Source organism: Anastrepha obliqua, chromosome 4 (assembly GCF_027943255.1).
Source record: "Anastrepha obliqua isolate idAnaObli1 chromosome 4, idAnaObli1_1.0, whole genome shotgun sequence".
NCBI lineage: Eukaryota > Metazoa > Arthropoda > Insecta > Diptera > Tephritidae > Anastrepha > Anastrepha obliqua.
In genome coordinates this window covers 73,080,928-73,369,285 of record NC_072895.1, presented here as the reverse complement: position 1 = coordinate 73,369,285, position 288,358 = coordinate 73,080,928, and the positions used below count along the sequence as shown (strand labels likewise).

General features: G+C 35.9%; 1 protein-coding gene across 1 annotated transcript; it reads left to right on the top strand.

Moving 5' to 3' along the window:
- Positions 1–96,039: 96,039 nt before the first annotated feature.
- LOC129244222 (protein scabrous) lies at positions 96,040–228,337 on the top strand. The gene is made up of 4 exons (XM_054881836.1): positions 96,040–96,722; positions 138,651–139,074; positions 217,677–218,243; positions 226,512–228,337. Exons 1-4 carry the CDS (start codon positions 96,040–96,042, stop codon positions 227,514–227,516), a joined length of 2,679 nt encoding a protein of 892 aa, XP_054737811.1. The 3' UTR covers positions 227,517–228,337.
- The last annotated feature ends 60,021 nt before the right edge of the window (positions 228,338–288,358 follow it).

Here is a 288,358-nt window from a genome sequence, read left to right as displayed (position 1 = left end):
AACTTTTACGCTCGCTTAAACGCCTCAATGTATGCACCATTAATAAAATGGCAATTCAATGATTTATTTATGTGTGCTTTTGTATGAACAGATAGGAGAAGCAAGAGAAAAAATGGAAAAATAAAACAATTTTCTTAGCCGCATTCGAGTTTGTCGACGTGTTTGCACTTTGTTTCATGCTCTGTTTCATTAAACAGATATTTTCATTCATTTTACGTGCATAGCTATTGAAATCCGCCGTGATTAATGACGGACACATTTATAAAGCACAAATGCCAAAAGATATGATCATAGATAAATATAGAGCAGCCAATAGAAAAAAGACATAAATCGCTTTACTTCATGTGTCACATTTCCGCAAAGCAGTTATTATTTTCGTGTCATGCATATAACGGCAATAAAGCAAAAGGCAACAGAAAAAACACCAGAAAAAGCAATAATAATAACGACATAAATAAAATGTTGAAAAAACAACAGAGTCCATATATTATTGTGGACCATTGACGTTGAAGTCACCGCCATGATCGTCATCGCGACTCACCTGTTGCAAGCATGCAAACAAATATGTACGAGCATTCCTATAGCCGACATAAGAAGTGTCCAAGTTTTGCATATATAACCCTGTTGCAACAATACAATTTTTTTTTGTATTATTACTGCGCATTTTTAAAGGCACTGTCGACTATTTGCGGCTGCGGTGTGAGCAGTGGATCCGGTTTTTGGATACTTGGCGATGCATGAACTCTCATGGGGGAAAGTAAAAACACATAACTAATAAAGCAAACTTAAAATGGTTGGGTAAGTCGTTTATAAAAATAATGAACAATAATGATCCCACTGTGAGTTCCTTGCGAAATACTCGAATAAGTTTCAACTAAAGTTTTAAAGACAATAGAACCGATTTCCCAAATAGTTTCCTGTCATTTAAAAAGCTGGCGAAAAACTCAAAGAGTTTCCTCTAATGCAACTTTCAGTTATAAAGTCATCAATGAATTATTGTTATTATGATATTGTCCGCTAAACAACAGAAGATCTCATCAAATTTTCTTTCCAAACGGCTTCTGTTGTACATAGAGGGTGACCGATGGGAGTCTGACGTTTTTGAAATGAACAGTACACAGTTATTTTAAATGAAATATTTTATTTTAATACACAAAATTCTTTGTCATGACATGCTATTTGAAGATGAATATTATTTGTGAAAAATTACGTCGGGTAAGTGGTGCCCATCCTCCTGAATGCAGTTTTCCAGCCTTCTCCAAAAATTGGCCATCACACGAGTCATCAGTTCAACATCAATTGTAGCCACTTCTTTCCTGATTGCCTCTTTCAGTTCTGCCAATGTGCGGGGTCTGTGAGAGTATACACGTGATTTGAGATACCCCCACGGAAAAAAGTCACAAGTGCTCAAGTCAGGTGATCTCTGGGGCCACGGGATGTTGCCAAAACGTGAAATTAAGCTTTCAGGGAACATGCCTCGAATCACTTGCATGGACACACGAGCAGTGTGTGCGGTGGCACCATCCTGTTGGAAAAAAATATTTTCCAAATCCAGTTGCAGTCTGCGCAGTTCAGGACGCAAGAAAGTGTTCAGCATCTGGCAGTAACGTTCGGCATTCACAAATGCGTCATACGCAAACATGCGATGTTCAACCGTCCACCGCTCCATAGCTACTGAAACGGCATCGAATGGCAAGATTACTGGCTTGTAATTCGCCTCCCTATTCCTCTCACCGGCAGAGTACTAGCCATCCCAAAAACGTCAGATTCCCGTCGGTCACCCTGTACCTGTAATAAGTACTTTGCTTTCAGTCTGACTTCTGAAAGAGAAATAGGACAATTCCTAGTGAAATATGTCTACTTCGATATGTGTATTCAAGTATAATTCCGGGATTCTTCTTAATTGGCGCGATAACCGCTTTCGCGATTTTGGCCGAGTTTAACAAAGCGCGCCAGTCGTTTCTTTCTCGTCCTAACCGGCGCCAATTGGACACACCAAGTGAAGCCAAGTCCTTCTCCACTTGATCTTTCCAACGCAGAGGAGGCCGTCCTCTTCCTCTGCTACCACCAGCTGGTACCGCATCGAATACTTTCAAAGCCGGAGCGTTTGTATCCATTCGGACGACATGACCCAGCCAACGTAGCCGCTGGATCTTTATTCGCTGTGCTATGTCTATGTCGTCGTAAAGCTCATACAGCACATCGTTCCATCGCCTGCGATATTCACCGTTGCCAACGTGCAAAGGTCCAAAAATCTTGCGCAGAATCTTTCTCTCAAACACTCCAAGTGTCGCTTCATCGGATATTGTCATCGTCCACACTTCTGCGCCACACGTTAGGACGGACATGTTGAGAGTCTTGTAGAGTGTTAGTTTTGTTCGTCGAGAGATTACTTTACTACTCAATTGCCTACTTAGTCCAAAGTAGCACTTGTTGGCAAGAGAGATTCTACGATCGATTTCAAGGCTGACATTGTTATCAGTGTTAATGCTGGTTCCTAAGTATGCGAAGTCCTTTACAACCTCGAAATCATAACTGTCAATAGTGACGTGGGTGCCGATACGCGAGTGCGCCGACTATTTGTTTGATGACAGGAGATACTTCGTTTTGCCCTCGCTCACCACCAGACCCATTCGCTTTGCCTCTTTATCCAGTTTGAAGAAGGCAGAACTAACAGCGCGGTTTTTAAGGCCAATGATGTCGATATCATCGGCATACGCCAACAATTGTACGCTCTTATAAACAAATGGGCCTGAGTTAATAAGTTCTGCGGCTAGTACGATCCTCTCGAACATCAGGTTAAAGAAGTCACACAACAGCGAGTCACCCTGTCTGAAACCTCGTTTGGTATCAAACGGCTCGGAGAGGTCCTTTCCAATTCTGACGGCGCTGCTGGTGTTGAGCAACGTCATCTTGCATAGCCGTATTAGTTTTGTGGGGATACTAAATTCAGACATCGCGGGTTACAAGTAACTCCTTTCCGTACTGTCGAATGAAGCTTTGAAATCGACGAAAAGATGGTTTGTGTCGATTCTTCTTTCATGGGTCTTTTCCAAGATTTGGCGTATTGTGAATATCTGGTCGATGGTAGACTTTCCAGGTCTGAAGCCACACTGATAAGGTCCAATCAGTTGGTTGATGGTCGGCTTCAACCTTTCACACAATACGCTCGCTAGAACCTTATAGGCGATATTTGGAAGAATAATCCCGCGGTAATTGGCACAGATTGCAGGATCGCCCTTCTTTTGGATTGGGCAGAGCACACTTAAATTCCAATCGGCAGGCATGCTTTCATCCGACCATATTTTGTATAGAAGCTGATGCATTCACCTTACCAGCTCCTCGCCGCCATGTTTGAATAGCTCAGTCGGCTGTCCGTCGGCGCCCGCGGCTTTGTTGTTCTTTAGCCGCGTTATCGCTATTCTCACCTCGTCATGGTCGGGTAGTGGAACGCCAATTCCGTCGTCAACTATTGAGGTGTGGGGATCTTCACATTCTCTCTGACATGCGCAACTATCACTATTCAACAGGTTCGAGAAGTGTTCCCTCCATAATTTAAGGGTACTCTAGATGTCAGTCGCCAGATCGCCGTCTTTGTTCATACAGGAAAACGCCACGGTCTTAAAACCTTCTGTAAGCCGCCGAACTTTCTGGTAGAATTTTCGGGCGTTATTCCTATTGGCCAGCACCTCAAGCTCCTCCCACTCGTTTTTGCAAATATATAATGCAACGTTGGCCTTCTTTACTATTTCCTCAATATTAGGTTTCCACGTGAGTTTCCTATCTAATATGTGTTCTAGGTACTTGACATTCTCTCTCCAAGGAATCTCCACACCCTTACTAATACGGGAGATTATAGGAACCTTATGAGCCTATGTTTATTTGTGAGGAGCATTATCTCACAGTTTATAAACAGTTACACCAGATACTTAGCACGTAACATATAACATTTTTATTCAATATCTAATATCTAATAATGTAAAAATATTATTCGTACATAGCCATATAGAGAATATTTTATTAAAAAAATAATAGAAAAAAACGAGTATTCAGTACTTTTATGGGCCGCCTTAAGCTTTAGTAACTGCTTCCAAACGTCGGTGCATACTTTTTACCAATACCTTGATTTCAATAGCTGCAATTTTCTCCCACTCACCACTTAAAGCTGCCTTCAATGACGCCTTTGATGTTATTTTGTGCTTCCAGATTCTCGTTTCTAAGAGCTCCCAGACATGTTCAATTGGGCTTAGATCCGGTGATTGAGGTGGAGTTCTAAATAAGCCATTCTTGCACGAGATAAGATGAGTGTTTTGGGTAATTGTCTTGTTGAAACAAGAATCCTTTAGCATCCAAACCAAGTTTATTGGCACTATCATGCAAATTATTCTTCAAAATGTTTAAATACAGATTTTTGTCCATTTTGTTATTGATGACATTTTTCCTACTCCAGATGCAACTATGCACCACCAAACTACGGCATTTCCTCCTCCATGCTTAACAGTAGGAATACGATTTTTTCCACTCTGTTCTGTATTTGCTTTTCGCCAAACTTTTGGAGGGGCACCTGATCCGAAAACATTAAATTCCGGCTCAACACTGAAACGTTTTCAAAAAAAGAATCTGACTCATTTACATATATAGCATTTGACGAACTCCAATCTCTTCTTTCTGTTAATATCTGAAATGTAGGGCTTGCGGCGTGCCACTCTGCTATGATAACCAGCGTTTTGCAAACAATTAAGGACTGTTCATGGGCTTACTTTTTTATGCAAAGACTCTAGAATATTTCGGCATAGTATCGTGGAGGTTACGAGTATTTTGGGATTTTGCGCGACTGATGCTACTAGGTATGTTGCGTTCCGCACGTGAAGTCAATATTTTTCGCCTTCCGGTTTGGTGGTGATTAGTTTCCAACTTACCAGTATTAACGTAATTACCAATAACACTTTGCATCGTTTAATGCGATTTGCCAATTTTTTGTCGATTTCGCGTAGAGACTTGTTTTCCAAGTACAATTTAATAACTATTTTACGCATTTCTAATGGTAATCTTATTTCGGTTTCAGCAATATTAGTAATACATAAACGATTGTTACTGTTACTTTTGCAGCAACAATATCATGAGCTAAAACCATACGAACAAATGTTTTGCAGCATTTTGCTACGTCTGCCTGCTTTCTTTGGAACCCCTCACTGTGAGTTGAAATAACGGGAGTTTTGTTTGCGGCAATTCATCAGGAATGTAACATTCTTACAGTGACCCGAAAGAAATATATTGTCACAGCAAATATTTTGCGCAAAGCTGAAGTTTTTACGTGCCACGCAGGGTGTACGAATAAATTGTGTGACCACTGTATATATATAATATATATTTTTTTTTATAGCGCTTACATCCTTTATAGATGTTTGGCCGAGCTTCTCCTTGTCTTGTTGTTGTTCCATAAATGGAAAGGCAGATATAATATTTTTTATGAGGAGTTTTTTCATGGCAGAAATATACTCGGAGGTTTGCCATTGCCTGCCGCGGGGCGACCGCTGTTAGAAAAAAACTTTTTCTTCATTTTGTTGTTTTACGCAGATTCGATACTACGTACTCCGAATTCGGCTACGTCGAAAACAATATTTTCATGAATATTATGAGTGATAAGACACTAGTTGACAGTTGGTTGGGTTAACAATTGCGTAAAAAAATTCTCTTCAACGATAAGCAACAATAAGCAAATACGGTAAAATACTTTGCAATCATCACATGATTTGATGTATCGACATTCGAAAAAGAGGCTTATTAAAAAGACTCTGCCAAGTTGATCTGTAAGTAATCCAAGCATATCTCAATGTACAGCACATCATACAACTAAATTTAATTAAGAAGAGACAGGTATGGCCATTTTCAGAAACAGTAATGGCATTTCGAAAGGCTTGCTGATAATACACTCAATATTAAAGTGTATTTTGTTCTCCAAGAGTTTAAAATAAATTCTAAAAAAAGTAAACATACAATAGAGCGCATTTTGTTTTTGAGAGGAAACTCAAGCTTTTAATAGTTTTCAATATATTTTTGAGGAATTCATAAAAAATGTATTTCAAAGTAAACTTTACACTATGCACGAATATGATATGCCTCAAATACAGCGCGCCTGAAGCGTTTTGCAATGCATGTGTGCATTTTTGTTATATACTGTTATGCGGGAGTCAGCATGTTCGACTGAGTGCATTTTATCACTGCAGTAATGTCAACACAACCAACAAATTTATCACCAGCTTTACCACTATCACGCAAGTACGGAAGCTAGGTCATCTAATACCGGGATGCAGCATTTCGAATCGCGGGACTCACTTTCATTTAAAGCTATGATCCCGGGTAGTTATTCATTCTAAAGGGTTTTCCAATAACAGGTGTTATTTTGAATAGCCCGCTATTTTGGTAGATGTCGCTTTGAAGCTGTCCCTTTTTGATATTTGAAAAATAGAAACTACGCCATTATTAAAAATGGAACAACGCATTGAAATTATTAAAATTCACTATAAAAATGGTGAAAATTTGGCAGAGGCCAAATGTGGCGCCTTGTCGGACTGTAATACAGAAATTGGGGAAAAAATTCGAGCTGTTGGGACAAGTTAGTGATGTGAAGAACAAAACCCGTGCACGTCGCTCAAGAATAGCCGAAAGTATTGCTGTTGTAGCCGAAAGTGTTGGAGAAAACCCAGGTTTGTCCATTATGCATTCCACATGACGTCATTACGCCGTATTATGCATAAAGATTTGGGTCTTAAGGCTTATAAAGTCAAGTTAACACAGGATCTTAAGCCGGCCGATCATCAACAACTTCGTGTCTTTGCTGATTGGGTTGTTGAAATGCATGAAAAAGATCCGGAATTCCATCGACAAATCATCTTGAGTGATGAGGCCTATTTCCATCTCGGTAGCTTCGTCAAAAAGGAAAATTCTCGATCTGGGGGATTACGTGCCACACAAGCAACAAAACCATTGATCTTTTGCGGGATAACACCTGTTATTGGAAAACCCTTTAAAACGACAATAAATTTTGAGGGGCGAAGTTTTATTTGTTACGACTTAGAGTGAATAAATCGCACTGGTTTATACTCTTTACTGGTATATTCAAGATATATAAAAAGTGGATCAACTATGATCATTCAGAACAATTTTTTACAATTTCCATCTTCTTGAGATATCTAAGGCCGTTACTAGATAGATGAGTGACCACAATACTTGGATGCATCAATGTGTCGAGAGTTTGCACAAGTTTATAAATCTATGCAGAAATCTAGGGAGTGGTGCAAAAGGTTGTTGCATCGTCGAAGAACTTTAAAGGCCAGTTAACTATGCTAAGCCAAATTTTCCATGGTTAAACTCGGTTTAAAAAATTCACCACACTTTAACAAGCAGTGAAAAACCGGTTCTAAGTATCAATTAACTGGAATGTTGGTGGCTGCAGTTTTTTGGGATTTATAATGTGTTTTAGCGGTCGATTGGAAAAATGTATCAGCATTATGGGCAACGACGGTTTTTACAGCGAATTTTGGTACAAGATTTGAAGATGTTTCCGTACAAAGTCCAGACGGTGCATCAGCTGTTAGCTGCTGACCGCCAATCGCGTCTAACATACGCTCACGCCATCCTTAATCACCACCAAGAGGAAGTTGATTTTTCATCAAAAATAATCATGAGTGATGAGGCCCATTTCCATCTTAGCGGGTACGTAAATAAGAAAAATTTACGCTTCTGGGGCACTGAAAATCCGCGTGTAACCACAAAGTCACTGTATGGTGTGCTGTTTTCGCTAGAGGAGTCATCGGACCTTTTTTCTTCGAAGACGTCGCGGGCCAAACGGTTACTGTGAATGGTGAGCGCTACAGAGCAATGATCAACGAGTTCTTTTTGCCGCAACTTGATGAATTGGGATTGGAAAACATGTGGTTCCAACAGGACCGTGCAACGGCACACACTGCACGTGCCACAACCGATATGCTGAATGATGCATTTCCCGAGCGCCTTATCTCCCGTTTTGGCGATTTGCACTGGCCAGCAAGATCGCCTGATTTGACCGCTCCAGACTTCTTTTTGTGAGGCTTTTTGAAGTCGCGGGTTTATGTCAACAAGCCTCAGACTCTTGCAGCTCTTAAAGACAATATCCGTCAAGAATGTGAGGACCTATCGCCGGAAGTTTTGGCCAAAGTGATGGAAAATGCCATAAAAAGGGCTCAAATAGCAATCAACTGTGGCGGCGGCCATTTACATGACATCATATTCTCGACTTGATGTAAAAAAAATTAAAAGACCAAATAAAAATAATTCACAAGAAGAATCAAAGTTCACCTTTTTTTTTTAAATTACCGCCAAGAAACCTCGCAAGGTTACTTTTGTGCCACCTCAATTTCTTGTTTGAGAAAAAAGAGATAAATTTTGTAAACATCTAAACATAAACTAAATGCCTATGCCCAATGAATGCTTCAGTGTCCGCCAAGATTCAAATGAAATGTTCAGCTAGGATAATGCGTATATCAAATCCCGAAGAATCGCGGTATTCCGGAACTACTATTCGGGCTTTACTAAGTGGCCGGAGGTTGAATACCTTAATACAAACTCAGTGCATTAACTGATCAACAAGGATGAATGAAAGGCATGCAATTATTACCCTTACGGCTGGATATCTGTAGATGATGATATGATTTACCGGCATATCCTCTCACATGCTAAATCTGAAATATTAGACTTTTTTTGCTGTTGGTTACAGGAAAATTTGCACATATCCAGGCTGATAGTTTTTAGGCTAATGACGCGTTGCTGACAACTTCCACATTTATTTACAAAATTATGCTAAAACGTTGCGTAACATTGCACATACATACGTGCCAGGCATGTGGAAAAATTCTACGGTCGCCTACTTTCACCCATAACCCACATACTCGTATTTGCATCGTTGAACTCGAGCGTGTATTTTTGCCATCAACCACTTGATTTATGGCAGTTGAAGTGCTGTAATATCACATATGTGCTACTTATTTATGTAGTTATGAGTACGTATGTGGAACACGCAAATGCAGTGGTTATGCTTGGGTGCTTATGCTCAGTGCAACTACGCTGTGGTCATATTCGCATGAGTAGTACGAATCGAGTGAATTTAGCTAATTGTATACGTCTGCATTAAAATTAGGCGCTATTAACTTTTCAACATTTTTATTTGAACGCAAACACTTTTCTGCTATAAATATATTTTTTAAATTATAATTTATGGTTTACTGAAGCTAAATGCAACTACATATGCAAATGCTCAGAAAATATGCACCCTCTGCAATTTAAACGAGGAAGATCTGCAGCACTACTTAGAAAAATGTCCGGTACTGAAGGAGATCAGAACAAGATACCTAAACGCATCCCTTCGTCGGCCTACCAGGGGTGCATGGAGGACTGGGTTGAACGTTGGCACATGTGTGTTGCTTCAGACGGGTCATATTTTGAAGGAGACAAAATAAATTTGCCTGAAATATAACTCTGTTTTGTTTTATTTAAACACTCCTTGTACTTTCTGATCATACGATATATTATAAATATTATATTACAAAAATTGACGCTCTGTGAGAAGTGTTCATCGCGCGCTCAGGCCAACAATTTTGTTCGGCGATGAGGTCCATTTCTGGCTTAATGGTTACGTGAATAAGCAAAGCCCACAGCCAACAGCCATTATATACATACATTGAAAACAACTGTTTGATGCGACCAATGGACTGGAGGAATCATCGGCAACTATTTTTGCAAAGACGAGGCTGACGCCAATGTAACAGTGGATGGCGACGCTACCGCGCCTTGATAAATGACTTTTTGATGCCGAAAATTGAAGCCCATGATCTCCACAACATTTCATTCCAACAAGACAGAGCTACTTGCCAAACAGCTCTTGAAACAATGGGTTCACAGAGTCATCGGTTTGGTGATCAATTTATCTCTCATCTCGGACCAATGGATTGGTCACCAAGATCGTGTGATATCACATCTTTGGACTTTAATTTGTATGTAAAGACAAAATGCTTCGTGTATAAACCAGCTTCGATTGAGGCATTGGAAGTAAACTTTACTTAAGTTATTCACGAGATACCAACCGAACTCCTCTAACGAGTCATTCAAAATTGGTGTTTACGGATGGCTGAATTAGGGCGCAGTTGCGGCCAACATTTGAAGGGATCATCTTTAAAAAATAAATGTCATGAATGGTTCTACACAAAATCAATAAATATTGCTCAATCAATTTGAATTTTCATATCAATTTAAAATCCGATACTTCTAAATTAATCACCCTTTATATCTGCACAATTTATCGCCTTTAATATTTTAGTTCTGGATTCATTCCCCTGTGATATAAGTACGCATATTAAGTAAAACTTATTTGTTTTCTAATAGTGGTCACCTCTTAGCAGAAAATGGAAAAGAGCCAAGCGTATTTATGCTATGAGAAATTTTCTTGTAAAGTAGAGTCCATAAATTTTGGCCGAAAACACATTCGAGTATGTATATATGTATCAATCTATACTTTTACTTTCACTCTTTTGCTTTTTTACTTTTTGTTTTATTCTTTTGGTGACCGATGAAGATCCATTTATCCTCCGATCCCTTCGAACTTTCGCACACCAATATCAATGTCCTGGCATTTACTGAGTCGCTCTGTAAGTTGCAATTAGAAGCATGAGAAGAATTAAAGTAAACAAATAACAAAACTGAGGAAATCGTAAACCTAATTAGAGCAAACTGAGGAATGGAATTAAATGCTACAAGCGAGCAATGCCAAATCAAGCAATTCCTTTATTTAGCTAGAAATATTAAAGCATAAAACTAAAAATGCCCAATGGCGCTTTACAACTAATCCAAAGAGCAAATTAAAGTTGCGTAATTATTAAAAATTCAACAGAGCACTGTCGTCGCTCTCAACTGTGAGTCGTTTTAGGTGAAGCGACTATCACTGACAGTGAGGGAGGGGGAATTTGACAAAACAAAAAACCGAAGTTACAACGACTTGTGTGGGCTATCTTAATTTTTATTTGCCGCTTTCCACGCCACATGCTGCTTTCCACTGTATATGTATGTCCTAGTCACACACATACATTTTTTATTTGTGTGCGTTTCAATGGCCCTAAAAAGTAGATACCTATAGTTTTATTTTTATTTCGGCCATTATGGTCAACACGCAAAGCACACTTCGTTAAACATGCCCCAGAGAAGCAACAAATTGTGGCACAGACACTGGTGGTAGCTATTGTGGTCGTGGCGTGCTATCCCGCAAATGTTCCTCTAACAAAATAAGTGGCAGCCAGCGTTGCTAGCGACCACTGCAGACAGTCAAGCGGAAGGCAAAAGAAGTCAGAGGGAGGACGACATAAAGACAGGAAGCATAGGAAAATCGAAACGAAGGAGCGCAAAATGAAGAGAAAATAATTGCAAAGGAAAATGCTGAGCAGTCAACAATTTATTGTAGCAAGGGCAAAAGCGTTCAAAATGCTAGAACTAAATTTATTTATTTTTTCCCCTCTAATAGTGTTATTGTTATTAGCCAAAAGTTCTAACAAATGTGAAATCTTGCTAGTCAACAGACGACACGTTCCACACTTGGCTGCGCACATCCACAGGAAAGGTTATTAATTCTATTTGCTGAAGCATGTTGTCGCTCTGATGGCAGTGATGGCGGCACCGACAAAGTTGCTGTCCTGTTGCTGTTCACTAAAAGCCAATGAATAGCTTGATTGTGGTGGGCAAGCATACAAGTTCACAAGCACACCATGTCGCCAGCACACCTCACATTCAGCATTGCCAATTTTATGCCAATTCACATATGGCTTAAGGGTATTGAAGTTTTAATGGAAATCGAATCAATCTATTTCAACGTTCACTGAGTTATGTCCAGTCAGATATAAAAGTGTTTGTATGAATTGTAGATGTAAAAGATTTAAATAAATGCTATGCAAAAATGAAACTTATGCGTATAAAACACATGGGCTGAAAAGTTCCGGGCCTAACACATACATGACATTTGCCTCTTTTTTAGTTAAAGTAGTAGTTAGTTAGTACTATCCTTAAAAAGACAGCTGGTAAAATTGATGATATTCTATTAATTGGCTCATAAGTTATGGTGCTAAGAGTGACGCTACTTTTGTTATTTTCAAAACAATGGATAAAAAAGAATTTCGTGTTTTAATTTTACAATGCTTTTTGATGGGGGAAATACCATTCAAGCAAATCAAGGCTTGAAGGTATTATGGGGACCCCTTTCCATCAGAAGCAACAATAAAGCGATGGTTTGCTGACTTCAAACTTGGTCGTAGAGACACCGATGATACACAACGCAGTGCACGTTCAAATGAGGCGGTAGCACCTGAAAGCATCAAAAAAATCCATAAAATCATTTTGAATGATCGAAAAGTGGAGTTGCGTTGAGTTAGCTGACATCGTAAAGACATCAAAAGAACGTTTGGCTTTATATTGCGTGTGCATTTGACTATGAAATAGCTGTGTTCAAAGTGTGTGCTATATTTGCTCATCATTATGTTCCATCAAGACAAGGCACCGTGTAACAAGTCAATCAAACCAATGACAAAACTACATGAATTCGCCAGATTTGGCGCCCAGCGAATACTGGCTGTTCGCAAATATAAAAAATATGCTCGCCAGTAAGAAATTTCGCTTAAATGAACAGGTTATCGCTGAAACTGAGGCCTATTTTCAGGCAAAAGATAAATCGTTCTACAAAAGTGGTATTGAAATGTTAGAGCAGCGTTGGATTGATTGCGTTGTTCTTCATGAAAATTACGTTGATTAATAAAACTAATTTAAATTTTTTTGTTTGGCCCGGGACTTTTCAGTCCATGTGTTATATATAGTATACCGATGCTCATAGTTTTTTGTAAAAAAAAATCCTATCAATGAATAAAAACTGCACAGCCCAGTTTAAAATAAATAATAAAAGCATCCTCCTAAAATTGGGTAGACAAAATGTTCGGCAACAATGCACAAATATGTATATATTATATATGTATATGTCTGTTGTAACTTTCTTCCCTCTGGTAATACTATAACGCTTTTAAGATATTATATTTAATAGAAATGAATAGAAATGAGGAAGGAGCTCCTTTATAGTGAATTACGAGCGCTATCGAGCCATGCTGACCGTCATAGACGCCATACGGTCATATTTGTTGGAAAAAACAGTCAAAAATTGTACTAATCGAATGATTGTGCAATGAAAGAAACAGGTTTTAACTAACACTAAACAGCTGTGTTCTTCTTTTTTTTCAAACTGATAGAGAGTGGAATTTCTGTCAAAATAAGCCAACAACGCAAAGACGAATAGCAAAAACAACTAAGTTATACTAGCCAAGCAGTTAAAAATACCTTTGAGTGTTTTTTTTTTTTAATTTTATTTAATCAAAGTAAGTAAAATAATGATGACGGGCCACTTTCTGTGGACAAAGCACATGGAAAGGTTGAGCATCTCAGTGTACTCTGCCCAGCTTGTGAAGAGGAGGATGAGACGGCGGACCACTTCCTGTGTGTCTGCCCCGCCTTCGCCCGAATCAGGCTTGAGGTCTTTGATACAAGATCTACTCAGATTTCTTCGAAGATCGGGTAGATTTAAAGAAAATTAAAAGGGAATCCAAGTATAGTACAATGGACTTAATTAATGTCTGAGTGCTGCACTTGCTAGTTGTCCCGACAAAAAAAAAAAAGTAAAATAACGGCGGTTGCCATAGCCGAAGGGACTAGTGTGTGATTAACATTCGGAAGTGCACGGGTTCGAAAGCCCGTGATTGAAAAAGTGTTTCTAATAGCGATCGCTCCTCGGCTGGCAATGGCAAACCTCCGAGTATATTTCTGGCATGAAAAAGCCCCTCATAAAAACCCCCCATTTGTGGAACAACATCCAGACGCACACTACAAATGGAAGGAAGAGCTCGACCAAATACCCAATAAAAGGTCTAAGCGCCAATTATGTATAGATAAATAAATATAGGGACAACACGACTAGATTAATATATTTAAAATTATATTCTATAATATTAAGAATGAAAATGCAACTGTGTGTGACAGGAGTTCTGATGGCTTGTGCTGGTATTACACAAAGTTCGGTCAAGAAGCTAAAACTGGGGCAACTATGCAAGCTCACTCACTCACTATCTACCACCAAACGTTTCATAATAGGGTTGTTCTACCATTCGCTTTTCAGAGATTGACAGACCGTCTGAAATGTCCTCGAACTTTCGTCTACGAACATATATTAAAAAAAATATATATAAATACATATTTAAATCGACTCAGCCGCTGACGTGTATATTACACCAAAATGTTCAAATTGGCTAGAATACCAATCAATTTAAGTTTTTGGTGAAATAATTCAAAACGTTAACCTAAACTTGCGAAGAGACTTTGAGTGCTTATAAAACCTTATGTTCAGTTGCGTAACTCAACTGAAAGCATGTAAGGAAAGCCTTGCGAAGCGCAACTTACTTTCTCAACCTGTGCCTAACGCGACATTCTCCTTTTAAGATGACTTTTCGGACAGTTGACTTTGCCAACAACACGCTTCTGCTTTAGATTTCTACGAATTATCATTTTGAAAAGCTGGACAACGAAGCAACGCTTACAACAGAGAACTTGCTGCGATGTTCCGTGCAATGCGCCATTTGCATTTTATGCTAGAAGTAAAAGATCGTGACATATAAACCGACCATAATTCATTAATTTATGCTTTTCAGCAGACGTGGACAGAAGATTACAAGATTTATCTGTTTTTCAGTCTATATCGGTGTTATTCTATATCGCCATTCCTCCAAGTTGATTGCTAAGCGGAGAAATTATATCTTCATCCAATTCCGGAGTTAACCGGAATAGTTTTTGGAACTCCTCTGAAACCAAGTAGAAAGAATTGGCCACATCCCGGAGCAAACCTCGATTTACAGTGTAAAGCCTACGACCTTTGCACGCGGTAAATTATAACCTAAATTCTTAATACTTTTTGATAATATAATTTCATCGTTTTAACTAATTCTTATTTTCTTATTATTACTTGAGTTAACCGCACCAAATTTGTTGTCATCTATGGAGTTTGCGATAATATATTTGTTAACTAGAATAGCTAATTTTGTCTAATTAAGTTTTGTTATGAAACGGGTTACGGAATAGCAAAATCGTTAAAATTGTAGAAGGAAAGATAAAAAGGCGAATATCGTTAAAATATGTTAGTGACTTCTACTACTGGGTACAGTATTTTACCCTTAACTAGGCACGTGTTGTATCGTGGTACATATATTTTCAAGCTTTTTAGATTCAGTTTGAACTACCCACTTTTTTTAGTAGCTGTTGATAATTAATCACTTTATCTAATCCATCCGATCAGTTGTAAATTTTCTCAAGACTCAAATGTCTAACAGAGCAACATATTCTTACTGCAAATGTGCTAATAAAATTTATTTCCGATAATACTATGTACGGTTCCAAGAAAAGTCTAGTAGAAATGAGCAGAAATCTTTAATTATGGCAGAGATTGTTCGTCGATCTATCGAGCGAGGAGGGCAGTGCGTTTGTTGATAAAGGTAAGGTTGATGTAAATATGACTATAAACGTGAATGCTGCAGAAAAGTGACCACGAGACAAAATCTTAAATAGGAGGATCCGAATTTGATTAAATATATTTAGACAATTCCGGTGAAGTTCGATCTAAAAATGTTTGTCTTGGAAAAGACAATTTGAAACCCAGGCCCAATTCGTAAGCTGGAGTACGCTCTCTCAATATCATCAAACTTTCGCCTAGTACAAAAGATAATGCGCGCCGTGTTGAAACAGAAATTGAATGGCTTAAGTTATTTGTGGATGATTATATTAGAAGGATACTAGCTGATCTTAAAAGTTCGAAGTAACTTTCAACAAAATACAAAAAATCAAGAGGCAAGAGAAACTGATGGCACTCGAATTTTGGATAATACCTGAGGAAACGGAGATGAGTCGTGTCACCCAGCGATGAGCGTTAAGCGGTTTGAATTTCTGATAAGATGCCTGTGATTCGAGAACTCAGGAGCAAGAAATCAAAGAATGAAATTGATAAATTGGCAGTTAAAGAACGTTCCGCGTTTAAACAATACATCCAAGTAAGCCGGTCAAGCATGGCATTGCGACATTCGCGTTGGTGGATGTAATATCATATCATATCATCACTTTTTATTGGTAGAACCCTGGGCAGTGCAGGAAGATTCGTGAAATAAAGTCAAGTATTTTTGGTTTCCATGAAAATTGCAGGCTAATGTTCTGCTGCCCAAAAAAAAAACGGTCAGTGAAGTTCATTCATAGATTATGCACCATGGTGATGCGGACCAATTATGCCAGAAATAATGCTTAAAAAATACGAGTCGTTGGCCAATGCTGATATTTTATAATTTATTAGATATCTCATAAACATAGATTAGATATCTCATATATATAAACATGGCTTGTGAATATAGATGAAACTATACCCACAAGAATTTGAGACGCTGCGATTGTTTTGGAAAAGCTTAAGTGTTAAAAAATACATGCATTTTTTTTTTTTGTTTTTTGTCGGGACAACTAGCAAGTGCAGCACTCAGACATTAATTCAGTCCATTGTACTACACTTGGATTCCCTTTTAATTTTCTTTAAATCTTCCCGATCTCCGAAGAAATCTGAGTAGATCTTGTGGTGCCAAGGAGCCAAGATGGTCGTTTCTTAACACATCAGTGCCAAAGACCTCAAACCTGATTCGAGCGAAGGCGGGGCAGACACACAGGAAGTGGTCCGCCGTCTCATCCTCCTCTTCACAAGCTAGGCAGAGTACACTGTCTGAGATGCCCAACCTTTCCATGTGCTTTGCCCACAGAAAGTAGCCCGTAATCAGTCCAACCAGCCGTCTGCACTCCCCTCTGCTTAATGACAGAAGGGTTTGCGACAGTCGATCGGACATGACAGGTAACATTAGTTTTGTCCATCTGCAGCCTCTCTCAGCCTGCCAAGCTCGCTTGTGGGTGATACCCATTTGCTAACATGCATTAATATTTTCATTGAGTCTACAGAACATCCATAAATATTTTTATTCAAACATTAGTTTGTGTCATTAATAAAAGTTCACATAATTCAACGGATAAAAAAAATCAAAATAGCACGTCTGGTAATAAGATTATAGACCTGACCACAGCATAAATGAAGGGTCAAACGTACCCAACTGGATATGGACCTATGGTAGAAATTTCGTTTTGGATGCAACTGGTAAGATAGGAAAAATTTTGCTCTCAAAAATCGATGTAGCATATCGCTGATTTGCTGCAAGAGTGACATAGTCTAAAACATAAAGAATTAGTATCAAAGTATAGTTAGTTAAAAAGTAATGAAAACCAAATATGATTGCCTGGATTCAGTAATAACTAAAATATAAAAGAATCAAGAAAATTTTTGTGTGGTTATATGCGCCGGCAGTTGCCAACAAACTGACCGAAAAATGACATTTCAACAAGCACGAACTTGTAAAATAGACACAACTTTGCGGTAAAATTTAATGGGGCTCGCAAAAGAACGTACTAGGATGTGATAAAAAGAAACATATGTGTAAGGTAAATATATGACAACATAATAAATATATGACAGGTAAATATATGACAACATAATACATTCTGACCAGACCACATGCGGTATGAATTACGCCCACATTGGCCAATGGGCGATATGGTACACATCAGTTAGAGCGGTTAACTAGTTTTTATTAAAACAAGGAAATTTATTTTCAATAGTTCTACACAAAACTGGGTATCCATATTAGAAGTCTTAAAAATTACAAAATTATTCATAACGATTTTTTTCGATTCGACCGCATTTAAAGGATTTGACTGTGGCTTAAAGCTGCGAAGTAATTTTCATAATAAATGCCACTTTAATTAATTGTAATTTCTTTCATGACACATATTTTTAATGTATTTTAATTAAAATAAAATGAAGTAGTCTTAGTTCTCTAGCATACCATTTTTATACATTAAAATGTTTGCTTTAATTTTATACGAGTACTTTTCGACTAGTGTGTAAACTCTACAAAAAAGCAAACTCTACCACACAAAGCACATTTCCGGTGTTATAGCGAATGTGTATTAGCAACGGACCGGAACTCCCTTTCATCAGTGACGCATATGCATTTATGAATGTATGTGTATTTATATTTGATAGAGCTATGTGTGGAAATAGCCCCTCACTCGTAACAGTCAACAACTCTTTTGGGCGGAATATTGTACTGAATTTTTCTCGAACTTATGATAACACTGGTTAAATTATTATAGTATGTAGGTGCATATGTATTTATGTTTGTATAAGCCCTGAAAAGAAAAATACTATCAGTTCACTTTTCACTTCAACCAGTTTGTGTGCCATATATTTTCCATGCTAGCAAGTGGTATTTTCAACATGATGCCCTACAAAAGGCCAATTGTGCGGTTGGATTTTAAAATATTCTATTTCATTTTTCATCTACACTGCTGGTCTTAGGTTAGACGCACGTTTAGTTGCATACAACTTTGCTTCATATTTATTTATTAAAGGACGATAGAAAAGAAGTTGATATGCAAAAACATTTCTTATTTAATGATACTTTAAATATAATATTCAAATGATTATACATATACATTGTGTTTTTCAAACATTTTCTTAAAGCTACTCAAAATAAGGCGAATTTTTCTTGGACATTAGAATAGACACACTTTGGCTTTTTAATTTTTATAAGAAAAGTATTTGGATTTTAACTTAAATTACTGTTTGATTTATTTGAAATAAAAAAAAAATAATTTCATTAATGAGTACTGCCTCCTTTGTTAGTAATAACTTCATAAATCCGGTTCTTCATAGAATGATACAAGGAATCTATGTAGTTCAAGGAAATCTCGCTCCAATCACGTTTAATATCTGCAGTTAATGTTTCGTTATCTTCGTATTGCTTCCCTCCTTCGTATACTTTCCGTGTTAGCCAGCCCCAAATATTTTCAATTACGTTAAGATCTGGAGAATATGGTGGCCAGTTCATGATATTAACGTTTTGACTCGAAATAAAAGATTTTACTACTCGAGAGTTATGAATAGTAGCATTGTCTTGTTGAAAAATCCAAGGAATTGGTCCAAAGAGATCTTTTAATTTTAGAAATACGAACTCCAACAATGTTTTGAAGCGATCGCCGTTCATCTTTTGATCGATAAAAATCAAGTCAATTGACCCATAAAACGTGATAGCACCCCACACCATTATTCCCCCTTCTCGGCTATGGTGGCGACTTAAATATAGCTCATCTTTCCGCACATCGTGATAATAATATTGAAATCCATCAGGGCCATCTAAATTAAAACTTTTTCATCAGTAAATACAACTGAATGCCAATCATTTAGTCGAGTGTCAGATTGGACAGTCCACGTCATGTATTCTTTCGCGACTTGAAGCCGGTTTTCTTTGCGTATTGCATTCAAAGAGGGTTTTTTCTTGACTTTTAAACGCTTCAGGTGTTCTGGATTTCTGATCGTACGCTGAACAGTTGATAGGCTTGCTTTTACTCCGGCCAATTCCTTGATCTTAGCAGCAGATTTAGTCGAATTCGAAGCAATTCTAACAATTTGGCGTACTGCTTGTTTTGATAGTGCCTTTTCCCTTTGAAGTTATTTCCATATGCCTCTGGATCCTTCAAATATCTGTCAACAGTTCTGGAGCTGCGATTTATTTGTTTGGCAGTGTTTCGATTGGACAGTCCTTGGGAGTGAATAAAGTCTACTTTTTCACGTTCCAATAAGCTCATAACAGCAGCTTTTCCCATTTTTTTCTTCAAATGTAGCTCGAAAACACTTTATTTCTTTATTTTTGATATTTTTTCAATACGAAAGTTTACACTTGTCCACGCAATACGAAGAAATTTAAGCTGCGTCTAATTCAATGACCAACCGAAAACACGTGTGATTGCCATAGAAATTTCTATAATCTCCGAATGTACAGTTATTTTTTCGCAAATCAACCAGCTGTCAACATTTTTTTTTCGAACAAGATTCGCACTTTGATAAGAAAAGCATTTTAGACAATTAGTCTAACCTAATACCAGAAGTGTATACAGAATTTAATTTCTCTTAATATTAAATGAAACATCTCATGATGGGAAACAGGATTGGTTAAGCTGTTAGAATATACCTTCCTTTGCTTTTTAAGAATCTTCTCATATTCCTCTAGTCACCAATTTTTGCTGACACTTTTAACTAAAAATTTTTTAAAACTTTGGAGCAAACTTGACTAAACTTTGTAAGAGATATAGTTTGGATATGTGATTATGTATGTACGTACAAACGTTTTTCAAATAAATATATTCATCATCAGCATTGCATTGGTGCCTCTATAAACTTGTCTACAACTTTGTTGTCTAAACAAATCAACTGAATCGCAATCAAAATGTCTTAACTGGTCTTATCTGAATTATAATTTTTTCATACTAGTTTGACTTTTTCCTGCTGGGAAGTAGCTGGTGTTTTCAAGAACAACAACTGCTATAATGCAAAAAATGCTGAAAATGTTGCGATGACCGTGCATTGCAGTCAGACAGAGGCCAAAAGGCGTGCAGACGACCAGACGCGGGCAAGTGAACGCACAAACAACAATACAAGCCAGCCGATAGTAGAGTGCAGAGTGTGGCTATAAACACATGCACACATTGGGATGTATGCACTTGGCACATATTTATAAACGGAATTGACGAAACTCTGGCGTCCAAAAATGGGGATGATGAGCGATTGCTGACCAGAGAGTGGCAATTAAATGAATTTGAAAAGTGCAAGGGTATATTTGCTCAGACGCATAAGTGAGTATGTTTGCGCTGACATTTGCGTGTAGCTGTGTACATGTGTGTGTGTGTTTGGAGAGTATGCCTATGCATTTTCCCATTCATACGATACTGGCATGCGATGCCTACACTTAAATATGTTTGTGTATCACTTTTGTATCGCTTTCAATGGATGGGTTGTGCTAACAGTCGTCCAAAAACAAAAACCCGAAAGAAAGACAAAACGAAAACAGAATTTAATTTTGAAATGAAAATGTGAGACTGCATTGCCACACATGCACACATGCACATACATATATATGCATATACATACATACATCAACATCGATGCATATATGTATAGATAGATTTGTGCATTCGCCGGCTTCAAGTGCAGACTTAAAACAACTCCCCTCCCCTCTCTCTCATTTCCGTAATGAGTGCGATATTTTTACTCCCTTTTTATGTTGCTTGTGCATGCAGGCGACGTGTGTTCCACTCCTGCACTTTTGTTGCATACTGTTTGTCGTTTGTCGGAAAATTCATTAGAGTTAAACAAAAGTTATGCCATGGCGGAGTTTTAATTTAGCCAAAAGTTCAACCAACTGCATCAAATGTGGCTTTCGCACAAAATATGAGAGCAACAATTTTATTCGCATTGGCAATTCGGAAACAGTTTTTAGAGAGGAAACAATGCATTTTTGCGTTCGTATTTTGTATTACAATTGGTTAACATTGTGAGCGAGTTGAAATATTATAGTTTGCACTGACCCATTAGTTTTGTTTGTGACCCAGCAATTAGTGAAGAGTGTACTTTAGTGCTTTATGTGAAAATTTTCGAATTTTTTATATTAACTTTGTTTGGTAACTCAATTTTTAATTTTTTTAGCTCTGGTCTGCCACGTTGTGTGTTTCAATCGTCTTCGAGAAGGATTCAGCCGAAGTAAGCTGGATGTTGTATCATTAATATTATTTCTTAGTCGCAGTTTGGGGGATATGGCAAATTGTCTCGTTACTTCAGTAACAGTTGGATGGCAATATGACCTATAATATGGCGCGTTTACTATTCTACGCAAGATTTTGTTTTTCACTCTTAGTCCAAACTGGTAAATTCCTTTATAAATAAGTAATTTGTTGCTGATTGATAAGCTGGTGTGCTTACTTTTGAGGTAATATAGCTTATTTAGTTTTAAATCAAGCTATTCTCGTTTTTTCTCGACATGAGCTTTCCAGCGCAGTCTGGCATCAAGTGTCATGCCCAGATATTTGCCCCGTGGACGTATGGGATTATCGACGCATCAATGATGATTGACATATAAGTAGCATGCTTTAGGGAAAACACTTTATGTGCTGACTTGCTTTTTAAGCTTTATTCTCCATTTATTAGCCAATGTATTGTAGTAATAATATCGTTGCGTTTTCGATAGTCTTGTCGACTGCATGAATGGCAGCGTCACCCGCAGATTTTGGAGTTACTTGCTGATTTGCTGATATAGAAGAGGACCCAAAAACCTTCCCCTGCATTTATATTTTTTAAAGACGAGTATGCATGCATTTTCGTGTTTTACGCAAAAGTACCAATAATTAAGATATGAAGAGAGCACCTCGCAGTATGGACTTTATTTTTGGAGAAGCCCTTCACAGCCCCTGTCACACTTTGTCGAATGCTTGCGATGCATCAAGGAAAATGGCTGGCTAAAAGCATTTTTTCAAAAAGCTTCGACATTGGCTGGCGTCTCTCAAACAATGATTTGCCAGGGTCGAAATTCTCTCCTTCCATAAGGCAGGGCATTCACAGAGCAAATAGAAGCTCGTTTTCTTTTTCTCTGGTTGTTTACAACTGTGACAGTTTGGGTTGTAAGGCATGCTCATCAAGCTTGCTAGCTCATCTGCTTTTTCATTACCTTCAATTCTCCAATGTCCTGGGAGCCAGTTTAAGGTATCATTATGGTTTTCACTCAAGGTGGTAAGGCTATTCCTAATTTGCTCCACCAGTTTAGAGGTTAGTGTAGCCGAATGCAGTGCCTGAATTGCTGCTTGGCTATGCACAATAATATCAAAATTGCCCTTAGAAGAGAAATCTGCGGTTAGTAATCTACAAGTTTCCAAAATTGCCACAACTTCCGCCTGGAAGAAACTGTAGGCATTAGAAACACGTACAAATTTATCTAAGTCTAAGTCAAGTCAATCCTAAGTCCATGGAATATATGTATACCTGCTCCACCACAGCTCATATTAGAGCCATCTATATAGACTGTAGTGTTGAAGTTGTTGGGTGAGAATAGCTTAATCCATTCCTCCTGAGATGAAAAGAGAGTGAAAAAATTCGAATTGAATGTTACCATCGGGACAATGTACTACACTCTCTCCAAAATGTACTGAGCATGTCGCAATACTAGACTGGCATGACCATACGTTTTTTCTTTCCAGCAACCCGCTTCATTTAATTTAAGGACCTTCCTAGGACATAACCTGATTGCACAAACCGTTATTGCACTGGCCGCTCTTTGTATTCTACCAAGTAATTTGATATTTGAATCTCTCTCTCGAGCTTTCCACCAAACTACCGATCCATACAATGGAACTGGTCGTATAACCGCCTTATACAACCATAACTTGGGTTGAAGATCTCCTCTTATTCCAAGCATGCGTTTACATGCAATTTCTGCTTTCCTTACCCTCGATTATTTGTAAGTACTTTGCACTGGGTGAAAGTGTGAGAGTTTGTCCATTAATATTTGGTAGGGTAAAATTTGGCACTTCGTATTTGGTGGTAAAAATCATAAGTTCTGTTTTACGCGAGTTTAAACTTAGAGTTAAGGTCGGCTTTGAATGATCACACTGATCGTATTAGGGCACAGTCCTGATACCATTATCAACACACCATCAGCGTACGCCACCACTTTTACTCCACCTCTATTAACCTTTATTAAGATTTTACTAATCACACATAACCAAAAAAGTGGAGATAACACTCCTCCCTGTTATTTTGATGTTACCCATATTAGCTCTAATGTTCCTGGTTTCTAGGTATATTAACGCTCTTTAGATTGCATCAGTGTATACGTTATTGGTCTGGAGATTTAAAAGGTGAACAAGATTTGATTGCCGAGCCACTTTCTCCTTCGTAACTATTGCAAGATGCTGTGGATAATATTGACTCTGTCTAAATGACACCACTTATATGCCCACCGAGATCACGTCTACAGGTAAAATGGGCGAAACAGTGTTGAAGCTTGTTCAACAACACTTTGCGCTACAGCAGCAAAATTTACACAGAACTGTCAGTCTTTGGTCAGAACCACTTTTTTTAAAAGGTTTCACCTACCTTTCAGCTATCGACTCATTCGGACGATTATTTCCACCAAAACATTACGAATTTCGTAAAAAGTTTTAATAATTTTAACTCGTTGTTCTATTCTCTAAGCATCCATGGTTAATATTGTTTGTCTGTCTACTTGACATATGTCAAAGATGACACAGAAAGATAACGCCTAGGAATTATTCACTACTGACAACCAGGCATAGCTTTCGAAATTTTATAAATGGAAATGAGCTGCAGTATGATTTTTTTGCAATTCCAGAAAGGGAGAATAAAAAGTTTTGGTGGAGTTTTTGATAAAACAAATTTTAAGGTATTGTTTTTTGCTTTCTTTTTTTTTTTGTAGAAAATTTTTCAAACCCTTCTCGTTTGTTTCTTTATAATTTTTTGGGTGTCGGTAAAGAGTTTAGTACTCTTTCTCCAGAATATCTCTTTATACATTCTGCCAAAGTACCGGGAATTGTTCAATAAAACCCAAAATAATTCTTTAATCATCAAAATTTATTTGGTCGTCTTCGAAATAGGCTCCATTCGAAGCAATACACATATGCCAACGTTTGTCCAGTCAACTAAGCACCTCATAAACGCGTTTGAGGTGCGTCCGGGAAGTTTTGCGGAAAGGAAACAGTCACAGGTGCCTAACCCCGGTGAATACGGTGGTTGTTCTGTTCGATGATATTTGTCGAGTCTGTGGTCAAAAGAGTGTTCACAATATGAGCCTTGTGAGACGGCTCACGAATTGGGCCGCTACACACATTCTCTCTCAAACGTCGCATAACTTCCAACTAATATTCTTTATTTACCGTAGAACAATGTGGAAGGATTTTCGAATGCACAACACCATGATAATCAAAGCTAATCGTTTTCTTTGGCTTGACTTCACTTTTGACGAACTTTGACGTGATTTTTTAGGTTTCGGCTCAGGTGGATAGCGCCATTCAACCGCCTGTTAACTGGTTTGTATGTCAAACTCATATACCCACGTCTCATCACCTGTTATGATGCGTTGGATAAACGATGGGTTCGAATTCACTTGCTCAAGCATGTCTTCAGCCACCTTCTTTCGATGAATTTTTTGAAAGAAATTCAACTTTCTTGGAACCAGTCGATGTTGTAAAATGTTGCAAATTGATTCGTGGGACACAGTAAGGTCACTAGCTACCTCCTTCAACTTAAATGATAGTGTTCCAGCATAATTTCCTTGTCTTTGACGAGATTTTCATCTGTTGAAGACGTTGATGGGCGACCAGATCGGAGCAAATCTTCCACGACTTCTCGGCCCTCTGCAAAAGCCTTATACCACTCGTAGATCCGTGTTTTTGATAAGCACACTCGCCATAGGCTTTCTGCAAGATTTTAACGATTCGTTACACGAAATCCCGTTCAGAACAAAAAATTAAAGATTTATTTATTTGTTCGCAGAGCAGCCTGCGGTTGGCTGATATAATTAAATGCCAAAAACAAGCTAATTGGCAAATCACACTGAAACTCTGCGAAACTATAGGGGACAGTTGTACCAACATTCCAGCAAAAAAAAATTTCGACATATATGTAACGCGCGCTTTTTAAATGAACAATTTCCGATATTTTTTTTTTACATAATGTATAAATAGTTTGTATTACCTAATTTTTCGTTGCACTGGCATTTATTCCGCAAATTTAGTCCCTGTGCACAAAAGCGTTACCAGCCATATGGACAACTAGTGCGTCAAAACAAAGGGCATAATAGTTTTTTTGAAAATGTATACACAGAATTTGGATTAAAACTGCGTTACTTGTATATAATTTGTTTCACATTTAGCGCAGCATGCTGAAAGTTTACTAAATTTTTTTGTATGCGGCAAAAAAAATCGTTGTTTCTTTCCTGAACGCGATGTAGAATCTTTGGTTGTCATGGGTTTTGGTGGTGCTGAATAGTCTGCTGCATGTTTTTCTGCGTTTTTTGCGCAACTCGTCTTACATGGGGTTCATAGTGCAATTGTTTTCTTCAAGAAATATGAGAACTTACTAATGTTAATTGTTCTTGCTTCATTCAGGATTGGACTCTGTTCATATAGCCAAATCGTTTAAGCTTAAATATTAATCAGAAAGTTAATTTAGAAAATAAGGCAATCGGCCAGAGTCTTGTTTTAGTGTTTAAATGCTTACGTTGCTACTAATTGGTCCACTACATCATCTGCTTTAGTAGTATTATAAGGATGTATTATTTGATGTTTACTTTGTTTCAAATGGAATAGGATATATTCTGCTGTTAAAAAATATATATGTTTGCTTTTCATCCGAACAAATACATATATTTTATAATCCTCCATGGGAAGAGAAGGGTGATTCAAGTAAAATATCTTTCAAAATTTTAGGGAACCACCACACTTCGGTTTTAACCTCTGTTTTGGTCATATTCAGAAATTGGACTAAGTTCGGTTCGGCTTTAAAAATCTCACCACTGTTGTGGAATTTGACAATCAACCAAAAAGATATTAGATAAAGGGAAGCACCTTCCTACATTGTGGAATTCTACAAAAAAGATGTACATTAGATGTAAGAGACCGGGGCTAGGAGTGAATCCACAAAAAACGTGTTCTTTCGTATGTGATACTCTTCAAGAGGAAAGGTAAAATAATAATGGAATGCAGAGCAATACTCGTATACTGGCTCTCCTGCCTTTAGATACCATCACAGCGCTCACGATACTCCTATCCTCAAGAGAAGAAACATAAAATTATGGAATAAGTTGTTCCTAATAGCGACAGCTACTCTACAGGCGCCATTACATAATCTCTGAATATATTGCTGACAGAAAAACTTCTATTAGGAGTGGGCTTTAAAGCGCAGGTTACTTTGTAGAACAACATCAAATAAAGGCACATTCAGAAATTGCAGGAGAAGCTCGGCCAACCACCTAGCGAAGGATATACGCGTCGGTTGTATGTATATATGTACGTATTTAAGAATATAAAAACGATATAAATATTGGCATACAAAGTAAGTGTACGCTAAGAAAGCAACCCAAATAGGAGACTTACATTGATCCGTTTTACATAAAAATAAGGCAGTTATGGAAGCCAACTGTTGTCCGCAAATTTCAACTATGAACAAAATTCACTTTGCCCGAATTGACATTTATATACCTAACACAGCTTTCTACTGCATTTAGTTCTTAGTTTGAAATTATAAAGCTTTTGTCCTTTCGAGAAGTAACACAATGTTATTATAATTTAAAAGTAAGTATACTTACGTCTGATGTGTGGTTTTGAAACAAACTCAAAGGTTTCAAATTCATCCTTAATATATTCAGAAACAATAACGGAATAAAAAAATCATTTTCCTTCTCTCTAAAGTCTCATGCAAATTTTAAATTGTACCAAAAACTCATTAATTACGTCAAAATGTCAGAATTATATTCAATGCATTGTGAACTATAGTCACGCAATTTTAGAAGCCAACATTCTAAGCTGCTAAAATGGCTATTTAACAAGTAGAATAATAAAAATCGTTTATTTATTATTGCGTTAAATTTGCTGACAGTAAACCACGGCACATAAATCGCTCATAAAAGCACAAAGAAACAAAGAAGCAAAACAGTATGTAGTCGAGCAGTCAAGAAGAAAAAAAGGAACAAAGGAACAAAAGGAGTTTCTATTACCATAAGAAGGCAGCAGTTCAACAATTGACTTTTTAACAGACCGTTAACAAGAGGCAAAGTAAGAGATTAAGCATTATTTACGACCATTTCTATGAGTATAAGCCATACGATTAACCGTTACTTTGTGTGAAAGTGTGTATGTGTATGTTCAATAATGATTTAGAAGAGCCATTTATATACTTAGTATATAGTACTTATACTTAAACTAGGTTATACTTAGACCAACAAAGACCAAAACAATATATTTATATGAACTATTTTGTGCGGACCACTGAACATACGAAACTGTAAGGATATAATAAATTTAAAATAGAAGTAATAGAACTTTGAATCGTATATTCTGTGCACAGTTAAAAAGAAAATTCCAGCAACATCTTGATGATGGCGGTCGGAGCTTGGGTTGACTGACTGCGGCTGAGCACAAGGTTCGCTTTTAACATTCCACAAAATATGAAAACAACGCGTGGTATTTTTTGTTTGTTGGTTATATTCACCTCATTGTTCAAACTTACGTGGCTTTTAAGTGCCCGCTACTTGAAATCTCACTCAATTCGAGGCTGTCTTAACTGTTGAAAAGAAAAAAATCTGAAGTTTCACGCACCACTAACTATTCGATTTTCGACACTCTTCTGCCAACAAAAAGGCAACGCCAACACCAGCTCCAGCGTCAGCATCAGCTTCAGTTAGAGCGTATAAATACTAACGTCAAAAACAGCAGCACCAACGTGACACGTGAGTTACGTTATATTCGCCTAGAGCACATGCAGCTGAAGTACCACAGCCAGCGGTGTACCCTACAGCGCGTACTGCCGCAACCGTAGCGGCAGTCCATATCCCCCAGCACGCAAGTGCATGAAATATGAATCTAGGTTGCCACCACCAGTCGCCAGCGGCTAACAGCAACAGCACACGCCACCAAAGCCACCTAAGCCGCCTAATCTACCAAGATTGCTGACAAAAAAATGTTCAACTTAGTGCAGCTTTCAATGGTATGTTGCTTATTTTAATAATATTTTGCTTATCCTTTTCAGTGTCGTGGCACTGATTTATTTGTTCTGATTTTATTGTTGCCACTTTCCAAACTTGCAAACTTTTTCTTTTCAAACTTTTCCGATGCCTGCCTATTTCTGGTGGAGCTGTTTAAAATTTTCGTTTTTTTTCTTTTTAAAATTCACACTTTTTCACATTGTAGCAACACTTGAGGGCTTAGCACTTGACTCTTGCCACTCAACCATTCAATACAGCGCAAAACGCTTAGCTCAGCTAAATTTCTGAACTACTACCCACCCCCTATTCTAGATTTTGTTGCTCAATCGTTCGCCTTTCCTGTTCCTGACAATTGGTATTTTGCATGGACTAAAAAGTTGTTCTAACTTCATTTGTATTAGTTTATTTCTAGTGTTCGCGCCTTCGTTGCAGATTTCCCCCTTTTTCATATTTCATTCGAACTTACTCACTTTGTTTTTCATATGCCGCCAATTTAGATTTTCCTGGTGATTCCAACGCCTTTCGAGAGAAAAAACTTTGCCTGAGGCAAAATATGCTGAGTATACATAAAGTTTCCTGTAGTGAAATGTTCAGAGCTTCCGATACAGAAAGTGGTTTAAATTGAAGCCGAAATTATAACTCTCTTTTTTGAACCAAAATATTATATAGTATATATTTTTTATAGTCCGTAAGTTAGTGGATATCCGTCTTCTGGATCATTGTTTTTGCAGTTTCTTACATTCCACCAAATAACAGTGATGAATTGTTCTTCTCGCATGGTGGTGATGTCATTTCTCTAGCTCATAAGATAGTAGATAATCATTTATGTATTCTAGGCGACTTTAATTTATCTAATGTACGTTGGTCTGAATCATTCTGAACTTTTGGCTTTAGCTTCTTAAGAGGTCCCGGTGCTCTAGAGCTAAATGTTCGAGCTTACTGTTCGAGGGTACTTTCAAGAATCTTCTTTTACAATAAAAAAATTAAAAAGGATATTTACATTTTTATGCTTTTTTTTAACTTCTTTTACATACAAAATACATTTTTTTTTTATTTTAATAATTTAAAAAATGGCGCTGAAGTTGACTCTCCCGAAAAATTTGACCTGGACAGTGTTGTCCATTTTGGCTCTCGTATTTATGAGTCAAACCACGTCAAGTGGGCCCCGAATTTTCCATCAAATTCCCGATTTTAAAATCAAATGCATTTTTGGATAGAGAATTTGTCACATAATAATTGCTGTGAATAGTTTTTTTTTATTTCGCTTTTTGTTTATGTTATTAACAATTGAATTTTTTTGCATGATATTCTTGTAAAACCAATATCTCAGAAACTACAATTGATAATTTGATGAAATTTATTTCGGTTACCGAAAAATGTTTACTCTATCGGTTTAACGTTCATAGACTAATTTTTAACAATAATTTTTTATAAACAATCGCAATTATTTTTGCGTTCTTCACGTTCTAAATGGACAATATTACAGTCAGATTAAGCGCACAATGCTCACCTTTAATAATCGGTAAAAAAACTTTGTTCATCCAATCCGTTCTGAAGATATCGAATTTTTCGTCAATCTTCTTCATAATTGCATTGGATGAGATTACCAACATCTTCGTTAAGTATAATGTCGAATTTTCCATTTATGCAGACGATGTGTTCATTTATTCAAAAAATAATAGCATCGAGACTGTTAAAGAGATATTTTCGAATATTCTTAACGAAATTTCAAACTGGGCGCTTAGCTCAGGCGCGAATATTGCATACAATAAGTGTAATATACTTCATAAGAAAAGTTGTAATAATGTTAGATTCAGGTACAATAACTATTGACTGTGTGCCATGCCCTAAAATACTAGGTATTATCTTCGATAAATCGCTCAGTTATTAGGCTCACTGTACATATCTTAAGCATAAGTTAACTAAGAGATTAAATATTGTAAAGTATTTAGCGTCCAAGCACAGTAATGTTCATCCAACCTCCCTCATTAATGTAACAAAATCTTTAATTTTATCGGTGATTAATTATGGCTTATCCACTTATGGACAGTGTGCTAAAAAGACATTCCCTGGCATACTACAACTTTACCACTCAGCAGCAAGGAAAAGTCTACGAGCGTTTCCCACCACCCCTGTTAAAAACCTGCTAGCCGAAGCGGGGCTTCCGAAATTGAAAGACCGTATACATCAAAACACTCTGTGTTTAATCCAAAAACTTTATGTATCCAACAATATTATACTGAACAGTGACATAAAAAAGGCGATCAAAAGAAACGCAGAACTAAGGCGACCTTCCACTATATGCAAAGTCATAAAATACGCTGGAAAAATAGATCCTTATCTTAAGCCAACGTTATGTGTTGCTTCACAATTTCCTCCCTGGAAGCTTCCAGAAAGCACCTTTATCGCAAATCTTCTTGATCATGCCAAATGCAATACCTCTTCCCTGATATATAGAAAGCTTTTTTACGAAATATATAGTGAGTGGAGCACTAATGGCTGGAGCTTTGTATACACAGACGGATCCAAAGACAACCTGAACACCTCATTTGCGGTGGTGAATGAACAAGGAGTACTCATTAAAAAAGGTCTACTTTTCCCGCATTGCTCCATCTTTACCGCAGAAGCTCTGGCGATTACCTTTGCAGTCGACTACGTTTCCAAAGCTAAAGGCAAATACATAATCTGCTCGGACAGTAAGTCTTCCTTTCTTGCTCTTAACAACGCGGCATACAATGAACCCTGGGCCATAAAAATTCGATCCGCCCGTGGCAGATGCAGCTCCAAAATTAAAATTATGTGGGTCCCGGGGCATTGCGGAATTGGTGGTAACACCTTCGCTGACAAAGCAGCCAAGGAAGCTAGCACCTCACCAAGTATTTTTTACAACACTTACTTTAAGGCGGATATTAAACACAGAATTAATGCCTTTGTTAAAGAATTCACACACAGCGATTGGTGCAAATATCAGCATGCCTACAAGCGCATAAATCCGGAACGAAATAGGCAAGATATCCCATCGAAATGCTCCTCTCAGCAGCTAAAAATTTTCACAAGATGCCGTCTAAGTCATACTAAAGTTATGTCATTTTCCTCCCTCTTGAGAATGCGTCTTCGAACTTTATAAAAAACGGAAGTGATTCTGTGGTAATATTTTACTGAGCTTATGCAGTAGTCCTTTATGTCACACTCTGTCGAAAGCTTTTGCAATATCTAGTTGACAGAAACGCAGTATCTTTTATTATCTATTTCAACTAATATTTTGTTTATAACTCTATAGGCTTGCTGCACAGTTAAATCCTGCTTGGTATTATATATTTCTGTCAATATTTTGTCTAATCTGGCAAAGAATATTTTCCAAAAAACTTTTGAAATGCTGTTAAATATTTGTCGAGTGCTTTTTTACTGTTCAGATTTTTCAAATTATATCTGATTTCTACTGACGTTGTCATTTTCATTTTCTTTTTGGGTTACTTGTGTTTTTCGTTAAGAATATTGTTTTAAAGTGTTCAGCTAGTGTGCTTGCCTTCTCTTTATTAGTTTTTACCCAAGTTCGTTGTTGTGTGTTGATGGGAGGTTTATGTGGAACTGCTTTGACTAAGTTTTTAGTTTGCCGTGGCTCGCAAGTTATGCATGTATTTCTTAAGCTTTTTATCTCGGCATAACAAAGAAATTTTAAGCATGAAAATTTTCCCAATATATTGAGGGTTAAAGTCCCGTTACCAAAAGCCCCTATAAAACAAACGAGTTCCGAATCAAAGGCCTCTTCATAACGAAGTAAAGGGCGTTGAGTGCAAATGGTCAGTCTCAAATCAAAAATGTATTATCCAGTAAAGTGCAAGTCGATTTGTCTTAAGTGATTAAGTGAAACTTTATTAAAGCCGCAGTTAAAAATATAATATGGTATTAAGTCAAAATAACGTTTTGGTTGAAAACAGTATTTGTTTTATTTAATAATCTGTATGATCATCTTTCTTTACAGTTATTTTAAAGACTCGATTTTGAACAGTCATATAAATATTTAAGATATCGTAGTTTAAAGAAATTGTAGACCAAGCTACTTTCATCGCGGTCCAAGCTAATAGGCTAACATTTCTTACGTTGTGGTAGGATTTTACGGCATATTATATGTCTTAACCTTTAATTTTCTCAGTTTATTCAGGGCAAACAATTTCAGCTAAAAACCTGGAAATCATCATTTAGGGCTGCAGCTATTTATATATCTTGGCATACTTGCTAAAGAAAATTTCGCCATTCCTTATTGTTTCGCTCCGGTTTTCTTATTTCTGTCGTTTTTCTCTCGAATTTCCAAGCAGAAATTATTTTTTGCGCTCGAAAGCGTTCATGATGTAAATCCATTTTTTGACAAAGGCGAGTATTTCAAGTACCTGTAAATAACTCATATGAAAAAACGTTTTGAGTACCATTACCATTAAAAATGTCAAAATTTGCGATTGACTTAACCGCACTGGTTTTACTATATCTTACAACTTAAGCAGCATCTAATGCACAAAAAGAACTTTATTTTAATATTTCTGGAAGTTGGGAACTTTTTTGGCAGATGTTGCATAATTTGCCCTAAGCAAGAGAAGGGTATCAAATATTTACGATTCCATTGGCTGGTGATAGTTATTGCTAAATTTACTTTAGCTTTACTACTACTCTAAACAAAACAAGGGCATTTTCCACTGAAAGTTAACTAAATTTGTGTGTACAACTTAATTCTTTTAAAAATTGTGCGTGAAGTAATAATCGAGCAACTTACAACAATCTAAACCTCCGTAGGAGTGCGCATATACTTGTACGTAAATTTATAACAACAAATTAAACCGAAATATTTAGCGATTATCACTTGATTTATTTTCCGTTTACTTTGTCACAGTCAAAGTGTTTGCATAAATTCGCAAATGGAGTAGATGATTGAGAGATTGCAAACAGTGGAGCAGCACTCAAACGACAGCCCCTAAGTAGATTAGTGCTAATGATGTCATAAAGAGGAAAAGTAGCAAAGAATCAGTGGTAGGATGGTCCACCGAAATACTTAAAAAGTTCGGAAATATTACGGTTTACGAGTAATGAATGTAAGAAGAGAATTAGCCTTATAGTGTGTACGTACATAAGTATAAACCCTCTATTCTGAATAAAACCGAACTTTGTAGAAGTAGTCTGTGACCATTTTATTACCATTTTTGCTTCGATACACAATTTTGCATGCTGTTCCAAGTAAGTTATATATAATATATCCTTTTTAAGAATACACATTTACCTTTTATCGTCAAATTCAATTTCAGGAATAGATAATAGTCGCAAGGTGCCAAATCAGATGAATGTTGTAAATGGTACAGGAGCATTCCATGGTTCGTACGGGACAGATCGTACGAATTTTTACAGTTTACAACTTTAATTATAGACAAACCATAACTTTTTAAAACGAGTTATTTAGTGCACTAATACTGTGTGGTAGTTTTCTAAACGAAACCTATAAGCGTGCTTTAAAATATTCGCATATCTTTGCAAAATCAAAAAAAAATTATGTGTTCGTACGGGACAGCTCCAGTCTACCACTACTCTGAGTTATAGTGAATTAAGTGAAATTTCAGTGAATAATATTAGCAAGAAAACGAAAATGACATTTGATTGTGATTGTATTAGAGTTTATTAACACAACAAAAACATTTAAAACATATTTAGTTTAAATGACTTATAGTGTAAAAATGAAAATGTTCGTACGGGACAAATTGTATTCATACGGGACGCGTACGAAATTCAGCTCTTAAATTTTGATTTTAACGTCCTCTAAAGGGAAAATTTGATGCTGTTTTTTATCTTGAGCATGGCTTTTACATGTAACTTCGCGCCCATTTGCTAATATTTCGTGAAATCTGGATATTCCGGGTATAGACTTGGACGATTCCCAGGGACGAACATCCCGAATTTTGTCAGCTATTTCGGATGCAGAAATATAAAAAATGGATGTTGAAGGAACTAATGTGGCAGCAAATTTTTCGAAATCATTCGCGTTTTGGATTACAGTATTGCTTCCTTGGCTACGGGCTTTTTGATTAACAAGTCTTTTTATATTGTCATCGACTCCGTCCACAACTCCTTTACCATGGGAAGTGGCAAAATACTTCCATTCAAATTGTTTGCTATATCTTTCAGAGAGATATACCAATAACGAGACCATATAACGATTTTTGAATTCAGAAGAAGAACCATCACTCCATATAACTTCTTTAATTCTTTCGCCATGATCTGCTGCAAAAATTTTATCATACAAATATGTCACGAAGGCGAATATACTGTCTTTATCTTTTTGCACTGTATCAGAGCATATCACAAAAGTTTTACATTGTGCCATGAAAAATGAAGCAGCGATAAAAAGGGTAACACTTTCCCTGCTCCATAAAGCTGACTGCACCTCGTTTTGATATGCGCAAGAATAAGACATAGCAAAATCAATTTGAAGTATTCTTGCAGGTTCATTATTTTTATCGCTTTGGAATGCTTGTGCTTGTACTCTTGTTATATTTATGTGATACATGACATATGGTAAGTCAGATATAAGGTTTTCGTGCAACTCTCCACAACTGATTTCTTCTGTATTCAGTTTTACTCGTTGATCGTCTCCTTTTTTCCATTGCTTATAAATTATATTTTTTCCTGGGTGATAAGGTATTACTATTTTACTTCCATTTTTACATGTATCGCACACATTTCTCCAACAGCTTGAATCAAGGGCCGTATCACAGAGAATGTTGCTCCAGTAGGAGCTATTGTAGCTTATTTTCAAACACTTCAAAATTCTCGTGAACCATACATTTGCACTGTTCTGATGGCGTGTCTTTTAATAACAAAACATTTTTCGGTCGTAGTGCACAAAATCTATAAAACTCTATTTTTATGTTCGGAAACTCTTCCTTAAATATATAAAAAGCTTCTTTTAAAAATAAGATGAGGTAGTGCTTTTATAATGTAAGTTTTTTACCGTTAGTCCAACAGACCATTGTGTCGTTCATGCCCGGGCATGTATAAACAATGTCTGAACGAAAGTAAAAATCTTTCACCAATTTGGTGGTTTCGTCATCGTTAATTGGTTCATTTATAGATTTATTCCTAACGTTATCAATACTAAGTCGAAGTTTTTTTGCCACACCCGCTACAACAGCCTTTTTTTAGTGGGTGAACTGGGTAGACTTCGCATACATTTCTGTACAGCCTTAGCATACGTTTGCTTACATTTGTATGGAAAACATTCAGATTCGCAATCACCAACAATATTTGAACGCCTCCCTGTCTTGGGTTTGGATCAACTTTTTTGCTCTTTGGACTCTCTTTTTTTCTTTTTCGTACTTTTTCCTCTTCTGTATTTCTTCCTGGGTCATGACTTCAGTTTTTCTTTTCCTCCACTGTTTCACTCTTCCTTTTTCGTTGTTTTTGAAATCTGGACCTTTTTTCGTTTCTCGTCTCTCCATTTTTTATAACGTGACACGCTATGGTTGTTATTATTTTCACTAATTTTCTCCATTCTTTAGTTAAAAGAAAAACTTATGTGCCGTGTTCGTACGGAACAAAATTTAATGACTGAATATTGAACTTATTTGTGATGCAAACTGAAATCAATGCTTTACAAGTAAAAAGAGCACGAGTAGTTTGCTTTAAATGTAAAGTAATCGAAACAAATAAGTTACTCGGATGAGCACAAAAATAACTGTACAGTGTTAAGTGCGTTCGTACGGGACATCATCGAACCATTTTTTTAAAGGAGCATATCTGCGTTGTTCATAAATAAACTTTTTTTTTAATAGTATGTTCTTTTAACACCAATTATCAGTTTCACGCTATATGTCACACATAATGAGAACTAAGCGCTGAAACTTGACCAAATTTCGATAGAAGAAAATAAAATTTTGATGAGTTGTTTTTGTTGTAAAAAAAGATACTTCAAACTGAGGTCAAATGAAAACATAAATATTGTTGCAATAAATTTTTTTAAATTATAATCTGGTAGAAAATTTCATGACATTTGTTTCTTGAATATGACATCCGCCGCGACTACGAGTTACGTGGCCCATTCGATCAGTCCAATTTATAACTAATTTTTCCAATAAATCTAACCAATAAATCTAAATCAGCTCAATCAGCAGAAATGCGATGCAAACAATGATCCTTACGTAAACTTTTCCACGTCGTCGAAGGGCAAAGGCCAGCAATTTGAAAACGACGACGAATTTACATCCGATGTATTGAATTCAAAAATGTGCCAAAAGATGGCGTTGTAAGTTTTCTTATTATTAAAAAGTTCGGTCTTTTGGAATAGTGGGTATAAGACTATACATATGCATGGATATATATGTATGATTTTTATAGCGGCAGCTGTTCGTTTTATGATAATCAAATATACTCTTCCTCCAACGCCACGCAGTTTGACAAACATCAAAGGGGTAAACGAATAAAATTGGAAGTAGCAAATAAAGCAAAAATAAATCAACATCAAATCCCTTTTAACGACGCAAATCCGTAGAATTCAATTCAAACCGACAACAAAAAAGTGAAACATACAAACATACATCTGTCAAGGACTTAAAGGAACTGAATCAAAACGAGAAGAGGAAGGGCTAACAGCAGGTCACGAATGGGTGCGAAAAGGTTGGATTGAATGCATGACTATTAGCAATTCGACAGCTGCATCCGTAAGCAGCTCCGGATCCTCTGCAAGGATAATGCAATGCAGAAATTGAATGCGGAAAATAAACAGACAGAGAGACAGGCAAACATAAATGTTCAGCAAATGCACACACTTACATACCTATGTACGTATAAAAACAACGAAATGTGCACAAAGTTGCTTCGAATGAACAGATGCATTGAATACCCTCAGAATGGTGAAATACATTAGCGAAATCAAAGAATCGAAGAGGATGAGATAACGGAATGCAATGCCAACCAAGCGAATGTCAGCTGCACAAGCTGGCGTGGGTGATTGTCGCAAAAGATAGAAAACAAGGAAAGAGTGTAAAAAAAGCAGTGTAAAGTTATTCATTGATTTCCGGTAACAGGACAACGACAATAATAATGATGATGATGAACTTGTCTTTGGATGAGGGAAGCGATATGAAAATCTGCAGGTTCAATCTATACATTGCATCGAATATATTGTAGCAGCATGTTCTCGTATATGCAAAAGAAAAATTCGTATTTGCGAGCATAATGTTCATGACGCACAAATATGGATGTATGTATGCGTGTGTGTATGAGATCACTGCAGTTAATTGGACTACTACATGAGAAGGACAGGACTAATTCATTTTAAGGGGTATCGACCCGCATTTGGCTTTTCCAAACTCGATAAAAAAGCAAAGCGAGTGGGTCTGTAAAAAAACTTCGTTTTTTTAGGAACCAGCATTAACACTTATAACAATGCCAGCCTTGAAATCTAATGGAAAATCTCTCTTGCCAACAAGTGCTACTCTGGACTGAGTAGGCAATTGAGTAGTAAAGTCCTCATTCCCGAAGAACAAAACCAACACTCTCTAAAGGATCTCACCATGCCCGTCCTAACGTATGGCGCAGAAGCTTGGACGATGACAACATCCGATAAAGCGACGCTTGGAGTGTTCGAGAGAAAGATTCTGCGTAAGATTTTTGGACCTTTGCACGTTGGCAACGGCGAATATCGCAGGCGAGGGCACGATGAGCTGTATGAGCTTTACGACGACATAGACATAGCCCAGCGAATAAGATCTAGCGGCTACTTTGTCATGTCGTCCGAATGGATACAAAAGCTCCGGCTGGGTACCAACAGAAGACGAGGAAGGTCTCATCTGCGTTGGAAAGATCAGGTGGTGAGAGTCTTGAATTCACTTGGGGCATCCAACTAGCGCCGGATAGCACGAGAAAGAAACGACTGGAGCGCGTAAGCGATTATCACGTCAATCAAGAGAAGAAGAAGAAGATCGACCCGCCCTGTTTTTCTATGCAAATGGTTAGATTCACCTTAGATTCAATCAAATCAAACTGACGCGAACTAGTAACTTTAGAAAAAACTAAATCGAATTTATTTACAGAAAGTTCTTTTAACTCAATGATAGTCGATAATTTCGATAATTTCATTTGCTTTCAAAAGCGGATGCAGGTGGCTTAAAATAATGGTCAGCGGCAACAAGTTACTCACTGTATTGTGCATTTTTTTCTTACACAAAAGAAAGTGTGGTCCTTTATACATTATCCAACAAAGAGTATAGTAAAAAACAGCAGTTTAGGTTATTAGGGCCTTAATACCAAAATACCAAACCTCGTTTATAAAGGAAGAGCCCGCCAAACACGTAACGCAGCACATACGAGGTTTGTTAAAAAAATAAGGCGAATTTTCAAATTTCGCGGGATATGTACATTCGACTTTCGATTATTATTTTTTTTTCTATGTTGGTACTCTCGTCTCGAAGATATGTTCACGGTTTTAGCAACATAGCATGTTTAGTTTTTTTGTGAGAGGAACAAATAAGACAAGTGTTTTACGTGTTCGGCGATTTTCTGCTATCGATTCTTAGCTCTCCTAGACTATTCCATTGGAAAAATTTGGGCTTTGGTTTCGATGTCATAACCATATCCCAGCATTCCTCACCAGTTATGACTCTTTTAAGCAAATCTGCCAACCGACATCCTCAGCAACTTCTCTAGTTGTGATTCGACGATTCTCCATAACAATTTTCTTCACTTTCCCAACATTTCATCACAAATTTAGATACAATAAACGCACTATATTTTGAGCAGTCTTGACTAACTTGTTCTTTTTTTTGTTTTTCGATTTTCAATAAATTATTATGAACAAACAATGTCACATAAAGTACACTGACATATTGCTACACTGATTAAACTTTGAACTAAAAAAAAACAAATTTCCCCGCAAATTCAAGAAAAGTAAAAATTCAGCTTTCTTCGGCAACAAAAAATCTTTTAGTCGATTCTTTAAGTCCAATTTTCAACTGTCTTCTATGGGGGTACGCTCTATCTTATACTATACGAGGTGTGTTTAAAAAGTATCGCGAGTTTTGTGTTTTTTCAAAAATTATTTATTTATTCATTAATATCTATTTTGCCCCCTTCAAAGTAATCCCCATGAGATATTATGCACTTGTGCCAACGTTTTTTCCAATCTTCGAAGCACTTGAAAAAATCATTTTTTTTTATTTTGTTTAGCTCCTCCTAAGATGCCGTCGTTATCTCGTCAATCGTAGCGTAGCGTCGTCCTTTCATGGGCCTCTTTAGTTTCGGGAACAAGAAAAGGTCACAGGAGCCAGATCTGGGGAATACGGTGGCTGTGGCATCATTCATGTGTTGTTTTTGGCCAAAAAGTCGCGTACAAGCAACGATGTGTGAGCAGGGGCGTTATCGTGATGCAAGATCCAATTTTTGTTCTTTCACAAATCCAGGCGTTTCTGGTGGATTGCTTCGCACAAATTGCGCAGGTAATATTCCTTATTGGCCGTTTTATCCTGTGGCAAGTACTCATAATGCACAACCCCCCTACAATCGAAGAAAACGGTAAGCAAAGTGCTCGAAGTGCTCGGGCGTCCGGCACGCTTACCGTCGTTCACATCTTCTCGACCTTCTGAGAACATTTTGAACCATCGATAAACGTTGCTTTGATCCAAAGTAGCTTCTCCGTATGACATAGCCAACAATAGGAATGTACCCGCACACTTAGTTTCGTTTTTCACACAAAATTTGTTACATACACAACACGTGCAAGCAAAGCAGCTGACATGAGTACCAACATATCGCCACAAAAAAATCGAAATTCGAATATACGTAGCCTGCGACAATTCAAAATTGACGATACTTTTTGAACACATCTTGTGCAATCCTCCCATCTTGGCTAAATTCTACCCTGGGATCACAAAAGTAGAACATCTGGTTAAAGCCGCGTTTATGGTACCTGCATCCAGATTCCGCTCCTGCCAGCATATGAAGGCAATACGCCGTCGATAGTCCCAATTACGCCCACTGTGTTCATAGGTGGTTCTAAAGCAAAGAAAACATCGGAAAAGTTGCAGTAGTGTTACATTAACCCACTACCGTCTTGTCTTCTGTTCGATAGTGCAGTGAGTTTTTCACTCAAAAGTGTGTGCTTTTCATTACAGATGCTGCTGTAATTGTTGCTGCATCGACTTGCCTTCCCAATCAATAAAACTCATTGATTGTAGATGCGAACGTTTGGACTGCATTTCACTATGATGATGATTGATGACCCAGGGCTTGTTCGAGAATAGCTCGTTCCTCTCTGCAGCGGTCGCAACAAAAAATTACGTGTTCTGCGTTTTCGTCAGTATTCGCGCAGTTTAGATAGAAAAGGCTATCTGCCAGCTGAAAACGGTGCAGGTATTCCCGAAAACAGCCATGTCCGCTGAGCAACTGCGAAATGTGATAGTTGGTGTCTGTAGGAGTGTTGGAGTGTGTAGGTCGAATGCCCGCTTTTCCACTGATCCTACCGCTGCTGTCACCGGAATTGTGGGGACGGCAACCACAATCATCTGCGATTTCCCTGGGGCCTTCTTTTATTAGAGATTAGTCGCGTCAGGGCACCGGAGCCGCCTTGAAACTTGTATTTCTGAAATGCAACAAAGGAAACAAAGTTTCAGACTATTTTCATTTCAAAGCACTTTCGCCCTCCAGCACTTATTAGACCTGCTTCGGTTTTATGACCTGATAATTTTAACTTAGCCTCGTTTAGCCATTTTTACACTGTCGCTGCATCATCGTTGCACTTTTTCATTTAAGAGGTCAAGTTTTCTATCAACTACAACCAGGGCAATATCAGGAGTGTATCCCACAAATTCGGCGATTTCCTTCAAAACTATATCGTACATGACGTTCCCAGCACTAGTCCTTGTGGTACACCGCCGGAGACCTTCCCATTTTCTGTGATTCTAAGATGACCCTAGCGCAAAACTTTCTTGCAGACTTTCACGTGCTTATAGCCTTTTGCACAATTTCTACAACCGTTCCTATTGCATGATATTGATGGTTCGTCTGCTGTTTTGTTCAAATAGTGTGATTCTTTCCACTACGAGTACATTTATTGCTGCCTGAAAATTGGCTTTCCTTCACCTCTTTTCAGGAGTAGTAATACAAATTATATTAGCAACTATAGACATATTTCAAAGCTTTCCGCCACGGAAAGCTTTTTGAACGGATCATCCAGGAAAGGTTTTTTTGCTGCCAAGAAAATGGTGTGTCTGAAGCAGCATGTCTTCTTTTCAGCACGCTCTAGAATGTCTAATTTAGCTGCTTTCCAATCAGGGTAGCCGGTTGACATCTTTAATACCGACTTTTCTAAGGCTTTTAATCGGATTTCCCATGCAATATTAATGAATAAATTTGCCTAAAATAAAAGTCTTGGGTGTAATATTCGATTCGAACCTTAGCCTTGCTAGTCATATAAATTGTATTATTACCAAATCTTACGCCATGTTCGCTTCTGTTAGGCGTCGTAGCTCCAATTTCTCCGACCCTATACGCTGAAGCATTCGTATACATACGTGCATTCCAAATTCAATTTGGTCTTCGTATTATGCGTGTCATTCTACTAGAATTGAACAAATCCAGAAATTGTTATTTCATTTTGTGTTGCGTAATTTACACTTCTCGGATGTTGCTCTCTTGCTCAATGTTTATTGATTAGCTTAAAGTCATTGCAGAACAAGAGAATAATCTTACCTCTGTCTTTCATTTTCGATTTGATGCTGTTGATTATCCCGTGCTTCCTGAGAGGCTTTTCTTTAATATTCCGGACAGAGCTCTTCATAGTTCGGAGCTCTTCTTTATTGGTCTCTCAAAATCTCATTATGCTCGAAATGCTCCTATTACTAGAACTCTTATTGAGTATAATAAAATCTCTAAATTTATTGAGATAGATTTTGCATGTTCAAAAGTTCGCTTATTGAATTCTTTGAATATGTATTTTAAATAAAATAAATAGTTTACTTGTACTCTATTTTTATTTATGCCTGATCGCATGAGTCTATTTTATAAGGGCTATTTTAAGTTTTTTTAACGTGGCACAGTCGCACTGTGTTTTTTTCACGGCAAAAGGAGAACATACAAGGTGGCGCAAAAGTAACCTTGCGATGTTTTTTGGCTGTAATTTAAAAAAAAAATGAAAAACTTTGATTCTTCTTGTGGATCTAGATAAGTTCCGATGTTCATTTTTTTCCCTACCCCCGTATACATAAGTACACCCCCTACTCTAAGGGTGCATGCGAACAATTTTTGTTTGGGCTTATTTCAAAGAGCAAAGTTCAACCTTCAATTACTGACAATAACAAAGATCGTAGCACGTCAGGGTTCTGCTCCACAATTTTTGAAAAATGGCCAAATACGCTATTTTTAGGGGTTTCAACCCCCTTTTTCTCGAAAACCTGACGTGATGGAAAATTTTTGAACTCGGATTCGTGCTTAGCGCGAAAATTCCCTTCGAGATCACTAGGTCCCATCTTATTCGCAAAACCGATGCAGGGCAGTGTTATTGGTCAAATAAATAGTCAGCAATATTCCGCGTTCTGGAGCAGTGTAGCGTAACATTGTTAATAACGTGTATTTCGCATGTGTTTACTACACAAATGTCAAAACAGAACTGACATTAGGGGCCAATCGCAAAATTTATAGCATTTTCTGATAGGAGGATTACTTTAGCGCCACCTGTTATTATAATTCAGCTAAAATCGACATTTTTGGTACTTGAAAAAACATCGTGATCCCGGATTTGGAGCCTAGGTTCTTGAACTTCAATGCATTTTCTAAGGTTCTAAATTAGTTTAGTGATAATCACTTTGGCATACATTCCCCACTAGCTTTGAGCTGATTGTAACGAAGCACATGTGTTATTTCTGTACTATTTAATAATTTATGAAACAGAAAAAGACAAAAGCCGCAACTCCACTTAAACATTCAGCATTCCTTTTAGACCAGCTTGAGGATGACCATTCAAGTCAGTATTGTATTACATTTCTGGTTTTTGCGATTTTTACTTAAGCGCACGTAGTAACAGCGTAAGAAAAGAGTGAAGAAAACTGCATATTCTGAAAACAGTGTAGAAAATAGAGAAGTCAAGTGTCAGCGTAAGTACATACCTATGCATCTACAGTTTGCTTGAAATTAATACGGATTTCACGTACCTACTGTACGTACTAAATGCATAATGTATGCACATCATGTCATACTCGTAGGCAGCCGACAATACCATAGGATTTGCAAAAGCCGAACACATAGTATATCTAGCCTCACATTACTAACATAAGTACTTTTATACATATAAAAGGATTTAAGGATGATTGAGCGTTGTCTCACACGTAGGAATTCAGATGAGTGATCATGAATTAAGTATACGGTACACCACGCTCAAACAAACTCGCTTACTATTAATTGAATTATAAAACAATTCCAAAAAAACTATTTGAAAATTGAAATTCACAATTAATCACCGGCTAATTTTCAATCAAAATATTCCGTAGTAAAATTTTATAGATATTCTTCTTGCCCAATCTGAGAGTGAAGTTACCAAACACTATTTTCGATTCTGTCATGACTAGGGCAGTTCACATAAGGCGGCTCATAGTAGAGAACTTTGGTCACATTGTACTTCTTCTCTGTCGTGGAGGCATATGTGAAATCCCGGCCCAAAGCAGCTGTAGAGCCATCGCAAGAATCGCAGATCATTTTACCTTACCCTGACGTTTGTCTCTGCTTGTACGAGAGCCCTGCCTTATCAGTGGGCAGATGCCGCAGCCTCTGGTGAACAATATGGCCAGCTAAATATGCGAGTTTATTCCACCAGTGGTAACCACGTATGGCTACAAACCAAGTAACTCTACTTGTAGAACATATGGTTTTTCGGAGAAATAAGCAACCAATCTCAGCTTTAATATATTGTATTATAGTTTCAGAAGTTTCAGTTCGGTTTGTTTTAAAAATGGTGTCACACATTAGTCCAATACATGTAGGGTAGAGCTGGTCTTGAAAAGAGAAGACACACTAAATACATACATCTAACGTAAAACGGTCAGAACCTCTGACTTCACATAAGAAAATTAGTTTTTTTTTAATCTTTCTTAATTATTTTAATCTTATTTCAGGAAATGTTAAAGGTTTTTTCATAAAAAAAATCCGATATACACAGTAGGTTTTCTACGTTTCCCAATTTTTTAGATAAATTAATTCAATTTTTCTTTATTTAAGAACCTTAATTTAACCATTTAGTTTCTCAAAATTTTCATACTAATTTTTAAGTAATTTTGCTACAAAAACCAATTTAGCTTTGAAAACTCTCAGCAATATTAAATTATCTCTTAAGCTAAGAAAAAAATTGAACCAACTGTCATATCAACTAATTTTATAGACAAGTAGTTCGGTATTCATGCATTCATAACGACTTGTCTTGTCATGCCAGTTGACATTTCCCTTCATCTTTCAATGTTTTGTCTCTTGCCACATGTTTAATATGTGAATGTGTTCGTACAGAGGTGTTATTGTAAAAGAATACAAAAGCCTACTCATTTCTCATTTTAACATTTGAGTAGAAAATGTATGCATCACAGGGTAGGACGAAAGAAAAGTGTTGGAATCGAGGTTGAATTTGAAATACGACTACGAATATGAGTATGTACGTATGTACATACACTTTGCTACAAAATATTCCGGAATTCTACGTCCTTCAAATTAGGCCTCTTTCGAAATAATCTTCGCCCGACGCGACTTTTTAGAAGTTTTTTTGGGAAAGTCAGTCTAAAGCATATCAGGTGAATATGGCAATTTTGAAACTTTATGAATCGAATTTTTGCATAAATGTTGATGAAAAATGTAAACAATTTCAAGACGGCGCCTGATCGCGCTGCAGGAGCCATAAGCTTTTTCTACAAATTTGACTTTTCTTGACGAATTCGCACCATGAAGAATTTAAAAGAGATCACGACACTTATCTCTTTAAACCATGAACTCAAACAGCTACTAACGTGAAGAAGCGCTTAATTGTACCCACTCATAATACGAAATTGTAAGCTTTCGTGCAAGTTTCCTACGACGACTTTATGCTGACGAAGAAAATTTGCAAAATTAGAATTTGCTCCTTAAATCGCAAAAGTCACATATAAAAACTACTAAAACAAAAGTAATAATTCTTTGAGTACGACTACGAATACAATTTTTAGTATTGTGTTAATTGATCCTATTTTGTCATTATATGCGAGACTACCGCAATTTCTTACGATGGGCTTAAAAGAATGCGGAATCATTGCATATTTATCTCAACATGCGTGAATTGAATAATAGAGTTATCAAAATCTAAAATTCAATATTATAGAACAAGCAGGTTAACAATATTGCCAAAAATATGTACAATATCAAACGAATGGCCGACATGTCTCAGCAGTAGCTGACTCAACCTAATGGACCACTTTTGGATGACGTATTTGATAAATGTAATATAGTAGACATCAGTTTTACGAAGAAGGTGCGTTACGCTAGTCTTTAGAGCGGCAATCGTCTATGATTTATGTGCATAGGTCAGACGTTTCACGTAGCAGCGAAGCAAATCAAATAGTTGAATGGCAACGTTTCATCGGTACCGGATTCAGTTATCTCATGTTTATGGATTAAACGACGAATTGTGGACTCCGCAGGATGACTATGAAGATCATAAATTAAACACAGTGTACGGAGCTTTGAGGGAATAGAGTACTGATTTTAACACATTCGGCATCAATTAAATTTAGCGTAGAATCAACTAATTTTTCATATAAAGATTAAGAGCGAACAATCCCGCTTTTTTTACAAGACCATTTTTTAAGCTGTGTCGAAAAAATTACGGAAATTCCCGCATTTCGGTTTTTAAAAGCCCATTTCAGTTTTAGGATAATAAATGTGGGACATCGCGATATTGATATTTCGATTTGAAAATAATTTAAGGACGAGTGAATGATGAGAATTCCCGAAATTCATAGGAATGTGGTAGTCAGAAACTTCAAGAACTTCAACGCATTTTGTTTCATTTAAAATTCCATGATTTAATAAATATATATTCGTATATGATTTGATATATGCACACTCGTTAATAAAAGGTAAGACCGCCGTAGCCGAATGGGTTGGTGCGTGATTACCATTCGAAATTCAGAGAGAACGTAGGTTCGAATCTCGGTGAAACGCCAAAATGAAGAAAAATAATTTTCTAATAGCGTTTGCGCCTCGGCAGGCAATGACAAACCTCCGAGTGTATTTCTGTCATGAAAAAGCTCCATATAGGTCCCTCCATTTGTGAAACAACATCAGACGCCACAAATAGGAGGAGGTGCTCAGTCAAACACACAAAAATAGTGTACGCGCCAATTATATATATATATATATATGTATATAAAAAGTATTGTAAAAGACGCACCTAGATGTTTTAAAATAAGACACGTAAAAATTTAGATTCTTTCAGATATCACTACTTTTATTCAAACAATGAATTCATGAATGCCTTATTGTTGAAAACGTCGAGATACCGATGTTGAAGGTTGCTCGTTAGTGTTCCAGCAATATTTTCAACCGAACGTTCAGTTCTCTTTCTATCCAAGAAACTGGTTCTTTCTTGAAATTTTTCACCAACCTTGAATTGGTGACTCATTCGCAAATCACGAAAAAATTACGAATTTCACTTATATGTTGTTCTTAAAGGTCTACGATTTTCATAATAAGTTTCAGTAATTCTAACGCGTTGTTCTATCGTATAAAATCGTACAGCTTCTACAGTCTACTTGACAAATGATGATTTATAGAATAAAGAGAGGGGTTACAAAAATGGTGTTTAAAATAACAGTTTTGTTAATCTTAACGCTAAGTTCGTAGGACTGGAAATGTTCGCTAAAATGATTTATACATATCGGATAACACAAAACAAAGATTTTATTATTCTGAAGCAAATAAAATGTTGTTTTGTACAACTCAACGTTTTTTTTTAATAGTATAAATATTGCTCTTGTAATGTGCGCCCTAATAATTCAACTCATTAATGATTTTGGCTTTTTTTTAATCAATGTCAGGCTTAGTAAAATAGTTGTATTCTAATTCTAATATTTGTGATTTCTGAAATCTAAAGTAGAACCATAAACTTTCATTGTCGAGCAAAAAATTACAATATTTTACTTCCGGTTTTATAGCTAGCGGATATGGTGGATTTTCCCTTGACATAATATTAGATAGATACATTTTTGCAGACGTTTAAAAACTCAGCGTTGTTCAATGCCGCTAAATCAGTTTGACGCAACGGATAAGTTTTTCTTCAATGGTCCCGGACTTCATTTCAATTCGAACTACTTCTGGAAAGCGACATTTTAGCCTTTATTTTGACTTCTTGTTGTGATGGATTTATTTTACAGTTTACATACTTTTCATAAATCATACCGCTGGGATTTTTTTGCCATTTTAGGGAATAAAATATTATTCTTTCGGAAGAAATAAAAAGTATAATAGTTCGTTAGAAGTAAATATATAAATTATAAGTTTAATTCAACACAATTATTTTATGAAATATAAACTTTATTAAATGAAAGCGTTTTTACAAAGATCTCTTAAAATATTGTTTTCCTTTTTACAACCCGAGTAATCTGCCAAGTGGTCTAGTTGCAAGCTGAACCTCGCTCTCTGCCCCATCTCGCTGTTAGCTGCTCTGTTTGCTCTCACAATTATTCAATCAAACTTGTATTGGAGTCGTTTGCTGCTAAATGCACTGATCGCTTTCGCATTAGTTCACCCATGCTTGTTTTCGAACAATTAGGTTTATGCGAATGATGTCTTTGCTGTTGTTATCCGCTGATCGCTGTCACGGCAATTGGTTCGCACTTGCCAAGGTGGATTTATCAAGGTGACAGCATTCACCCAGCTGAATTTTTCGCTGTAGGTATGGCTTACGTCAAAATGATATGCTTTGTTTGTATGTATTGGTATGTTTACATTCGTATGTTTACATTAGCTTGCTGATTTTGACGTGATGCTTGCACCAAACGCAACAACAAATACATGTAGGGTTTTACTTATATGTGTTTGCTGTCACCTGTAATAAATTCGCCTTGGCACTTGCTTTACAACTACTGGGATATAAAGTAGTATGAGTTTGATGTCATTATCGCTGTTAACTACAGTGATCGCTCTCACAGCGTTCGGTGATCACTTGCCTAACAGCTTTTGGAAATGCTGTAAGGTTGTATGCTCATCATATTCACTAGATGGAGGGCATCAGAAAGCAGAACTTTTTACGTGGGTGACCAGCAGGTATTACTGCTTAACTTATACTCTAAAATCAGTTTCTTTTGGAAATATAGATATAACTTCTTGAACGAAATTTTTAAAGTCGGACGAGCTTAGCATTACATTATTAAAAACGACTTCTTCGGCAATTATGTGAAGTCAAAAAATTGACTTTTTGTTTTTTCGATATTTCGAAGGTATAGTATATACTGTGACATTGACTAGGTAGAGAGCGGTCCGCGCGCTCCTGTAGCTGAAACTTTAAACTCATTTACCTGGAAGCGATTTTTTTCGGCCTGGTTCTGTCAAAAAAAAACAAAACTATTCAACCAAATCGTCTGAAATTTTAATATGTTGTTCACAACGTCAATGGCTACCGCTCGTACTAGAATCATGCTATTATTTCGATTATTTCGTATTTTTTTTTATGAAAAAACGGCGCCATTTTGTCAGTTTCAACTTCAACGCCATTTTTAAAATTATTAATATTAAAAAACATTTTTTTTTTTTTTTCATTTTTGTATGTAAAAGTAGTTACATAAAGAGTCTAAGAAATTTAAATATCGATTTTCATTTTTTTATTAACAAAAAAATGAAAATACCCTAAATTTTCGAGCTCTAGATCACCGGGACCCCTTAACGAATTCTGTCCGCATTACTTAGTTTTGTAGAACTCTAAAAGAGGATTGCCTTCTGGTGTTTGCGGGATATTTTATTGGAATATATAATTAGTTGTTTATATGCATACATATGTATTAGGGCGGGTCGATTTAAAAATCGCTCATTGCTCTGTGAAAATCGTATTTTAGGGATCAAAATAAGAAACTTTGCCGAAGGAACCATACCTCTAAAACGAATTCTGATGTCCCCCAATTTGGGTCGAACGAAAAATCCCACTTTGACCCATTTAGAGTGCTCCAATCGAGTGGAACTCCCCTGGGGGGTTCCCCATACAATCATTTCAAAATATCACCACTTTGGCCTTTACATGAGAAAAGAAACTAAAAAGTTCGACCCAAATTGGGGGACATCAGAATTCGTTTTAGAGGTATGGTTCCTTCGGCAAAGTTTCTTATTTTGATCCCTAGAATATGATTTTCACAGAGCAATGGACAATTTTTTTGCCTCCCCACAAATCGACCCGGCCTAATATGTATGTATATGTAACTAAGGGTAAATAAGTAACTAACCTGTAAATTAGTAATTTATGGAAATAACTGATGTTATGCAGCCTCAAATTCTCATCAATTCATTTACTTTAAGGGGTTTTTGCACATTCGGTGATGATTGATAAGTCATATGTTATAAATAGGAATAATTGTTTGGCCACTCGCTCACCGCGGCGTCAGCGCGGGTGTATATTCGAAAGACATCAAAACTTCCATGTCCTTTCGCCTGGCGAATTAGAATAGCATCTTTCAAGCAGAGGTCTTCAGGATAAGGGAAGCTTGCGGGATAATCAGAAATCATCCACAACAACTATCAGAAGCATGTATTTTTACAGGTAGTCAAGCAGCTATCTTAGCTATAAAGTCATCAACAACCATTTCAAAAATTGTCAGGCAATGCAAAGCTGATAAGCTGCCAAGACAGGGGCTTCCTCTAGAGTATCCGAAGCGGTAGCAGTGGGCTGCTCCGAAGCGTCTATAAAAGGAAAATCTTTTTGCAATGCAAGAAGCAGGCTGTTGACAGATAGACCAATATGATACCAGCAAAATAGCGAAGGAAACCTGACCAGAGTACAACAAGTTGAGAACTGACGAGCTGTTACAAAAGCCAAGAGCAGACATCTTCAGAATTACGTGAACAATAACCGATCATTAGCATATCGGAGATCACACTAGGAAGATGGGGTGGCCATATAACGATAGATGTAGAAACTGCAATCAAGAGAATTCTAGGGAGACAGTCTTCCACTATTTGTGTGAATGCCCAAGTCTGGGTGTTGAATGAATAACTTGGTAGAAATCGCAAGAAAGATAATAGATGACATAGGCAGATTTATAGTCAAATCAAGATGGTTTGACTAAATAATGGCAGGGGTTCTACTAGTGGTGTAACAAAATGGAACCTTTTGTGCTAATTGAGTATGCGCGCTACCCAGACAGCATCTCAACAAACCAATGAACCATCATTTCAAATTCTCAAGCTCTTAAAAAACACGTGATATATATTAAGTAAAGTGGGAATTTCCTGTGAACCTGAAAGAAGAAATGACATAAGTTATTTTCAAAAGCCAATTTTTTTCCTAAAACGTCACATTCGAGGTAATACAAAATTTAACTGCAGAATTCCAATTGTACAAACCTTTCACGAATCTAACTCCAAACAATAACAACCATAAATCCAAAATAATTCACGTTTTCCATTATCATTACGAACCGCATTTATGTATATGCTCCTCAACAATAAAAACTCCATTTTTTATTTCAAGTAATTAAAAATATAAAATTGCAACACAAGATTACTAAAATATTGCATGTTTACTCTGTGCCCACTGGAATCATCTCGAATCATCTGAATTTGGTGTTGGACCGGTAACGGTATTTTTGATTTCTTCGATAGAGTTTCGAAAAACCTTTTTAAATCATCAATGCTTGGTACTTTTTTAACACACCGTAAAATGAGTTGTGTTGACTTTGCTCCAAATACACTATTCTATCTTCCAGTAGGAGGATGGTTCCATGTGTAGAAGTCCACGCAAGTGGGGAAAGTTACTGATCGCCATTCACTTGGGAATGGCCAGGACGATTCTTCTGCATATGGTTCAAGCAGCTCACAACGGCCGGGATTAGCCCACGTATCCTCTGGGTAGCTTCCGAACATCCGTTCGGGAGTGAGCTAACGTGAGAAGGCGAAACATTCCAGGATAGCTGGTTGTGCGTTGGGTTTGGGACCCGCCACTTAAAAATCGCCCCCAATGAAAAGTTTTAAAAAGCCTCGGATGAGACCTCCCTATACTGATGACGACCCCTGCAAACGAACTAAGGATTATGATTTGAGGGCATGCACCTGGAATGTCCGGTCCCTTAATGGGGAAGGTGCCTCTGCCCGGCTGGTTGATGTCCTCGTGAGAGTAAAGGCTGACATCACTGCCATCCAAGAGATGCGATGGACGGGGCAAGGAAAGAAAACCATGGGACCTTGCGACGTCTACTACAGCTGCCATGTAAAGGAGCGCAAATTCGGTGTCGGATTTGTTGTGGGAGAGAGACTTCGTCGCCAAGTACTGTCGTTCACTCCGGTGGACGAGCGTCTCGCAACAATCCGCATCAAAGCCCGTTTCTTCAACATATCGCTAATTTGCGCCCACGCCCCGACGGAAGAGAAGGACGATGCGACCAAAGATTCCTTCTATGAGCGCCTGGAACGTTCCTATGAGCGCTGCCCCCGCCACGACATAAAAATCGTGCTTGGCGACTTCAACGCCAGGGTGGGCAAGGAGGGAATTTTTGGTCCCACAGTCGGAAAATTCAGCCTGCACAACGAAACATCCGGTAACGGACAGAGGCTGATCGACTTCGCCGGGGCCCGAAACATGGTAGTCTGCAGCACCAGATTCCAGCATAAGAAGATTCACCAAGCCACCTGGCTGTCTCCTGATCGAAAAACGCGAAACCAGATCGATCATGTTGTGATAGATGGAAGACACGCTTCTGGTGTATTAGATGTACGTACGATCCGAGGACCCAACATCGACTCGGATCATTACCTTGTTGCAGCCAAACTGCGCACCCGCCTCTGTGCAGCAAAAAACGTACATCTACCTACGCAAAGAATGTTCGACATCGAAAAGCTGCAATCACAACAGACAGCCAGAAGATTCGCCACTCGACTCTCACTCCTGCTCTCGGAGAGCACTGCCCAACAACCCGGCATGCGCGAGCAATGGAGCAACATTTCTCGTTCCCTACGTACCGCCGCCGAAGAAGAAATCGGATTCCGGCGAGCCCGAAAAAACAATTGGTACGACGAGGAATGTCATGCTGCCGCAGAAAGAAAGGATGCCGCCTATAGAGCCACGCTGCGATCGGGCGCAACGCGAGCCATGTGGGATCGCTACAGAGAGCTGAAAAAGGAAGAGAGACGTATTATCCGAAAGAAGAAACGAGAGGCCGAAATACGTGAGTGCGAAGAGCTTGAGATGCTGGCCAACAGGAACAACGCCCGAAAATTCTACCAGAAAGTTCGGCGGCTTACAGAAGGTTTCAAGACCGGGGCGTTTTCCTGTAAGAACAAAGACGGCGAACTGGTGACTGACGTACAGAGCAATCTTAGATTATGGAGGGAACACTTCTCGAACCTATTAAACAGTGACAGCTGCGCATGTCACCGAGAAAGTGAAGATCCCGATACCCCAATCGTTGACGACGGAATTGTCGTTCCGCTACCCGATCATGACGAGGTGAGAATAGCGATAACGCGGCTAAAGAACAACAAAGCCGCGGGCGCCGACGGACTGCCGGCTGAGCTATTCAAACATGGCGGCGAGGAGCTGGTAAGGTGCATGCATCAGCTCCTATGCAAAATATGGTCGGATGAAAGCATGCCTGCCGATTGGAATTTAAGTGTGCTCTGCCCAATCCATAAGAAGGGCGATCCTGCAATTTGTGCCAATTACCGCGGGATTAGTCTTCTAAATATCGCCTATAAGGTTCTAGCGAGCGTATTGTGTGAAAGGCTGAAGCCCACCGTCAACCAACTGATTGGACCTTATCAGTGTGGCTTCAGACCTGGAAAGTCTACCATCGACCAAATATTCACAATACGCCAAATCTTGGAAAAGACCCATGAAAGAAGAATCGACACGCACCATCTTTTCGTCGACTTCAAAGCTGCATTCGACAGTACGGAAAGGAGTTACCTGTATGCCGCGATGTCTGAATTTGGTATCCCCGCAAAACTAATACGGCTATGTAGGATGACGTTGCTCAACACCAGCAGCGCCGTCAGAATTGGGAAGGACCTCTCCGAGCCGTTTGATACCAAACGAGGTTTCAGACAGGGTGACTCGCTGTCGTGTGACTTCTTTAACTTGATGTTGGAGAGCATCGTACGAGCCGCAGAACTTAATCGCTCAGGCACAATTTTCTATAAGAGCGTACAATTGTTGGCGTATGCCGATGATATTGACATCATCGGCCTTAACAACCGCGCTGTTAGTTCTGCCTTCTCCAAACTGGATAAAGAGGCAAAGCGAATGGGTTTGGTGGTGAACGAGGACAAAACGAAGTACCTCCTGTCTTCAAACAAACAGTCGGCGCACTCGCGTATCGGCACCCACGTCACTGTAGACAGTTATAATTTCGAGGTTGTAAAAGACTTCGTCTATTTAGGAACCAGCATTAACACCGATAACAATGTCAGCCTTGAAATCCAACGTAGAATCTCTCTTGCCAACAAGTGCTACTTTGGACTAAGTAGGCAACTGAGCAGTAAAGTCCTCTCTCGTCGAACAAAACTAACACTCTACAAGACTCTCATCATGCCCGTCCTTACGTATGGCGCAGAAGCTTGGACGATGACAACATCCGATGAAGCGACGCTTGGAGTGTTTGAGAGAAAGATTCTGCGCAAGATTTTTGGACCTTTGCACGTTGGCAACGGCGAATATCGCAGACGATGGAACGATGAGCTGTATGAGCTTTACGACGACATAGACATAGCACAGCGAATAAAGATCCAGCGGCTACGTTGGCTGGGTCATGTCGTCCGAATGGATACAAACGCTCCGGCACTGAAAGTATTCGATGCGGTACCAGCTGGTGGTAGTAGAGGAAGAGGAAGGCCTCCTCTGCGTTGGAAAGATCAGGTGGAGAAGGACTTGGCTTCACTTGGTGTGTCCAATTGGCGCCGGTTAGCACGAGAAAGAAACGACTGGCGCGCTTTGTTAAACTCGGCCAAAATCGCGTAAGCGGTTATCGCGCCAATTAAGAAGAAGATCTTCCAGTAGCAATTGTCATTGTCCATAGAAATTTGCCGCAAGTGATTGCTAAGGATTCGGACACTGGCATGCATGCATACTAATGTATATCCGGATTGTATGACTGGTGCAACATTCGTATTCATAATTCGCTTTTGACCTCAATAACACACCCACCTACAAACACACCTATGCACACATATTTTTGCACACTGAATTTGCAGGTTCAACACGTTTTGAATTGTTGGTAGGCAATTTTTTTTCCTTAAACAGAAAAGTTTTTTTGTTTTGTCGGAGATACATAACTTTCTTGTCTTTCCTGGTTGCTTCTGTGAATTCAATCACTGAAATAAATTCCATTAAATATTTATTCAAAGGTGGTACGGTGAATTTAAGAATTATTTTCGGTATAAAAATGTTGCATGTAAATTTTATTTCCAACTTTAAATTGCATTTATAATGAAAATTTTGTGGCTGTTTTAACAAAAAATTCTTGTCTTTGTATTAAATTATTAATTTTATTAATTTTTTGTCTAACCTGTAGAGTAAAAATTAAATTTTTCGTGAATACAGCAGTAAGGCATATGTCTTATATATAAGCATGTGTATTGCATATACGTACATATGTATGTATGTCGATATGTCAAATCCACAATATATATATATATATATATATATATATACAGGATGGCCGATGGGAATCTGACGTTTTTGAAATGAACAGTACACAGTTATTTTAAATGAAATATTTTATTTTAATACACAAAATTCTTTGTCATGACATGCCATTTGAAGATGAATATTATTTGTGAAAAATTACGTCGGGTAAGCGGTGCCCATCCTACTGAATGCAGTTTTCCAGCCTTCTCGAAAAATTGGCCATCACACGAGTCATCAGTTCAACATCAATTGTAGCCACTTCTTTCCTGATTGCCTCTTTCAGTTCTGCCAATGTGCGGGGTCTGTGAGAGTATACACGTGATTTGAGATACCCCACGCGCGTGTTTACGTGCAGAGCGCCCAGGGCTACGAGTCAGCGCGGCTCTCACACGCTCGATGTTGTCTGGTGTTCTTGCTGTCTTAGTCGGACCTGGTGGCTTCTTTTTCACAATAGATCCTGTTGTTCGTAGATTATGAACCCAACTGAGAATCGTGTTGCGGCTTGGAACGGTTCCACGACGCCCACGATTGAAACGCACACGAAAAAGTCGCTGCACGGTAATAACAGACCCGCCATTCTGCACAAATGCGTCATACGCAAACATGCGAATGCGTCCACCGCTCCATAGGTACTGAAACGGCATCGAATGGCGAGATTACCGGCTTGTAATTCGCCTCCCTACTCCTCTCACCGGCAGAGTACTAGCCATCCCAAAAACGTCAGATTCCCGTCGGTCACTCTGTATATATGATTTTCAAAAATGTTTAAAAAAAAGAATAAAATTTATTTTAAAATGTCTTACTGCAGCTGTGCAATATAATCCTCAATAAAATTGTTCTGTGCAAAATATGCTATGCTGATTTGTTAAAATAACCACTTATGCTATTGATTACCCCAGCTTGACGATATATTGGCCTTGACATTGACAATATAAGTTATCGTTTTACTTGGTTTATAATATATTCTGCATTGCCATTAGAGGCACTTCATTGGTGTTTACTTTCTCCACAAGCGCACTCATACACACACACACACCTGAGCACACCACATTTGAGTTCACAGCTCGTACTGAGTACTCGTATTACAAGCCACCCATGTGGCCTGTTGGTTTAGTCACTTAAAAAAGTCAGATTGAAATTGAACCATAGTCGATTGAAAAAACCCAACAAAAATGTGAAGAAAAAAAGTTGCGAGCACCGAAAATAAAAAACGAGCATGAGAATACTCATACAAAGGGGATTATAACGGCATTGAAATCATGCAGCGTGACAAAACCTGGTTAATGCCCAAGAGGAAACTTTTTGATTAAACTGAAAATCTGTAACAGTGATTAGAATTTACATTCACGCAAGTCACTATATTCCTAAAAAAACGTTAATGAAAGCATATGGAGTTATAACATTGGGTTTTGATTAATACACAGGTCAACACAAATTAATATATAACTACATATAATATTTTACACGTTGTGGTCCATCTATTGTTTGCCATTTAATTTGAGTTTACTAGCAGCACAAGGCACCTGCATATTTTGCAATGATTACAAAAATTAAAGCTTACCATTAAACATGGAATATAGTTTCATTTAAATAATAAACCTGGCTGGCTTTAGAGCAGCCCATTCTGACAACCAAATTCAGTATATTTTCGCAAGTTACAACACCTATGTCCCCAATAGTGAATTCGATTTCATTTTACATCATTTTTTCAGTATCTTATCTGGATGGTTGACGGAGCAATAACCCTTAAAATATTTAAATAGAGTAAAATCGTAGCGTAGGAATAAAATCTAGGAGGCCAATTAAAATCACCGTTTCAGCTGATTTTTTAATTATTTCGGGAAAGCGCTGTGTGATACTAAGGGCCGTCTATGTGTCGTCTATATCACCCTCCTCAATTTTGGGAAGCAGAAGATTTAATATCGTAGGCGCTGTAACGCTCGGCCCCACCACCCTGTAATGACGGTTCTTTTTAGAAAAACAAGTTGCTCCAATGGCGCTAACCGACAAAAATTCACACCAACCTGTCATCTTTTACGGATTCATCCATTTTTTCATAACGATATTTTAATACTCCGACTCTCAAATGACATAATTCTGCTAACATAGCCTCCAAGGTAAAAATAGCGTCATCTGGAAATAAGATTTTCCAGTGTAAATGCTCATTTTCTACAAAAAAAACTTTTTTTTTTGTAATTATAAACTAAATTTTCAAAGTAAAAAATAATCTCCAGTTCAAATTCCAAACATTATTTGAGCCACCCTGTAGTACGTACACTAATCAATTTAAGCTAGCCACACAGATGTGGTTTTTGATAGTGATCTTGAGGTAAACAAGAGTCATTTAAAGTGGTCACGTGTTTCCGTGTCGACAATTCGCCTTGCTGGAGGACCTTAACTCGCAGACTAAGCACTCAGGGGCAGACAGTTGTGTTCTTGCCCTGGCTACTGTAGACTTCTTCTGGTGAACGAAACCACTATTTATGTAAGAACTAATTAAATAGCTTATTAAAGATTCGGTTCTTTCAGAAGAGAACTTAATAGCTGTAGTATCAAAAATAGGACCAAACACCGACAGGTAATTAAACTTATCCTTAAAAAAATTGGTTAAACAGAGTTTCTCGCAGGTCCTACATTTAATCAAATTAACTTCAGTGAGCTATGCTCTTCGTAATTCCAAAAAATCACTGTATTCGTGAAAAAGAATTTTCGTATCACGTTGCACATAAGTATGTATGTATATATGTATTGCATGTTGGTAAACAGAAAAAGAAGAAGCAGTGCACATATCCATAAATCTGTAGTAAAAATACGAGATCAAAATCAAAAAAGCAACAACCAAATGCGAGAACTGTTGTTGCATACTACCAGCCTAACCGAAAGAACAACAGAAAGTGGTCGAAAAAATGCGAAAAAGCACAAAAAGTGCAAGCAAAAAAATCTTCAGAAATTTTTGCTGACAGATTGAACTGTGCACGCAACGAGCGTGATTTTTTTTTTTTTTTTGATGCGAAATCAAAACAAAGATGCAAAAAGTTCCCACACCCGAAATTGGGAGAACTGGTATTTGGTAGGCGGTGCAGCAATATACAATACGATACAGATGTACATATAAACTGCGTCAGCAGTAAACCAATGGTGGGAAAATTACAAAAAAAAATTGCTATGCGAAAAAAGTGTTACTCTGCAGACTTACACAATTAATGTTGTCGAGTTGTAGTATTCATTTTTGTATTGCAGTTTTGTGAAGTTTTCTCGCTAGCAAAAAAGCACATTTTCAATTAGCATCATAACGACAATGAAACCACATACGAGTACAGGTACCTTCACAAATACATATTCGTACATATATTAAATTTTTGAGCAAAGCCACATACAAGTAAGTTTTCATCTGCAATGTAAGTTTGAATAGCCTTACTGGTGAGCATTTGCTTTTACTGTGATTTTAGAAAGTCCTGAATTTCGGATAGAAAACACAATTGTTAATACATACATTCACACATCATAGTAATGGACTCCGTATTCTTCCTTTTGATTTGCTACAACCTTATTGTTGTGGCCTGTATGTGCCAAGGTGGTTGGCGTCGCGCATCGAAAGTTCCAATTATCGCTTTCAGTAATATGTGGTGAAAACATTAAAGAGCTCCAGCATTCAACTATTTTAAAAATATTTCTTGTGGAAATAATGCATCAACAACGAATTTTAATATCTACATATGTATATTCTTATTTCACAAGAAAGCTTGTTATTGTTGTGGGAGCATTAGACATCTCCTCATATATAACTTTATATAGAGGAAACTTGTCCTAGATACTGAATGACTATATTATGCGTATCATTCCTGATTAATTTGGTTACATGACATGATTATCGAAACTTAACTGTGTTCGAGATATTCGATTTAAAAGACGATTCAAAAAATAAAAGTGTCCGATTTCCTCCTCCTTTTGGTTAAAGAGATCTCAATAATACTAAAAAAAATCAATAAAATTTTAACCAAGCCCCGCCAGCTTAAAATGGCTGCATGATAAAGCTTTGAATTAACGATTTTTACTAAATGCTTTCAAATTTCCATCGTGAAAAACAAAGAAAAATTGCATGTAAACTGCTCTCTAAGCTATTTTAATAACTACAAGCTGAACGATATGAAGTGTTACCTATTCAAAACACCTTAACTTTTTTGTGTGAAATTAGTGTTTATTGATTAGCTCGATATGATCACCTTTTGCCTTGACTATAGCCTTCAAACGATCAAAAAATTAGTTGCATGCTGCACGAATGTGATCTTGAGGTATTTTGGCCCATTCTCGTATAATCACTTTTTTCAGCGCATCCATACTGGCATATTTTTTAGTTCTCACCTTGCTCTCCAAAATGGACCAGATGGAATAGTCCATCGCATTTGTGTCTGGCGAATTCGAAAGCCATTGTGTGGACGAAATGAAGTGTGGAACATGATTTTTTAACCATTCTTGGTTCACACGAGCTTTATGAGACGGTGCCGAGTGGCCACGGCTCTAAAGCAACTTCTAAAACATTGGAGAGCGTCCATCAGCGGTCACTGCGGCCCGAACCATTACTTGCGATGGAAAATTGCTTCGAGTGGCCATACGTAGGCTCAAGTTCTCGTATGAGCGTTCGGTCAAGTAAACACGATCGTTTTGACTGTTTATGAACTGCTCAATTGGGAAATTTTTTCATCAGAAAACACAATGTTAGGAAATTCGCCACGTTCGTGCAAGCGCAACAGCTGCTTTGCTCTTTCGCACCGAACTTTTTTTTTGCTGGGGTAAAAGATCGTGTGCTTTTTGGAACTTGTAAGCCTTGACCTTGACCTCATTTTTCAATATGCGTCGAATGCTGTCTTGCGATATTTTCAGCGGTCGCCCATGAAAAAGCTCCTCAAAAAAATATCTGCCGTTCGGAGTCGGCTTGAAACTGTAGGTCCCTCCATTTGTGAAACAACATCAAGGCGCACACCACAAATAGGAGGAGGAGCTCTGCCAAACACCCAAAAAGGGTGTACGCGCCAATTATATATATTCCGGCAAGATGCGTTTTCATAGTTCCCCACACATTTTCAATGGAGTTGGCGGCTGCGGACTGGGAAGGTCAGGCCAATACTGTGACGCCATTTTCTTTTTTTTTGTTGTTCCTCAATGTGTTTTTCTGATAGCAGTGGTTTAGATGATGTGGGAGGGTAGGAAATGCTCGCGAAAAATTCGCCAGCGTTTACGAAAGGGCAACCCGTGTCTTACCGACCGATATGCTTACTAGACACCATGGGAGAAATTCTTGAGAGAATTATTTAGGACAGGTTATCATCTTTTTCAGAGGACAAAGGTATTTTATCCATCGTGCTATGGTAGATCAGGGCGTTAAAAAAATTGTTTAACACAGCTAGCTGGCAGCGTATACTAAAAAACCTTGTAAATGTAGGGGTGCCAAGTTATATCACCAGAAAAACAGGAAGCTATTTTTCGGACCGTAAACAGAGGCTTAGAAGTGGCAAAAGCATTGAGGAGTACAACGTCTGACAAGTGGTCGGCACAACAAAGTAAACACATCGAAGAAATTGAAATGATTACCAGGAACAATAAGTAGGATCAATGCTTGGTTGGTGTCCATGAACCTGGAATTAGCTGAGCACAGAACTGAGGTAGTCATAATAAGCAGCAGGAAAGCAATATAATTAATGCAGGTAAATATTGAGATTATAACGATCAATTCAAAATCCGCTATCAAATACCTTGGAGTGATGATTGATACTCGCTTAAACTATAAAAACACCAAGCCATCGAGTGTGCAGTTCTGATCTCAGTTCGAAGCTCGTCCCTTTTGTACACCTCATCGATCTGATGCAATCTAATAGCCATCTATCGGCTTAGCGGTCTGCGTCTACCATACAATTTCCGATGACGCTTCCTTCGCCATTGCAGAACTAATCTCGGTAGACATTTTTGTAAAAGAAATGCAGAGGTTTATATAAGACTATACGAACTGGAAGGGAGTGGAAGGCGTAAAGATATTGCAGCAGAAGAAAGGCGTCGCTCTATCGCCCACAGATCAACTAAGGGTACCTAACAAACTACTATCTAAGGCACTTCCTTTCAGGGCACAGAGTATTTCAAACGTGCTTCCATAGATTTGACCATGACAATTTCCCAATTGCCCAATCTGCACGGAGGGAAAAGTAGATTTTGATCATGTCTTGTTCCAATGCCCTCGCTTTTCTTCCGAAGCCTTTAAAACCTTGAACGCAGAAAATATTATAGATTTCATGCTCGAAATTTCGTAGATATCAACATTATTTGGCAGCCTATGACCTAACCAGTCGAGTGTGTTCCGCGGGGAAAGTGGTAGATAGTAGAGAAGTGTTTACTACGTAAGTGTATGGTAGCTATGAGGCGAAAAGTCGAGCATACTGCTCTGCCGATACAGCAGTACTTATGAGAGTTGCTGGTAATACCAGACCAGAAATCACTGAATTGATCAAGTTTGTACGAGTGCGACAGAAAGAATAAAAATACTAAAGCAAACAATTTTTTTCGCAATGTGCAAGATGTTTGTTGGAGATACAATAATTTGAAGTAAAGTGAGTGAAAAAGTGATATCTAATAAAATAACTAATCAAAGACTCAATAAAAAACTATTTAATCTGTTTTTGGTTCTTTGTTTCATTACAGCATTTAAGCGCAAGGAAAGGTTCTTTCTCACCCTTTTCGGAATGAAAAGAGCTCGTAGGTATCCCGCTTGTTGCAGGTTTATTGTGCGAAGGACATGACAGCAAGCATGTGTAACGTCGACAACAGTTATAACAGCAAAAACTGCCACAAATTTAATAAGGATGGCAAAAAACATGCGAGTATGAACGAAAGCTGTGGTTGGTCACCACAACAGCAGCATAAACTGCCAACTACATTAACGTGTCAGATGGCGGCAGCAATGCCTCAACCTGTGCCCCAACCACTTCCATTATACGCCAACGACTTAATGCTGGCCAGTCGGCGCTTTTGATTGTTATGCGTACAATTCCACTTACATTTACAGATGCACGGGCTTGTACAGGATCCGGCACTCGAAGTGTAACCGATTAAAAAGGCCATAAATTTTGTTTGGAAAATTACTTTTATTCAATTCAAAGTTAAAAATGTGTGGAAATAATACAAAATTAAGAATCAATTTACCTTTTCTCGATGTAACTACTTTTTGCCCTGACTATGGCCTTGAAACGTTCAAACACGAATGTGAGTTGCAGGTATTTTGGCCCACTTGCAGACAATGCCTTTTTTCAGCACCTCGAGGCTGATAAACGTTTTAGTTCGGAACTTGCTCCCCAACATACCCCAAAGAGAATAATCCAACGGATTCGCGTCTGGTGGATTTCAAACCCATTGTGTGGACGTTAAGAAGTTCGAAACCTTTTTTTTAGTCATTCTTGGTTCGCTGGAGCTTTGTAAGTCTTGTTAAAGCGTCTATGGTCTGCCACCGAAATATTTGTCTGCCCAAGGCTTCAACGCAACCTCCAGAATACTTTCACGATAATATTTCGCGCAAACCATTACCTGGGGCGGGTGCTGCCTCGATGACTCAAATTATCGTACGAACGGTCGGTCAAATAAACCCTATCGTTTTGAGAGTTTACGAATTGGTTAATTTCAAAAATTTTCTCGTCAGAAATCTCAAGTCTGACATGTTGCTTCTTTGGTGTGAGATTATGCGCCTTTTGGATATTGTAAGGCTGTAAGGCTGACTTTGAGATCATTTTTAAGCATGCGGTGTATGCTACGGTCAGATCTTTCTTTTATTTCGCCATTTGATTGGCACTTCGTCGTTGATTTCGCTCAAGCCGCTTCTTCACTTTGTGAACCATTTCACGAGACGTTGCAGTCTTTTGATACCACCGTTTCGTCATGCTACCAGTATCATTGTAGCGAGTGAAGGTGCTTAATGTGCTCGAGTTCACGAACAATTGCTGGGTGTGAGCCAAATATAGTACAATCACACTATTACATTTGAAATCCATTACTGATTTTCTTTTTTCGCGTTTACTCTCGGCAAAATGCTTCCACGCGCTTGTAAACAATACTCTGAACTTTCATTTAGCCAACTAACAGACAGCTGATGCCCGTGCCTCAGCTGCGCGAGCGGTCTGAAGTCGGTTACACTTCGTGTGCCGGACCCTGTATTAACCGTAACACATTTATGAATGCGTGCAACTTTTGCTCGTACTCTGTATTAAGATGCACTTACAACCAGATTGTGGAGTAACCACATTGGCAGCAACACAAAGAAGCAAATAAAATTCTGCCCGCTCACCAATTGCCATGATGGTATTTTATTTATGTACCCTTTATTTTTCATGTTTTTATTACTTTCCGGTTTTTGAAGACACACAACACATCTCACAAAAGCAAATCAGCAGCTTTTACTGCGAAATAATACAAATTCGGTGGTCAGCAAACTGCTAGGGATCACCAAAAGCACTGCCGCCAAGTTGATTACAGTTGCAACATGTGTTTTAATGCCGCTAAAAGACTTCCTGCTTTTCAGTTAAGTATGTGTACATAACGCAGGTGGTGATTTCTAGGCAATTCTGGACCTCTACTGCTGCAATTATAGGTACCGTAGCTATAACTGTAACTTGCGGAAGAGAAGATTTCTTTTCTTGCTTTCGTTTTAATATGGCACGTAGGTCTGCACGAATGCCAACCCCTAACTGCTCTATTTCTAATGATATAGAAATACTCGTATTCTTACTTCTCTCTTTATATCCCTACAAAATCCCTGGTTTTTAGTTATTGCCGCCAGTATATAAAATAAAAGCGTCGCTGGTATGGAAGAAAAATCAAGAGCAACTATAGTTGTTGAACATATGTTTGTATTTCAAAGTTTCTGCACACAATTGCAGAAGTCAAGTGTGTTCTCATGGTGATGTTTTGGTGCATCACAACAACACTTTACATCGCACACACATTGCATACTTAATGCTTTGGAAAATTTACTTTTACCGGAAATAATTCCCAAAAGTCTGTGCTTAAAGCTGATTGCAACTGTTATATTGTTGTTTCTCTTGTGGTTGCGTCGGTGCAAAGCAGACTTGCTCCGCACTGGCAGGGTGCATTCATAGTGATGTACATGTGATACCCTGGAGAAAGGGCTCTTCGAATGCAAGATAAAAAGGTGGCCGGAATGAGGAACAAAAAATAAAAGTTTCAGTGCAGATATTTAAAATTTCATACGTGAATTTTCCTTTTCTATATTTTATGTTCTATATTTACATATAAAATTTTAAAATATTTACATAAGAAGAAATATGCATTAGAAAACATTCTTGAAAGGGTGGTACAGGGTGGGCCATATAGCGTTTGCTTTTTGAACCCCCTATTGTTTTGAGAACGGTAACACAAATGACATGTCAAATGTGTTCATAATTTACTTAAAGGTTTGACATTTACGAAATGGGACGCTATACGCTAGAACAAAATTGGGAAATATTGAAAACCTACTTCCAAAGTTGTGAGTCTTCTTCTTCTTTTCTGATTTTCACATCGGTAGCTACGTCAATAAGCAAAATTGTCGGATTTGGGGCTTAGAAAATCCACACGTTACTGTAGAGAAGCAAATGCATCTACTACGAGTCACTGTTTGGTGCGGTTTTCGGTCTGGGAGCATCATAGGGCCATTTTTTTCGAAAATGAGCGAGGAGCCGCGGTTACAGAAAATGAAGAGGATGACATGGACGACATTTGGCAACTTGTCACACTGCCAATGTTACACTCGAACTTTTGGCTACTGTTTTTGAAAACCGAATAATCAGCCGAAATTCCGATATCAATTGGCCGCTTCGGAGCTGTGATTTAAGCCCGTTGGACTATTTTTTGTGGGGAGCCGTTAAGGACAAATGCTATGCGAACCATCCAGAGACGATTGATGCTTTAAAACACGAAATCGAAGTTGCCATTCATGAAATTGGAGCCCAATCAATCGAAAATGTGCTTAAAAATTGGGTTGATCGAATGGCCTACTGTAAAGCCAGTCGTGGCAGTCATTTGAACGATATTATTTTTCATTCATAAATGACAATGTTCAATCTTCAAAATATTATAAAAAAAAAGTTTGAAAAAATATTGGTTTTTTTATAGCCGATTCAAAAAGCAAATTTTGCATGGCCCACCCTATATTAGGCGAAGTTTATCTCTCAATTTGTGGTGTATGTTTTATGGTGGTCCACAAAAGAAGCAACGCCCACTGTTTTATACACTGCCTCCGAACAGTAGACATTTGTGATAGAATTTTCCATAGCAAAAACACACTTGAATGTTTTTCATCGCCTGCTGAGGAGTGTGACCGCTGCTAGAAAAAAACACGCTCTCGGTGCACATCAAAATCAAGCATAAACATACTCGGCGCACTCGGTAGTAATAGTTACTACTTTAGGATAACATTCTTAAGTTCCAAGAAGGTTGCGTTTTTAACTGTGCCTAGTAGTTCATAATTCAGAGAACTAAGTTGGAAGAAAGCTCACAAATAGTAATGAATAAATCTACTCAGGAAACACATTATAAAAGAACTTGGTTATTTATTGTAAATTTAAATTGTATTCATATATAACACTATACAATACCAAAAATAAAATAAAATAAAATAACAATCGTCTAGCAACGGCTTTTGGCGAAGTCGACCAAAGAATTATATCCGCCAAGATATACCTTACGAAATGTAAAGATCATATAAATATTATTTAATTTCATGTGGAGTGCTTTTAACAAAGATAAGTTTATTGGAACTTATTAACCCTCTACCAGCTTCACACACGTTTTTTTCTTTTTGAAGGGACACTGAAAAAAAAACAGAGAAAAAAAAATGTATAAGGACTTAAGTGGTCTCAAATGTGACCAATTATAGAATATGTAAAAAGTCAATTTTCATTTGCTTTAGTTAGCCTCGTCCTTCATCCGAGTATATATCTATGTACAGATATAAATACACATACAGGGTGCGTACGGTATTTGAAGACAACTTGAGAGTAAAAAAAAAAGAGGTAATCACAGTTGGCCCCCGAGATCTTGTGATTTAACACTTTGTGACTTTTTTCTTTGGGACCACATGAAAGAGAAAGTTTACGCCAACAGCCCATGGTCGATTCAAGACCTCAAAGATAGAATTCGTGAGGCTATCGAGGATATAGGGCAGGCACTTTGCAATTCGGTTATGGAAAATTTCATGAAAAGGATATTGTCCTGTAAGCGTGATCGTGGTGGCCATTTAACATTAACAGCATACCTTCCTTTTTATAATGAAACTAAACTTCCGATCATTTATATTAAAAAATAGCATTTTTCTCTGAATATTAAAATAACATTTCTTAATAAAAAACCCTTTATTAATTCCAGCCCTGAGAAAAGAAATAGTTTTATGAGGATGCTTATTGATTTCACGCTCAAATACGTCTCAAACGTAGTAATCCAGAAGATTAATGTCTGGAGAGTTGGGCGGCCAAAAGTTTGCGGTTGTGTGGTCGTGGAATTTTCAGCTTCCGATCTTGTGTCGCCACCGCTTTGTGTGAAGGAGCAGAGTTTTGCAGCAAACTTCACTCGACTTCCTTGAGTAAAGAAGTATGGTAGCATGACATGCCTTTTGTTGCTCACAACATGTAAAACCATAACAGTGGCTGGAAGCTACGTGTGCATGACAACATGAAACTGTGTAGGATTGGAACATAGGCATATGTTATTCTGGTAATTTCTGCGATTGGTCTTTTGGTTTTGATCACATTTTTTTTCGTCAGCAAAAAACCATAACATTTCAGGCGCTTCAGGGTGTTTAATTTTATTTAGAAGGCGTTTTGATAGAATAACTCGCTGGTCTCATGTTTGCTCCGACATAAGCTATCTTCTGCGCATAACCGGAGGTCTTAATGGACAACTCGGCGGATAAAACTCTCAGAAACATTAAACTCTCTCGCATGTGCCCTCATTGATTTTGAAGAGTATTCATCAATAATCACTTACACTTGTTGAATAAATTTTGCAGATCCGTATCAGAATGTTCCTCGTGTTTTATGTGCTTTGCAACAGATTCTGCAACGTCAAAGGATGCTTCCAATTTACGGCGAACTTATAAACGAATGAACGAACTTATAAACGGGCGAACTTAAGAAAATTAGAGATTTCTAAATCGGGGTAATTTGCACATCTGGCAGCGACAACTGCATGTCTCTTCATATCTTGAGTTATCTGAATATAAGCAGAAAGAAAAATAAGGGTTTCGGGAAGCTATAGCCACATGCATAGCAGTGTAATTATACAAAATGATTAAAATTCTTTATTTATTATAATTTTAAACTTTAATTTAAGGTCCATTAGCAATATGTGCAAAGTATGTAAGTATGTAAGTTCGATTATTTTTCCTTGCCGAATATTAGAGTAATCTGTCAGACAAGCAGATAGATAAAGTTTTTAGAAATTATATGATAATACTCGGAGGGCAACAGGAATGAAAGTTAACACGAACCCCTCAAATTATACAAAACTTGTCTATTATGTTTACATCAAAGGCAACTGAGCTTGAAAATAGAAGAATCAGAGACAGGACATGCTTTAGAACTCTTATGTATTATTTCGAAGAAAATGAGGTTGCAAAGTTCAGAAGCGATTAATAATGTATATTTTTTACTTACATGACAAAGAGAGATGTTAAAAAACATTCTCCAACAACGAACTTCTACTGACCTCTTTGAGTTCAAAAAGTTATTTCGAATGTGCTACAGCTTTTGACCCACATGCATCGGAAATTTCTTAGCATACAAAATCGCCACAATATCTCAACATCTCGATCCCTCCAATATTTAGAATATGTGCATCACGAAGCAACAACAACAAAACCGACGAGTGATTGTCCCCAGCACGTCCGCAAATAATTTATTGATGACGAGTGTAAATCTCAGACAGACAACAGCAGCGTTACCCATGGAAGTGATACCCGAAAACAAAGCAATATTGACTTTGCCAGCACCAATGCCGCAAACAAGCACCAAGATACGAAGAAAAATTAGGTTGTAGTAGTGTATCTTCTGCCACAAATATTGCATACGTGTGAATGTGAGCAAGCGACGGGCAGGCATGCCGTCGGTGTTTGCATATGTATATGGAGCTATGTTAGTTTATTACTTGCGTTTCCTTCACCTGAATGCAATGCATGCATTCCTTTTCTGTGATGCCACATTTGTTTTCACCATATCAGAGGTACTCGTACACTAAGGTGTCACATAAAAAATGTGTTTGAAGTAAAACCGAGTTTATTTGCGATTGATCTAAAAAGTTATTTCAATTCCATCCTCAAAATTTTATAAGCTGGATAAATAAGGACTTCATAATGCTTGAATGACCGTGAACCGAAGAACCATTTCTTCAGAAAATTCAGACAATGATAATTACTCACAGTTCAGCAACTAAGGTATTTAGTGATGATACATCATCTCGTTCCTGATACGATGGTATATAACACCACTTTTTTTAGTTGATTCATTAACAGTTATCCCTGGAACAATTATCCCCATTCCTTGTTAAAGAAGAAAATTATGCCGAAATAAATTTTCAATAAATGACATTAGTTAAAAGACTGATTTTAATACAAAATTTAAAAGAAATTGTGTGGGTTGGGTACCACAAGTGCTCAGACCCCTCAACGAACAGCGACGGGCAAAATTTGCAACCTGGGGTAAATTCGAAAGACGAATGGGACTGGAAAGTAAATAAGATATCTGCAACGCATCCGCATTAGCTTTCAAAATATTTGCTAAAAAGAAGAAACACTATTTTAAGCATGGAGCAAATTCAATGAATTCAAACAATTATTTATTAGCGATCCAGTAATTGTCGTAGTATTTTATAATTAGACGTAGAAGAATTGAATCTGTTGTATTGGGGTTCGATGACGAAGACACTAACGAAAGAGTCAAACGTTGAATATTAAGCGAGAACAGCGGCGCCGTGTATTTGTAACAGAATTTGAGAAAATAGTCGGTGACGTAGTGCTTTTGATATTTTTTTATTTCATTTTCTTTACACTGAATTATTCTTTTAAGTTTTCCGCATAGAATAGTCGAGACGTTTGGTTACTTCGCGTTTATAAGCCACTTTTTATCATAAAAATCATATTTTATAAACATATTTTTATCAGTTTCAACCAAATTTACGAAAAGGTTACCAGCACAAGATTTGTCAGTGGTTTTTATTAACCTATTAATTTTTCATTTTCATTTCTTTTATTTTAAGTCCAAAATCTAAAAACCTAATAACAGTTTTTACATACCTCTTTAAGATAATATGAGTTGAAATTACTAAAGATAGTTAAATAAATTAAAAAAAAAAGTCTAAGAATTCATAAAATTTCTTCATTAGCACCGAAAAGTCAAGCGAATAGAACGATGAATTTTCTTAGTGCGCAGGAAATAGGAGCATAACGCACATATTCATGTTAAACAGTCCACGATGAAAAGGGTAAATGTTGCGTAGAGTTCTAACAGGGATATGAAAGTGATGAACTATCAATTTGCCCTTTAATTACACTAAAAGTAAAAGACAGTGAAAGTCTATAAATTAATTAAAATCAAGCGGAAATTATAGGAAGGGTTAGGGTTTGAGAGTTTTAGCGACCTAAAATTAGGCCCTATGCTCTACGCGGCGATCAGAACAACAGTACGTATGTAAGTAAGAGCACATTTAAGAAGCATCTTCTGTACACGTTCAATTCTCTCAATTGCTAATTGGTGGCAAGGAATACAGATAAATGTTGCATTTTCTAGAGCGAGTAAAAAGAAAGAACAAAATTGGCAAACGAAAAAAAAGGTACTAATATGACTAACAAATAATGTGAAGAGTAGAGGCCCTAAAATACTGCCCAAAGAGAAGTCCAGAGCGTTCACTCTCAATCATTGTCATACATTGTCTATGTACATAATAATATTGTGAGAGAAACTCTATCAAATGCTTTAGAAAAGCTGACTCGGAATTCTTTAGGTTGGTAACTGATTCAATGAAATTAAAGTACATTTTTTCCTTTACAATTCCTTCGAAACGTTGGGATATAGTAGAAAGCTTTGAGATCGGGCTATAATTGCACACATCCTTCTTTTAGCCGCTTTTGAAAATTGGAGTAAAGCTGTGTAGATTTTCCAATCTACGATAAATACTCCGTAAGTTATTTGAAGCATCTTTAGTCTTCAGCGTCTTCATTTGGGTGATGCTTCATGAATTGCATCAGTATATCGAATTCTACCAATTACATGTGCATAGTTGTATTTTATGCATCCCTGTGTTAAATATTTTCTTTAAAGTTACTTCCCACTTGAATTCGTTAGCACGATCTAGAGTCTTAACAAGAGTCGGTGCAGTAAATAATAGTGGAGGAGGCTCGCGAAGGAACTAAAATTCAAAGTTGCTACCATTGGCTTGTTAAGTGTTTTTTTTTCAATAGAAATGTGCCAGATCACACAACTCGGATTGAGATGAATACCTTAAAAGCTGGAGAAGTCAGAGATATTCACCACTTATACTGCAGTTTGGATCTTGCCCCCAGTGACGCTTTCCTTTTAGATGATATAAAAGTTTTTGGATGACAACCAGCGGAAGGCGAGCGTAGAAAGCCATTTTGATAGGAAATTTATAAAATAATTTTTCATTTCCGTAAAGCCATTATGCCGAAGTGAGAAATAAATTTCACTTCCGAGTGATTACACTGAAAATTAAAAAAAAACCTTACTTCCAATTCATTAGCTAACTCATCTGCGCTCTTCAAAGCAGAGTTTGAAAAGGTTTTTGATATTTATTTCATTAAAACTTCATAACTACTAAAATAAAGCGAAATAGTAGGAAATGTTTTACAGTCTAACTATCTTTTATAACAACTGCACCAAACTTTCTTTTTGAGTCGCCCTACTTTACATATATACCTACATACTTGTCAGCTGCGTACTAAACATATGCCTGTGCTCCCCATTTTTTGTGTTTGTCAGTCAACCTTACCTTAGTCAATACTAATAGGACCACGTTCAGTCTCTCCTTTGTCATAGCAGTCCGAAAATTAACAAATGCAACAACAATCAGTAGGTCGTTATGCAAGATAAAAAACTAAAAAAAACACATGCTTCAGTTGTTGAAGCCTTTCAAGCCACTAACCAAATTTGTTTATCCATTTTGCACTATGGAACGTATTTTTCAAGCATCGATGAATAACCAACCGTTAAGTGTGGTTTTTCCTCTAATAAATCAGACTGCTCTCAACATATTCTAAAGAATGACTAGTACAGGGTGGCCCAAATAAGACCTACTAATGTGAAGCACAAATAACTTTTTTTTATTTTTTGACATGTTTATTTTTCTCTTTTTGTAGGTTATATTTGAATTGTTGGAAATTTAATATTGAACCCTACCGCAAGACCACCTACAACGACTACAATACGCTATTCGTTTTACATAATAAGCCACACAAATAGATTTTTTAAATGTTTTGATGTCGGATGAAGCGCATTTCTATTTAAATGGTTATGTCAACAAACAAAACTATAGATTGTGGGGCTCTGAAAATCCAAGGGCAACACACCCAACATCAGTTGCACCCATCTAAATGTACGGTTTGGTGCGGTGTTATGGCCACTAGAGTTATCGGTCCATATTTCTTCGAAAATGAGGATGAAACGCCGGAATTGATTTCAGGAGCTTCTTACAGAACATTGATTCAAAATTTTTTGCGGACAATGGCGGAGCAGCATCCTAATTTGTGGTTTCAACTGCGCATACTGCTAGTAGTAGTAGTAGCATTAGTAGGTCTTATTTGGCCCACCCTGTACTAACTCAAACGCGATTGGTTGGTTTTCATTGCCATGGAAATTCGAACAAAGCACCTGAACTGAGTGTGAAATGAGAAACAATTTTCGGTGCGTTGCCGTTGCCTCAGCTTCACGCTGTGGTTCCCAGTTTTCAGTCAGTGAGTACAGATGCATACATACGAGTATATTCATACACATATGAATATATCGAATGGTGCTATCCCTCAAATAACTGTCTAAGGCAGGAAAAAATGCAAGCTTCGAAGAAACCATAGAAAGAGTAACGTATCCGTATGTCTGTCGAAAGATAGCAGAATTCTTTATTATAATTACTTACATTCAGACTTCTTGGAGACAGAGGAGGTTGTTATCTGTTTGTTGATTGGGAATTTGAGTCTTATTTTCGCAAGCTGAGAAAAAAGCTTGGACGATTATAAAATGCATTTGAAATAATCTGGATACCCGCATATTATACCGCTCATTTTTGTAAACTCTCATTCAGAACATACTTGAGGCACTCAAGAAAGAACGCAGGACTTCTGATATACATAATAATAGATTACTGAATTGCAGTCTCTATAGTCGTTAGATTTGAGCCTCGCATAACAGTTTATGCAGTTGTTACCTATGTAAGAAAGATATGGAGTCCATGCAGCACTTGCTGAGAGAATGTCTCGCCCTTCGAAAAATATATTTTAGATTTCTGTGTTTTAGATTATCTTCATCCAAGGCGTTAATGCAATAATTGCATTTCACTCATTCCCAGTGAATGTCACTTGCATAATATTTTTTAGCCATTTAATTTTTTTTCTCCATCGAACACCGACAGCTATGCAATTTCAACACGTACTTTGGCAGCCAAAATTGATTTCGTTCAAAACGTAGCCATTAAATGTATGCTTCTTCAATATTGGCGAAAAAAAAATTAATGGCATGTTAATGACATGAAAAACGATCACATAAATAGCCAGAGGACGGGCACCAAAGATAAAACGTGCCATATAGAAAAACTGCCAGACACAGCAGACAAATAAATAGTGAAAAAAAATGTGCAAATTGAAAGTAATATATACATATACATACATAGGTGACATAAAATTATTAAGTAGCTATGAAAAATGTTCAGAGCTCCACTAGGTACGTGTACAACAATACCTATATACAAATTATGCTATATAAAAAAAATATACAAAAAGCACCAAAGACACATGTCGGGCCGTTGACAGACTGACGCATGGCATTTTGGTCAGTGGTCATGAATTCAAGCAAATATGAGGACAGAGTACGAAGAAAAAATTAGCCAATGCAACTGAGTAATGAAAGCAAAGTCAAATAGTCAAAGCAGAGCGAAAATCGAATGCAGAAAATTTTGTAAAAATAATGATTTCTTTTGGCATTTCTCTTTTTAACTTCTTCCAATTTTATTCACCGCCTCGTTCAATTACGTTTACATTTTGGCAAATAAAATGAGAACGGTCGCTTTCATACTGCACTAATCACAACTGACCGATGGCAGCAGACAAAAACAAAAACAAGAACTCATTAAATGTACAGCTGCCACATGCTTACATACATACATTAGCAATGCTGTCAGCAACATTAAGCAGCTGCTATTGCAAGCAGTGGTGACCACGCCGTTGGCGGCAGGTGCAAATGTTCAATTCACCACTACCGCGCAACATTTATACCTGATTTAATCTTTTTCTGCTAGCCGCTGCATTCGCTCACTCACTCTGTCCTCCTTCACCTTCACTTATGCTGCTCGTTCATGCGCGCATTTGCTGTCCACAGGCTCTCTAACTTACACACATACACATGCAAATCACGAACTCACGCGATTCCATTGCCATGTTTTGGTACTGATGTTATCATTCAAGGCTGTTGCTGGCGCTCCTTTGAGCAACATGCTGGCACATATGTACAAACACATCCTTCTACATTTACACATTCATATGTGCGTACATATAAACTTACTCACTTATTTTGTTTATCCACTTCACCGCTTTTACGATGTCTTTCTATTTTCTTCCTCCTTGTCTTGGCTTCTTTTCTGCTTATTTTGTGTTCGACGAAAATTGTTTAAAATGGATTTAAGTGGTCGCGTGTATGAGCTCGCGGCATGTGGCATATGTTCTTTTTTGTTGCTGTTTTTATATGTTTTTGCTTACTGTTGCTTCAAGTAAGGTTTTTTGCTGTCTGATTTTATAGCCCATCTTAATCTGCATTTCTACTGCTTTGAAAATAAGGCATCCAACAAAGGAAACACCTGAACTTAGATTTCGGCTGACCAATAAGCAGCTGTTTGACAAGTCATGCACAGAGGGGCTCATATAAATGTATCTACATATTTACATATAAACGGGTTTCCAATAAGACGTGTTATTCCCGTAAAAGATCAATTGTTTCGTTGTTTGTGTGGCACGTAGCGCCGCTTTGTTGAAAATAAATGTTGTCCAGATCAATAACATCCAATTCCGGCCATAAAAAATCGTTATTCATCTCTCGATAGCGCAATCTATTCACCGTAACTGTTGCTCCAGCTACATTTTCGAAAAAGTAAGGTCCAATGACTCCGCCTTTTCCAATGACTCCGGCTTTTCAATAATAACTCTTGGATTTTCTGAGCCCCAGATCCGATAATTTTGCTTGTTGACGAAGCCACCAAAATGGAGTTGGGCCTCATCACTCAAGATGATTTTTCGATGGTATTCCGGATCATTTTCATGCATTTCAATGACCCAATCAGCAAAGACACAACGTTGTTGATGACCGGCCGGCTTAAGTTCTTGTGTTAACTGGACTTTATAAGCCATAAGACCCAAATCTTTATGCATAATACGGTGTAATGACGTTTGTGGAATGCATAATTCCAAAAAACAACGAGGAATGGACAAACCTAGGTTTTCTTCAACACTATCGGCTACAACAGCAATATTTTCGGCTGTTCTTGTGCGACGTGTACGAGTTTTATTCTTCACATCACTAACTTGTCCCAACAGCTCGAATTTTTTCACCAATTTCTGTATTACGGTCCGACAAGGCGCCACACGATGACCCAAAAATGTTCGAGTTTTACGCACCGTCTCTGCCAAAGTTTCACCATTTTCATAGTGAATTTTAATAATTTCAATGCATTGCTTAAGCGTGTATCGTTCAATTTTTATTAATGGCGTAGTTTCTACTTTTCAAATATCAAAAAATGACAGCTTCAAAGGTGAAATCTACCGAAATAGCGGGCTATTCAAAATAACACCTATTATTGGAAAACCCTTTATATACATATGTATGTAGTGTGTGTATGTATTTTTGTATGCGCAGTTTGAGCGAAATTGCAAAGTTTGGAATATTTTAAAAATTTGTTTTTAACAATCTTTTACAATAAAAGTCATGTAACTTCAAGTTTTAAACTCTGTCCAAATATTAAAAGAATTTAACAAAATTCCATAAAAATTTAAAACTTCTTCGCCAGAATTTTTATAAAAATTCTTGCCAGTTGAAATTTGTTTTATATGAAGGAAATGCACAAAGTTTGAAACTGTAAGTTATATGGTTTTTTGTAGAGGAAACTTTTTATAAAAATAATATACAATGAACTAGAAACCTAAAAAAATGTATTTACTCTTCAAATCAATGAGATATTCCATTTTTATCAGCGTTTTGTTTTGACAGTTGTCACAGTTCGATGCTGTCTTTATTGGCAAGAATTGTACAAAATTTTTTCAGCGGCCGCCGTAGCCGAATGGGTTGGTGCGTGATTACCATTCGGAATTCACAGAGAGGTCGTTGGTTCGAATCTCGGTGAAAGCAAAATTAATAAAACATTTTTCTAATAGCGGTCGCCCCTCGGCAGGCAATGGCAAACCTCCGAGTGTATTTCTGCCTTGAAAAAGCTCCTCATAAAAATATCTGCCGTTCGGAGTCGGCTTGAAACTGTAGGTCCCTCCATTTGTGAAACAACATCAAGACGCACACCACAAATACAAGGAGGAACTCGACAAAACACCTAACAGAGGTGTACGCACCAATTATTTATTTATTTATTTATTTTACAAAAATCGTTAAATTTCTCACGAAAATGATGAATCTACTCTTCACAATATTTCCGTAGTGTTTCTTCACATCCTCTCTTTTCCACTTTTTTGTTATTGATAAAGGGCCAAATGCAGGATATTTCTTAACAACATTGTAATAGGGCGTTTGAAAGAATTTACACAATGAAAACGTTGGGAAATGTACCATCAACAAAGCCTGAGTTGTGCAAAAGTGGTATAGCGAACTTTTCCAAATTTCGTATCAGCGGACGAATAGCCTAGAAGTCGTCCGTGCCACCTACGGAAATTTAGCAAAAAAAAAAATCATAGGAAAAACATTGCCTCCCAGTATTCATCGGAGAGGACTGACTACATCGTCTCGTCGGTAACATTCAATAGGAGTTTTGCCACTCTGTTTACATCTAACGAGGAATGGAATAAAGGATTCCCACTAAACAACTTCGACACTACAGTCTATACAAATGGCAGTAAAATGGATTGTGGTGTTGGAGCTGGTATATATTCTCATGGACTTAAATTTAAAAATCTGTGCCTCTTTCAGGCGGAAGTTCTTTCCGTTGGGAACAATTGTAAAAAACTCACTGGAAATAACCTTTTTGACTCAATGTATGTATTTGTGGAACAACATTAAGGCGCACACCACAAAGGAGCTCGACCAAACGCCCAATTGTATAAAGGTTCACTTAAATAGAAGCACTAACCAAATAAGAAAACATAATAACACCAATTATTTAAAGTTTAATAGCTGTGCTGCCACCTTGTTTATAAATTGCTTCGCAAATACGTTTCTTCTTCTTAATTGGCCCGGTAACCGCTTATGCGGTTTTGGCCGAGTTTAACAAAGCACACCAGTCGTTTCTTTCTCGTGCTAACCGGCGTCAGTTGGACACACCAAGTGAAGCGAAGTCCTTCTCTACCTGATATTTTCAACGCAGAGGACGCCTTCCCCTGCCTCTGCTACCACCAGCAGGTCCGCATCGAAAACTTTCAAAGCTGGAGCGTTTGTATCCATTCGGACGACATGACCCATTCAGGTCAACGTTTACGAATGGATTTTTACAAATTTTCCATATAGTAAAATGAGAATTTGAATGATATGAAATTTCAGACCAGGCCATTTTAATGATTCAAATTAAAGCAGTTTTGCTTCAAATTGTTGCTCATTCTCGTAAACCTTACGATCAAACCACCGTCATAGATTTACAATAATGTTCAGATTTGGAGAATACGGTGGCCATGCTAACGTGTGAACGTTTTGGGACGCAATCCAAGTTTTGACCACATTTGGAGCATATACAGGTGCATTTTCCTGTTGAAAGATCCAATAAATAGGTCGAAATGTTTAACGAATCTTGGGAAAAGAAACCTGATTCCAACTGAGCTTTATAGCTGTTCCCGTCATTTTTTCTATTGGAACGTGCCGTAATACGATCCATACTATGACACCACCGTCACGGATGTGATGTCGACTAAAGAACCTTTTCTCCTTTCTTAAGTCATGGAAATAGTAATTATCCATCCGCCCCATCCAGATTGAACTTTTTTTCGTCACTAAATACTACTTTTTTCATTCACCGGGATCATTATTTGTAACAGAACTCCACGCCACGTCCCTTACAAAACTTATTCAACCGTGGTTTTTTGTATGGATTTGCTGCCTGCAACATTTACGATTTCTTTATGTTTTGACTTTGAATACTTCAGAATTTGATGCAATCCTAACGATTTTGCGGATTTCCTGCGGTGTTGAAGCCATCGCAGTACTGTCTTTGAAGTTCTTGTTTGGCATAAAGATCCACAATGCTTGGACTTCGACCAATTTTTTATAATTTGGCGATCTGAGGTCAAAATATCGATTTGTCCGTATTCGTGATCTGCTAAACCTTTCTGCTTTCTCACTTTATTAGAATTAGGAAGTTTTCAACCAAGCTCAATGAGTGCTTAGTAAACGATTCCCTTTCACAGCTTGAATGCGCAAATAATGTAAGTTAACAGAGTGAACCAATAAAATAAGCACGTCATTACAACTACTGAAGTTTTAGTGCTAATAAATACCGTTAGATGGAATAATAGATATTTTGGTGGATGTTTATTTTCGAGCAAAGTACAGCATTCACTCGAATTATCAGAAACCCTAGTGTTACTAGATCAAATACGATTTCTTTAATAACCCTTTTCCTCCATACAAATTATTACCTCTAATCAAGTGAACCGGACTGCATATAGGTATATGTACATATGTATACTTTTAATGGAAACAAGATTAGATCATAAGTATAATTTTCTAAATTCTAAACTTATCGTCTACGTATATCCAACTGAAATAAATAATAAGTAATAAATTGAAAACTATTTGGATTGATAGTTTTGAGCCGTTCATTAACACCGTTTTAAAATTTATATGTACGCATGTTTATCATATAACTCGTATGCATATCATGAATAAAAGCGGTTCAGTTTCCATCCAGTAGATGAGTATGTAGCTCTGCACTTGCAAGCGTCATGTGTTGGCATTAAAACGGAAATAAAATTCAAAGCCATAGCCAACATTGTAAATACACTACATACACATATGCACCACTACAAGCACGAGTGTATACATTTATATGTATATACACTGCGACAAACATTGCCCACCTCGTACCAGGCATCCTTATATGCATATGTATATCTGTGTGTGTTGCACCGTCAACAGCTGCTACTATTTGCATAGAAAATACGAGTAATTTCGTTGCGGATCGCTGGACAGCTTTTGTAGTGTCATTCTAGTCTACTACATTTTTTATACGTTGAATACACAGAGCAGATATGGATATTTATTTTTAGAACAGCAGCTGAATCGGCAGCTGCAAATGGACTGAATGAGATTGAAAGTAACGAAACGTGTAATCAAAGCGATTCATAGTGGCAGGTGTCATTTTAAAAATATCTTGCCAATATTCGAAAACAATATTGATTGCATTTCTGTCGTCACTCAACAAAAAAATGTTATTTTCAAATTAAAACAAGGATGATTAACATTTTTATTAAATCATCAACATATTTAAATTAACAATGCAATCATAAAAAAGTAGCCGTTAAATTCTTGTGCAATATATGTATTTGTGTGGACATGTGTACTGTTCTTCTACAACAAAATGTACAAAAAAGCAAAACTCCGTTAAAAATGTGTAGCGAAAAAAGCTACGTACCGTATGCCGTCACTGTTGTTAACTTTCCACGCCATTAACCCTAAAGTATCAACTGACCATAATTTGACCGCCATACAAAAACCAACAGTCAACGCCACCAACTCAACGAGTCAAAAGCTGAAAAACAAAAACGCAAAATCAACTGAATTTTAATGAAAAGCAAATGAAAAATAAAAAATGAGCCAAAATATATTGAGGCTAAAAAAACCTACCCAGCATATAAAAACACGAATATGCAAAAACTTCAAACACCAAACAGAACTACCCAAAATCATTGCCAACTCACTCGTTTCAACAACAGCAGCAATAACAATAACTGATAACTAAAAATCAACAACACTCAATTGGCTATAAAATTTAAATATGCAAATATCATAAAGTGAAACCGGCCAGCACTAATAAAATGCAATTGTTAAATGAAATTTACGCCATGTCATAGTAGTGAATAAAGCAGCGAAGGATTGCTAAGTCTATTGTTTTACTGTATGCATTCATACATACACATTTACAATTAGCGTTGTGTACAAGTGTCACTGTTGCAAGTCCACATTTCACTTTTGGCAAAAAGTGGGGAAAAACAACAAAATGCACAATGGTTTTGTATATGCAACCATGTAATGGGTGTTTTTTTTTTTTTCAATTATACTTTGTGTTATATAGATATTCAGCCGCCGTAGCTGACTGGTTAGGTGCGTGACTGCCATTCGGAAGTGCGTCGGTTCGAATCTCCGTGCGACTCGGCAGGAAATGGCAAACTTCCGAGTGTATTTATGCCATGAAAAAGCTGCTGATAAAAACATTTGCTCTTCGGAGGCGGCTTAATTCTGTAAATCCCTCACATCATCAAGACGCACACGACAAATAGGAGGAGGAGCTCGCCCAAATACCCAAAAAGGGTTTAAACGCCAAATATTTCTTCATTTTATTTTATATGTAATATATTTGGCTAATCACTGCTTGCTATGCCAATATCATTGAATATTGGCAAGCCGATTAAGAAGTCTTGATGGCTTAAAAATCATATTTTCTCTCACTTTTTTTATAATACTTGTAAAGGGTGTTCCAATAAGACGTGTTATTCCCGTAAAAGGTCAATTGTTTCGTTGCTTGTGTGGCACGCAGCGCCGTCTTGTTGAAAATAAATGTTGTTCAGATCAATACCATCCAATTCCGGCCATAAAAAATCGTTAATCATCTCTCGATAGCGCAATCCATTCACCGCAACTGTTGCTCCAGCTACATTTTCGAAAACGTAAGGTCCAATGACTCCGCCGGACCATAAACCGCACCAAACAGTCACACGTTAAGGATAGAGAGGCTTTTCAATAATAACTCTTGGATTTTCTGAGCCCCAGATCCGATAATTTTGCTTGTTGACGAAGCCACCAAGATGGAATTGGGCCTCATCACTCCAGATGATTTTCCGATGGAATTCCGGATCATTTTTATGCATTTCAACGACCCAATCAGCAAAGACACGACGTTGTTGATGATCGGCCGGCTTAAGTTCTTGTATTAACTTGACTTTATAAGACTTAAGACCCAAATCTTTATGCATAATACGGTGTAATGACGTTTGTGGAATGCATAGTTCCGAAGAACGACGAGGATTGGGCAAACCTGGGTTTTCTTCAACACTTTCGGCTACAACAGCAATATTTTCGGCTTTTTTTGTGCGACGTGCACGGGTTTTATTCTTCACATCACTAACATCACTAATTTTTTCACCAATTTCTGTATTACGGTCCGACAAGGCGTCACACGATGACCCAAAAATTTTCGAGTTTTACGTACCATCTCTGCCAAATTTTCACCATTTGTATAGTGAATTTTAATAATTTCAATGCGTTGTTTAAGCGTGTATCGTTCCATTTTTATTAATGGCGTAGTTTCTTCTTGTCAAATATCAAAAAATTACAGCTTCAAAAGTGAAATCTGCCGAAATAGCGGGCTATTCAAAATAACACCTGTTATTGGAAAACCCTTTGGAATTAGCAAGGTGCCAAAAATGTGTTTTCGAAAAAATGTAGATGCTTATGCAGACTATGGTTAATACCCATCTAGTAAAAATGTGTATCTAGGAAAGTTTGCGCTTAAGGTGATGAACTCATAAAAGCGGGCATGACAGCTTTGGTACTAAAGTTAAAAAAGTCATGAGAATATTGTATATGTGCATATCTATTCACAAATGACGTTTGTACCATTTTATTGCTTAATGGTGCAAATTTTGAAAATTTGAGCTACTCTGGCACTTTGAAATTCGGCAAAGGTTTTGCCACTTGTGTCGATAGTGGGAGCTTAGGTTCAAGTTCTCTAAGTCTCACTAGAGATCGAAAAAACTCTTTTTTTCATTATAGTTTCAGGAAAAATATAAAGAAAGACTTAAAAAATAGTATTTATCCTATATAATTGCCTATTTGTAGTTATTTTTTTTAACGCGAATTTTTTTCATTATACCTAACTATAGAGGAAAATGTAGAATAGCAAATTATAGAGTTTAAGAAAAAATAGAAAATGCAGAATTTTTTAGACACCACCCTCGAAAAAACTATACCATCTCAACATTTCTACCAGTTTTGACTATATTTCTTTTTTTCTTTAATTATAATAAATTTTTTTTTATTAAGACATAGTTTATTCTACAACAAAAATCATATAAATCAAAGTCGAATTTTCAGCAAGATTTATATACATTTCAAAATGATTCCTTACAATTTCACACTTGCTAAGAAGAGTTTAAAAAAAAAATGAATGCGCAACTTTATTGCTTACTAAATTTTAATATAATGCACTCAAACTTTGAAGTAGCTCAAAACTCTCGTTGCCTTTTGATAACTTTTTCCCTAGCTGTGTTGCCCATTTTTGCCATATTGCAAAGGCACGATATATTTTCAAATGTGTTTTGTTATATGTATATTATTAAGGGCATTTTGTTGCATGTGTATAAGAAAAATATATCGTACCCTCATTGCATTTGTCTTTGACTATAAAGGCCTTAAGGGGTCATTCTGGAATAGTAAAAACATTTATTTACGACCTCTATATAAACTTTTTTTTTTTTTTGTATGTATACTTTTATTTGCAATCTATCTTGACGACAATAAGCAAATGTTATAATTTTTGTAATCTTAACCTAGATACTTAACAGAAATGGTTTAGTCTCCACTGAGACTAACCATTATATGCCATTTTATGTTAGGATATTTTATATTATTTATTTGATAAATCTAGTATATGGAATCGTTTTAGTCGTCGTATACTTTGACTATTATCTAACAGATTTATAGCTAGGGTATTACAATGATTGTCGAGTCGATTAATATACTTTTGCTATATAAAAAAAATTCACTCTCGAAGAAGTTTTTAGCAGCTCGACAAAATCTATGCTAAAACTTATAAAGGCGCGAAAAATGTTGTTCAAAGGGTTCAGAGTGGACACCATCCATCTTCCATAATGGCTTGGTGGGGTTTGTCTTGTAAAGGCGTTACATCTGTTCATTTCTGCAAAAAAGAGGTTAAGACCGGGGCAGGATTGTACCAGGAGCACATTTAAGATGGCGTGATGAAGCAGTTGAATAGTACACTCTTTAATGGAGAGCGTTGGATCTTCCAACAAGATTCCGCTCTAGCCCATAGCGCAAAAATCAACCAGTAGTGGCTAAAAAACAATATTTCTGAGTTCATAGACGCGGCATATTGGCGGCTTAGAAGTCCAGATCTGAGTCCATTGGACTACAGTTTGTAGTCAGAATTGAAGAACATGGTCTGTCGAAGAGAGTATCAAACAATATTTGATTCGAGCAGCGACGTCAATATTCATGGGAACCGTGGGTGCTGCAATAGCTGAATGGCCTAATCATTTGAAGTCTTGTGTAAACACAAATGGTGACCATTTCGAATGAAAAATAATCGTTTTGTATTAATATTTGCATGATTAGATAAAAGTAACTTCATTAAAAGACTTTACTTGTATCAGAACTTATGGCAAGACTAAGTATATAATTATCCCTTACACCTTTAATTATCCCTGCAGCCTTAAGCCCACTGCGAATGGCAATGCATTTTTTATGAGGAGCTTTTTCATTGCAGAAATACTCTAGGAGGTTTGCCATTGCCTGACGAGGGGCGACCGCTATTAGAAACAACTTCTTATACCATTTTGTTGCTTCACGATTCGAACCTGCGCACTTCCGAATAGAAGTCACACACCAACCCATTCGGCTACGGCGACCGACACAAAACACCCTACATAAAAAAAAATAAGCTTGTACACTTTGTAAGACATGCACTCGAGTTTTTGCACAGCGGAGTTAACTGCAGTTAAGGCACTGAGGTAAATAATTAAAAACAAAATTGTACTAAAGTGCAAAATTACTGGAGCAGGAAAGAGAAGGTCAGCTGCTACTTTCGTATACATGTATGTACACACATACACTGGTGTGTTTAGTTTATGTCCATGTTAAGTTGCTTTAGATGAGGTCGTATCTAATGTTACACACTTAGGTTGTAGGCCCTTTTGTCCCCTATATTCGGCCAAACACCCAAAAAGGCTGTACGCGCGAATTATGTATGTATACATATATATATATATATATTTAGTTATAGTTATAGTATATATAGTTTTTAAGTTCCTTAATGAAATATCGCTTAAGCGTATGTTGCATTTTCCTAAATAGTACTGCATAATGACAGAAAAGATTTTCTATAATCTTCCTACTGAAGTCGATCAAAAAAACGACCAATCGGACAGTGTACAAGCTGACAAGGTTAATAGTATATGGAGACTTCTTGCTTTGAGCACTTACGTACACTTGATGGTCACAGTAGCCGAGCGACTTGGCAGGTGGGCTTAAAATATAATATTTAATCTGCCTTGATTAGGTCTACAATGGAATATTTCGTGTCTTCCTGATGCCATCATTGGATAAGGTGGTACTACGAAGCTCACCAGCTTCGCAGTTAGTCTTTATATCGGAATGGTCTGGAACCGATGCAATATGCATGAGAAGTATCGAACTTTGACCTAAAATATGTGCATCTGTGTAAACATATATATCTCCCCCTAAATTTGGTATTCGTAATAAAGATTGATGAGTGTGGCAATTCAACATGCAGAATTTTTGGCAGATCCGTCAGCAGTCAAAGGTAATTATTTTAGATGTGCTAATTTTTTTATGTAGCCTCCTATTGGAAGCTCTCAACTACATTTGTACATACAACGCGAGACCAATTTTTAGTAGTGCGTCATTAGAAGTTAATATTTCTAAATAATGCCATTCCTCAGAAACCACTTCTTTGATTTTCAAAAGAATTTAATGCAAATTTTCATAGTTTTACTTTGATTACAAAAACTACTTTTGAAGTAGCATGCCACTAACGTTGAAAATCTTTCACATGTTTAGATAACTGTTTTTTCTTCATTAATTCTCTTTTAACTAAAGCCCAATATCTCTTGATTGCCCGAAGTTCTGAGGAATTGGGAAGGTTCGCTTCTCTATGCACAAAAATAAACCATTTAAAAGCTGCTTTAATTTAGTGGCATGAGACGAGATTAAGCCAAAACTACTCAACCATAAATACCATAAATATGTGCGAAATTATTGTCGGTAGAGTGTCTGAGCAGCAATAAAAAGCAGTATTTCTTGTAGTCCGATACTTACTTTAGTGCTAGTAGTGCTAGATATTTCAGGAAACCAGGACAAAAATTGAATAAATACTTAAATAAATAATACTTTTCCTTGGAAACGCACAGTGGTAAGTTTAGAGTGACCACCAGTGTAAATAATTGAGTACTAACTTTTCATGTAAGAACTATGCATATATGTACATATATACTATAAGTAACACAGTAGGAACAGTTAATTATAAGCGAACTTAAGACTTAATTACTTTAATGTATGCTCACAAATTGCACTTGGAACGTGCACACTTGTATTTACATATTTATAAGTATGGACATATGGAAATTTTCACGCAAGAGGCAAAATTAATTGCTTTAATTCACCAACCGACCTAGAAATATTTATTACTGGCTGTATAAGTAAGTTAGAAATGTGTATTTGGTTATGAAATATAAACTCTATTTAAAACACAAAGTGGTCAAATAAAGTGTACCTACTTCTAATTCACTTAGATGGCACTGCAACCATATGTCTAAAACATTGCGCCATCTATTTCGGTTCGCTGCTTGCTGGCGACAGTTGGTAGCACCGAGTGCTGCCAAATTATGCCTCACTTGATCTCCCCAACTTAGATTAAGTCTTCCTCTCCCTCTTCGTCCACCAGAGGGTTCCGCCTCGAAGGGACGTACCGGAGTTCTTTCGTTCATCCTCAAGACATGGCGAAACCAGCGCTGCCCTGTATTTTAAAGCACTTCACTATGTCCACATCTCGGTATAACTCACTGTTCTATCGGATACGGAACACATTTCGGCCTACATGAAGAGGCGAGATTTTTCGGACGCTCCAAGTCCTCTCTCATCAGTTATCGTCATCGTGAAAAACTCTACGCCATATACAAGGACCGGGATGATTAGGCTTTTGTGCCACGTTGCTTTCGTTTTTTGAGAGAGAGAGAGCTCTACTTCCCAATTGCCTACAGAGCCCAAAGTAACACCTGTTGGCAAGAGTTGTCTTTCGTTTAATCTCTAGGCTGACGTCGCGGGTACCAACAGTGACGTATAGTTCAAGACGCGACGACTCTTTGTATGTTCAGAGCAGGTTCTCTGATTTACTGTCATTCACCGCAAGACCCACTTTTTCTACTTTCTCCTCCAGACTGGAGTAAGCAATACCAATATCTTCAGCATACGTCACTAGCATGACACTTTTGTAGTAGATATTGCCAGAGCGGTTCAACTCAGCAGCTCGAATATTTTTTTCCAGTAGAAGGTTAAAGAAATCACACAAAAGGGAATCGCCTTGTCTGAAACTTCTTCGTTAAATAACCATGGCAAAGCGATTTACTGACAAGTCTGGAAACAAATAATTCGTTTCTTTTATACAGTCATTCTCCCACTTGTCGCAAATCCCCGCTTCCCGAAAATGCTCGCGCTGTGGAACTAAATTGCTCAGCCACATTTTCTATAAGGTCTTATACTTGGCAATTTCAACGTCGCGGCTGTTGTTAGCTTTGCTTTTTCTAAACTAGTTAGAGAAGCGGAGCAAATGGTTTTAGTGACAAACGACGGAATGAGCTTTGTTCATTTGAGAATCAAAACTAACATTTATAACAATATCTTGAACTGAATAGTCAGTTGAGGAGTAAAATCCTCACTCGAAGGACGAAAGCTGCACTATATAAGTTTATGAATATAAGTATCCCATTTATGAAAGATCATTTTAAAGTTTGAGATCCTTAACTACTGTCAAAATCAACGAATATCTCCTCGTCGATAAAGATATGCCGATTGCTCTAATTTTCTGCAAAGCTTATACGATGTGTTCGAGATGTTCAGATATTTAGTTTATTGGTAGATATTAGAAAGGGTTACTTTTCATTTGAAAAAAATTAGGAAATATTAAAAACTATCGAACATCGACTAATCAGCCAAAGCAGTGATGTCGATTAGCCGCCTAGAACCCGCGAACTATGACTTCTTTAGAATAGTTTATTTTATGTCAACCATCCAAAGGCTATTCAAGAGTTGAACATAATGAGTCAGTCGAAGAAATTATTTCGTTTCATCATTCCAATCAAAAAATACGTAGAAAAATGTTCATGCGTCTCTTCCTTATCGCCGACTTAAAGTAAATTCTAAACGCTTGATTACCCCCTGTTTTTAATAAAGGGTGGTTAAGTTTTAAGGTCCGGTGTTGATTTTGAATAAAATACAATTTGTGGGGCCAAAATATGGGCCAATTGCCCGCTGTGGCCTCGGTGGCACACCTCCATCCGATGGTCCAAATTTTCGATGACGCTGCGGCATAATTGAGGTTCTATGCCGTTAATGTGCCTTTGCGAATTATCTCATCCTTTAGCTCTTGAATTGTTGATGGCTTATCGACGTACACCTTTTCTTTCAAATGACCCCAAGGAAAGAAGTCCAACGGTGTCAAATCACATGATCTTGGCGGCCAATTGACATCACTGCGACGTGAGATTATTCGGTCATCAAATTTTTCGCGCAAAAGAGCCATTGTTTCGTTAGCTGTGTGACAAGTGGCACCGTCTTGTTAAAACCACATATCGTCCACATCCATATCTTCCAATTCGGGCCATAAAAAGTTCGTTATCATCTCACGATAGCGAACACTATTCACAGTAACTGCCTGACCGGCCCCCTCATAAACCGCACCAAACAGTCACTCTTTGTAAGTGCATTGATTTTTCGGCAATCACTCGTGGATTATCATTCGCCCAAATGCGGCAATTGTGCTTATTGACGAATCCACTGAGGTGAAAATGTGCCTCATCACTGAAGATGATTTTCTTCACGAAGTGCGCGATATGCATTTTGATTTGAATGCCCGTTTTCATAATAAGCCTGAATAACTTTATCGCGTTGCTCGATTGTGCATCTTTCCATGGTTCAAATTGAATTAGTCTGAAATTGAAAAATGTCAAATGAAATGTAGAAAAAAACTTGACGTTTAGGTGTGGTTTACATTCAACATCGGCCTTTAAAGTTTAACCACCCTTTGTATATGTAAGTATAAAAATACACTAATTTATGAAGACTATCTACTGAGAAAGCTTCTGCAACACTGAAACAAAAAATATGTTACGGCTCCTAACTTTCATAGTTGAACAAAAACAGCAAACTTTGTCTAGTCAGGCAAATTTGACGCAATAAAACTATCAAAGCTAACCACAGGCGACTGATGTACTCTACAAGCAATATGCATTCTGTCAAAAAAGCACCAGGAACTAGTCGATAAAAACATGAAATATTTATGAGACGTTCAAACGGGTTATTTTGCCTTCAAGGTAGGTCAATCCGAAATAGTATATTTCCTCTACTCACCATTTTAAACGATTCGGGAGTCTACGCACAAGCATATGCGGACGATGTTGCTTGTTTGGTAACAGGCCCTTCGCTTATGAACATCTGCAGGAAAATGCAGAAAACTCTGGATCGGATTGACACTTGGTGCTGTGCGAATGGGCTATCGGCAAATCCCGCCAAGACTGGTATTGTCCTCTTTACCAGAAGGAGGAAGCTTGATGGGCTCGTTCTGCAAAAACTAAAAGGGGTCACAATCCAGCTATCCAAGGAAATTAAATATCTTGGAGTAATCCTCGATAGTAAGCTCCTATGGAAATCACACGTTGAAACAAAGGCATCCAAAGCACTGACAGCTTTCTGGCAGTGCAATGGTGTCTTTAGGAAAACGTGGGGTCTCTCTCCTAGCAAGGTCCTATGGATCTACATGCTATGATTAGACCCATTATCAGCTATGCATCAGTGGTCTGCATGAGCAGACTCTCTCTAGTGGGAGTCAGGAGGACCTTATCGAGACTACAACGCACTGTGGCCATCTGTTACACCGGAGCTTTTCCGACTACTTCAGGCCCGGCACTAGATGCTCTGATTGGTTTACCACCACTTGATGCTTTCATCCAAGGAGAGGCCTTGAAGGCCATCTGCAGACTGAAACACAATGGGAACTGGTACGGGCCCTGTCCGGCAATGGAACACAGAGAAGGCATGGGCGTCGATCTAACGATTCTCTCCATGCCCCTTGCCTCCATGCCATCAAGAGTCGTACTTGAAAAGAGATACAGTGTAGGGCTACCAGAGGCTCAGCTGTGGGAAGACTCAGAAAATGAATCAGGCAAACACTGTTTTCGCACTTTTACGGATGGCTCCAGGACCGAGCATGGTTCCGGCTCTGGGGTCTACGTGGAATCCAGCGGGACAAAACTGCACTTTGCTCTTGGAATGCATGCATCTGTGTTTCAAGCGGAGGTGTATGTGGTTGAAGAAGCGATGAAGTTTGTTGTGGAAAAACGATGGGGAGGCAGATCTATTTGTGTCTGCAGTGACAGCCAATCTGCGCTTATGGCCTTAGACAGCCCTCCAACCACATCAGGGGTAGTCAAGTCCTGTAAATCCAGGCTGAACTATGTCGGTAGACATAATAGCCTGATGCTAACATGGGTACCGGGACACATGGGTATCGCGGGTAACGAGACCTCTGACTCCTTAGCTAAGATGGGCTCTGAGGCCAACTTCTTTAGCCCAGAGCCCGTTTTGCCACTCCCTTCTGCGGCCATCACAGCCACGGTTAGCAAATGGGTAACTACCACCCACAAGCGAGCTTGGCAGGCTGAGAGAGACTGCAGATGGACTAAACTGATGTTACCTGTCATGTCCGATCGACTGTCGCAAACCCTTCTGAGCAGAGGGGAGTGCAGACGACTGGTTGGACTGATGACGGGCCACTTTCTGTGGGCAAAGCACATGGAAAGGCATCTGAGACAGTGCATTCTGCCCAGCTTGTGAAGAGGAGGATGAGACGGCGGACCACTTTCTGTGTGTCTGCCCCGCCTTCGCTCGAATCAGATTTGAGGTCTTTGGCACTGATGTGTTAAGAAACGACCATCTTGGCTGCTTGGCACCACAAGATCTACTCAGATTTCTTCGGACGTCGGGTAGATTTAAAGAAAATTAAAGGGAATCCAAGTGTAGTACAATGGACTTAATTAATGTCTGAGTGCTGCACTTGCTAGTTGTCCCGACAAAAAACAAAAAAAAAGAATATATATATTTCCGATGAATAATCCAATCACCAAAACATATATAAAAACGTACATTTCAAACGCATTTTCCGGGATCAAGCATTTCCAGTTCTCAACGTGAATTCAGTCTTATGTATTCTATTAACAGCAAATGGGTGCTTGAAAGGGTTAGCTTGAGTTTTGGGACGAGAGAAAAGTCAGTCGGAGGGATATCAGGTGAATAAGGTACGCAGGTATTTAAAGACTTTAAGGGATGACACAAAATCCTACAGTTTTCTTTCACAAATCTGACCTTTGTCTTCGAAATTGCTCTCAAAAACGTGGCATTACGCTCAAATAATATTTTTTTTACCAACCGACCTTTTGTTTTGAATTTTGACTATTCTTTTAAACGGCCCTTTTAAGTAATCAATTTCTGGTACTTTTTGACAGAAGGTTAGAAAGATATTGACCGTAATAAAATGCGCAAAGGTAGAATAAGTACTCGTACTTCTGTAAGCAACTAGGGAGGAAGCAGGAAATGGAGAAAATACATCAATTCTGCAAGCAACAGCACAACACCGGCAACAGTACGACCAGAACTCTTATGACACTGCCAATACGGCTGGTGAATTAGCAGCAAACAAACAAAAGCGAGGGTGCACGCAAAATGCGTCGTTAGTAGAATCAACAACCAGCAATATAATAATAAAAGCAATAGCAATGCAGCAAAAGCAACGGAAGTAAAAAAAGAATTAAATGAGCAGACAACAAGCTTTCCGTTTCCACCAGCACTCATACACTAAAAGGCGTGCAACAAAAAATGTAACAGTCAAAGGGAGGGTCCATAAAATATAGAACAATAAAAGACTGGCAGGCAGCAAGCAGAGAGTCACACACAACTGGCAAAATTTGCAAATAAATTAAAAACGAAAATAACAGCACCGCTCGAATATAAACCTTCAAATATAAGAAAAAATGCAACAACACTATAGTTTATAAAATTATTGGTAAAGGCTGCAAATTATCAAACGAACATTTATGTATTTAACTAGGCTGCACTTGCTGCTACCAACTGCCGTTGTGGCTGCAGCAGTTTTTGTTATTGCTGGTGTTGAGCATTGTTTTTCTTAGGACTTGCCTTTGTTGCCGCTCCTTGAAAATTTGCAAACCTTTAGAATTTCGAACATCTGTCGTTTATTTGCCAAATACTTCAGCTCTCTTTCTTTCTCTTTCGTTAGCTTGCGTGCTCGCAAGTGAACGCTCTGACTTATGGTTAGTAAGTGAGCATAAGTAGACACTCTTTGCACAGTGTGGTAAAATCAAGAAAATTATGGGAAGAAACTGTTTACAATTATGATTTTGAGTGTTATGAAAAAAAGTTTGCTGAAAATTAATAGAAATAGAAATTTAGAAATATGTGCTGCGTATGAGGCATCAAATATAGTATTGAATACCGCGAGAGCATCCCGTGATTAATTTAAATTCAGTAAATTTTTACAGAATCTACTAGAGATATTAAGACAAATTATTAAAAATGAGTTTGCTTCAAGGAAACGCCCAGAGGTATTAAGTATGAAAGTTGTTTTGTTTTGAATATTTTTGATTGTTATAATCTGCCAATAGTAGCCATAAAAGCAGTTAAAAGCTTTATCTGATCACGGTAAAATTTCGATTAATTATTTTGAAAATGGGTTTAGATGGCACTGGGGTCGAGATATATATAAAAATCGTATCTGCGCTCCGATTCGATTCACTCGTAGATATATATCTGGCGCTTACACTTTTTTCGGGGGTTTGGCAGAGCTTCTCCTCCTTGATGTGTTTCCTCCTCCCAATTTAAATACCTACAGTTTTACGCCGCCTCCGAACGGTAGATGGTTTTTTATGAGGAGCTTGAATTTCGAACCTGTGCACTTTCGCTTCTTAGTGACGCACCTAGCCATTTGACTATGGGGGTCACCAGATATACAGGTATGTACATATTTATTAAATATCCAAAAGAACATGTATGTGCATTTAATATACCCGAGAAAGATCGCTATGGTCGAAATGATCTGAGAAATCGTAAGGGGTCCGGTTCATTTCGGACATTTGCATCAACTTCCAAACAGAAAAGCTATTGAAAGAAATAGACCGGTTAGATAGTCCTGGGGTGAAGTTTTATTTATTGTCCGATTGAGTTTATTATATTACAGAATATATCCTAGAAGAAATACTTTTGGAAAAACGTATCGCATTTTTGGTATACAGATATTTATTACAAAATATTAATTTATCGTGGAAAGTTATATTTATCTTATTTACCATATATACTCATTATGGTTGATTTTGTTTCTACTCAGAACATATGTATATTACCCCTCTAAAAAATGCTTTGAAGAAATGGTCGTTGGCTTGTATATTACCTATGGAATTCGAAGAAATTATAATATAATATTTTGCAGATTTTGTCTTTGATTGGAACCGTTATGGTATTTGAGAAAGGCAAGCTTAAGAATGTCTTGTGATATCTCCTATAGTAGTACGGCCTAACGTATGTACCAAAGAAGTTTAAATTGCGTACACCTTTTCGGTCACTCCAGTCACTCGAGTCCAAAAGAAAGTGTATTTAAAACAAAAGCCAACAACTTTTTAGCTTCGGTTGTGGTCATCTAAATGAATATCGGGTACGATATAGTAAATAAGGATCGATAAATTAGTATGCTACAAAATACCAGAGTCATCAATATTTATGAACAAAAAATTTAAGGTTGGGTGTGTACTTTAAAATTGTAGTTATATGAAGTGCAGCGGATTGATTTTATAAAAGATGTAAATGAAGCAATGTTGGCAAAAAAGGTTAAAGGATCTTGACATAGTTTCGAATGTAGTTTTTGATGTAGAAAAATGGAAAAATTTTAGAGTTAGGTATAATTAAGCGACTCAATTGGTAAATCTCATATTTACCTTTCGAAATTATCTCCATCGTTTGTCACTGCTATTTCCGAACTACGAAAGAACATCTTGTCTTTTGAGGCGATCCATGAATCGAACAATTTTCGGCTCCTTTATTTATAGTACAAATTCTGATCAGCGAAAGAGCTTGCCATCGATCCGAAACAACGTAAGGAGTGTACCAGTGGGCCAGTTAAGTCATCACTTTGGAGGGGCTGTAGTTATGTTCACAGATGTCCAGGCTGACTACGCAGTATTTTAGATCAGCATATGGCAACTAGCGCTAACCTTGTAGCTTTATATCGAAAAACGGCGGAATTGTTTGTCATAATAGTTGTGTTCGATAACAAGATTAGTCACCATCACAAGCCATAAACCCAAATCTAGAGAGTAAGCTCAACTTCTCTCTCAAAGAGAAGAAAAATATAAAAAGTTTTCGAACGAAAAAATCTCCATCACTGGCAAAAACTGATGGAAGAAAGCATACATATCAATTGAATTTGTTGACAAACTGTTGTTTTGTCCAAAAAAATGACCATAAATATTTTTTTTTTTTATAAATTTTCGTTTTTATCGTTTTTCACTATTAACCGCAAATTTCAAACCGGCGCATGGGCAAAAGTGCACAGAATATCAGATTCCGTAAAACATAAATTTTTTTGTGCACAAAAAATTCAGTCATATGGTATGTTTTTAGATTACATGTTTTCGTGATGGATAACTTTTTCTTGCTAAAATTTCTTCTGCAAAAAATAAGCGCCTCTGTTGCATCGAACTGTCACTTTGCTCTATCAATTTTTTTCTGATGGATAATCTTATGGCGTTAACGAACGCCTATTTGCAAAATGAATATTAATAAGTTTTGTAGAACAAATACCTATAACCCAAGTTTCAAACTTTATGCAAATTTTAAGACATTCATCCAACTTCTATTAAAATTTCACACTTTTTATTCAGAGTTTTAATAAAATTTTTTGGTATACAATTTGATAGCCGAAAAAAATTGTCGTGTATTCGTTACAAGAAGAAAATGCGCAAAATCACCAAGGAAAAAATAATCAAACAACCACGACAATTTGGGCCCCTTGAAACTTGCACTTTACTATAATAAAATTTTATGTGCGGTAATGTGCTACGTACTTAAAACGTATTGTTTTTTATTTATTTATTTAAAAGAAAAACAATTATAAATAATTGTTCCACTTAAATACTAAAGCACTGGCTGCCAGGACCTTCGGCTCAAGTAAAAATTAATTTATATTTAGTATAACTATATAGAAATCGTTTGATATGAGTTAAGAGAATTTTTAACTAAAGAAGAAAATGTTAACATTTCTGGCAAATAAAAATATTTAGAAACGGACATTATAACTGCTGGGCATATTAAGTCCAGTCTCTTAAATCTAATTAAGTTTTGTTAAGTATACATTTGTTTTTTATTGTTAGAAAAAATTTCGAAGTTATACTATATTAAGTTTACAAAGTGTGACAAATTTTTGCAATCAGCTCTATATGACAGTATACTGTTTGTGCAAGATAATCCGATGGTTAAATTAATAGTAAATTAATTTTAATATATTAATTAATATTAAATAAATTAATAGTAAACACGTTTTCTTTTACAACTTTTCAACGGAGTATATGACAGTTTTCCACACCTGATAAGCTCTCATAATTGATTTGAATTGAACTCCAAGGAAATTCTTTTATTTTTTTACGATTATATTTTTTAAACACACATCTCAGTGCAGCACATTAATCTGCATCAACATTTTAGTACTAAGAGCGCAATATTTGCTTCGAGAGAGACAAATCAAAATAGTTGAGAGTGAGCAAACAACCTGTTTGCAAATATGCAAACTCTCTTTGACGGCAATCCAACTGAAACCTAACACACAACAGCAACAACAGGCAAATGCCGACAATTGGACACCAGTATTACAATCAGCTTGCGGCGATGCGAAGGTATAAAAGGACGAATTGATACGCGCGTTATTCAGTTTTAGTCCTGACAGCCTTTGCGGTGGAACATGTTAAACATTAACACGGAGCACCATTGAACGCGTAGAAAAGTTTTTAATATATATCGAATAGATTGGCGGTGAAGCGACGACAGTGTGTCGAAAAGTGTTCTTGTAACGAGGAAGGTGCGAATAGACGAAACTAAAAGAGCAATAACAATATACGTGTATGTCGAACGAGTATTGAAGTACAATAAATAATTCAGACCTAAAGTGGATACGCTAAGTGTGGGGCTAATAGTTTGTGTCACTTAGAGGTGGCAAAAGAAATTTTTAAAGTTATTGAGTAAGTGCCGCAAAAGAGAATTATAGTTAATTACCAAGGATATATTAGAAAGTTGTAACGTGAAGCATACTTTTGTGCGTATATATTATTATAAGTATATGGATGTGCTCCACACGTACAGGAGAAGTGCAGGCAGTGAGCGACAAGCGTGCGTTGTCGATAATTAACGCCAAACATTAAGTTGGCTCTTTATATAATATTGCATTATATTACACGCAGTTTCCCTTTTATTGTGCTAAAGGCTATAACGTGCATTGCGTGCAAGACAACGAAAAATAAGAAGCACAACGCAAAAAAGAAAATAGCAAATAAAAAATAAAAAGAAACACAGAATTACATATTTTATGTACAACGACGCCACAAACTAACTTACAAAGACAAAAAAGAGCGTTACTACAATAAACTCAACAATAAAAATGTTTTCGTTTTCGTGCCCGTTGATTTTCTGGCGCTCAGGCGCTTTCGTGTCATTAATTGGTATAATCCTTGTTGCATGCGTCATGCAAGTGTCCGTAACCGCGGCGAGTGTAGGACAATCATCATCACCACCGCAGCTGCAACAACAACGACAACAGCAACACTTAGACAACATGTTGCGTGATGCCGCCTACAATAAAAACATTGCCAACATTCAATTGCTAAGTGATAATGATGTTGCTGCTGTCGATGAACTAGTAGATGGCGAAGATGATGCTAATTATATCGGTGATAATTTTGGCAACGAATTTACCGCTGCTTCACAACGCTCCGCTAGCGATGAGTCATCCAGTGTTGAGCTGTTACGCTTTGTAGACGAACGCGATGATGCAATGCTGCTACATGCAACAACCACAGAGCGTGCAATAGTGGGAAGCAGCAGCACCACCACCACTTCCACTACCACCCCGGCCGCACCACAGCAAGAGACAAATGATAATGCGCTTCCACTAGCAGAGCAGGTGCAATTACTTTCCAAACAGTTAAACGCGCTGATGATGCGTCGCCGTGAGGATTACGAGCTGCTCGAGCATAGTTTACGCAAATCATTGCGCATGGGCGGAACTGCAAGTGATGCAGCTGCTAGTGATGCAGATGTACGCTCCGAATTGCAGGATTTGCGGTAAGTAACGAAAATGAGTATGTCCATTGTCAGGAAACTAACAAATAGACCTCGAAGTCAAAAATTGGCTTTGGAAAACGCTTTGAATGAATGAACGGTTGTATGTTTCTGTGTTTGTATGTGCGTCAGTTAAGTAGGTCAGTTGGCTAATTGTCGGTCCCTCATAAAGATAATTTTCACCAAAACAATGAACTATGCTACAGCTTTTGCTCCCAGGCGTATCCATTGTAGATGCCCTGACTTCACTTCCATTGCATTTTATTGGCATAATGGTTGCTGTAAAATTATTTTACCATCGTACGTATACTTATTCTTGCGGCATTACCTCGCTTCAGGTAATTTTTACTCCTTCTTTTGCTCCGCATCTCTGATTACTATGCGGCTACATCTAATTAGTTATTGAAATGTTAATTAGTCAGTTAGTGGGTCATCGTCTCTTTCACCTTTCGTTCGGTGTTTTCGTGTATATGAGAGTGTATAAATGTATGTGTATTTGCGGACTTGCGAGCGAATTAATATGCAACACTGTAAGTTGAGAATTAATTATTAAATTAGAGCGCTTTGTAATTTTTTGTGCAGAAATGTTGTTTTTGTTGCGTTTCGATGTATTCAAATATTTATGAATACGAAATGTTCGCTTGACATTTGTCATGGCTTCGAAATATTGATTCATATCAAACTTTTTAAAGCAGTGAAATTTGTGGCAAAAAACGCATAATTACTAAAAATGCAGAAAAGGAGAGTAAAGGAAGCAAAGGAAAGTAAAGTTCAAATGATTTTTTTAGTAGAATTTTTCTAAATTTTTTCTATGCACTGGTTAACAAAATTAGGTTTTCTTGCCATTCCTGTAAGGGATGGTGATTTTATAGTTCAAAAGAAAAAAGTGAGTCTATGCAGGCGTCCCAATTAACCAACTGGAAGTGAGGCATTGTTAAATTAGATATTATTTGGAATAAAATAAATATTTTTTTATTGTTCAATTATGGATTCAGTTCTTTAAAGTAACAATGAAATTTTGATTGTGAGTCTCATTGTGATGTCTTGCAATTTTCGCAGACCAGATTGATCGTATACCGAAAATATTCAAATGATTATATTTTGCTATAGTACGAGGGGTGCCTTTTATATTATGTGTCGGGATTAGAGAACAAAAACAGATTTTAATCATCGAAAATCACTTTATTGTTTTTCAAAATATTCTCCATGAAGATCTATACACTTTTGCATGCGTTTGAACCAATTGTCGAAGCACTTTTGCCACTCTGAATGAGGTACCTCCAAAACATGCATTCTGAATGCCGCAACCGCTTCTTCAGGTGTCGAAAAACGTTGACCTCTCAATTTGTTTTTTACGTGCGGGAATAAAAAGAAGTCATTCGGTGCCAAGTCAGGACTATACGGTGGATGACCCATTAATTCGATGTTTTGGGTGCTCAAAAATGCAGTTCTTTGAGCCGATGTGTGAGAGCTCGCATTGTCCTGGTGAAGAGTGATCCGTCTTTGGCGATTGGTTTTCCTAATTTCTTGGAAGACAACTGGCAAACAAATGGTTGTGTGCGAGTACCACTCAGAATTTACTGTTCTGCGTTGTTCTAGTGGTACGGTTGCGATATGCCCAGTTTTTCGGAAAAAACAGGCGACCATTTGCTTGGAAGTGCTTCGTGCGCGAACAACTTTTGTTGGATTTGGCTCATCTTGAAACACCCGTACAGTCGACTGCTCTTTACTTTCGGGCTCATACGCGTAAATCCATGATTCATCACCTGTCACGATGTCATAGACGTGTTTCGAAGCCCCGCGAATAGAATCTTTCGAAGAGATTAAAAATCCGTAAGCAAAGCTTCTTCATTACCTCTATATTTTGAAAGAGAAAATCGGATTTAAGGTACTTTTCGTATCGCTATAAAAGTATCATTGTGATAGAAACTCAAATGTGGCTTAAATGAAGTCGCCAACTTTAAACTTCAAGTTTCAAAAGATGATGTGGGAAATATGTCCATCCATTGTGGTAACAGAGAATTTGTTTGCTATTCCTCGCGAAACAATTTTGTTTTACATCCCTAAGGTCATCAGTAACATTCAAGAAAGATGAGCCAAAGTATTTAAACCTAGTGGCACGCCAAGCAGGACAGTGGCAGAGAAGAAGTCTGACAGTCTTTTCCAACTCGCCATTCTTGCAGCTTCTGCAATTGCCGAAATGATGTCACATTTTAACCAAATTATTCTTGTAGCATTAAAAGTACAAAAAGTACTTGAATGTTTATGTTAAGGATATGTTTACAAAAAAAAACATAATAATAATAATTGACGCGTACACTTCAATTAAGTATGTATTTGGCCGAGCTCCTCTTCTTATTATATTTGTGGTGTGCGTCTAGATGTTGTTCCACCAATGGAGGGGCCTGCAGTTTTAAGACGACTCTGAACGACAGATATTTTTTATAGGAGCTTTTCCATGGCAAAACTACAGAGGCTTGCGATTGTGTGTCGAGGGGCGACCACTATTAGAAAACAAGTTTTTTTATTTTGGAGTTTCATGTACAAAGATTGGAATCTACGTACTCCGAATGGTAGTCTAGCACCAACCCATTCGGCTACGGTGGCCACCAAAAAGTCTAGCTCATGTTTAACTTCTAAACTGCTGTTGTCCCTTCAAAGAGTAGCCATAATAAAAAAATACAAGCAACAAAACTGCGTACCACAAAAAATCTAAAAATTTTATTTTAGAAATTTAGATGAAATTTTGTCGTTTTTGAATGTTTTTACAAAGCTCGGGACTTAGGTTTCCGTTGTTATTCTGTTAGAGGCAGAAGGAAGCGAATTTCACTACAAAAAACATTATTCTGCTCACTTGTATAGGCTACTTCAAGCATCTTCTGGAACTTATTTCACTAATAAAGTCCAGGAATGTACTATAAATTAAGTATAGGAATTTCTGCAGTCTTACATATTTTTTTCGGTCTTATAACTTCGTTGCATTTTACGAGTCTTTTAACTGAACAGCTGTTTTTCGTTTGAAAAGCTAGGAAATAGATAAATCCTCGCTTTTAAAATAGGTTTGAGCTCCTATTAAGGATAAATATAAGCCATCTGCGAACTTCATCGCCCGCACGCAGTCATTTATTGTTCATATAAAAGTTTGTGCTGCCCAAACTTTAGCGATACGAGTATATATCAAGAAAAAATAAGTGGCATAGAACTAATTTAGATGATAGTATCAGGAAAAATCGTTTGGCTATCCTGATATATGTACATACGTACGCATATATCTAATAAAATTCTAAAGCGGTTGCAATTTAATTTGAAGAATGTACAATAAATATATTTATACAGTTGCATACAAAGCTTGGTACTAACCTTAGCAACCATCGAAACACTCATCTCTTTTTATACGATTCTCCTTTTTATTAAACCATACACCACACAAATCAATCAGAGAACGAAAACAAGAGAATGAATTTCTCAATGCTGTTTATGTCTACATACGAGTATATGTATGTGTATGTATGTATGTTATGACAGAAAAGAAACAGATACAAAGCAAACGAAGGTACAAGTAAAAACTATGTATGTATGTATCCCGAAAATACGCAGCAGGCAATCAAAATCACATATGGAGCAACACAATAAAAAATAAGACACAAAAACAAAACACAATTGCTGCAATTGCCCAAACTCCCAATAACCAAAACAGCAATACATCAAACAGGATACACAATACAATACAATAGAATGGTGATACGGTGTGGGTATGTATATCAATGTATATGTACATATGCACTATACTGCTTTACATATGTATGAGGTTGCAGATGTTTTGGTAATACCATGTGGCAAAACATTATTCCAGAAAATATTTGTTACACAACTCGAAAATGTGTAAGTTAACGCTGCATACGCTGCAAGCGACCCGTTGCACGCGCATCCGCTTTTATTGCAATTATGCTGACGCTATGTCTGCTTATTTACCGTGCGAACTATTTCACAACGAAATTCCTGGAACAATGTCACGCGGCAAAGCAGGTGACATCGTCAATTTGGCTATGCTTTTGGGTTATGCTTAGAATTAAGAAAGTATTGTAAGTTTAGTTTTAGTAAAAGGCTCAAATAAAGAAGTCGGAGTTCGCTCCGCAAATATTTTTAAAAACGCAACCCAACGGGTAAAGTTTTAATTGGCGCCCGAGCAGGGACCCAACGGGATAACAACATACGCGAGTCGTTGATAGTTTAGTGCTACTTCGTGCGATTAAAAGAAAATTTATCAAAATAATAGTAAAATATAATATTAAATTAAAAAGAATCCGTTGATCCCATTTCGTGACGAGTCTACGCGAGTGCAAAAGTAAACACGCCGTAAGAGTAGAGAAGGAGGCCCCCAAGTAGCTGCCTACGCAGAGGAAAAGGACGGCATTAATTGCCAGCCGCTCTACCGGACCGTCTATCAGGACCTGCCGAAAAAGGAAGGACATCATGAAATGTTCCAGTTTCCTGTCGTTAATGTAAGAATAGCATAAGAGCATAAGAAAGTGAAAAAATTAAGAAAATTAAGAAAAGAAAGTGACTTCTAAAATAATAAAAAAAAAACATATTACGATATTAAAATTTAAAAGAAAATTAAGAAAGAAATTTTAAAGAGAATCAAATAAAAAAAAAAAAAAAAAAATATATATTCAAGGAAACTAAAAGACCGAAATTTAAATAAAATATTAAATCTATCCAAAAGGGAATCGTGTAGTAAAGGAAGTCAAATATATTAAAATCCATTAAAGATTTGAATATAATATTAAGAAAGTTAAATAAATATATACAAAAGAAAATTTAAGAAAGGAAATCGAATACTAAAGAATATTACAGATTTTCAAAAGAAATTTAGTGAAAGTGAAAAATGTCTAACCCTAACAATTTAATCAGGCCCCCAGTTTTAAACACAAATACAACACCACCTCCTGTCCCTAACATCCCTAACACCCCAGACATAAATATGACACAGTTGACGGATGTAGTGACCAGAGTGGTTAGTAATATCTTTCAACGAGAAGGAAGAAACATCGTACAGGCCGCGCTGAATCCAAATTCCAACTTTTCCGATATCTCTGACGTTACCATAGATCCAAGACATTCGAATAATGTCTCGGATCTAGACAAAATCCCGGACGTTGTCCGATGCATTAGAGAATTCTCAGGGCAACCAGGAGAGTTTAACTCCTGGAAGAAAAGCGTAGATCGCGTTCTTCAAATCTACGAGCCCCAAAGAGGAAGCCCCAAATATTATGGCATACTTAATGTCGTACGAAACAAGATCGTGGGTAATGCAGACATTGCCCTCGAGTCGTACAATACCCCTTTGGAGTGGAAGGCCATTTCAAAATGCCTCACCCTTCACTACGCGGACAAACGCGATTTAGGTACCCTTGAGTACCAGATGACCTCTTTGGTGCAGGGTAATCTCACCATCCAAGAGTTCTACCAACAGGTATATTCTCACCTGTCGCTTATATTAAATAAAATTGGATGCATCGACGCCGGTCCAGAATCAATGCATCTCTTAACTCGAACGTACCGAGACAAAGCTCTCGATACTTTCATTCGAGGCTTAAAAGGCGATTTGCCGAGACTGCTCGGTATAAGAGAACCGGCAGACCTTCCTCAGGCACTCCATCTCTGCCTGAAATTGGAAAACCAGAACTATCGGTCTCATTACGCTATGAACGGCCAAAGTAGAAGGATGCATGATCCTCGCCCTCCACTTCCACCAAGGAAGTTTAATATGCCGCCGCCGCGACAAAATAGAGAATTCTACCCCGAATTGGCATATTTACCACAGCCTCGCGCAAACCTTTCCGGTCCATACAGACCCAACATATTTTATAATCCGCCGCAATTCAGGCCAATGAACAATCCGCCGCAGTTCAGGCAAATGAACAATCTGCCGCAGTTCAGACAAATTAACAATCCGCCGCCGCGACCATTCCTCAAGCCACAGCCAAGGCCAGAGCCTATGGATGTTGATACATCCATGCGTACGCATAACATAAACTATATGAACAAACCAAAACCAAATGAATTTGTGGGAAAAAGACCCACAAATGGCAATCCACTACCGCCACAAAAAATGCAAAGAAACTTTCACATAGATTCAGAAACCTATAACGAAGAACAGGTAACTCCACCTGAGCAATACTACATTGACCAAAACGATCCCGAAGATTTCCAAAACAATTCCGACGATTTCCAATATAACACCGACAATGACGACAAAGACTATTTGGACACTAGTGACATACATTTTTTAGGCTGACGCACTCTTCGCTACCGTACATTCAGTGCAAGACGGAGAGTGGAGACATTCTCAAACTATTAATAGACACCGGATCTACAAAAAATTACATTCAACCGAACTTTGTAAAAAAGGCAATACCTAACGAACAAGTTTTCTACGCAAAGTCAATAGCAGGAGACGTAAAGGTCACCCAACATACATACGTTAATCTTTTTAATCTCAGGGACATTAACCTTAAATTTTTTATACTCCCAACTTTGAAATCGTTCCATGGTATACTTGGCAACGATAGCCTTAGAGCACTAAATGCAGTTATTCATACAAGAAACAGCCTCGTAACTATAGGAAATACCATTAAAATTAAAATGAAGCAATTAATTTCAAAAACCGTCAACACAATCAGCATTAAAGATGACCATATGACACAAGAACAGAAATACTCGCTAAGAAATTTAGCAAATAAATTCCCAAATCTTTTCGCAGAACCAGATACAAAACTCACTTATACGACCAAAGTAATAGGCGAAATTCGAACTAAGACCGATACACCAGTATATACCCGCTATTATTCTTACCCAACTTCCCTAAAATCGGAAGTAGAAACTCAAATTCAAGAAATGTTAAAAGATGGCATAATAAGACCATCTAGATCTCCGTACAATTCCCCCGTATGGATTGTGCCAAAAAAACCCGATTCCGCAGGAAATAAGCAATACAGAGTTGTTGTTGACTACCGAAAGCTGAATGAGCAAACTATCGCAGATAGATACCCGATCCCAGAGATCAACGATGTCCTTACGCAACTAGGGGAAAACCAGTTCTTTTCCGTGCTGGACTTAAAGAGTGGGTTTCATCAGATCCCTCTCAAAGCATCAGACATTGAAAAAACAGCTTTTTCAATAAGTAATGGTAAATACGAGTTCACTCGGTTACCTTTTGGCTTAAAAAATGCCCCTTCAATTTTTCAGAGGGCACTTGATGATATACTACGTGATCATATAGCCAAAATATGTTTTGTTTATATCGACGATATAATCATTTTCAGCAAGACTGAAAGCGACCATATCCGTCATCTAGAATCAATTTTCAAGACGCTTCAAGAAGCGAACATGAAAGTGCAACTTGATAAGTGTAATTTTTTCAAAAAATCCGTCGAATTCTTAGGATTCATAATCTCTTCAGAAGGAGTTAAAACAAATCCGGCAAAGGTTGATGCAATTAAAAGGATACCGTATCCTAAAACTTTAAAAGAATTGCGCTCATTCTTAGGTCTATCAGGGTATTACCGTCGCTTTGTACGTGATTATGCAAGGCTCGCTAAACCCCTGACATCCCTTTTAAGAGGGGAGGAAGGACGAATGTCCAAAAATCAATCCTCAAAAGTTAAAATTAACTTAAACGCCGATGCAATCGAAGCATTTCATAAGTTGAAAACAGCCCTCACCTCCGAGGACTTGATATTAGCCTATCCGAATTTCGAAAAGGAATTCACGCTAACAACTGATGCGTCAAATTTCGCAATAGGTGCGGTACTGTCACAAGATGACAAACCGATTACGTTTATATCCAGAACGTTAAGCAAAACTGAGGAAAACTACGCCGCAAACGAAAAGGAAATGCTGGCAATTATTTGGTCTCTGAATACGTTAAGAAATTTCTTATACGGTAGATCAAAGGTAAAAATTTACACCGATCATCAACCGCTCACCTATGCTCTGAGCAACAAAAATAATAATAGTAAGATGAAACGGTGGAAGGCGATTCTCGAAGAGTATAATTTCGAACTGCATTATAAGCCAGGAAAAGCTAACGTCGTCGCAGATGCTCTATCGAGAATTCCGCAAACGGAACAATTAAATTCCTTAACGGTAACGCAACACAGTGATGAGAGCTCTTCCCACAACTTAATCCACAGCGTTTATGCACCAATCAACGTATTTAAAAATCAAATCTTTCTTACAACAAACAATATTTCGACGTACCAATTTAAAATTGTTTTTCCCACTTTCCACAGGCACATAATCACCGAACCATATTACGATTCAAACAAAATAATACAACTTCTCAAACGCTATCTGAACCCATCAGTAATTAACGGTATAAAGACAGACGAACGAACAATGGGACTAATACAAGACATTTACCCACAATATTTCAGCAATTGCAAAGTCAGATTTACACAAAAACAAGTAGAAGATATTACAGATGAACAATTGCAAGAAGATATTATAATCCGAACACACAGACGAGCACATAGAAACTGTAGAGAAAACAAAATCCAAGTAATAGAAAAATACTATTTCCCTTCCATGACTCAAAAAATAAATAACATTATAAAAAAGTGCACAGTATGCATAGAAAACAAATATGACCGCCACCCTAGGAAACAGGAAATTCAGGCCACTCCTATTCCACAATATCCAGGTCAATTAGTCCACATAGACATTTTTCTAACTGACAAAAAAATAATTTTAACTGCCATAGACAAGTTTTCTAAGTATGCAATTGCGAAAATAGTTAAATCTAGAGCAACTGAGGACATTAGACAACCCTTGAGGGATATTCTTTTCTCCCTAGTACCCGAGAAACTGATAATAGACAATGAAAAATCATTCAATTCATCCTCCATAAATTTCATGATCGAAAATGAATTCGGCATTGAAATCTTCCGGACACCACCGTACACAAGCTGTGTAAATGGCCAAATTGAACGCTTCCATTCTACCCTCCAAGAAATTATACGATGCCTCAAAACAGAGAAGACACACCGAACATTTAATGAACTCCTGGAAAAATCAGTTAAAGAATACAATTTTTCAGTACACTCAACAACAGGAAAGAAACCGGTAGAAATATTCTTTGGCAGAAGGGTTAGTAGTGACCCAAATTTACTTGAAAAAGACCGGCAAGAAACGATAAAAAAATTACAGGACAAACAAGAGGCAGACCTGAACTACCACAATAAAAATAAAGAACCACCCAAAGTATATGCTGTAGGAGAAACCATATATGTCAGGATAAACAAGAGACTTGGCAATAAATTAACCCCAAGATATAGAAAAGAAATAGTTGCCCAAGACAAAAACACCACAGTTTTAACACAATCTGGAAAAACCATTCATAAAAGCCATATCAAAACATGAAGGACATAAATTAAAAAAAAAGAAATTAAGAAACCCATTGCTTCGAATTTTTCAGAATTCTATTCCTTTGCGAAGTCGCAGCAGACTTACAAATACTGGACTACACGTCGTCACATTTGGTAACCATAAACAGTGGACAGACAAAAATAGCGGACGGAACCTTTAAAATAGTACATATTATTGACTTGACCATCTACGAAAAATTTCTACAACAAGTGCAGACGTACGTTGACAAAAATATCCCAATTACGAATCTATTCTATCGCATCCTATCACAAGAATTAAACCAAACAAACGAAATCCTACAAAGTCTAAAGCCTCTAAATACCAATAAATCTAAAAGATCAATTAATATAATTGGAACAGCATGGAAGTACATCGCTGGTACCCCAGATCACGATGACTTCGAAATATTAGGTAAAAATATGAATGAATTAAATATTAATAACAATAAGCAAATTTTAATAAATCAGGAACTAAATGAACGAATGAATGAATTAACTAAAAGATTTAATGATATAAATAATGTAATTAAAAAAGAAGGTTATCTAAGTAGTGAAATCGCTATACATTTTCAAAATAAGATACGACTAATCAAAGAAGAAGTTATAAATATTAAATACGCCATGCAATGGGCGAAAAATGGAATAATTAATTCTATTTTATTAAACAAACTAGAAATTAAATTAGCTATCGAGAAGTTAGAACAAGAAAAGATGCCATTTGCATCAGCAGAAGAAGCGGTGGAATACGCTAAAGTTAATGTTATCTATAAGAATTCAATAATTCTCTATATGGTGAAAATACCATTAACAACAAATGTTACTTTTGACAATTATATATTGAAACCTGTAAAGAAAGCAGGAAAAATTATGAAATTACCTTTTTATGAAATTATAAGACAAGAAAATAAAATATACGGTTTAAGAACCCAATGTATCAAGCATTATAAAATTAATATTTGTAATAAAGAACAAGTAGTAGACTTAAGTAATAATACATGCATACCAAACATAATCAAAAGCTTAGCATCAACATGTACCTACAGTAACAGCCAACACATACAAGAAATCGAGGAAATCCACCCCGGACTAATTTTCCTACAAGATTTTAATGGAACCATCCGCCAGGAAAATAAAGAAAGACAACTTACCGGAACATATTTGATAAAGTTCAGCAATACCACAATAATTATTAAGGACAAAGTATTTCGGAACATTGAAGCTCCCCCACTAAAGGTAATTCCAGCGACATTACAAATAACACCAATAGAGGAAAAATGGGAAAATATTTTGACTCTTGAAAGCCTAAAGGAATTACATATGAATAATACGAATGAAATCAAAACGCTACGATTTGGAACCATAGTAGGTGAAGTCTCGATGACAGCATTTATTGTCATAATAGCCTTCACAGCCCTCCTGATACGTCTATGCAAATTTTCATCAAATTTAACAAATAAAGCAACTAAAATCACCGGATCAAACAACCTCCCGGTAACACCGATAATTCTAACCAACATTCAACCCCCGACCTCGATTCGCGCATCCACGATAAGTGTAAATGACCTGCCATATTTTTAAAGGCGATTGAGGACAATCGAATTTGAGTGGGGAGGAGTTAACGCTGCATACGCTGCAAGCGACCCGTTGCACGCGCATCCGCTTTTATTGCAATTATGCTGACGCTATGTCTGCTTATTTACCGTGCGAACTATTTCACAACGAAATTCCTGGAACAATGTCACGCGGCAAAGCAGGTGACATCGTCAATTTGGCTATGCTTTTGGGTTATGCTTAGAATTAAGAAAGTATTGTAAGTTTAGTTTTAGTAAAAGGCTCAAATAAAGAAGTCGGAGTTCGCTCCGCAAATATTTTTAAAAACGCAACCCAACGGGTAAAGTTTTAATTTGTATAAAATCACACGAAAAGTTGTCCCAAATAAAACATTGCCAAACACTCCCATATAAACGTGCGTACATCCATACTTATGTGTGAGCACGTGCGACAAGGCTGATCGCAGGACGCACGTGCATACAAGTAATATAAAATAAGTATTCTAGAAAGTAAAATATTCCTCACATGCATAAGACTGTGTAAGACACAGTATGTTTGTAACTATTGTGTAAAAACATTTCGAAACTCGATTGCCAGTAGGCAGCAAGATAAGCAGCAGCAAAGCAGCAGGAATAGGAAAAACAGTGTTGTGCAATAACAATGGCAGTAACACGAAATCGAAGTTATGGAATACGGCAAGTACACACACACACACACTCAGTTAAGTAGCTATAGAAGAAACGCTTTTACAGCTTAGTTCTTCGAACTATCAGAGAAGTAAGCACTTTTACACAGGCAGTTGTTGCGTTTTAATGTAGGTTTTCATATTCGTTTCGTCCTTGTTCTTATCCATACATACACCTTTCTTTACGGATACTTCTATGGATTTATGTATGTTCCGCCATTTGTTAATGCCATCGGTTAAACGCCGTAATGCAGATGGATGATTAGCCAATCTCCATACGGAGCTTCCCTCTCAGTTCGTGCTGGGTTGGTCCACATGATATGGGGGTCAGACCACCACTTAAGCCTCATCCCCGCGGCAAGCAGACCAACATGATGAGGTTACGATCGGTAAACACAATTCACAATTTTCGCGGCCTGGCTTGCACTTCCTCCTTTATCAAAGAAAAACTGTAAAGCGGACCGAATTTTCTCTGTGTTCACTTCCCTGTTCACCCCGTAACAACTGAATGGATTAAACAAAAAACAGGACAATATTTTTTTTAGTGTAAAATTCCATCTTAATAACAATCATAGACATTAAATTGTTTGATCAATACTTCATGAGATATTGATCACTAGATCCAGCTACTGACAACATAATAGATTTATATTTCCCCAAATTTTAATGTTTTCTCTAAAAGTGGTCGCCCCTCGGCAAGTAATGGCAAACCTCCTAGTTTATTACTGCCACGGAAAAGCTTCTCATAAAAAACCATCTACCGCTCGAAGTATGCGTAAAACTGTAGGTACCTCCAATTGTGGGAAAGTACCAAGACGCAAGTGACCAAAGAACCAGCAAGGGCTCTAGCGTCAATTATATAATATATTGTTTTTATTTTTCCTTGTTCCCTCCTCTCGGGAGCATAGGGCTCCGACAAGACTCAGTCTTGCATTGGTTTCGTTAATCAGTTTTTTTTATTTCTGACGGGGTAGGTGATTAGCCTGCCGCTACCAGTCCTAAGTAGTGGGAATACCCACCTGTCGTTGCTTAGAAGCACAACGCTTTCTTGCTACTTGGAGCGCCAGCTGTGTTTCACATTTTTCTGGTAGAAAAATCGCACAGATTATTGAGGACTTCGCTAAATTTCGTGTGTCCTCTTGCGCCACGATACAATGTGTAATTTTATGTTTTTCTTTGCTTTTTGCTTGTTTCAGCAGCCACAATGCCAAATAATGAGCAGACTTATTGTGCGGGAGTAAGGATGAAAGGGATAAGTTTTTGGGGTTGAAGAAGCGATTTGGAGAAAATTGTTGTTTTTTTATTTTAGAAACAGGGAAAGTAGGTCATTTTGGACAAATGCGAGGCCGTGCTTTACGTGGGATTCGAACTTCCAACCTCTGGGATGGTATGCTAGTGCACTTACGCTAGACTACCGAGCCGCTTCTAATATATATACAATATATATATATATGTTTTTAATGCTTTCAACGTATGCTCATTTTATTTGATTGATTAAATTAGCATAATTCTAATTATTCCAATGCAAATGATTTTAAGCGGACTTATGACTAATCTTCAGAAAGAAAATATTAGGCTTCATTAACAGCCCGAAGAGAGGTCTCCTGCTTTGACTTTCCTCATTGGTTGCAGTCGATTAAGTAATAGAAAATCCCCCTATAAATGTTTAGTTGCTGTTCCAGCTCATAGTCCTTATGGGAAATGTGACCGCGTGTGAAAGAGTTTTAAAAAAGCAAATAATAGCCTAGACAGACAGGGGATTAAAGATTTAATTTGAAATTACCTCTGCAATTAAGTGCAACTTATGTAGATTTACAAGTGTACTTAATTCTCAAAATTTAACGGGATTAGGGGAACTTTCAATGCCTACATTGCCGGAGAATGACAGTCAGTATATATTGTGAATGAAAAATAATGAAACTGTTTAAGAGAAAAACCAGAATTCAATCCTAGTTTGCATTAACACGTTCGAAGTTACATTAACTGTTTTGATATTCCGGAGCATTATGAGAAATTGCAATTTACGATTTTTTAAATAAATAATTATTTCTTAGTATCCGAGCAGCTAATACCCGTATTTGTTGCTTGCGGTCCATTTTTTACTTACAAAACCATCCAGTAAGCAAATCAGCTGATCACTAATCCACATAACAACTGTCGGTCACACTACAATTTTAATCAGAATTAACTGCGCCTGGTAATTAATTAATACGCCAGTATTAACTGGTACTCGTAATTCCGATTACGCCAGTTGGATACACCAAGTGAAGCCAAGCCCTTCTCTACCTGATATTTCTAACGAAGGGGAGGTTCTGCTTTTCCTCTGCTACCTTTTAAACTTGATTATATATTAAATAAACCGTTTGAATAGAACTTCTGAAAATAAATTTTGCTAAATTTCATTGGTCATTGTCAGCCATTGCTTCTACATATATTTCAATGGCTTTTCGGGTATGAGTTCAATAAATCGACGATGTAATGAATTTTTCAAAGGTCCAACGATAGCATTCATTGTTACAGTTCAAGTATTAGAAATTTTTTATATTATATATATTTGCATATACACGTATACATAAGTAATAATATTCAAAAGCGTTTAAGCCCCTCATCGCAGTTCTACTCCGCAGAGAAATATTTTTTATACCCCAATTACCACTCACATTATAACCTGATGATTTTTTCGTTAAAAAGGCGAAAAGTTGATAAATATGTTTGTGTGGAATTTAAGCAGCTCAAAGCATATTTTTTATCCTGCGGTAAATACTCAGGGGAATGATTCTCATGATGATACTCACACATATGTACGAGGTGTGTTCAAAAAGTATCGCGAATTTTGAATTTTCGCAGGTTACGTATATTCGAATCTCGATTTTTTTGTGGCGATATGTTGGTACTCATGTCTCTCGCTCATGCCGACAAGTTCGGCCATTTTGAATGTGCAGTTAATTGTTGACAACTGCTTTGCTTGCACGTGTTTCGGGTCACCTTCGATTTTTACCTATTCAAAAAGATGGATCAAAGAATCTGTATCAAATTTTGTGTGAAAAGCGAAATAAAGTGTGCGGATGTATTTCGAATGTTGACTGTGTCATACGGAGAAGCCACTTTAGACCAAAGCAACGTTTATCGGTGGTACAAAATGTTCTCAGAAGAACGAGAAGATGTGAGCGACAAAAAGCGTGCCCGACGCTCGAGCACTACAACAACAGACGAAAAAATTGATGAAGTGAAGAAAATGGTACTGGCAAATCGTCGAATCACCATTAGAGAAGTTGCTGAGGACCTAAATTTGCTCCAGAGGGTTATAATTGGTGACGAGTCGTTGGTTTATGGTTATGACGTGGAAACCAAAGCTCAATCATCTCAATGGAAGCTGCCGCACGAACCAAGACCGAAAAAAGCGACCCAAGTTCGGTCGTATGTAAGAGTTTTGCTTACCGTTTTCTTCGATTGCAGGGGCGTTGTGCATAATGAGTTCTTGCCACAGGGGAAAACGGTCAATAAGGAATATTAGCTGCAAGTTATGCGCAAATTGCGCCAAGCAATGCACCAGAAACACCCGGATTCGTGGAAGAACAAAAACTGGCTCTTGCATCACGATAACGCCCCTGCTCACACACCGTTGCTTGTGCGCGACTTTTTGGCCAAAAACAACACACTAATGATGCCACAGTCACCATATTCCCCAGATCTGGCCTCCTGTGACTTTTTCTTGTTCCCGAAACTGCAGAGGCCCATGAAAGGACGACGCTACGATACGATTGGCGAGATAAAGACGTTCGATGCCGTCTGAAGCTGGAGGAGCTGAACAAGATAAAAAGAAATGATTTTTCGAAGTTCTTCGAAGATTGAAAAAACGTTGGCCCAAGTGCATAATATCTCATGGGGATTATTTTGAAGGGGGCAAAATAGATATCAATGAATAAATAAAAAAATTTTGAAAAAACACAAAATTCGCGATACTTTTTGAACACACCTCGTATATAAATATTCAGCATTTTTTTATATAACAAAATAAGCACGCATAAGACCTGCCACTCTGCCTGCGAGCACTAACTCAGTCATTCGAGATTTTTGTGGTAAAAAATATTATATTTACAATGAAAACGTTTTGGAACCATGCGAGCATACTAGCATGCGCGTTTACGTATATTACTAATATACATATGTGAACAATACACACACACATGCGCATTTATATTAGAACCCAGCAGTAAAAATATCTGAATACTCTGCTAAAGAGGGAGTTCCGTACTAGATATTTCATGATTGTTGCGGAACTTAGTTGCAAATCGGATGTGAGCTGAGTTAGTTGCTCGATTTTACACTAAGACAGCTGGCACGGAATTTAAAATATGGGTATCTCCCTATCCTAAAGCAAGCACTGCACAAGGTTGATAGATGTATCATGTAAATATCTGTAATACATAGATGTACCATGTAAATGCAGTATTGGCAGCGTTGGTATCACCGGGCACCTCCTAAGGGAAACACTTGGAAAGCGCATGAAATTTTCCTGGAATTTTCCGTTTCAGCCGCAAGAATGAGCAGCGGGTGGAAAGTGTTGAACATCTTTATATATTCCGTAGTGATTTACAATATTTCATGCAAGACAAGGTAGATGCACCACATTGAGAATTAGGAAGGGAAGCTTGCACCCAAACAAATGGTATCACAATGTATGACCCTCTACACCCCCATGGAGAGTGGGAACCACTGTAAGCTAACCTAACGAAGAATATTACTGTGAAAATGTATTCATTAAAAATAATCCGTACCGTCGTACCCGCCGTGCCGGTCTGGTACTAGTGATTAACTATTCCGATTAACTGCTGGACACGGTTGCATAGCAATTCTGAGTTCACAAATACTCAAACAAAATCGTATTTATTTAAATATTGATCTGAAATATGCACTCGGGAGGGATTTTGGATTAAAGACAAGTCAAATTACTGAAGTCGAAATACCAAAGTAATGTCGGGTATTATGGTATAGGCGGCTAATATGGTACACCTGCTTTTCTCATAAACTATTTGCACTGTGGCAACGCCGCCTACCGAATCAGCTGTTAAATTAAGAAAGAGAGAATGAAAAAAAATTACAGCTTTAGCAGCTGTGTAGTTATCTTTCAATTGTTCAAAACACGTAGTTGCGTATGGTCGACTTATAAAGACGGAAAAGGTTTTATACGCTAAAACCAGAGTTATGAACTTTACAAGGCTTTTATTAAAAAAAAAATAAAAAAAATCAGAAATGGAAAAAGAGTATAATATGGTATACTTGCGACCGGTTAGTATGGTATAGTGTACCATATTATCCTCCCATATGCTCCAAAGTTAAGTATTTTTATTTTGTGGTGGAATTTCATAGGAATAATGAATAAAAAAGGAGTACGAAGGCAATGGGATGTGGAAACCATGCGCAGGGCCATTAGAGCTGTGAAAAACGAAGAAATTGGTATTTTGCTGGCCTCAAAAACATTTGAAGTCCCGCACACCACACTGCAGCGCATGGCTAGAAGCGAAACACTGGCTGAGGAGTAACTTTCAACAAAGGAGATGGAGTCTCGATTTTGGGGGCTCACGAGATTGGATTTGCGTTCCCTGGCCTTCCAAATGGCTATAAAAAATGGCATACCAAATAAATTTAATGCTTTGGCAAAATGTGCAGGAAAAGACTGGATCAATGGGTTTTGTAAGCGCCATAGCGAAACACTAAGCTTGAGGACACCAACTGGCACTTCTTTTGATAGGGCAAAAGGATTCTCAAGAGAAAACGTGCAATTCTTTTTTGATTTTTTGGAAAATGAATATGTGAAAAACAATTTTTCAGCCACGCGTATTTGGAGCGTCGACGAAACGGGCTTGTCTTCAGTGCAGTCTCGGCAATCAAAAGTTATTGCGCAGAAAGGAAAAAGTCAGATACGGGCCATGACTTCCGCAGAACGCGAATCACTCATTACTGTTATAACATACATGAGTGCTGGTGGATCTTTTGTTCCGCCATATCTTATTTTCCCAAGAAAAAAAAAATCATCCCCTCCTTATGAAGGCTGCACCACCTGAAGCAAAATCGTCGTGCCATCTCTCTGGGTGGGTGCAAAAACCGATTTTCACTGCTTGGATCAAGCTCTTCTTGGAGTTTACAAAACCGCGTAAATAAGAACCCATTTTACTCATTTTAGATGGGCATTTTTGCCATACTCGAAAAATTGACTTAATTGATTTAGCCCGAGATAATGGGGTAATTATATTATCCTTGCCGCCACACTCTACTCACAATTACAACCGCTGCACAAAACTTTCATGGCACCCCTAAAAGTCTATTATAGTGATGAAGTAAGACTCAGAGTTTGCTGTCAGTAGTGAATGCCTCCGTGGCGACTACAAGCACTGGGTTATTATCGTGTTTATTTTCTTCAACTGATATGTATTTCATTCATGTTATTTAGAAAAACTTAACTTAACATCAACATCAAAAACGGATCAGACTACACAGTCCCCGACCGCAACTTCAAGAAAGGCTTTACGGTACGCTTTCCACCGAGAGCCGAGTGGAGCAAAGGAGAGGTGATTGGAAGACACGATATCGAAATTTATACCGATGGTTCGAAGATGAACTGTGGTGTGGGAGCTGGCTTCCATTTGGAGCCACTCAACCTATCTCAATCAATTTGTCTTCCTGATTATGCTACCGTGTTCCAGGCAGAACTTTTAGCGATCAGAGAAGCATGCAAATCCCTAGAACTCTACAAGGAAGTTGGTGCAAGAGTAGCTATCTTCTCAGACAGTCAAGCACCTATTAAGGCCTTAGACTCCAACTACATTTCATCCAAACTGGTCCTACAGTGTAGGGAGGAGCTGAAACTGCTCAGCCATTGGCTTGAAATTTCTCGGATATGGGTTCCCGGTCATAGGAACATACGGGGCAATGAGATAGCGGATGAGCTAGCAAGAAAGGGCTCGACACTAGACATAGCAGAGGCGGTGGCAGTCTCCACCCCACTGAACACACTAAAAGCATCCATTGCTTCACACTATCATGCTTTAGCCGAAAGAAGATGGAAGCAAATACCTACATGTATTACAACAAAAAAACACATGGCCGTCATACAAAATCCAAAGGACGAATGACCTGCTAGGATGTTCTCGGCTAAACATTTCACGCATCACTGCAACCCTTACAGGACATTGGAAAGTAGGGGATCATGCAGCTAGACTCAATCTACCCTTCAATCCTATCTGTAGAAGCTGTCAAGCGGAAGGGGCGAAGGAAAGTCTTTTCCACTATTTATGTGAATGTCCGGGACTAGCCAGGGCACGACTGCGATCCTTCGGTAAGCCTTTCCTACAGAAAATTAAGGAGATCTCAGACATCGAGATAAAGAATTTGCTGCTATACTTGGACCTCAACAACAACAACAACTTAACATTAACATAAGGTGATATTTCTTTGAAAACAGCTGAAAAACATATTGTACCATGGGAGATATCTTCCATGAGGAAAGAAGGCTAAACCAACAGTTTTGAGCACATCTCCGTGTAAAGCAGAACTACAATGTAGCATAGGAAAAGTAACTAATTTTTCAAACCACCACTTATTGTCTTTTTTCAAAATTTGTATCCCAAATTTTTTGTTATAAATTCTAGTGAATTTTTTGTCAAACGATTTTATAGCTAATACTTCAATGATAATATATACCAAAGCTTGACAGATTTGGGGGTGCATTTTCTGAGTTACAAGGTAAAACGGAATAGGTATTCCTAAACGCTCCATTACACTTGTGTGTTCTTATACACACTTCCACACACCAATTCGCTGGAATAAGCCTACTTTAAAATGCATCGTGCATAAGCGTACATGTATATATGTGGGTTTATAAACATAATAATGTGGGTGCATCATCTTCCATATAAGAAAATATCCCATAAAAATTGTCAAATTTATTTTATTTTTTATTACTCTGTTGGATGATAGTTTCAAAGAAAACTTGAAGAACTCAGCCATATCTTGACCGATTTAGACTTTCAGGATATTATTTGAAAGGCTATTTCTCACCATTTTTATCTCGATTTTTGTTTTCGTTAGAAATGTAACCCCTTAACGTACGAATTTTTTTCGCGTACATAAATAGTCCTCCGTTTTGTTGAATCGTTAATACAATTTTTCAGAATTCAACATTTTTCAAAAAGCTCCAACTTTTCAATCGGAAATTTTTTTGAAGGAGTTTCAGGAAGCTAATTTTGCTTTGGAGATATTTTCAAATAAGTACTGCTTACGTAAGCCTTAATATTTTTCTGAAATATTTTGGAAATCTTAAAACATAATTTTTCGGTGTGGCAAATTATCATTTTTATCATTTGATATACAAAATTCGGACCTGCGCGCTTTCGAATGGTAGTCACGCACCAACCCATTTGGCTAGTGCAGCCCCCGGTAACACACCTTAATATGCATAAATACATATTTTCAAAAAGAAAAATAAAAATGCGTGGCCCCCACTTCCTTAACAAATTAGTCATTCGTGCTATTTAATGCCCGACATGTCTTGAAACGCCACTCAAAGAAAACAATTCAAGTTTATTATTGAAGCTCATTGAAGCGCTTTTGAACACATTTTTTCATATATTTCTTTTTTTGTTTTTCAATACACGAACGAATCCATTCTATTATTTCTCAAGCTGCTTACTTTCCGGGCAAAAAATATGCCTAAAATTTACGTGCCAGCACACCAAAACAAAATCACTAGACATTTGTGCTGCCACGTTCTCCGATTATTGTGTTTGTGCGCATATGTGGGTATGAATGCTTTTGTCCTTTTTGAATTACCCTTGTATTTTAATTCACCAAAGAACACCACAAACGCCAAAATTATTCGATAGCATTTCTATTGAGAATGTGCAGTTATCAATGCCATTGTAATGGCGTTTACCGATTTTAATTTATGACATACCTATTATCGACCTAAAGCATAAATGAAATAAGATTTGATGATATAGTGGTTGCGTTGGCAAATTTTTATAAGCTTGTGTGGGTAAGTTATTTTGTGTTTTATACAAAGAAAGCCTACAGTCGAAAGGGAATTAAATTAGCAATTATGGAAATTTACAACTTAAGCTCATCAAAGACTTTTATCTAAAAAAAGTTACTTGTGGCATTATTTCTTATGTACACATTTTATCTCTTGAGTTTTTATTACTTCCGTAGCTGAGTAGAGGTATTATGCAACAACAAAATATACAAATATTTCTACCACAGAAAAAGTAGGTGATTGCTATGAAGTCTTTACGTCAAAGAAGCAAAAAGACTGAGTTCATATGGCCTTACAACAAAAACAATGATGGACTGAATTACTCGTGAGTGCTTCTTATTTCCTTCGTTTAGTACACATTTCTACAATACAATTTTCAGCGAGCTTACAAAATAATCAATAGAAAGCGCACACTGCTTGCTTATTTTAGTAAGACTCTGATGTCATAACAACAGCACAAAAGCGGCAACTAGAGGATTAAGGAGCTTGGTATTTGTAGTGGAAAAAAACATATTTTAAGAATGTGTCTCAGCAGGTCTATTATTGTACAAAATATTATAAATATTCTTAATAGCATGGCAGTTGCATAGTTTTTCTTCGACGAAGCTCTTTGTTTATGAGGAGAGCGCAGTCGGACCTATTGATCGTGCAAGTTTTAATTTAGGGTAAAATATTTTTCTTTCGATCGATATCGATTTTTGCAAAACGGTACATTTCAACATATTGAATTCCATGACACATGTTTAGTCTAATTTTCCGAGGATATGATGATTTTTACAATCCCAGTTCTGCCATGTAAGACCCAGCGCCATGGCGTCCAGAGATATGCGACAACGGAGTTGGTCGAAGATCACTCAGGAATCAGTAAATACTACTTTCACATAGTTTTCTAACAACAAACCCTATTGGCCTCCAGTGAAGATTTTCGACAAATCTGAATTATAAAATTGATCGTTTGGTGTCAAAACTCAAAACAAAAGCATTAAAAATTTTTGCCCAACGGAATTCTTTGAATATGGAAATTTTTAATAATTTTCAAAACTATTATCGTCCGCGGTGGAAAATTCAAGTAAGCATAAAACCTACTTATGCAACTCTAATTGAGCTATACAATGCAACTAACGGATCAACAAAAATTTTTTCAAGGCTTTGAAATGTCGGTTGATGCATTTATTGGGTGCACACGTTAATAGATTTCAGTTTGTATGGGAGGAAACACGCCCCCTTTTCCAATAAATACTACTTTTCACAATGCATTCGTGACGGATACAAAAAACCTTTTAGGTCGAAGTTTCGGCCATTGGGCACACTACAAAAACAAAATTTATGCATTCGTGCCAAAATCCAGTTCTAATTCAATTTGTATCCCTAGGACCAACTGAATATTGGTTTTCACATTTCGATAAATATATCAGAGGCTATGCCACAATATATCTGCGTTATCATATTTCATTGAAACCTGCGAACGGTGCACTCAAACAATTGTTTTAAATATTTTGTTGTGGAGTATTTATATAAAGATTTCTGCAATGACCTAACCAATTGTTTCCTATAATTTGTTTCTCAGTTCCTAAATTAAATAGTACCAAAACTATTTTTGAAACATTTGTAAAGAGTCTTTTTTAAATTTAAAATTAAAAACAAAAAAACTCGGCTCATATCTGAGGCCGTACAAGAATACCAGATTTTTGATTCTAAAGTGTAATACCACATAAAGAACTAATAACACGGTGTGACAGAAAATAATTTTTTCCAAGTTTCTTGTTATGGATTTGGGCCAAAACGCCAATTTTTCCTAAGTGGGAGCATATCTGCACGTACTTATCCGTAATTTTACTCTGCTTTATAAACCAGTTAGCAGATAATGAATAAAAGTAAGATTTAAAAAAAAATTTCATTAAACATAGACTCGTACTTGAAATACTGCAAATGTTAGATGTGGAAATATTAACTACACAATTAAATTCCAAAATAAAACTAGCAAAATGAAATAATCAAAATTATCGAATAAAAAAATTACAATGACTTAAATTTTTTACATTTAAACATTGAAATACCTACTGCAAAATCAAGTTATTCTCAGAAAATTAAAGTTCCATACATTACCGGCAGTAAAGCATGAACTATACACAAATACAGGAACTCGTTTGCTTTTGTGGCTTATAACGTAAATTCTTCAGCCGAAATTCATGTCATTGATAGTTTTTTAAGCCTTAATAGAATTCTAGATTTAGTGTTTATTTCCAGTAATATTAACTGCACTTTGTCGGAAGGTATTGCCCCATCTCTTTGACTGATAAACATCGTGTTCCTCTTTCTCTTCAATTGGAGTTTTATGAATTTTCTGAGGCATCGGCTGAGCCTAAGATCGAATTCAACTACAACTCAAGCAAGTTTTCAATTTTTAACAAAACTCTATTAAATGAAGTATTGACAGGGATAATGTCTTCTCTTGTTTTCATTTCTTTAAAACTGAGGTTTTTTAGTTGTGCACATTCCGATTTATTATAAGAAAGTATATAAGACACCTTGACACGCTAAACAGCTAAGGCATCTAAAGAATCTGAAAAACAAATTTTGCAAACAGTATAAAAGAACTGCTGACCCAGTGCATTGTTCTAAATTTGAGTACCATTCAAAGGAATTTAACTGTTTGAACAAGTTCTTATACAGAAATTACATCTTGAATTTTGAAAACAATATTACTTCTAACTCGAAGGGCTTTTGGCAATTCATCAAATCTAAGAAGTCTTAATTGTCGGTGCCAATTTTGCCATAGATCCTGTCAATTTATTTGCCGACTTTTTTTCTTCTAATTTTGAACCCGACTTGGAATTCGATTCTAATGTGCCCTCTAATAGTTTTTCATTTCTTAATTTTGGTCATTGTGCCTATCTGTTACTAATGTCGTCAATGGTATCATGAAACTCAAGCCCACATCGAAAACGGACTCGAATGTCCAGTGGGCTATCTTGCTTCAGTCTTCATGAGCCTTTTATATTTATTTAGTCGTTGGCCTCTCGTATTATTGTTGATTACTGGAAATTAGCATCCGTATCCCTATATTTAATGGTGGAAATAAAATCGAGATTAGCAATTACTGGCCGATTTCGAAGCTATCGTCTATCTCACAACTTTTTGAGATAACTGTGAATTATAAGTTATATCTTGCTGTCAAAGGCTTAATAACGGGTGGCGCAAAATTAGTCGTCCTTTTCAATATTTTAAATTTTATCAAATGGCGTCCTACTTCAATCAGCAGCAAACTTGTGAATAAGTCAGTTGCAATATTCAAACAGGCAGGCAATTGAGCGCATAAAGGTCAAAATAAAAAAAATTCCTCATCACTAGAAATACTTTTTTTTTATTTAGTAAAAAAGGTATTCAAAAACAAAATTGGACGATTAATTTTGCGCCACCTGTTATATAATATACCAACCAGCATCGTTTCGTTGCAATCCGCCCTGCTGTCACTAATTTGTCTATTTTCAAAGATTACTGCATTTCTGCCATCCAGAACAGATCTCAAGTTGATACAATTTATACGGACTTCCCTAAAACGTTTGAAAGAGTATCACACCGAATACTCTTGTCAAGGTTTGGGTCATTAGTCCACGTTTTTGTCGTGGATCAAATCATATTTGTCCAATAGGCACTGCATTGTAGCCGCTGATAATGTGACATCACTCATATTTATTGCGTCCTCTGGTGTCCCGCAGGGAAGTATTTTAGGACGCCTCCTTTTTATTCTCTATATTAACGATATTGGTTCATGCTTTTCATTTACTGTACACTTCTGGTATCCTGATAATCTTAGAATATTCGCGGTCATTAATAGTGCTCGTGACTCTGAAAAGTTGCAATCCAAATTACACAATGTCCAGAACTGGTGCTATTAAAAACGTTTGGCACTAAATATAAGAAAATGCTTTAACGTAAAATTTGCTAAATCAACCAACAATTTGCATACTTCGTATAGTATTGCTGGTTCACCTCTGCAATTCGCTGAATAAATTAAAAACTTAGGCTTAATTTTTCACATTTAACTGTACTAGCATTCGTACGCCGAAACTGTTCTGCATTTACCAACCCACACACTTTCAATGCATTGTATTTTCAAAACATTGTACTTTCAAAACATATTTTTGTATGTTAGATCGAGATTAGAGTATGCCGCTGTCATTTGGAGACCGTACCAAATAGGTCTCTCTAACCCGGTTGAGTGAGTTCAGAAAGTTTTTCTTCGTTTAGCGCTCTGATGTTTAAACTTTTCTGAACCTTTACCATCGCACCGCTCTCGATGTTTATTAATTGACTTAAAAATACTTGACGGCAGACGATATATTCTATCGTGCACATTTATTATTCGTATTATTACTGGAACTATTGATTGTCCTTGCCCATTAAATAAAATTAAATTTAATATTCCTAATAAGAAACTTCGACAGTACGAAACCTTCAAAATTGGCTTCACGAGAACGAATTACAGGGCAAATGCTTCGGTTTCTAAGGCATGTGCAGAATTATTTTTGGTTTTTAATTCTTCTGGTAATGATTTTACACGGCCTAGGGCATCTAGTTAACCATCTTGAATCGTGTTTTCTTACCAATTACTAAACTATTGTGCATGGGCTCAACATAGTTCGTAATAATATATCCACTTAAAAACAAATAAATAAAATAAATATTTGCACTTATTATGTATGTGTATATGTGTTTATATTATATAAGCATTTCTTGAAAGTAAATAAATGCATTTAAAATAAATTGTGTATATTCCCAAAATATTTTTATTAAATAAGAAGGTATTTACTTCAAACAATATTGCAATTTCAGAACGTTTTTTGGATATACTTTTATTTTTTATGAAAACTCAATTGATTTCTACAGACATCGATTTTACAAAATTAATTTTATATACCATCTGTAATAGTAATATATTCGTAATTGTACATACAGACTTGTATACATATTGGTTGAAAATTAGTAAAATATCTACTTCGATCAGCTCGAACTCGCTCATTCTTAGCAATTTTTATTTCACACTCAGTCACAAACCGCAGACACGTACGTACATATGTATACACGTACACTAATACCAAAATGAAATCGTGTTAGTGATTGCAAAAATTATTTATAGAGCAATTAAATAACTGTTTACAAAGGAAACAACAACAAATCAAAAGTAAGTACGTTTGCGGAAAATGTTAAGTAAATAAACACAAGAAGACATATTTGGTAATCTGGTTTGTAATAAATGGTATTCAAAATACAAAATGCAGAAAAGCTGGATTTGGAAAAACATTTATACTTCCAAATATACTTACATATTTATGTGAAACGCGCGCATTCAATGGCAAATCCAACCTTAAAAAACAAGCAGTACGAACATATGTACACCCGTACACATACATATGTGCATATGCATCTAAGCAGCCAACAACAATAAATGAATGGTGTATGAAAATTCATAAAATTCCGCAGTATGTATTGCCTAAACGGTAAAAGCATGAGAGCAATAATAATCCATATAACTGGGCGTCCATCCATTAATTCAATCATTCACTCATTCATGCACTTTGACAGAGGTGAATTCAACCATTCATTCAAATAATATACCCGTACACATACAGGTATTTATGAAGAATACACGTACACTCATAACGAACCCAATATGCCTGCAGTCAAATCTGTTAGTTCTGAACTGTCTTTCTAGTGTAGTGAACTGTGGACTTTTAGTGCCTCTCGAACTAGTGTGGCTTCTTCCATCAAAAATCAGCACATTCGCTATGTTTTTTCCACTCACACCGCTATTTGGTCGCAATTTTTCACACTTGAAATTGGCAGACAAGTATCATAAATTGGGTAGCGTTCGAAAAAATATGCAGATTTTATTAGTGTTATTTTTGTTGGTGTGGGTGCTTAGTTCTCAGGATACCCGCCCCTAGCTGCAATATTCTTTTTTTTCTATCATTTTTATTTAACATTTTTTTTTTCAAAGTTTAGCCTTTTTTTATTAATTTTTTATTCATAACGCATAGACTGTCCCATTTTTGTTTCCTTTTCACTTCCGCTACACTTGCAAACAACATTCATTTAAATATCCGTTATATAGTCTAACGGATGAAAGTGATATCCTATACGTATTTGTGAAGTGCGTATAAGTGGGTGTGCACATATGAATAAATTTATTTTTATCAACCTACATACTCATTCATACAAATAATGGAGTATTTTCGCTCCAATAGTGCCATTAGTAATACATATATTTGTGAAAAGGGTTGAAAAGCTGTATGGAAAACAGTAAAGCCCCACCTGCATACATATGTCCATTTATAAAAAAATATAGTAATAAAATAAAAAAATTTATATTCATAAATAAAACTAGTTAAGGATTCCTTCAGACTAATGGAATTTTTAAAGTCTCTTGAAAAAATAAGGCATCTAAAACTAGTGGAATGAGTTTTTATTTCACAAAATAAAAATTGTTATAAGGTCAAAGGCTTAGAAGTTGGAAATTATGTAAAAATGAATGTTGGTTACATATGTAGTAAATTGGAATGGCGCTTTAGGTTAGGCTGAAATGTTGTTCTGTGGGACACGCTCAGGTTCAGAGCCCATTGTGATGCCGCGTGGGGAGCTTTCCATATTTCTCCTAAAACCAGTGTGTGCTTTTCAAAAATTTTAGAATACCTCTTACTTCTGCAGATCTGAGGAGTGGCGCTTTACTTTACGCTAATTATCACAACGCACGCCAACTAAATAAGATTATACCATATTATTTATGAGAAATTGAAAGGCTTTTAGAGACTCACCATTCTCACTGCAACATACCCTATATTTATAACATTCTCTAGCATTGAGAAAGCCTGTATTTTACCTCTTTTCGCAAATTTGCAAGTATGTCTTCATCTTTGAAGGTAAGAATCCATAAACAGTGGTGGCATAAAATATATATGGCTGGGTCTTCTTCCTCTTCGCTTTTTATTTTATGCGCTAATGATTGAAAATCTACTTATGTAATATATGTACAATAGTTAGAGGTCACTCAGGCTCATACAATCTGCAATCAAATATTGATAACGAGTTTGCTTGGTGTCACAAAAATAAAATTTAATATACTAAGAAGTATTTTCAACTCTCATTCCTCAAATCTCGTTCCCTTATCCGTACTCCGTATCATATAGGTGATTCAAGGTTAACCAGTATTAATGAAATTTCTGGTCTAGTGGTGGTGCTTGACTCGAAGGTTTTATTTCAAATCCAATTATTTTGTGCAAAAACTTACTCAATGCTCGATCTCAGTCGCTGATTCAACTCAGATTTCACTGATTTATATATTATAAAATTACCCTTTACCATATTTGTGCTAAATAGAAATACGCAGTCTTATTGTATATGTAGCATCAATAGAATTACAAAAATCCAAAAAGAGCTTTTGAGGAATGTTCTGCGTTCATTGTATTTGAATGACTCTATTCCCTTTTACAGTGCCAGATGCGTGTTCAAATCGTTCAAAAAGGCTTTAATTTCAAAATCCTGCAAAGGGGGCTAAAAATTATAACATGTTTTCACTGGAAGTAGTCTGAACTAATTATGCTGCTAATGCTCTTATCTATGGAGCCCTAAAAGAGTTTAATCTGCTCTCAAGCTCTTCTACTATTGATTTAAATATTTTCTAAAATGTTTTTTAGTCTGTAAGAAATGCAATACTTTCTAGATTACTAAGGGGGAAGCCTGCTTTAGAGGCTTCAAAAAATTTATTTTTGTTTTTCTTCCATAAATCTCTTCCCAAACTATCCAAAAATGTGTCCTCAAAATTTCAGAAGCAAATTCGAAATATTTTCGGAGTTACAGAAGAAATTGTGAGCAAGCATCGAGCAGATATACAAGCGGCCGGTACATATACAAAAATATTGACGCGCGATTACTCGGTTTTTTTATTTTTATGATTTTTCCTAACAGGCGGGAAAGATAGGGAAAAAGTTAAACGTCCTATTGAAACGAGATACCATTGATTGTATATGAAATTAAATTCTCTTCTAGTTGAACCTAAAAAACCTTAAGAAAGTTATGATTAACCCACTTTTTAAACAATCTAAAGTGAATTTGTTTTTTCCAAAAAAAGGAATTTTTTCTTTTATTAGCGAAAAATTGTTGAATTTCTTACTTTTTGTTTAATTTTCTTGGTTCTACTAGAAGCTATATTACAATATACTAAAATAAAAAATTTTTTGGGTTTTTGGTTTGAAATGAAAATTGCGACCTGCATCTTTCCCGCCGCACGACACATGCACACTCGAGGCGCCTCGGCAATGTGCTTGTACCAGGCATAATATGACATATATTTTGATGAAAAATTTTAGAAGACTGTTGAAATATATAACAATAAAACCTGAAAGTTTCGATTCAATCGAATATTTCTTTCCTTCCCAAAAAAATCCACCAAAAAATCGATTTTGTGAACCCCCTAAAGCAGGCTCCCCACTTAATACATAAATAAAGAAAAAAATAAATATACACTTATACTCTCACACAACCTCTACTATGTATCTTGAGCAGTTGCTTGTTAATCCTTCGCAGTTCAATAACACTGGCTAACAAAATTTAAACTTTTTTTGTCACACAAAAACTCATATAAAATTTTGAATATATTGGGGTCACTAAGCAATAATATGTCCAAGAAAAAAATTGGCACATAAGGTATCCTTGTGATATCGAAACATATATTTTTGTAAAAAGTAGGAAAATTAATTACACTTAACGAAATTTTTTTTAAAAATGATCAATTTTGTGAATATTTAGCTTCTAGTAGGTCTCTTTTAAGTTTCCAACAATAATCTGCTAACATTCCTGGACTCCATTTCCCTTGGTAGCGCTTTTCCATTAAGGAAATGTCCTGATGAAATCTCTCGCCTTGTTCATCACTCACAGCATCTATATTTGCTGGAAAGAAATCCAAATGAGAGTCCAGCATATATATTTTTACACCCTAAGGCTTTATATGACATTAAATTTGTAATTCTCCGCTTTATAGTTGCCTAGAAAATTTTGAACAACGTTCACAAAACTTTTCCAGGCAAGTTTTTCTTGATCATTCAAGGTTTCTTCAAAATCCTTATCTTTTAACAGTTCCTGTATTTGCGGGCCTATGAATACTCCCTCTTTAATTTTTGCTTCGCTGAGTTTGGGGAATTTTTCTTTTAGGTATAAAAATCCAGTGCCATCTTTGGGCATAGCCTTTACAAATTTTTTTATCAAGCCGAGTTTTATATACAACGCTGGTAAAAATATGTCATTAGGATTCATCGTCTCGATGTCGACAACAATCGTTCTTTACATATTTATGGCATTCTTAATAATTATTAATCATTTATGTATAATATCAGCCTTTTAATTAAAATCACAACTTAAATGCTCCGAACATATACAGGAATTGAAATTTCGATTAATTTGCCAAGTTTAGTGACAGCCTTTCGTGACTCTAAATTTAGAGGTGGTTCTTAGCTAAAAAGCCGTATTTAACTCAGCTATGAGTAATTAAAAAAGATTCTTACTTACTTATAACTGGATACCTGACTATGATTATAACCACAAACAAAGCACTAACTATTTTGATTAGAAAGGGCAATTGAATTGATCTGTCCCAGAGAAAAATATATCAACAATTCAAATACGATAAAAAACAAAATACTTGTATACTATATTTGCATATACATATAAATCAGTAATAAAGCATATTCAAGTAAAGTTTAATCAGCTTTGCCCATCAATTTCCATTAGTAATGTTGAGCTATTTAAAATTATTTTTTTTTTGCTTTTTATTCTTACTTCTTCGTTAAGCGCATTTTTCTCAAATTTCTTAAAAAAAATTGTGTATACCTTATCAGTGAACTGAAAATATGCGTAACCAAGCAAAATTTTGCTTTGAGATTTCATTACATAACCGCAATGGAAAATATTCATTATACAGCAACAGAGGCAACCGCAATACCAGTGCCGCCACAAACACAGCCACCACCACCATTCTCAGCATTATCGTCATCATCAGCAGCAACAGCTTGGAAGGGCAACAACAACGAACACAATTCACATGACAGGTTTTTGAAGTCGACGCTTTTGATATTGAAACCGCTGTGTCATGAATTTGTGGGAAAAATTTTAAGACTACATGCAACCATACTTAAATACATATGAATATATGTATGTACATAAAAATCACAATGTGTACAAATGGTGAAAGTTAAGTGCGAGAAGAGAAAATTATTAGGATAGATATAAAATGCTTGGAATGAAAGGTGGGAAATAAAAGAGCAAATATTATTGTAGAATTTATAGAAAATTGAAGACATATGAAGAAGTGGGCCAAAGCTTCCAAATTTTAGTCAAAGAAATTTCTGTGTTACGTGCGAAAAGTATTATAAGCCGATTTCCATCTTAAATATTTATTATCACCAAGGTTCTTTGGTGGAATTTTAAAAAGATAATTTTTGAATACCATCAACATCCTAGCTTTCTTTTTACGGTTAAATTTGACACATTTTCAGAAAAAAAACAGAAATTCCTTTAAATCCACCTAAAGACAAATTTGTTATATGAAAATATTTCTCAGAAAATTTTAGTGAAGATTACTGTCGACAGTCAATGTAACCATTTAATCATCTTTGAAGCCAATTGGTCAAATACTCTAAAAAATGTTCATCGCAAATTTCCCCTAAGAATATTGACAACATTTCTATATAAAATCTACTTGTAACACGTTTAGAAAAATTCGTTCACTGTGCCTAAGACGTGCTGGACTGCATCTCTGCTCTTCAAAAAGGCCTTCTAATAATAAACTTTCAGGTTGATATGGTAATTTTCTGTGCTAATAATATTGTGCGATAGTTTTATTACTAAAGAGTGCAAAAAATATTTTTAAGAGCAAAAATCCTTAAATAATTTATTTGTGGTGATGGTGAAATGCTGATGACTTTCTAAATAGCCACTATTAGTACAAGAAAGTTCATTTAAACTAATCATGATAGGCAAAAATAATATGTATATCCTATATTACTTAGGCAAAAGTTCGAAAAAAGAACATCATACAGCAAATGTCATTTTCTCATTTCATTTCATAATTTGTTGATTAATAGCGGTGAAATGTATTCCACTTAATCATTAAAATGGAATTCAAATAGACAGTAGGAATTTTCGTCATTAACTATTTTGAGAATTAGTGAGTTGTATGTATAACCTTTAAGCAACAAGCCAGTTTGAATTGTCCGGTGAGTTTGAACGGCTTTTATGTACAGACTAACACCCGGAAAGGCATATTTTTATTCAACCACTCAAGCATGAACAACAATTAAATGGCAAATTAGCTAAAAACACCAAACAGGCATACACGCTCTCCCTCTTTTTAAAAACTGGTATGCAGCTGCCGGCGAAAAGACTAACGTAGAACCGCATACAGGTAGCAACAGTTATAGAATTAACTTTCAACAACTACGCGGTAAAGAAATAACAACGAAAGGTACATATATATATATGTACGTACACATATACAGATGAAACAATAACTTGAGTAATACAATGCTCCAGGAGTAGTAATGGTGGTAGAGTTTCAGGTTGGAATGCCATTAAAAAGTTACTCATACGCAACGTAGTACGTACAGTTCGTGGCTGTTAAATGCACGTGTAGGTGCAGAATTGCTGAAAGTATGATCGTTACAAGTAGTAGCTGGCAATAATGACTACAATAAACTCACGTTAAAATAGTGAAAGTAATAAAAATGTATTTAGCCATGGTTGTATGTACCTGTATATAAAGTGGAGGTGGTAGTAAAAGCAACAGCTCTGCTATATTTCCGCTAATGACTCTAAAACAAGTGTATGGTGCTTGGAAGATAATTTTTTAGCATAAAATTAACTAACTAAGTTTCGAAATTGCTAAGGCAATTATAAATAACAAGCAAGCACATATAAAGTTCACAATGTTTAAAACTTATTGAATATTTTGAAATGAGATAAAAATACTTACAAATGAAGTTAAGTAAAATTGGAAAAGCTTGTAAGTTCTGCGAAATAAGTTATATAAACAATAAAAAAACTCTTAGCCCAAAAACCGAGGAATATCAATAAAATAATAAAAAAATTATCATAATTCTGCGGGGCGAAATAAATCTTTATATTAAAATATGAATGATACACATATGCTTGCTCAATGTATAGCAAATTTATATCCAAAGTGAGTGTTGTTTGGGTAAACAATTCATTTGTGACAAAAAGTTTGTCATATAATTACAGAAACTTCAAGAGACTAGTTTACTAGTGGGGAATACTCACAGCTCGTTTGTATTGTCAGATAAGATAGCAGGCTCTTGTGGGCAATTCTGCACATGTATCTCAAATTATGCTTATAACACTGTGTGGCAAAAAAAAATTAAATATACTTTTATGGAGACCTAGCACAACTTGTGGGTATAGAAAAATGGTATAGGAGAAATTTCCAATGCACCCCCAAAATCTCTTTTTATGGCCATAAAACCGTTTTTCAGTAGGTTGATGTGAAGAATCACTCCTAACTTCGCCAATTTCCATCCAATTTCGAATTTGTTTCTTTAGTTCGAATGGACAAAGACAAGCCTTTTTGACAGTGTGTTGACAATTTTTCTGAAATGATAAGTGACGAGGCTGTAGACGGAATTATTTGGAACTTTTTTTTCTATATTTTTTCAACTTTGACATCATTTTTTCAATATTATCCGATATTGAGGATTTTTTTAGTACACTACTGTTATAGTAAATTTAATTTTGCCTCGAATGAGCTGTATTTGACAGTAATTGGATGAAAATTCATAGAGTTGTGTGAGTTTTAAGACTTTATTTATTTTTTTTTACTAACTTTGTATGTACGTATAGCTGACACTAAATCGGAATAACGGTGTGTTTTGATGCGTTATTATATGAAAAATACATAATATTTATTGGAACATATATGTATACATAAGAGTACACTGTACTGCATACAACAGAACAGCATAGAACAGCTCCCAAGTGTACCAAAGTTCACACTGTACATTGATTAACAAAAGAAGTTTGTTATTATAATTTAACCTTATTAAAACGTCAAAGTTTTATTGTTTTGCTTCAATTTGTGAGAAAGAAATGTGCGATAATCGCAATAAGTCTTGTTTCATATGTGGTTTGTGGATCAAAAATTATGCTTATAATCCATTGAGTTAGGAATATAGTAAAGCCACTCTCCGTTTTGCTTACCTTTCACAGCTTCGACCTAAGATTAGTGCGAATATGATATCGCATTTTGTCCGTTAAAATTAAATTTTCTGAAGAGGCATATTCTCAACTCACGCGAATGCCATATGATATATACTCGTATCAAAAACCAAAATAGGTAAACAGTCTGTTAATTGGCCAACTTAAACATCTAATTTGACTCATTTCAACTTGTTGGAGTACGTCAATTCCTTATCCAATGAGGACAAACTAAATTTAAAGGCTTTTAAGTCTAAACTGAGATGATTTTAGCTATTAAGGTAAAAGCGGGGCGAAATTGAATACACAAATAGTCATATGCCCGAATTATCAAAAAAAAAAAAAACGCGCACCAAATACCATCAATTTCGAGGCTACTAAAATCAAATTGTTGGCCGTAGTATTAATTTTTTATATTTGAACTAAAGTTCTGTGCTGCTAAATAATATTTAAAAATTAGTGGTAGAAGCAATAATTACGAATTGCAATAAAGCGATAAAGGTGCAAATATTTTCCAAAAATTAACCTACAAATTGCCGTGTTGGGTTGCAATTCGAGTTTTAAGGAATAAATGAATGTCTGAAAATAACCAAAAAGATCATATTTACCAGAGTTCTGATCAAACATTTTTGCACAGATAAATACAGTATAAAAAATAATTATTTATACTTAGATGCTTCCAGGTAATAAATGTTGACCTTTATCCAAGCTACTTAGAGCGCACAATATTACCTTTTTAGCCTCCAATTTATTTCGCACTATCTCTTACTCAATGCTCAACTTATGTGCGCACATAACAAATATACACACAAACAAGCAAGCCCACAATTTATCTGTACGAAATGTGACTTAACCTCAATCTTCAAACCATTACTGCTATATATGGAACTAAACAACCGCCTTAGGTCATCTCTACATACGCTTAGGCATTTTATGCCTGTGAACATTTATTTGTGTCGGATACTCACAATGCCAAAACGCCAATCAAAAGTCAACTGCCAACCATTTCATGTTCATTGGCTTTCCACATACACTCGCACAAATTTGGCATATCAGGTAGGCTTGAATATCGGTTACGTGAGCATATAAGGGCTTCCAAAGGTTAGTTACTTGTATGTAGATTCGTGAATGCAGCTTTTAGTATTGTTTGTTTATACGCGTATGCAAGGGTGTTTCAAAAGGGATAGATGTCAATAATGAACAATTCCTAGACAGTACCTTTTACATGTACTCTTTGACATTTTTCAAGTAGACAGATATACAATTTTACACTATATATAGCATTTTGAATAAAAATAGAGAAACCTGAGAGAATCTAAATTTTTAAATCCAGGCGCGTCTTTTGAAAAACCCTTTACATGTCTACGAGAACATATCATGTGCGTGTGTATTTGCTTACAAATACTATTGGCCTTTTGTATTGTCAAAGGAAGCTCTGCAGGGAAATCTTAACAAGCCGCACAAATTTATAGTTCACAAAGAGTATGATTACGTAGGATAAGGCTGATAACAAATCATCTGCTGATTGTGTGGAAAGTAGTAAGAGAATAGAGAATAACTGCTCTCCCTGAATTCACTAGAAAGTTATAGGCTCAGAAGTGGCGGATTTTCCTGCAGGGGAATCATTGCAAGCAATCATTGCCTATGAAAAGTGCCAACCAAAGCTGTGTAAAATGTCAACGCAATTTAAAATGTAAATGAAATTTTCATTAGATTCGAGAGGATGCACAAATAAGTGATGGTAGTGGAGCAAACGGGGGTAATGACACTATTTTTGCACAGTGTACCAAATGAGTATTTTCTTCAATAGAAGTTAATGCCTAAACAGTGTTAGCGGCTTCCATCTATTATAATATGGACGTTCGAGATCAACCGCAATTTTGAGAAGACATACAAAACTACTTACGCATTTTATAATATGGACACGGAATTAGAAGAATAAAAATAAAATCGACAAGCGCAAAAAAATTAGATCCTTGAGGCTTTTACGGCTCTAAATAAAAATATGCATGCAATATCTTTGTAAATACAAATGATAAGAATCCAAAAAATCAAAACTTCTATTTCATGAAAAGTTTATTTGTCAATTTATATACATAAGTATAAAACTTCAGACACATGCATATAGAAAGGTATTGTGATCTCTATAATAATAGGCACGCATTTATAATACACATACATATAATATATGCATATACCTATGTATATGTACATGATTATGCTGTCAAATATATACTTTTGCAAGCGGCTTTGTGGCCACATGTAATTGGTTTTCACACATAACCAAAAACCACTTACGGCAATCTCATTCACACATGCTTATAAAATTTTGGTTGACTTAACTGACACACTTTAATGTGATTGAGTGCCCTTTGAAAATGGATAGGTGTGTGGGAATATGGAATATGTATGAGGTGTAATGAGCCGTCAAATGGTGTCATTTAAGTGGTTCAACAGGAACAGGGAGGTATAAAACTAGAACGTATAAGTTGTATAGTGTTTATTAGAAACTGTTAAGTGACTCAAAAATAATTCCTTCTATGGTACGTACATCTATATGCGTACCTACATATTGGATGTTAATAAGCGAAGGTCGTGAGTTCATTTCCAACTTCTATGATTTGAAGAATAAACAAGATAAAAAAAGTATTTTTCAAGTAATTATCACTATCCGGGTTTATTTTTTCTTTAATATTTTTCTTTTAACATTTATATTAGGTAGGTAGGTAGGTTTGGCAGCCGCATCGCACATAGAGACAACGATGTCACTTAGACCACGAAATGGGTCCGTTGTGAGCCGCGGGGGCTGGGCTACATTTCCCTCTCCATATTGAACCATCCTGAGCTTTTGACAAAGCGTAAAAGGTTGTTGATATCTAAAGTGTATAGATTATCTATATTCGTTAAGAAGTAGGATTTTAAAAATCGGTTCCTGCTTCTGGCTAGAGCTGGGCATGTGCAAAAAAGGTGTTGAATTGTTTCCGATTCCTCCTCATTTCCGCAGCTACGACAGAAATCATGCGTGTAAACGCCTAATCTCCTTGCATGATTTCCTATGAGACAATGTCCTGTGAGGACCCCTACTAAGGTCCTGATTTGAAGTCTACTCAGTTTTATAATACTCTTAGACAGACGTAAATTTAGCCTTGGCTATGTTTGCCTAGCAATTTCGCAGGTGTTAGCGCTAATCTATCTCTGATTTCCAGAAGAAGCTTACAAGTTGCGAGAGGTATCTCCATAAAATTACTTATGTCTGGCATACAGGTACCTTCTCTTGTAAGTTGGTCTGCCCTACAGTTCCCTAGTATATCTCTGTGGCCTGGGACCCAGCATAAGATTATACGATATTGCTTGGCCATCTCATTTAGAGATTGGCGACAACGTAAGACACTCCTTGATGTTGTTTGGAATGCATCCAGGGCTCGTAGGGCAGCTTGACTGTCTGATAGAATGCAGATATCCATTGATGATATTCTGTTTATCTTTCACCATTTTAAGGTTTCATGAATAGCGTTTATTTCCGCTTGAAAAACGCTACAGTGATCCGGTTATTTAAAGGATTCACTAATAGAAAGCTCTTCGCAAAAGAGGTGGTGTTCTCTGATACCCTCACAGCTGCTGAAATCTGCTTCCTTTCCAAGTCTAGAAAGGATTGGTTAGTTTGATGTTGTTTTATTGCGTTTTCTCAATAGCTCATAACTTGGCCCAGGTCTCGGTAGCTTGCCGAATTGTTTTTTTTTATAGTCACTTTGGTATAGATTATTTGAGGTGAAAAATCAAGGGTTCTTTTCAATACTTTGAAAAAAATTTTTTTTTGATTTTTTAGGATCAAATATTAGTTGAAGAATTTTTTTGGGAACTATTACATATTTATATCCAAAATATATATTTTTTTCAATTTATAAAAAAACTTGGTCAACATTATGCTGCCGCAAAAAAATTTTTTTGTTCATCTATACAGACAAAAATTTACTTGCTTCCAAACAAACTTCCGCTTCATTTTTGCTTACATCAAAAAGTGTATTTCCACAAATACACCATCTGTATATATCAAATTTTGGTTTTATATAGGCATGTATGTGTACATAACTTTCCTTTCTTCCTAGCCGCAAAATGGCAGTACCGCTCCTCGTTGTTACTATGTAAAAATTGTCATATTGTTTTACAAATTACTTATCTTAATCGAATTTTAATTGCTCTGCGGCCAGCAAAGCACAATGACACTGCTCTAATAATACTATAACTACAAAAACACTGGAAGCAAAGACAATATAATCCACCAACCAACCAACCCCTACCGCCACAAATTATCTTCTCAAAACATTTGAGTACTTTTTCGAGTATGCAAAAATTTAATTCTTCTTCTTCTAGCTCTCTAAACGCAATGTGATTATAAAGATATTACGCACCTCAAAAAGTTTAATAAGCAGATTTGTGCCAACAAGAGCACATAAATAACCAACAAAAGTCCAAGCTTAATATACCAACAACAACAAAGCTTACTAAACTCAACAAATGAATACTCGGTTTGAACAAAAAAAGAAAATGCAGCGAAGTAGAAAGTCTACGGCGACAGCTGAGTAGCCTGAAAAGCAATTATGAGTAGCCAAAGTCAAAGTAAACAAATCACGTTTATATATACACTCAAATACATTTACATGCGTGTGTATGTTCAGAGTGCAAGGGAACTTTGCAGAGGAGTAAAATGTTCATTGCGTTTCAAAAAACACAAGCGATAGTATAAAAATGGTCAGAGGCTGGCTCCGGGTATTAGTATAGGTATTTGCGTGGGCCTGTGTGTGAATACACAAAAAAGGAAATACAAAGTTTACCTCAAGTAAACAGAATAAAAATGACAGATTGAATTCTGCTCTAGTGGGAGCATACTTTGGGCCAGTTGGCATCGCTCTGTTACAAATAGTTGCACAGTGGAGCAATTGGTAATATCAAAGTTATTGTAAAGTGAAGAAAGTTTAAGGATATTAGATTCTTCTTTAAAATATTCTTTAGATCCGCTATAAAATTCTCTCGCTCTCTTTTATTATTACCAAAAATTAACGATTGCCTGGAAAAATAATTTTTTCCCTCCAAATGTTGTAAAGACGTCCCAAGAATAATAGCCAAATGGAATTATTGATAAGAAGTATGCGAACTGCTGTTCAGAGTGCCTTTGCATAGTCAAGCGCCATCACCTGCTAAACTTTTCAGCAGGTGCACACCGCAATCCTACGTTAAATTTGACCCTATTTCATAACAAAACTGTAAAATAAAAACCATTAGTTTTGGCTTTCAAGACGTGAATAACTGCACATAACAAAAACAAAATTACCAAAAATGGCTTAATGTTTCGCCCTCTAAAAGGGAATCTATTTGATGCTTTGAAAAATGTTAACAATTTAAAATCCCAGTCTCTTATAATGGGATTGATCTTACTTTAGTGTTTTCTACAGCAATCACCTCCTGCATTGCAGGTGAAGGTGGCACTGAAAATGCGCATTCCTGACAAAGACTTGTGCATTGGTAAAATCTTGTTTTTCAGAGGTTAACCTTCATTGTTGTCATAACACCACAACTGCGCACCATAAGGCAATACCGGTCCATTGTATGTTTCTTCATATAAAATTAATTTATTACATTTGTTTAGGTTGAATTTCTATTCGATCAACCAGGTCAATTTTGCTACTTCTAAGTAGAGCTCGTTTCTTTTTATCTTTATCTGCTCTTTTCACTGTAGTTTTTCTTTTTTGGCTGTGAAATTCACTTGAATCGACTATGGAATTGATTGAAATTGTAAATAAATTATTTTCGCATATGCTCGTACACTGTATTACGTTTTATCAGAAACTATAGCCTACAGACTGCGTGGTACCAAAGTAAGTCTCATCCTAAAACTCCTTATCAGTACGACAAACTATTATCAACATCTACCATAGAACCAAAAAAAAATCATAATATTAGAAATATCCTATCACCCAGCTACAGTATATGAGGCAATGAACGACCAAGTTTGCTTGCACTGATCCTATCATTTCTCATAAAAAATTTAATAAATAGTGCTTTGAAAATAATAAATAATTATTATATTCAACAAATCCGAGCATTAATAGGAGCAGCCGGTGTGGCCGAATAGGTGCACAGGCTTGACGCCTCGGGTAGGAAATGTCAAAAAAAGTTATTTCTAATGGCGATCGCTCCTCGACAAGGAACGGCAAATCGCCAAGTATATTTCTGTCATGAAAAAGCTTCTCATTCGCCGTTCGGAGTTGGCTTAAAACTGTAGGTCCCTTTATTTGTGGGAAACATCAAGATGCACACCACAAATAGGAGGAGCAGCTCGGCCAAACACCTTCTTCTTCTTTTGTTTTACAGATTTAAAGGATCTTATTTCCAATACACTTAGCATATACAGTGCAACTTTGTACATTTTTACCTGCACCTTTTGAAAGGGACCATCCGAATTTCCACAGAAAGATGTAGCAGATTTCTGCGTCATTTGCCAATTCGGAGTAATCTCTTTGAAAATAATAAACACAAACTAATTAAGCCCAACGCGTAGTCTGAGTGATGTACAGATAATTTTTGCTTTGCCGCTAGGCCAAGAAAGACAGGAGTTTGTATCGTAGGAGTAGTAGTCTTGTTGATGGAAAATCGGGCCCACCAATGTGTCAAAAGTGCTGGTATGAGACTTAAAACATTAGCATAAGGTTCAGATTTGTTCATTATGGCCGCAATTTGTTTTACAAGAGGCATATAGTAAAGTGGTTTGATACGTTTGTCCCTTATTAAGGTTACCAGCGTTTTGGTAAGATTGATATGCACTAGACGACTATTGGATCGGGAATGATCATAAAGCGAGTTCCATCGAAAATCTCTTATATCCGTTACTCTAGTTAGCTTGTGTGAGCTTGATGACATATTTAATTAAATAGAGAAATGTAACTCAAGTTTGCGACAGTAAAGATATTGGCTAATATATTGATCTAATGGGGGCATCTTTTCCTGGCGTACGTATCAATATCAGTTCAGGAAATTGAGGCGAATCGATTAATCAAAGATACAGATTAGCAAGAAGATGATTTTTCTTGTCAAATGGTTTCAGGGCAGCGTGAAAAGAAAAAATCTATAACTACAGGCATGTTCACATTTACATTGTGCTCCCATATTTTTGTACCAGAAATTTTTATCTGTACCACTATGCGGAAAATTTATTTGCACTGTGTGCCCAGCTGACGGCCACACCCATACACCTGCCTGCCAACGCGTTAGCCACTTAGCTGGGTTTTTTTGTCCGCATTTTTTTCTCCCTCCCCTACTCTTTTTCTTTCTTATACACTCTGTTTGCTGTTGGACGCTACCAATTTGGTTGGGTGCAAATTCAAAGTAAACACTCAAATATGTAAACAACGTCGCCCTTCATTGAATAGCAGATAAGTGTGCGGTCATTGTGCAAATGCTGTGTAGCCTTTGTCCTAGTTATTGTTATTGCTGCTGTTGTTATTGTTGGTTAGATGTAGCATTGGATTCAGCTGCTGAAGAGAAGTCCTCTTTCAGACTCTTTCAGAGTTGTGGGCTTTACACTCAATTTGCTGATGGCCTGCTGAAGGCGATTTTTTTTGTTGGGCATAACATTTTCTCTATACACATACACATGCACACATGCTTGCAGAATAGCTGACTGAATGAAGCAAAAAGATGCCGCGCCAGCGCTTTTACAACTGTTGTTGTAGTTGTGCTAGTTTGATTTGCATTGTAAACCTTGAGCTATGGAAAATATCAAAATAATATATTATAAAAAAGGATTATGTTTAACAAAGTACATAAAAGGGAAATCAAACAAGGTGGTAGTGGAAAATGGAAAAATGTAATTTTTAAATGTAAATATAAATTTCTCAATTTCGCAATTTCTTTGTTTGAGTACTCAAGCTATTTCTGATATTTTATCACTTTATCAATTTTTGTTTTTTAATTTCTTTCAGTCGCGAAGTCGCCGCATTGCGTGAGGGTCACCTAAGTGGCAACAAGGAGCGTCTCACTGTTGAGTGGTTGCAACAATCTATCGCCGAGATACGAAAACAACTCGTGGAGTTGCAAGAACTTGGCAGCGATACCAGCAAGAGTATTAGTCATCGCACACAAGGCTACGAGGACTTAGCTACGATACGGAATGATTTTGCACAACTTAAATTGGAGGTGGCCGCCCTTAGGGAGCGTCAGCAGCAAAATGAAGTATTTATAGGGGAGTTACGTGAGGAATCACTACAGCAGGAGGAAGACTACAAGCGTTTGCTATTGCGTGCTGCAGAGTCACCAGCCAATGTCAAGGGAATGCAACCGAAGTCAGAATTGGTGTCAGGGAAGCAGCAGCAGCAGTCGAGTGAAATCGATGCGGAAAATAATGAGGTGAGTGAAATGCGAACGCTCGCGTTGCATGCAAATGAGCTTGATTATGTGAAAAATACTTAAAGATATTTTTTTAAATATATATTTGCTGTTAAATTGTCAATGAGAGAGTAGTTAAGCTAGCTATAAATAAACTCTCAAGCACTATTCATCTAGAATAATCAAAAAGGCGGCCGCCGTAGCCGAATGGGTTGGTGCGTGACTACCATTCGGAATTTACAGAGAGAACGTTGGTTCGTTGGTGAAACACCAAAATTAAGAAAAAGTTTTTCCAATGGCGGTCGCCCCTCGGCAGGCAATGGCAAACCTCCGAGTGTATTTCTGCCATGAAAAAAGATCTTCATAAAAATATCTGCCGTTCGGAGTCGGCTTGAAACTGTAGGTCCCTCCATTTGCGGAACAACATCAAGACACACACCACAAATAGGAGTAGGAGCTCGGCCAAAGACCCAAAAATGGTGTACGCGCCAATTATATACATGTATATATGTTCTCAATATCAGCTATGTAGTTAACGGTGTAGTATTTTTTATTCATTTCAACTTTAAATGTTTAAAGTTTATAGAAATATATGTATGAAAAAGCACGCTGAACTCGGCAACTTGAGAATATGCAAATGTCAACAAATTCATTAAGGCTAAAAATTCATTTCACTGTCTCTTTGGAATGCAAATTCAAATGGCTTTTGAAACAAATTATTTGAATGACAGTAGAGTCGCTTCAAAATTGAATAGTAATGCTTGAAATTAGTGCTTTAATAAAGTTTATTTATTGCTTTGCTGGAGCAGTCAGATGGGACAATGGGAAGCACAGGAATTTAAAATATTTCAAAATTTAACATTCAGAATTTTTTTTTTGCATTTCTGACTGTAAAAGTTCTAAAAATGAACAGGGAAAAGAGTCTAGATTACTTCAAACACAAATGACTATAAAAAAAGTTATAATAACGGCTTCTTCTGATTTATTGATAAGTAGAAGTCCATAGTGAAAAGTATAAGTTCCACCCTAATCTTTTTCTATTTCGATCGGCATTCTATTTATTTATCCCCAGTGTTATTGTTACCTATATTAGAACGAACTTCATATGCAAGTGAAATTATGGATTTTATATGTTAACGCTGCCTACTCTGTTTTTCATTTTTCACGATAACTTTTATTGTCGCAATAATATAGTATGTAATTTTCATAAAATAAGCAAAGCGCAGTGCGTGATTACCTTTCAGAATTCGGAGAACGTTGGTTCGAATCTCCGTGAAACACCAAAATGAATAAAAAGCTTTTTCTAATAGCCCCTTTCCATGCAATGGCAAACTTCCGAGTGTATTTCTGCCATGAAAAAGCTCCTCATCTTGTAGGTTCCTCCATTTGTGAAACAACTTCAATACGTATACCACAAATAGGAAGAGGAGCTCGGCCAAATACCCAAAAAGGCTGTAATAAGCTTTTATATCTAAGACTTTCTTGCCAACTCATATAAAATATTGAAAAGGGAGGAAAAGCACAAGAGAGAAACCGACAGCAACTTTTGGGAAAAGCTTACAATAGAGTCGATTAAAATGGTGCACGTGCACCTCGGCTATGCTTAATAACTATCGTAATATCTGGATTTGGGAACTCGTATCTTCTGGCGCTTCTTTCTCGCCTTGTTCTGCCTGGTCATCTGATGTCAAGGCGTATTCATGTTCTGGTTTTAGTGGCTCAATCACTCGATATTACCGCAGTTGCTAATCGGTTTGCGTTTTGCTACAATATCAAACAACTCTTTACTCTCTTCGCCAGCATACTCTTTTTAGCCTATATTGGGTCCCGGGATACCGTGAAAGAAATGAGAGAGCATACGAATATGCGGGGAAGGGGTATAAGATGGAATTCGTGGAATCAAATCGAAACAGAAACTCCTCTGAAATTCCTGGTCTCTAAAAGAGAAGATAACTAAAGCACTATCTAAAAACAAGTGGTCTGATCGCACATTAGCCCAATGAACGAGAATTATTGAGACTCTCTTCTCACGGGAATGTGGATCGGTCACTGGACTATTAGTTATATAACTGCTAGATTCGCAGAACTTCCTGAACTATGAACTTGGAAAAGTGCGTTTCACATTTCAGAATGATAAGGTGGTTTCATTGGAAAGGTGATTGAATACGACAATTGATTAGAATGGTTTAGGGGGTATATTGGCAGATTTTCTTCTTAATTTTAGAATGCACATTTTTACTAAATATTTTCTTTTTACATTGCGTACTTATCAATAATTAGCCGGAGCCCGCGGTTTTGCTTGCGTATCAGATAAAATACTTACTATATTTCACACTTACAAACAAATTTCTAAAATCGATAGCACTTTTCGTTGAATGCAGCATCGAAAAGGTTATATACATATTATATATTATAAGGCAATTCTAATATTTCTAAATTAAACAATAAATGGCAGCGCTACTCAAAAACATGTTTTTTAATTAAAACATTCTTAATTATAATTCGCGTGGTACCCGCAATTCTTTCAAATTAGAAAGCGCCGCAATTTAAAAATATTATGAAGGTACCTTTATCCTTACCAATTTCTCAACTTAACAACAACCCAACTAAAAATATGTTGCAACAGCCAAAAATATTGTATTTTATTCAGCTAGTTTAACACTTTCATTTGATACCTACACTTTTACCTTAATATTGAACTGACATTTGTAATAAGTGGTTCCTTTTACAATAAAACCAGGTAGCAATGCTTTCGAAAAAATTGTTTTTGAATAAATCTTCTTTAAAAGTATTTGCAGCATGTGTCCATTTTTTTAAGAAATTACTTTTATTCAATACGAACACCTTCTAAAATGTGTTAAAAAAATAAAACCAGCTAAACCCCACGGGTCTTCCAACGATTTAAAATATGCTAAAATCGAATCAGCGAGTGATGCTCCTTCGTTCTTATGGTGTATCGGAAACATAACGAGCATTTTTACAGAAAACATAATTTTCATGGTTACATACATATATGGCAAATCAAGAAGTCTGCTGAGACTCACTTCATAAGACTTCTGCCCAAGATAAATAGTACCTTTCTTTGAACTTCCGTTAGATGATTAAGATAAACATACTTTACGTCATTGCTCACTAATATGAGAACTAACTGTTTACTGTTGTTGTAGTTTTAAAACTGTAATATCAGGTTAAAATGTCTCTTGAGCGTTTTTAAGCAAATGAGGAGCGTCATTACGTACACATTCTCATATGCTTCAGTTACTATGTATCATACATATGTATGTCCTTGGGCATGTATAATAACCCAACTTTCATTAAGGGGTTATACACAGTTGGAATTTTCAAGAAATCGATTTTTGTCTTTTTTTCTTAATGTACATATATTTAAGAATGCACACAGAAAATTTAATATCGTTCCGGTGAATATTTTCGAAGTTACACGTAAATTTTAAAAGGCCTTTCAGAATGCTTGAAAGTACAAGACCGGAGTGGCAGCGCTTACTTGGAACTGTAAACGCGTTTTTCTCAAAATGGTGTTTTCAAAGCCGGTGATCAACATTACGCGAAAACAGCTAAACCGATTAGTCTCAAATTTTAACACGAGCTTCTTAAATATACTTTTTATTAATTAATCGAAATTTTTGTCTCACCGATAAATATTTTTTTATAAACAATTTAAGGTCGAAATTTTGCTCAAAAATCTATTTTTTTAAGAAACCGCCATTTTGTCAAAAAAATATATTATTATTGATTATTCCTTCGATTAATTACTACATTTAACATTTCTTTGACGAAATCTGTTTGGTTTTTTTAGGGTAGTCTGGTAACTTACACGTTTTTGAGGCCATATTTGGGGCATTTTTTGGAAGGGAAAATAAAATTCAATCGGTTTGATTTTCTGATATGTTATTAAAGGTATCAGAAGGTGTACAAAAAAATTTTTTTTTTTTTTAATGTTTTGATACTATTTTTGTACACTGCAGCAAGCGTAAAAAAAAAAGAGGTACAGTGGCTGGCCGACGTGATTTCGTCACTTGTGGTCATCTGAAACAGAAAAAACAAATTGCTTATTAATCAGTGTGCTTGTCGTTCTGGCGGGTAGTAAGATCCAATGATTTTGACAAAAAATAACAAAATGGCGGACTTCGTAAGAATTTGCCTTTTTTAAAGTGGAAATCGGACTAAAAAATTGAAAGTTAGGGACGAAATAAATTAAATCTACTACCCGCCAGAACTATTGATGTGTAGAAAAACATATCTAAATTTCAGCTGAATCCGTTAGATAGAAAATTTATTTTCACGACGGCCATCCGGAAAAACGTTGTTTTGAGAAAAACGCGTTTAAAGTTTTAGCAATTGAGCCGCACAAGTACGAGCCGCTCTCATGTATGGAGATCAGCTGTAGCTCCTTTCCAAATAAATATTTTTAGTTAAAATACAAGTAAAAGATAACATAATATGTGTAGAAATTTTTAGATCAATAAATTTAAAAGTTTTCTCAAAAAAAGTTCTGGAAAATTAGATTTTTTCGGACTTCTAAGTGTATATAACCTCTTAATATTGAGTCCCAAGTACTTTGGCATTGATTAGAGGAAAGCATAACTCGAAGGAAAGCAGCTGAGTTTTTTAATTCTGTGCAACACATAAAAATATAAACATAAACTCAAATTGAAAAAAGCACATCTAGGTGACTCACGTGCATTTATAAAATCACTCATACATTCATATGTGGTTTCTACAACCTGCTTGCACACATTACATTTCCCTACATACCTTTATATCTCCACACGCTCACATATTTATTAGAAATGTTAGCAAATTGAAGTTTAATAAAATTAATTCAGTCGACGGTTAACAGCTCCCCAATGTACCGCTAAATTATACATTTTTTCGGATAGTTGAACAGCACAAATGTGCGAATTAGCGTGTAGCACTCAACTAAACTGAACACATAAGTACGTGTAGGTGTCATGGCACACATAAATACATACATAGGTAGTAGTGAGTGAAAGTATGCCAGTGCGATAGAGCACCGACTAGAATACTATAATATATTCAACGCTGTGGCTTGCAAACCACTCGGCGCATTGAATTGATTGGCAGATTGTTGAATTGTTGAATACGTTTAGTTAGTTGCTGGTAACGTAAGCCATTTTGACGATCCACGCTCATGAGCGTGGCAAGTAAGTGACTTGACTATTTGCCTGACTAGCGCTTTGGGGGCTTCACTTAATGGTTATTAGGGAATTAGTGATAGAATAAAACATAGATTAGCGCATGCCAGTGAGTTGTGAGAGTAGCGGGAGCAATTACTTGTATGCGGCTTCAACACACCATGTGCTAATATGTACTTGTATTATGCAGTAGTTATGTACTTGCCTGTGTACAAATTTATGCATTTAGATAGATTTTATCAATACAAATTATATTTGTTTGCATAAGTGTTTAAATTAGTGTACATATTTCAAGAATAGGAAGATATTTATTGTTCTTGAATAGACTGTAGGATTTCTCAGCTTTAATATTTATTAATATTACTATGAGGAGCCCTCCTTCTGTACATTTTTATTTTAATATTAATAGAATACAAGTTTGCAGGCGATTTTCTTAACTAATCTCTGAAAAAGCAATACACTTGATTATATGGATGAACACATTTGCTCACTTGTTTTCTCCAAACCTCATTAGAACGTAAAGTATGCGTTAAGTTTATAATTCACGGCTGTGCAGCCACTCTTTACAGCCAAACGGAATCTCGAAACCTTTTTATTATATGTGACCTGGTCTAAGAAAAGGTACCTTACGTGCGAAAACAAGTTTTCGAGTAAACAGCAGTTAAAGTTTAACCTTCTAAAAAGCCTTGTAACTTTTTTAAATATTAATATTTTTCAATCCGGTTGGCTTATTTTCTTCAGCATAGATCACAGTATGAATAAAATCACAGAAGCAGTGCAAAACATTTTTTTTATATGTAAATAAATAAGAAAAAGTTAATGGAAATCGCAGAAATCGTTTTAAAAAATAAGTTAGCTTTTGTACCGATATCCATGCCAAAAAAAACTTATAAGACCCGGTGACAAAAATTTTTTGAAGTAATGAATACGATTCTGGTGTCAAATTTGAAAAATTTTAATTGGCAATAACTATAAATAAGTGACACATGTTTGTAAAGGTTTTTAAAGCCTTCTGGTTTATCTCTGGAGCGTCGGTGGTATATTTATCGGAATATTCGCAGCTTAGTTTCAGATATAAGTAAAGCAGATATTGTGGCTCCATTACCAAAACAGCAATTGGTATCGAAGAAATCTGAAGCTACGACATCAAAAAAGGTTTTAGTTTTTAAATAGAATCAGTTTTTTTTGTACTTGTACTATTCTTTCTCTTCACTCTGAAAACCCTTTTAATATACTTGTCAAAAAATCAAAGACCCTAAAAATCCCCGACTAAAAAATTTCAAACGAATCTGATGAATTTTGAGTTTCGAAAACCATATTGGATCCATCATTTAGAATCTTTTAAATTTGATATTGGATTCGCAATTAGATTTTTTTATATCTCACAACAGATTCGTAATAAGCGACCTCCAAAACTCCCGAGTGAAAAGTTTCAAGTGGATCTGATGAATTGCACAAATTATTGTCTTCGTTATTCTAATTTGTATCATGACAAAAAAATCAGTCTTTTCTTTTTCTTTTTTTTTACTTTTAACAAACTTTTAAACAAATTATAACTTTCTGGTTTTCACCATTTTAAAGAGCCTTTCACACACTAGTCGAATCAACAAAAAAGTGAAAAATGATTTTTTTGACACGTAAGGTACCTTTTCATAGACCAGGTCACATATATATTATATGTAGTGTAGTTGTGTACCATAAACGAGTGGGTGGGGTTTTTAGGTATTTGATTTTTGGTTAAATGCTGCCGTCAAGTCAAAAAGAGAAGAAAAAATATGAAAAAAAAAGAAAATACAACTCAGTGGACATATATTTTTCACATTTACTTTGCCAGCTAATTCTCGTTTATCCCATTTAGTGGCACACTGCGAACTCACCCAGAAACAGCAATTTTTCTTTTCGTTTTAAAGTTTTAATAGTATTATAATAGAAATCGATTTAAGAAGTTGATTGATGCAAAGATCCAATTGGTTAGGTAATTCTTGATATGTTGTTTAAAATTGTATTTGATCATTTTTTAGCATATTTTTCACATATATACGCCTATTTTATAAGTTTAGCTAAATTAGGTCTGAAACAGTCTTCCAGAAATTTGCTTCAAAATACCATATGTACACAAAGCGAAGAATTCTGTGCGTAGTCTTTAGCGTACATATATTTAGGAACTTTATTTCGTCCTGATATAAGAATTTCCAGTAAAATACGATTTATTTATAAACATTATTTTGTACTTGTAACTATAGCGTTCATAGTGAAGCTTCAGAATATTTTGTAGAACATTTTAATCCTTAGCTGTCAACAAAAACGGTCAAGAACCCTTATTCATGAAACCGTTCAAAACCCAAATTTGAATAGTCGGTAGAGTATTAAAATACTATCCGGAAAACTTTATTAGGCAAAATCTTCATGTTACCAACTTAAAAATATCCAAAGAAGCTAAACTAACACTACTTTCAGTACCCATAACAAAAAACCGGACAAGGACTGAAAGTACACTCCCAAACTTTCCTTGTAGTTTTTTTATTTTATGTTGTGTATTTTATGTTAGATGAAAGTTCGAACTGATTTCGGTTGTTGCACAGTATTTCTTAAGACATCAGGAAGACTAATGTACACCTGACCTCTAATCACAGTGTTTCAATATTCTAGCCAAATCGAACTTTTCCTTTATTGCATAAAATTCTTTAGAGTTCACATTTCAAAAAAATTAACGTGCTCTGGTCAACACTTTTCTTTTCAGTTTCTATAAATTTGCTTTAAAACCATCATTTCACATCCAGTTATTGCACCACAGCAGCTGTTATTCTGCACGACCCTATTTCTGCAATCCACTCACTCCTGCCACTTGATTTCGCTCCCAATAGCAGCAGAAGTATATTATCATAGCACTTCATCAATTGCTTGCACGGAAGTTTATCGAAAGAGGGAGAATGTTGTGTGTATATACATATACATGCACATATTATGTATATGGCAGCTGTATAACTTTTAGTTATTGTTGCCGAGTTTTCAATAAACTTTGCGTTAACCCACTCAAGGTACTCGACATTTGCTTTCACTTCAATCCCTGCTTTTGCATTCACTACTTTTTGCTACACTTTACTTTAACACGCTCAGTAAACTTGATTCAAGCTTTTCAATGAAATCGTTGTTTAGTGAAAGACGCGCTCTGCCACCACCAAGGATGCTTTTCGAAAGGATTGCTGCAACTGCTGCAACAAGCACGCGCACAATTACTGTTGTCGGAAAAATAATTTCATGCTTTTATGTATATATGCGGCTATGTGCGAATATATTTGCTTATTGGACTAGTATCGCTAATATAGAGAATCACTTTTAGCAGGTACATCACCGTTCTGGTTAATGCAATCACTTCTGAGTTATTTGCGCGCTGTAAAACCCTAAGGTATTCTCCTGTAAAATTTATATATCTTCCTTTTGCTTTGAGTATATCCACTATCGCTTCTTTGAAGGGTTGCCATTGTCTACCGGATGTTAAAAAAATATTTATATTATGTGGCTATGAACTTCTACATATGTCTGGAATCGATCTCATACGGCTGATATTTCATGCACAAACACACAAATATGTCTATAGCCACCAACAGTATAGAAAAACTCCTAAATCTATAGTCTATATCCATTAAACCTTTGTGTTTTCATTCTCTACGTTGTGGTATAATTTTGTATATATATTTTTGTCTTTTTCCGCTTTGTTGCATTTTTTTTCGACTTTTAAACTGTTAACTTGTTGTTTGCCATGGCTTCGATACATCCTTGCCACACCCTCATTTGATTGCGATAAAGAAATCATTAGTAATAACAATAGAATTTGATGGGAGCTACTTAGTTGCTGGCACCCGTTCATAGTAAACGCCATTAATGCCTCGGTCAGTCAGCCAGTCAGTCAGTTAGCCAGTAAGTCTGTTAGTGAACTACTCACAGCGTCGATGAGAAGAATGCGGTGGCGTATCCGAAAACGGAGTTATGTTTGGCCTAAATGAAAGGAGTCACGATTTATGTTTTTATTCTTCATCAAGGACAAAAATCATTAAAAGTTTAATGAGTTTTATAACAAAATATGTTTTGAAGGTTTTTAGTTTATGAAGTTTAGTGATAGTAATAGTGAAGGAGATGAAAGACTGAGCTGAGGACTCAATAACGAGGTGCCCAATTTTTTTATTTTGATTCCCAACTTTCATCAAATAACAATAAACTAATAAAGGACGTGATGACCATATAAATATGTTTAAGCCAGAACCGGAGATATATTCATTTAAAGGATGTATGCTTCCGAGTGAGTTTATACGTGATGACTACCATTCGTTTTGATCCGTGTTCGGTGATGATATGTGAACAAGGCAGATCAAAGGCAAGAAGTACGAAAGCGAGAGCCTCTTCGCCATTTTTCTGTTTGTATGGCTACATTAAATTGGAGAATAAGTTCATTTAAATACCATACACTGTATATATATGAGACATCTTAACTCACCGACGACCCCTAAGATTTATCAGACAAATAATTTTTAAATGAAATATTTAATTTTCTTAATTAAAAAAAAAAATAAAAAAGGTACGAGTAGAACTAAAATTTCCCATATCGCGCTGAATGTCAAACAACAAAGGCTATTATACCCTATTTTCCTAAACCGCCACTGCATAATAACTCTCGACGCTGCAAATGAATGTAGGTTACAGACACACATATGTACATATGTATAAGAGTAAATACAAATCCAGCTGTTTTCGGGAGCTTAAATCCATTGTTGTAGCACAGTTTTGATTATTTGACTCTTAGTGTTTTCAGTAGTTTGCCCTTTTGTAAATTTTCGCTCTCTGCCTGTTCTTAGAACCAGCTTTTATTATTCTCACTTGCACCAGCTCAATGTGAAAATGCTTTGAATTCTTCCCGAAGAAAGGCGAAAAACCTCAAAATAATAGGAAAATTACAAAAATTTAAGCCGGCGCAAGTAATTTGTATTGTTGTGTCCAAGTAAACTTCCCTTCGCATGGGCATATGCTTTAAATTTTTACTGTTGCCTGCGAGATTTTAGTTGTATTTAGTTTCTAATTGATTACATTTTTGATTGTTTTAATATACATGCATTTACTTCTGTTTGCACTTTATACCTATAGCCATAACCTAAAATCAGTTTGCAATATACTCTGCTAATAATTAAGTGTTGTTTTAAATTACTAAACATTACTTTATGACTGCTGACTTGGTCACTTGTTTAACACGTCAGTAAGGAATTTATTTTATACCAATCGATGCTGACACGCTTCATTTGCCAGATTTTTGCAGACATATGCTATTCAATCCCTTTCAAGTCAAAGGGAAATTTATGTATTTCATTTTATAAATTGAATGCTACAAGTGTAGTGAATTAATGAGTTCAAGTATTTTGACGAAAAACTATTCAGTCTGCCACACGAAGAGCTTTTGCAAAATACAACACAGTGGGATGAATTTTATTGAAACAATTAATTTTTTTGAAGAGGATTTTTTAGATAAATTTTAAATGGTTCATAGATAACCTTTTGAAAATTTTTTCTGTCTTGCCATTGTTCATTAATCGTGTAAACTTAACTACAAAGCCAGTTATTAATTTTTATTTTTTTCACTAAAAATTATTATTTAAAATTAATATGTCTGTTTCGTAAAAATTGAAATACTTTGTGAGCTTCTTCGAGTCTTTCTAAGAATATATAAGTTATTTTTGGGGTTTATTTTTATTTAAAAGTAAAATATTGTTTTTATGTTTCCTAAATAAAAATTACTTTTACTAGGGCTGCCTTTTATATTTCGGAATTTGGCAACCCTTGGCAACTGACAGCTGTATCGCAAAGTTTGACATTTTTTGGCTTTTACGTACTCAGAACGTTTTGAAATACCAGCGCTATTTGTGTTGTTTACAGTAACTTAAAAGATTTATCTCGGTCCAAAAATGGAATTAAATCGTGAACATTTTCGTGCGATTATTTTTGACAACTTTCGACGTGGATTAACTCAGCAACATTGCATGGATGAACTTAATTCATTTTTTGGCGATGAAGCTCCATCAAGGACCAGTGTTTATCGATGGTATGGTGAATTCAATCGTGGTCGTAGTTCACTCCAAGACGAATTTCGTGAAGGTCATCCAAAATCAGTTGTTGTTCCGAAAACCATTGATGCTGTGCGCGAACTGATATTGCAAGATCGTCATGTGACCTATCGTGAGATTGAGACAATCTTAGGCATTAGTGGGACCAGCATACATTCAATATTGCATAAACATTTGACTGTCAAAAAAATTTGTTCGCGTTGGATCCCACACAATTTGTCAATAGCTCAAAAAACGGCTCGTGTCGATTGGTCGAAGGAAATGCTCAAAAAATACGATCGCGGGGCTTCGCAACACGTCTATGGCTTCGTGACAGGTGATGAATCATGGATTTATGCGTATGAACCCGAAAGTAAAGAGCAGTCGACTGTATGGGTGCTTGAAGATGAGCAAAATCTAACAAAAGTTGTTCGCGCACGAAGCACTCCCAAGCAAATGGTCGCCTGTGTTTTCGGAAAAACTGAACATGTCGCAACCGTACCACTAGAACAACGCAGAACAGTAAATTCTGAGTGGTACACAACCATTTGTTTGCCAGTTGTCTTCCAAGAAATTAGGAAAACCAATCGCCAAAGACGGATCACTCTTCACCAGGGCAATGCGACTCTCACACATCGGCTCAAACAACTGCATTTTTGAGCACCCAAAACATCGAATTAATGGGTCATCCGCCGTATAGTCCTGACTTGGCACCGAATGACTTCTCTTTATTACCGTACGTAAAAAACAAACTGAGAGGTTAACGTTTTTCGGCACCTGAAGCGGTTGCGGCATTCAGAATGCATGTTTTGGAGGTGCCTCATTCAGAGTGGCAAAAGTGCTTCGACAATTGGTTCAACCGCATGCAAAAGTGTATAGATCTTCATGGAGAATATTTTGAAAAACAATAAAGTGATTTTCGATGATTAAAAGTTGTTTTTGTTCTCTAATCCCGACATATAAAATGCATCCCTCGTAGTCAAAAAATTAAAAAGAAAAATTTATTTATTTATTTTTCGCCTAAAAATTATTAATTACTTTTAGAGTTCTAATTCTTGTTTAGTAAATTTAACCTATCTTTTGTGTAGGTAGGCCTGCTGTTAACTCAATAGAAAAAATAAATTCAGAAAGCCTTGTCTATCCTCTTTGCAAAGTAGAAAGTAAACTGTTTTTTCACTTTCCAGTGGTCCTCACTTTCCCCTTACAGAACGCAGTTGAGGTCAAATAAGCACAACATCTCGGCTACTTCGTCCAATTTGATGTATAGTAGTTGGTTGCATTTTGTAGTAGTCAATACTCGGTCAGGATTAGTAGGAACAATAGTTTTTCATTTTTGCGAGTTGGTCGATTAAATGCCAGAATATCTCTTCTGCGATTGTCTAGTTACCACAAAACAAAGTTTCACCTCTAGTTTGTGTGGCTCTAAATCCAAAGGTGATATGGATAAAAAATCTGAAGCTCAAATTCATCAGAAGTCTCCAATTATAGGGTCAAGCCACATTAAAGTCGCAGTGCACTATAATAATTATAATAAAAATATTACTTTATCGGAGTAATTAACGCAGTGCTCTTCGAGTAGAAGCACAACATCCACCATCCATGTACACCAACTTTCGGTTCATTTTTTTTCTTTCATTAATATCTAATTATTTTAAGTAGTAAATTAATTGAGATAGACCTGCATATCTGACTGTGTGACTTGTGAGAACTACTGTATGCAGTTGGTCTAGAGATTAATGACAACTGTAGACAAGAAAACAGAAAATGATTTGGATTCTACTAGCGATGGCTTCTTGGCAGGCAACGATTCGTCATCCAGTTCATATCTGTTCTAACTAACCCTTACGGATTTAAAAAATATTTGTGAAAAGTTACTCGTTATAACTATTAATAAATATGTATTCTCAGTTTATAAGTATATTACTTTTGTTTACTCCGTTAGTTCATGTTTATACCCACGATTGTTAAATAATTAAAATTGCAGTCAAAAGAGCAAATTATAAAGCTTAGTATACTTGCAATGACCGCTCCATTTGCATGACATTCACTCGTTCAAACAAAGTTCACAAAGGCTTGTTAATATATAACTTATATATAAGTATATGGGTGCCTTTGGAAAGTTTATAAGTTTGCATAATTTTGCACTTTACTCTACATGCGGCTCAATTTGATAAATTATTTAAGTAGCAAATGTGTACTTGATGTCAGCAGCTTACAAATTATTCCATGTGTTAACGATTTTACACTTAAATAAATTTGTATATACCAACCGAGCACATGAATTGCACTGATATATGAAAATATGTTCTGCAATTCCAATTAATTTAAACAACATTCAACAAGTAACACATTCAATTCAAAGTAATAATAGAAACTAAATTCAATAAAAGCTTATTGATGAAATTTCTGCACATATATTACATTTACATGCATCCAGTAAAATGACGAAGTCGACGGATCAGTAATAATTCATAGCTAACAGGTTTTAAATTTTAAAAATTCATTACAATTCTTTTTTTTGGAAATATATTTTTATGTATATTTTTTTTAGTAAAAATTCATATACCAATTTCACATACTCGTACATGTTCTGACCTGCAGTATTCCTAGTTTGTTTTGCAACTGAAATAGTTTTATATTTTTTAGTGCCAGCAACAGCTATTTTTAATTACCTGTTCGTAATGGGTCATGGCAGACCACATTCTACACTTATATTCTTGTAGTGCTCATTTTGTGAGTCTCTGGCGCTTGTAGCAATCCAATTCATAGCAAAGAAAGATATCTGCTCTCAATAGCCCTCAAATTTGTAATTTTGAAGCGGTTATATTCCAATAAAGACATAATTTGATTCGCCATCTATGACTAAAAAAGCAGCTGACGAAAACAACGAAATAGTCAAGTTGAATGGAAACTGTCTTCACTTGGTAAAGTTTTTTTAGCAAGGCACGATTCAAAAAACCAGTTGAGTGTGCTTAAAGAAAGTTCGGTGACACAATAACTAATGCCTTATACAGGTGTTATACAAATAATATAAAAAAGTTAAGGGTGTAATAGTATAAACCAAAACAAGCTAATAAATCTTAATAAGCATAGGTCTGCAAAGCAACGATTTTGAGATGCGCCAAGTTATTCTCTTTTTAGCTCATTTGTTACTTACATGTTTGTATTACTCCTTTGCTACTTTAATATTCTTATCATAGAAAATTTATTTATTTTAAATTCGACGATATGTATGTCAATTTTGTACAGAAATTTGCTCACGAGCCAGTAAGTAAGTATTAGTGAGTAACTAATTGTTCTTCCAATATTTTATTCACCGACCGAAACATAATCTCAAATAGTTTCAACAGTCGATTTATTGGACGGCGTTCCTTTGGACCAAAGCAACTAATTTGGTCCCAGCTTTATTGTGCTTCAGCTCATTTTTTGATGGTCGTTAAAGAACATTTATGGCAATATTTTCCACGTACGCAGGTAGGAAGGTGTGGCTTTCGAGATCGCCAGATTTAAAAGTGCTAGATTTGAAACCTTGTAAGTAGCCTTGAAGAACGCATATTTGTGGACCCATGTTTAACTAATTTGTTTGCTTCTTTTACTTCATACTATCACCTCGTTAAATATTTTACATTAGATGTATCTTTTGTAATCTCATTAAGAAATTATCTTTTAATAGGCTTACCTACACGACTTTGTTTATTTCCATCGCTTTTACGCATATCTAAATAGGTTTATTCCACTTAAAAAAGGTTATCCTTAATAGACAGCCATCATAAATTAGTAACTTTCTATTAACGTAAGAATAATTTTAACAAAATTGCACTAAATTACTAAGTTATGAAGATTTTGTAAATTAGTTTAATTTTGCTGCAGGGAAAAGTGCAAGCAGGCCTCCAGACACCTACATGCATACACTATTCTTCATATGTATGTGCGCATTACACACAAAGAAAATTTTAACTCAGTAAATGTTGCTTAACTTTTGCAGCGCGTCAGCAGCAGATGCACTGGCATGTGTGCTAAATATTACGTAAGGAAATTGTGTAATACATTTTTCATTTTCCAAAATCACATCAAGATAAGCACGAGTATTAGGAAAAGTAAATACGTGCAAAAATTTGAAATTACGTGGAGAAACGAATTTTGCCATAAAAACATCAAAAGTTGAATGCATGCGTATATGTATGGTTGCACGAGTATATCAACTGTGCAAAAACATGGAAAGAATCGCTTTGGATACAGTTTTCAAAATTTAGTATTTGGTTTGCTTGCTAAAGCAAACAATTTTACATTGTACCTACGGGTATTACCATGTCGGCACGTTCCTTGTGCCAACTTCTATACTATATACACACAAAATCACACATTGGGATGTGTTCGCTCGCTAATCGTGCTAAGGAGTACGTCCATTGAAAGTTCGCATGTCATATTAGTTGGCAATATTGAATAACGGCGATTCATTTTGCAGCGGTCTTTAGCAAAGGTCGTGTCAGTCCCAAAGTACTCCCACACATCTATACACTCCCCACAAATCCACATATACCCGAACAGCTTGTTAGAATACCTTTCTAGCATTGGTAATTTCATATCCGAGTCAAGCTTCACTGCATGCACATATCGGTGTGAATACACATACAACCACTAGCACACACTTACGCTCACTCACACAATTGGCAAAACAGTCGGCACCTTTTCGGGGAGCGCAACAAAAATTGTCTAGATTTTCGAGATTCTCTACATTTTTCACATTTTTCGCCCGTTCTCGCACCTACGACAACTACACGACATTGAGTGAGCCTGTTATGAATTCCTAAATAGGTGGCATTTTCAAGCGCCGCTACTACATGTGCAAGTACAGCGAAGAAATGGTAACACAAACATACTCACACAAATACACACACATACACCCAACTCTCTTTGCTTAATTTGTCATTTTATACTCTGTGTGCTGAAGACTTGTCTGCTAAAGACGTTTAGATGAGTTGAGTCTGCTTAGTTCTGATATTTACATGCCTCTTACTCACACATACTATACGAATGTAATAATCTATGTATTTATCTATTTTTATGTGTGAAGCAACAAAATGAAGCAACACATTTTCTCGTTATTTTAACAAGCCTTACACAAATAACTTCAAACATCTCTTCCAACAACAAAATAATGACAATAAACTGCTTAGGGAGTAGGTAGGTGGCGTATACGCAACGTACAAACGATAGTTTCACATTCTCATGGATACAGTTGCTCAAAATATGACCAAATCTTGATAGTGCGCAGTCATTTTTGTCAACAAATCAATAGTGCTTCTACTTAAACTAAATTTATTCTCAAGTGCAGTCATGAATATGGTATTTTTTAAAAACCAAAATGGAATAACACTGGTTGTAACAATGGTCTTCGGATTTTTGCTCTAAAAAAATTTTAATGAAAAACATTATAAGACTCTACTCTCATTTCTTACCACAACTTCAAGCACTGTTCCTTACTTAAATAATATATGGGTTGAGGTTTGCTGCACAAAGGACAAATCTGGTTGAAAACTGAAAATGGCAAGTGTAATACTTTCCGCATTAGGGAGAATGGTTCCATATGTAGAAGTCCACGCAAGTGGTGAAATTTACTGATCGCCATTCACTTGGAAGTGGCCAGGACGGTTCTTCTGCATATGGTTCAATCAGCTCACAACTCCCGGGATTAGCCCAAGTATCCTCTGAGTAGCTTCCGAACACCCGTTCGGGAGTGAGCTAAGGTGAGAAGGCGAAACATTCCTCCTCTGCGTTGGAAAGATCAGGTGGAGAAGGACTTGGCTTCACTTGGTGTGTCCAACTGGCACCGGTTAGCACGAGAAAGAAACGACTTTGTTGAACTCGGCCAAAATCGCGCCAATTAAGAAGAGAATACTTTTCGTAGCAGCACACTTTCTGCAACACGTTTGAAAATATTGTCTACACTCGATCAATACTTTGAGCAACTGTATGCAGACATACTCATGGACTTACTTGAAGGAAGACATTTTCGCAAATTTCTGAAGCCTGAAAACTTAGTTAGCAAATATCGCTTTTTAGGCTGAGTCAGCTACAAACCCATATAATACAAAATTGCACAGCAGCAATTGTTGAAAGTGGAACTAATATTATATGTATATATGTATGGCTTCCCACAAACGAGAAGAACAATAAAATAAATTAAAGCATTACTACAACTAACGTAACTACACCTGCAACAAAATCAGCGTAAGTTAGTAGAGCTCCACACGAAATATTTACAACTACGAATATATATATATACGGATTTGAATTGAAATTGGTGAAATGGAAATATGTCCTCAGACATGCACGAGGATTGCTAACTAAGTTTTGTGATGAAATTTACATTAGAGTAAGAATTCGGCTTTCGCTTAATTTCTGTCTTGAAGTATACAGGACCATCTCGAAACACCTATGCAGGATGTTGCTGTTCAGTTTCGTTTGCATACAGGGATGAACAAAGGCCTACACACAACGTCTATTACACTGGTCAACAAAAGTGTAACTTTTGTCTGATGATTGATTATCACTTGATGTTTACTAATTTAACGTCGCTGATTCTAAATATATCTTCATTTAATTTGTGACAGCTCTTGTTTATAATTCATTGCTTTTTTATGCTCGTTTGCTAAAAAGTATAAAAAAAGATTTTATTATTATAATTTGACATGACATCGTCAAGACGAGTTTGCGTAAATGAACCGAATCAATTTCGTTTCTTTTGTGGAGAGTATATGTTTAAAGAATTCCGATTAAATGTGACACCGTTCGTAACTGAGGCTTACAAAAATTGCTTTGCTCACCCGATGGAAAGGAAAAATAAGCCTTGGTTTCCTCAAAAGGCATGCAAAATATGCGATGAGTTTCTATATTTGTAGACAAGTAAGACAAGGAACAGATTTAAGTACGAAACAGCTATGGTCTGGCTGGAACGTGTGAACCACCTCGACGATTGTTTTTGTTTAGTCAACAGAACTGGCATTAGACGCATATAGATGTGTCTTAAGCCCTAAGATATCTCTTGACCAGCTTGAGCATCAGAGGAGGAGTCTATGCATATAAAGACGAATACTGGTTGTAGGGATAGTGACTTTGAATGTGACCTGGATATGCCAAGACCATTCAACTAAGAGGATTTAAACGAGCTTATCAGAGATTTGGATCTGTCAAAGTCTGCTTCTGAGCTTTTGGCTTCTATGCTAAAAGAAAGAAACTTAGTAACAGAGTAACCGCACAAAAGAACAAAATCTTCTGAAATATTTTGCTGAAGAAGATGACTTTGTACTTTGTTAAGATATACCTGGTTTAGTGCCTACAATGGGATTACAAAATTATGTTTCCAATGAGTGGCGCTTATTCATAGATTCATCAAAACGGAGTCTAAAATGCGTTCTCTTTCACAATGGGAACAAATTTAGGTCGTTGCCTATTGCACAGAATAATATACAACTGTTGCCTTGGTTTTAGATAAAATTAAATGTGTGGAACACAACTGGCTTTCAAAAGGGTATACTTCCTTATAGGCCAACAAAGTGGTTACACAAAGTATCACTGTTTTCTTTACTTGTGGGAGAGTAAAGCTAAAACATAAACAAACGGAAATTTCGATGGTACACAGATAAGATCTTTAACAAGAGACTCAACTTTTACGGACGTTATGACAGAGATCGGTCGCCGTAGCCGAATGCTTTGATGAGTGACTACCATTCGGAATTCACAGAGAGAACGTAGGTTCGAATCACCAAAATTATTAATAAGAAAACCATTTTTCTAATAGCGGTCGCGCCTCGGCAGTCAATGGCAAACCTCCGAGTGTATTTCTGCCATCAAAAACCTTTTCATAAAAATATCTGCCCTTCGGAGTCGGCTTGAAACTGTAGGTCCCTCCATTTGTGGAACAACATCAAGACGCACACCGCAAATTGGAGGAGGAGCTCGGCCAAACACCCAAAAAGGGTGTACACGCCAATTATATATAAATATATATATATATATATATATACAACAGAGATCGAGAAAAACGCATGGACTGAGTTTGGTTGGCTAGTTCAAAATTTTTTTGAGAATAACAAAAGTTCTGATTATTCCCAACAAGTCGAAAAACTAATGAGTCACTTTCAAAGTATTGGATGTAACATGAGCTTCAAGTTACACTTTTTTCATAACCACCTCGACTATTTCTCTGCCAATCTTGGGGATCAAAGTGAAGTACAAAGAGTGTGGTTCCACCAGGACCTTCGTATGATGGAGGAACGTTATCAAAGCTACTGGAACGCACATTTGATGGTTGACTATTGTTGGAGCATTCAGCACAGCTTTCTGCCTTCAGCTCCAAAAAGAAAATTAAACACAAGAAATTTTTTTAACTTAAAAACTAAATAAAATATGATTATCATTAAATATTAATGTTTCTTTATAAAAAGGCAAGAGCTGGTACTGAAATTTCACTTGCAGATTTGAAACCCTCATAGATGGTAATAATAAAATTTTTTATAATAATTCAAAAAATAACGAAAATAAAAATACAATCAATATATAAAATTTTGGTGCCGAGTGTTATTTACTCTACAATTTGTTTTTTTATATTTTGAGCAGTTTGCATTTGAAATAATGTTTCTTAAGAAATTTATTACTATTTAAACAATTCGTAAAAACAAAAAAATCCAATTATTAGAATAAAGTATTCATAAATATTTGATTGCAAGCCTCTAAACTTTATTTTATTTCAAATTACTAAACACGATATGGATTGAAAATGCTAGGCACAAAATCCAACTCAAAATGTAAATATGTTCTTCGCAATTTCATTTCACTATGTCCTTCACATAATATGCTTCATAAATACATACGTCTATGTGAATGTATGTACATATGTATATACCTATGTGTATTATTACATGCATGCGCTTTCAAAGAATAGGTATAAAGAAATATTCATAGCCACCGGCAAGATTGAACTTTTTGTTGTTTTATATATGTATAACAAGTAATATGTACTAAAAAATTCATTTATTTTATATCTACGTAGCCACTCAAAGGCAGCAACGATCACGTTGTGCATATTTAAGAGGCATTTAATGCCAGCATCTGTGAAGCCTTTTACAAATTCACGACACACACATACATATGTGTGAATATATGTATGTGCATATGCACTTTGAGGTTATAAAAATATGTTCTGTTTTTATTATTTTTAATATTTCATTAAGGAACTTCGATTTAATAATCCGCAAGGCACGTAAAAATTTGGTGTTTGAATAACCAGAGGCGCAACTATAATAAAATCGAGACTTATCTTAAGTATCTTCACACTGTGAACGTAAAGAGAATACGGTATATTCTATTATTTGCACTAAAACTTACACGGACACTTCCGCAGGTATATGTATATGTAATAGTGAATAACCTGCAGGGAAATCAAATGCTTAAAAACTGACGAATTTGTATTTTTTTATCCTTTTTAGTCTATTACGAATATTCTATAACATAACAGCTGATAATAGAAAAAACATGTAGTTGCATGTAAGGTGCAAGTTTTAAGTTTATTATTTAAAACATTTTTTCTGAACCAGAGATCGAGGTCCAAAGAATTTGAGAACTTGATAACTCTCTGTCCCCATACAACACCATATCCTTCATGGCAGATGACCTCCGTTTTTCTGGATTCTAAATCTGATTTGATACTATTTTCTTAAAGAAATACACAAAAATAATTCGTAGTATGTCCTTGGTATACCCCATGAATCTTAAGTGATCAACCACTATTTGCTTTGAAAATGTAAATATCCAACACAGAATACTGTGCAAAGCCTACTGCTTGATTTGTTTCAACACCAGCACACTTGAGAATAAGAGTCCAATAACATATAGAAATTACATCCCAATTGGTGGAGCAGGACTGATTGTACTCGAATATAGATTATTTATGTATATTTATATCTATACATATGTATATATCTGTACAACACCAATGCTTTATATTTTGTTAAATGGAAGAAAACACCCAACTTTGTCACCTAAAGAAATTGTCAAAAAATCAACACGATTTGAACAACTTTCACTTTATTTTACCAAAATTCAATGGGCTTTAAAACTGTATATCCAAAATGTGTATACAGTTTTTTTTTTTTTAATTTTCGCGAACTTTCAAAAACACAGATACAGCAACGGACTCTCGAGCAAGATTGGGCTACAACCGTACGGGAGCGTGAGCGAGAATGTGGTGGTGACCTATATTTTTATGATACTGTGCAATAACGTTTTAAAGATATATAGTAACCATCGACCGCAAGTACAACACCGATGAAAGTCAAGAAATAGCCCAAACTCGAAAAATTAAACATTTACTTATACACCACCTGTCACCATCGTCACGATCTCTGGCGCTCAAGATTACCAAAAACTTCTATCGGAGCAGATAGACAATTCGACATTCAGCATAGTAAACGACGGCGCCCCACTAGGAGTGAAAACACTTGAGGCCCTCCTGCTCCCATTCTTTACGCAACATCTAACAACAGCTACACATTAAAATGGTTTCCGTTAAGTGCATAGTACCAACACAGCACTCATCGTCTAAAACATGATAAATCGCGGGCTTCACCAAAACCACCCCTACGAGAGGGCTGTCGGGGGTAAGACCTATCGAAAGCTTTCGATACAGTCAGCCATTCTACGCTACTAGGCAGTTGACCGTAGCACCGGGACTGAAGAGGTGGTCCGTGAACTACTTATGTGGCGGATACTTGTATTTGTTGTAATAAATGGAGCCATCAAATTGAATTGAAATTGTCTAAAACCCCACTTGACAGAGATTCTTAGCAACCATTCGCCGATCATACTAAAAGCCGTTCCTCATAAGTACGTGAGTTTTGCAGGAATACTTAATTTAGCCACGGTGTCATCGGTATCAAAAGGTTAATAAAACATAAAGAAATACGAACTAATCTTTATAAAAAAATAAAATGTGCTTTTTATTTTGGCCAAAAACTTATTTTAAAATTAGTTAATTATCTGTATTTTAGAATCTTACAAATGCCACAAAAACTTCCGTTCGATTTCAGGACAAAAATAATAATATATAAATACTTATATACAGGGTGGGCCATATAGTGTTTGCTTTTTGAACCACCTATTTTTTTGAGAATGGTAACGCAAATGACATGTCAAATGTGTTCATAATTTACTTAAAGGTTTGACATTTACGAAATGGGACGCTATACGCTTGAACAAAATTGGGAAATATTGAAAACCTATTTCCAAAGTGGTGAGTCTTCTTCTTCTTTTCTGATGAAGCTCATTTTCACATCGGTGGCTACGTCAATAAGCAAAATTGTCGGATTTTGGGCTCAGAGAATCAACACGTTACTGTAGAGAAGCAAATGCATCCACAACGAGTCACTGCTTGGAGCGGTTTTTGGTCTGGCGGCATCATCGGGCCATTTTTTTCGAAAATGAGCGAGGAGCCGCGGTTGCAGTAAATGGCGAGTGTTACCGTGACATGCTCAACGAGTTTTTGTTTCCAAAAATTGAAGAGGATGACATGGACGACATTTGGTTTCAACAGGACGGTGCAACTTGTCACACTGCCAAAGTTACACTCGAACTTTTTGCTACCGTTTTTGAAAGCCCAAATTCCGATATTAATTGGCCGCCTCGGAGCTGTGATTTAAGCCCGTTGTACTATTTTTTGTGGGGAGCCGTTAAGGACAAATGCTATGCGAACCATCCAGAAACGATTGATGCTTTAAAACACTTTTCATGAAATTGGAGCCCAAACAATCGAAAATGTGCTTAAAAATTGGGTTGCTCGAATGGTCTACTGTAAAGCCAGTCGTGGCACTCATTTAAACGATATTATTTTTCATTCATAAATGACAATGTTAAATCTTCAAAATAAGAAAAAAAGTTTGAAAAAATATTGATTAGTTTTTTTTTTATAGCCGATTCAAAAAGCAAATTTTACATGGCCCACCCTGTATATATCTAATGGAATCCGATGTGCATCTCTGTCCGTAACATGATAAAGAAACACCATCCGGAATATGAATTTTCACCTTTTTTACGAATTTAAATTTTTCCTATCTGGCAAGTACACCTATGTATACATAACATATGTAACGTACACACTGCCGTAATTTAATATGTAATAAGAATAATACTGGATTTGGCACACACGTGTTACGGAAAGTGAAAGTGAAAGTGGAAGGCCATTTGGGCAATTGCATGCAAACATTAGCCCACATACACGAATACAATGGCACATACTTTCAGTGTCTGGCTGGCATTGAGCAATTTTAAAAACTCATAAACTTTCATGTGCCATATTGTGTCATTTGACGCAACAGAAAACAAAAACACAGCAGCAACTACGAATACATAAAGCACTGCCGCCAGAGAAGTACAAACCAAAAGCAGGCAAGAAAATTGCAGATGGAAATGGAAATAGCAAATATCAGAAGAAAATGAGCCATGGAATTTGAATGAAACAAGTAAATCTACTGGGGGAATATACATAATATAAGGTAGATAAAGGAAACAGCAGACAAAAAATATCATGCCACAGATACTTTTTATTCGCCTAAATATTGCAGATAATCAAATTTTACGATTTTGTTGGTGAAAATGAAGGAAATACAAACGAAGAGCTTAATATTTTCGTGTGAATTTTGTTTGCACATAAAAATAAAATAACAATGAAAACTTTTCACACGTGCGTTGACAGATTTAAACCAGTTGTGCGAAGTAAACTCGGGTGCATGTAAATTCGTTGGGAAGTATAAAATGCCTTTGTGTGTAAGATTAAGTGGCAAATGGTTAAAATATTGGCACTAAAAGCACGCAGCTGGTGGTAGTTGAGCTATTTCGTGTCCCAAAGTCCGAACCCTCTCCGTGGAGGTAAGCTCTTATTGTTAAGAAGTACTTGAGAGAATTTTTGTGAGCGACTGCATAATTAATATTTTAAATAATAGACAAAATGTTTAAAATTTACCTCAATATCTTGGCGCGTACACTTCTGTTAGGTGCTTGGCCCAGCTCCTCCTCCTATTTGTGGTGTGCGTGTTGATGTTGTTCCACAAATGGAGGGACCTACAGTTTCAATCCGACTCCGAACGGCAGATATTTTTATGCCGAGGGGCGACCGCTATTAGAAAAATGTGTTTATTAATTTTGCTTTCACCAAGATTCGAACCAACGATCTCTCTGTGAATTCCGAATGGTAATCACGCACCAACCCATTCGGCTACGGCGGCCACCTTGCGATGTATACCGTACCAAAAACTCTAATCACTTTTATTCGAAACTTCATTTTTCCAATCGACAGAACATATAGCTCAAACAAATCTAGACCGCTTTATTTGAAATTTGAACTGCAAATTTAGAGTTGCTTTCTATATGATACTGCTTCCGGATGAATTTTTTTGATACACTACAATTTTTTCATAATCATCAGAGAATTTTTTTTTTCAAATTTTTTTACTTTTCTTGAACTCTGCAAAAACCAGCATATCACTTAATTGTATCGGATGTATACATCATTATCGGAAAATTTCGAAATAATTGGAATTTCGCGACCCAAAATTAAGCTTACGTGTTTCTTTCCAAAAACTTATTCACAAATCAAAGCAGCTACCTACCGACCAAAAAATCACCTTATCCAAGTACGCGCTTTCCAAATAATTAAATACAAAGAATAACATTGAAAGAAAAAAAGCAAAGATAGCATATAATAACAGAAAAATAATTAAAGATATTGTCAATAGAGCAATAATGCTTCTTCATTGCAACCGTTACCCTTCAATACTTTCCAGTGACGTGCAAAGCAACAAAATAATAGCGCTCGATGAGCCAAAGATCTTTGAAAATCTTCTTTTTGATCACATTGTGTCCATACTAACGCAGGTAAATCTAATACCTCAAAATAAACGACAGCAAAAAACAAACGTGTGTAGCCTATATCTTGACCTAATAAAAGCCTTTTACAAAGTGTACAAAGGCATGCTGGTCTTCTGTACAAGATGAAAGCCTGGTTGTTAAATGACTACTACCAAATGTTGAAAAGTTATATAGGGGACAGAAGATGTAAAGTACAACCAATGAACGCGACAGTTGTTCAAGGAAGCGTATTTAGATAAGTGTAGTACTTCATATTTACATACATCAGACATACCGACTCCGACTACCGCATATTCCCAAGACAGTAGGTTTTATGCTTCCGGAACGGCTCTTATTTATATTTGGCCAAAGATTGTCACCCAAGCTGAATTTCTCAAACATTTATGGGCAATGGCACCAATACACATGGCCTGTCGAGGGGTTACCGCTTTAGAAAAAAACATCAAACCCAGCCCCTACCGAATGATAACCATACACAAACTCATTCAGCTATGGTGACCTCTGAATTACTTAATTCTAAAAATACTAACTAAGATGGTGGCAAACCATATCTATCGTTTAAAAGAGCTTTTCAATACATATGCATTTGACGAGCCAGTGGCTAAAATGCTAAATGCTTTTGAAAAGCATGGAAAGACCAGACGAAGTGCGATGGAGTAGCAAAGCTCTTAGTAAACACATTTCAGGGTACAGAAAAAAAATTTAATTTGAATACATCAAAATGAAAACTAAAACAAAAACTAACAAAGCAAAGATGCTAAAACTCCACACAGCTGTCCACAACAACCAATACGACCAAAAAACAAGATGCCTTGCAGACTGTGGTATTGACCCTATGTACATACATACATACTTATAACTATGTGCAAGCTGCTCGAGCCAAAAACTTCCAAAATTTCAATTTTCAAACATCAAAAGAGCACGAAATAAAAAACAGATATTTTTTCCTGCCAACTCATCACTCATTCAGCTTCACCTTTTGTTTGATATTCGCGCAGTAAAACCCGCTGGTACATTGCTAAAAAATTACGATTAAATATATTAAAAGAGAGGGAGCAAAGTCTTTTTTTCGCAGTGCGCAACAACTCTTGCGCAGCATCAATTTTTCTACCTGCCTTAACAGCATTAAAACAAGGAAAAGAAATTATTAGCACAGAAAAAATTGATGGCAAACCTTGCACAGCTTCTTTAAACAGCTGCCCTGCAGATGTTCATGACCAAATTTATATATCAATCCGTACACATATACTTATACATACGTATAAATATGTTGACTCTTGCTGGTTTTTAAAATTCTTCAGCCACTAGTAGTTGGGCTGACTGCGGTCGTCACTGCAGCCCTGCATATACACACGAAAAGGTTATGCAAGCTTGGCAAGTGCAAGCACAGGTGTTTGGAGCGCACAACGGTAACTGGAACCACTCATGAAGTATAGTGAATTTGTACTCTGTACAATATTTACCGCAATTTATTGGCAGCACGCACACATTTTTACATTATAGGCTGAACTTCATGTTATTAAAATTAATTTTACCTTATTGAATATAGTCAAGCAACTGTTTGATATTCATTACAGATGCTGCTTGGGTAGAATCCTTATTAATAAGAAAATACCTCATTTAAAATACGAGCAAAAACTAATAGATATATGTATAGTATGCACCCATCGCACTTAAATGCATTGGAAAGAAAATAGTTCGCACAGTCAGCAAAAAAAAATTCAAGAATCTACGGTATTTTGTAGGTAATTACCGGTTGCACTTTATTTTCCAAAATTTGAATGGGTTATAGGACTGGATACCTGACAGCCTGAAAGCAGAACTTGCATAGCATGCTATGTTGAATTTGGGACCATCGGTCAAGTACCTCGGAGTACTGCCGTTGTTCAGTAAAAAACTTCAAAGGCATTAAAAACCTACCGTCAGCGTATATAAAACTACTGTCCATATAAAACAATTGTCGTGCACGCGTTATATGGAGAAGATTTGCAACACCACAACGAAAAAAAATTGTTACAAATAAATTTGAGCCACTCAAAACTTGCACTCTGAAACTAAAATTGAATGGGCTATAGAACTGTGGACCCAGAATATTTGTGAAATATCTGACTAATTTCATACAAATTTCGAAACTTTGCATAACATAGATTTTTGTACAACAAACCATATTTTTATAAACCAAATAAAAAATGCATAGCTATATATCCAAAACTTGTCAATATATTGTACACATTAGGGCGGGTAGATTTAAAAATCACTCATTGCTCTGTGAAAATCGTATTCTAGGGATCAAAATAAGAAACTTTGCCGAAGGAACCATACCTCTAAAACGAATTCTAATGTCCCCAATTTGGATCGAACGAAAAATCCCACTTTGACCCATTTAGAGTGCTCCAATCTTGTCCAAATGTATGACCGACCCCCACTAACTTTGGACGGCCGATCCACCCATGCCAGTGGCACACCCCCTGGAACTCTCCTGGGGGGTTCCCCATACAATCATGAGAAAAGAAACTAAAAAGTTCAACCCAAATTGGGGGACATCAGAATTCGTTTTAGAGGTATGGTTCCTTCGGCAAAGTTTCTTATTTTGATCCCTAGAATATGATTTTCACAGAGCAATGGGCGATTTTTTTGCCTCCCACAAATCGACCCGGCCTAGTACACATATATAATAATTCCGAGTGCCAGCATATACTTATACAACAATATTTTTTTAAATTTGAATACTCACTATTTCATTGGGAGTCCTACAGGTATCATACCGAGTAAGTTTTTATCGTCAAAATAGTGGCAGTTTCGAGTATTATTTCTTTTTGTTTTTTCTTCTTTTTTCGTTTAGTTGCATTTGCAAAAGAATATTTTACATGAAAAAAATTAAACAATTACAATAATATTTTCTACGAAAGTGAACGAATTTTTTGAAGTGAGATTTTTGGGGCTTGCAACAATAATTTGTAACATATTTAAATTAAGCAAAAATGAATGAAAGATATTCAATAATTTAGAATTGAATAAAAAGGAATGCATTTAAAATTTTTGTTTTTGATGTTTTAGTTCTGTGTATAAATGAAACATTTTCATTCAAGAAAGGAATAAACTTTCAAAACTATTTTATTGTATTTTTCGTTTTGTTTGGACCGGCAAAAGAATATGATTTTATTACAAAAATTAATGAGAAATTGCCAATATTTTATTAGAATTATTACCAAACAGAAAAAGTTGAGTTAACTTTTTTAACATATTTCCTTCACTTTTACAAAAATAGAATTGATTAATGCCATGTATATGAACCCGAACACAAACAAATGTAATTAAATATTTCCAAAAATAAAAACATTTATTCCACCTCTTATCCCTGTTCAAGGAAAAGTAATGTCGAAGCACAAAACAGCAACAAGCATCGGCTTCTGATTCAAAATCAAAGTTAAAAAGAGCATTTTTTCAAATTTTAGCAGATCTCTACCATTGGTTTCTTGATCCTTAAAAGGACTTACAATATTACAATATAAGTCTTGTTTACTGCAACAAAAGAGTACTCCTTTGCTTTAATAGATCTCACTTCTGTGTTTAATGGGTAATTCTGCACCCATGTTTGTATAAGAGGCACCACATAGAAAGAAAATTTCATTTAGTACCGATATATGTTGTCTATCAAGATTATGAATGCGTATTTAGACTTGTAGAGCTTTCAATAAGATCAATAAATAGTGATCTGAAGTTAACGACAAACGACCATTTACGGAATCAGCGGTACACATTTGAAATTCCTCAAAAGTTTTTAGTAGGGCAGAAGCTTTTAGTAAAAATAGGTCCTACAATACCACAAGACACTCACTATGGACCACTGTTGCTTTAATTGTTCATATTGCTCACAGCCAGTTCTTTACTTTATTAAGTTGCAGACAAACGTTAATGTGCAGCAAGTTCTCCGATCTTGTAAAGGGTGAGAGCAAGAAGTTTCCATCTATCTATGTAGGATGGCAAACCCCTAGGCAATTTTAATTTAAGTAAACCCATCTTGGTTGAAGTTTTTTGAACCATTTCACTGTCATTAATATGCGCCTAATAGTAGGGATCCACCCCAGACAACAATAATCAATGTGGTCTATTGGAAAGAGGTTTTATGGTGCAGGGATTTCTTTCAATTTCTTTTAATGAATCGCAGCATATAAAAAGCTTTAGAAACAATATAGTCGGCATGTTCATTAAGTTTTATGAATCTAAGTTTTGTGTCAAGTATCACTAAAATATCTTTTATTTCAACTGCGATATAATATAATATAGTTTATGGAATAGTCATATAATATGATCCGAAATTTTGTAGTATGCAACCATATTGCATTTGTTTGTGTTGAGGAACAAGTTATAATTGAAAACCAATTGCTGAAGGGCAGTGAAACAGATAGACTTTGACAACCTCCGCAAATATTAAGCATTTAGCAAATTTGAAGTGCTGAGGCTTATCGTTTTCTATATATTAATATTTCAGCGCGTGAATTCATGGCTAAAATGAACTAATTGCTAAAACTTTACTTCTACTCAATAATTATGAGCACTATACAGATTTTAATTCCACTTTGACTAAATTTTAATTAAGTTTATTCTCTGTGTTAAATTAGAAATAATATGGAAAGATATTCCATAGGCGGAATAAATAAATAAATGATACAACAGATAACAATTCAAAGAGAAATGAAGACTTTCGAAAGCAGTCTATAGTTCTTATTTAAGACAATAATAGCATTCTTATGCTTCAGACTTAATAAATATACTTGACTCGTTTTAAAACCAGACTTACTAAACATCCTTGCGGATTTCACTGACATGACAGGCGTGCAATAGCTGGCATCTATTAATGCTTTGAAATAAGTATGATACTAGGCAGCGTCAATGTAACGCAGGGTTACTTCGAGCGATTGGGTTAAAGAAACTTTAGAAGCTTTCTTCGCTAACCATTACAGTTAACCAAGTAAAGCCAGGTCTACCTCCACTTGGCCCTTCTCAGCCACCACTAACAGCTCCCGTTTAACAACACGACTTATAATAGCTAGCACGGAAGGGTTTTTAATCGCTCCAGTATGCCTATGCCTCTGTAAAGTACAAATAACTCATCATCTGAATTTGCACCTTCACTTATATCTAATCCTCTGCAGTATTATTTTCTCGAAGACTAAAAGGTACAGCTTTTCCGATATTATAATGTTCAAGCTTATGTAGCCTGCTAAAAACTAACTGAAAAAGTTTCATATTGCATCATTGATTTTTTGGAGAAAACTTCTAAATATATTTATTTATAAGAAACTTTTTTTGTTTTTGTTTTTGTGAACACTGAACTCTTTTAAAACTATAAGAATCTTACTGAAGATTTTTTTAAGATACAGAAAACGCATTCAAGTGCATTCCGATCTACATATACCCTCATAGATCAACATTAAAGAACCATCAAATTTCTCCAATTTTTGCAACTTCTCCCTGCTTGTCCTTTATTATTTATGTGCAGTTTGACAATAATTTGGCGCCCAGAAGAAGAGTAAAGTCTGATCAACTTTCTTATTGTTTAAATTTCTGAGGCCGTTAATACGAATTCAGCCAACAAAAGGAGTAACGAAATATAAGGAACTTTAAGCCAACAGACGAAAAACAACCGCTGCCAATTGAGATAAAACCAAACGCTTTGTGGCCAAAACAAACTTAGAGAAAGGGAACAAGAGAAAAGCTCAGAGATTAAAAAAGAAGAAAAAATACCATTCTTCAAAATTATTCCACAGCTCGACTTTATTGGCCACTTGCTGCTAAGTGTTATAATGGATTTTCACCTTTGATACCATCAAAGAAACAACAGCCAAAAAAAGTTCAAAGACACAAAAAAGGCAACACCAACACAGCTATGCATTACCTTCAACTGCAGCAACTAACCAGCCGGCCAAAGAAATACTTTTTTTTCACAAAACAAAAACGGTCTATTTTCAGTTGATTGCACGCGTTAGGTGTATTGGAGTGTGTTGGTAAAAAAGCACCAAAGAGTTTTTTAAACTTTCAGTTTGAGAATAATGAAAAGCCAAAGATAATTTGTTGATAATACTGCCTACACTATTGGTAGACCTATAGGATACTATATATGAGTAAGTATGGAAGTGAGAGCGGAGGAAATAACGACGCAGAGAAAATGTTTTCATTATTTATTTATGTACGTACTTACAGGTATATATATATATATATATATATACACGCCACCATTTGCCTTCACTTTATTTATTTCCCATTTTTTCCCCACAATTAAATTTTAATTTCTACACCGCATTTGTGTGTTGAACATTTTATACGCTACCCAGTCAAATTTAATTAAAAATCAAACACACTCATTTGTATTGCCAGCATACTCGCACATTTACACGAAAGTGCCTTTAGTCAAAAAACCCACAAAAAACCAACCAAAAGCAAGCAATATAAATCAAAACAAAAAAAAAACGAATAATTAAAATGGCATGAAAATGTTTTTTGAATAAAATTCACTCTCGATTGTGGCATTTAAGTGAAGCGCAGCATGGGTTGAAGGTTTTTAATTGAATTTACGTAAAGAAAGGTCGAGCCGAGCTATTATTTATTTCTAATAATAAAAGCAGCTACACTGAATTAAATTTGCTCTAAAATAGCAAGGGCCCGCATACATCTGATTTATTTTTAATTGTTTATCTTGCTTTAGGTGAAAAATTCAATTTAAATTTGCCCTTTCAAGTCAACGACTTGCATGTGATTTTACAAGGTTTATCTCAACTTTCGTTACCATAGCCTGTTTTTTTTTTCTTTTATTATTTGTCAATAATGAAATTTGAATAATCACAAATTTACTGCTGTGGTATACGAATAATTGAAAAATTAATATGTACATATATGCAAATTTTAGTAAATAAATGTACGTGAAATTCTTAATGGAAAATTGATCAAAGAATATTTTTGAGTTTTGATATAAATCTTAAATATTTTACAATGATGAAACTGTCAAATAAATAACTAAAACTATATTTCATTGTTTATTTCAATCACGTACTCGCACATTACATTTCCATTACTGACTCAAATTAGTGCTTCAAAAAATAGGATAAAATATTTAACCCATTAACGACTCTGCAAGCTTTGAAAAGGATTGGGCAATATGTAAAATACTTGTTACGGTTTGTCGAAGCGCTGAGTTCAAATTTGTGATAAAAGCTGATAAATTCAAATTGTCGGATCCACTGATGAATGTGAAAGAGTAAGTTAAAATATTTATTTCCATACCAATCGACCCTCTCTAATGCTCCTTTTGGAAAAAAGAATTCATTTCCGATTGACTACTTGTTGATTTAAAAAGAAGTATATTTTAGCCGGCGGCCGCCGTAGCCGAATGGGTTGGTGCATGACCACGATTCGCAATTCACAGAGAGAACGTCGGTTCGAATCTCGGTGAAACACCAAAATTAAGAAAAACATTTTTCTAATAGCGGTCGCCCCTCGGCAGGCAATGACAAACCTCCGAGTGTATTTCTGCCATGAAAAAGCTCCTCATAAAAATATTATATCTGCCGTTCGGAGTCGGCTTGAAACTGTAGGTCCCTCCATTTGTGGAACAACATCAAGACGCACACCACAAATAGGAGGAGGAGCTCGGTCAAACACCTAACAGAAGGGTACGCGCCAATTATTTATTTTTTTTTTAATATATATAGTATATTTATTTTATTTCATTTTATAATACAAGTATTTCTCGTATAAAACTCGTATAATACAATACAAATTACTCGTATAAAACTTAACGTTCTCCAAACAAGTCTTTAGCCCCAAACAAATATTTTACCCACTTTATTTGCGATTTTTTAGATTCTTAAGGAAAATGAAAAAAAATTACAGTTGAATTCAATACCAGACCAAAAAGTTCTTGCTTTTCTCAGCTTCTCAAAGCGTTAGGCTGCAATAGTAATTTATTTAATTATTTTCCTTTTCTATAAAAGAATTTATTTATAAGGCTCACCTTCCGTAAATTCATTATAAACACACATGTCTGTACATATACTTATGTTACATATACGTATATATTAAATACGCTTGAATGGAATATGTGCTTGCATGAAAAAGTGTATGTATAAGTGTACATTTCTAAGCCATTACCTCCTTTCATCGCCTCCCTTTCGCCTAATCCACTCAGACTCTTGTCTAAATATTACTCATTCTAATTATGTCACATTTCGTTCGCTTTCATCGCAACTGCTACCCAAATGCCACAGCTAAATCCAATTGCGGCTCCTACGTTGGGAACATGCTGCGCATATTTATCATGGATATAACCAACATTCGTAGCATTTAAACCAAAACCAGAGAAAAGAAGGAAGGAAAAAATTCAAATAAAAACGCATAAAATTTTTTTAATCACGCAATAACGACAGCTTTGACAAAAATATGGGGGAAACGCCATGTGACAACAATCAGAAAGGAAAAGGAAGTGGTGATAACACAGCTGCTGCCGTTGACACTTTTTGTTGTTTCAAAAGTTTCTGCTCTTTCTACGTTTGTTATTTTAGATGGTAACGCCTCCTTTACCGCGGTTGATATTTGCATTTATGTTGCGAATTTTCGCTGATTATCTGCGCATATACTTACGTACACTTGCATTATATCTATACGAGTATATCGGAAGATAAGGTTGTATGTTATGTATTTTCATGCTATGTTAAGGCATTTCTTCTATGCTGATCTGATTCACATCTTTCGCAGGCGGATATGTGTGTGCGTATGTTTTAAAGTATGTATAAAAGCACACCCCAGCAAGAAGCTTAAAAGATGTAAAGCGAGGCAATGAACAGTGATGCGTTGTAATGTAAATTACAAACTAAAATTTATACAAAACAATAATACAACAGTGACACTGAGCGTAGTATTACTAAATATTACATTCAAGTTTTATTATATCATTGAAACGATAGGTAAAATATACACAGTGGTGACCAAGTCATATGCAACTATTGCCCTATTACAGAATAATTACATACGTTTTTAGTTAAACTTTGTAGAATACTGATTGCAGGTGAAATTATTTTAGTTTTCCTTTTACTTTTTAATATTTCGTTTTTATTTAAATATTTCATATTAAATAAAATCTATTCCACGCCGACAAATCAAGTGCAATTTTGGAACACGTCTTCGCATTGATACAATTAAATGATCGATCGATTTCATCGCAACTTCTTGTGAACTTTTCAATTGTACTTTTGTGTATACTATATTTATTATAAATAAAAATCGTGCATAATCTTTTTTGACAACACTATTTAAAACTCCCTTGTTATTATGAATTTAATAAATATCACAGAAACTAATGATAATGGTAATAATCTTTTGCGCAATTTCAAATTTTTTCCAGTGACAACATAACTAAAACTAACAGTAAATTACCGATATAATATTGTTGCTTGAAGCTATGTATTGTCGAGTGTCGCATTTGTTTTTTCAACGCACTTTTTGAGTTTTTCTAAAAATTTTTATTATTTGTTTAATTTGAAAGCATTAAATAAAAGCTTCCAAGCTGAAGCGTATACCACACTTTCAGTCAGCATTCTCTACCAAAGGGAAATAAAAAAATATGTAGCTATTCTAAATATAATAGGGCAATAGTTGCATATGCATATTTTCATATGAGGCATTCCTTTGATTCTAATACCCCGGCGCATACTTGCTTTGAATTTTGGACGTGCTACTCTTCTAACTTATTTTATATCGTGTATTGTCCTGGTACAGAATAGAATAGATTTAGATACGGAATAGTGATGCCGTATGCACATTTTTGCCTGACTGGAACTCCGTCACACCATTTACGTAAGACCTTTTGAAATTTAAAAAAAAAACACAATAACGCAAGGCAAGGTTGACGGATGCTCGGTGGAACTCGTTGAAAGCTTTTGCTACGTCGGCTACATCATCACGGCAGATGGTGGAGCAGATGAAGATGTGAACTGCAGCCTAAACAAAGCAAGGGCGGTATTCGGGCGCCTCCGCTTCATTTGCAGAATATTCTGGTCAAACACCATCAGTAACGAAGCACTGTGGAGACTAACAAACAAGGAACCCATCCTTAGGCAAATCAAACGCAGACAGAGGTGATGTATAGGTCACACATTGAGAAAACCACCAAATATTATAGCATCACAAGAATGGCACTGAACTGCAGCGCGCAAGGGAGCTGAGGTCAGGGTCGACCAAAAAACACTTGGAGAAGGTCGGTGCTGCACGAACTAGCAGATGCCGACATCTCATGGGACGATGCAAAAACAACAGCACAGAACCATGTAGATGGAAGAGTCTTGTCGAGGCCCTATGCTCTCGAGAGGTGTGAGCAAGGAAAAAAAATATTTTTATACACATATTTCACTTTTATTTGAAGTTACTAAAAAGTCAGTATCATATTACTTTTTACACCTTTTTGTAAAGTTCCTATAGCAGCAAAACACTATGCACATAGCTCTCACTCCAATTTATACTCAACAAAGGTGTAAACATTAAGCAACATCTGCGTCCTTGATAAGCTCAAAACTTCATCTCACCTGCAACACAAAGCAGAACAGAATATGGTGTAGGTATCAAATTTTTCCACAACCGCTTCTAGGCACCAACTTACACAACAGACACCCACACTTTGTTTCAAAAAAAATTTCTTTAAATTTTTATTACTTCTAACTAAGCGTGCATACATATAGAGAAGCGCGAAAGTTGCGAGTTGAATTGAAAAATAAGTGGAGAAGAATGTAAAATTTTCCAAAGCTGCTGTAACTCAAAAGAATATTGTTAAGCATGTTGTTGTAGTTATTGTTTTTATTTTTGTTCTACTTAAGGCATTTTTGCTGCTTCTACGGATGCCAATGATTGCAATGATTGCAATGCTTTTACACAGGTGATGCTAAAGAGCAGATAATACCCACTTTGAATGATGCGCACTATGAGCAACATAATGCTGCAGGATATTAAATTCGATGATGGCAAACATAGAGTGGAAAAGGAATGCAAATATCTAAATATAAAAAATATATATAAAATAAAAGAGAATGGTGAAAAAATTGGTGGTTAATCTACAAAGTGTGGAATGAGTGCGCAAATGTGTTCAGATGCGAGAATTAGTGGGATATTTTATATTTTATTACATGCAATTTAAAATCTTCAAATTTAATGGTATATGTACTCGTTGCGTCATTATGAATGAAAATCAATTTTATAAATTACCAGCAAACAAAGGATGAAGTGGAAATAAATACATAAGTAAATGCTAAAATGGGTCTTTTCTGGAGTTAGTAGCAAATGAAAGAAAAAAAGTAGGGAAGTGCCGAATCTAAGTTCAGGGAGAACCGTACTTCATATATCTTAGTAATGAAGCGATGCTCCGAACTATACCCCTTGAAGGAAATCACAGTTTTAGTAGTCAGATTGCATCCACTTCCAAAACCATGCTTAAAAAGTTGAAATACAATCAATACCGATGCCAAGTTGAACAGAGTTTCATAAGGATGTTTATGGTGAGTAAGTCTTGTAACGCCCATTTTCCATTTTTTAAGTATTTGTTTCTTTTAACATCTTTGCAAATTTGCTTTAGTAATTACTGAAATATTGCATGTTTGGATTTGTGAAAATTACTATTATTTATGCGAGGCAAAATAAAAGTACTTAGAACTTCACAGCCTTTCATATTCCCGTCGAAAACTTATTCTATTGGAAGCTATGCACCCAAATATTTTCGCAGAAGAATACATAAACACATACCCACTTGGTGCTTATAACAAACTTCACGTTTTCGTACCATCCGGATTTGCATAACTTCGCAATGAAATATTTGACAATCGTAGAAAACGTGGCACCTTCGTGGAGTGTTGCCTAACCAAAACTTTTCTAAAGGAAATTAATTAGACATGCTACCAAAAATGTATGAAAATAATACTTATACGAGTATAGTCATTTCAATGTGTCGTCAGACAGCGGAAAGGCTGGCAAAAGGTAAATTACCTTTAAATAGCTCAATAGGCCCACCCTAGGGAGTTTATGCATCAAAGTTGAGCCTAAGGCCTGTTACATAATTTCAAGCTAGAGCATACTTTGAAATTGTTCATCACAAACTTTTATGCTTAATGCAAAAGCGTCATATTATTATTCGAATTGAAACTTTTAACGAAAGCTATTGTGATATTGAGCCCGTGAACAAAATTTGGGTCAGAATTGATGATTTATACGCAAAGAGAATGGAAAAAAGTTTCTCTAATTTCGATTCACCGAAAAAAAGTAAAGATAGAAGGTAAGAATGAATATTTAGACACATTTTATGGGTTTAAACTTATGAGATCAAGGATTCCTGGTAATGAGTTGAAGTACTTGCATATGTATGCAGAAGTAGAACGAAAAATTTAATTTTTTTAACAAATTATAAAGACTTTTTAATATTTCGTTTTTCTTACCTTATTCATATTTTAGGTAACCAACAAAAAAATTAAAAACAAAGTACGGAAAAGCTTTTAGCAAAATCAAGCAAAGTCGAAACAAGCTTTCATCGTGGACTCCTTGCATTGAACTTCAATATAATAAGATCGTCTCAAGTTTATGCACACGAAACTGAGATGAGGGCGAAACTACAATTTTAACTCAAAATATAGAACTGAGCTGTTCCGGTTCAACTCAAAAGTCAAAGTCCTTTTATACACATCACGCATTGCACCTAAGAAACTATCACGAGGATGCGTCAGGTTTGGTGTATCTTCGAATGAAGGCAAAATAATCGGAATCAGAGAGAATCTCATCCCAATAGTACAACTCGCTTTCATTTTAAACTAATTTAATAGTTAATTGAAAATATTACATATGAAATACAGGTATGCGAAATGAAATTCGAAAAATGTTTGTTCAAGCACTTCAGAGTTCATCTCTCTCTATACATGCAATTCGACGTGTATACCTGTGTTCGCTTATGTAAGCGCATTTATTATGTTTTATTTCACCAACGCTTTTACATTAAAACTTATGTAATTGCATTTGGTGCATGGCTGTGTGAGCTACAGCAATGACTGCTCATTGACAGCTCTTCACGAGTTTGCAAGAGTAGAATATGCAGCGTTAAAAATCCCAACCCACACGAAGTAATCCTGAGCTACAATCCAGAGCAACTGAAGACTAGCGAAGCTCGCAAGTACATTCTGCTCGTCGTGGAAAACGGCGCAGCACTTTCCGTTGCCGCAGACATACCACAAATGCAAACTTTCACGCACACAGGTGCAAGCACACATGCACACACCTTGGTAGATATGCGTAAATATATGTACTCCAAGACCTCAAAAATTGCTGTATTGCTGCAACATCAACAAAGTTTTCCTAGCTAACATTGCTATTGCGGTTATAGGAACAACAACAACTAAAGCAAACTACTAGCGCAGCTACCGCTGTGGTGGACGCTTTTCATGAACGCACGTCCTTGTTACTCGTATAAGCTATTGTTTTTTTATGTTTGAGTTTTTACTTCTTTTTTCCTTTTTGTTCTTTTTCTGTTCCTTTTTGTTTTTTGTTCTTTTTTGTAAACTCTACTTTGAATTTTGTTAATATTTGCGGTGCAGAAATTTTCACAAGCACGCATTAAAGCATGCAACCATATGTTTTACTGCTGATACCCTATGGAAAACTGGTTTGTCTTCTGAATAGCAGGAAACTATCCGACTTGGGGAAAGACCAGTGTACGCTAAAAGTGCAATACGTATTCGTAACTGATTTCCATGGCAATGAAGCACTGAGCACACACGGCAGTAGCAAAAGCCGCACCGTATTCGTACTGAATACATTTTTAAGTCGGGTCTTTGCAGGCAGCCATACCCAGTAAATATTTCGTAAATAAGGCTACAAATAAAATACTTCAGTCTAGGAAATTTCGCAAAGACTAGCATACCTATTATGATCAGATGGTTGGGCCAGTATGACTTTGATGACTGTTGTAATTAAATAGTGGTTGTTGGAGCTTTTCAGAACATAATGTCAACAATTAGCCCTAAGCAGAAATACTGGTTATTGATGACTCAGCGGAAGCAAGTTACTATCGAGTTAAACGAAGAGAAACTCGTTAAGACCTCATTCAAGGAATATACTCCACTCTCGATAGAAATTACAAAGGGTCTATCAAAAGTGATATCTAGATGTCAGTAGAGAAAAATTCCTGGACGATATCTCTTATTTATGTCATCCTTGACATTCGACAAGTAGACAGGTACAATTTTACATGATATAACAATGCGTAAAGATGATTGAAAATGGTTAAAATTATTGTAAAATGGCCGATTTTTAAGAAGAACTTATCACAAAATTCGTAATTTTTTGTGGAAATAATAAACCGAATGATGAAAAAATTTCAAGAAACTGGTTCTGTCAAGGATAAAAAAAGGACTGTCAGACCAAAAACTGAACGTTCTGTTGTGAATATTGCAGCTGTAGCGCAAAGTGTTGAATAACCTTCAACATCGATATTTTGACGTTCTCTACAATTAGGCATTCGCGAATCGACCATTTTGCGGCTTTGAGCTGTAGACGTGCTCATGGTGGACATAGAAATTATGCCGTTTTCACATATAATTTTTAAGATCCCTATTTTGAATGAAAATAGTAAAGCCTGAAAGAAACTAAATTTGTAAATGATTTATTTTAAAACAACATCTAGGCGCATTATTTGAAAAATTATAGAAGCATACAGACATAGGAGTTTACTTACAGGCAAACTGGGGCCGAATATGACCTTAAGAAGCACGTACGTTCTGTTGACTATAGCACAAGTAGAGCCTCGTCGCTGTTTTTTGTTTTTGTGCAGTGGCCATTTATCATCAGTGTCATAAATTTGATTATAGCCTAAACGAAAGCCAAATACTACTGGTCAGCTTCGGAATAGAAATATTATCGAATCTTGTGATCTTGTGATGTCAGGAATTATCCTAAAAGAGTAAGCGTTTAACTTCCTACAACATCTAAAAAGCAGTGGTCCCAGTGTTCCGCGGATATCAAGAGTCAAGTCTGCAAAAGGTAGCGGCTGGTATCCGGTGGTAGCATTCATGGGGCGGGAGTGTAAAAAGGTATCAATAAAAAAAGGTATCAATTGACTCTCGATGAATATGAATGCAATTTATAACCAGGCGATATGTAAATGATAATATAATACACTATTTTATTAATTGAGAAACTGAGAAAACGATTTTCTGGAAGATTTATGATAGAATCATGTGCTGTAGCGACATTATGCAATGAATACAAATGTTACAGTTCTGTGGATAATACGATAGTGCTGCAAGTGGAAGGCCCTGCTCTTCATTGGATTGATATCTGTTGGTTCAAAATAGCGCTAAGTTGCTACCAGTGCTATCAAATCTGCACGTCAATATTCAGAATCAGAAACTAGTTAGTTTAGAACTAGTGCAGCTATGAGTATGACATACAATATTATATATGACTGCGCCCAAATCATTGGTGCCAACTTACACACATATTCATACGTACATATAAAATGAATACATGAAGACGAGTGCAGTTATATGAGTATGTGGCAACCTTCTGTGCCACTTTGTTTCGCCTCAGTTGAATTTGCGTTTCTGGTGCAACAAATTTTCACACAATTAATTGAGTAAATAAAATACAAAAAGGAAAGACTTTAAAAATCCTCATTTTGATTTTCAGAACATGACTATAATTTTTTTTAACTTTTTACTTCAAATTAAATTTACTGCATTTTCGACGTTTGCTTTCTTTTTTTCTATCATAACGCGACTTCTCAGCTAAAAACGTTCACTGGCAGCTGTTAAAGCACCAAAAGCAAAACTTTTGCTGCATTTTTGTTGTTTTGCTTAACACCAGAGTGCAACTGTTTAATTGAAATGTAGTTTCTTTGGTTTTCTTTTTGTTTTTTTTTTTTTTGCTGTCAAAAAGTTTAATGTTATTGAAAAGGTGAAAATCATGCAAAGTTAATTTTTGGTGCAGGAGTATTTAATTAAATTCTGGCAGCGGAATCTATAAGAGGTTTATGATGGATGCAGCCATCGTGAACAGCTGATAAAATGGGAAGAAAGCTAATAGTTTTATTTTTGAGTATTTAAGAAGTGGCTGCTTCAAAAAATAAAATTTTGACAAAGAAAACTATATTTTTCACAAGGCAAAAATGCAGAAATGAAATGCAATGCAGAAATTAAAGTTTAAATAACTTGGAAATGTACATATGTAGTTTACAGGTGCAAACTGTAATTTGTGTCATGCCTGTTCTTGGCTGAACTGAATTTTAAGTGGAATCGAATGGTGGTGGAACTGGTTGAGATTATTAACTAACTACCTATATTTTATTGATGATATTGAAAAATACTTTGCACTAACTCAGAACTTAGTGAAAGCGGAGGAAAACAATTATAAAATACTATCACTAAAAAGGTTTTAGTAAATATTAGAAAAATACCTCTCAATGATTGTATAATATTCGTTATCTGGACTAAGTATTGAATTTTGTTTAACTTAGCCTATTTTTTATATCTTTGCAGGTTTGTGTACAATTGCTTATCTACTTGAGTTATCTACGTATACCAAGATATGTACATCTGCGGGTAATTAAATTTATTTATATACAAAAAATATTTAATTTTTTCTAACTGTTCTTTGAAGTACAGCTTATATGAGCCATTCTATGCCAAGTAATCCATGTAATTTGGACATTGTAGTCATTTCTTCTAAAGGGGTTTCCAATAACAGGTATTATTTAAATATATAAAAGGCTATCGAGAGATGATTAACGATTTTTTATTGCCGGAATTGGATGGTATTGATCTGGACAATGTTTATTTTCAACAAGACGGCGCTACGTGCCACACAAGCAACGAACCCATTGATCTTTTACGGGACCGTTTTATCTCTCGAAGAGGTGATCACAATTGGCCACCGAAATCTTGTAATTTAACACCTTGTGATTTTTTTCTTTGAGGCCACGTGAAAGAGAAGGTCCATATCAACAGCCCAGGGTCAATTCAAGATAGAATTCGTGAGGATATCGATGTCATAGGACAGCCACTTTGCAATTTGGTTATGGAAAATTTCATGAAAAGGATATTGTCCTGTAAGCGTGGTCGGGGTGATCATTTGCCTGACGATATTTTGCACTATTAATGGCATACCTTCTTCTTTATAATGAAATAAACGTACGATTAATTATATTAAAAAATATCATTTTTCTTTAAATACTAAAATAACACCTCTTATTGGCAAACCTTTATTTGGTTAACAGTGTCATTTTTAGTCTTCAGTATAATAAGAAGCAAACTGAAAAATTTCCGAAATATATTTAATAATTTTAAGATACCTATGTATGTAAAGGGTGGTTAAATTTCAAGGGCCGATGTTGAATGTGAACCACACCTAAACGTCAACGACACCGTTGGACTTCTTTCTTTGGGGTTATTTGAAAGAAAAGGTGCACGTCAATAAACCAGCAACAATTCAAGAGCTAAAGAATGAGATAATTCGGCACATTAACGGCATAAAACCTCAATTATGCCACAGCGTCATCGAAAATTTGGACCATTGGATGGAGGTGTGCCGCCGAGTCCACGGCGACCATTTGGCCAATATTTTGTTTGATGCGTAATTGAGCCATATCAATATTATCATAATAAAGAAAAATGGCACTATTTTTTAAAAAAAATTGTATTTTATTAAAAATCAACACCGGGCCTTGAAACTTAACCACCCTTTATATTTAACGTTCAAAACTTTGGCATACAGTTTTTTAAAGTCAAATATATTCGCTTCTTTTAATTTTTAGCATAAAATACATATATTAAAAAAAACAGTTATATTTGGTTGATAAAGAGAAAGGAACTTGTAAATATTTGTATGACTGATCAAGATAAATTTTACTTCCATTTGGATCGTTCTGTATTGCTGCAATGGCTGTAGCCTGTTTTATTTCTCAGACCCAAGCTTTTGTATTCAGTATTGATCTTTCTTGGAGTAAGAATGGTACTTTATGTTTTATTTAAAACAATTACGTTTTTTATGGGAACCCTGAAAACCTCCAAACTATCTTCTTAGAATTCACATTGAATTCGTCTGTGATGTAGATGCGGAGGCTTTTCTAAAATCATATCTGGTTTTTTACGGATTCGGATATTTTAAAATTTTGCTTGTTAGCAAGAACGTTCAGAAAACTCATTTTCCATAAATCTACTTATATATGTAAATATACATTGGAGCACTCTATCACTCATCTTGACAATAAGTGTGCAATATTTGCCAGTATAATATTTGACGTTGTCAGTGGTGGCGATATTTGACCACCCTTTTCACTCTCAAGCTCTATTAACAAGGCTGCACACGTTGTGAATTATAGAAGGGCCTATAACCATTTGCTGAAACTATCCACTTTCCTCTACAAATTTTTGTTGTTACCATTTTGTCGCTATTGATGGCAACTACAACCTTCACTTTCCCCGCCGACTTTGAACCGCATCTATGTGACGACTGTTGAATTTTTAATTGCAGCTACTTACTTAAGTACGCTAGACCACTTAAGTACTTTCATGCATACATATGTACATTTAAACTTATGGGGCCCTCAAAACGAATGAGCAAATCATACAAAAAGAGTTTGAGTAGTTGAATGGTTAGTTTCGGTCAACTTGGTAAAAGTGAAAATGTTCAAGTACTGCAGACTGTAGTAGTGTAAGTATGCTCAAATTGCAATCAAACCACCAATGCGGTTAAAGTAAAGGATGATAATAAAACAAGTAGTAAAAATACGAGCAATTCAAGCAAGGACAGCAAATACCTTGTATGATTAAGTATGTTTATATGTTTGTTTATTTCCAAGTACATATTAGGAGGACCCACCAAAACATTAGCTTTTTGTCCAGCGGAATTATAATTTTGTTTTATATTTTGAGACCTCAGCCAAAATACTTCACGTGAGCTCAACCGATAGAATCAAAAATCTTAATCGGGCAGGTTCTGAATTTCACTTTCGAATAAATTTCATTGAAACCCATTGGCAACTGAATTGAAATTCACTCGGAAGTGATTTACAGATCCGACCCATTCAATTCATTCAATTAAAACAATTTTTAAACATTTTTGCGCAGCTAAGTTCTCTCTCCCTTTTTGGGTGTTTGGCCGAACTTCTCCTCCTATTTGTGGTGTGCGTCTTGATGTTGTTCCACAAATGGAGGGAGCTACAGTTTCAAGCCGAATCCGAGCGGCAGATATTTCTATGAGGAGTTTTTTCATGGCAGAAATACACTCGGAGGTTTGACATTGCCTGCCGAGGGGCGACCGCTATTAGAAAAATGTTTTTCTTAATTTTGGTGTTTCACCGAAATTCGAGCGTACGTTCTCTCTGTGAATTCCGAATGATAGTCACGCACCAACCCATTCGGCTACGGCGGCCGCTCTCTTTTAGCTGAGGTTATTTTTGAAAACATATTTTCACAAAATAATTTTTTTAATTATTCAAAAACAATGGATTTTTGGATGTACTTTCAAACGACCATCTTAACACATATTTTGCAGAAAGTCTTCAAATATAACACATAAAATATTCCCGACTGTATTTGTTTGGAGCATTTTATACCTTAGTATGTATATATTTATGTTTATTTATCATTAATGGACACAATTTTGCAATTAAAGTTAAGTGATTTTCCGTCGAATCCGTGTAGATGTCAGAAAAATTTAAGTACGCACACATAATTTTATATGCACGCATGTAAACAAACCTTTTGAGTGCATGGCAAAATCCTTTTAACTGAAAAGCACTGCAAGGGCAATCCCTAATACTCAGTATATTAATCAGCTTGAATACTAATCAGGTATTTAGTTGGTTTGCTATCCTCGCAGCGAAGTCTCATATATGTATGTACATATAGACATGGTAGCATGTGTCACACACTAGTTCTTATATTCAAATGTCAGAATTGTCTTTTTGCGCATTTGAAATTTTGAAATATCCTAATTTTCCAAAAGCAAAAAAACAAAGATACAAAAAAATAAGGCGTTTAGGTTAAGGCACTCCTATGCATTAAATGAATACTCATACACAAGAAAGCACTTAAGCACTTGATTAATATTCCCAAAAGATCAAACTTGATAAGTGGGTTGTTGATTTGTGAAAATTAACACGAATGTGAAGCAAACGGTAAACACAAGAAGGATAGCAAACGGAGAGTGAGACAATCAACCCACTGGAACAACGAAAATCACTCACCTCAGTGATAAAACACTCAAAGTAATAATAGGCATCAACAATTGATTGAAGGATATTTAGACATATCTGCCAGAATATTCCCTAAGTATCTATACAAAAAGGCAAATCATTCAAAAATAAGTGCACAGAGCCAGCAAAGTGCTAAGCAAAGAAACTTTGCAAAGCATTAATGAATTGAAGTGAAGCTAGTTGATGAACCAGATATGGATGTATACAGGTACATATAGGTGTGCTAAAATTTGTATATGGATATGTGTATGTGTGATTTGTGATCACCTAAATCAATGTCACATAAAATAATGAACATTAAATTAAAGAAGAATTTTTCACAATAACATAAAGACAGGAAGGAAGTACTAACAGTTTTTACGCTTGAGATTTTCTATATTTTTCTTCAAAAGAACCTAAATTAGAAGCTGCAAAGTTTAGATATAGTAATGCCCCTAAAACTTAATTAGAATGCTACCAGCCACATTTGAGCTTTCGAAATTGAACTACTTTGCCATAAATATCCATGGAAATTATAGCAAAAGAGTATATAAATTCAAGCATTAAAATTTAAAGAGGCCTGACTGGATCCCTACGCTTGCAAGAAGGTTATAGGCGGTCGCGTCTATTCAAGTAAATGCAATACTTCCGCTATCTACCTACAGAGACAACAAAGATACTCGTTGGCGAGATAAGTATTATATTTAGAGAATGTATAAATATATTCGGAAATCTATAAAAATACTCAGACTTTAGAGTCGAAAGTTTGCGTAAAGTAAAGTTTATCACACATACCAAGCGACCATCTCAGCACTAAATGAAAATATCGTTAGCGAGGTCAATGGCATCCCGACATCGCTAAAATATTTTGGAAAAATTGAGTGTATCTAAAAATCGAGCTTTTTATAAAAAAACCTCAAATTCACGTAAAAGAGGGTGGATAAAATCTCATTATTTTAATTATATTGATACAATTTTTTACACATTAAATTATTCTTTCATCTGAGGTGATTTTATAGAAAAGTTATTTTTTGTATTATTTAAAAAATAAATCATTTTTTAGGTATTTTCAAATCAGACCAGCTCACGTAAATCTTAACATTTTTTGAAATATTTAGACGCACGTCCTAAAATATAATAAATTTTACAATTTTGGTGAAAAAACCGCATCTGTACGAATATATTAAAAAAGAATAGTTCCACACATATTCAAAAAAACTTGTATATACCCCCATTTCTTTCTCTACTGCCGTTCAGTGTGTGCAAATTTGCTTAGTTAATTACCGAAATATCGAAGTTTCTGCATTCTTTTAAATTTCTCTCAAATGGCATAAGGGATGGTTAGTATCTAAATTCTAATTTTCAACATAAGTTCATTTTGGACTAAAAGATATTTTAATTGTCACTCAAACGTGTGGAAAGATAGGCTGATGGGCACACGGACGGATGGGAAGACAGAGAGACATGACCAAATTGACTCGTCTCAAACAACTGAACACTTTGAAGGTCTCGAGCTTCTAACGCGTCACTAAAACTGTATGTGGCTCAGATTTGCTGTAATGAAACTCAATCCCTGTCCGCCAATTGTCACTCCTTCTAGGCAATCATCTGCTTCAGCCTGGTCAGTTATTGAAAATATAGATTCAAATTAATGCAAGCAACTTGTGGTGGCGTAGCCGAATGGGTTGGTGCGTTACTACCATTCGCAATTCCCAAACTTTTTTCCCATTTCATCATAATTTGTCTTTTGCACCGAATATTGGTCGCTTTCATTATATTTCAATTGCTTTTCAGTCAATTGGTGTGGTAGATGTAGGACATTCTCAAAACCAGTCCTGGGAAATTGGTTCTAAATGGTTCTCCAATTTCTGGGCAAGGGGGAAAGTGCTCATATTATTCTTCGATTTTCTTGATTTTATTAACATTTTCAACGATTAGCGAACCCGAGCATGCCTTATATTCGACACAATAACGCATGAACGAAACGAAATCGCTTTGCTGTTGCCTTCAATATTGTGTTGGGTCCATAAATAGCACAAATGAGAATCTCATTTTTTTCCTACCTCTATATCGCAACGCTTTGGTACATAATTGGCTTCATTACAAAAAAATTGCGAAAGAACTTGTTTTGAAGCGTAATACCTTTCAATTTGCATATACAAGGTGAAGTCTAAAATAAACAAGACTGGCGTTATAAAAATGTTTATGATGGCGCCATCTTTATAATGAATTAGTACGTAGGAAGTTACATCCCTAGCTGACTTTCAATGAAAGCTTGGAGACATCCGATTCAGTGGAAGCCGAGATATTGCGTCGAAAGTGTCAATATGTTTGTGACATCGGTACAAAAATGAGTTTCCCACAGAGAGCTAATATCAAATTTTGTTTTAAGATCCGAAAAGCGTTTACCAAAACATTTGAATTGATGCAAAAAGATTAAGGCGATGATTCGTGCCAGAGTTCATGAGTGGTTTACATGTTTCAGAGATTCACATACATCTCATAACTATGAACATACGGGCCGTCCAAAATCAATAATCACCGGAAATTCCATCGAACTTGTTCGTAAATTTAATCGTATATTCACGATAATTTGGTCTCAAGTTTCATTCCCCACAAGTTAACTGCGGACCAAAAATTGCTCGGAATTCAACATTCGAAAGATCTCAGTAAAGAGGCGAGAAAAGATAAGAACTTCCTTTACAACATTGTAACTGGTGACGAAACGTGGTATCTCAACATTAACCTGAAACTAAGCGTCAAAGTGCCGAATGGAAGGCCCCAGACGAGCCACCACCGAAAAATCGCGTTTTGAGAAGTCAAAAGTCAAGTTAATGTTCATTTCTTTTCACGATTCCAAGGGAATTGTCCACAAAGAGTTCATGCCAACAGGCCAAACCGTCAATGTAATTTTCTACCTTAGCGGTTTGAAGCGTTTGTTGCATCGCATTCGTCGAATTCGACCTGAATACCGCGAAGGAGGAAGCTGGCGCTTATTGCACGATAATGCACCATCTCAAGAATCCACTCTTGTGACTGATTTTTTGACTAGAAATCGTATTTTAACCATCAACCACTCACCGTATTCGCCTGATCTGGCTCCCTGTGACTTTTCGACTCTTTCGAAAAGATTTTAGATTGCGCAAAACAGTGTATCGAGGCCAGAGGGGACTATTTTGAATAAATAAACTCGAAGTTATCAGAACAAAGCTCCTGCCGTTTCTATTTTAGCTCAGTTTTGATTATTGTGGACTTCACCGGATGCGATATATACGACGTGAGACTCCCTAAAGCATCAGTTGAAGAATTCTGAGTACGTTTCATTTTACCAATTGAAACTACCGATCTTCCAACAACATACTACAAAGGTACCTAGTATTTTTACCGATAAATTAGTGCATTGCATTTTAAGTAGACTCACCCCATTTTCAATCTAATCAATCATTTGCTCCTGACCATCACTTGCCTACTAACAAAGAACTGGTTGTTATTTTCCCAACTACAAATCAAATTGCTAAACTTGTCACCACGTCACTTTGTTACTTAGCGCTAAATTGTTTTCGTTTGGTTTACAAAAGCAAAATATACATAATATACGTACGTAAAACTGCCGAGTAAAGAAGCAACTATCTCGGTGCACAGTGCGGCCGATTCCCGAAAAGCTGGCCAAAACTCAAAAAATTAAGTAATTGGTTCAAAATTTCTTATTCGGGGGTTGTCGCGGTCGCTGATTACGAATTTGATCTTAAAATTTTGAAAATCCACCCCCTTCCACCCCTATTGGCCACCCCCTCACGTGAAATAGCGTATATTCAAGAACATAATCAAGATGCATGTAAATTTATATGTTTTCGGGGTCGCAATGTAGCAAGTAGTAGCAGCTGAATCTTGTTTTATTCAGTAACCATTACTTTTTGAGTAACCTTTAATAGGTTTCAAAGCAGCATATGACGGCGTTGTATTACTATACAGTTTGAAAACTCAAATTTTATGAAAAAAATTGCAAAAAATGTATCTACGTTTGCTGCAGCTAAAAATTTTGTGTCGAGGTATTGATATGTACTAAAGATTTCTCGTATTTTACTAACCTTCCGAAGACGATTCCATTTGGTTTTGTTCAATTTACTCCATTACAAAATCTTTCAAATGTGTACAACTTTCACTATTCATCGACAGTAATACGATGCTCAAACGAAGGCCACGTTGCGACTGAAAATACAGAGGATACTTAGGGTACAGGACGTTGCTATGAACGGTTTTCAGTACTCAAGGCATTACTGTAGCCAACCCAAAGACAAAAAAACTCTATCTAGAAACTTTTTTTTCGACTTTTGGCCAGCTTTTTGGCAATCGGCCGCACTGTGCGGTGTGAAGACTCGTATTGTATATTCTATCAGCAGCTAATAGAGTTTATTTCCGGCCCTTTCACTGGTGGAAACAACTTGATCCACCCAAAATGGTGATTTTGCAAATTTAACTTAATTGATTTAAATCTATTTTAACATCTCTCTCCTCATATTATGTCATGCTGCTATTATTATACCTGGTAGTGATAACTAAATGATTATCACAGATTTATGTAAATTAATATTATTCAAACTAATCCACACAAGCAAACAAGCAAAATTCTTAGCACCGATGTCAAAACAATTATAGGCGGTGTCATTGAATATAAATTATCTTGTGTGGATGCGACTTGTCAGATTCATATTTCGGAATAAATCAAATAAACCAGCAGACGATTAATACCGAAATAAACAGAAATTTCTAAAGCCACAGTAGCTGAATACATAAATTAGACACAAAATATATTTACAAGTGCACAAACTTACATTTAGAAATTAAATCAGTTCAGTTAACAGCAGTTGAAACAATAGCATTCGACTTTTTTATATCCACAAGCTTTTTAATTTGTTTGTTTTATATCAACAACAAGTAATAAATGCAACAGTAGAGAGTGTGTGTATAAGTACTCATACACAAATCTGTTTCACTACCAACTTACGAGTATAACTACAAACTCTGCTGTTACAGCAGTGTTTACTTCATCCGAAAACATTGTCATTTACATTTACGATAGTTTGCCTAATTGCTGTTACCGCTGTTGTTGCTGTTGATGTTACTGGTGAGTATTTTGATATAGTAATTTTCATTTGTTTGCTGACATGCTCGGCTGGTCAGCCTGAAAACATACACACAATCAGAGACACGTATTCACACACATGCATACATGCATACATACATTCAAAATATTTGTCAGTACTACTTCTCATTATGATAGCGACATAATTACGTGCATCAGTTGTTGCCTGGTAGCCGCCTGATTGCCTCCTCTTATTTGCATAGAGTCCGAATGCAGTGTGAAATAATTTAGAGAAACAAACACATGTATGTAGATACGTACAAATGTACTTATTTGTTAAATGTAGGATTAATCAAAATTCTGGAAATCTTGTTATATGTATGTGTACATGTTCATTCGCAATTATTTACTTGTGTGCTGTCATTGCCAAATTGAGTGATTAAAATTGTGTTGTGCGAGCACACATGCATTGTTTATTTTATATCTGCCTTTGCTAAGCCGATTATTCTGATTTGTAGTTATTATTGCTGTTGTTGAGATGAGAATCATATGTAACCGATAATGTGGAGGAGGTTTTTCATTTCCATGGCAGCCGGTTCTACGTTACCGGAATGACTCGGGGTTTTCCCGACCAAGGGCTGCCGCCCCAGTAAACAAGCTCTGTCTAGTGAACAGCATATCACCCCACCCCTTACGTCACAGGAGCAACTCCTCGCAGCAACCTTGGTCCAAATACTTCTCCTCATGGCTGGAATTGAATCCAACACTGGGCCAGAAGTATTCTATTGCTGCGTCTGCCATAAACGGCTCCAGCCGAACTCCACCTCGCTTTTGTGCAACAAGTGCAATGGGTGGAGACATCTTAAGCCCTTCTCAGGCCTTAAGACTCATAGGGAGTGGTACACACGGTATGTGGCCTCGTGTTGCTCCCGCCAGCAGGCATCAAATGCCTGCACGGCTACTACCCCCCCTGATAGGCCGGCACTACCAACCGCCACCACAACCAATACCTATACGGTAAGGAGCCTATCGGAGCAACACAACTTCCCCGACTTAACCCATCCACTTCCCTCCTGCTCCAACCCCAGTGCGGGGACAAACCAGCAGCTCTTGGTCCCCCGCACAGTCTGTTCCGTGTGTCAGGCCGCAATTTTGTATAGATCTATCCCGTTTTAAATTTCCAGTTGCTCAACGCTACATAATTCGCCTTTCTGAAAACACACGTAGGAGCTTTATTCCACTTCCAATTCACCTCAAACTTATGTACCACTACTAACACAGAATGGTAGAGGTGATTTTGGGCGATGGAACATATCTCATCATTCATGAAATCTAAATCGCTGAGGCAGAAATCTAATATACCGCCACATGCATTGGATATATTATTTATTACCAATTATAATTAATTCAATTTTATTGTATTTTATTTTATTTAATATTACACTATATAATTTTTAATTTATTTTTTTTTATTTACATTTTTTTTTTATTTCTATTTTTATTTTACTTAATTGTATTTAATTTTTATAACTAAATCATTTTTTTATTTTAAGTAGTTTTTATTTTTTATTAAAATTTATTGTATCCCTATTTTTATTCATTTTACTTTTTTTAATATTTCATTTTATTTTATTTTACTTTAAATAAATAATTTTTTTTATTTTTTGTTTTTTTATATTATTTAGACATTAAAGAAACCATTCGCTGGTACTAAATACTTAAACAAAAGGAAATTGTTGATAGTGCAAGCCTGCAAAAGTCATTTACAGGAACAGTGGGGGAGCGATTTTCTGCTCGGTCCGTAATTGATCTAAGGTTTTGCTTGCTTATGCAGACTTAAAACAGTGAACACCGTACGCAGTCCCTTACCGCAGTCCCTTACCGTGCACAAACACTCACCCCCGAGAACAACTGCGTTCTTTTAATTACATATTTACATATGTGTTTGGTTGTATCTACTCAATGTTGCCATTGATATTTTTGCTTACACACTTTTTCACACATCCGCGTTATCAGTTACAATTTTTCATTGTTTAATAAACCAAAGCCAAAAACCAACAAATGCAAATAGTTCATTTATCTATATTTAACATTATTCAACAGTATTTTTAAGCTATTTTAACAAAAATTAACATTTTTCTAACTTTATTTTGTAAATGATTTCGAAATGTACTGCTTGGCAACACTGTGTGCAATCAGCTGAGTCGGTATTACGGGATTTTTTAAAAATCGTGAAATAAAATCTACGGTACTACGATACGGAAGGAAGGAACTTTTCATTTACATGGGGTTCTCATTAGTTTGATCTATTTTCAGCATTAGATTTACAGCTAGTCGATATACTCGTATTCAATACAATACTCCCATTGGAGCGCGGTGGACAAAAAAGAGGGTAGCTTACGTTAATACCATTTTCTTGAAATTTCATATTTCAAATTTCAAAAATACATATGTTTGCTCAAACATATAAGCACAAAGCACGTGACTGCATTATATCAAATGAGAGTTTCTTCAAATTCGTCCCATTTCGGCAACATGTGCACGCTGAAGTAGTTATTTAATAATTTGAAATATAATTTAAGCAACCTGTGAAAATAACATCTGATTTAAAATATTATTATAAATTATAATAAATACCTACACCCATAATATTATAAAAGTAATGAAATACTAGTGTTTAAAAAAATTCAAGCTTGACTTGTTTATTAAACAACATTAAAAACTAATAGTTAAAGCAATGGACTTAGTCCAAATAAAAATTTTTCCACTAAAAAAGTATCAAATAAAATTTATCCAATATTTGTCTCATATAAATATTTTTTATTAACACGTCGGCCGCCGTGGGCTCACCGGCGATCCCCAACACGATTTTATAACTCAATTTATTTCTTGCTTTTCGCCTCGACACAATTTTAAAAAATGAACACAAATTTTACTAGCAGTATTCCTGGCCAATCCAACATTACTGAGGAATCAAACTTCAAATGGCTTTTCTTATTCTAAGAAAAAATGGACAATATGATTAGTGTTTCCAAGAAAAACACAAAACGAGGAGGCAGATAACTCCGTTCAGTATTAATTTTCATATTCCTTAGTTCAAATATTTCCAATTTCTTGAAGCAAAACCTGGAATAGATCAGTGAATGCACAAAAAGCAAGCAGTTGCTAAATTTGGCTTTTTCAAATACATACATAAACGCATACCTGCATAAGTATATACTCTTATATACAGATACGTATACGCAATTTGAACAAAGTTGCCGCAATGCTTAAGGGAATTGGGTAAAAACGTAGATACACACATTCCTATTTATGAATACAAAAATATATCTTCATGCGTATATTTTTGGTACAAATTTAAAATGAAGCATACAAGTCTCTTGAGTATTGTATATGTTTCGCTGGAATGTCTGGATGGATGAATAACAAACAGAAAGTATTCTTAAAAAAATAAAAGTGAAGCAAAATAGAAAAGGGAATCAAAAAGCACTTGCAATAACTGAAATTGAAAAGCATTTTTGGCATATCGAAATAAAGCAAAAAATCTACCAAATCAAGGGAAAATTTAAAAATACAGTGGCTCAGAGCCAAAATTATGCAGATCTAAAAATTTTGCCTAAAACTATTGTAATAATAAAAAGTTTAAGGCAATAAAAGCTTGGAGTCACTTTGGAACCATTTTCACCAACTTATTAGTATTTTCAAAAGAAATTGTTTGCCATTCCTCGTTTTACACTTTTTTGTGGTCAGTTTGGTTTGGAATTACATACTTGTTTTCGAATTTCATTATCTAACACCAAAAAATATTGAAATCTGGTGTTTGCACTGGTGTTTTAATAATATGTGAGCAATTCCAAATGAGTCATTTCTGTACAATCGTCAATTTATGCTTCAGGCCATTATTTTGAACAAAGCAAAGATTGTTCCGAATATTTTGCTTACAATAAAAGTTAAATTTCGGGTTCCTTCAGATGGCATGCATTCCCTTCCCATTACGTGTCCTCCACTGTATTTGACTGCTCTGCGCAGATTTTGTAGTTTTCGCCAAACAAAATTTTTGCGGCCCTCTCTGAAAAGGTTAAACTTACTTTTGCCAATAAAAAATATGTTGTTCCTGAAGCTCTCATCCTCAGTTATATGGTGTCTTGCAAACTTCAGTGTAGCAGTACCGCTTTTTGGCACTGATAAATGGCTTATTCTCTTGCTACGCGTTTAAAGTTTGACACGGTTTTTTCACCACTAACAGGAAATGTATCTGCATCATGTTGGCTTTAGCTACATATTTACATAACTACAAACATTCGAAAGATCCCTTTGCTAGCGCTGCGTTTCTCTTAATTTATTTCTTATTTAAGATTTTTTTAAATAAAAATATAAATAAAAACTAAAAAGAAAATACATATTTAAGTGCAAATATATATTTTACGTACTTGCTTTTGTCACATATCTAACTAAACTATATTTTTCCCTCTGAAATTTGTAAATAAAAAAGTTAACAATAGCAAGGACTTTTTTTGTGGTAATATGTTTGGAAGATTTTAGCTTAATATTGTCATAAGTAATTGCTGAATCATTTTGGCTGTGAATCACTGTGCTTAGATAAATAAATAAGCAAGTCGAATACCAAATAGCACACAACAGTTACTTTACATACTACTATTGTTATGAGCACAACACAACAACAAAAAATGCGGCATGAATGCACACGCCAGAGAATTGAATGCTAGTACTCGTAATGAACGGTGAAGCGACTGCAGCATTATTATCACTATCATTTGCACGAATGAACCAACAACCAACGGCAAGCAACAGCAGCAAACAAAGAACGAACACAGCATAAAAACTTTACAAATAACAACTACAAGTGCCACATTGGCACTGAGCGTGTAGAAACAAAGCAGCAGTCAAATCAACAACAAACAGTACGTAGGTACTTAAAAGAATATGGAGAACCTAAAAACCAATGTTAAAGCAAGTCTAGCAACTATGCAAACTAGCACTAAGCAAATCTAAACCACCTACCGGAACATACCTTTCCCACCAAAGCGCAGCAGTGCGAAAGGAACGAAGTAGAAGCAGCCGCAACGCGCGCGAAAATTCTGTCAGTGTATGTACATATGTGGGGTGCCAACATTTTCTGAAATCTTTTACTTACGCTCTACCAATTGCTTCTTTCACATTTACTTCTCCAGGTACTATTTTATGTATTCTCTTTCTTCTTTGCCCTACCCAACCCTGGTTAACGACTATTGTTGGCTCCTGACTGCACACAAACACATTCAACTTTTTTGGTGTCTGATTTTCTAGTCCTGTTTTATTTCCTTTCCTTTATATCGTTCTATTATTTATTTGTGCTTATAATACAAGCAATTTGCACAGCATGTTCTTTTCATTTCCTTAGGGGAGGAGGTGCCACGGCGCAGCAGAGCTGGTACATAGCAGGACATGTTGTGGTAACCTCAAGATTCCACAGAAAAGTTGTGTGGTTTCTTGTTGGTTTACATTCACTTCAAATCCTTCGCTGCCTCCTTCCTCCCTCCCTTCAAAGTACACAGATATCTATGTCACTTTCTTCAAAGTTGTGTGCAAGAAATAGTGTGCAAGATTATCATTGTTGTTTTTGTGTGTATGTTAGTAAATGTACTCACAAATTGGCACTCACAAACTCGTACATATTTATAAATGTGTCAATATTCATTGATTATTACTACAAATTTCGTATTGTTTTGCTTCTGTGCAAATATTTTGAATACATATAAATCTCGCCAAGTGTTTATGCAATACGAATAAATACATACAGTGTGGAAAAATATTGAAGTGTGTTGGCCTAACGATGAAATGTTTGTAAAACCAAGTAAAGAAGGTGATAGAAACTACGAAGAACCTCATAAAAGCCTTTTTCACACACAAAACTTTTGATTTCTACGATTTGGTGCCCTCTTTGATCTATGTTCGGCCACAATTTCTATGACTCAGCACTTGTTTTGAAATGTTGGAGAACTTTTGTGCGGCTCATTAAGAGATCACTTTACTTTACAATACTGTAAGCTGGTACTCTTTTTTCACAATTTATATTTTTATTTTATTTATTAGTATTCAATTTTTATTATTTTAATTCACTTTTTTTATTAATTTGTACCAAGAGTACCAAACTCTTAATGAGGATTATAATCAGCCTTATGACAATTTGTGGCAGGAAAGTTTAGGATACAACAACTACGAAAAGTTTGCTTTCACTGAATCTATCCGAGCTTGAAAAGAGGAGGCATGAAATAATCAAACCAGTTTTAGCTTAAGCAATTACTTTAACATTTATTTTCCCTTTCTTGCCACTAATATGAGTTCTATTGGTAATGCGTCAAAAATATTTTGGCACATTGAAGGAAACATATTCGGTGCTAAGCCGCAAACATTTTTCCAAAACCTATCTATAGTACTTTCTCCTTTCGGCATTGGGAATGTGTTATTAAAATGTTTGACCTCATTCGAAAAAACAGAACATAAAATCAAATTTAAAAAACAAGCATAACATTTTTATTATATTTAAAACCAACACTTTACTAATTGACAGAATTTTTATATATTGGTAAAATAAAACTGGTTCCTTCTGGATTTAATTTTGAAACCTTTTTCCGAAAACCAAACACGTCGTAATAAATTCTTTGAAAAATCTAGAAGATGGCGCCACGAACGAACTCAGATATGCCACTCTACGAATCTCGAATTTATGGCGTACCCCCCGGTGATGCTTCTTTCATAAAGTCTTCAAAAGTCGTAGCATGACGATATTTTCCTAAAAAGCGTATTGTAAGAGACGTTTTTTAGAGAAGGTTTTTGCAATTACTAGAGATAAATGGTTGATAGCCAGACTGGTCTTTAAGATAGCCTTAAATTGTAATTTTTTGGGGGGAGTACGTAGAATGTATCAGAATCTGCATACGGTATTCATACATAGTTTCCTATAATGTGGTAAAATTGTAGGATTGGGTAAGTCTAGCGCCTTTGAACCACTTGCAATAAAATGTTAAATCTTAAACTGCTGTTGTTTAAATAAGATTAAGAGAAGTTTACAAAAATTGTGGTTTAATTTTTAGTTACTTCGAACCGATTTTTTAATTTTCTCTGAACCACGATTACATTCCTTAAAATTTCATTTAAAAAAAAATTATAAGCACTTCAATGGGTTTTAAGATATTTCATTTTTCGTAAAAGAGTGCGGAGCTTACCTTTTACATGTTATGCCAACTCCTTAACTTAGGCGATGGAGAAGAACCGTCCTATTATTCTAGAAAATGATTAATCTAAATAAGTTTTGATGAAAACAGATGAAATTGCGAAATTGCCAAAAAGAAAAAATAATTATTTAAATTTGAATGTTTAAGTTTCTTGCGTCCGCCGTAGCTGCATGGGTTGGTGCGTGACTACCATTCGGAATTTAGATAGAACGTAGGTTCGAATCTCGGTCAAAGGCTAAAAATAATAAAAAGTTCTTTCTAATAGCGGTCGCCCCTCCGCAGGCAATGGCAAACCTCCCAGTGTATTACTGCCATGAAAAAGCCCCTCTTAAAAAATATCTGCCATTCGGAGTCGGCTTGAAACTCCATTTGTGGAACAAGATCAAGGCGCACGCCACAAATAGAAGAAGGAGGACGGCCGAACACCCAAACAGGGTGTACGCGCCGAAGACAGTACTAATCCAGAGATTCAGATTTATCATCAATTTAAATTCATTATGTGCTTTTAAAGATGAAGATCATGACGTCAGCTATGTTTCTGATGGTAAAAAATTTCGTTTTTCCTAACGTAAACGACGACACCCCCACCTGGATAATTGCTAACTGCAGCAGCTCATCTAATCTAACAATTGGTAGCGCTGGCCCGATCAATGGCAATAGAAAGTAAGGAAAGTGGTCCCACTATTGAACATTGAGAAACCCGCCAACCAAGGGGAGTATCCGCTTCCGATAATTTTCCTTTACGCAATAGTGAAGACACTTCTTACCACAACATGGCTTCCGTACAGTATCACCACAGCACTCACCGCCATAAGCACCCAAATCAATTGCGAGCTTAACCAAAACCGGCTCTAAGAGAGGACTATCGTAGCGACGTTGGACCTATCGGAGGCTTTCGATGCAGTCAGCCACTGCACGCTACTAGAAGATATCCAAAATTCGACTCTCCCACCGGAGCTGAAGAGGTAGTTCACGATTGTTCGATAATGTCGTCCGGCAATGACATCGATGACTTGTGTTCCAAAGTGAATATTTATCTCGCCAGCCCGGATTTTCACTGCGAGTAATCTGTAACTTTCCCCCACACCAATACCGACAGCTTAGGCTTAGCCAAGATGTCTTCAAAAATTAATATGCGTCCCAATCTCGAAGTTATGGTCGCACCCACCGTCTACTACTATCATAAATTCCATTAAGGCCTTATTTTGTTTTAATAAGCATTAATTTCATAATATATAACCAAAAAAAATGTGTTTATACAAAACGAAATATAATATTTGCTTTACGACAAGAACATCTTTTTTTTTTATTTGTACGTTTTGACATTTTTCACGGCACGTCAGTTAAATACGTTACCGCAACGGGCCCATTGTAATAGCCTTATACTCAAAAAATGCTTCAGATATTTATTTTCAATAAATTGTTTAACATTTTATATTTTACTTAGTACTTCCAAACTATTTTCTCTGTTTGCAGTTTTTAATATCTACATATGTAGTGGTAAGTTCGAGGGTTCCTTGATTCTTTTGATTGCAAATTTCTGAGTGATGTTATGTAGTATCAATTTCAATTTGTAGAGGCAGGTGTGTGCATTCACAAATACAGTCAGAGAATTTCAATATGTCTGACAAATTGCCCAGAATTTTTGCAGATACATATATATAATATTTTGTAATAATAAATATTATTCTGCATCAGCATTCACTATACGCATTGAAATATAATATGGCTGGATATGTGTGTTTTCAATTATATTTTGCATGCATATGTATATACATATGTAGATATACATATACATATATAGGTATGAATGGTTGCTCTAATATTTACTAGTGCATGTGAAAACATATGAGTTTAAATGAATAATGGAAAACTAACTTGAGTGGCTTAGAATTGCAAAAATTTCATGAGCGTGCATAGAACATATAAAACATTTGTAAACAAAAACACAATAAATCGATATTAAAAAAAAACAGTTCACAACTTTCAACGTTAGGTCGAGTTTTTATGGCAAATTGATAAATAATTGATTTCTCTTACTCAAATAAATAGCGTTGAAATGCCAAAAAAATTAATTGACCAAAGTAAAAGCTATAATGTGCAAAATATGGTAAATGTGTTCAAAAAGAATGTTCAAACACCAAATATTTCCGCACCTCAAGCAAATAATCGAATCATTTTAAAATTCAGTTGAAAAATTTGCAAAAAAGAATCGCAAATTTGCATGTGTATTTGCACTAGGAACCATTTGTGGAACAACATCAAGACACACGCCACAAATAGGAGTAGCTCGGCCAAACACCCAGAAAGTGTGTACGTGCCAATTATATATATATATATATATATATATATATTTGCAGTAGGGTGCATTATGCACTATAAAAAAATCAGTATTGTTTTTGCATTGGAATTACACACTTTATTAAATTCTATGACTTCTACGAAATATTTGTTTATAAAATACTCGGTTTTTGAGGTATTTTTAAATCGGCTCCTATAACGCAGATCTTAATATTTTTCCGAAATATTTCAGTGGAAGCCTTAAAATACAATCATTTTTACAACCCTTGTGGAAAAGCCACCGCAATATTTGATAAGCCGTCTAATGTACTTGGTCAGATATAAATCTGGGTCATTCCGGTAACGTAAATGGGCCAGATATAAATCAGGGTCCGCTGTCCGTCAGGGGAACGAATAACTGCACATTTATTTAACTGATTATTTTTTTAAGTATGTTTTACTGCATGAATACCTAACTTTTACCAGTGTTGAAAATCACCGCCAAAAACAAACACTGTTGATAATAACACCACTTCAACGAACTGTTAAGCATCCAGTTAAGGTTGATGTTTGAAGCTGCTTCTCCAAAAAATTATTATACTTTCCCGTTTTTTTGTGTTTACAATAAATTCGAATGCAGTTTTGAGGAATAAAATGTACCAAAAAGTATTATTACCGTCAGCTGCGAAGATGTTTGAAAGAACTAACCAACCTTGGATTTTAAAAGGAGGCAACGATCCCAAGTGTCGAAGCCGAAAGAGTATAGGGTAGAAACAGCAAAATGGAATTGAAATGTTGTATTCCACTTCATTACAAACCGCCATTAAATACCGTTACTTTCGATACATCGATGTTTTTTCGACATTCTTAAAGCCTGTTGAACAAAAAAAATATTGCCCATTGCCCAACTTCTTCTTTAAATACATAATAATTTAACAAGTTTTCCAAATTTTATTTTTTTATAAACTCTCGTTGATCTAAAGGAGATGGCCTGAAGTCTTTTTAAGGTAGTAGTCTAGTAATTTACACCTTTTTTGAGGCCATGTTTGGGACATTTTTTGGAAGGGAAAATAAAATTCAATCGATTTGATTTTCTGATATGTTATTAAAGGTATCAAAAGGTGTACAAAAAAAATTTTTTTTTTTTTAATGTTTTGATACTATTTTTGTACACTGCAGCAAGCGGCAAAAAACAGAGGTACAGTGGCTGGCCGGCGTGATTTCGCCACTTGTGGTCATCTGAAACAGAAAAAACAAATTGCTTATTAATCAGTGTGCTTGTCGTTCTGGCGGGTAGTAAGATCAAATGATTTTGACAAAAATGGCGGACTTCGTAAGAAAATTGCCTTTTTTTTAAGTGGAAATCGGACTAAAAAATGGAAAGTTAGGGACGAAATAAATTAAATCTACTACCCGCCAGAAGTATTGATGTGTAGAAAAACATATCTAAATTTCAGCTGAATCCGTTAGATAGAAAATTTGTTTTCACGACGACCATCCGGAAAAACGTTATTTTGAGAAAAACGCGTTTAAAGTTTTAGCGGCTTATATTTCGAATTTCGGTCTAAAATTTCTACAGTATATTACCAATATATCGCACTTTCAAAATATGTAAAAAGCCGAAATTCGAAATTTTCAAAATAAGTTACCAGAGTACTACCTTAAGATATGCATACAAAAACCGACAGAGTTCGGACCACATAATAAAATCTCAGTTTAATATTTCAAAAAAAAACATAGAAGTTTATATTTCATTAAATAACTATTTTAATGCAAATTAAATCCGCATATTTAAGCAAAGGGATTTATATAACCTAACACACTCCTTCACACTCCGGAAATTCCAATGAGTCCAGGCCTAAACTAATTAGTATCATATAACAAGAAAGAAGGTGAGTAGAGTATATATAATAAAAAATTACTGCACCATAAAAGGATTAATAGCAGAGCCAACACGTTCATTTAAGCGCATCACACAGGTTGCTATGTTGAATAACAAAGTCCTTATCTAATGTCGTATTGCAAATACAGGTCAAAGCATAATGAAAAAAGAGCACCACGCTTTTCAAGGCACTCAAGGAAAAAGTGGGAGATTGGAGGAGATTAGGAGTTCATATTAGATAAACTCATATATGTATTACACACATAAGCTTAGACATATGCGCATATGTATAAAAATCTGTATATTTACAAAGCAATGAAAGAAATTTGCATGTCAAGAATTACTGGCAAAATGAGCAATACAAAAATAAAATTTAAATTAAAAAGGGGTGGAACACAAGTGTACGTCTATGCGTGTGCCAGCTCACACTATTGCTATTATTTAAGTAAATATGTATATACACAACTAAGTGTGTATATGTGAGCGAATATTTATACTGTAAACATCAAGGCGTGTCAACCTACCAATACACACATACACGAATATATGCACGTGATGCGCCTATACACCTGAGTTTGCATGAGTTATATACGAGTACAATGAATACGCTAAATTAATTTTATTTCATGAAAACAGGCGCGCGCGTCAACTCATGCGAACAGAAATAATATTTAACTACTACAAGTGTATTTGGTGCGAGTTAAAATGGCACGTAAAGAGATGCCAACAGCCTGACGGTGAGCCAGCACAACAAAGTATGGGATGAACCTGTTAGCCCAGACATGGATATGCAGTAGGTCATTAATAAACATATACATGTATAAGTACATAGAAACTTACCATCGCACTTTTGTGTACCGCAAAGAAGCACTGACGAATATTTTTATATGTAACTGTGCTTATATTTGTATATAGATGTAGAAACCGAAGCTCATTTGTATGTGCGAGGGTGGCTCGAAAGCGCTACCAAAACTGAAATAAGGATAACTTTATTCAGCATGTGAATGTTTTATTTTCCAAAACTAGCCTCTTTGAGCACCACACGTCAACTTTTCTCCAATTTTCAATTCACTTTTCTCCAATTTTCTGATTATTTCCAAGTAGGAAGCATGGTTTCTCAGAGTAATCAAAGTGGGCATATTTTACTCGATGACCTCTTTACCTTCACCCAAACCTCTCACTGCCAAGTCATTTTTAATATATGATAATCAATACGGTGAAATATCTTATTCAGAATTCAAAATGTATCTAAAGACTAAGTTTTGACTTAAAAATTTCTCGTGAGTTAGAAAAAATGTCTAAATTTTTACAAAATTGGTTAGACTACCTTATAAATACAACGTGTGGATCATTACGACTAAAATTGGTCCAGTAGTAAGGTGCATGGAACATATTGCTGAGTCTAGATTACGACTAGGACAATTGAATAGTGTACATGTATATGTATATGTATTATATATGTATATGTGTATGTATATGTACATGAATGTATGTTTTAAAAGCAATCGTTGGCAAAAAATTCTGCATTACAAGTACGTCTTCGAATAAAATGAACAGTCGTAGTGGCAGTGTTCGCTCAGTAATGCAGCAATAACAAATGTGATGAAGGAGACGCGTGATGATAGCCGCTGAAAAAAGTTGACGGCACAGACTGCAATTATTTATACACTCTCTTACATATAGACAAATATGGGCACAACATACTTACGTATAAAAGAAGTCAACAAACACACAAATTTTAATGACTTTCAGCAGTTGTAAATATGGCCAACATAAGAAAGAAAGCCAGCAGTCATACATTTGTAAAAATATTCACATGCGAGTATATACCAATACGCGCATGGATGCCATATATGTATGTATATATACATATCTTCATTTGACTTTATAGCGAGCAATTTTTATTTTAATGAGAAAATTTGTATGTCACCTGATAAAACGGGCTACAATCCGTAGGAGTGGATTATTGCAATTGATTGTATGACTTAACACAAACGCATATATACACTCGTATATTCGAGAATTGTATGTATGTGCTTACGAGTGTTATAAGGAGCTGTAATAACTACATACTTGGGTTGTCATTGAGGTCTGGAAGATTTTTTGCCCTCTCGTTTTATAGCCAATACTGTAATAAAAAGTAATGCAAGTTAAAGTGCAATGAATGTGAATGTAAAGTGCATATCAAAATAACTTATAGTATATACCCACATATCCATATATGTGTATACATACTAACATAAGGAAAAATTGTTATTTTATATTCATCAGCATTCAGTGTATTGCCCATATGTACAAACATATACCTCGACGACAATAATATTGGTCAGAAAAAAGAAATCTAAAATGTCATTTAATAGTGATTGATGAAAGCGCATTTGAGTACGTGTAATTTTATGATAATACTCTTTAAATATAGACTTAAAAAAAAAGTCAGCCGATTTATCGCAGTGTGGCACAGCTTAAAGGCAGTAAAGATACACAATCGAGAGAATAAAGATGTTTTCGCGTACTGCGCTATCTCTAACTACTTGACTCTCAATGAATTTGCCAGAATTAGTTGTTGAGCTGACGTCGTAATACAACAGATGCATACCTCGATTGTATTATATATATTAAATAAAGCTACAAAATATGTAATTAAGTACGCCATGAATACTCCTACATACACAGGGATTTCTGTATTTTGATGTTAGTCTCTCCTGAAAGGAGTTTTTGGACATAAATTCCATAAACTTCAAATACATGTATTTAAGCTAAAATGTGTTAAAAATCGTAAAACCTCAAAAATGGCTTAACCGATTGAAGTATTGGTTATGCTATGTATTTTGTGGGTCCAAGTTGGTTTTATTTATTATGAACTGTTAAAACCAAGAGAAATCATCACTGGGGATTGGTATCGAATTCAATTGATGTGATTGAGCCGAGCACTGCGCGAGAAGCGACCGCAATACGCGGAGAGGCATGAAAAAGTGATTCTACAGCATAACAACGCTCGACCTCACGTTGCCGAACCCATTAGAACCTACCTGGAAACACTAAAATGGGAAATCCTATCCCACCCGCCATATTCACCAGATATTGCGCCGTCCGATTATCACCTGTTCCGATCGATGGCACATGGTCTAGCTGACCAGCAGTTCCATTCATATGAAGACATCAAAAAGTGGCTAAATCAGTGGATAACCTCAAAAGATGAACAGTTTTACCGCGATGGTATACGAGATCTACTAGAAAAATGGGGAAAATATTGTAGGCAGCGATGGGCAATACTTTCAATGATTCACTTATAACCATTTTTTCAGAATAAAGTTGTATTTTCATCAAAAAAACAACGAGAACATAGTTGCGCACCTAATAATAAAAAATTAAATTAAATATTTTGGCTACACTAAAAATAATAAATAAACAGCGTATGAAGAACAATGTGCTGTCTCAAACGCGACAGTCAACAAATCGACAGTGTTGATCTTGATCTAAAATGTATATTTGTGTCGCTCATACGCCATGGCTTTGAAGATATACGAACAATTAAGCAAGCGTGCCATTAGATATTGAACTTTTTGCACATTTTCACATTTTTTGGGGAAAAAGTTCAAATAATGTCAACAAGCTCATCAAGACAAAGTATTTGCAGTGTGTAGGTTAATAAATCTGTATGCAAGTTAAATAAATTATTGCACGCAACGGGAAATTTGGTTCAATCTCCCTTTCCAAACAGCAAAATTACATTAATATTATATTTTTATTTGCATACCGACATAAGCACATATTCCGCATATATGTGTAATAGGTATATGCATATAGGTATATGTAAAAAAGTGCCTTCGTGTAATTTTCACCGCAATCTTCCCGCATTTGGAGTAATTTTTCAGCCAAATTTAAGGAAATTTCTACTTTGTACTTTGATTCTAAAAAGCATTTCTCAAAGCATCATAAAGAGGAAAACGTGATGTTACTCACACATACATACAGATTCTACTGCAATTACTTAAATACCAACATTATGATTCATTTCTTTGGTGCCTATGTCAACACCGCCACCACCCCGCTCACCATTTTCACTTATTCTACCTATTGACAGTTTTTCTCTGTTGCGTCTTTCACAAGTGTTCACATAGATATACTGATGACAGCTGATGACTTTTCGCCTCTGTCTTTATGTTTGTCTAGGAACAAGGCTTTCTAACTTTCACTCGTGACTGACTGGCTAAACACATTTTCGTCGGTATTCGCTGCTGGTTAATTAATAGTGTTTGCTTAAGTATGCGCAAACAAACGTATATATGTTAAAAGCTTCTAACAACCCTATAGTAAATTATGAGCTTAAAACAGGCAAATATCAACATCACCTGAGGTCGGTAGGTGATAAACAACCGACTAGAAATTTTGGTAAGGCGGTGATTAGGCGCAAATAAGGCAGACCGCATTCCAAATTTGCGCCTCATAAAGCAGCCAAACTAGGCCCAAGTCCCGAAAGTAACGCCACACATCTGCCTTATTAGGCGCAGGTTCGAAAAACCGAGCTTCGGTAATACTCCGGATGCCCTTCTACAAATTAGTTAGGGATTCCAATTTATGCCTAAGTGAGACACTGCCACAGATTTTTGTGACCACAACCAAATTTAGTATTGTTCTGGCATGCCAGTCTTTGCCTTGCCTAACGTGGGGCTGGTAAGGTAATAGTGAGGCGTGCCGCAGTAAGGCCTGCCTAATTCGGGCCTAACTGATTTTTCGGCATGCCTCATTGTAATTTGAGTCGGGCAAAATGGGTAAAATGGAAGAATTTTCACCCTTCTTAACATTTTAGAACACGTCTTAAACAAGCTTTTTTGTATAACATGCTGTAAAACGTAATGGCGTAAACGGAATATTGGTGTAATATTTAGTAATATTTAGCATGTCCTTTGCTCGATTCTTCCCATTATTCGTAAAAGTTCCTCCTTTATAACATTAGGTCAACTCACAGTTACGTAAAAAATGGCACGCTATCAATACATTAACAAATTACGAGGGCAAATACATATATACATTTTAGTAGTTGTGTTGTCATGATAATTTCCAAATGCCATGACGACAGATTATATTTAAAATTCTAAGATACCCCTTGTGCATTTTTTCTAACATTAATAGGTCTATAAGATTCGAGAAGTGCATCACCCTTTCATCACCACTCTTATCCTCTGCATCCATTCGGAAATACACACATATACTTATACACATATTGAAGTAGTTACAAATGGTGCAATATGAAACTAGTCATTTCTGAGAATACCTCAAACTATACACACGGCCTTTGTGCTTGTGAAATACTCTGACACACTACTTACATAAATTAGGTAGCACATATCTTGTCAAAGTTATGCGCTTTTGCTATATGTAAACATATTTGCCTTTGAATTCAACGCCATTTTGCTTTTGTGGTAAACATTTGTTTTTGCATCTGTGGCAGACTGCTCGCATTTAATTAACTGGAGTAGATGAAGCCAAGTTTGACAGTTGACGGATGTTGGTATTTTCAATTCCGTCACCAGACACTTACATAAATGCCTTGCACAATATTATTAATTCATAAGAAGCTAATTAATAAACGTGCAGAATGAAGGACTTTGTATATGGGAATATTTTGAAAACATAATCAGAACAGCAGCTAGAAATCAGTCAATGTTCACAAAAACAAAGATCCATCGATCGCATATGTATACAGCTGTATAGTGATGGAATAGAGACAAAAAGATTTTGCTGATTTAGATCTATCACAAGAATGCATTCTTAAGTGCTATTTTTTTCGCTTTATTCCAAACTGGAATTACATAGTTGCATTATTTATTTTTATTGTTAATTACATATTGAAAAAATCTTTTTTTATTATCTGAAAAGGCCCCTACTGAAATATTTCGGGGGCTATCTTTGCGTAACATTTTAACCTTAATAAGGATTAAAATTACCCATGTGCATAATCGTCGCAGCCGAATGGGTTGGTGCGTGACTACCATTCGAAATTCACAGAGAGTTCGAATCTCGGTGAAACACTAAAATTAAGAAAAACATTTTTCTAATAGCGGTCGTCCCTCGGCAGGCAATGGCAAACCTCCGAGTGTATTTCTGCCATGAAAAAGCTCCTCATAAAAATATCTGCCGTTCGGAGTCGGCTTAAAACTCTAGGTCCCTCCATTTGTGGAACAACATCAAGACGCACGCCACAAATAGGAGGAGGAGCTCGGCCAAACACCCAAAAAGGGTACACGCGCCAATTATATATATATACATATATAAGGAATATTGGGTTAAAATGACCCACATAAATATGCATCGTTAAATTTCATGTTATAATATATTAATGGTAAGTTATTGACGTTTTTTTACACGCAAAGCAGAAAATCTTCAATACGGTGAAAAAAGTTTAGAAATTTAGAAACAAAATAGCAAGTGGCCCATTATTTTCACATTCGCTATACCGCATTCTTGTCTTTTTTTGTCTTTTAATTCTTTTTGGGAGGGTGTTCAATTATTTTTAATTTTCATTTAATAATGCTACATTTGAAAAATACTTTTGAAAATTTTCTTTGGAAACTTTAAAAGATTTAACGAGCGACACTAAATCTCCGGAGGCACTTTGATTTTGCCGTGTACATCATCGATCATTAATCTTTTTAAGTTTATGCTAAAAAACGCGAATTACGTTATTGAAGGATGAATAATTATTGAAAATCAAAAAAGCCCCCAGGGTCAACTAGTGAATTATGTGAGGAAGTATGTATTTATATTGTGCAGGGTTCAGACTATACGGAACTCAGAAATAACAATTTTTTGAAAAATGCTTTAAATTCCAACAGATATGGAAACCTGGACGGGAGTAATGAGCGCTCAAATCCCCGCAACTACATCAACTTCAATAACTCGAGATATTATGCATTCATTTAAAAACAAATACAAAATAAAAATTTTAATACCCTGCCCCTTTAAGCGAGAGCTCAATACAAATTCTTAATAAAAGATTACACAATGAATCACTTTTCCGTTGTTTGCACTTAAGCTATTCATGGGGAAAAAATTCGAAACATAAATTAAATTATTGATATCAATTGATTTAATAGTCTTCGTAATCAGTTAAGCGTTGTTTACAAGTACAACTCAGAACATGTGCTTTGTGAATGTCCTGCGTTGGGCAGACAGAGACTTCATCACCTTGGTGGTATCGCAGTATCTCCATGCAATCTTTGGAACAACAAACCCAAAATTGTGCTAAAATTTAAAAAAACCCGTAAACTCTGGGGTTACAAAAATAGGCCTTTCACAATAGCTCTGGTCGCACTGCGTAATGGCCTTCTAATAATAATAATAAGTACAACTTTTACCATTTGAAAAGGTTGTTTGTTTTGTTTTTGGCCATCAAATTGCATATACTATTTTTAATGAGATGAGCTCAAAAATGTTTTTATTGATTTTTAAGCTTTGGAGGCCGAACCACATTGGGAAAAGTTCGGGATCATTTTCTTTTTTCGGCTCTAGCCAGAAGCAGGAACCGATATTTAATATCCTACTTCTTAATGAATATAGATAATCTATATACTTTAGGTATCAAAAACCTTTTACGCTTTGTCTAAAGCTCAGGATGGTTCAATATGGAAAGGCAAATGGAGCACAGCCCCTGCCACTTACAACGGACCCATTTTGTGGTCTAATCTAACCTAACCTTCTATATTTTTATTTTTTTTTTATTTGTTTTCCTGAAATAACATGAGTATGAATGTATTCACAAGATTGTTGGACTTCAAACTATATAGAAGGCGTAAGGCTAAATAGCAGATGAGAATAATTTGTACACAGTATGACGTTCCAACAAATATCACTCTAAAATGTTGAGTCACAAAATTTAGTCTGAGTTAAAGCTCACCTTTGTACTTAAGGATAAAGAACACATCGACTTTGTACACATGCAAACAGAGTTTTCTTCAGTCAAAAAAATACCCACATGAAAAGTAGTAATAGAAACTGTCACTTGGTAATCAATTTCGCAATATTGTATTTACTTTTGACTTGTAAAATGCTAAAAAATATGTCTTCTGATCAGATTTCCGCGTAACTTTATTCCTCCAAATTGGTACAATATTCTTGCTGTTTTTTAACATGGTATTTTTATATTTTATCATATTTTCTATCAAAGTATTTGCTCTTCGATTTTCATCGCACAATAAATAAAAAAGTAACACCAACAACACCAACGTCAATATTCTTCAGTTCCATTTTACACTGCCAAAGGGGCAGAAATAAGAAAAGTATAGCACACAAGTAATGGTTGTTCAATTCCTAACAACTGTGTATTGCCAGACTTACAGAATAAGCAAAAAAAAAAGAAAAGAAGAAGAACACAATTAGATAATACAAAGAAAAAAGCTAAGAAAAATGGTTTTAATACTCGTAAAGCAAATAATTTTGTGAAATACAGCAAACCATAAAGGCGAAAGGAAGTATATGAAGAGAGAGAGAGAGAGAGCATAAAAATTTTTAACAAGCTGGCCAACAGAAATATAGTTAATAGCTGAATGAAACTTTTGTCTCGTTCTGCTTTTCCCCTTTTTTGTTTTGTTTTTTACAGTACAAACGAAATACAAAAATCTGTTTTCATCGAGCAAATTGTGCCTCCAGACATGACTTACACATCAAATCACACAAACGCAATGACTCGTCCACACAAGTTCATAGCTTGTAAACAGCAATTGGAAAAAATGAGAAAATACAGCAAAAGAGCTACGACTTCCGATTTTTCATAGTTTATTTTGTTGCTCTTTCTTTTTTACCATTTTTTAATATTAAACTGGGAGAAAAATATATGAGGAAAAACTTTCAGCCGACAGCCTATCCCTTAGCATTTAGATGCAACGTTGCATGCAACATTAGCTGCCAGAACAAAGTTGTGCGCTGATTTTGTAGCAATAAATGCAATTTTATATTTACTCACTGCTATTATTATTATTACTTTTTCTTTTGTTTTTTGCACAATTTTATAAAATCTTAAACTTGTCCCATTCAACTTGAAAACTTGTTTGGCCTTTTGCTGCAATGATTTTTTTCTGTTTCTTTTTTTCTTTAACTTTGAGAAACTTATAGACCACTGCTGGTTCTCTTCTTCTTTCTTTTCCTGTCTGTTCTATTTGTTATTAACGCCGTTGTCATGACCAAGTTGACAATTTTATTGCCTGCAAGCCTGCCAACTCCTATGCTGCGCTAGCTGGTAACTTCTTCTTAGTTTTTGTTTTAACTTTTCTTACTACTTACTTCTTTTACTTTCACTAATGCTTTCTTTCTCATGCCATGCATTGGCTCTTTTCGCTTAGCAGCAGCGTTTTTTTTGCAACAATCTACTTATACGTCTTCGCTAGTAACCTCTCCATACTTTTTCGCTTTTTTATCCGCTGCTATCGCTTTAATAATATAATAAAGTGTTTTAGCGCAAACTTTTTCAAAGATTTCATCTCAGTCCCTGCATTAATACTTTGTTTGTAGCAGGGGGTTGCTGCAGCTAATTTTTCCCACTGACTGCATTTGGCATTGTTGCTGAACGCTTGGATTGGTGCCACATGCACCACGTGGCTCTCAATGGCCGCTGCAGGGAATTATGTTATTGTTGTTGCAAATAGCGCACACTTTCATTATCATAATTAACGAGTTGATCCACCGGCAATGTCGTGGCAGTTTTTTCAGCGAGCTGCTGGTATATTATGTCCAATTTTAATTGTGTTTTTTTATTATTTTTGTTGTATGCAAATCCTCTTGTCAATTAAGTAGAGCTTAACTCATTATTGCAGTAAACAAAAGTAGTAGGAAATTAGGTGCGATTCTTTAAGCTTTCTAACTTTTCACCCAATCTGTTGTAAATAAGAATCGAAATAATCTGCATAAAATGAAAAGATACTATTTTCCCATTAGGTTAGGTTAGGTTGACCTGGCTCGCTGAAAGCCATCTCATAGACCTATTGTCCTTAGTGGTACCAGATGGAGCTTGATCCTTACGTTTCTTCGTAGTAGGCTTCTTGTAATACGAGTAAGCCTGCGTCTTTTGCGAATCTAAGTAAGCTCCGTAGCTCTAACGCCGAGAAACATTCTAACCTCTCATATTGTAGAGCTTCTAAACATTTCATTCGGGTTCTAGCTAATGCAGGGCAAGAACATAGAAGGTGCTCAAGAGTTTCCCTCTCTTCTAGCTCATTGTAAAATCTGCAGCTATAATTTTTTGCAATTCCCATCTTGTATGCCGCTAACAAATTGTGTCCTGTAAGTATACCTACGATAGTTCTGCTCTTCTTTCGAGACAGAGCTAGTACGAATCCGGCGTATTTGTTTGCATTCTGTGTACAGATGATTTCCGCAGTTTTATAAGTTATTAGATTATTCCACCTCCTGTCTATCCGTCGTTTTCTTGTTAGAATTTTATGTAAACAGCGCTTTTGGCAATCCCATCTACAATTTCGTTTCCTGCAATGCTATTTTTCCCATTGATCTGAGCTTAAAAATATTTTCCGTTTTCCTATTTTTTTTGTATTTCTTTTATTATTATTTGCGTTATCTTCTTTACGTATTTATAATTCTGCTGCAAATTCGTAAAATACTAATTTCCTTTTTATTCATCCGAATACTGCTTTAGTACTATATATAACACCACATACATATGGTAGTTATAAACATGTAACTGGAACTACTTTATCCATTCGGAAAAATATTCTGAGGCTCCGAGCAGAAACTGATTCGCTCACGAAAAAATAGTAACTCTTTGTGGTAAAAACTCTTTCCTCTCTCACTGTGCCGCTCTGGGCAGAACGAGAACTGGTGTTATTGTAGCATTTCATCAAGCTTCGCCGGTAAGGTATGGTCATTGGTCCTCATAGTCAATCTCATTTAACGGTAGGCCCAAGAAACTTGTAATTTCAACAGGGTGGGTCCAAAGAGAGAGTTGTGTTAGGTGAGAGCATAAGAATAGGTATCGTGCGGGGTACGTTCACAGGTCACAGATTTAGGAGTTTAACTCGCCGTAATATCCGAAACGTAATTGGGCTAAAGTTACTGGTGACTCACGGACTCTGATTGCTTATTCGGCGTTTTTTTTGTTTTTTTTTTTTGTTTGGGTGGTTCCTGTGGTAGCAACCCAGCAGAAATTGCTGCTTACAGCACATCTTACTATGCCCCTTAACCGGAAGCATAGTAACATCGTTATTAAGATGATACGGGGGAGACATGAGATGGCTATGGATCTATCGATGGCAATCTTCTGACTGGTCTAAAGCTTATTCCACTAGTGCCAGGCTACAAAAACTGTTGCGTACTTCAAAACCAGCCGGCCAATTTCTTTCAATGTCCGCTGTAACATTTCCTTGTCTTTAGATCGAGTACTAACGGCTAGCGATTTGCCTTGTTGCGGTTTTGGGCCTTAGTGACAACTGTGGTTGGAGAAGGAGAGCAAACTGTCGAAGGTGACCCCGAGTATTTTGCTGTTATTTACGTTATTGGTGTGTTATTGATGACCGCCATAGCCGAATGGATTGATGCATAACTATCATTCGGTAATGCACTGGTTCGAATATCCGTATTAGAACATCAAATAATAAAAAATGTTTTTTCTAATAGTGGTCGCCCCTCGGCAAGCAATGGCAAACTTTCGAGATTATTTCTGCCATGAAAAAGCGCCTCATAAAAATCATTTGTGGAAAATATCAAGACTCACAACCATAAATCGAAGGAGGAGCTCCATCAAACACCCAATAAAAGGTGTAAGCACCAATTATATACAATACATATATATTTTTTAGTGCGTCGTCGACTTTCACCTTTAACTGCAGTTTGACCTCCTTCGTTCAGGTGGTAAATAGGCTCGCCGTGGATTTAGTGAGGGAAAGTTAGAAACTAATCGCAGTGAAAAAACGGGAAAGGCTATTCAGATAATCATTGCCGGACGCCATTATCCAGAAATCGTCAGCAAAAGAGACTAATGAAACTCCCTCAGGTTATTGAGGAATTTTGGAAACATAGAAGTTGAAAAGCAAGAGTGAAAGGACACCACCCTACGGCACCCTTTGCTTTATACTCCTTCTTAGAATTTTGATGCCAAAATGTTACTGACGATTGTCGACCATATATTGTTTGTATATTTGTAGTATGTACATACGAGTGTGTGCAGCAGCTCTTGAACTCACAGCCAACGTGTACATTACCTTGTGCACTAATTAGCTCTCTTTCTGTATAAACAGATGAGTTTTTGAACACATGCATCTGTTTTTAGATGAGTTAATGTACAGAAACATATTTTTAGTGCTTATGTATATATATACGGAGTATCTCTAACCGGCGCACTTACAATATTTCCAGCAGTAATTTCTTTTATAACAAAAATGCAAATGAATTCATAATGTGCTGCTAAGTGCGCTCGTTTTACTCATGCCACTTTTAAAAATGTTGCACTGTGAGGCACATGTGCTTACAAAAATGAGGAGCAACGATGTTGGATGAATATTAAAATAAGATGCACTAATAACTACTAAAATATGTAGTACGAATAAGTTTGCTGGTATAAAGCTACTGAAAAGGGACTGTTGATTAAGATTTGTTCTTGCCTCTTCTTTGAAAGAAAATTTACATAGAAAAAAGCAAAATAACAGTATTTACTCGCAAGCAATTAGTAATTAAAGTAAAATTAGAGCAGACATGAGGCAGACGAAAATGCTTAAATCTTAAAAGGAAATTTGAAATGCAGCGCCTTAGTCATTTAACGTTATTTCTACATTCTACTATTTGCAAATTTAGAGCAAAGAATTGCAGGAGTAAATTAAAAAGAGCAAAATCGTATGAATTCTGCACTGTCTTCAAATTAAAAAGACTTGCTGCGAGTAGAAAACAAAATGCTGCATATGGAAAGGTTATGCAATCCAGTAAGAGATTCATAACTTTTTTGTATAAGTTTTTCCACGCACTTCCATACCCACTAATCTGCGCACTATAATAAAATTTGCGGTAAACCCTAATAACCCATGTGCCACATAGCCGAGAAACAGGAATGGCAACGAAACCAGTCGACTTATACTCTTACAAATTTATGTTATATATACACACATATGTACTTATATATTTGTATATGTTCATATGCACAAATTCAATTCAATAGTGCAATTGTTTGTTGTAGTTATAGTTGTAAACCACCTTAAGTCGAGTTCGGTTATAAATTTCAATTTCTAGCCATAACTCGAACAAAATCCGCCCTTATGGTTTTACTGCAGTGCACTGAAGAATGCAGGAAAGCATCTACATATACATATACGAGGTGTGTTCAAAAAGTATAGCGAATTTTGTGTTTTTCCAAAAATTATTTATTTATTCATTAATATCTATTTTGTCCCCTTCAAAGTAATCCCCATGAGATATTATGCACGTGTGCCAACGTTTTTTCCAATCTTCGAAACACTTCAAGAAATCATTTTTTTTATCTTGTTCAGCTCCTCCTACGATGCCGTCTTTATCTCGTCAATCGTATCGTAGCGTCGTCTTTTCATGGGCCTCTTCAGTTTCGGGAACAAGAAAAAGTCACAGGGGGCCAGATCTGGCGAAGACGGTGGCTGTGGCATCATTAGTGTGTTGTTTTTGGGCAAAAAGTCGCACACAACCAACGATGTGTGAGCAGGGGCGTTATCGTCATGCAAGAGCCAATTTTTGTTCTTTCACAAATCCGGGCGTTTCTGGTGGATTGCTTCGCGCAAATTGCGCATAACTTGCAGTAAATATTTCTCATTGAGCGTTTTCCCCTGTGGCAAGAACTCATTATGCACAACGCCCCTGCAATCGAAGAAAACGAGCTTGGCGCGCTTTTTTCGGTCTTGGTTCGTGCGGCAGCTTCCATTGAGATGATTGGGCTTTGGTTTCCACGTCATAGCGTCACCAATTATGACCCTCCGGAGCAAATTTGAGTCGAAATTGAGCAGTTTTGGTACGAATTTTGCGGCGACCCGTCTCATGCCCAAATCATTGAAAAAAATCGAATGGCACGAGCTAATCGATATGCCTAGGTCCTCAGCAACTTCTTTAATCGTGATTCGACGATGCCAATGCCATTTTCTTCTCTTGATCAATTTTTTCGTCTATTGTTGAAGTGCTCAGGCGACCGGCACGCCTTTCGTTGTTCATATCTTCTGAGAACATTTTGTACCACCGATAAACGTTGTTTTGGTCCAAAGTAGCTTCTCCGTATGACACAGTCAACATTCGGAATGCATCCGCGCACTTCATTTCGTTTTGATACAGGTTCTTTGATCCATCTTTTTGAATAGATAAAAGTCGAAGACGAGTCGAAACACGTGGAAGCAAAGCAGCTGTCAACAATTAACTGAACATTCAAAATGGCCGAACTTGTCGGCATGAGTGAGAGACATGAGTACCAACATATCGCCACAAAAAAATCGAAATTCGAGTATACGTAACCTGCGAAAATTCAAAATCCGCGATACTTTTTGAACACACCTCGTATATGCGTGAATATGTGGTTTTTCCTATGAATTATTGTTCTTTTTTGGTGAAAATAGAGCAACCACGGAAACATTTGAATATAAGCAAATGCATACAATATCGTTTATGTCTGTATAGGTATGTGCAAAGCCTATGCTTTAGGAAGGAAAATAGGGGTTACCCGACGTATTGCAACAGTTTTCTTGAGCTAACAACAATGTGGGATCCCACTCACTGATATTATAGGTAAGCTGGAGTGCCAAAGATGGTGGGGCGCATTGAAGTCACAAGCTACCCAACGGTTTTCACTTCCGACAAGAGAACCAATCTCAGATTTATATCAGACTATGGCAAGAGGTATAAGGTATGGAAATGTTTCCGTCCATTCTTAGCCAATGTTACTAATTATTTAAACAATTAAACAATGTGTGATATCATGTGTGCCATTGTGTTACTTCATTTTTCAGGCAGCATACGGATTCCTCTGACGAAAAATTCGAGTTCTTTTGACTTGATCAATTCATTGAGCCAGTTTGCAATGCTCTCGTAAGAAGTGAACCGCTATTCAATAAGGAAATACGGCGGGTGGGGCAAGATTTCCCAATTCAGTCCCTCTAAATACATATTTCTGGACGTGTGGCCTGGCGCTGTCATGCAGCAAAATCAGTTTGTCATGACTACCGTCCATTCCGTCCGCTTTTCTTTGAGAGCTCGATTCAAACGCATTAGTCGGTAACTATCGCCAGTGATGGTTTCAGATGGTTTAAGGAAATCATAATAGATGACACCTTTCAGATCCCACCAAATGCACAACATGACCTTTGAAGCAAGAATATTTTTTTTTCGCTGTCGATGGACCTGGTTCATCTAGCAGGCTCCAACATTTTCGACACATAGAATTATCATAATAGATCCATTTTCATCGCCAGTGATGATGCGATGAAGAGAACCTTTTCTTTTCTGCCGTCCAAGAAGCATCTTACACGTCACCAAACGTCTCTCGATATCTCTCTCCTTCAATTGATGTGGAACCCAGTTACCTGCCAGTATACCTTCTGGACCATCCCAAACGTTTACCGACGGTTGATCTATCAATATTTACCTCTTTAGACATATCATCAAGGGTTCGACATGCTTCTTCATCCAATAATTGTTGCAGTGCCTTTTCGCGATCTTTATCACGCACGTCGAAATTTCCACTTTGGAAGCGTCGAAACCACTCTTTGCAAGTTTTATTTGGCGTAGCGTGATTACCGTAAATATTGATCAATATACAACACGTTTCCGCTGCACTTTTTTTAAAAGGTAATAATTAAGCATGACTTCTCCGCAAATGCTGCTTTTTCGGGACGAACGTATACGTTTTTGACGTCAGCTAAAAAAGGATCTTTACGTGACAATCGACTGTCAACTACTGCTAGTATAGGCGAGGGGTGAGGGAGAGATAGTTTATTGGGGTGGAGGAATAAATCGACTCATCCCAGTATGGCTGCCATGGGAATGTCTGAATCGGTGTTATAACTTTTGACTCTACTTACACTATGTTCGGTAGGTTCGTGTGTCCATGCATTTTTGCTGGCGCTAAATATTGCCATCCAAGCTAACCTCAATTGTTTGAGCTATTTTGGATTTTTTGCAGTTATTTTATGAGTTTTTGCGCATTTTGGCTTATACATACTTCTCTTTTATAAGCTTATGCACTTTGGGTCAAAAAACATCATGAAGAAGATAGATTCAAAATAGAGGAAACTTTGTGCCAATTGAAGCATTCTGTGCATGGTTATTAGCGTATATGGGGTAATAGGTCTAACATGTTATCTGATATGCCTCACTCGGAACTCATTGTATTGTCACCAGCTACCATAAAGAGTTAGTGCATAGGAGCTGAGTAAAGCCAGCCCGTAGCGGCCTAGTTTTTTTAAAGATGTAACAATGTATTTTTCCCGACTCTTTAAAGTTTGTAAAGCATGTTGATTTTTTCCAAATAATGTATCTCAGTTTAAAATGATTTTGATATTTGCATTCACACATCAGGAGCTGGACTTATATAAATCGACTTCAAGCTGCATATCTATGCCGCATACATGCTAACAAATATAAAAATTCAAAAGAAAACTCATATTACATATATACTTCAATATCCCTTTCCACTTGCTAATAATCTATTCATATTCACTAGGTATCACTAACCTCTCCAAACTCTACATCTACATTCTCTTTATTTCCAGTTAACCAACGACCCACTATCTGCTGATCACAAACGCCGTCATTGCCGCTTCCAACGTCAGCAAATGCACGAGCTTCAACTAGCACAACGCTCACTCAAATCTCAATTAAATGAACTGAAGTATCATCGTATTGGCGAGCGAGTGCGTAGCTTGGAAATTGAACAGCATCGCATGGCCGATGCAAATTTCAATTTGAGTCGACAAATTGCCTCACTCGATAAATTGCACACTTCAATGTTAGAGCTGCTCGAAGATGTCGAGAGTTTGCAAACGAAAATCGACAAAAACATACCAGAATTGAGGCATGAAATATCCAAATTAGAATTCTCTAGTGCACAGCTTACCGCCGAACAAAGTTTGTTGCGTGAAGAGGGCAAGAATGTTGCACGTTCAGTGCAAGCTATGGCTGTGAGTATAAGCACACTGCAGGATGAACGAGATGGTAACAAACAGTTGCAGGTGGCAGTGGCACAGCTGCGAGGCAAATTGGATCGCCTCGAGAGTGTTTCACAGGATATTCAGCGTGCGGTGATGCAACAGCAGCAACATCGCAGCGAGGAGCACAAGGTGAGTTCATGTGGTTGCGTTGGTGCCTGGGTGTTTTAGAAAAATGTCTCGTGTGCTTTGTTGTTTCCAAAAATTGGTATTTACTTCATAGAAGGCCAGTAGCGGGCAAACGTGAGGAAAATGCTGCATGGAAGCTTTCCAATTTAAATTTAACAAGTAGAGATATTTTTAGAATCAGAATTTTTTGAGATAAAGGCATCTCATTAGCGGCTTTTTAAATAACTTAGTTGCATATTTATATATCAATAAAATTTGTATGGATGTCCGTACTATTTGAACGGATTTTGAAATCATCACATCAACTAAAGAAAAATTGAGCTGCGGGATCAGGAGAAATGGGAATTGAATAAAGCTAACTTTTCTCTTGAAAGATATACTGTTATAAGCTAATTGAATGCCCATTGTTCGCGGATTATGCTATTTAGAATTGTGAAAGGCAGGAGTAAAACATTTGGTAGACCCCTAACTGCTTCAAACTTGTTCAGAAATGTAAGTCACCTATAACCTACGGTAATAACTATGACGTACCATGACTGCCAGGTCATATATGTATATATAGTATGTGAAAATAATAATATACTTCTACTCATTTGGCCAGATTGGACTCAGACAAGGTTTTCTTATGCCTATAAGGTTCACATCTTTCGCTCAGTTATAATAAGAAGACATTGAAGTTCTGTAGATGACATCATCAATGTCTGATAATCTAGCTACTCTAGGCGCACTTACTGAACAGATGACACTGCAGGCATTGTGTCAGATTACTAACTGACTATCTTTTAATTGTTCAAACAGATGAATGAGTATGACTTGCCTTGTCAATTTTTTTTAAGTGTCACCAAAAAAAAATTAATGCAACAAATTAAATTCCTATAAACACTACGTCTTACCAGAACCCTGAAAAAACTTCAACTTTCTATTTAAGATGAAACAACGTATAAATATCAGCAATAAGTTATTTAAATAATTTAAAAACAACGTAATAATAGCACAGAAATACAAAATAACGAGATAAATATTGTTTTTATTTTTAACGTTTTTTTTTTTTTTAATTGTGAAGTTAAAAAAATATTTGTTTTGAGCGAATCTATTTATATGTTTTGACTATAAAGGTGGTTTTTCTGAATATTTCGACTCCAATCCTCCTATCGGATTTACCATTCAGATATTTTCGAGAGCTGTGCTGAAAATTTCACATTTCACATTAAAATCTGATGACTGGTTATATCGCATGACTGATGCACATTCAAACACTAATAATTATTATAATAATAGGCGCGATTTTTTGCGTGCGATATAGTACCTACTATTTTCAAACCAGATTTATTCGTGAAAGTAGTAGGTACTACTAATTTCTATTTTCTATACATTGTTTTCTTGTTCTTGCCGCCGTAGCCAAATGGGTTGGTGCGTGACTACCATTCGGAACTCACAGAGAGAATGTTGGTTCGAATCTCGGTGAAACACCAAAATTAAGCGGTCGCCCCTCGGCAGGCAATGGCAAACCTCCGAGTGTATTTCTGCCATGAAAAAGCTCCTCATAAAAATATCTGTCGTTCGGAGTCGGCCTGAAACTGTAGGTCCCTCCATTTGTGGAACAACATCAAGACGCACACCACAAAGAGGAGGAGGAGCTCGGCCAAACACCCAAAAAGCGCCAATTATATATATATTGTATATATATATATATATATATATATATATATTGAACACTTAAATGCTATAGTTTGCATTCTATTCACTGTAATAGCTAAAGAATAACATTACAAAATCATTATTTCCAAGCACGAAGCAATCAGTCCGTGTCAACATATGCAAGGCTATCAATTTAATGGCCGGAAACACTTTACTACACTCATTTCCGGTAAAACTGTTTTCTTGTTTTTTTGTTATTTCACTCATTTTTAAGCAATTTGCTATTTTATTTTTCACAAAGTGCTAAAATAATAAAGCGAGTTTAAAATTGTGAAAAAAGAGGATGGAATAGAAAAGTTGGCGTCAAAAAGAAAATTGCATAACGAGCACAAATCTCCAGCATGCGATCTTAAATGGTAGCAATTTAGTACAGCCAACGACGCGTGACTGTTTCATACTGTTAGCCTAGAGACCCTCCGTGTACCAGCACATACATACCTACCTACCGCTTTGTCGCTTTCTTGCTAAGCTAACGACTAACAGCCAACAGCTACCAGCTAACGCCAAACCACACCAGCACAGCAACTAGCTTGCCCGCAAATCTCGTCGCACCACTCTATGCGAAATACCCATTGTGTCACATACATATCAAACACTATTTGTTCACTTGCTTTTCAGACCACATTACGCATTCACAGGCGTGCAAACGTGTCCTGTTACCGAACCACTTTTTCTTCATTATTGTGAGCGTCCTTTCCTTTGTTGGCCACGCGCTTAGCCACGCCAACATCCGTGCGTTCTAAGCTGACATCCGTTTCCGTTAGCGTACAGTAATTTCTATTTTTGTTTTTCGTTTTTCATTTTTATTTTTCTATTGTGCTCTTGCTACTGTAACATCCGTTTGGTGTTGCTTCTCATTCGCTATATTTACTACTTGTATTCTTCATTCCCTTCGCCTAGTATTATAGTTATTTCAGTTTTATTCTTTCTTAAATTTTTACATTCCGGTGTCTTATGTGCGAAATCGTTCAATTTTGTTCGCTTGTTGACATACTCATAGCGTACACTCAGTCAGTCTGCTATCTGACTCCATCATTAGATATCGCACTGACTCACACACCCACTGACCAACCCAGTCGATTTCTACTGTGCCACTCTGATACACCACTCGTAAAATTCACGCACACTAACTAAACAATGATCACTCTTCTACATCTCTTACGAAATCAATTCTAAGTTAGCTGTCAATATATTTTCTCCACTATTTCATGCCCTTTCATCTTTCGTGGCGAACCTCTAACTACCCACCACTCAGGCGCTCTTAAATTTCGCTTTGCCGACACGTTCTTCTCAAGCGGACCACACTTAAATTGTGTTTCCGGCATAAAGACGACACAAATGATTTCCGACGTGCTCCTGACATTCTTCATCACTTCCTTTTTCCACTCACTTGTCTACTAATTTTTTGAATGAAAACGTAAAGGGCAGAGTGCGCGTGATTTCAGGATGTTGAAAGATGTTGCAGTTGACTATTGGGTGCAAAAAAAATTAAGACCATATTTTAAGTGGTCAGGTTTTGGAAAATGAAAAAGTCAACTGACCGAACTAAGTGGAGAAGAATGAAACTAACGACGTAGTAAACAGGGTCATAAAAATTAAAAGCTGGAAACCGCTAGTATTAAGCAAATGAATTGATTACGTAGATATTTTGTGGAATTTATGGATATTGAAAAAAGGTATATCATGAAGTAACCACTATCATTTCGGGAATTATGTCGAAATAGCAGGAAAATATCATGAGCGGTCAATTAACCCATTAAGCACCTTTAACATGTATATACGTTAGGCCAAATGATTTCTGAAACGCATTTGACGTGCATGGATGAAAATGTTGCCAATTAAACTGCGAAAAATATCTTATAATTTGGTCAAAGTTTCATAATTTGGTTTTTAGTTTTGCCCCGTTTTCTGAAAGAAGGCCGTATCAAAAAATAAAAATAAAAGCTCTTGCTCTATCCTGTGAAAAAATGCATAACGGTTAATGCATCTCCTTAAAAGAAATATGTTTTTACTTTTCTGAGAAATAATAGACTGAAATTTTAAAAGCCGGTGTGCCGGGCATTTTGGGTTTTTTTACAATTGTAAATTTTTTCAGTAAGCACAAGAAACGATAATGGAAGGCGGTTGATATCTAGTACCGCACAAATATTTTGGAAATAATTATTTAAGCCAATTACCGATTACGACTGTGCAAAAATGAAGAACTGAAGTTACGTTTTATTACTACTGTGGGCAAAAAGTAAGGTGAATTTTGTTGTAAAATGAAAAATCTTTATTTATTCTTGTAAATCAATTTCATCCCCTTTAAAATAATCCCCTCTCGATGAAATACACTTATGCCAATGATTTTTCCAATCCCCGAAACATGCCAAATAGTCCATTTCCGGTATAGCCATCAGCACCTTCTTCGATTCAGCTTTTATCTCCTCAATCGACTCGAAACGTGTTCCTCGGAATGGTCTCTTGAGTTTTGGGAATAGCCAGAAGTCACATGGAGCCAAATCAGGCGATTACGGTGGTTGCGGAACGATATGCGTGGAGTTTTTGGCGAAATGGTCACGAAGAACGAGTGCAGTGTGAGACGGTGCATTATCGTGATGCAAAAACCAAGAGTTGTTGGCCCATAATTCTGGTCTTTTTAGACGAATTAGCTTCACGTAAACGACGCATAACGCTCAAATAATATTCCTTATTAACAGTTTGGCCAGGTGGAAGGAATTCATAGTGCACCACACCACGAAAATCGAAAAAAACTGTCATCATGACCTTTATTTTTGAACGACTTTGACGTGCTCTTTTCGGTCTGGCCTCGCCTTTAGCACGATATTCGCTTGATTGGTCGGTTGTTTCAGAGTCGTAAGCATAAATCCAAGTCTCATCTCCCGTAATGATGCATTTGAGCTTGTCCTGATAGTCTGAAAGCATTGTTTCACACACATCAACGCGACGACTTTTTCCCAAGAAATTGAGAGTTTTCGGTACCAAACGAGATTTTACTTTGCGTAGGCCCAAATGGTCTTTCAAAATAGTTTTCACAGATCCTTCTGATATTCCGATCATATCAGTAAAGTCTTTAACAGTCAACCGACGATTTTTGAGCACTAACTCCTTCACTTTATTGACGTGTTGGTCATCTGTTGACGTCGATGGTCGTCCGGAGCGCTCCAAGTCATCAACACGTTCTCGAAGTCTTTCTACCACTTATAACTATTTTTCTGCGACATGGTCGAATCACCAAATGCCTTCTGCAACATGCCAAACGTTTCCGCGGCCGAAATTTCATACCGCAAACAAAATTTGATGGCACTTCTCTGCTCAATCAAATCAGACATTGTAAAAATCGAAAAATGCACTCTTGGTCGTTTGGTAAAAACAACCGTAAATATATTACTGATAATGGCATTCACATGAAAGTTGGCCCAGATGTTATTAACAGTGCTGTCAACTCATGAAAAAATAACTAGAGCGAAATTTTAATCCCGCGAAGTTTGACAAATAAATACATTTATATTTAAATATTTTATTTATTTGTTTATTTGTCTATTTGTTTACTTTTTCCCATTTATTTGATTACAAATAAAATATAATTATATTTACTAGTACTCCAACAAAAAGGGCGCTAGCGGCTAAGTCTTTAAGCGTGACAGTTGTTATTCATTGGAAACAGTTCCAGCCAAAGACACTTGAATTTTGTTGATTCCAAATGTTGGATTGATTTGAAATTGTTTCTCTCTGTAGTCTATTATTAAAAATTCGAATGCCTTTTCCCTCTTTAAAATAAATAAATTATTAATTTTCGTTTAGTTACAAATACGCAAATTTATTTTTCTTTATGTAATTAATTATTCTTAACCCAAACATAGGCATTTAATAGTTGTAATAAATTTTCAAAGTAAAAGGAATAATATGGCTAACTCTCCAACTCTCAAAAGTTTTCTTATACATACTTTCGACATCTGTTACGACAACTGAAATCCTTTGCAGCACTTCAAACTTCCCACGATCATGCTTCTGATTCTCCAGTATTGCTTGAGTATTGCTTTTTGTCTTCATAGTCTCAGCACCACGTATATAGTGATTCAAACAAAGTCGAACATCTTCTCTAACTTCTGATATACGAATATGTCTTTAGGACGCATAATTCAGAGTTCAGTATTGGATCAATTATATAGTCATATAAAGTATCTGCTATGATTTATAGGTCACGTTCTGCATTTTTAGCTGCGATAGAATACTTGCCCGAGATAACATTCGCTCCAAGACTCGGTCCAAGATTACAATTTACAGTAAGTACCCCAGAAGTACCCCATATATAAGTAGATATATTTGAATAATCACTTGGGACATACTTTAACTCTTCTTGCTTCACAAGCGGCAAACCAAGTGGCGTTTAAGGAGTTTACAACAAATCTATGATAATTCATACACGCGCTCTATATTTACGACAAATATTCGCATACTAAAACCAAAACTGTAGGTCGTAGCCCCTTCGTAGCTAAATATGTGGGCAGGTTTAACACCGCTCTCTTAAATCAACGCTTGCCTGCGATACTTCTGTGATATATAGGGGTTTTCAGTAAGAGCGCTGCAACTTTTGAACTTCTTTGAATAAAACACAAATGGTTTGACTTTTTTAACTAATTTTTTTTTATTATCGAGTTTGAACATATACATTTAAGTATGAAATTCGATTTCTTTTGCATGACCACGTTTTACTCTTTTGCATAAATCGGCCGAAATTCCAGCAATTTCGCGTTCAATATTGGCTCTGAGCTCACAAATCGTCGCCGGCTTGTTACTGTAGACCAATGATTTCACATAACCCCAAAACGGGACGGCTTGTTAAATGGACCGTAAAATGGCCGTAATGCTCTTAAAGTAGCAGCAACAGAACGATTATTTTCATAAAAAATTTGCACGATTTGCAATTGTTACTCAAGTGTGTAGCGTTCCATGATGAAATGTATACTAATGAAGTTTACAAATGACAAGCGAAAAATAAAAAATATTGCGTCGTTCGCCCTCCCTATCGGAAAAAAGTTGAAGCGCACCTATTGAATAACCCATTACTACTAATAACTACAGACAAAATTATAAATTCGATATCCCACCACAATAAAAAGGCAGTAGGTATATCTATTGCGAAGCACTTTGAATTTTAATGATTAATGAAAAAATCTGGAATGTATTTTTAGACAGTCCTCGAAATTGTGTTTATGACACGAAACAAAAAACAATGCTAAAAGCACGTTTAAAGTTGTGTGGTGTACAAGGACCAATTGGATATTGTTTCCAAAAGCACTAAAATTTTTAAAACAAATAATTAAAAAATAAAAAATTTATTAAAAAAGTTAAAAATTTATTAAAAAATTAAAAATTTATTAAAAATTAAAAATTTATTAAAAAAGTAAAAATTTATTAATTATTGTGTAGTGTTTTTGTTTTTTTTTTTTTTGTCGACAAATTTGTGTTAAGAGATTGACTGAATGTAGCACAGCTACAGTTCTAAAATATTTATTTTTATAAAATCTTTTTCATTTTTGGAAGTGCCACACACCAGTTAGAGTATAATAAAGTTCGCAGAGGTATGTTAAATGTAAGGCAGTACTTGCTGTTCAAGCAAAAATATTACTATAACTAAAAAATAGCACTTGAACTAAAAAGCAATAGTCACTTAAGTCAAATGCTATTCTACGAATATGAATAGTAAATATTTCTGAAAATCTATAAGGAACACATGCGTCCTACTCCTCTTCACTTATCGCTCAAACTGTTATACATGAAAATGTGCACTAAAAATAATAATACTTGACTATAAATATTTTCGCTGCCTCAAGTAAAGATTTTTTTCCATACATTTTAGTAAAATTTGTTGCTCAAAATGATTTGATCCCTTCATAGAACGGTCCACTCGACTAGTTATAAATAAACCAGCTATTATATATTTATCAGCTTTTTTCAAAAACATTGTTTGTAACACGTAAATATAGAATTATGTTTTATTCTTGAATATATCAGTATAACAAAATTTTCTTCTCAGTTAATTTATTTGATTATTGTCTGTGACCACAAATGGTCTACATTCTCCTATGCACTTACCTTCCCACACTTTTTTAGAACTCTTCCAAGAGTTAGCCGAAAATAACGCGTCCAACTTGAATATGTGATTTAAGTAAGTGGTTGGCTAGCACTCTGTAATGCTCGCAAGCTGTGAAGCATAATGTGAGCCATTAAAGCTTTAGCTGTCACGTGGCATTTCATTTTCTGCTGCACAGACATCTGTCAGATTTATTACATATAAAAGACAAGCCATTAAAGCACACATAAATACTCGAGCTAACTCTGTGCGGATAACATAGAGGATTTGTGTGTACGAAACCTTTAGCCGAAACACACAAAATGGCAAATATATAGTACTATATTATTATCCCCACATATACGCATATATATGTATAAATATATATACATTTATGAATACATGTGTAAGAGTCATTCAACTTTGGCCCATATCTCTTAATATTATTACTTTTGCCTTATATCAAATATTTCTATTTTTCTTTTACATTCTTGCAGTTACACCACTCATACCAAAAACACATACATCACAATCACCAGCATCGTGGAAGTAACAGTAACAATAATCCCAGCAGCAACGCTTTAAATACTGCAGCAGCCACACGCGACACCGAGTCGCTTGTCGCAAAACTGGAAAACGTCGAGGAGCAATATGAGTCCATTATACAAAATCTCCCACAGGATTGCACTGAAGTGCCGAACGGAAGTGAAGCCGGTCTCTTTATGATTTCACCAGCCGGCCAGCAGCGACCGCGCACGGTACATTGCACCGCAGACGGTTGGACCACTGTACAGCGACGTTATGATGGCAGCGCCGACTTTAATCGTTCTTGGGCTGATTACGCAGCCGGCTTTGGACAACCTGCCGGAGAATATTGGATTGGCAATGAACAACTACATCATTTGACGCGGAACAATTGCACTCAGCTACGTGTACTCATGCAGGACATCTATGATAATGTTTGGCTTGCTCAATATGATCATTTTTATGTTTCTTCTCGCGCCGATGGTTATCGTTTGAATACCGCCGGCTACAACGGCAATGCCTCCGATGCGCTTGACTATCAGCAAGGCATGCAGTTCTCGGCGATCGATGTGGATCGTGACATCTCACAGACGCACTGTGCCGCAAACTATGAGGGTGGCTGGTGGTTCTCGCATTGTCAGCACGCCAATCTAAATGGACGCTACAATTTGGGCTTGACTTGGTTCGATGCAGCGCGCAATGAATGGATTGCCGTCAAATCCAGTCAAATGCTAATCAAACGTCAAGCGGCGAATCAGTGTAGCGCGCAAATGGCAGCTGCGGAAGTGACGACGACATATTTACCTGCATCTTCGTCAACGCCACCGTTGCCGGCGGCGCCCGCAATTGGCCATCTGATGGACGTAACGCGCACGGGGGCAATGCCTGTAGCGGCGACAGCCAAAGTGACAGCAACAAAGCGGCCAGGGTACTCGCCGGCAACGATAGCGACTAACGCTTCCGCGGCGCGCCTTTAAAGCAACATTTAACTTAACAATAGAGAAAAATAAAAACAAACACGAAAAAACTGGATAATGTGCGTGCCACCACAGTCATTTCTGCGGCAGTTTGCGTGTGCAGTGCGTTTGTTGATGTATAAATATATGTAAATATTTTCGTTCGTGTAGTGCACTCATAGGAGCATGCATGGGCAAATGTATGCCGAGAACTGATATGAATTTTTGAGCACTGAGCAAAAATATTCCGTGCTCTACAACATAGTCCATAGTCCAAAGTTACTAATGTAATTAAGTGTGTGTATGTTTGTATGTGTGTAAGTGTAAGTGGTTAGGATCAATGGTACATAGAGTTGGTTATTAGTTTTTTTTGTAAATAACTACTCAGTACTGGCCTCTGAACAGTCCACTAAGCTATAGACGAATTGAATGAAGCTCATTAGGTTAGGAAATGTAATATATGAGTACGTTTGTATTTGAAATGAAGTGAGCTTATTCAAACATTATTGAAACGCAGATAAGATATTACATAGAACTCAAGCATTTTTCCACTCTTTGTTTTTTTCTGATGAAATGTTAATATTAAACATAAAATCAATTGCTACTTGCGCCAGCCGTGAAGGAAGGAGAGACAGTGGTAGCAGCCAACAGGTCTCTCTTACACACACAAGTATAGTTATTATAACTTTTTTAATAACTTAATCATGTTGGAGATAAATCACTGAAAGCAGCTAAACATTTTTTTCTTTTTAACTTTATGAGACTTACAGCATAATATTGTATTTCCACCTAGTCTTAAACGCAGCTTACGCTTTACTACAGTTAAACATACCATTTTAATATCCAGATTCTTGTACATCTTTCGTTAATCCAGCTCGAAAACTTGCTTTGCTAGCCTAACAGAGAATTACTAAGTTTATGCTTCATTTTACTCGCTTGTATTCAACAAAATGGGGCTAAAATTTCAAACAATGTAGAAAAAATGTGTAAATGTGTCGATTAGACGTTTTAACTCGGTGAGTTTAAAAAGTGTTTATCCATATAAGGAGAATTTACAGGTGGTGATTATATTCATAAACATTAGGATGGTCAAAAAAAAAATGTTTGATACTATCAAAAAAATGATGCAAATTAACTACAACTTCCTATTTTGGATAAAAAATGAATAAGTAGCAACAGAAATTATTTAAAAAATTAAAAAAACATTTAGAAGCAGCATAATAATGAAATATTTTGTTACTAAAATTTTCTTAGGACTAAAAAATAAAATTATAAAAATATTTTGTATACTGCATATTTGATGGGACTTGAAAGAAATCATTTATTATGAGCTGCTTCCGTATAGTCAAACACTAAATTCCGATCTCTACTGTCAACTATAGGACCACTTTAAACTAGCTGAGGCCACACACGTCTGTAGTGATTCGCTAAACACTACAAGAGCTTGGTTGGGAAGTTTTAATGCATCCACCGGAACTGGCACCTTTTTCTCTTATTGTAAAACATCCTGAGTGATAAGAAATTTGTTTCAAGAGAAGATTGTGAAAATCGATTTCTAGAGTTTTTCGTCAATAAAGACCAAGACTTCTTTGAGATAACGCAACAAGTAAAATCGCTACAAATTATACAACATATTTGACCCAAATCGGGCAATCCGAAACATCTTAAATAAAGTTTTAAATTTTACGCACAATTATTGGACTTCTTTTTCCTACTACTAAATCAAATATATATTTTATTGCTTTACTAAAATAACGCTTTTCGTTTATTCGTAAGAGAAAATATTTAGAAAGCCCTGCTATTAAAACAGGGGAGGTACTTTAGAGACTGATTAATCATATTACTAATTTCTAAATGTATGAAGTTTTACCATAGCTCGGTGCCAAGCCCCTTTTTCAAAACTTGAGTCCCGTCTTATAGGGACCTCAGAAGTCTATCCAAATATTGAATACATAAGCGCCAGTATTTGTAAACAGAATTGCGTTCATTTTGTGCATATAATACATAAGCGCCAGTATTTGTAAAATGAATTGCGTTTATTTTGTGCATAACCATAAAGGTAAATATTTCCCACTTCTACAGTACGTATGTGCGTCCGGCAAATTCACTCAAAACTAAACCAGACATTTCAGTCAAATAATTCAGTATTCGACAGAATCTGCGTAGAAAGCATAACTGCAGCCATGGCACTCAGCAGTATTCGCATTCTCTGCATGTTTGCTATTCTAACTCGTCGCTGACCCACTTCCAACCGTTGTGCTGTATTCTCCCGCCTACAATTCACACGTGGCTTACAAACTGAAACTGGCATCATAGCAACCGCATTCACACGCAATTCGAGGCGAGCAAACAGCTACTAGTAAACTCGATAGCCAACAATCCAATCTAAAACAATTGCTGCACAAGCATTTTCAGATGGCAAACAAAGGCATGCATTTTCATATAAATACATGCACGCATAGAAACAAGCATAAAATATATCTACATACATTCAATTTCAGTTCGAGGTCTGTAATATTTTTCACACAAAAACAAACCATTTCCACTTATATAGCACAGCTTGCATGGCAATGCGTCTAGCGCGGATTTGGAAGCACTGGCCAAACTATATATTATTATTCTTTTTTGCACTAGTTTTATACATATCTACTCGTATACCATTACTTCAACGAAATTAAATTTTTATCGTATTTTTTTTTTTTTTTGGAAGTGGGCTGGGGGATTTGCTTTTTTAGTTTCCCCGGTTGCGAAAACTATATAAAAGATGCAGCGGAGATAAAATGAATTACTTCTACTGCAACAAAAAAAAAAATTTTTTTTAACTACTCTTTTATTTATTTAGCATTACTAGTACTTCCATTAACTTCGGGCTTCGGTTTAGTAGATGGTATTTTATGCCTTTATTTTTTTCTGTTTTTTTTTTTGTGCTTTTTTAACCGCCCCAATGCCTTTTTTGAGATTTTTGTATTGCTTTCATTTTATTTTCATTCATTTTTTCTATGTTACATATTTCTATCCATTTCTTTGGAATTCTATATGAAATATACATTATACAGCTGAAGGGGTTTTACAAATGTCTGGCTTACCAATCGTTTTCGGTTAGATTAGCTTTATATTAACCGCCTGATTTGCATTTTGTTTGGTGCTGAAAGTTCAACTCGTATTATATTATATATGTTTAATATTATTCTGCAACTACAAATTACTGAACACTTTTATAGCTTCAATAAAAATATACAGCAACTATTCACGATCATGAATTATTTCGAACATGAAAGGAGGTAGTTTTAGCTGATAAGAAAAAACAAACAAAAAATATTACGAAGTACTTAAGGCACCTAAAAATAATGAAGACAGCAAGGAATTTTTTCACATGAACTACAACCCTCGTTGGGCGTTGATTCCAGTTTCTTATTATATATTCAGTCTATAAAAAACGCATGAAAGCATTATTTCGTTATAAGGCGAAGGGCTCTCTATTTATTATAGTAACAAAAAAAAAACAACAAAACAAGTGCCGCAAACCATACTTTTAATTTTAATAGTCATATTGGGTTCAAGAAAGGTGTAGATTTCTTATAGCGTCAATAAACCTAAAAATATTAATAATTCAATTTCCGTTTATAGTTTATAATAGTTGCCTTCGATTCACCACTTCTCTGCGCGCTATGTGCGGGATCTGCTCGCTTGACCAACAATGCTGCCAAATGTATTTTCTGACACTTGGCAAGCTTCATTAGACCGCGTTCAAATAGGGAAATCTTTGTTGCTTCAACTTAGAGAATGCTCTTTTGATGTTCCCGTTGTGGTCTCATACCTTGCAATTGTCTAAAGTCTACAGTCAACAACAATATTGAGAAGAACGAGAACACAATGGGTATTGACAAGTACTAGCATTACTAGTAACGAGATAAAGGAACAAAAGTTGCCCTGTATGAACACGGTCTTACTAATACTCATTAAGTGCTTCCAAACATATGTAATTTTTGGCAGCTCCTATCAGTGTTGCCAAAATATGTTTATTTATGAGTGTTGATTCATCTATTCGCCGCTCGGTAACGCTTTCCGAATCGAAGACGACCAATATAAATTAGGTCAGTTAGCTACAAAGGCATCAAAATCTTATATAGAGTAGCACATACCGAATTCCTATTATTTAAATATTTTATGAAAAATCATACACATGAGAATTTACAATTACTTCAAGGCGAAAGACAGAAACCTATTGCTAGCTCGTGGTCATGCTGTGCTGTGAACTTGATCTCGAAGGTTAAATTTGAGCGAAAGATAAATGTTTTAGAACAAGCTAAGCAATCTTTTGCATTAAAAAAGCACTTTTTGCGATTTAATTTTTTTTAATTTTTGGACATGAAGCACTTCTTACCCAACAAGTTTAGTTTGAGTTAAAACTCGTTTTTTCTCAATTGTCAATTGTTTTCGTTTTTTTGATGGTGTGCCGAAAATTTATTTCAGAAAAATGCTACTCATACGACGAGGAAACGCTACACACCAATTGCACAGCGATTGCGAACCGCGGCACACATATTGTTACGATTTTCCGCTTTAGGGAGATTTCCACTGGCGGTCAAAAATTTTTATCTAACATTTTGGTTATGGGGAGGGCATCAAAAAAATTGCATGAGTTTGATATTTTAACTTTGAAAAAAAGAAAAACCTTTTAGTTATTATATATTTTTTGTTTGTTCACAGGCTATTGTATAATAATAATTATCAAACCATTATTTCTTGGCACACCCTGATATAGATATATAATAAAATAAATAACGAATTCTTTGGACTCTGCCCTTCAGTATTCTGATATAAGTAAATTTACATAAAATTTAATTTTAAATTTTAAAACACTCATTATGTTACTGGCTAGCTTTTTTTCAAAGCGAAAAGTATTAGAATGCGTTTCAACAAGATTTTCTGCTTTACACTACAATATTTTTTGAGTCAAAACCACTTCACAAACACATAACGAGACCTCATTCCACGTAAAATATATACATATGGTTATATAAACATACTCACACAAAAAAGGAGCATATCAAGTCTTAGAAACCATATACGAAATAATAAGACAAAAATAAAATAAAAAACAAGATTAAGGAAATATTTATAAAAATAGTTTATATACAGCTAGAAGTTTAGAGTTTATAGATTATAAGAAATGGAGACAAATAATAAATACATAGCAACAAAAACATACATTAAATAAGTCATTATATAGTAGAATATATTTAATTAATATCTAGAAACAATAAATATATTAAGTCGCCACATGACTCACCCTTGCTATTTTTTTTTCAATGAAAAAACAACTGAGAAAGAAAGTATCAATAAGTTGGTGAAGAATATAAAAATATGTATAATTTTCTGAGTGAGTAGAGTTGTAAGCATAGCATAATGGCACATATCGTCGGCGCCAAAATAAAGTGTACATCACATATTGATAAGTTTTGACTATTTATTTATTTATTTTGTAATTTGAATAATTTTTTTATAAAAATATAGTTCATACTACAACAAGAGCCATATAAATCAAACACATACTATAAGTAGTCATACTATAACTATTTGTAAAAATTCGGCCAATTTTTATCATAATTTCAAAAAATTAACTCAGATTTTCTAAAAAAGAAGTCGGGTATGTATATTAGTTTTACATATAATTAAGAATTTTCTTCACACACGATCTTGTTGCTGTGCTCTATTTAACGCCTACTCCCCATTTTTATATGGAAGAAAACTCCGTCAGCAGAGAAAATAGCCAAAAATCAGCGTAATTCTTGAATCACTTGCAACTTGCACTTTGTTAATTTTAGCCGAACTTTTACAATTTTTATACAAAGTTCGAAACTTTGCTGTATATGGTTCTTGTTGTGATATAGTAGTTTTTATAAAAAATAATTGAAATTACAAAATAAAAAAATTAGTGGTTAAGACTTATCATCATGTATATTAGTGTGCACATTATTTTGACACAGGCTGTACATATGTATTTGCGAATGAGTAGGGTACGAGTATGTAGTTGAATTTGTTAAGAAACGGTCACAAATGGGCTGATATGAAAATAACTATCGTTGTTAAGTTGATTAAAAGCAGAAAAGTTTCCATAACTTATTGGTATAAAAATATTTAACAATTTAATATAAAGAAAATTCGCGCAAATATATAATAATGCACCAAGCATAATGGAAAAGAAAAAATCAGTAAATTAAAAATGCATTTTTCATCGAACCCCACCCTCTTATATATGGAAGCATGGATTTTTGTACAAAAGAACGGAAAAGAAAATATGAACTAGTAATATAAAGAACTCTAGTAAAAATGCCAAAGAGTAAAAAAAACACACAAAGCAAATATTAGTTTGCCATTTTCAATAAGGGAAATGAATGAAAACAGAAACAAAACAACAACAATTAAGCATAAGAATTAAATAAAACTTTAAAAGGCAAAGGATCTCTACCAAAAATTATTTGTACGAATCAAAAGCAAAAGAAATAGCAAATAAAAATTAAATATGTGTAAATAGTGTTATAAATGTGTACAAATGAAACAAAAACAAATTATATGTAACAAAATGTGAACGAGTTGGTAGGCGGATTTTTGAATGCATGCAAGTTACTTTGGTTCACATAAAACAAAAAACAAAAAACAAACCTTAACTCTGGCTGAAACTCGGCAGCGACTCGCCACAGCAGAAACCACACCCACTACTCAGCTAGCTCTGTGTATAAATATATTTGTATGTATGTGTATTGCGCTAATCTGCTTGAATTACCACATTTATTGTAATTGGAATTGTAATTGTAATTGTTACTATGCCTAACTGTAATTGTAAACGTATATTTGGTAAGCCGACATTTTCAGTACATGGACAAAATAGATTTAAGTACTTATATTGGAAATTAATAAATATATATAATAAAATGTATGATTGAGTCCTGAACTTGCAGCTGGCTTTTTATTCAATATCGTTTTTATTATTTTTTTTTTTAATTTTCCTTTTGATTCTTTTTTCTCTTCTTTGTTCAACCGATTGCATCGTTTCAATAGCTGACGCTGCTGCCTATATATTTTGCACAATTATGTAAATATGGTATGCAGGCAATTACAGAAAATTAAAACAGCGTCATACTATAATACTATATCTTGTGCTCGTATGTGTGACGTAGTCCTTCTAGGAATATAAACTCTTCGAAATAATCGGTTCGTTCCACTTGCCATGCGTCATATGCCCGTAGGTCGGCACGTATGCGGACACAGTGGTTTCAGTGCAAAATGGTTTTTGATTCGTTGTATGCGCTGAACTCGGTAAATACTTTGGTCTGAGGTTTGATTCGTGGGATACTTTTTGATTGTCAGTATACTTTCAGCTCTTTCCTGCACCTAATGTTCTACGTTGAATTTGTCCGAGAAATCACATCTTCTGAGAAAGTGCATTTTCCGCTTTCTGAAGATGTAAGTCGCTCCATTTTAGATTAAGATGTCTGTGAACCTAATGGGCTGCATAAAGTGGTATTATATTTTATATTGGTGACATTCCTGAAAATTTTGTTAAGATTTTCTCTTTTTATATATTTGTAAATGATGCTCTAACCACCGATTTAATTTGCACAAACGTGTCAATGAAATTTTTTAGAACATAACATTGTAGAAAACAACTGTAGCTTACAAGTTTCCTCTCTCATGCTGAACTACGATTTTTGTTCAAAAAATAAGGTGAATTTTCTATTTTAGACTTTTGATTATTAGATTAATTATAATTATAATTATTAATTATTAGATTAAGATATGTTGACAGTTTCAGCCATATAGCATGTTTAGTTTGCTTGTGAGAGGCATAAATAAGACAAGTGTTTGCACGTTCTGCGTAGCCCGCGAAGTTTGAAAATTCAACTTATTTTTTGAACAAACCTCGTATGTTTCTAAGTGACCAGGTCATGCGAGCCAAAACCATCAACAATGTGCCGGAAATTTTTTTTTACTACTGCGAAGCCAACCCGAGGCAGCCACGTAAATAAAATAGAATTCATTAAACAACAAAGTCATTCCATTACAGAAATTTCGATAACGGAAACTACCTTTCAAGGCGAACTTTTAATGTTTTATTTAAAAAAATCTCTACCAAAAAGAATCAAAAGTAATGTTGAATAATAAGCTAAAACTATATTCAAACAGTCCATTAAGATGAGGAAATTAAGCTCTAAATTGCTTCCATGAATTTGGTGATCATGCACACACACACAATTAATATTTCACTATTGAAAGGGTTTTGATTTTGTTTTTTAAAGATTAGGTGCACTTTACAATGAATTTTATTACTTTATAATAGAAATATTAAAATTGCACAGTCAATTTTGTGGAAAATACGTTTTATTACAATGAATAACGTTGCCTTTGTTATCGAAGTCTTTCTCTATCTGAATTTAATGTAATCTTTCTTTCTTGAACAAACTTCACGGGGTTCCAATATGACATAAATTGCTAAATAATTATTAATTAGATTGCAATTAAGACTTAAATTGTTGTTGTTGTCTTCAGTTTTTTCTTCAGGAAAATTTTAACTTTAAAAAAGCTAAAGCCAATCAATGCATGAGAAGAGCTTAGCTTCATCGAGAGCTAAAACTGATCCAATAAGCAATCCAAATTCAAGCTGTTTTGCGATATTTTAATGATTGTGCCCCTTAACACATTCCAGTAGGTCAAACTATTAGTTAATGTAACTGCCCTGGAGTTTGTTAAAGAATAAGGCCAACATATGTAGGCCAAGTAAAATATAGCCAACTGGTTAAATATTTTCGCAAACAAAATAGTAACTGGAGACTGACTCGCTTTGGTTTAACTAAAAGTGATTTTGGACAATAAATCTAGCTCTCCAACTGAGGATATTCTTACAGGGTATTTACGTACGACTACACGCATGCAAGCATTCGTATTACAATTTACGCTGCATAATTGCATTACAAATGAAATAAATAATGCAATACTGCTCATTAACCAGCCTCATTCAGTTATATTTTTAATTACATTTTCATGTGTGGGTTGTTTAATTCAATTGGCAATTGTCATAATATAATCAAAGTTTAGTATAAAATGTGGAAAAATATAGCTAAACGAATACAGACATATGTACAGTTTGCGAGGAGTCTTTTTCACAACAGAAAAAAATTGTATTTTAAATTCCTTAGTTTTTCAAATATAATATCGATATACTTTTTTTCTAATTCTTATTTATTAACTAGACATTTATTGCAAAAAAGATAGGACGTGATGAGGAGAACTATGCATGTACAATACTTATATAAATAAAGTAAAAATTTTATATAAAAAAAACTGTACTGAATTTTATTTTTGAAAACACCTGCATACATACATATGTATGTGCATTTGTATTTTCTAAAAGCGGTCGCCCTCGGCAGGCAATGGCAAACCTCCGAGTGTATTTCTGCCATGAAAAAGTTCCTCATAAAAAATATCTGCTAAACACCCAAAAAGGGTGCAAGCGCCAATTATACAATATATATATAAATTACAAATGAACTGATTTTAAAACTAATCAAAGTTAACCAAGTGACCATTTAATAAAAAACATAATATTCACCAAAAGAAACTTTTCCGCGTATAAGTATACTTATAGATACATATTGTCAGTGTCAAATGAAAACCTACCCACATATTCACTAGGTTTAATTTTTTTTTTTTACATAAACGTAGTTCATACTAAAACAATAACCATATAACGCAAAGTTACCAACTTTGTACAAAATTTATAAATTTTCAGTCAGAACTGGTAAATATAAAAAATGGGTGCATTCGGTGTGTATCCGCAACACTAGATTAAATCAGAAAAAATTAACGAGAATTTGTCATAAATTTCGCCTTGGACTTCATCATACTAAAATTGAATGGGCTACAAAGCTGCGTACCTAATTTTTTTTTAATTCTGAGCGAAATGCACATAAGCGGACGGCTGGCGCACACAAATTCGACTATTCCTCATCGTCCTGCTTCCTGCTGAAGAAAAATTCAATAAGAAGAGACTTAAACGAAAACCACCAACAGACCTCTTGTAATGTAATAATAAGAAATATATGTACTTATCTAAAATACCATAGTACATATATTACAAATGAATTACATATTCCTAAATGATCCTGAAGAGGAATGGCCTTACAGTATCACTTAACTATCGAAATATCTTTAAAACAAATTACTTATTGTCAATATAGACAAGTGTAATAATTTTTGGAAGCAATAAAAAAAAATAAAAAATAAAAACTCTGATTAAAAGGTCTGAAATTTTTTACACAGTAAATGTAAAGCAAACAGTCAAAACCTTTCAATGTCGTGTATGCTTTTTCTTGGCGCTGACAGTAGATATGGGCATGATAGCTCATGACACTTTCGGATTGCTGTAAATATTTATTTACATGGCTACTTCTCCCTAAAAAATTATTTCTATCTTGGTTTCTTCAATATAGGCCTCGTTTGTATTCAGCATGAGAAATCGTTCATATGGTTTTAATTACGAATATGGTTGCCACTTTAGGAACCAGCATTAATACCGATAACAACGTCAGCCTTGAAGTCCCACGCAGAATCTCTCTTGCCAACAAGTGCTAGTTTGGACTAAGTAGGCAACTGAGCAGTAAAGTCCTCTCTCGACGAACAAAACTAACACTCTACAAGGCTCTCATCATGCCCGTCCTAACGTATGGCGCAGAAGCTTGGACGATGACAACATACGATGAAGCTTGGGGTGTTTGAGAGAAAGATTCTGCGCAAGATTTTTGGACCTTTGCACGTTGGCAACGGCGAATATTGCAGGCGATGGAACAATGAGCTGTATGAGCTTTACGACGACATAGACATAGCACAGCGAATAAAGATCCAGCGGCTACGCTGGCTGGGTCATGTTGTCCGAATGGATACAAACACTCCGGCTCTGAAAGTTTTTGATGCGGTAGCAGCTGGTGGTAGCAGAGGAAAAGGAAGGCCTCATCTGCGTTGGAAAGATCAGGTGGAGAAGGACTTGGCTTCACTTGGTGTGTCCAACTGGCGCCGGTTAGCACGAGAAAGAAACGACTGGCGCGCTTTGTTAAACTCGGCGAAAATCGCGTAAGCGGTTATAGCGCCAATTAAAATACAATTCGCTGAGCGAACCGAAGAAAATGAAATAGTGAAATTAAAAAAACTAAAATAGATTTCAGCAAAGTGTATTTATATTACTCAAACTAGAAGCATATACTCGTAAACTCGACTTATTCAATTCGGTTTTGAAAATCTTGTTCAGGATGGCAATAGTCGACCTTTTAATATATTCAGTGTATGCGTAACCCTTTCTCTTCTGAACAAAAAAATTCAAATTAGAATAATCAAACCAGATTCAAGACTCCCATTTGTGATGATTACATGTTATAAAACCAAAACAATATTTGTTTTAAGTTAAGTTGGAAATTATTCACAATTTTGCATTTTCAAACACTTCATGAATTTGGTTTTGGCCTGAAAACAGTTCTTTGGAATCAACTTAAAAGAATGTTAAAAACCAATCAAGAGATACCTCTTTTAAATTTTTTAGGCGTAATTTTTTGTGATATGGATCATCTGAATACTTCCACACAGCTCTTAGATCCTTGGTTTCAGTATTATGTTGAAAACAGCACTTCTCTTAACCGTGGTGATATTTTTACTGTTGCTTGGATCTTCTAAAGCTTTTTTCAGTAAGAACGCTTCAACTTTTGAACTTTTTTGAATAAAACACAAACGGTTTGACTTTTTTAACTAATTTTTTTATTTATTATCGAGTTTGAACACATACATTTAAGTATAAAATTCGATTTCTTTTGCATGACCACCGCGTGCTCGTTTTACGAAGTCCAATCGTTGAACCCAATTTTCGACCACTCTTTTGCATAAATCGGCCGAAATTCCAGCAATTTCGAGTTCAATATTGGCTCTGAGCTCACAAATCGTCGCCGGCTTGTTACTGCAGAGCAATGACTTCACATAACCCCAAAGAAAATAGTCTAGAGGCGTCAAATCACACGAGCGCGGCGGCCATTCGACCGGTCCATTTTCTGGAAATAATGCGCTCATCGAACTTACTCTTCAACAAATCAATTGTAGCGTGTGCTGTGTGGCTTGTGGCCCCGTCCTGTTGAAACCACATGTCGTTTAAGTCCATACCATTCAATTGCGGCCAAAAATAATCGTTTATCATGTCGCGGTATCGATTTCCATTCACAGTAACGTAGCGATCGTTCTCGTCAACGAAAAAATATGGGCCAATTACGCCGCCGGCATGTAAACCGCACAAAACAGTGATTTTTTCGGGATGCAACGGTGCCTCATGAATCACGTATGGATTGCTTTCTGCCCAGTAACGCATATTTTGCTTGTTGACAAAGCCATTGAGCCAAAAGTGAGCTTCATCACTGAAGATGATTTTTTGGAAAATATGCTCTTAAAGTAGCAGCAACAGAACGATTATTTTCATAAAAAATGTGCACTATTTGCAATCGTTGCTCAAGTGTGTAGCGTTCCATGATGAAATGTATACTAATGAAGTTTACAAATGACAAGCGAAAAATAAGGAAAAAAGTTGAAGCGCACCTATTTTTTTTTTTTTTTTTGTTTAATAAATTGAAACACCCAAACCTTCCGAAGAATCGAACTATGGAATATATTCAGTTCTATTCACATGTAGCTTAATGAAGATTTGAATAGAGAAGTATAGGTGAGAGATAAGCATTCATCGCCATAAGCTCTTCAGTTTCTTTATTCAAAATTTATTTTTCGACACTAAAATTGGCACTAAAATAATGAAAGATGAAAAAAATGGTGCCCCTGGTTGCTGAGATGTGAAGACAGTCCAACAACTTTTGAAACAGACCTTGTACCATAAACTAAGAATTAGCGTAGGCATTACAACGATTATGCTGGCTTGATGCATTCAATCTCATTTGAAATGTTTATAAAGTCACATAAAAACCTCAGAATAATTCCTGAAGTATTTTTTTTTTTGCTTGAAGACATTCTATAAATGCAAAATAAAAAATAAAACGAAATGCAAAATAGATATCAAACTTCTCTTTTAACAACGTCAAAGAAAAAAATAAGTACTTATACCGTTGAAGTTCATAAGCTCTGTTCAAACGGACATTAATCTAGTAATTAAAGGGTTTATTCACATTAACGATTTTGCTGATTTTAAGCAATTTGACATTTATATTCAATTGGTTATAAAAATTAAATGGTTGCTACTCACACCTTCGAGCATAATTTAAAAATAAAATCCGCAGTTTAAGCGTTCTCGTTGGCGGTTCTCCTGAAAAATTCCAATTTAAATCACGACACAATACAGCGCGTGTGAGTGACAAGAAAGTATATGGATGTCAAATAAAAATTCAGAAATATAAGTGAGAAATTGTCACTTACGTTAACAATGAATTACTTAAATGTCATGCTGTCGCTGAAGTGCTGACACTGTTAGTTTTTGTTGCTAGCAAATATGTACGTATATGAGCATATTTTTTAAACTGAATAAATTCATCAACGCTCAGCGAAAACAGCTTATCAACATTCAATCATGTATACTCTTTGAAAAACGGATATCAATAGTCATGTATATTGAGCATTTAAAACATTCAAGCATACGAAGCCATGAATCCATACCTGCAGGAAAATCGTGAAATGGTGCACTACAGTTAGCACCGGTTGAGAATCACTTCCCCGTCTCGTATCGACTATAGTAGCTGCCTGCAGAGGCCGTCAGTGTGAAAAAAGAAAAAGTAAAAGCCATAAATGCCCTTTCACACTAGAATTAGCGCATCATGAAGTGATAATACCTTCTGATGCAATTGCTGGTTCGAGACGGGTTGTATACATTATGGGTTATTTATTTATCTCTGACCGATTTTAGAACATGCATATATACTTAGTGATGCCATAAAAAAATTTAACAATGCAATACATCGCTGAAAAAAGTTCCGTTACTTTTGCTTTTGTTCGTATGCGTTGTCTACTTATAAATTATACTCAATTTCGCTTGTTAACAATGGAGTGGGGAGCTAAAGAAATTCACATTGTAGTGATTGCATTACATACAAGTGTGGTAACAGTGCAAGTGAGATTTACGAATTGCTGAAAAATCTTAGTATTTCGAGAATGTTTGCTTACCGCACGATCAATCGTTTTTCACAAACGTCTGAAGTGACAGACAGACTTGTTGTTCTGTCGTCCTCGTGTGGTTCGAACCAGTGCTGCCAAAAAGTTGTTCGAGAAAGAATTCGCAGATATTCCCCTAGAATGCAGAAAATCATGTCCAGAGAAATAAATGTATCGACCAGATCCTAATTAGACATGATCTCGATAATGGTTTGGTGGGGAGTGTCTTGTAAAAGTGTTGCATCTCTTCATTTCTGCAAAAAAAGAGTTGCGACCGGGGCAAAAGTGTACCAGGCGGTTGTTCTAAAAGGCGTGGTGAACCAGCTGAGTAGTACTCTCTTCAATGGAGAGCGTTGAATCTTCCAGCAAGATTCTGCTCCAGCCTATAAGGCAAAAACCAGCCAGCAGTGGATAAAACACAACATTCCTGAGTTGGCTGTATGGTTAGAATTGGAGAACATGGCCTGTCGAAGACCATGGAGTTTTTTTGGTTCGAGCAGCTACGTCAATATTCATGGAAATCGCTGACTGACCTAATTGTTTGAAGGCTTGTGTAAATTTTACATGATTAAATAAAACGGACTTCATTAAAAAAGTATAGGGTGGTTAAATTTCAAGGACCGATGTTGAATTATTTGAAGGCTTGTTTAAAAGCAGGCTTGTGTAAATTTTACATGATTAAATAAAACGGACTTCATTAAAAAAGTAAAGGGTGGTTAAATTTCTAGAGCCGATGTTGAATGTGAACCACACCTAAACGTCAACGACACCGTTAGACTTCTTTCTTTGGGGTTATTTGAAAGAAAAGGTGTACCTTAATAAGCCAGCAACAATTCAAGAACTAAAAGATGAGGCAATTCGGCCCATTAAAGGCATAGAACCTCAATTATGCCTCAGCGTCATCGAAAATTTGGATCATCGGATGGAGGTGTGCCGCCGAGGCCGTGGTAGCCATTTGGCCAATATTTTGTTTCATATGTAATTGAGCCATACCAATATTATCATAATAAAGAGAAATAACAATCATTTTTTAAAAAAATTGTATTTTATTCAAAATCAATACCGGCCCTGAAAACTTAACCACACTTTATAATAATTTCATATCTGTAACGCACTTAACTTGTAACAAAACTTACGACAGGTCCAAGGATATATGTAGATATATTTGGCAATACAGTTTTTTAGCCGATTTTAGAACATGCAACATATAATTATTCATGTGGGAAGGAAGGCGTACTTTGATTTGAGCCGCACAACTCAATATGAGCCTTGAATTATGCTGCTGGTGATGCAAACGCCTATCAATTTAGGAACAGCGATTTTTTATATTTAAACGGCATGCCTGGAATAATTCTTTAATTATTTTTCGCTTTATTGTAAGCCGTGTACTGCTACAAAACTTTGGCTGGTTAATATTTTGCAACATAAAATTTGCTCATCGACTTTAATTGGGGTAATGGCGTGAAGTTTCCAAAGCATCTGCTCTTCAATTTTCAATTTCGGCGATAGGATTTTTAATTTAAAAAAATCAAAAATGTTTATCGTTAAACGCTTTGTGCATTTAATGGCCTCTTTATAGTATTTTATTGAACTTTTTTAATTATCCCTCCAGTTACCCCGATACGATTAAAGCTTCTTTACATATATTTTGTTCGATACTAATTTTTAATACCCGTTTCAGCAATTAAACTTGAAATATATTTATTGAAAAAGTGTCAATCCTATTCAAAAAATGTCTGTCAGTTTTCCTAGCCCGTTTGGCTAATTCTCGCCTTAAATTAAGATCCCAATTATTTTATTATTATTTTAGCTATGTCGTCCCCTTAGTATTAAAATAGCCTATAAATTTTTTGATGTTTTGAGAAAATGAATTTCAAACTTTTTGTCGAAAGTAGCTCTCACTCAAATCTCGTTATGTCTGTAAATATTTATTATTTTTTGACTGACCTTTTGACCCACTTTGTGGAACTAGAATCTGACAAAATTTTGACCACATATAAAATCGACGATGGAGAATCCAAAAATTCAATACAAAAATAATAGCCTATGAGCACATAGGCTATTGTTATACTAAGGGGACGATGTAGCAGGCTAGCATTGCTCAAAAAATATTTCAGGAATAAATAATAGCTATATTCCTGTTAACTTACAGACTTTATCATTTATATATTATTTTGTTGTTGTTTCAGAAACGTGATAATCCTATTCAAGGTTCAAGTTCTTTAAATACCTTTCGTTCGATTATAATAATTTCATATACAATATTTCAGCTAGATGGCGAACTTATTAAGAAATAGTTCTGAATTAATGTGTATATTTCCTTTGATCTGCTTAATTAATCGTGTCAATTTCTTAAAAAGGTGACAAAAATAAATTCTGAGCTAAAGATTTCCCCAAATCCTTTAATTTATACGCCCTTTCTTAGTCGCCCCTTTTCCTTACTTGGTAAATGTGGTAATTAATTCTTCGCGAACTCGATTTTTGAAAACACGCGCGTATGCGAACTCAACACTATGAAGAAGAACCTTTATTTCAGAAGTTCCATGTACCAGCTGGAGTGCTGGGATTTTGGATGGCTTTGCACAAGAAGCTCCGGACCGGTGCTGCACCTGCTAAAACATGCAAAGCATCGCAGATGTATTAGATGGGTCGCCCTTATGAAGATGGTTGGTGTGTCCACTCTTTCGCGAAAATGCCAACTGGATGTGGGATTTTTTATTTAAATAAGGCACTGATTTAAATGCACACAACGGACAGTTCTTAATTTTGCTTGAATACAACTTATTCGAAACTTTCGTAACGTACCAGGAGGTTTATTAAGCCCTAATCACCATTAATTTCGGAGAAGCTTAAGGCACCAGGAGTTTCAGATATGGGAACAATGAAGCAATAGTCATGGTTCCGAAGTCCATAGAATTGCACCAATTCGCTATTTGGGAACTATACCCTACAGATATTGTGCATATGTCTCCTGTCATAAATCCTTTTTGAGCTTATTCGCTGCCCACAAAACTTAATTCTTTTTATCTTTGCTTCTTATTTATTGCTGCGTCATTATTAATTTCATAAAATCAACACGCAATAAAAAGTATTGATCATTCACGTTGCGGGTAAAGCTTTGAGATATATGTATCTTGACATTTATGCTGATATTCATAAGAGATAAAATCTCTCGTATACAAGCATTCGCCTGCAATCGAATGTATGTATGTATATGTAGATGTATTGTAAATGCGGAGAAAGCAGAATTTGTAGATAAGTTGCTGTATAAATGTATGTGAATATACAGAATGTAAAGAATGTTTATTTAACTCTCTCAACACCAACAAATTAGCAAATTTTCAACATTAATTTACACACAAATGCACAAAATAAAAGGATAAGAAAAAGCGAAGGGAGTCATCAGCAAGAATTTGCATTAAAAGCGAGTGCTACTTGTATACTAAATAAGCAAGCAACAACAAATTGCAAGCAACTACAAAGCGTCCTACAACAATTGTCAAACATCTTCCTGTTCAGTTCGGTAAACTCAACCAGTACAACAGCAGCAAAAGTAATATGACAAAAAGCCGCACTATAAGAACTATGAAGGAACATTAACGGTCTGATGACATCATTAATAATTTCCGTCACGTCAAAGTACGCAATTCATGGTATTCGGCTTGACGTCATTCCTTATTCGCGTTGTATTTGTTTTAGTTATTAACTTTCTGCGAATTTTGTTTTCGGATATTTTCCTGTATTTTAGACTTTCCACATTCATGCTGCTCTTCCTCCAACTTAAATATACTCTTATATAAGATGTCTTCTTTTCGTCAAGCCTTAGCGGGAAGCAATTAGTATAAATAAACATATATTGGCAGCGCTGCAATAGAGCTGCATAAAATTACATTTCCTTGTAAAATAGTGAGTTATACCAATTTTATTCGGTATAATCATTCTCGTTAGCAGCGAATAGAAAAGCGTCTACATAGTTATGTACTTATACTATATGTATGTTTATAGTAATATGTTTATAAGTTGTAGCTGAGTAGTTGGCTGTATGTGGGCTTGAGAGAATAGCCTGCGCCCTGTTGCCTATTTCGGGTAGGCAATTCATTTAATTTCATTGCGTTTCACCGCAATTTAATTTCCATTTCATATCACTTTTTTATTCATATATGTACTCGTATTTAAGTATTATGATGTGCATGGCTTTGATGAATTCAGGAAGCGTTTCTGTGATGCTCCTTATGTAATGGCCCATTTCATGCCGCGAAGTGGCAAACCTACAAATTGAGACGTCACTCAACTAAAAAGGAAACAAAACTAGCTATATGTCGTTGATTTGGACATAGGGTTAGCTTTCCAAAAGCAAGGAGGACATTTTCATACCATTTAACTCTCTCGCTATAGTGCTCGTGGGTTCATTTCCTTTCGTACAACAAACCCTATGAACCAAACAGGTTGCATTTCTACTCGTCTGAAAAAAATACTATTTTCCATGCAATACAAATTCCAATGTGTTTTGAGCATTTTTCTAATGTACCAACGTCTCGCCGGTCTATGCCCACTAGACCAGTATTAAATCTTTTTTCAGGCAATGCTTCTTCAAGTTTGCATTTCTGATGCGTTCTGATACTCTTCAAAAAATGGCCGACGATGGGCTTTCAAATACTAATTTGTTATTATTTTCTTTGGATACAAAAATTCATTTTATCACTCTCAAAGCATAAAATATTCCACATAAGTCATTTGGAAATGCTGGAATTTTTGAAGTAAAACTTCTTAGACGTCGATGGACGAGCGGCAATGGAGAGTAAAATTTCAAGGCCATGAAACGTTTTGAGCATTTTCGTTCCGCGAGAGAGAAAAAAAATATAACGTAGAGGAACAGGAGAGAGAGAGCTGTACCCTATATGTATCTTAGATACACTTTAGGATATTCACGTCTCCCTTTTTTTGTTTTTGTACCATATAATATTCTAAATTGTTCAGCGCCATCGCGACTAAAAGAATCATGGCCGCTGCGACTGCGTCTACGAATGTATTTTGTTTTTTTAGTCGCTAGGCTTAGATTCTGGGCTTGGACGACATACGCGTATTGAGGCATGAACTTAATGAATTTTTGTTGTGTTTTAGAACATTTGGAATGCGTGGTGCCAAAGCGGCCTTCGCGTTGAGCTTGCTGCTACTTTTGCGTCAATCAAGGTTTTTTTTTGGTTATATGTGAGTGCAATATTCGGAATATCGACTAGTAGAAACAAAAGTGCACAGAAGCGATAAGGCAGCATTGTGCCTTCGCATATATGCATATATGTATGTTTGAAGGTGCATGATATGAATACAATTATTTTGTAAGAAGTTTAGAATGCAAGTAGGTATGTGTGAATGTATGCATGCTAGGACTTAAAGTGAGTACATATGTATATGTACATACGCACCTACATAGACTTTAGAGCAGAATTGTTTTTGCACTTGTCAAGAAGAAACTGATTCTTTAGTGCGTATGTGTATCTCAAACAGGTTGCACGACCTCTGACCAGTCTCAGACCAATGGGTTGGCCACCAAGATTGTGTGATATCACCCTTTGGGAGTATGTAAAGTCTAAATGCTTTGTGGATAAAGCAGCTTCGATTAAGGCATTGGAAGTCAACTTTGCTAAAGTTTCACGAAATACCCGAGATACTGGCCGAAGTCCTCAAAATTGGTGTTTACGGATGGCCGAATTAGGGCACAGTTGCGGCCAGCATTTGACAGGGATCATCTTTAAAAAAATAAATGTGTTGAATGGTTCTACACAAAAAATAATAAAGATTGTTCAATGAGTTCAAATTTTTGTTGTTTTATTTCAATTTAAAACCCGACCCTTCTAAATTGATCACCCTTTATATCATATATCACGTTTTTCAATAGGTGCGCTTCAACTTTTTTGCGATAGGGAGGGCGAACGACGCAATATTTTTTATTTTTCGCTTGTCATTTGTAAACTTCATTAGCATACATTTCATCATGGAACGCTACACACTTGAGCAACGATTGCAAATCGTGCAAATTTTTTATGAAAATAATCGTTCTGTTGCTGCTACTTTAAGAGCATTATAGCCATTTTACGGTTCTTCAGTGATGAAGCTCACTTTTGGCTCAATGGCTTTGTCAACAAGCAAAATATGCGTTACTGGGCAGAAAGCAATCCACACGTGATTCATGAGGCACCGTTGCATCCCGAAAAAATCACTGTTTGGTGCGGTTTACATGCCGGCGGCATAATTGGCCCATATTTTTTCGTTGACGAGAGCGATCGCCACGTTACTGTGAATGGAAAGCGATACCGCGACATGATAAACGATTATTTTTGGCCGCAATTGAATGGTATGGACTTAGACGACATGTGGTTTCAACAGGACGGGGCCACAAGCCACACAGCACACGCTACAATTGATTTGTTGAAGAGTAAGTTCGATGAGCGCATTATTTCCAGAAATGGACCGGTCGAATGGCCGCCGCGCTCGTGTGATTTGACGCCTCTAGACTATTTTCTTTGGGGTTATGTGAAGTCATTGGTCTACAGTAACAAGCCGGCGACGATTTGTGAGCTCAGAGCCAATATTGAACGCGAAATTGCTGGAATTTCGGCCGATTTATGCAAAAGAGTGGTCGAAAATTGGGTTCAACGATTGGACTTCGTAAAACGTGCACGCGGTGGTCATGCAAAAGAAATCGAATTTCATACTTAAATGTATATGTTCAAACTCGATAATAAAAAAAAAAAATTAGTTAAAAAGTCAAACCGTTTGTGTTTTATTCAAAAAAGTTCAAAAGTTGAAGCGCTCTTACTGAAAAACGCTTTACATATATAAATGCGAATTATATCCTTTGTTGGTAGTTTGGTCGAGCCCCTCTTCCGAAGTGTAGAGTGCGTCTTTATGTTATTCCAACACCGGTTTCGAACAGCAGAGGGTTTTTTATGAGAAACTTTTTCATTGCAGAAACACGCTGAATGATCTTAGAAAACACATTTTCTATTATATTAGATTTCGTGCCCACCCATTCATCAAATTCAGGCAGTTAGTAGATGAAAGAAAGGTTTAATTCTCTTTAAGTGAACTCACTTTAAGGAATAATTTATCGACTAGTTTATTAAATTCAATTTGATGGCCTTTAGCTCCAATAACTCTTTCAATAAAAGCTTTAATCTTTAAATTGGCAACATTACTTCTTCTTATTGATGTGCGCTATAGTTTTAACAATCGTTGCCAAAAGATTATTGTGCTATCAAACAATATTTGCAAATATTACAATATATTTTCGAATTAGTATTTTTTAAAGATGCTAAAGGCTCCGAATGAATCGAAAATGCAATGCAAATCAAAAAGATTTTTTTGTTTTCGTAAATTAACAATTCTTATCGCACCTCAAATATTACACTTTTAAATTGATGTTATCTGCGTACATTACCGGAATTGTCATTGAATTACTAGAAAAATTGTATTATTGTTTGATTATTGATAACTTGACGTAATAAGACGTTTACTGATTACTGAACAAGTAGGGTATGATGTGTCGCATCTCGTTCTAATTGTAACAAAGAACTACTCAAATGTGGAGTGTATGACAAATATTTTGCACTACCTTTAATGTATCGTATGATTCTCTCTGCTTTTTTAATGCACTTTCTCTATGAGTAGGAATAAAATATGAGGTTATGCTTTACAGTTCTGAGATAATGATTTAGTAATATATTTATAATAGATCAAGTCATATCTTTCGATTTAAAATATTTATTATGTCTTTCAACAACTCATCTCCTATGGTAAGGGTGAATTGTATTTTTAGCACAAGAACTATGCAAATACAAGTTACTTAAATTTTTTTAGTAATCAGTAGTTATATCAATATATACTTGTACAATCGAATTCTAAAAACTTTCTAAATTTACCCCACCATGAATAACTGGAAATTTTAGATGATATTTACGCACAAATGTAAATACCCATTATTATAATATTAATTATTTACTTCTGTGCTCCTGAATTCACTGCAACCATTTCCAAAATCAAGGCAAAAGAACGCGAGAAATTCAGCTTTCGCTTCTTGTAAATAAACTTTCTTTTTGAAAAGAAATAAGAAGAGCGAAGGTGGACTCCGTTCAGATGCAGTTGATATATTGTCGCTGGCACATTGTTCGAAATAAATATCAGCAGTAAATTATATACTCGTATATGCGTTTCTAGCATACTGTAAAAGGTAATTTTGCACGTTTCAATCATATGAGTATCAAGTGAATGAAAACAGTCGTAATAGTTAAAAAAGCCCCATATTAAAATTACAGAAAATGATATTTTAAAATTTTTTTCTTGAATATCTGTGAAAATGAACTAAATACTTTCGCGAACAAAAAATGAATTTTAATAGCCCTAATTTTTCTCTCACACGCATTTTCTTTTTGTCCAATTACTCTTTCTGTGTAATACGAAACTTAAAGATATTTTATAAAGGTTTTGAAATTCAATTTCAAAGATCCCAAAATACAAACAAGTAAATTGGAGCTAAGGTCAGCGAAAAGTGAATAAAATTTTTTGCCCTATACCGGTGATTTGGCCCGGTAGGATTTAAGCAACTTTCGAAGGTGAAAAAGCTGAGCAATGGTATTAAAATACAATACTTAAAGAAATCATTTTACCAAAAAGAAAAATTTTAATTCATTATAAAATACCGCTAATGATGATCCCTTAAACGAAATGGAAAATAATAACAACTCTAAATCTATATAACAGTCACCAAGGGAGGTAAAATCAAAAGAACCGTTTCTAGTTCTTTAGAACGACAAGTTTTCATTAGTTTTTTATGTAAAAAAGTATAATAAACTCATGGGAAGGGCTTATTAAATAAATTTAAAAACAAAAACGAATTAATTTTTAATATTTTAATTTTTTAAAACAATTAAAAAAATTAACTCCAGATTTATTAAATAAAAGAAAACGAGTTTACTAAAGAAAATATAAAAAACTGGTTTATTAAAATAATTAAAAAAGAGTTTATTAAATATTTCCTGAAAAGCTAAATGTATTAAGAAAAATTAAAAACAAAAATGAGTGTACTGAAATTACTTGAGTTTATAGAATTTTTTAAACTAAGTTTTTCAGCCCCAACCAAAACAATACATATAATAAAATATCAGGGTAGAATTGCCCATAAATAGATTTTTTTTTTGCTTCTCCCATCGTGCAGCAGAAACTAGTTTCGAGGTAAATTATTTTATAGAGTAAAACAAAACGAGAAACAGGGAAATCTTTAGCTGTTGAAAAGTACTTAACAACGATACGCAGTTCTGTCCATTTGAGACTTTTTTCAATAAAATTACTTAAATGGTTTGCATATTAGGCTTTATTTTATTTTAAAATGTTTTTAATCTATATCAGTATCAAATATTTTTACTTCATCCTTTGATAAAAGCACTTAAGAATGGAGGAAATAGTAGTCAAATCACCTAAAGTAAGTATTCATTAATATTTTGGTGAGATTCCTTTTTGCTGTATTACTGGTGCGCTGTACCTTTGCTTTGACATTATTAAACCTCTACAACGTTCAACCGGAATATATTCCCATGATGCCTTGGCCTTTTGAAATAACTGATCCAAATTTGTGATATTTTGCGTATTGAGTGCATTTTTTACGTCATTCCAAAGATGTTGTATTGGATTTAAGTCGGCACTCAAAGATGCCCAATCCGGAATAATGAAAAAATTATCTTCGAAAAACTTTTTCGCCACACCATAAGTATCCTTCGGATCAATGTCGCTTCCGATTTAGGTATTATTACATTTTATAGTATCTGAATGCAATTAACCACATCCATATTACCTTCAATATGATGAATTAGCCCGACACCGTTCCACAAAAAGCACCCCATACCATTGTTGAGTCTCCCCCGTGGTTTATGATCTGGATCATTCGCCTAGACCAACTCTATTTGCTTTCGTTTCATCGCTAAATAAAATATAGCACTACTGATTTTAAGTCGGCGATATACCATACTCTGTCGAGCAAACTCAATTCCGCGTTGTCGTTGCGATACTGTTACCAATGGCATCAACCGATCATGAAGCCCTACTTCTGCCAATCGAAGTGCAATGTTCTTTTCGGTTTTTCAGGTGAACAAACATATCTTGATGGATATCAGCAGTACTCTTGCTGTTTTGACAATCTAATGATAATTCTATCAATCAGTTTTCTGGGAATACTTTCTGCAGTTTTAAACTCAGAAAATTATTTCAAAGCATTAAAAACTATGGTCTTTGAAACGTTTAATTGTGCTGAAATAGCACAGCAGTATAAGTCGGTCGATTGCAAGTCTATGATTGTTTTACAATGCTGGTGCAATTTTGTTCTTTCGACATTATTGAATCGTTTCAATAAAGTGCTGTTAGTATACTGCAGACATTTACTTTTTTATCAGTTACAATATAAAACAGAAAAGAATTCACAAAATTTTGGAACAAGACGGAATCGTTCTTAAGTATATTTCTCCCGGAAATATCAGTGTGCATGCTAAAACACAAAAACCCCATGCGAACCCTTCAAGAGAAATAGATAAATAAACGCATTTCTATAAATTTGGTCACAGCAAATATATTCAAATGCAAAAGTGCCGTTACGGCGCCGTACTCGATAAAACATGGTTGTCAAGGCATCGTTCTTAAGTATTTTTCAACGGCTGTATACTTCCAATATTTGTGAAAAATCGCTGTTCTAAACATTCTAAATCACCATCAGGTCCTTTAAAAATATGGAACCCAAAAACTTCTGTATATTTACATCCTTTCTACTTCACTCTGAAATATTCGGATATGTAAATAAAATACATTTTTTACATATATGCATACAAAATTCAATTTGTCGTTGTCTGTTACTAAAACTAATCTTAGCGTAACCTCTTGGGCACCCAATTTTAAATGTTTGCAAACAAATTTTTATCTTTTCGCCATACGTAATTAGAATTTTGTTTGTCCTAGACTATTTATAGTTCCTACGTATTTATAGGCAGAAACTCAACAGCCAACAAATCACAAAGCTCATTTCCTACAGCTCCACAACTGCTTTCCTTAACAACTGTCTCCTCAATTAAATCAGCTTGCAAACTTAAGTTCCAGCATTTCCGCATAGGTACAATGTATCCCTCCATCTCACAACGCTGACACAAATACACTTATACACACACATACACTCATTTTGCAAGCGCAGAATGTCAAAAACTTGAGCGGCGGAGAAACTGGTATTCCATCAGCCTCGCTACCGCCGCCACAGCCACCTGCAGCCACTTAGGAAGTTACATAATTGCGCAACTGATATTTATTTTGGCCTCACCGGTCGCCTCTGCCCTGATGGAGACATATTCATGTAGGTGAGCTTCGCGCAAAATTACGCGTCTGGTTCCATTTTCACTTCCGAGTTCAACTTCAGCTGAATTTTCGCTGCCGGCAGCAAATGAAAAGAAGAGGAGCTACGTTTTCTACGATACTTTTCCGCTTTTTTTTTACTGTTGCCACAGCCATTGTTATTACAACTCTTGCTATTACCTATTATTGTTATTGTTGGCAGGCATTTCAGATTTCACGAAGGACTCCAGTGGCTGGCCAATTCATTACGGAAGGTACTCAATGCCATGGCTATGGGCGCTCTGGCGTATTGTTATTGTACACAATAACTTCTACTTGTTGGTGGTCCCGTTGGGAGAAAACTTTTCGACCTTTTTATTTATGTTTCATTTCATACCAAAGATAGGTATTTGCAATGGCGCCAGGCACAGGGGCGAAATGGCTGGTGGGGGTATTTCTTTGACTTAATTCTTCGCTGGCTCCACATCTTCGTTGACCCTTGCCTACTCATTTTTATCGACTTTTTCTTTATTGCTTACGTTTTTCTCTTTGCTCACATTTTCTATTTTTGCCTCCAAATTGCTTCAGTGCTATCACTGAACAAAAAGCTAGGTGCACCACAGTAAATTTTCTTGCACTTTCCGCCGCTTGCGTCTCGCGCGGTATGTCGGGCAAACTCACTCATTTGCCGCCACTGAGTACGTGTCTAGCAATTTTTTATGCGTGTAGATGTAAATATGTGCGAATGAATGAAAATGCCTACAGGGTGGGCCAACGTCAACTATCGGGGTTTTTTTTAGCCGCATGAGAACTATAAATAACTATAGTTAAATAGCTGAGAATGGCAAACTATGCTGAAGTTTGTGTTCAATAAGGTTTGGCAAGTCCGTATGAATCCTTTAAAGCCAGAACAACGCTTCTAAATTGAAGAAATTTACTATGAAAAAATTAAATAGGCATAGAGCACTAGCGACATTATCAATCTTTACTGTTTTTGAAATGAGGAAGGAGCTGCCGTTACCGAATTTGTGTTTCCAAACCTAAATTAGCTAAACATCGTTGACATTTGGTTCCAATGATATGGCGTAACTTTCCATACAGCGCACTTAACTATAGATTTATTCCATATTCAAGCCGCTATTGATGCCATGGGACCAGATTTATTGGAAAAATTAGTCAAAAATTGTACGAATCGAATGGTCCATATAACTCGTCGGACATATGCGGATAGCATATTAAAAAAATGTCATGAAATTATGCACCAGATTATAATAAAAAACAACATTCCAACAACACTATTAATTAAAAATTACTTAAATTGGGGTTAACTCAGAACGGAAATTCTAATTTTGTCTCGGTTTTCAATACAACCCAAATTTATAACTTCGCCAATCGAAATCGGTAAGACTGTTTATTATGCGTTCGCCGATCTTATTGCGAAAAAATATGTACTTTTGCTTGGTCGGCTGTGTGCGTCAACCTGTACAAGCCAAAAGTTGTCACTTTCAATTCGTCAATTCCAGCACACAAAAGTTCGTTAGTTACGGCTCCATAACAGAAATTATTGCACTTTAAAGCGTCATATCAAATGACGACAAAACAAATTTCAGACTGAAATTTCAGTTTGGATTTGGCAGCTATTCAAGTAAGATATATTTCGTAATTTTCGCTAAGATGAGAAAAGACCAGTATCGTTGTGTAATTCGCTTCTTGTTTTTGTTTGGGAAAAAATGGGAGGAAATAAAAGCAAAGTCAGATGCTTTCCATTGAGAGGCTTCGTCATCTATGGCCACAGTTAGATATTGGTTCAACGAATTTAAACGTGAGCGAATATTCGTTTTTTTATGAGGAGCGACTAGCATGCCCGAGGAAATAATTCAAAAAGTCCACAACATGATTCTCGCTGATCGACGAATGAAAGTGCGCGAAGCATTTGGCGAAAAAGAAGGTGCTGTTTTACCACGATAACGCACCAGCACATTCATCCGGAGTTGTCGCCGCCAAACTGCATGGATCGCGTTAGGAATTACTGCCGCATCCCCCGATCTCGCTCCTTGCGACTATTTCTTGTTCCCTAACATGAAGAAATTACTCGCGAGAAAAAGTTTAGTTCAAACGAGGAAGTCTTCGTCGAGACAGAGACGTATTTTGAAGAGTTCAACACCCCTATTTTTTGGAGGGGCTAAAGAAATGGCCGGCACGTTGTATCTTTCTAAAAGGGGACTATGTTGAAAAAAAAAAAATGTTGAAAAAAATGGTCTCTTCCCCCCTCGTATTAAGTTAGCTGTCGTAATGAAAATACGCCTGTGCCAAACTACTTCGTAATAAAACTACCAATGGTAAATTTACTAATTTCGTTACGCGAAGAATAATACCATAAATTACGGACAGTCAAAATTTTAAATGTTAAAACGTATCAGTGTTGAAGTGACACATAATTCAAAACTTTACTTTCAATTGGATCACCCTATATATACTTATATGTTTGCTCCGCCTGGCTGATGATATTACTGTTTTTGGTCAAAGTAAATACTTTCAAGCTTAAATTTTCTTGCGCACTCTAAAATTTGTTGAAAATTTGTTTTTAACGCACTTTGTACCCAATTTAGTGTGTGGGATGTTGGCGTCGATAGCATCAAAAGTCATAAAAAATGCAAAGCAATGAACTTTATTTATAACTTGGCAGGGAATGAAAGAACAAAGGCAAGTGTAATATCAGTTTCTGTAAATTAGTTTAAGAATCATGTGGAGGGCATACAGAAAAATGGCTAGTAAATATCTTTTTACAATTCATATAAGATCGGCCCTCTTCCTCTCTTACTTTGTTGAAGTATAAGTTCAAGGTAGTAAATCACTAGATTAAGTATTAGTTCGGAAATGAAGTAGTTTCGACAAGACTGAAGCCGTCAGCAAGTGTTTAGAAGGTGCTTGTAATCATGATATATCAGTGGCAAAATTCAGCCGATTACAACTTCGGGAGTATCTCAGCTGCATCCCACAGCCGGTTACGAAATAATGATTTTCAGTACAGAACCAGCTCTAGCCTGCACGTTCTGGTAAGCGTATGAAAGTTGCCTGAGAAACTCCCTTTGTCTGTATATGGCCTTGTGCATAGTCTTCGAGTTTACCCATTCAGTCGAACAAACTCTTGGGTATTTTATCAGATGAATACTATACCTCCTGTTTCCCCGGGAAGGATTTAAGAACAAAAGCTGGAGCCTATTTGAGACTCGTCCCTGAACATAATAATAGCATTGGAAGCGAATCAGTCTCATCCATCAGAATGCGAGTCTGTATGTGAGAGAGAACAAATCAAAACCTTGGCTCCACAGATGAACTATCGACACCGTCTTACTTTCATGAGGTATTAAATATAGCTAAGCGGGGATAATATTATAGAAGATTTGAAATTAAAACAAATAACAAACTTAAACAGAGATGGACCACTTATTGGAAATATTGCTTTATATAATGAGATTTTGAGAAATTAGTCAGAAATTATACATGTCATCTATGATAACGATTCCAAAGAGGTAAAAATGTATGTTTTTCACTGTGAGGTGCTCTGCATTTGTCACTAAGTAATTTAAATAGCTGCACAAAGAGCAATAGTTTCCAACGCATGACAAATTATTAAATAGTAAAAAAAAAATGTAAACCTAAAATGCAAGGCAGTGCTTTGTGTACAACAGCCTCCAAGTTTCTCCGCATTTGCCGCTGCTGCCAAAAACTTGATTCACACCTAACGACCTCATTTATTGGGATTCATCTAACCATCATCTGTAACCCCTACCAACTCAACTAAACATGCTTAACCAACCTATGCCGCCGCTTTTATTGACGGCAACTGTCAAAACTTTTACCGAGAAACTATGAATTGGCCTACTTATGAATTATACTTTATTCAAAGTTGCCAAAGCTGTACGCGTACACAAGCTATATATACATATATACTTTGACGCAAGCTTACTCACACGTATCTACATAACACATGGGGTGAAAAGTTCCGGGTCTAACATTAGTTTTATTGCATTCACCTCTTCTTCAGTTAGTGTCATACTAACTAAAGAGACAGCTGTTCAAATTTCTTGATATTCATGATACCGATGATTCACGACGCAGTGGGCGTCCAAATAAAGCGGTAATACCAGAAACCAAATACCAAAAAACCAATACCAAAGAAATCCACAAAATCCTTTTGAATAATCGAAAAGTGCACTAACGTGAGTTAGCTGACATCGTAGAGATATCAAAAGAACATGTGAGAATGCTCTGTTCAATGTGCGTGCCACGTTTGCTTACTGATGACCAAAAACAAGAACGAGTTGATGATTCAAAACAATGAAAACTATATGAATTGAACATCTAATTGCTCCGACATTCATCATATTCGCCAGATTTGGCTTCCAGCAACTACTGGCAGTTCGCCAAGCTAAGAAAAATGCTGGCCGGTAAGAAATTTTACTCGAATGAAGAGGTTATTGCTGAAACTGAGGCCTATTTTGAGGCAAAAGATAAATCGTTCTACAAAAGTGGTATTAAAATGTTAGAGTAGCGCTGGAATGAATGCGTTGTTGTTGATGGAAATTACGTTGATGAATAAAACTAATTTTGAACAAGGCTCGGGACTTTTCAGCCCAAGTTTATGTAGGTAGATTGAATATGAAACGAAATTGATAGCCCTTTGCAGGGATATATAGAAATAGTTTAACCGATAACGTTTTCAAAAGTATGCCAAACTATTGGAAAAGTAGAATTCTTTATTTTAGAGTGCCTATTTATGAGAGTGCATGGGTGTGTATGCGTACGATGATTACCACACAGATGAGTCATTTACATAAGAATCATTTTTTATTACAAGGCAGCAGCTGTTGCTATCATTGACGAAAAATTTCGAAAGCGATAAAAATGCAAGAAAAAGATTTTCCGAATAAGTAACGGATAAGTAGCCAAAGTTGTAGAAACATTAGAGGGGACATTAATTCCAAATGTGACTCGTAATCTAAGTTTTAATCAAAAAGTACAAAGTAGTGCTCATAAATATCACAAGTATGTAAAATTTAAAAGTCAATATTCCATGAAGGTAAGCGAGAAGTTCGTGGAGATCATAGGAAAATAAAATTTACATAATTTTAGAAAATTTATACATAGACTTATTAATACTTTTGTCGCAGTTACACACCTGCAAAAGGGTAGAAAATAGTTTTGATAGACGTTGCTATGCACGGTTTCCGGGAAAGTCGTTCTAGATATTTAAGTACGGTCGGTGATTATTTATAATGAATAAAACAATTATTATAAATAAACATCGATTCACTTCTCTATCAACTTTGTTTATGAGTTTTTGGATCCTCTTCTCACGGTCCTTTGTATATTGCAGTTTCATACACACAACTAAATAGATAATAATGGTTATTGTCGGCATGCTGATAATTAATTAAAAAAATGTAAAAATTTAGATTATTTTATATCTCACTATTTTTATTCAAAATACGGCTCTTAGCAATTATAGGTGAAAAATGGCATCTTTAAATGTACACCATGAGCACTTCTACAGGTGGTCATACGAGAATTCAAATTATCAAGGATTCACTCACTCATTATCGCATTGAGCTCAACAATCTCAATGCAAACGTTGTGTTTCAGCTCCGGAATCGTTGTTGGCTTATTCACATAGACTTTACTTTTCTAAAACCCCCATTGCGAGAAATGAATCGACTTATGTGGCTCCGTTCTGTAGAAAATAAGATAGTCTATGTATATTCGTTCAAGCTCAAGCGATGTCTTTTAAGAGTAACATCTCTTTTCACCAGCCCAAAAATCACAGCGAATAAGATGTTACATCACGATTTCTCTGAAATTACTAGAGGACCTCTTTCCCCCAGATGCGGGGAGACAAATTGATTCCGTCTGAAATGAGCTTCATCACTAAGACACTTTGCCGGAAAAGCCAGCATCCCTTCCATAAATCTCTGCCTTGATAAGATTTGATGGATTCAGTTGTTGCGTTAATTGAATTTTGTATGGATGTAAATGCTAATCCTTATGTAAAACCCACCAAACAGTAATTGTTGAGAATATAGAGATATGGATGTGAAAGGTTGTTTAGCAAAACTTTACGATAGGGTGGCAATATTCTCAACAGAAGGTTTAGTTATTGGTTTGCTGTTCATTTTTATATCCTAGACAGAACCAATTTTTTGAAATTTTTCATCAACTTTTGAATTGCCTGCTCATTCGGAACAATTTCCTAATAAATGTCACGCGCTGTTCCATAGAGCAATGGGTGCGTCCTCTTGCCCGTCCGTTTTGCTTTTGTGTCCGTCCATTTGTACGTCTTTTTGTCTGTCCGTTTCTGGATGCCATCCGCTTTTTTGATTTTTTCTGAGTTCATTGTTTACTTTTTCGTACGGTCACCTGGCCCGCAGGGGGCTCCACATGTCGCCATGTCCGGTGACTAACCATGGCTAATCGAAATTTTCAAAGAGTTGTTTTCGTACCAAAGGTATGAGCAGTCCAGAATGCAAGCAGGGAGGTTGGACGGATATTTTCTTTACCGCTGGGTCCAACAATGAAATAGGGTCTGGATGGTACTTAAACGATAGTAATAAGTATCATTATGCTATGGGAGAAACGGGAACTGTTTTCCAAACGGAAGTTTTTGCCAACCTGAAAGTAGCCAAATGGATAATCCAGAGAAGATGGTGCGGGAAACAGATTGGGGTTTTCAGTGACAGTCAGGCTGCACTGAAGGCCCTGGAGAACGCGAAGCAAACCTCAAAGATTGTTTAAGAATGGAAGAAGAAGCTTAATTCTGTTGCAAGACAAAACAGGACACGAAATTGCCTATGGCAATTGGCCAACCATGGATAAACGGTTCCCCCACAAGGGCCAGAGCCAATAATCGGAATCAGTTCCGCAGGAATCATCAATTGAATCAGCGATTATGTAGGCAATCTACATAAAGAGCGATGGTCCGGTCTAGAACATAGCAGAACTGCAAAGTGTTTTGTGACAAGTCCAAACAGAAAACTTTCAAACTTTCTACTTTAACTTGGAAGGAAAGACGTTGGTTGGGATCGTTACAGGACACAACCCATGGGGTGAGCATATGATCACCATTGGAATCGTTGAGGACCCAATGTGCTTGTCGTGCTTGGAGGAGGCGAATAGCACTGAGAACTTTCTCTGTGAGTGTCCTGCCTTTGCTAGAGCACGGCTACGAGTTTTGGGTTCCGATGTCGTGAGAATGAGTAATATTCGTTCTTTAAAACTGAAGGATATTTACAGATTTGCCAAAGAATCTAGAAAATTCTGGCAGGACAAAATATCTCTATCTCTGTCTCTATTCTTTCCTATCTCTTTCTCTGATACTTTTCTCCTTCTCTCCTTGACTATCTACCCCCTTTCCAGAGCTTTAAATACAATGGGCTTTTTAGCCTGAGAGTTTTAGGAGCCACCAAATCTCCTGATGCTCCTTGGCTAGAGTTTGTAGAGTTAGTTAGTGTTTAGAAGTTATAGATTAAGTCCTAGCTTATGTGAACAATTTGGTGATCCTCGTCTTAGGGAATCATGCGGAAGTAATATAGAACCCCATGGAGTAAGCTCTGCGCATCATCCCAGAAGCCGTATGATAATAAAGGAAAAGAAAAGCCTCGTAGCATTCTATGATCGAACCGACTTTAGAGAATACAAGGACCAGTTTTTCTAAGGAAGCAAAATATCTTGGTGTGGTGTTTGACAGAAGCGTCATTCGGAATGCTCACATAGATGCTGTTAATAATAAGGGTAGAAGGCGCAACATCAAACTTCAGATTGTCAAGTGGACTACAGTCCCACATGATAACATTCAAACTCGTCGTCACTGCCATCAATACTTTGTGAGAAAAGAGCATCCTTTATTGGGTATGTTCCTAGCGAAATTAAACACTTTTTCGAGACTCTGTGGGCCAGAGCCGTTTTGTGGTTTCACATAAAGGAAGATATCAAAGACTGGGTAAACAGAGAATAACTAAGACACTAAATGGAGGGTCCAGAAGAGCATCGAATAAGCTCCTGAACCTGGATAGAGAGAGTTTACGAGCACATAGCACACTTAGCACCTGCTTTTAAAATGAATAGCTCTCGCAAAAGGTGATGGGATTATAAATCCATTGGAATATATTCATAATATATAGAAGAAAGAGTCTAAAGAGGTTACTCAACTTTATCAGAAGTTCCCCATTATAGGCATTGCTTGACAATAATAAAAATGATAATACAGTCAATCAATGAAATAAATTCGATAATATTAATTAAAGCATTCAATGGAGGATTAATATTTTATACCGTCATCAAATCACAGGGGGCAAAAGAAAGGCAAATCGAAATCAAATATTCCCAAACTATAGTTATACATAAAGTTATACACAAACTATAGTTATACATAGCCGAGTTAACGCGAATTCAAACTAGGCTAAGTGCAATGAACAGTTAAATGAAATACAATACTTGCATACTCATACCTGCCTAGTAACTATAAAATAATATATCTTTACAAAACAGAACTCGAGACATTTACATATAAGCATGGATATGTACAGTAATCGCATATATTTTTGGAAATTCATCTTCGCCGTCGCTTTTAGATGTACTTGGAAAACTATTACTTATTTATAAATGTATGGCCCTTATTATGAGCAGCATTCCATCTTCGACTGTAGTCGAAAGTGCTGATCGAACGAATTTTCATTTGGTATTATGGTGCTCATTCGTTGAAGAATAGGACTATTGTGAATTTCGATCGCTCGCCGCATTTACAATAGATAATTTTTTTCAATCAAAAATAAAAGAAAAACCGATTGTGTTGAAATTCTTTGCTAACAACATTTTTAAAAGTTAAAAAAACTATTTTTTGTGAAAATGAGTACAACGGAGTTGTGGTTCGACGATTCATCGGACGATGAAATATTAGTGGAACTAGCTAGGAGTAGAAAACGGTTGAGGGACGCATCCAACGTCCTAGAAATGGCTTCCACTGAGTAAGTTTAGAATTTTCAAAATGTGTTGACAAACTTAATATTACAGAAATTTCCTTACAGATTTTTAAAGAACTTTAGATTATCTAAAGAGGCGTTTATGAACCTACTGTCCAGTACAGAAAACCAGTTGCAGCAGTGCACCTGAGCCAAATCCATTCCAAATATTTTAAAGCTAGCCACAGTTCTGCGATTTTGCGCTCAGGGATCGTACCAATTGAGTCTGTTGTATCCAGGCCGAGTTCCACCCCAGGCGGATTTATGCAGACATCAAATTGCAGCAAGCCGATTATACTTTCTTCGGTATTTGAAAGTCCCTGAAGTTTGTTAGGTCCCCCACCTATTGCTCGGAGTTCAGCTTTGTTTTGCGACATTTTTTTCGCTTTTGACTTCATTTCAGCCCATACCTGCCGAGGGAAAACAAAAATGTATTTCTATAAACATCACACAAAAAAAAACCATTATTAATCTTAATCCATTTTGCTGCCGTTCTAACTGGTGGTCCCAAGCAATTCAGCTCCGTTGTAAATTCCTCCTATTTTTTTGCTGCTTGAACTTTGGTGCAAATCCCTTTTGCGAATTGTGGATTCTCTTCCATTAATGCAACTAGCCTTTCCAATTGCTGTTTGGTACTCACGACTTTCGACCTGCATAAAATTAACAAAATAAGTATATATTTATTATTTGGTTACTATAAAACAATAAATAATCGCAAACAACTTACATTTTAACAAGTTTTCCTACAATACGCAACACAATCGAAAGCAAAATTGCATTCGACTCTAAATTTGGTATTCAACGAAAATTTCGACAGGGCTACACCGATCATAATACCAAATTGACATTCGATTTTCGATCTTCGACAACCAACGAATATCGAAGATCGAATCCAACTCATAATAGGGGCCTATGTATTTATGCTTTCCTATTTGTTTTCGCAAGGCACAGTAGAAGCACACAACCCAAGGACAAACAGACAAATAAACGAGTTCTCATGTATGTGTCAAATGTATATAAACGTCTTTGTATGTGTAAATCAAATTTTACACAAAAGCAAAAGCACACTTACTAATTTACGCACATCCCAGCAAAGGAAAATATTTAGATATTGATACCTGTGACATAAAATCAGCACCACACGTAAACAAAAAAACCGCCCCACACAACTAAACGAGCTGATATGCAAAAATAGAAGCGTTTGGGTAAAAGCAGTTGAACTTAGAAAAATAAACCAAATGACAAGCAACTAAATAGAATAAGTAAACAAATACCTAGGCACAAGCATTTAGGTCTGCAAGCACGTATGTATATATGTGCTTACACTGTTGGAAAATATTATAAACACAGTGCATTTAAATTTTTCGAATGGACTGTATCACTTACAGGTATTCAAATTCCTTTTGTTGTCACTGCTTAACGGTTTTTATTATGTAATAACAATACATTTCATCTTCTATTTTGTTTTTTCTTATTTCAGATACCCTTGAGTAAACAGATAAGTTTTTGCTTCGAAAAAGTATAGAAGCAGTAAATATTTGGTCAAGTTTTTATTGACCTTTCAACTTCCTTCTAGACCACAACGATATCACCGAAATTTAAACGTAATACTCGTACATTTCCCTCGATTGTCCTTAAAGACAAAATTAATTATCAAAATTTTAAGTACAGGTTTCTTAGTATTGAAAAAAATGAGCAAAATGGGCCGCGTTAAGCATTGAACGGAGGAAGAAGTCAGATTTATTTTGAGAAAACAAGGAACAACGATAGATCAAATAGCATATTTAATTAAATGTTCAAAGAAAAAATGTTTAAGGTAATCCCTAACATACAAAAAGCGGAAACTCGAGGAAAAAAATGTAGAGTTAGACTTCAATTTGGAAGAAAACACCTCTTTTGTCGAAGCTGGAATAATGTGCTATGGACGGACTAAGCAAAAATAGATTTCTTTGGATCTGATGGAAAACAATGTGCTCGACGAACCACAAGTACAGCATTTGATCCCAGATATACTAAGAAAAAAAAACAGTAAACAGGCAATAATGGTGTGCGGATGATCTTCGGAGGAAGGAGTAGGTCCAATATTTTGAATGAATGTGAGGATATTGGATACGGTTATGATTTCCTATATATTAGACAGCCATCCCAATCATTCATCAAAATTAGCAAAGAAGTGGAATGTGAATAATTTAGAATGGTCGTCGCAGTCTCCTGACGTAAATCCAATTGAGTATCATTGGGTAGAACTGAAAAATATTGATCAAAGACACAAATAGGGAAGAAATATGGAGCCAAATTCTAAATTCTCGGCACTCTATTTCTCCGGTTAAATATGCAAATTAAGTAAACTCAACACATCGAAGATGTGAAGAAGTCATAAAAAAGCAGGAGGGGCTTCGAAATACTAAATTAATTCTCAATGTGTGAGAATTTTTTAAAAACCACGAATTTTTTGTGGCAAAACTTTTTGCTTTTACTATTTTTTATTTTTCTTAAACTCGAGGAAATTTTATTATTTTATGTTGTAGAATATTTGAAAATGAAGCTTTTTCGATTCTTAATCTGCATTAATTATTTAAACTTATAAGGCACAAAATATCCGGAGTTTGTAATAATAAGAAAATTTCAAAAAATACATGAAAATTTTTGTCTCTATTATATTTTCCAACAGTGAATATCGTATGCTTTTAAAGCCAAGCAAGCGTATGCCTAGTAGCGCACGCCTTTGTGTGAAATCACACAGCTCTGCTCCCACGCTTGCCCACACGCATACATATATGTATTTGTATGCAGTTTATAAAATAGAATATCAGCCACAAATAATACAAGAGAAATTGTGTGGCCAACACTTTTACCACAGTGCTTGGGAATTGTTACTATATGAAAGGCAGCAACAATGAACATTGAACTAACCGCAATTGTAGTAAAGGCAACTTTACATAGTCGCAAGTACATTACAATAACAATACAAATTACAGTTGCCTGTCTTTAGTCAAGCATATGTGTCTATTGAGAGTATATTTGCAGACAAAATGTGTCGAAAAGGAAGAAGGCAAAACCACTTACAATAAGGTTTACATACATACATACTTCGATATGTAGATTTTTCACTAGGGCAGCTTATTTATTAAGGAAAAGAAATTATTCAGAAAATTGGTTTTATGGAGGTCTTTCGTGAAAGACAAATGAGAATGATAAGAAGTTTAAAGGCAATTTTCAAATTCTTAAGAAAATATCCATCAAAACAAAGTATCGGAAACTGGCTGTACAGTTTCTTTTGTGTACACAGTCGAAATCATTTGTAACTATATTATCATACTGTATGAATAAGAATTGAACTTCGTGGTCTTGAGATGCTTATAAGAAAAACTAAACAAAATACTACATTTTGAATATTATTATTCTAACGTAGGAGGTTAGAAACTAAATCAATTTTCAAAGAAATTTTTTACAGCACAATTATTAGATATGGGACTTTTTTTGAAAGCAGTCTGAGATCCTTCCAAAGTTTTTCGATTACATTTCTTTATTGTTTGCGAGAGTGTGCCAAAATTAAGTACTTTGAAATTCATCATCATATGACGCACAGGTAAGTTCAATATTAGGAATTATGAAGCACCAAATGCAATGCATCTTTCCCACGTGGTACTCACCACCATTAGTAAAAAATAACTTATTGAAAAATATATAGTTTTTACATGAAATTTTTCGGATTTTTTTTTTTTTACTTTTTGGCCGAATAGTGGCAGCTTCTTATGCTGAAAACAGTGAACACCGTACGCAGTCCCTTACCGCAGTCCCTTACCGTGCACAAAAACTCACCCCCGAGAACAACTGCGTTCTTTACATAATTACATATTTACACAATACATCGGTTTGTGTGTATATGTGTTTGGTTGTATCTACACAATGTTGCCATTGATATTTTTGCTAACACACTTTTTCACACATCCGCGTTATCAGTCACAATTATTCATTGTTTAATAAACCAAAGCCAAAAACCAACAAATGCAAATAGTTCATTTATCTATAATTAACATTATTCAACAGTGTTTTTAACTTAATTTCAATTTTAAAATTTAAATTATAATTTTTCTAAGTTTATTTTGTAAATGAATTCGAAATGTACTGCTTGGCAACACTGTGTGGTGAGAGAGCAATCAGCTGAAAGGGGATTACGGGATTTTTTTAAAATCGTGAAATAAAATCTACGGTACTAGGATACGGAAGGAAGGAATTTTTCATTTACATGGGGTTCTCATTTTCAGCATTTCATTACTCAGAGCATTTTAACGAACATGGTAACATTAAAATTTATCACATCAAGCCGGATTTCCAGAAACTAATAAAGTGCAAGTTGCTGAAAAGTCACGTTGCGAAAAATTGTCATGCATTCGTTCGAGGAACGATGTAGACAGTTTTTAGCGGATTTCATATTTTCCGTCAAAGAACTCGCCGTGGCCTAATATTCAAAAATAAGGCATTTATAATTTAATTTTCAAGCAGTGGTTGTTGGTTTTCTGCAACTACCCCTATCAGTGTTTTTGACCCGAACAGCCAGCTTGAAACAACGGTTGCCACATTGGTAATTAGTTAGCAAAATTGGAAATTTTTCTCCTAGTTGGAAACTTGGTAACTTTGAAATCCGTTTGGTAACTTTTAGCGAAGAAAGTTAGTTTAGTCTTTGCAGGCAAAGAATATAAAAATATTTTGAAATACTGACTGCGAAATTCGAGTAGATAAAGGAACAACAACAAATTTACCTTTGAAATAGCTCCGTTTGTTTGGTTTTGATACACTTTTGTTTCGACAATCCAATCACAGTCTTCATTTTGGAATTTCTTTTCATATTTTAAAAAGTCTCTTTTGAGGCTCTTAAGAGTGGATAAATGCACACAAAAAAACTTGCAAACCATTGAACCTATAATCTCGAAGGATCTAATATTGCTTTCAAAAAAGTATTATACCTAATAAGCATAAAACTGAAGGAAAAAAATTGTATTTCAAAATTTTTAATGAAATTTTGTTTTTGTTAAGAAAAGTAGCCGCCGTAGCCGAATAAGTCTGTGCGTGATTACCATTCGGAATTCAGAGAGAATGTATATTCAAATCTCCGTGAAACATCAAAATGAAGAAAAAAGTTTTTTCTAATAGCGGTCCCCTTAGGCAGGCAATGGCGAACCTCCGAGTGTATTATTGCCATAAAAAAGCTCCTCATAAAAAATATCTACCGTTCGGAGTCGGCATAAAACTGTAGGTACCTCCATTTTTGGAACAATAACTAGATGCACGCCACAAATAGGAGGAATATATAAAGTTTTAATTCTAAAGTGTATCAATGCCTAATGAGACAGCTAAATTAGCAACTAAATTAAATATTCTTGGTTTTGATTATATTTCCTTTGAGTGGACTAAATATCTTACCCGAAATATGCACCGAACTTTGCTCACCCTAATGCGAACACATAAATAAAGTGCATACATACATATGTATGCATAAATAATTACATATGTACATGAATCTAATCTCATGGTTCACCGTATAGTGATAAGAGCAAACACCGGAAATAAGCTCAGCTTCCGGCAGTTAATGAACGCAAAAGAGAGAGAAAGAGAGATATTCATACAGCAGAAGTATTCAATTGTGGTTAGACATAAAAAAATCATGACAGTTCAATAATTTTATGAATTTTAATTTTGACTTTTATAACCTAGCTTTACAACCATTTACTAGAATATGTACGTGCATATTCACTACCTCAATATATGTATGTGAGCGCATTGTAATAGAAAACAAGAAAAAAATATCATCTATTCTCGCAGCCTGCCAGCCAACCAGCATGGTCACCGCAACCAACAAGTGCCAGCCAAGTTTATAAGCAACACCGGAAATTTATTATTATTCATGCCCGCATTTATCGATGAATTTTAGTTATGGTTGTTCCTCTCTTTTTGTGCCTGCGTAAAAATATAGTACATGGGAGTATATAAAGTTTTGTTGCAGCCACATACACACATACCTACATATGTGTGTTTGTTTTCACGTGCATGCTGACAAAATGCGTCGTAAGCCCGCTGGGCATTATGGTTCACATTTTGAATAATTTATATGGTAAATAGGATGTGGTCAACGGCATTCAGCAGGCAGGCGACAAACTAGGCGAGCCATAAAAAGCATATGCGCATATAAAAATAAAAGTGATGGTACGGGCTGCTGTTGTCCAGTGACTTTGGGTGGTTGCAGAAATCGATTAGTGCCGGTTTCGATACCCATTGCGGACATCAAATAGGAAGTGACAAAAAAAGTGTTTCCAAAAGCGGTCTCCTCATGCTGAGCGAAGTTAATACGAAGTTAATATATTTTTGCCATAGAAAACAAGGCATTTATGCATGTAAGCCTAAGTAAAGCGTTTTTCAGTAAGAGCGCTTCAACTTTTTTTTAATAAAACACAAACGGTTTGATTTTTTGACTAATTTTTTTTTATTATCGAGTTTGAATATATACATTTAAGTATGAAATTCGATTTCTTTTGCATGACCACCGCGTGCACGTTTTACGAAGTCCAATCGTTGAACCCAATTTTCGACCACTCTTTTGCATAAATCGGCCGAAATTCCAGCAATTTCGCGTTCAATATTGGCTCTGAGCTCACAAATCGTCGCCGGCTTGTTACTGTAGACCAATGACTTCACATAACCCCAAAGAAAATAGTCTAGAGGCGTAAAATCACACGAGCGCGGCGGCCATTCGACCGGTCCATTTCTGGAAATAATGCGCTCATCGAACTTACTCTTCAACAAATCAATTGTAGCGTGTGCTGTGTGGTTTGTGGCCCCGTCCTGTTGAAACCACATGTCGTCTAAGTCCATACCATTCAATTGCGGCCAAAAATAATCGTTTATCATGTCGCGGTATCGATTTCCATTCACAGTAACGTGGCGATCGCTCTCGTCAACGAAAAAATATGGGCCAATTACGCCGCCGGCATGTAAACCGCACCAAACAGTGATTTTTTCGGGTTGCAATGGTGCCTCATGAATCACGTGTGGATTGCTTTCTGCCCAGTAACGCATATTTTGCTTGTTGACAAAGCCATTGAGCCAAAAGTGAGCTTCATCACTGAAGACGATTTTTTGGAAAAAACCTGGACCAAAGTAGCAGCAACAGAACGATTATTTTCATAAAAAATTTGCACGATTTGCAATCGTTGCTCAAGTGTGTAGCGTTCCATGATGAAATGTATACTAATGAAGTTTACAAATGACAATCGAAAAATAAAAAATATTGCGTCGTTCGCCCTCCCTATCGCAAAAAAGCGCACCTATTGAAAAACGCTTTACATGAGGTAGTATAACTCCACGCAGCGTCATTAAAGTGCTGCAAAAGTGAAACTTTTTTTACTTAAAAAATTTAGTTTGTTTTCTTAATGTTGTTGACAAACCACTTGAACTCAAAGGTTGGAAGGTGGGAAAATTGGTTAGTAATAGTAATAATATATATAGTTTAATAATATTCTATAATATTTAAACATAACAATTAAAATATAATTATTAGCCATTACAATTAGCCCAAGCCCATTTTAGTTATAAATCAGTGAATTTCTCTTCCATAATTTGTTCTGAGAATATTTTTTAAATACCCTCAACATAAGTTGGGACCCTCTGACCTCTTGGAAGTGAGACAGGTGTTGTTTCTATTTATGTGTATTAATTTCTTAGTCTAACCGGTTAGAATTATTCACGGCTGCTTTTACACGAAGATTTTCATTGATATAAGTGTACAGCCAACCTTTGCTTTGGGAGCGGTACTAAATTCTGGATTGCAATATTCTTTTACATAAAATTTTTGGAAAAAAAGAGAAATTAATTCTAAACAGACTAACTCTTTGGTCCATAATTCCACAGTTTTTGGAAAATCCTGTAACGAAAAATAAATTTTCTAGGTATTAAAATCCTTTATTCCAATGGGCCATTATTCTCCATTTTTTAAAGCACTGTAAAGAAAAAAAGTGTATGTTGTGTTTTCAATGGAAAAGTTGCGAATCTAATAAATAAAAGCTAATAGAATCCAATATTTTGGTCAATTTTGACAAATTCTTTTTTTCTGTTTTTTTTCTTTAATTTTCACTAAATTTTATAAAAATTAAGCTTCGTTCTACAACATACAACAACAGGTCAAACTTTGTAAAAGATGTATAAAAAATTCGTCAGATTGACATGAAACTCTCACACTTTTTAATGAGAATTTTAAAACATTTCTGCACGCAGTTGTACAGCTTTTTAAATTTTAATGTAACAAAGTGCAAGTTTCATGTGCCATTTCTTTTTGATAATTTTATTCCCGGTCGATGTTGCGCATTGTTTCCATGTCTTACAAATTGTATAAATTATCACTACTTATTTTAATAAGATAAGATAATAATATACCCTTCTGTGTTAAACATTCTGACAACCGTTTTGAAGTGCGCACTTCCTTTCAATATCTATACGGTTCTCTGAACTCTTAATATAGAATTTTGCAGTACAGAATTGTAAAATACATCATTTCGCAAAATTTACGATACAAAATTTTAAATTCCGCTCCAGAAGACATCCTTGTGCTCGATGCTATCTATCTATGACCCCGATCCATTTATTTACGTCTTCATAAAAGTCGAAATTCTACTCCTCAGCCAACGAGCAAACCAAAGAGGAACAATTTTGGAGAGTACGATGGATGATGAAAGACTACCCATTTGAGAGTTTCAAGTATGTCCCTTTTACAGTCTAAGGCCAAGCATTGTAAGGCTAGCGTAATAATTATTGAATCAGTCCCAACTATTCTATCAATTACTTTTGCATTTGGCACAAGTGTTCATCAAGTAGAACCTCCAATTGAAAATCTTTAAAAATGTTCTGCTTTCCACACCTTTGCTCTTCGAGCACCCCTCTCAGCACAATCTTTCACTAATTACAGTGAAGCCGTAAACGTTTAAAACATTTGGGAGGTCAGACTCAGCCTCAATTTTCTTCGAATTAAAGCACCAAATCAAAATTTCACGCAAATGATGAGAACTTGGTACAAAACCTGATATCTTACCGTCGTCTAGTCGGAAATGGTTGACATGTAGTATATGTCATATAGAAAAAACTCATCAATTGTATTAAAATTTAGGGTTTCAGGTATTTGTTGAAAATGTCGTTTTCTTAACGATGAAAGGTGAATACGATATATGGCGGGTGATAAGAATATGAGTTAAAATCTTGGCATAAGAATATAAATGATTCATTTAATTCTTAGTTTGTTACATGGTTTTAAAAAAAGAGGCCTAAAGCACGTTGGAGCTTGAGAGCAACCATTAAAATTAACTTCCGCCAATCCTTCAATCCTTTGAGCGATCTCACCATAAATATTATTCCTATCATTTTTCTACGACTAGCAAATGTAGGAAGATACATAAGCTTTATGGGTCTATTGCGAGAAGGTAGATTGAATAGAGAATATCTTAAAGCAAAAAGTTAAAATAGTTTTTGAATAGATTCTATCCAAAAAGTGAATGGAAATTTACAAGTAGATTTGGTTGAGACTATAATATAATCTCATTTTTATAAGAAGTTGACTGGTCAGTTCCCCGAAAGAAGCAACTAAAAGGTCTTTCAAAAGGCGCGTCGAAACATGTACAGATTTAGATTATTTTAGGTTTCACTAATTTTATTCAAAATACAGCTCTGACAATTATATGTGAAAAATACCATCATTTAAATGACCACCATGAGCACTTCTACAGGTGGTCATACGAAAATTCAAATTTTCAAGGACTCACTCACTCATTATCGCATTGAGTTCAGCAATCTCGATCCGAATTTTGTGTTTTAACTCTGTAATTATTGTTGACTTGACGAAATACCCTTTATTTTTGTATTTTTCAAATCCTAATGGCATATCAACTATGTTATACGAATGAACCATGTAATTGCATTAAATTATTCGAATATTTTATGAGAGGAGAAATACCGTGTATAAATAGCTAGAATAGAATCGGGGAATGTGTGAAGAAATTTGAATTATGTTGGAAGCACAATTTTTTTTAAAACGAAGTAGAAGAAAGAAGAGATTAAGAGAAGGAAAAGAAATTCTTAAGATATTCGAGATTAATTCATATTGCCAAAGAATATGGAAAAAGTCATACATATATGTGTACGAAATAATGGGTAATTCTTTCAAAGCTATTGTATTTATTGGAATATAGTAAAAGAATAGTAATACACTTCCCAAAAAACATCTTTAAGAGGTAGGATGAGTGCAACAATATTAGTTTATCAAAGTAGAAAAGGAAATAAATATTTGTTTTGCTTTAATTAAACATTCGCAAAGTTAAACTGATTGTGGAAGAAATATGGTAATTAAAAAATCTTCTAAAACAAATTAATGACAGGAAGTCAAGAAAACTTTGACTACTGAAAACAAATTAAATCCAAATCACAAATAAAAGATATAAAGATGTCTTGCCCTATTCAAAAGCGCTTGTGACATCTTAAATTTTAAATATATTCCCTCTCGCTTGATTAAGTCCAAATACATACTTTTCTATGGTTTTGTGCAAATTTTCATTTGAGAGTCGTCAAGAAAAACTCATTTTGAGAAAGAAAAATGATTGCTAAAAGATTTACTTCTCTGGATGTCATTTGTAATTTAAAACCTGCTTTACCTAAGCCAGACACAATTTTTGAATCGCTTAAGGACGTTTTGGTTATGATCTGTTATTTGTTTTGCTTATACAAAAATTCGATTTCGAATAGAATAATAAAGTTATTAAAGGTAGTTTAAAGAAATCGTTAACCAGCTGATTCAATCACATGAATTAACGGAATTATATCTTCAAATTGGTTTCCATTCTCGTACAAATGAGTTTCTGCCCCGAACTGTTCACCTCGCTTGGTTTCGCACATGCCACAACTCAAAATTAAGGTAATTTGAAGCATTAATTACAGGTATAAGGCCTTCTCTGCATTGCAAAGCCAAATAGAGGCGGATTTCACTTGTGTTAAACTCTTCTTAAATTACCATAGCCACTTGTGGTCTACATGCTCTTGCACACCAGGTGCTAAGTGTACGAAGATGTTTCCTTTACCTTTTGCTTTCTAATTTTGCATTATCACATTGCTCTACCACTTTTCATCTTATTACGTTTCCATGCTGCTGATAATCAGTCGCAGACGCTCATTCGCATGTAACTTAATCACATGAGTTGGTTGAAAAATTGAAGGCCTGTTTGATCGATTACGCGTCATTGGTGAGTTGTTGTACTGCGAAGCACAAAGCATAGATTTACGTCGAAAATATTTGGATATTCAGTAATTCCACTGCAAAAAAAACTCAAAACACATGACTCGCCTGACACTGATTTTCAGCACCAGTCTACTCGTGCAGCAAAAAAACAATGTTTCACAAAAATTAAACATCTAATGAACTACTACTAACTAAAGTAAACTTCTCTCTGCATACCCTCCTGTATATACATGTACATGTACAAAAACATTCATTTCCATCATTTACATTAATCCTTCCTTTCCCTTTCCCTCTTTACCACTAGGTGTACGCAAATATCAAACAATCTTCTGTTTAGCATCGCCTTTCAACTCATTACATCCGCCAGGTCAACGTCAATTTCAGTCATTGGCATACCATGAAAATGGACCGCCATTCCTTGCACTCTTTTTATTCTTTCCCTACACTACTGTCAACTTCGTTGTCACGACATTATGCCGTTTACCTCGATAAAGTAAGTAAGTGAGTGACAAGTATTGAAGTGCCCACTCAGCCCGCAGCAGCAGGGACGAAGCAGGAAATCTGCTGTTATGCGCCAAACGATGCAATGATTAAAATAATAGCAGCAGAAAGTGGAAATAGAAAGCGAAGTAGAAGAAGGCTGTGAATTTCATATGCTCGTGAAATATGTCTAGTTTCAAGTACATAGAGGAAAATACTTGAAATTGTAATGCAAAAAACGGAATTGTAATATTCTGAACGGCTTCACACATCAGTTTTGAGTTGTATTACACCAAGCCTGGATGAGAGTACGCACTTGAAACACGCGCACACCAAATGAGTTGCAAAAATACATGGTTTTGAGCAATTCTATGACATGTTGTCCAAGTATTTTGCGCCTTGTAAATTTTTCTGAAAATTTGTTATTCTGTATTAAGATAGATATAAGCTGCAAAAATTAAAAAAAAAAAAAACAAATAATAATTTTGAGATTTATTCCATATTGAGAATTTGGTACAGAGTTTTTCGAGTAAAACCACATCAGTTATTTTTAGAAAAAAAGTACCTTTTTGGTTCAAACTTTTGGAAATTTTATTTATTTCTTTCATTTTTGTTGAATCTTTTCCTAATTTTTGAGAGCAGTAATTCCTGCGAGTTTCATAATAGGCCACCCATAACTTTGCGACTTATACTCTGATTAGAACAACATATTCTTGCAATAATTCGCTACAAAATCCGCTAAAAAATTATTATAAAAATGTTAAAAAGTACCAAATGTACTTATATTCCAATTTAAAAAGCTCTCTACCAAAATTTTAAACTTTGAATAAATTTTTTCCCCGAATTGTTTATACTTATTGTTTATTACAAATATATTAGCAGCATAAATATATACACTATTCCTCGATAATGTCAGCTGTTAAAGTAGGCGCGCCCATCATGTAGAATGATGGCACAGTTCTCTTTCCAACCTCAATGCTTCCTTTGCAAGTTTCTTCTTCTTTCATAATATGTTTATATGATATCACTTAACTAGTAATACGTAACCTACTCAAGACCTAAAAGAAAATTGTAAATGCCCAGTAGGCTATGCCATAGGTTACTTATACGCCCTGTGTGCTCAATAGGTCTTTATCTGGCAGATACTTTACTAATTTGAGTAAAGTATAGTTATTTGAAGACATATCGAATTCTAACAACCACTTACGGGCTAAGTGATAAAAATTTAATGTTCCATAAGACGTGTTTTCTTTTATTACAACCGAATACAATTGAGCGCTTTGTGGGGCTTTTAAATTATGACAGTTTGCGATTTCTAACCAAAACAGAAAATGTCAGTTACGGTTAAGGCTCGGTAGATTAGTTTTTATGGAAGTTTTAATATTGTAATGCAATGTTTCCGAAAGTGAAAATCACGAATTCAGGTTTTAGTTTTCAGAATATTTGTAAGCTAACTCTTAGATTTTGTAGAGTATTTAATATTTTCTTTTCAAACAAAAGTAAAAACTATTAGTTTTTTATATATGTAGGTAGAAATACGTTAGGAATCAACTTGGGTTGAGTGAGCTTAAGTGAGAAACCCATGGTTTAGATGCATTTTGTCGTCTGCCCACGAGTTACCTACTGGGCGCATATGCCTTGGAGCAAGCGGTTCGCTATAAAAATATGTTTTTAAAAATATTAACCCACTGGATCTGGTTTTCTACTCATCACACTTAATCACGCCTATGGCAAATATTTGATGGGCTATGATTTGAGGGCATACATATGAAGTGTTCGGTACCTTAACGGTCAAATTTAAGGAATCCGATAAATCGGGCATAGATATTGCAACCACTGCTGCTGCAGTGAAGTACTTACATACAGTCTATCTAATGGAAGCGTGACCGGAGTTCGAAAACGATTTGATGCAGTTTTTCTATGTACAAACCCCAAAGGCCTAACAATGTCACGTGCCTCTGCAGCTATGCCGAGGTTAAAAGCATTGAGCACTTCCCTGGTCGCGGCCCAAAAAAAAACAATTACCTTGCATAGTAAGATTGATTTGTGTGTTACAAAGACGAACTTATAGTTGCGTCAAGCTGAAGCAGTTTTAAGAAAAGGTATTACTAATGTATCCAAAAATTGGTTTCGCGGACGTTAACGTGCAGAAGATCTCAAATTCCGAAGCATATTGAGAACCCCGCTGCTCTCATTGCCACACTTCGAAAGTAGACTTGCATGTGCTAAGATAAATTCACAACGGAATTGAGCAAACGTAATATTCACGCGGCCGCTGTGGCCGAATGGGTTGGTGCGTGACTACCATTCGGAATTCAGAGAGTGAACGTCGGTTCGAATCTCGGTGAAAGATCAAATCTTAAAAAGAAAATCAAGTTGGATTGACTTAGGTTAGGTTAGATTCACCTGGCTGGCTGAAACCCATCACATAGACATATTGGTCCTTAGTGCTACCAAAAGGAGCTAGAGCTTTACGTTTCTTTGTAGTAGACATCTTGTAATATGTTAGCGTCTTTTGCGAATCTCAGTAAACTCTGAAGCTCTAACTCCGAGAGGTATTCTAACTTCACATATTCTAGAGCTCCTAAGCATTTTAATCTGGTTCTAGCTAAGGCAGGGCAAGAGCATAGAAAGTGTTCTAACGTTTCCCTCTCTTCCAGTTCATTGCAAAATCTGCAGCTATGTTTGTAATTCCTATATTGTATGCGTGCGCCGCTAGCAAATTGTGGTCTGTCAGCATACCTACGATAGTTCTGCTTTCTTTTCTGGACAGAGCTAGTACGAATCGGACGTATTTATTTGCATTCTATGTACACATGATTTTCTTGGGCTTTCAAGCGGCTAGGTTATTCCACCCCCTGTCTATCCATAATTTCATGTCCGCAGCGATGTCATTGTATATTGTACTAGCGTACCCTCGCCCGCTTCGCTAGATGATAAATGCAATGATTTGCTGAAAGAGAATAAAATTAATACGAAACAAAGCAAATTCTTTGATACAATTTCATTCGAACTTTATTGTAACACTTTTTGGTAGACAACGTTTTTGGTTTTTTCATCTTTCGCGTGAATAATGACGATGGTTTGCCAACTCGTGAGCAAGCTACATACAATTGTCCATCATGATCAGTAATAGTGTCCATTGACTTATACGCAACTATGTCACCAGGTATTTGATCTAAAATAGCTGAATTTATATCATTGACGTCCTTATTTTTCCCAGCTAAAATTGCTCTTTCGCTGAGTCAATCATGGTTTTTGTAATGTTGAACTATATTTGGAAATACACTCTGTATCAATGCATCTTTAGACTGTGCAAAAGTGCAGAAATTGTTAGGCAATGTTATCATTCCTGTTGTTTTTGAAAAAAGGTTTATTTTTTTTGGTTAAAAAGTGTTTTTTGAAGTTTTGAAAAACACTTCGCTCTAACAAATTTCTTCTCAGTTAATTGCTGAAAATTAAATATTTTGAAAAAACTATTTTTTTTTAATTTAACGTTTTTGAGAAAATTTTGTTCTTGAAAAAATTTCATACTTTTGTAAAAGTTTAAATTGATTTGTTAAAAAAGATTTTTTTCCGCTTTGAAAACCAACCCCTCGAAAAAATGTATTCTCTATTAATAGTGGAATATGAAATGCTTTGAAAACACCATTTTTTTTTTTAATTTTGTTTGGTTTTCAGAAAATTTTGTTTTGAAAAAATTTCATACCCTTGAAAAAGTTTTATTTTATTTTATTTGTTTAAAATTTTTGAATTTTTTTTTTGTAATTTTAGAAAAACACCTCTTCGAAGAAATTTCTTTTATCTTTTTGAGGAAAATTTGGTTTTGAAAAAATTTCATGCTTTCGAAATTTTTTTATTTTACTTTATTTCTTCAAAATTTTTGAAAACAATTTTTTTTATAATTTTCGAAAAACACCCCCTTTGAAAAAATGTTTTCTGTGGTATTCCATTAACTTTTAGGATTATAGTCAAATACTTACAAATATCTACGCTTTCACAAATAGCAACAATAAACAAATTTCCTCAAAACCAAAACATTTACTTTTTTTCTAAAAAAATTCTAAACAAACAACGTAATAAATTTAGAATTTTGTGTTCACGAAAAAACAGTATTGTTTTTATTGTATTAACTGAAAACTAAAATGTTGCAAAAAATCAAAACAAAACTAAATTATTTTTTTGTGTTCATTTGGTCCATATGTTCCATAAAAAGTTGATATGGTAAATAATATGCAGGGTCTGATACACGCAAATTTCCATTGACCATTATAGTGACAAAATTATCGATCACCAATTCCAACAGGATTTCAAAATCAGAGTTGGAATGAGTTATTGTGTGGTGTACTTCTGAAAAAATGAGAAATAAACAAAATAAATCTAAAAATTCGAATTCTAACTTTATCTTGTGTATGTTCTTATTACCTTTGAATTTTCCCAATGAAGCACCATTCATTTTAAATTTTCCAAGAATTTTTTTTATTATTTCGCGTTTCTTTCCTTTTTCATTCGATTCCAACATTTGTTCATAGCCGAAAACATCGTTTGCAAACGCATTCATTTCCATATAGAATTGGTCAAAGAAAGCATTGCTCAATTGAATTGAAACATTATTTTCATAAACACTTAGGACCTTAACTAATGCACCTTGGTACATACCTAACGCAGATATTCATCGCGACCTTGACATCGATACTATTGATGAAACAATACAAAGCGCTAGCAGAAGACACATAAATAGACTATTAACGCATACAAATCCTATGATGAGAAGACTACCAAATAAAGAAAAATCTACCCAAAGTCGGCTCAACCGTCAAACACCAACAGATCTTTTGCAAAATCCTTGTAATCAATTGTCAACTAATCGTATATGTCATTGTTTGTTAACCACTTGTTTTTAAATAATATGTATATATTATATTTCTTCTAAATGAGCTTGGGGGCATTGGCCCTTCAATATCACTCTCATTCCATCTTTTTGTAAATCAAATTAGTTATTGTCTAACGACAGGTGTAATATTTTATGGAAGAAATAAAAAGAAAAAAAATTTTCATTCGAATCATTTGAAATTTTTGTATACAATAACGAAAAATTCAAAAAAAGTTGTACACATAAAATGAATGTCGATTCGAAACTTACTTTAATCTAAGAATCGAGCAAGTTTTGTTTTGTACAATATTTTGATTTTTTCTTTTTTTTATATGAAGAAAATATTTAAAAGAATTTTTTTTTTGCTAAAAACCTTCCCCTAGTGGATCCCTATAATATGAAAAAAGAACGAATAAAATTGGCCTCGTATCGGCCCACAAAAATGCGTACAAACGAACATCATTTCATTTTTATATATATAGATTTAAAGGTTTCAGTAAGTCGTTTTCTTGTTCAAACGGTATGTAAACAGCGCTCTTGGCATTCTCATCTACAATTTCGTTTCCTACAATGCCCTTATGCGAGGGTACCCAATAGATGTGAACCCGTCTGTCTGCGGCTAATCTCTCTATGGAACATTTTTAGATGAAATTTCATATGAGTTTATTCCTTTTATCACCGCTTTGCTGTCAACGAATATATGATAATTATTTTGACGTTGCTTGATATCTTTGCGAGTACTATTTCCGCAGAATGTGCAGTGGTCGGGAAGCTTAAATGGCTGCCTGATGCCTAGCTCTGCGAAATAGATCCCTGCCCCTGCTCCGTCTAACATTTTTGAGTCATCAGTAAATACATTAAAAGTATTTTGGCTAGGTTTCATTCCTCTTTTCCATCTTTCTTCTTCTACTGTTGTTTAGAATTTCTTCACCCAATTGCATTTCGGAGTCATATAATCCGCCTGGACCCTGTAACTCATGCCTATTGAGCTATGTCCGAATGCTTTACAGGTAAATTCGCCAGCCGCGCTGAGTCTTATGGCACATTTAGCTGCTAGACATTTCGCCGCAATATCAATCGGTGACAAGTTGAGTATTCTTTCAAGCGCTGCCGTTGGAGTAGTTCTTAATGAACCTGTGATGCAGAGTGCACCAAGACGTTGAATACTTTCCATAGGTTTTTTATATGTGGGTTTTCTTAACGCATTCTACCACGCCAGAGCACCGTATAGTAATATTGACTTTGCTATAGCTGAGTAGCACCAATACATTATTGAAGGAGATGCCGTACCTTCAAATTTCTTTAGTAACTCATTAACTGCGAGTAGCCAGAGAAATGGCGATGAACACCACCTTGTGGCATACCCTCGCATGCCACTTTAGCGAATTTAGCTTCGTTCCATTCCAGCCTTATAATTCTCCAACCTAACAGGTTCTTTATTCATGAATAAACAGCGGGTTCTGTATTTGTTGTATTTAAGCCCCTTGAAATGGCTTCTCTCGACACATTGTTGAATGCTCCACTAATGTCTAGAAATACTCCTAAAGTATATTCCTTGTACTCTAGAGCTCTATAACTAACACTAGTGAGTGTAGTGCAGTCTCTGTGGATCTGCCTTTAGTATATGCGTGTTGTGCTTTAGACATAAAGTCTGACATCCTATTTTCTCTGTTGTGTGCGTCAAGGATTTTCTCAAGCGGTTGGATTGACTTAGTGATTACTAAAAACATTAGCAGAAATCTCATTACTGAGAAAACTTGTACCGATCTGTGTTCAGTTTAATATACTATATACTCTCCAAAGCTTTGAGCTCAGTCGGTTGCGTGGCTCAAAATTTAACAAAAAAGTTTATTGGGCCATATTATTGTTTTCATGCGAATGGGAAAATTCATACCCCCAACATTTTTTACTAACTTCTGTAACTTCTGTAACATGAATACAGAGAAAGAATTATTAAAAAAGGCACCAAAACGACTTATCGAAGTTATTCATGGTAGAGGTAAAAGCCATCCTAGTAAATAAAAATGTCTATGTACATGATTTGAACAGCATCGTTTTAAACAGAACCGAAGTTGAAACAGTGGCTTACATCCATTGACTGGGGATCAAATTAAATAGGTGAATGTTTCAGCGAAATTTAATTCCCTAGGGTCGCCGGCAGATGTTTGTTATATAAAAGTTGGAGTGCAAATTATACTAAATACTTCGAAACATCAACCAGCTTAAGTTATAAAACGATACACGACTTGATTTTAATACCGATGACCACTTTAAAATGGGGGGCGTAGAACTTCCACGAATACCACTCATTGCGACCGATATGGCGTTCAAATTCAGATGACTTCCATTTCCAATACGTCTATCGTCCTCCATTTCTTTCAGTAAAGCGTGAGGTCAATCTTTGCGAGTATGTGGTTTGAACTTAGAAAACGATGGCTCCCCTCATGGACAATTATACGTCGCATGCTCCAGATTCGGCAAACCATCTGATCGTTATGTTTATGCCGAAAACGGACAAACAAAAGAATTTAAACCCTTCGCTAGTTTTACAATAAAAAAAGAACATTTCATTACGTTGCACTACACAAGACCCCCGAAATGGAAGGCAAGGTTTAATATTTGCTTTTCAGACCCTGATCGGTGGTTAGAATAATTTTAAGTTAGCTTTTCGTTTTACTTTGCCTATGATAAAATATTACTTTGTATAAGACAAAAAGCACATTACAAAAAAAACGAAGTTATGTACTACAATTTTTTATTTACATTTCCAATGATTTCTAACTCGTAAACTCTGACTTCATCAAATTGTTTCAGTGTACATTAATAATCACATACATACATCATTTTCAATGACGATCCAGACTCGCATTAATGATTGCAATTAGTTTGCTTATTGATGGTATGGCATTTCTGTTGGCCAATAATTTAAAGAAGGCTAACAAATTATGGAAATGACTAAGAAGGCACGAAGGCGATAAAAATGAGTTAAATAATTACTAAACTTCTTGATAGGAGTCAGCGAATGGAAATAAATAATACAGGTTGCTTGTAAATTTATATGAATATTACGTGAAAATTTATTAAAGGTGTAATTTAATGTTATGTGAAATCTTTTAAATTGTTTTCGAGAAGGCGATTTATAATTCATCTTATTATTTTTATTAAGCGCAATGCAATTCTAATCAAGATTGTGTCACGTTTGCAAAACCTATATACTTACGCATATATTCATTTAAATATGGCAAATGTATTTAGCTTCTCAAGTTCAAATGACACGTACTTATCTTGCTAACTCCAATTCTTCTTGCTATCAATAGCTTAGCTTTTATATACTTATAACAATAATATCTCAAGGAATGCAAGTTAAGTGTGTTTTATACATATATTTCGTTAGCACGATAAAAGCTATTTATTTACTGTTACTCAACATTTGTCAAACTTAAACGGAAATACGCACTATAAGTGTATATTTTTCTTTCCACTACATATATTACGTGCTTATTAACCTTTTTTCTCTCACTATACGCAAATATAAATGGAACTGGGAGGGAGTGACTTGCTAGAAAAACGAAGACAAGGAAAATCATTAGCGAATCTCTTCATTCAAGTGCTCATCCCATCTATCTTAAGTACTCACTTACGATAATTAAATTTTTCGCAGTCCATTAACTGACATTTTCCAAAGTCACCACTAAACCAGCATGACAAAATGACAGCAAACAAATAAAAATAACACTAGAAACAAGCTAAGAAGCGTTAATGACAAGCAAGTGGATGATGAGTGGGTGATAATGGCATTAATAATAAATAATTGCAGAGGCTTAGCAAAACAAGTCAGAAATGTATACAGATTCATTATGATTTTTATGATTGTTAAAGATGACCGATAAATATTAAATAATATATGTAGATGATATTTTTTTCATTTGATATTTCTAGCACAATGCGTTGACTTTCTACTTTCAAACGAATTGAAATAAAATAAGAAACATTTCATTGAATAAACGATTTTTTCTCTTTTGCAACACAATCTAATTTTAGCTCAATACACTTCGTACAGAATTTAATTCTTTAATTTAACGGTAATAGCTTTATTCAATTTCATTCATCTTTTAATTGTAAATGTTTAACATTTTGAGAAAAAGTTAATTAAATAGACTCAGCAGGTAGTCCAACATAACAACAGGTAGTCCACACACTGGCCGTTCAACAACAACTGAAAAAAATAAAAACAATTCAAGGAAAATAATGAGAATTTGTATCCGGAATAGAGGTGACCACGTCGAAGATAAATTATAATGTATAAAAAACGTAAAATTGTTAAGATTCTTCTTATGAAATTTTCACCACCTACGGGTCACTTCTTTTTTAGATAGCTAGAAAGACATACTTGTTTTTAAAATAAGTATAAGCACAAAAATAAAAACATTTTCAAAATAATCTTCAAGATCGAATACTTCGAAAATGGTTAAGCTTCGGAAGTCATGTCTTATAATCAGAAAATTACCTAAATAATAATGCCTTAAGTATCTACTGCTCACTTGGAGGAGCCTGTTATCCCTAGAGGGCGCGTCCGCGGGTGGTGGATAGGGGAACACCTCAAAGATATGGAAGGTAGGAGAGAAGGTATCCTGCGAACCACACAGGCCGAAGACGTCAACTTCATTAAAAAGCTCCCTCAACCCAAGGTGTGATGCGACCCGTGCCTATTGGGTGGGTTTGGCAGGCGGGGGACTAAATAAGGCTGCCTTCGAACGGAGCCCTCCTGATATCAGGCCGCCTCAGGTTGTAACGGTGACCTTGCCATGGTAAGGGGTGTTGCCATGGTCGACCGGTTATTTCCCCTCTGGTCACCGCGCATGGCGATATGCGCAACTCCCCGGGCGGGGCAGGTGACCGTACGAAGCAGAACCATGAAAACAATCAAAAAACAAAAATCGGATAGCGCCGAAAAACAGACGGACAAAGTGACGGGAAGACAGACGAACGCATTTATAGCACAGGACAAACAATCGGTCATCCATGACAGACTGGGGATCGGATCTTCCTCGGAGGATGAGCTCCTGGCCTCTAGCCAGGAATCAGTTGGGGTAAAGCTGTGGGCCACAGCACGCCAACAACTATAAATGAACCGACAACATCCGCTAAAGCCATGGGGCAAAAGCGCGTTAATAAAGACCCATCGAGGTATAAGCTCTACCAGAGATCTCTCGCCATCCTTAGGAGGATTCGTAGGAACGAGACCGAAGGTAAAGCTCATCCCAAAGATGAGGCTGACAAGGCAAGGTGTCAAAAGGTGGAGGACGTATACCTGGCTTTCTAAACCGCACGAAAGACAGAAGCTAAAGAACGTAACCTTTCGCAAGATGAAAACAAGAGGGCAACAAAGAAGTACAAGACCTCAGATCAGGGTGCGGTTGTATCCAAACCTACCAAACAATTCAATGAGGTGGCACGGGCCCATCTTCAAATGGCACTGGTGGACGAAACTTCCAACCGCGGCAAACCTGTGCTTGACAAATGGTCGGAGATTGAGGCTCGACTGTCTCGCATAATCATCGACCATGTCATAGCGAACCCAGAGGGTCAATCGCCAGGTTTCGACTCGGTGGAAGTGGTTCGCGGTTGCCGGGAAATCAAATGTGATGACCAGTACTCATGCATTTCCTGACAAACGCGATTGGCGAAATTCAGAGCAGCTGGGAGGGCTTGAGGCTCAAACTCATTCCAGCCAGCGAGATACCACGAAGGCCGAGGGCTCGCATCTGGATACCAAACATGGAGTTTGAAGCCAATCAGTTAATTCTCTATCTCCAGGCTCACAACCGCTCAGTACCGATGACCGATTAGTCGATCATCAAAGCGGAGGATCCGCAGAAGCACAGCGTTCGGTTCCTTCTTAAAATCACAAAAGAGAGCCTTGAACCACTGCAAAAAGTGGCGAATAAACTTCAGTTTGGCATATGGAAGGCCCAGCTGATGATGTTTCATTCTGCGAATCCGGAGGAGGAGCATGCAGTTAAATGACGCCGAACCTGAGAAAACAAACCAATAAAAAAATGGCTGCTTCTCAATTTACTCACGGTTTTCGGTGACGTGAAATCAGCGATTTCCTTTACCTAAGTCTACATTTGACGAGAAATGCACCTTCTGAATTTTTTATAATTGAAAAGTTATTTTAAACAAATACCTAAATACTTTAAACGTATTTTTTCAGAGTTTACTGTTCCTTCGGCTGACGTTTCCAACGTAGTATGACAAAAATCGAACTTAGTTGCTTTTAAATTGTCAATGTCATTGAAGGTAGTGTCACTAGACCAAAAACAACATTTTGTACATTACTTTACGGGATTTTACTTAATACTGGCATCTAGATGTAAACGGCGAAAAAAAAACAGATCAGCTGCTCTTCCGATAGATTTTTTAATATATTCGCCTTGGCCAATCCTACGCACTATTTTCCGCCTAGTTGCCCTTTATTTATTCATAAAATCAACTTACATTTTTCCATTCATCCGCGCATAATAGATCTCCTTCTCTGCTTGCAAAACACTCATTCACAATGAATCTGAAAATAAATAATTTACAGTCGCACTTTCTCTACCAATTACCTCGAGTGCTGACGAATAATCTGCAAAAATAAAAATAGCATTTAATGTACCCGTAATGAAATTGTAAGCCGAAATGATGAAATACGAGCATATAATTTAAATACAGAAACTGCAATAAGCAAACAACAGATAACAGAAATATTAACAAAATGTTGTAGGGGTGTGTGGAAGTGTACTGTATGTGAAGTGTTTCATTGATGATGATTAATAAGGGAATATACATGAACGCACACAAGTGCATTGAAGTATGCAGTAAGCAGATGAAATGTAAGCTGAATGAATGTAGAGTAATAGCAGAAAAGCAGCATCCATTGTGGAAGCAAAAACGAAGAGTGCATTCTGAAGGCACAAATGTATGCTTGTGATTAAAAATCTTTGTACTTGTATGTAGTTTTGCTTTGATCTGTAATTGAAACTGTACAGATTCGTACTTGTAGATGTGCATGCAAGTGGTTTTTGAATTATGCAGAAAGGAAAACTAGGGTCCACAGAGGATAAAAAGCTTTAAGGAAAGTAAGATACGAACAAATAAAGCGACCAAGTCAGCACATTATGTCCTGGCTTATTTGTTTAATAGCCATAACCGGCGTGCGATAGTGAATAAATTTTTTTGTCTGGCTTGCGATACCTATTTATTTCAAAAGGTAATTAAAAATATTTTGGACTTTCAGGTAATATCCAAAGCTGAAGCCGAGATTTTTTTAGTGTATGGCGAAATGTGGTCAAACTTTCTCTTACAATAGGTGAAAGCTAAATTCATTGTAATAAGCCGCTTTAAAGCAGGTAACTTGAGGAACGATAAGCGCTTACCCTAATTAATTTTTTTTATTTGTGGGTAGACAGTCAAACTTAATTTCAGTTCTTATTTGGTTACACATTACTGATCCGTCCAACCGCCTAAGTCCTCCAGAGCAAAGTGAGGATTTCTTTTTCCAATTTTTTATTACAAGTAAATATAATATTTATCCCTAAGTAAACAAAATCACCAAAATCAAAGTTTGGCTACTGGTTGCTTTCCAATTCAAAGGGGTAACTTTTTTAATACATTTAATGAAACTGTCACTGGAAAAATTAGTGTCTTAAAAGCTTGCCCTTTGCGAATGTACAAAATTTACTTTTTTGTACAAATGTACATTTGTACAAAATCAAAAGTAGTTGTTTTACTACCTTTTTTCACAGGTGTATGTGTATTATGTCGCTTAAAATCAGCATGGACATGAACCCCTCAGACATACTCTTATCTCGTTCGCCTCTATTGGCAATACCCACAAGATTTTTCAGTGACAGTCTATGATAATACCATCAGCGCATTCATCAGTTTCATCGAATATCTTTGGAGGTTCTGTGTATTTTACGCATTGTATGAGTGGTTTCTATTCCCAACGAATAGCCACTGCAAAATCAATTTTCCCTAGATTTCATAATCTACTCAATCGATTTGAATGAAAAATGTGTATCCTGTGCTAGCATTGAAAAAAATAGTTAATCCTGATGAAATGTTTTTCTCCATTCGCACCACTTTGGTATCTTTTTAAAGAAACAATTCCAGGCCTTTATTTCGACGGTTTAAAAAGTCCATATTTGAAAAGCACTGATAAAAATATGTACAAAAACAAAATTAATTTTCTATTTTTTTAAGGAAAGTACTGACAAAATCCTTTAGAAAACATTTTTTTGTTTTCTTTTAGACCGACACAAAAAAATATAAATTTTGAGTACGTATATCTGGACAACCACTCAATATTTCTGGCCTCCTTTTTTCGCATAATTTATACTACTATTTAGTAAAGCATATTCACCAAACTTCATCAGAATCAATGCGATTAAGTTTTTAAATAATCATACTTAACTTGGTGTGTTCCATATAGTTAAGATTTAACCCCATGTGGATCAGAAATACGAAATTCAACAATTTTGTTAACAGTTTTTGCTTTCCTCCAGCTGATATAATTATATTTTAAATATGAGCCGAATGCGACCATAAAAAAGATTATTTTTTTTAATATTTCGACCTAACCTAATATAATAACCTGATAAAAAATTGTCTCTATCCATCAGTAAAAGTCCGGTAAAAATGGTCGTCCTATATTTGCCATTCTTATATAAAAAAATCATATTTTTTAAAATATTTCTATTATCAAAAACAAAAGGTCCAATAAAAAATTAACGATTATATCCAATTAATCCATTAAATCTAAAAACATAACAGCAGATGCTCGCTTTATTGCATTCATTTTAATTAATCTAATTTATAAATCTAATATACTTGTATATGTATACATAAGTTCTATTAGAGGATATTACAATTATAATAGGAGTCTTCTTCCAAAAAACTATTTTAATTTTTTGCTACCCAAATTTGAATTTAAATTTAGCTTTCCAATTTTAAATATGCTTATTTTTCGTGAATGCACTGAGTTTGCTTTGTGCTCTTGCATATTCAATGACTTTCATAAATTTCTCATCAGGATATGGCAGCAATGTGCACATGTATAAGCATTTATGTATACATTATTCAAATACAAATACGCATAAGTGTGCACGCATTATACAAACCATCTCTCATCAGTATCTATGATTTGCTTTGCATTGTCTTTATGTCTAACGAATACATTACTCATACGCCATGTTGGAACCGAAGCTGCTCAACACTACATTAAATTTGACTATCCAAGATTTGCGCAGTACTAGTCCGTCTAGCAATGATAACAGTGCGTACCCAACAAAACCCTCAACAAAAACTATCAATTTTCTAAGGCACTCATATATTTTTAAGCTTAGCAGAAACTCACGATAATTTTACCAAATTTACATACATAACGTCACATAAGCTGCAATAATCGAGATATAACTGGCTCAACTGGAATAAGAAAAATAGAACTTTCTTTGCGACTAACCCAAGATTTTTTCCTTGTGCCTTACATGTATGCATACGTACTTATACCTAGTATATACAAGGAACGATGAGTGTGAGTATAAAGCGTATCTCTATTTCACGCATTCTCACAGTCTGGTGTTTCAATTTCAACTTTACGTGCACGAGTATAATAATCAAGCAGTTATTGTTTTCTGCATCAAAG

Coding starts and splice junctions, on each gene's coding strand:
- LOC129244222 (XM_054881836.1), top strand. CDS start 96,040: ATGTTTTCGTTTTCGTGCCCGTTGATTTTCTGGCGCTCAGGCGCTTTC. Junction 139,075..217,676: donor TCGATGCGGAAAATAATGAG/GTGAGTGAAATG, acceptor CTTTATTTCCAG/TTAACCAACGACCCACTATC. Junction 218,244..226,511: donor ATCGCAGCGAGGAGCACAAG/GTGAGTTCATGT, acceptor ACATTCTTGCAG/TTACACCACTCATACCAAAA.